Raw genomic sequence first — 264,878 nt, forward strand, 5'->3', positions numbered from 1 at the left:
CCCGCCTGATCCTGGGTTGGGGTGGGAGAGGATGGGCAGGGGTGCTGGGGCCTCAGGACCTTGTCGCTTGCTTGCTCTGACCTCTCCAGAGTGAGGAGGGGATGGTCCCTAACAGGCCTGTCCATCAAGGTCCCTTGAGCCCTGTTCCAGCCTCTCTCCCCGAGTTCCCATTTTTCCCGGGCCACAGCTAAGCCAGTGAGTGCCCCGCCGCCTGTTGGCAGGTGACTGCCCTTGCAGACCTCACTTCTCCCGTGTTGAAACCCTACCCTTCATAGCTGTTCTCCAGTGAAGCGGGCCCCACTGCAGCCCCTGCCTCCCTGCACGTTGCAGGCCCTGCCCGGCTTGGTCGCCTTCCTCGTTTGTCAGTGGGTCCAACAAGATCCCCTCATTTTGCAGCCTCAGAGATTTGGTCATTACAGTAGGGCAAAAAGAGTATCTCAACAGGCGTGGGGTTCAGTTTGCACTCCTGTTGGCGGACAGTCGGGGACCATCTGGGAAAAGCTTCATTTTCCTTGCGGGCTCCCAAGTTAACGAAGGCTCGCGCCATAAATGGGGGAGGGTCCGGAGCCCACAGACAGACCCCAGTCAGAAGTAGTTTTCATTAGTCCCCTCTGTTTTTCACCCAGGACAATCCTTCACAACACATCCGCACATCCAGAATTACCGACACCGTGACGTCCAGTCACGACTTTTCCTTTCTCACTGGGGTGCTGAAGGCCAAGGGCTGTTTGCTCTTTTTCCAACAGGACCATAACGCAGCAAGAAACACAAAAGAGGCCAGGGCGGGGGGTGGGGGGAGTCCCCCGGACACACAGGTCCTTGGGAAGCTGAGGCAAGAACGTTTGACAGGGAACTCCCGGAAGCAAAGCCCAGGAGGCTGATGGGGAGATGTCCTTACTTAACTCTTGATTCTCGGGTTAGACACACAGGCTCCCCTGCTGGACCTGAAGATGGGCTGACAAAATGCCCCCCAGTACAACTGTGGGGCACAGCCTGGTCACTCCTCTTCACCCCGGGGCGTTCTGCCTTTCCATTCACATCCAGAGTCAATGACATGGCCTTCGAGTCACGACTCCTTCCTCATTGGAGAGCTGAAAGCAGAGGACCGTGACGCTCCTCCTGAGCTAGTGGAATTCTGTGAAAAGCGCAGGTCCCTGAGGAAGCCGAGGCAGGACCATTCGGCAGCCTCTGTGCTTTGCTCTGTTGCCTATCATGACGCACACGCACGCTGCAAGGGCAGGGCTCTGCTGGGCCGTCTGTCCCAGTGCTGGTACCCATGGTGAGCGAAGTATAACCCCATGGCAGGGGGCACAGAAGCCCTGGCCAGTTTGTGCACAGTTGTCCAAGGGGCCCTGGCGTGTGTTTGTAAGGGACGCAAGAGCCCCTGTTGACTGAGCTAAGTACTGGCCTCTGGCAGCAAACGTGCTCTGAGAGGATCCAGAATTCTGAGACCCCCTCAGCAAACATCTTGGTGGTGCTCTCAGAGCACAGAATTACAACCATAAGGGGAAATGATGATGAGCCAGAGAATTCCTCAGCGAGGGATCGATCTTTGCAAGAACACCCATTTGGCTGCTTGGAAGGATGGTAAATGTGGGATACGGTGAGGCAAGAAGGCAGAGACAGACAACCAGGCCACTCAAATGGGAGTGTAAGGGGGGGCGGCGAGGGGGAAAAAAAGATTCTGAGGGGCAATGAGGGATGGGGGTTGGGATGAGCTCTGGGGTAGAAGCGGGTACGTAAAGGTGCTGGCACCTAATCTGTGGGACGAGCACCAGGGACCACAGGCTACCCACGCATCCGGCAACTCCAGAGTAAGGCGGTGGGTGAAGATCACATGCCTGCTTGGTCCCCGAAAGATACAGAGGCTTCAAGTAGGTGAAAACAATCTTTTTTTCCTCTTGTTTTTATGGGAGAATAACAACCATGAAAAGTACGGTATAATACAGAGAGTAGAGCTGAGCAAAAAAAAATTTTTTTTTAAAGATTTTATTTGACAGAGACACAGTGAGAGAGGGAACACAAGCAGGGGGCAGTGGGAGAGGGAGAAGCAGGCTTCCCACGGAACAGGGAGCCCGATGCGGGGCTCGATCCCAGGACCCTGGGATCATGACCTGAGCCGAAGGCAGACGCTTAACGACTGAGCCACCCAGGCGCCCCAGCTGAGCGAATTGTGAGAGAATGCTGATAGAACCACCACCCGAGTCAAGAAATAGAATATCACCAGTCCCCAAAGCCCACTCGTGTGCCCCCTCTTCATCACTTCCTCCCTAGAGGGAATTATAGTTAAGTTTTGCCTGTGTTTGAACTTGACATAAACGGAACCATACAGTATAAACTTGTGTCTGGCTTCTTCATTTCACCATTAAGTTTCTGAGATTTGTCTATGTCCTAGTATGTGGTTGCAGTTTGTTCACCCCCAAAGTTGTGTGGGATATACCCTCATTTATTCACTGCTGATGACCTCTCAGTTTCCAGTTCTTGTCTATTATGAATGGTGCCGTCAGGGACATTGTTACCCAGGTCGTCTTGTAGCACACGTGCATTATATTGGGGGTATATTCTCACGAGTGGAACTGCAGGGTCGAAAGCCCACGCTCCAAACAGTTTTGCCAAGTAGCTGTACCAATGTACGCTCCCTCCAGTCATGTTGATTTCCAGCTCCTCCTTCTCTTTCCCAAAACGATATTGTCAGCTTTTTTTTTTTTTTCAGTCATTCCGGTTTGCCATAGCAGTATTTTAAGTTTACATTTCCCTGATGGCTAGAGAGGTTGAGCACCTTTTCACTAGTTTACTGGCTATTTGGATCGTTTGTGATGCACCTGTTCAAATCTCTTGCCCATTCATTTGCTGGGTTGTCTATCTTTTGTTGATTGTGGTATGTATGTGGCATATGAGTCCTTGGGTTGTCTATCTTGCAGTATCTTCTCCCATCCTTAATGTTGTCTTTTGATGAAAAGACGTTCTTAGTTGTAACATAATCCATTTTTTCAGGACTTTGTGGTTAGTGCATTTTGTATCCTGTTAATAAAAATCTTTGCTTGAAGTATGAAGAGCTTCTGTGTTGTCTTCTAAAAGCTGTGTTCTCTTTCCTATTCAGATATCAAAACTATCTGGAATTGATTACATGGGTAGTATGAAGTAGGGTTCTCATTTAACTTCATCTACACCCATATCTAACTGAGTCCGCACCATTTTTTGAAAAACCCATCTTTTCCTCATGTTGCCTCTTGAGAGCCACCCTCGTCAAAATTCAAGTCTCCACACATCTTTAGGCCCGTGTCTGGATTATGTTCCAGCAGTCTATTCCTGCTCTGGCACCATAGTCTTGGTTTCTATAGCAGAGGAAGCTGTCCTCCTACTTTGGTTTTCAAGACTGTCTTCGATATTCCTGGCCCTCATTTTATTTTTTTTATTTTTTTAAAAAATTTTATGTTATGTTAGTCACCATACAATACATCATTAGTTTTTGATGTGGTGATCCATGATCCATTGTTTTCATATAACACCCAGTGCTCCATGCAGTACGTGCCCTCCTTAATACCCATCACCAGGCTAACCAATCCCCCTCCCCCCCTCCCCTCTAAAACCCTGTTTGTTTCTCAGAGTCCATAGTCTCTCATGGTTCATCTCTCTCTCCAATTCCCCCCCCCATTTTTCCCTTCCTTCTCCTAATGTCCTCCATGCTATTCCTTACGTTCCACAAATAAGTGAAACCATATGATAATTGACTTTCTCTGCTTGACTTATTTCACTTAGCATAATCTCTTCCAGTCCCATCCATGTTGATGTAAAAGTTGGGTATTCATCCTTTCTGATGGCTGAGTAATATTCCATTGTATATATGGACCACATCTTTATCCATTCATCTGTTGAAGGGCATCTTGGCTCTTTCCACAGTTTGGCTATTGCGGACATTGCTGCTGTGAACATTGGGGTGCATATCTGGCCCTCATTTTAGAACCTAGTTTATCAGTTTACACACACACACACACACACACACACAAACCTTACTGGGATTTTATTGGAATTGCATTGAATCCATATGTCGATGTCAATTTTAGAAGAAATGGCATCTTTACAATATTGAATCTTCCAATCTTTGAACATAGCTTTTCACTCCATTTATGTCTTTATTTCTTTCAATAATGTTTGTGTGTGTGTGTATAAAAGTCATCGCATAACTTTCATTAGCTTTATTCCTGGCATTTTGTTACTGGACACTCTTGTAAATGGCATATTTTTAAAATTTGTATTTTCTAACCGTTGCTGACATATAGAAATTACAACTGATTTTTATTTTTATTTATTTTAAAGATTTTAAGTAATCTCTACACCCAACATGGGGCTCAAACTCACAACCTCAAGACCAAGAGTTGAATGCTCCATCAACTGAGCCAGCCAGGTGCCCTGCAACTGATTTTTATATATTGACCTTCTGTTCAAGAACTTTGCTAAGCTTACTCTAATAACTTATCTATAGGTTCTTTTAAATTTTTTACATACACAATCCTATTGCCTGTGCATAAGTTTTATTTTTTCCTTTCCAATCCTCATACTTTATTATTTTTCCTGCCTTAACAGCACTGGTTATGCCCTCCGATATAATATTGAGACTTGGTCTCAATATTCATGACAAGGTCATGAATGTAAAATGTTTTTCTCTAGTAATGTTCTGCTGCTCCAGAAGTGAGGAATACACAAATAGCCTATTTTAAGTGGGGTTAGATTTTAGCCATGTTTGTCTAAGAAAAGCAGGGCAGATGAGTTGTTATAACACTGGATTCTATAAGGCTAATGGTAAAGGTAAGGAACTGAGGAGGTGAGGAATGATGGATTGGAGATCTCAATAAGATCAAAGAACTGTTGGATAATTAGCTGGATGGGTTGGCCAGGTCTTCTGGCTTGCTCTTCCAGCAAGGTACCTGACTGGGAGGAAGGAGGGGGCAAACACAGGGTAGAAGGAAAAGGCAGGAAGCGAGAGGACAACCAAGATGTCCTAGAGAGCAGTTTCCGCCAAGGCTTTGCCCTCTGGTCTCCTGGACTGCTCTCCATTTATCCCACAGCAGCCTCAAACCCAGGTTTCTGAGCCCTGGGTGGACCCTCTAGCTTAGAGCTGAAAAGAAGACAGAGGATGACTCGTAGGGATCTTGCTATGTTCCTAGGAGGTAGGGGCAGGTCTGGAGTTGAAGGGAGAAACTGTCACCAAAACTTGGTTTCCGTCTTTACAGGACACATTAGAAGCTGCCACTGGTGGGGTGGGGCATAGAGGTGAGTGCACATGCGGAGTGGGAGGCCTCCACAGTACAACAGCCAGAGAGGACAGCAGTGGAGGCAGGAACAGCAGGGATCGACACGGATAGCCACGGCAGTCAGGGGTATCGTCTAGGTCTTGCTCTCCATAGGAGGATCCGCTGAAGCCACTGCTAGCCCTAGTGAAGCCAGCAGAGCTTGATATCCTTCGGCCGGTGGTTCCTTTACGCCTCTGCACATTTGCCCACTTAGCCTCCAAGACCTAGGATGGCTCCTCCTTCCCTCGCAGCTGCAGGCTTCCTTTTTGTTTTCGAGGCTCTGCTCAGGCATTTTCTCTAGCGGGAAGCCGTCCCAGATCGCTAAGTTGGCTGAGGCACTTCCTCCGGGACCCTAGCACCCTTCCCCCTAGCGTTCCGCCTGCCTCCCTCCTTTGTTGGTGTAAAGTCTTGCGCCCTGCACTCGCTAGATTTGTGGACCCGGAGGGCGAACGTGCCACCAAAACCTCGTCCCCGACCTCGCTCCTCCAGCCCCTACACCGGCTGGGCCCTCACCCAACCGAGTTCCGCCTTCAGCGGTGCAGCACATGCTCCACCCTCACGCCCAGCAGAACCCAGACTGCACACCCGGCGCGAAGCTCCGACCTTAGGGGGTCCTCAGATTTTGGAGCCCACCCGCCGGCTCTCAGTACGCAGAAAGGGTGCTCGGGAGGTGGAGCCCACGGGAACCCCACCTCCCGGAAGCGAAGAAGTCAAGGGGCCAAAGAACGTGCCGTCTGATTGGTTGGTGGTGATGTCATAGGTACCGTCGGAGTGGGCCGGAGGCCTTAGCCAGGAGTTTTCCGTTAGTTCCTAGCAGGATCCGCGCCCCTTGGAGCGTTCTGGGATCCAGCCCTAAACCTCTCCTCGGTCCTGGGACGCCCGCGCCCTTCACACATGATGCTGCAGGGCGTTGCCGCTGCTGCCTTTGCCGGCGGGACCGTAGAAAGCCAACAGGATTATCTCTCCCGGCCATCCTGGAAGCCACAGAACCCTCCCCTCAAACAATGAGTCCGCCGTCGGGGGCGGAGCCTCCCATTGTGCCAATAGTTCTCCCCCAACCCCGTGTCGACTTCTGTGACGTCCATTCCGCGGTGTCTGCCCATTGGCCAGCTGGGACCGATTGGCGCCCGGAGTTGCTCAGTGCTGGGAGAACTGTATTGAATCGTGGAAGGAGGGTTGAGCTTCCGCTAGTCCCTTCAAGGGGTTAAGGGACGCGGTCGTGGCGGGCGAGGGGCGGGGATCCGAGGAAGCCCTGGCTGCAGCCCTGTGGCAACGTCGGGCTCCACGTGGCATCCCAGAGCACTCGAGACCCGCAGCTTGGAGGAGGGTGTAGCCTCCAGTGGAGGCGTCCCCAGCGCGGGAGACTGCTGGGATCCAGCAAGGCAGGGAAGAGTTTGGTCTTTACTCACGCCTTGGGCGGGTCACCCAGTCCCTGCTCTGCAGAGACGCTCCAAACAGGCAGATGGTTCCGACATGTTTCATGAGTTAAATCTCACTGATCCAACAGTTCAAGCTATTAACTTTGGTTATGGCGTCCCAGGTCCCCATCCAGTCAACGTCCCTTCCACCCCCAGGATTCCACATGGTACCACTGCCAAAAGTCAGGATAACGCTCTCTGCAAGTCATGGGCACCAAATTTTCAGGCCAAAATCCGGGACAGGGTTCGGAACTAGTGCTCAGGAAGGGGGACAAGAGACCGGCAAGCAGAAGAAAGGATGGAAGATGCAGCTGGGACCGCGCCTAGAAGAAAGAGGGCGGGTGAGGGCGGTGGCTCAAAGCAAGGAGGGTGGATCCAGGGGCGGTGAACCTCCTAGCCCTGTTCAGCACCGCGGGCAGCAATTATGCTTTGCCCTCAACAAAGATGGCGACAACAGCTTCAGTAGTCAGAGTCCGCATGCGTAAGGGCTGTACCACCGGATTTGGAGCTTCGGGGCGGAGGTGGAATGAACCATCGCTGAGGCCGGGAGCCATGTTGGAGCGGCGGGAGGCGGCAGCAGCGTCGGGGATGCTGTGGTGGGGGCGGCAAAAGCCGGGGCCGCACGCCAAAGGGGTTCTGGCCGCGGAGTAGATGGTGCCCAGAGGGCGGAGGCGGCGCGGAGCGACAGGCCGAGAGGCGGGGGACCGGGGCGGCGGCAGGGGCCCGGGAGGGGGCCCGAGCGGCGGGGCGGGCCCAAGGCCCGGACCCGGGCGAGGGGCGGTGGAGGCCGTGTGGGGAGGCGGGGGGTGATGGCGAGGCGGCCGCCGTGGTGGAGTCTCAGGGGGCCGACGACCCCACTACTCCTGCTCCTTCTCCTCCTCTCTTTGTTCCCTCTCAGCCGGGAGGAGCTGGGGGTCGACGGGGGCCAAGGCTGGGACCCAGGGGTAGCTGCCGCTACGGGGCCAGGGGCGCGGACCGGTGGCAGAGCCTTAGCTCTTTGTCCCGAGACGCCCGGGGTCCAGGAGGATGGAAAGCCTGGTCTGGGAGTCAGGGAGCCTGTCTTCATGGGGCTCCGAGGGGGAAGGCAAAGCGCCCAGAGTGGTCGAGGGCCCCCTGAGCAGCCGAACGCGGGGCTGGGGGCTAAATATGGGGTCCAGGCATTAGACAGCCGCGGGCGAGAAACAGGACAGGGACCAGGGTCTCTGCTATGCTGGCGCGCAGAGGTCTCCTCTTGCGGGCAGACAGGACCCTTGCGAAGAGATAGTCTGTCTCCAGAGGCTGTGTCCCCAGGGGTCCCGAGCCTGGAGAACAGCTCGCCCTTCCCTTCCGACCTTCTGGTACGGCCCCGTGGTTACAAGTCGGTGTCCTCCCAGAGGAATGCTGGGAGAGGCAACCCCAAAAAAGTGGGAACCATGCGCTGCTGCGGGGAATTGTGGCCGCCGAGGCGCAGGGGTCAGGGCGAGAGAACTGCGACATCTCGAACGGAGAGGACAGCTCCCCAGCCGGACTGTTCCCCCAGGGCTGTGGGATCTGGCCCTGGGCTGGATTCAGCACCGCGCATAGGGAGGACAGCTCCCGCGTCTGGTTCAGCACCACGCAAGTCTCGGACAGCTCCCGAGCCTACGCCCGAGCGCATGCGCTCGCGTGGTCTCTTCCGCCGCCGCTTCCTCCGGCAGCGCCCCGGGCCGCGCCCCCCGGGGGTCCCGGCTCGACCAAGAGTCTGGAGAATACCCCCAGCAGGCAGGGTCCGCCCCCGTCGCGCCGCGAACCGCCACCCGCAGTTTCCGCAGTACAACTATCAGGCGCTAGTGCCCGAGAACGAGGCGGCGGGCACCGCGGTGCTACGCGTAGTGGCGCAGGACCCGGACGCAGGCGAGGCCGGGCGCCTAGTTTACTCGCTGGCTGCGCTCATGAACAGCCGCTCGCTGGAGCTGTTCAGCATTGACCCACTGAGCGGCCTCATCCGCACAGAGGCAGCTCTGGACCGCGAGAGCATGGAGCGGCACTACCTGCGCGTGACGGCGCAGGACCACGGCTCGCCGCGCCTCTCGGCCACCACCATGGTGGCCGTTACAGTGGCCGACCGCAACGACCACGCGCCGGTGTTTGAGCAGGCGCAATACCGGGAGACGCTTCGCGAGAACGTGGAGGAGGGCTACCCCATTCTTCAGTTGCGTGCCACAGACGGCGACGCGCCCCCCAACGCCAATCTGCGTTACCGCTTCGTGGGGCCGCCAGCTGCGCGCGCCGCTGCCTCCGCCGCCTTCGAGATTGATCCGCGGTCTGGCCTCATAAGCACCAGCGGTCGCGTGGACCGCGAGCACATGGAAAGCTACGAGCTGGTGGTGGAGGCCAGCGACCAGGGCCAAGAGCCCGGGCCGCGCTCTGCAACTGTGCGTGTGCACATCACCGTGCTGGATGAGAACGACAACGCGCCCCAATTCAGCGAGAAGCGCTACGTGGCGCAGGTGCGCGAGGATGTGCGCCCCCACACGGTGGTACTACGCGTCACAGCCACCGACCGGGACAAGGATGCCAATGGACTGGTGCACTACAACATTATCAGCGGCAACAGTCGTGGCCATTTCGCAATTGACAGCCTCACGGGCGAGATCCAGGTGGTGGCACCTCTGGACTTTGAGGCAGAGCGAGAGTATGCCTTGCGCATCCGGGCGCAGGATGCAGGCCGGCCACCACTGTCCAACAACACAGGCCTGGCCAGCATCCAGGTAGTGGACATCAATGACCATACTCCTATCTTTGTCAGCACACCCTTCCAGGTCTCTGTACTGGAAAACGCACCCCTGGGCCATTCAGTCATCCACATTCAGGCAGTGGATGCAGACCATGGGGAGAATGCCAGATTGGAGTACTCCCTAACTGGTGTGGCACCTGATATGCCCTTTGTGATAAACAGTGCCACTGGCTGGGTCTCTGTGAGTGGTCCCCTGGACCGTGAGTCTGTGGAGCATTATTTCTTTGGTGTGGAGGCCCGAGACCATGGCACACCCCCACTCTCAGCCTCAGCCAGTGTCACAGTAACTGTGCTAGATGTTAATGACAATCGGCCTGAGTTTACGATGAAGGAGTACCACCTACGGCTGAATGAGGATGCAGCTGTGGGCACGACTGTGGTCAGTGTGACCGCTGTAGATCGTGATGCCAACAGTGCCATCAGCTACCAGATCACAGGCGGCAACACCCGGAATCGCTTTGCCATCAGCACCCAGGGGGGTGTAGGTCTGGTGACACTGGCTCTGCCACTGGACTACAAGCAGGAACGCTACTTCAAGCTGGTGCTAACCGCTTCTGACCGTGCCCTTCATGATCACTGCTACGTGCACATCAACATCACAGATGCCAACACTCACCGGCCTGTCTTTCAAAGTGCCCACTACTCCGTGAGCGTGAATGAGGATCGGCCAGTGGGTAGCACTGTGGTGGTCATCAGTGCCTCTGATGATGACGTGGGTGAGAATGCTCGGATCACCTATCTCCTGGAGGACAACCTGCCCCAGTTCCGAATTGATGCAGACTCAGGGGCCATTACACTACAGGCTCCACTGGACTACGAGGACCAGGTGACCTACACACTGGCTATCACTGCTCGGGACAATGGCATCCCACAGAAGGCAGACACCACTTATGTGGAGGTGATGGTCAATGACGTGAATGATAACGCTCCACAGTTTGTGGCTTCACACTACACGGGGTTGGTGTCTGAGGATGCCCCGCCTTTCACCAGTGTCCTGCAGATCTCAGCCACTGACCGGGATGCTCATGCCAATGGCCGGGTCCAATACACTTTCCAGAATGGGGAAGATGGGGATGGAGATTTTACTATTGAGCCCACCTCTGGTATTGTCCGCACAGTGAGGCGGCTGGATCGGGAGGCAGTGCCAGTATATGAACTTACTGCCTACGCAGTGGACCGAGGTGTGCCCCCGCTGCGGACTCCAGTCAGCATTCAGGTGACGGTGCAGGATGTAAATGACAATGCACCTGTCTTCCCAGCTGAGGAGTTTGAGGTGCGAGTGAAGGAGAACAGCATTGTGGGCTCCGTGGTGGCTCAGATCACTGCAGTAGACCCTGATGAAGGCCCCAATGCCCATATAATGTACCAGATTGTGGAGGGGAACATCCCTGAGCTGTTCCAAATGGACATCTTCTCTGGAGAGTTGACTGCACTCATTGACCTGGACTATGAGGCTCGCCAGGAATATGTGATTGTGGTACAGGCCACGTCGGCCCCTCTGGTCAGTCGGGCCACTGTGCACGTCCGCCTGGTTGACCAGAATGACAACAGCCCTGTGCTCAACAACTTCCAGATCCTCTTCAACAACTATGTATCCAACCGCTCAGACACCTTCCCCTCAGGAGTTATTGGACGCATCCCAGCTTATGACCCTGATGTCTCTGACCACCTTTTCTACTCTTTTGAGCGGGGCAATGAGCTGCAGCTGCTGGTGGTCAACCAGACCAGTGGGGAGCTTCGACTCAGCCGCAAGCTAGACAACAACCGCCCACTGGTGGCTTCCATGTTGGTGACTGTCACAGGTAAGGGGTGGGGGCAGGCAAGTGACCCAATGACCTCAACCTGTCAGGGCCTCAGAGGCTCCACAGGGCACCTCAAACCAAAGAAGGATTTCCAAGCCTTCCAAGAATCCCTTAAGTGCTGGGTTCCTGCACCCCACAGGATCTGCCATAGACTTGACAGGTTAGGTTCACATAGTCTCTGCTTAGGGTCTTGGGTAGACTCCACAGAAACCCAAAGATTCTAGGGCATCTAGCAGGCCCCATAAAGACCGTATGAACTGTCTACTACACTAGAGATAGTGCCCCCACCCTCAAAAGGCTGCAGGTCCTGGGTTAATGCTCTGGAGGTCACAGGAAAAGCAAGCTTGGGCCATTCAGCCCATACCACACCCTTGTTCAGATGAAGCATTACTTTGGGTCCGATCTGACCTTCATCTGTACAGGGGAGGTAGGCCAATAGTTTAGTGGTCAAGAACAGCAGCTTGCTCTGGCAGTTTCAGACGAAGAGTGGGCCCACATTGGCGTGGCTGCTCTCTGAGGGCTGACTGCAGCCCTGCCCTTCGGGAATATGTCCAGAGGCCCACCTGCCTCTTTCCTACCTCTACAGCACCAGACTTTCACAAACACTCCCTCATAGGACGGTGCAGGTGGGAGAGGCTCTTGCAATTCTGCCTACTGCTCCCGAGGTTGGGAACTAGATTTCAATTGGTGTTCATTCCCTGGTTCTGGAGCATGGACTCCTGGCTCTGCCAAAGAAGGCACAGCCTTCATCTATCCCCCAGTTCACTCAACAACCAATCCTTATTTAGCATTCAATGTGTACTAGGGCCTGGGGACAAAGTATATAAGCACCTCATCCTCATTTTGAGAGGTGGCCACTGAGATCACAGGACCCAGGTCTGGGGTGATGGGCAGCTTTCTGACCCAAGAATGCTGAGGAGGGGGGGTGGGTGGTCAGGGTCCAAGACCTTCCTGGAGAGAGGGAGCTTTCTGAGCCAGGGTTCTGTGGGATGGGGTTGAGTGGCCACAGGGCCAGGGCCCCTTTTAGTGCCATGGGAAAACAGTTTGCTGACCAGAGATAGGGGATGGGTAATCCTTGATCTAGAACCCCATTTGTTTCTTTGAGGGGATATTTTGCTGGTTATGCAATGCTAGGGGTGGGGGTGGTCAGTGGCCCTGGCAGCTCTTTAAGTTCTGAGTGAGGGTGTCTTTCTGACCATAATAACCTGGGGGAGTGGTTACTGACCACTTAGGGACCTTCTTGTGTGCTGTTGGATGAATGACTTACTGACCCATGGCTGGCTCAGATCTCTACTGGTGTTGGAGGGAGGGGAGAGGAAGCAGCAACTTTGTACCTTGATGCCTGGGGAGCTGGTGGTCACAAGCCCCAGACCCCCTGTGTCCTGGCAAGGTCAGCCTGCTGACTCCGGTGCTGGGGGTCTGGGCATTCATTTACCCCAGCCTTCTGACTCCCGGGGGAGGGGCAGCCGATGACTCCAGACTGACCTCTGTCCCTACCCCCACCCGCAGATGGGCTGCACAGCGTGACGGCGCAGTGTGTGCTGCGCGTGGTCATCATCACGGAGGAGTTGCTGGCCAACAGCCTGACCGTGCGCCTCGAGAACATGTGGCAGGAGCGCTTCCTGTCACCACTGCTGGGCCACTTCCTGGAAGGCGTGGCCGCGGTGCTTGCTACACCCGCCGAGGACGTCTTCATCTTCAACATCCAGAACGACACGGACGTGGGGGGCACCGTGCTCAATGTGAGCTTCTCGGCGCTGGCGCCACGCGGGGCCGGGGCGGGCGCTACGGGTCCCTGGTTCAGCTCCGAGGAGCTGCAAGAGCAGTTATACGTGCGCCGCGCCGCCCTTGCGGCCCGCTCGCTCTTGGACGTGCTGCCCTTCGACGACAACGTGTGTCTGCGCGAGCCCTGTGAAAACTACATGAAGTGCGTGTCCGTGCTGCGCTTCGACTCGTCCGCGCCCTTCCTGGCCTCGGCCTCCACGCTCTTCCGACCCATCCAGCCCATTGCAGGCCTGCGCTGCCGCTGCCCTCCCGGCTTCACGGGAGACTTCTGCGAGACGGAGCTGGACCTCTGCTATTCCAACCCGTGCCGGAACGGCGGCGCCTGCGCGCGGCGCGAGGGCGGCTACACCTGCGTGTGCCGCCCGCGCTTCACAGGTGGGCAGGCTGCGGGGCTGGGGGATGGCAGAACGGAGGATGTAAAGGGGGCGTGGCCGTGGAAGGGTGGGCGGGTTCTGGGGGCGTGGCCGGGGCCGCTGGGAGCGTTAGGTGGGGCCAGACTGACAGGAGGCATGCCCACAGGGAGCTCGCCCTTTCAGAGGGCTGGGAGCCTTTGGAGGGGCGGGGCCCACTGGAGTCCGCGCGGGCGGGATGGTGACCTCCCGCCGCGGTTTGACCCGTAGGAGAAGACTGCGAGCTGGACACGGAGGCTGGACGCTGCGTCCCCGGCGTCTGCCGCAACGGGGGCACCTGTGCCGACGGGCCCGACGGCGGCTTCCGCTGCCAGTGCCCGGCGGGCGGCGCCTTCGAGGGCCCGCGCTGCGAGGTGGCGGCGCGCTCCTTCCCTCCCAGTTCGTTCGTCATGTTCCGCGGCCTGAGGCAGCGCTTCCACCTCACGCTGTCCCTCTCGTAGGTGCCCGCCCCGTATCTCTGCGCGCCTCCACGCCGTCCCTACTCCCTCCATGACCGTGACTCGAATTCCCGGCTGCCCCCTCCTGATGACCCACAGGACACCGCCCCTCCCGGGATGCCCCACCTGGGTGTCTCTCGGAGCATCACTGTCCCTGACGTCATGGCATCCTTTCTCATCGCTTCCTGCCCCATCCTAGCCTGGGCGGGCGCCCCGCGAAACTTCTTGTCGCAGGGATGGTGCTGTGAGGTGTCCCGCTCATGACGCTCCCTGTCCACCCCACCCAGGTTCGCAACGGTGCAGCCAAGTGGGCTGCTCTTCTACAACGGGCGCCTGAACGAGAAGCACGACTTCCTGGCCCTGGAGCTCGTGGCCGGGCAAGTGCGGCTTACATATTCCACGGGTGGGTGCTCCCGTGGACGTGTATGTGGGCGAGTGTACATGTGTGGGTGAGATGGCTGGGGGGTATAAGCCTCAAGTCCCCTCACTGCACCCCTAAACACCTACTTCCATGCCAAACAGACATCAGTGAGGCTCTGACCCTCCTAGCCATTCCCTTGGGGAAAGTCCATCTCTCCATGAAGTGTGTGCTTCTCCTATCTGTCCAGAGGCACCCTGGTCCAGCCAGTGTGGTCACCAGTGGATGGGACTGCTCTGATGTATCCAGGACCATATGCTGCATCCTGGGAGTAGCTGCTTTAATAGGACTGGGGGTGGGGAGGGAGAGGCAACTCGGCAGCTCCAGACAACCTTCCATCTGTATCCTCCCCACAGGTGAATCCAACACAGTGGTCAGCCCTACAGTTCCAGGGGGCCTGAGTGACGGACAGTGGCACACAGTGCATCTGAGATACTACAACAAGGTGGGCACCACCCTTGGCGTGGGAGCATGAGGGGAGCTGGGAGGCTAGGTTCTGCCCCTCAGGGGTCACCCTGGGGGTCCTGTTGACTGGTGTGCCTGGGTCTCTAGCCCCGGACAGATGCCCTGGGGAGTGCTCAGGGCCCCTCCAAGGACAAGGTGGCTGTGCTGAGCGTGGATGACTGCGACGTGGCCGTGGCTCTGCAGTTTGGTGCTGAGATTGGCAATTACTCATGTGCGGCTGCTGGCGAGCAAACAAGCTCCAAGAAGTGAGACCCCCGCCCCTGGTCCCCATGCCTTCTGCCTGCCAAAGCCCACCCCAACCCTTCACATATCCCACTCCCCACTCCAGCCTGCCAAACCTCCACGTCCTTTTCCAAATCACCATTGCTCTCCCCACGAGGACACTGAAACCCCACCTCACCCTAGCTCCGTCCCTGTATTCTACCCCAGACTCCCCATTCCCGCACATGGTCCCCAGGCCACCAGTCCCCAGTCTTCACTCTCCCTGCTTCTTTTTAATGCCCCACATCCCCACTTGGTGCCCCAGACTCTTCACCAGCCACCCAAATGCCTCACTCTTTCATCCTAGCCCTCGACCCGTCTTTCACCTTTCCCCAGACCATCTGTCCATCATGAGCTCTCCTTTGCACCCCCACAACTGAAGTTAGGTCCCACCTTCTTCCCTAGCCTGGCCTTACCCTCCCCCCTAAATCACCTTTACCCTCTGAGTCCTACCCCCCACACACACACTTCCTGTGGCCCTCAGGAGCAACCCTACCCTGGCCCCCGTCCCAACAATGATGCGGACCCCTGATCCCCAGGTCCCTGGACCTGACGGGCCCTCTGCTCCTGGGGGGTGTCCCCAACCTCCCCGAGAACTTCCCCGTGTCACACAAGGAGTTTGTTGGCTGCATGCGGGACCTGTACATTGATGGCCGCCGAGTGGACATGGCAGCCTTTGTCGCGAACAACGGCACCATAGCAGGTAGGCCGTGTCCCCATATTAGAGAGGGGGGTGGAGGGCTCCATGGAGTGATTCCAAATCTGACCTCATCCTTGTTTCCTTTGAGGGCAAGCACCACGCCATAGCCTAGCCTTTAGGGCCCGCCTCCTTCCAACTCCACCCCGAGAGAACACAGGGCGAAAATTGTGGCCACTTTTGGCCCCTCTGGACCCCTCTGTCCTGTCTAGCACTCGTGCCCCCCGCCCCCCATGTTCTCACATCCTCCGTGTACCTTCCTCTCCCAGGCTGCCAGGCCAAGCTGCACTTTTGTGACTCGGGCCCCTGTAAGAACAGCGGCTTCTGCTCAGAACGCTGGGGCGGCTTCAGCTGCGACTGCCCCGTGGGCTTCGGTGGCAAAGACTGTAGGCTCAGTGAGTGGGCAGCATGGGGCAAGAGGGGCCTGCAGGGTAAGGTCTGTTCCTGAGGTGGGCCTGTGATCCTGCTCTTCTTATCCCCTCAGCCATGGCCCATCCCCATCATTTCCGAGGCAATGGCACTCTGAGCTGGGACTTCGGAAATGACATGGCCGTGTCCGTGCCGTGGTACCTGGGGCTGGCATTTCGGACGCGGGCGACGCAGGGGGTCCTGATGCAAGTGCAGGCTGGGCCACACAGCACGCTCCTCTGTCAGGTGTGTCTGTCCTCCTGGCCCCTCCCTAGACCCTCAACTCTCAACTTCAAATGCCGCCAGCCGCTCTCCTTTGAGTTTGAGCCTGGTCATACCGCATGCTCCTACCAGGTGTACTGATCGTACTTAACCCTGCTCTGGATCCCAGCCCTCCACCTTCTTTCCCACCATGATATCCTCTGCAGACGCAGGGCCCCAGCATATCTCTTTTGTGCTAACTGCACTGATCCCCGACCCCTGGCCTGACGTCTGCCCCCCTGACTTCCCTCTCAGCAACATGACGTCCCTGGGCACAATGCCCTGTGTGCCAGATACGGCCTTGGCCATGCAGTGCTGACGTCTGAGTCCCCGGACCTCACCTCCTGATACTCCCAGCCCCAGCCCAACTTGGGGCCCTGACCCCAGGGCTGTGCTTCTCTATCTGCAGCTGGATCGGGGGTTGCTGTCCGTGACGGTGACCAGGGGCTCGGGCCGTGCTGCCCATCTCCTCCTGGATCAGGTGACTGTCAGTGATGGCCGGTGGCACGATCTGCGGCTGGAATTGCAGGAGGAGCCAGGGGGCCGGCGGGGCCACCATGTCCTCATGGTCTCATTGGACTTTAGCCTCTTTCAGGTCTGATCGGTGATTCTGCGGTAGTCCATTCTCAGTCTTCCAACCAGACCCACCTCGTTTGACACCCCCCCTGCAGTTCATTTCCTCTCAGTTGCCTCCACTGCACCCCACTCTCCCTGCAGTGCCCTCCTCATACCCTTGCTCTGAGCCCACCCTGCCCACCGGGCTGCTCCACTGCCAGGCCTGCTCATGTCAGAGAGGCTATCCAGATTTCTGGTCTGGTCTTTGGGTACCTCTGCAGCCCGTACATTCCCAAACTCTTGGAAACCCCCTCTGGTCCCTGCCCTGACCTCCCTAGCTCAAAGCCATGAAAGTTCGTGGTCTATCTGGGTCCAGGAGAGAGGCCTATCTGGGCCCAGTTCTTGACCGAAACCTTGCTATTATCCATCCCCCATGCTCCAGCAGGTCCTCCATACTCGGGGGCAGCTGATTCCCAGACCATTCCTCTGGTCCAGAGGGACAGAGGATGGTCATGCAGGGATAAGACAAGGTCAAGACTGACTCTGAGGTAGGGCAGGGATCCATCAGGTGCCCCCACACCCCCAGTGCTGACTGTCCCCCTCCCCTAGGACACCATGGCAGTAGGGAATGAACTGCAGGGCCTGAAGGTAAAGCGACTCCATGTGGGAGGCCTGCCCCCCAGCAGTGAAGAGGAGGTTCCTCAGGGCCTGGTTGGCTGTATCCAGGTGGGGGTCAGCATGGGAACATGCTATGGGCCATTAGGGTGAGTGGTCAGAGGTTAGGAGTGCCTTGGGACCTGACAAGCTGCATTCACGTAGGGGTTGGCACGGGGAGGGGATGTGACACAGAGCCATCAGAGATAGGCCAGGCCTTCCTGTGCTGTTGGAGGTGAGGGTCTAGCTTAGTTATCAAGGGTCATTAGAGAGCTCTGTCAGGGACAGCATGATTAGGGGTCCCCTGGGGGGCCTGAATTGGGGATGTTGGGGTCAGGGTCTGGGTCTTTTGGGGGGGCCTGGGGGAGACTGCATGTCAGGGGTCATCAGATCAGGTGGCTGGCTCTATAGGGACCAAGGGGCTTTGGCATGGGTCTCACGCCTTGCTGGCTCTGTCCGCAGGGGTTATGGCTCGGCTCCACGCCTTCGGGATCCCCAGCCCTGCTTCCGCCCAGCCGCCGAGTGAACGTGGAACCTGGTTGTGTCGTGACCAATGCCTGTGCATCTGGCCCCTGCCCACCCCATGCTGACTGCCGAGACCTCTGGCAGACCTTTTCTTGCACCTGCTGGCCAGGTGTGATTTGGGGGTAGGGCAGAGTGATCTGGGCAGGAACCAGGGGCTCATGGTGAAGACCGGGGGATCTGGAGAGCCTGGAGGAGGCAGGCACTGGAAGAACCGGTGCCTGCTTCCTCCCATGCTGTGGCCAAGTGTCCTGAGCTTGCTGACCCAACCTGCAGGTTACTACGGCCCAGGGTGTGTGGATGCCTGCCTCTTGAATCCCTGTCAGAACCAGGGGTCATGCCGCCACCTCCCAGGAGCCCCCCATGGCTACACCTGTGATTGTGTGGGTGGCTATTTTGGGCACCACTGTGAGCACAGGTGAGGGGCTGGAGGCTGAGATCATGGAAACACCTGGTGGGGGGCAGGGAGGGTCACCGAGATGTGGAGGCATCTCACCTGGCTGTCTCCCTCCAGGATGGACCAGCAGTGTCCACGGGGCTGGTGGGGGAGCCCAAGCTGTGGCCCCTGCAACTGTGACGTTCACAAGGGCTTTGACCCCAACTGTAATAAGACAAACGGGCAGTGTCACTGCAAGGTAAGCCTGGCCCCTGGCCCCTGACATTTGAACTTTTCTCCAGCTGTGATTTGTGATTCTTATCCAGCTTGCTGATCTCTGCCACCTGACCCAGGCCCTGACCTCTTACCCTGTCCCGTCACCTATCTGCCACCTCTTGTCCTTGACATCTGATCCCCCCCCCCGCCCCTTATGTTTCATTTGGAGTCCAACCTTCCTTCCAGCCTGTGAGTACTGTTCTCTTGGCCCTTTGCCCCTGATTCTACTCATTCCCCAGGCCTGAGAGCCCGACCTTAAGCCCTGATCTCTGACCTCAGGCCCCTGATCCGTTCACAAACAGGAGTTCCACTACCGACCACGGGGCAGCGACTCGTGCCTCCCATGTGACTGCTACCCTGTGGGCTCCACCTCGCGTTCATGTGCGCCCCACAGTGGGCAGTGCCCCTGTCGCCCAGGAGCCCTCGGCCGCCAGTGCAACAGCTGTGACAGTCCTTTCGCAGAGGTGACGGCCAGTGGCTGCCGAGGTGAGCAGGCTCCCTGCAGTTCCACATCGAGAGGGCTGGCTCTGGCTGCCACCAAGTCGCCTGGACTGCCGGGCTCCCTAGATAGGGGCTCCGGGAGGTTTTTCCTGAAGGAGACCACTGACACCTAGGGACCCCCACATTTGCCCCACGTACTTCAGTGACTTGTCACCGAATCTGATAGGCCGCTCCCGTAATAAGGTCAGCCCGGGAGTGGTGGGTGGTGGGTCTGGTATGGGTGGTAGAGGAGCCGTGGGTGTGGCTGTCACTGGCCCCAGCCTCTGGCCATCTGCTTCAGTGCTTCCTCTCTCCCTAGTGCTCTATGACGCCTGCCCCAAGTCCCTGAGATCTGGTGTGTGGTGGCCCCAGACCAAGTTTGGCATGTTGGCCTCAGTGCCTTGTCCTCGGGGGGCCCTGGGTGAGTACCTGGGGGGGCAGGGGCATCGCTGAGGGTGGGAGTAGGCCTGTCCTCTGACTGCTGGAGCTACTTCTTTTCCTGAGTTGGGTGGCCCTGCTCCTGCAAAGAAGTGGGAGTCGGGGAGGGGTCCATGTGGGCTCCTCACTACCCCCTAGGGGCTCTGGGCCCCTCCCCACGCCCTCATTGAGCCTCCATCTGTTTCTCTTGGCTTCTGGGCAGGATTGCGGGGTGCAGGTAAGGGGTACGTGTTTGCTCAGGTGCGCTGCTGCCCCCCCTCATCGCCAGAGCTTTTGCAGACCCCTCCTGCTGCCTGAAATCCCTGCAGACCCATCCCCTGCTGCCTGAGGTCTCTGAAAGCTACTCTCAGCTGCTTGAAGTCCCTGGAGGCCCCTTCCCACTCTCAGAGGATGCTGGGGGCCCTTTTCTGAGGCCTGAGGTCCTCAGAGGCCCCTTCCCACTGCCTGAGGACCCTGCAGACCCCTCCCCACTTCCTGAGATCCCTGTAGACCCCTCCTCAGTTTCTGGGGTCTTCAGGCCTTTTCCTACTGTCTAAGGTCACGAAAGAACCCTCCCCTCTGTTTGAGGACCCTCTAGACTCCTCCCTGCTGCCTGAGGGCCCCTCCCCACTGCCTGAGGTCCCCGCAGAACCCTCCCCACTGCTTGAGGTCTCCACAGTGGCTGGACAGAGATCGTCTGTGTATGCATGCTCATGAGTGTGTCTTTCTGTGCCTGTGCATGTGTCTGTGAGTCTGTCTTGCAGGGGAGGGGCTTCTGTGTTTAAGTTAGGGTCCCTCTTGCTGGTGGCTATAAGTTCTCTTAAGGCCCAGGTCAGTTCTCATTCAACCCCCATCCTGATCACACAGACAAGGGAGAAATGGCAGCAGAGCCCACCACGGGGCAGTTAAAACTGGTGTGAGAACTTTCACCCCACCCTCACTTTGGTCACACACTGCCCCTGGAAAACCTGGTCTGTGTCAGCATGTCTGCGTGTGCATACATGAGAGAGCGTGTATGTCTGTGTGTCTGTCCTGATTCACACATCTGTGTGTGTGTGCTTGCCCTGGGCCACATGTCTGTGAACCTGGCCTGTGTGTGTGTGTGTTTGTGTGTGTGTGAGACAGAGAGAGATAGAGACAGAGAACGCCCTTGTGCTCAGCTTTATGTAACCAGTGGTTCAGAACGGCCCATAGACCCTTCAAGAATTAACTGATAGGCAGCTGGGACCTGCCTGGGCTGGGGGCTGGGGCTGCAGGGTCCAGGGGTCCAGCCACAGATGCCAACTATTCTGGTCTCTGCCTCAGAGCTCTCCCTGGGTTAGGGGAGGGTGCTGTGCTCCCTCCTCAGCGAAGGTGTCCAGGCCCCAGGCCTGACCGGGGGTCATCTGGTCCTAGGTGCTGCTGTACGGCTGTGTGGTGAGGACCAGGGTTGGCTGGAGCCTGACCTCTTCAACTGTACCTCTCCTGCCTTTCGAGAACTCAACCTGCTGGTGAGACTGCCCAGACCTGGCCCTGCACTCAAGACCTGCGCTGGCCCCGGCCTGGCCTCGGCCTCCCCAGGCCGGTGCTGGGCCCTAGGCCTCATGCCCCAGCCTTTGACCTCCTGGGCTTTTCCTGGTTGCCCTTTAATCTGGCCAAACCCTTCTTCGGGTGAAGTTTTTGAGAAAGGCCTAAGGGACCAGAGAGCGACCATCCCCATCTTTGTCCTGGCAGCTGGATGGCCTAGAGCTGAATAAGACAGTCCTGGATACGGTGGAGGCCAAGAAGCTGGCTCAGAGGCTGCGGGAGGTGACCGGCCACACTGACCACTACTTTAGCCAGGATGTCCGGGTCACTGCCCGACTGCTGGCCCACCTGCTGGCATTCGAGAGCCACCAGCAGGGCTTCGGGCTGACAGCCACACAGGACGCCCACTTCAATGAGGTGGGGCTGCGCCCTGTGCTCACCATCCCCTGGACCCTTGCTCAGGTCCCTCCTGACCCTGGGGAACTGAAAGCCCTGGGCTCTCCCTCTTCCCTTGTCCTCTCCAGACCCACCCCTTTGCCTGCTGGGGCCTGTCTGAGTGCCCAGCCAGACCCCTCAGGCCAGCCCTGTCCCCTCACATGTCCTCACGTGGCTGAGCCCACTCTCATCTCCCTCCTCCCAGAACCTGCTGTGGGCTGGCTCCGCACTGCTTGCTCCCGAGACTGGAGACCTGTGGGCAGCCCTGGGGCAGCGGGCCCCTGGGGGCTCCCCAGGCAGTGCCGGGCTGGTGCAGCATCTGGAAGAGTATGCAGCCACCCTCGCCAGGAATATGGAGCTCACATACCTGAATCCCGTGGGGCTGGTGACGCCCAACATCAGTATGTGGCGGGTAGCCTGGCGGGGGGTGGGGGGCGGGAAGAGGGCTGTGAAAGGGCAAGGACCTGGAGGTCTGAGGGGCTGGGGATATGGATATCAACATCAGTGGCAGGAGGCTTTGCAGGGACAGGCTCTGTGCTGGTAGCAGTGAACTGATGGGTTGCGGGATGTGGGTACAGAATGGGGAGAGGAGGGTGTGGGGCCTTCAGCATGGGGAGGAGATCCTTGTTGGGTCACACCCGTCTTCCTCCTGGGCAGTGCTCAGCATTGACCGCATGGAGCACCCCAGTCCCACCCGGGGGACCCGTCGCTACCCTCGTTACCATAGCAACCTTTTCCGGGGCCAGGATGCCTGGGATCCTCACACACACGTGCTGCTGCCTTCCCAGTCCCCACGGCCATCCCCACCTGAAGGTGAGAGTCCTTGGGTGACCCCTGGCCCAGGTCCTGTTTCCCTGCCCACCCTCGTTTGCCAGATAGCGTGTCGCCCTCCTGCCGGTTCTCCCCTTGCCAGACCCGCCCCATGTCAGACCCCTGTGTGAGACCCTCCCACGTCAACCCCCCACACCACTCTCACCTCGCCGGGTTCTCCCCCTCACCCCTGATGATCTCTCCCAGGCCTTGATATTCAGGATCCAGCCCTGGGGATGAAGGGGACATGGACTTCTGTTCTCCCCATCTCCCCATTCTGGACCTTCAGGGAAGAGATTCCCATGCTTGATGCTGCATTGGGTTGGTTCAGAGCTGGGTTTGTGGGTGCGTGGGGTCAGAGGTCACTGACGGTGGTTCCTCTCCCTCCCCTGGCAGCTCTGTCCACAAGCAGCAGCAGCATGGAAAACTCTACCACCTCAAGTGTGGCCCCTCCTCCAGCCCCCCCAGAGCCCGAGCCAGAGCCTGGGATCTCCATTGTCATCCTCCTCGTTTACCGCACCTTGGGGGGGCTGCTCCCTGCCCAGTTCCAGGCCGAGCGCCGGGGCGCCAGGTACCACGGGGAGGGCTTTACTTCTAGGCCCCTCACCCCTGAGCTTTCTGCAAGCTTCTACCCAACCTAGCACACCTTTCTTGGTGGGCAGATGAACAGGTTCACCGTCATCCTGAGACAGCTCCTGGGTACAGCCCCCGGGAGCCTCGTCCATGCCGGCTTCCCTGTGACTCATGTCCCGTGGGGTCGTGCACGGTTGAGCCACAGGTGGGGGCGGTCACATAAAGGAGGGGTATAGGAGCCAGGGACAGACAGGCAAACTGGCTGACGGATGGAGGTCAGAGGGGGCTGGCAGGGAGGGCCGTTTGAGGCAAACAGTCTGGAGCTGCGGGGGCCGCAGACCCCAGTGTGGGCAGTGGGTCTGAAGTCCCTTGGCTGCAGAGAACCTGCTGCTTGTGCACAACCGTGGCAGCCCAGCTAGGCCATTGGACGCAGGGTCTTGAAGCAGCCCAGAAATAGCTTCTGCTCTGGGGCACCCCGGACTCTCGGTCAGCCATGCCGATGGCATGAAGGCCGTGAGGTGGTTGGTCAGAGCTTAGGGAGGTCAGCGGTGTCCGAGCCCAGGTGGGGTGTCTCCTCAGGCTCCCCCAGAACCCTGTCATGAACTCCCCGGTGGTCAGTGTGGCTGTGTTCCACCGGCGCAACTTCCTAAGGGGTGTCCTGGAGTCCCCGATCAGCCTGGAGTTCCGCCTGCTACAAACAGCGAACCGGAGCAAGGCGATCTGCGTGCAGTGGGACCCACCTGGCCCGTGAGGACCTCCGCTCCGGAAACCCTTGCTCCCCTATTGGCCCCTGCAGTGCCCCGCCTGCCCCTGGGGCCCCCACCAATGTCCCTGTGCACCCAGGCCCACGAAGAATGCTGCTCCCCAGCTTCAGCCCCACCCCCACTGTCTGTCACAGTCCCCCCCGCCCCGCCTGGCCAGGGGACAGCGCCCCAAGGGGATAGTAGGTCTAACTGCCCTGTGGCTGCAGGGCGGACCAGCACGGCATGTGGACAGCACGGGACTGCGAGCTGGTGCACAGGAACGGGTCTCACGCCCGATGTCGCTGCAGCCGGACGGGCACCTTTGGGGTCCTTATGGATGCCTCCCCCCGTGAGGTGGGATTGTGTTCAGAGTCCTGAGGACGTGGGCAGGCCCAAGGGTCGGGGTGCCCAACACCCCAGCGACCGTCCCTGTCCCCACAGCGGCTGGAGGGCGACCTGGAGCTGCTGGCGGTGTTCACGCACGTGGTCATGGCAGTGTCCGTGGCTGCGCTGCTTCTGACCGCAGCTGTCCTGTTGAGCCTGCGCAGCCTCAAGTCCAACGTGCGTGGGATCCATGCCAACGTGGCGGCTGCCCTGGGCTTGGCGGAGCTCCTCTTCCTTCTGGGAATCCACAGGACCCACAACCAGGTGCAGGGTCAGGGCCAGGGGACCTGTGTCTTCATGACCTCCCCTGGCCCACCAAGTCCTGGAGCCAAAGCTCAGGGTCAGAGGTCAGGGAGGCTCCGGTGGGGGCCTGGGTTCGGGGCAGGATGCCAGGGTAAGGTGCTGTGGGTTAGGGGTCAGAGGCGGGGTGAGGCGGGAGCGGTGCTGACGGCCCCTACCCCTGCCTTCAGCTGGTGTGCACTGCGGTCGCCATCCTCCTGCACTACTTCTTCCTCAGCACCTTCGCGTGGCTCCTCGTGCAGGGCCTACACCTCTACCGCATGCAGGTGGAACCGCGCAACGTGGACCGCGGCGCCATGCGCTTCTACCACGCCCTGGGCTGGGGCGTCCCTGCTGTGCTGCTGGGTGAGGGCTCTGCGCCCCTGCCTCCTGTCACCCGGCCCGACCCTCGTCCTGATCATTACCCTAACCTCAGTCCCCCATGCCGTGTGCTCGGGGAGGAGCCTGCTCCGTCCCCACCCCCCCAACTTCTCCCCGGGCATGAGAGGGGCAACTGTTCTAGAACATACCCCTTCCGTCCTTCCTGTCCTCCCCTACAGGCCTTGCCGTCGGCCTGGATCCCGAGGGCTATGGGAACCCTGACTTCTGCTGGATCTCCATCCACGAGCCCCTCATCTGGAGCTTCGCAGGCCCTGTCATCCTGGTCATCGTGGTGAGTGTGCTGTGCTCGAGGCCACCCGTGCGCATTGCGGCAGGCGTGGTGGTGTCCGTGGAGGGATGCCAGGCGGCAGTCCACAGCCTTGCAGGGCTCCGCCCCAACTTCTGCCCTCCGCTCCCCTGGCACAGAGATGGGCGGCATCGGGTCAGAAACTCGGCTGCCTCTCTCTCTCTGTGAACCTCCTTCTCCATTTCTCAGTCCCTCCCTGGTTCCCTACCTGGGACTTCCTCTGTGTTCTAAGGGCCTCTCTCTTTCTGATTTCCCGACTGTGTGTGTGTGCACCCATGCGCGTGTATGTTTCTCCCTGGTTCTGCCTCTCTCTGTGTGTCTCGGTCTCTTTCTGTCCCTGTCTCTCTCTTTCTCTCACTGTCTCTGTCTCTCTCTGCCCCACCCCTGCTCCACATGTCTGGCCGCGGGCCCAGATGAACGGGACCATGCTTCTCCTCGCTGCCCGCACATCCTGCTCTGCGGGGCAGAGGGAGGCCAAGAAGACCTCCGTGTTGTGAGTTGGCTGGCTGGGGAAAGTGGGGGGTTCTTGGAACGGCAGTCCTCTCCTGGGCAGGCTGGACTCCAGATTCTGGGTACGGGGATGCAGTCCTACCTGCCCTGGCCTGTGGTCCCTCTCTGGCCCCACACGTGCTTCTGCCCTGCTGTCTCCGCAGAGGCTCCCGTGGCCTGGGTGGCTCACTTTGCCCCCTACCCCCTGTGTCACCCCCCTGTCTTCCACATTTCTCTCACAGTCCCCCCCCCCGCATCCCCTCATGACTCCCTAAGTATCCTCCTGGTTCATTCGGTGACCTCCCGTCTCCCCTCGTGTCCTCCTGAGACCGCCGTGTTCCTGTGTGACTTCCTGTCCTTCCGTGTACCGTGTGTCCCATACATGAGCCCCGCATGACGTTTGCGTGTCCCCTGTGTCCTCCCGTGTCCTGCAGCAGGAGCCTTCGCAGCTGCTTTCTGCTGCTTCTCCTGGTCAGTGCCTCCTGGCTCTTCGGCCTCCTGGCGGTCAACCACAGTGTCCTGACCTTCCACTACCTCCACGCCACGCTCTGCGGCCTCCAGGTAGCTGGCACCCTGCCCCGCCCTGGGCCAGGTGGGGCTTCAGCCAGGTGGCCCCAACCCAGGCCCTCGAGCCCAGGTCTAGGGCTGACTCCTGCTGGCTGACTGATGACGGGCGGGCTGCTCATCCTGGGTTGACCTTCCCCAGCACTACGGCTCCTGGCCACTTGCTGGTCCACACTGACCTCCACCGACTTAGTGCCCTTCTGACCCCTCACTGCCTCCGACACTCTCCCTGACTCCCTTCCTGGGTCGGCCCTCACACGAACTTGCAATGCCTGACCGCCCCCCACCTTGCTGACCCACAGTGACTTCTCCAGCCCTGACTCACCCCCCTGGTGGCCCTCCTCTGACCTGTGACTCATTTCTGATCTCTCACTGACTTTCGCTAACCCCTCGTTGACCCCACACTGACCCTTTCGGGCACAGGGCCTGGTAGTTCTGCTGCTCTTCTGTGTCCTGAATGCAGATGCTCGGGCAGCCTGGACGCCGGCCTGTCTGGGCAGGAAGGCAGCGCCCGAGGAAGCGAGGCCGGTGCCTGGCACGGTGAGATGCTCTCAGGGCTGGGGGGTCAGGGCAGGTGCCCTGGGAGGCCGGGGGCTGGAGGCCTCTGCAGAGCCGGCTCACACGCCTGTCTGCGCCCACCTCCTGCAGGGGCACGGGGCTTACAACAACACCGCCCTCTTTGAAGAGAGCGGCCTCATCCGCATCACCCTGGGTGCCTCCACTGTCTCCTCAGTGAGCAGTGCCCGCTCGGGCCGGACCCAGGACCAAGACAGCCAGCGGGGCCGAGGCTACCTCAGGTGAGCGGAGCAGCCTTCTCGGGAGGGGCAAGGGGACATACAGCTCAGACCAGTCCCACTCGACCAGAGGTTGGCATCACGGGTCCCGGGATGGTGGCTCTGCCCATCTTGGCACCTGGGCCCAGATGCCTCTTGCCACACACCCAGGGGTGCCTTCAGAGCCATTCCACAGCAGTTGGCCTGGGTGCTCACAGATGCCCCAGCCTCCGAAGCACCCCATCACATCACGCTTTGATGATGGGGTGGGGCGCTCCTGCATTTCCAGGGACAATGTCCTGGTTCGACATGGCTCAGCTGCTGACCACACTGACCACAGCCTCCAGGCTCACGCTGGCCCCACTGACCTGGACGTGGCCATGTTCCATCGAGATGCTGGTGGAGGTAGGTGCCTGGGCCGGGGGTGGGAGGAGGCGGAGGGTCTCTCCCCCATTTCTCCTTCTTGAGAGCAGCAGCGCAGCAGCTGACTGTGGTGGGGCGAGCTCCCCCCAGGTCTCTGCCCCAGGAGGCACCTGGTTCTCCTGCCAAGTCCCAGCCATTCTGCACCGACCCCCACTCCAGGCTCTACCTAGGTCCCCAGCCCCAGCTCCCTGCTGTAGCCACTCCAAGACCTTCAGCTCCAGGCTCTTTGCTGACCCCCAAGTTCCTTGGCTCCCTGAGCCACTGATGTGCCTTCCCTCTTCTGACCTTCCCAACTCCAGCCGCAGACTCTGACTCCGACAGTGACCTGTCCTTGGAGGAGGAGAGAAGTCTGTCCATCCCATCCTCAGAGAGCGAGGACAATGGCCGGACCCGGGGACGTTTCCAGCGTCCACTCCGCCGCGCAGCCCAGAGTGAGAGGCTCCTCACTCACCCCAAAGGTGAGGGGATATTCTGACCCCATGGGTGACCAAGAGACACCCCCTATTCCACCTGGGTGTGACCTAGGGACACTGATATCCCCTGAGGATTCCTGGGACTGACCTATTGGAAGCGTGGGGTCATCACTGGGCGCCCACACACCTTGCCCCATCCAGTCTCCTAGCAGTTCTGCTGGCTGGAGGCCCGGGAATAGCCCGGGCAACAAGGTCAAAGTCAGGGATGTTACAGAGTAACACGTCATTCCTCCGGCCCCTTTTCTTCCCTGAGGGTTAGGGTTCAGCCTCGTTGGTTCTTCCAGGGTTCTTCTTGGCCCCTCAGCCACCAAGTTCCCCCACCCCTAGTATCTGTCTACCTCCAGAGTGGCAGGCTCACCAGTAATCTTCTCCATGGTTCCATTGATTTCTTAGAGACACCCGCTTATTCCTACCTCTGCTCAGTCAGAACAGCCAGGGTTTCAGGAGTCATTAGGATCAGGCTTGGGGGAGAGGGGGCAGTCACTGAGTCTGGATCATAGGGCTCATGAAACAGTGGGGTCAACTCGGAGGCTCCTGTAACCTGCTCTGGCTCCACAGATGTGGATGGCAATGACCTCCTGTCCTACTGGCCAGCCCTGGGGGAATGCGAGGCCACTCCCTGTGCTCTGCAGACCTGGGGCTCTGAAAGGCGCCTGGGGCTGGACACCAGCAAGGATGCAGCCAACAACAACCAGCCAGACCTGGCCCTGACCAGTGGAGATGAAACCTCCCTGGGTCGGGCCCAGCGTCAGAGGAAAGGTATGATCCCTGACTTTGACCTGTACTTCAGGGACCCCAGGGACTGCTTTTACCCCAACCCAGGGGATTCCCGCCCCTTTGACCCTGGCCCGCATTGCCACATCCTGGGGGCTGTCCCTCCTCTGATCTCAAGGGCAGGGGGGAGTTGCCCCTACTCCTGCACCCATGGGGACAGACCCTGTCCTGACCGAGGATTACCGCCTCCCCACTCTGAGCCCTGTCCTGCTGCCACCGTGGAATGCCTAGGGGCTGCCTCTGCCCCTCTGCAAGGGGTTGCTGCCCCCAGCCCCATGTCACAGGGATCGCAGGGGCAGCTACCGCCCTAGACCCAGGGAGTGTCTGCCCCTGCCCCCAGCCCATACATAGCCTAGCTCCCACGTGTTCCCCACACAGGCATCCTAAAGAACCGACTGCAGTACCCACTGGTGCCACAGACCCGAGGTGCCCCTGAGCTGTCCTGGCGCCGTGCAGCCACCTTGGGCCACCGTGCCGTGCCAGCTGCCTCCTATGGTCGCATCTATGCTGGAGGGGCCACAGGCAGCCTTTCGCAGCCAGCCAGCCGCTACTCCTCTCGAGAACAGCTGGACCTGCTCCTCCGGCGGCAACTGAGCCGTGAGCGACTGGAGGAGGCCCCTGCCCCTGTTCTGCGTCCCCTGAGTCGGCCGGGGTCCCAGGAATGCCTGGACGCCACGCCAGGTCGCCTGGAGCCCAGGGATCGGGGCAGTACCCTCCCACGGAGGCAGCCACCCAGGGACTACCCTGGCGCCAGGGCCGGCCGCTTCGGGTCACGAGATGCTCTGGACCTAGGGGCACCCTGCGAGTGGTTGCGCACACTGCCCCTGCCCCACGGTGCCCGGGACCTTGACCCACAGCCCCCGCCTCTGCCCCTGTCTCCCCAGCGGCAACTCTCAAGGGACCCCCTCTTGCCATCCCGGCCCCTGGATTCCCTGTCCAGGAGATCGAACTCAGGGGAGCAGCTGGACCACGTGCCTAGCCGGCACCCCTCACGAGAAGGCCTCGGGCCAGCCCCACAGCTGCTCAGAGTTAGGGAAGACCCAGCCAGTGGCCCTAGCCACGGCCCCTCCACAGAGCAGCTGGACATTCTTTCTTCTATCCTGGCCTCCTTCAACTCCTCAGCTCTCTCCTCCTCTGTGCAGTCCTCCAGCACGCCCTCGGGCCCTCACACCACTGCCACGCCTTCTGCCACAGCCTCTGCGCTTGGGCCCTCCACACCACGCTCGGCCACGTCCCACAGCGTCTCGGAGCTGTCTCCAGACTCAGAGTAAGCAGGGTGTGGCCACCTGCCCACACCCTCATCAGCTTAAGGCAACCTCCTGTGCACCCTGCCCTGTGTTTGGCCACATGTGGGTTGGCAGTGTGGGCTACCCGAGGGGGCCACAGGCAGGGAATGGTGGTGTGATTAGCAGGGACTTGCCGCGTGTCTGATTGGTGCCAGACTCCCGGGCTCGGGAAGAGAGATACATGCCTCCCAAAGGGCTTGAGCTAGTGGAGGGGGCGAAAGCAGGAGCCAAGGCCCAGAAGGAGGAGGTAACGTGGTACGGAAAGGGGCGGGGGGCCGGGGGGCGGAGAGGAGGATTCATGGCTTGGGAGGCTTTGATTAGGAGGTGGTAAGGGATAAGGAGGGGCCAGAAGTAGTGCCAGGGTATGGGCATCTCATATGTCAGGCTGAAGAGCTAACTTTGAAAGTAAATCATTGACCCACTTATTTATTTAGTCAGTGTTAAGTTCCTCATGCCTGTGGGCACTGCGAGGTGGAGCACATAGGAACTGAGCTGGGACCCGGTGCATCTCAGGGGCCTGTGGGCCATCTGTAGCGTAGGGAGCTGCACACGTACCTGGGAAGCAGCTGGACACACAGGAGTCCGAGAGGGAGTGGGGAGGAGCCAGGGATTGCCAGGCTTTGGAAGCCAAGAGAAGAGATGAGTTTCAAAAAGGAGGAACAGCTAGGTCAGGCTCTGTGGAGGTCTGCAGGTTAAAAGGAGGCTTTGGGGAAAAGGGACCCCAGGAGTGGGGCAGGAGACCAATAGAACCCAAGCAGAGGCAGAGGAGGAGAAAGGAAGGAGGAGCAGGGAACTTAGGGCCTTGTGCCGGGGACTCTGGAAGGGTGCTGGACGCAGGGCTGAGGGAGAGCTATGAGTATTGCCTGGGCCCAACTGCAGCCTAGCCTTGGGGTCTAGCTGGTGGGGTGGGGGAGGGGTCCTGGGGGACTGTGCAGGGGTTCGGGCTCTGGGGTCACACTTGACCTCCCCGAGTCTCTGTTTCCATATTTGTAAAATGTGTCTGTAGTAACAGATGAGATGTGGAGCTTTTTTGAGGCGACATCTGTCAAGTGCTAATGTAATGTCTGTACCCAGCAGGTGCTCGCTCAGTGCCTAGAGAGGGGACAGGTGGTGACCAGGGGGCCTTGCTGATGAGTCTCAGGGTGCAGAAGGGGTGAAGGGGTCTAGATCCCCGGAATGGGTGTAAGGGGGCTGGGGACTGAAAGGAAAAGGTGATGGGGTTGTGGGGGGAGATGGCGGGGGCCCAGGCTGTGGGGGAGCCGAGAGCCCCCTGACTGAATTCTCTCAGCAACCACCTCTGACTGCCGCGTTCAACCCTGCAGAGTTCCCAGAAGCGAGGGGCACTCCTGAGGGGCAGACTCCCGGACTTAGGAACGGCTGAGGGCCGTGGAGGATTTGAGCTAACAGAAGAGACTCCAGGAGTCAGGGGCTGATCCCAAGGCAGCCTCCCACCCACCCCCCAGCTCTCCTGTTGCTGCAGTGCTGAGGCTCCTCGCTCTGTCCATGAGCATGTGAGCATGCGTGTAACAGGTGCAGGGGGAGGGAACTGAAAGGAGGACTTTTATACGTTTTGTACCTTTGTAACCAGAGAGATATGCTTATGTTATTTTTCAGCTTTTCTGTCTCCCGGGATTCTGAGGCTGGGCTGGAAGGGGAAGGGGACAGAGGGTAAGACGTGCAGTGTTTGGCCCCATTTGGGTCCCTGGCAAACGATATGCTCTTTCCTCTCATCTTCCTGGGGTAGATTCAGAGAGGAGGGGCAAATAGCCCCTGCCCATTGATCTGAATATCGTTAGGGCCCAAAGTACAGAATTGATCTTTGCGCTTTCTCGGATGCCCCAAGGGCCAAACTTCAGGGACTGGGGGTTGTCTTGGAAACAGGGGTCCTCTGACCTCCTCACGGGGCTTGCTCATGCTGCCCCTCCCCGTGGATGTGTGTGTTTCTTATGCGGAGTCCCTGCCACTTACTGCCTTATGACCTAGGACTGATGCTGTGGGGCGCTGGTGGAGCAGCATGTCATGTTTACAGAGCAAGGCTTCCCTTTCTCCCACGCGGAGGGGCTCGGGCCTCTATGCAGACATTCCTGCAGAGGGTGGACTAGGGGGTCTTTGCCAGCCCCTGCTAAGAGCAAATGTTGTCTGTGGTGCCATCTGATTCCCCGACACTGCCCTGTGCTAGAATTTCTTCCTAGGGGTAGGCGGGGGAGCAAGGGGGAGCAGAAGTAAGAGAGCTGAAGACACAGAATGTAGGTGCCACTGCTGCCTCCCATGTTTACAGGACCCTCCCTGGCCCTGGGCACCTGGGCTGCGGTAACTAGTTCCATCCTACTTCATTCCCTTATAAAGGGAGAAATGACTGTTAGGACCCTGTTCACAAAACTCTTTTATTACTTTGTCTGACGTCCAGAACTGGGGACTTTTAGATTTTGTTACTTTGTTTACAGGTCAAGATTTAAAACAGGCTAAAACTGTGTTTACAACTTAAAACCTTGAACTTTTATACTTTGTTTACAGTTGAAAAAGTGGTTCCCCCCTCCCTTTGTTTACAACTGAAAGATTGAGAAGGCCGGAGAGGGCCTGGAGGACCCTGGACATGGCCATCTTGAGAGGTTTCTGGCTCCTAACTCTCCCAGGCCAAAGGTCAGCCCTGAGCCCCCTGTTGAACAGCAGACCCAGAAGGCCTCCAGAGTAGGCATCCTCTTATGGCTAGGAACAATGGGTTGTGCAGGGCTGTAGGGGGTCTGTGCAGACACCCCCCTTCCCCCACACATAATCTTGGGAGGCAGTTTCCAAGGAGATTAAAAATTCTACTTTGCTGACTGGTGCCAAATCCTGCCAGCCAGGACTCCAGCTCTCCTTACCCAGAATGACCCCAGCCCTTGAAGGGTTGAGGGGCCCGCTCTGGGGAGAGGGGGGTGTCCTTGCTATGTCCTAGGTTCTATAGATGCCCCTCTCTGGGGGTCCCCTGCTCCAGCCCAGTGGTCCCTTTCCCTGTCTGTGTAAATTGTTCCGTGAAGCCGCGCTCTGTTTTGGGAATAAACTTCTATAGAAAATGGTTATTGCGTCTTTCTGTTTGGGAGTGGGAGTGGCGTGGGTAGTATAGGAGGGTGGTTATGATTCAGACCAGGCTGACCTTTGGGAGAAATCTGAGCACTGACCCTCCCCCCTCAATAGTCAGCTATTTTTAGCCCATTTTGTCTGACATTTGGACCAAGTTCCCATCTCTTTCACCCTGAGTTCTGGCCTGGTGCTTTGTGATCGGGGGCCTGAAGTATGAGCACAGGTCCTGGGAGTAAGGCGCCAGGGAAATCCCTTCTCTCCTCAAGGTGTCAGCATGATGACTTGGTCTTCAGGGCCTGCAACTCTAACCTGGCATTTGCCCTGGCCAGGGCTCCAACCAACCTTAGGAACTGCCCTTGCCAACCCCTCAGCCCATTAACAGCACTGACCCCCACTAGCCTCTCGGACTTGCAGCTGGCCAGGACATCGTGTTCCTTCCCCGTTCAGGCAGAAGTCTTCGGGGCGAGATGCCAGGCTGTGCCCCGTAGGGGAGGGAAACTCGCAGCCTCATTCCAGGTCTGGATGTCCAGAGTTGAAGGGAGGCCTTGAGCACCTTCGGTGTCAGACACTGGTCTTAAGGGGAAAGCCTGAAGGCGCCGCCCTTAGTGGGAGGCAAAAGAGGCCCCGTAGACCGGATACCCCAAGGAGAGCTAAGGCTCTGGTTACCAGCAGCGCCCCCAGGCAGCCCATTTGGGGGGTTTCCCTCCCCATCCCGCGGGGACCCTCCGAGAGAAGCCAGGACTTGGTATCCGCCCTGTCGTACTCAGGTACCCCGGCCACGGCCGTAGCCGAGCGGGGATCCTTAGTCCCAGTTGTGAAGTCCCAGGCCGCAGGGGAGGAAGGGGTTAAATCTTCCTCCCGGGGGCTTGCCCCGCCTGAAGAGTGTCCCTTAGGCCCCGCCCGAGCACGCTGATTGGCCCAAGCCTGCCCCGTCCTGTCCGGGGATTGGCCCCTTGGAGCCCCGCGTAGGTCCCCGGCTGCGCGCAGGGGCTCAGGCGCCGCCGCCGCCACCTGGCAGGCAGCCCACTGGCCATGGGGCTGTCTGGAGCTTCGGGGTGAGTGCAGGGCACGGTTCCGGTTCTCCGCGTCCGTGTCCGCGAGCTGCCGCGTAGCCCCGGTGCAGGCGCCGGCTTGGGTTAGCTCGGAAGGGGCAGTCCAGAGCAGGCATCCTCCGCCTGCGACGCCTTGGTTTGCAGCTTTGCCGATTTTCTGCAGGCGGTTGCCCCCTGAAGCGAGGGATGGGGCGGGAGCCCGCGCGACCCCCGCCCCTGAGGGCTGTGCGGGAAGCCACTCGAGCGCCGCCCGCGGGCTAGCCTTGGGCCGCGGGAGGCGGCTGAGTGTGGAGGAGCCCCCGGCCCAGGAGGTGAGCCGCTGGGCGCGTTGGGGCCGGGAGGTCGCCGCAAGGAGTCCATAGCGGTGGCCTGAGCCCACCCAGCTGTACCACTGACCGGGAATGAGGGGTCCGGCTGGAAGGACCGAGGTGCCCTCCCCGGGGAAGGGGCCAAGGATCTAGGCCCCGCCCTCCAAGCACGTGTCCTGGGGAGTGGGGGAGCCCTTTTCTTAAGAAGACCTGAGTGACTCACGGAGGAGGGGCAAGGGGGCTCAAAGATCTCTGTGAGACTGCGGTGTCAAGAGTCTCTGAGGATATATATGCCTTGCACCTACTCCACTCCCTTCTCTGACCAGTTCATCCAGGTTAGAGGTTCTTCCCAGGCGAGTTCCTACCGCTCGGGGGAGATCCTACCCCTAGGTCAGAGCCCACAGATCAGAACTTTCCTGAAAACTTTCCCGGCAGGGGAGAGTTTCCCCTCAGGCAAGACTCCTGCGCTGAGATCTATTTCCAGGTGAGAGCTTTCAACCATTTCGGGTGGGAGCCTCCGCCAGGTAAGATCTTCCCTTAGGTGAGAGTACCCTCCAGATGAGACCTTCTTCCCTGGTTTTCCTGGCAGGTGAAAACTTTCCCCACTGGGAAAGCTTCCCTCCCAGTATGAGCTTCCTCGAATTAGAACTCCCTCCCCGCAGATCACCTATTCCCAAGGGAGGTCCCCTCTCCCCTCCCCCTCTCCCCCGGGAGCCCGGATCCTTAGTCCCAGTTGTAAAGTTCCAGGCTGCAAGGGAGGAAGGGGTTAAATCCCCCCGCGGGGCGGGGAGGTTCGCCTCTGGGTGGGAGCCTCTGGGTGGATAAGAGATTCTCTGAATACAGAACATGCCTGGCTGGTGCAAACTTTCCTGTCAGGTGAGAGCTTTCCCTCTGGGAGAAAGAGCACCTGGTAGTAGGAGCTCTGGAGGGGAAATCTTCCCACTTCAGGTGGGAGCTTGCCTTTCCAGGTGAGACCCCTTTCTCCAGGTGAGAGCCATTCCCTGGCTTTCCCAGATTAAGCCCGAGTTTGTCCACAGCCTGGATCCCCAGGCTGGAGGCCCAGGGGCAAACTTAGCTCCAATACTTTCCTTCCCTTAGAGGGGAGCCACTCTAAAGAGGAACCTGCCTGAAGGACTGGACCCCTGATTGCTGGGTCCCTTCCTTGTGCGAGTTCTCAGACAGCCAGCACTGAGCTCCTGGGGCAGCTGGATGAGGACTCAGAGACTGGACAGGGATTGTCCAGGGGAGGGGCTGGGGGGGACAGTCAGCCTGGGATGGGGACTGATAGAACACTCACAGGTGGGCAGCTATGCCTGGGTTGGAGGTATGGATTATATTTTTTTGCCATCTCTTCATAGGGGACTTTGGCCCACCGAGAGACTTCCTAGCCAAAGTTCAGGGATTTCCACTGGCTGGGCATGGGTCCAGCTCTCAGCTACCTAGATCTTAAGGCCTAGAAAAGTCAAGTGGGTGACTCTCTGATCCCAGGTGGAAGCATGGGGGAGGTTGGGCCAGGCGTACACTCACTGTGACTCTGGTCTCGCCACCCCAGACAGAGGGACACACAGGCACTGTTGCCTGTGACACAGGCCATGGAGCTGAGGAAGCGAGACTACCATGTGGAGCGGCCACTGATGAACCAGAAACAGTTGGAGGAGCTGGGGTGCTGGACCTCAGCAACCACGACCTACCAATGGCGAACCTGGTTTCAGTAAGGCAGAGGGTGGGGGTCTGGGGGCGCTGGCAGGACTTAGGTAGACCCTGTCCCCAATGCCTACCGTTGTGTCCCCAGGTGCTCCCGTGCTCGGGCCCGAGCCCTTCTGTTCCAGCACCTCCCGGTTTTGGCCTGGCTACCCCGGTATCCCTTGCGTGACTGGCTCCTGGGCGACTCGTTGGCTGGCCTGAGTGTGGCCATCATGCAGCTACCTCAGGGTGAGCCATACCGGACCCGGAGGCTGTACCCTCAATCCTTGGGGGGTGACCTGCAATCCTTCAAGGCCCCGGCCCGGAAGCCCTGTGGGCTTGTGCACCCCCCATAATCTGAAGCTGTGAGCGCTGCCCCTGGAACTATGGCCCATGACCTAGGGTTGGGATTCCCTCATCCTTTCCAAGGCCCCGGCCTCCAAGCCTCCTTTTTTTTTTTAAAGATTTTTTTTAAAGATTTTTTTTTTTTTTTTTTTTTTTATCTGAGAGAGAGAATGGGAGACAGAGAGCATGAGAGGGGAAGGGTCAGAGGGAGAAGCAGACCCCCTGCTGAGCAGGGAGCCCGATGTGGGACTCGATCCCGGGACTCCAGAATCATGACCTGAGCCGAAGGCAGTTGCTTAACCAACTGAGCCACCCAGGCGCCCCCCAAGCCTCCTTTGCTACCATTCCACTTCCAGGCCTAGCCTATGCCCTCCTGGCTGGACTGCCCCCCGTGTTTGGCCTCTACAGCTCTTTCTATCCTGTCTTTATCTACTTCCTGTTCGGCACTTCCCGGCACATCTCCGTGGGTGAGTGGAGCCAGGCTCAGCCTTGCAGGAGGATGTCCACCTTCCCCCATGGAGGACAGGGCGAGGGAGGGCTGAGCGGGGCAAGGGAACTTAGGGAAGGGGACAGCATTGGTGCTGGGTCCAAGGTCACTTCCAGGCAGGACTAGGCCTCTGACGGTGGGGCCACAGATTCAGGATAACTCCAGGCCCTGGCTCCAGGAGGATGTGGGTGAGGCAACTTGAAGGGCCCAGAACTTGGCAGAGTCCTGACCAGCCTGAGGCAGGCCGTGCCCCCTTTCCCCATCTCACCTTCTACAAGGGGTGTGATTCTCAGCCGATAGACATGGGTGGGGCAGGGTAGGTGAGGCGGGGCCAGCATTTCTGGCCTCCCTCAAGAGTCCCTGAGTTCAGGGTTCGCACGTGACCGCCAGCACTGCCTCTATATGCCTGATGTAGTCTGAAGATACTTGTCTAGAACCAGCTATCTCCTGACCTCTCCCCTTAAGGGCAGGGCTACTGCGTAGGGCAGTGTCCTCTCCCCTGCAGACCCGCCCTGACCTACCTCTGCAGGCACCTTTGCTGTCATGTCTGTGATGGTGGGCAGTGTGACAGAATCCCTGGCCCCGAATGAGAACTTCCTGCAGGGTGTGAACTCCACCGTCGATGAGGTGGCCAGAGATGCTGTGCGGGTGCAGCTGGCCTCCACGCTCAGCGTCCTGGTCGGACTCTTCCAGGTGCGGAGCAGGCAGGAGGATGTGCCCCCTACCCCTCACCCCACCACTGCCAGTTCCCCCGAGGGTCTGCCCATCACCGCCCTCCTCCTCCCCCTGGCTACTCCCTCATGCCCCTTGGATTCCACCTGCCCCGGGCTCTGCTGTAGCCACCCTGACGACCCTGACCCTCGTGTCCCCTGACTGCCCCTGGCCACCCCACAGGTGGGGCTGGGCCTGGTCCGCTTCGGCTTTGTGGTCACCTACCTGTCGGAGCCCCTGGTCCGCGGCTATACGACGGCCGCGTCTGTGCAGGTCTTCGTCTCGCAGCTCAAGTATGTGTTTGGCCTCCAACTGAGCAGCCGCTCGGGGCCGCTGTCCCTCATCTATGTGAGTGAGGGCGGGAGGAGGGACGGGCGGGGTGCGCCCCACAACCTTGAGTGCTACCCGTGACCCTGCCTCCCCTCAGACAGTGCTGGAGGTCTGCTCGAAGCTGCCCCAGAGTGTGGTGGGCACGGTGGTCACTGCGTTGGTGGCAGGAGTGGTGCTGGTGCTGGTGAAACTGCTCAATGACAAGCTGCACCGATATCTGCCCATGCCGATCCCTGGGGAGCTGCTAACGGTTCGGAATCTGCGGGGCCGGGGGGAAGGGCAGGGGAGGATACATCCCTGCTGGCGGGCACCCCCCAGGATTTAAAGACCAGCTGGAGTGGGCACCAGGGAGAGTTCCTGGGGACGGGGTGTGACCACAGCAGGAAGGTCCCATGTTAGTACCTTCCGGACCCTGATAGCATCTCCACTTTCCCCAAAGGGTGGTGTGTTTTACCCTGTTGCCCACTTCTCCCCACCCCCCCCGGAAGGCTTTGCTTCAGGCCGCCCTCTTCACCCCCACAGTGGTTTCTCCAGCCCCTTAATGATGCCAGCGCCACTCCCCTGACTCTGTCCTCTCTCCCCAGCTCATCGGGGCCACAGGCATCTCCTACGGCGTGGGCCTAAAGGCCAGATTTGGGGTGGATGTCGTGGGTGACATCCCTGCAGGGTGAGCTCTGGCCCCTGTCCGGTCAGGGAGGGCTGGGGGGCCAGGGCCAGCTCCCTCCTTTGGCCTCACAGATGCCTCTCACAGGCTGTTGCCCCCAGCGGCCCCCAGCCCCCAGCTGTTCGCCAGCCTGGTGGGATATGCCTTCACCATCGCTGTGGTTGGTTTTGCCATTGCCATCTCACTGGGGAAGATCTTCGCCCTGAGGCACGGCTACCGGGTGGACAGCAACCAGGTCTGGGGGTGGGATACAGGGGTCGCTGGGTATAGAGAGACCCCAGGGCCTGGGGGCGGGGGGTGTGGAGTATCAGGTGGGACTTAGGGAAACAGCAAACAGATGTGCTGGGGCCATGCAGGGGACTGAGGGTGGGAGAGCAAGGCATTTGGGACAGCAGCAGCCAAGTCTGGGGGCTGTTGAGTGTGGATGGAGGTTGGGGACACCTAGGCCTGGACATAGTGGCCCAGGCACCAGGCACTACATACCTGCACTTTTTCTCCACCAGGAGCTGGTGGCTCTTGGCCTCAGTAACCTCATTGGGGGCATCTTCCAGTGCTTCCCCGTGAGCTGCTCCATGTCCCGCAGTCTGGTACAGGAGAGTGCCGGGGGCAACACACAGGTGGGCTTCGGGCGTGGGTGGGCATCTGTGCACGCGCACACACACCACTTTGGCTGGGCGATCCCACCCCGCTCCTCCCTCCACCCCTATTTCCCCACCCCCCACAGGTGGCTGGAGCTGTCTCCTCCCTCTTCATCCTCATTATCATCGTCAAACTTGGGGAGCTCTTCAGAGACCTGCCCAAGGTGAGTGGCCACATCCACCCAGCCAGGCTTGAGGGACTTGGCCAGGCCAGAGGCTCCGGACAGTCAGGTCCTAGGTGAGGGGCAGGAATACAAGGTCATGCATGACCTGTTTTTCAAGGTTGAGCTCTTTAGGGTGAGATTTGGAGTCAAGGGTCAGGGATTAGAACCCTTCAGGTCGGATCCAAGTTGTTTGGCTCAGGGTGGTCGTTAGCGTCATGCGGGGTGATGCCAGCATGGGTCTGGCTCCTGCCCCGGTGGTCAGACTTGTCAGCATCTGGGCACCTCGCAGCAGCCCCTGCTGACACGCCCCCTCCTCGTCCAGGCAGTCCTGGCAGCTGCCATTATCGTGAACTTGAAGGGCATGTTGAAGCAGTTCAGCGACATATGTTCCCTCTGGAAGTCGAATCGAATGGATCTGGTGAGAGGCCTGGGAGCCCAGGGGTGGGTCTGGGGGCCCCTGTTCTGCTGCCCCCTGTCTTGCTGCTAAACCCACACGGCCTTTCTCCTGACCCCCTGGGCTCCTGAGTTCTTAGTCTCATTCATCCCTCCTTTCTCCCTGATGCCCCCAGGGCCCCTGCTTTGCTCCCCTGGCAGGTCAGCACTCTGGGCGGAGTTTCATTTTTCTCCCACTCCCCTAGCCATGTTACCCTTCTACTTTTAGCTCATCTGGCTGGTGACCTTTGTGGCCACCATCCTGCTGAACCTGGACATCGGCCTGGCAATCTCAGTCGTCTTCTCCCTGCTGCTCGTGGTGGTCCGCACACAGATGTGAGTCTCCCCTTTTGGTCCCCCCATCCCAGTTGGTGAGGGGGTGAGGGCCACTCTGGCTCCCTCCAGCTTTCCCACATCTCGGGGGTAACCCTAGGCTCCCTGGTACCCCCTCATTGCCCCCTCCTCACACACTCTCCTTCACAGGCCCCGCTACTCTGTCTTGGGGCAGGTGCCGGGCACGGACATTTACCAAGATGTGGCCGAGTACTCAGAGGTGGGTGGCAGGGGCTGGGCAGGAGGAAGGCCTGGTGGGGTGGGACAGAGGCAGGATGGGCCTTTGTTAGTCCTTTCTATAAGCGGCAAAGACCCTGGGGGCTGAGAGTGCTTTGGTCCTGGGAACTTCAAGGGAGGAATTTGGGTCTGTGACTCAAAAGCTATGAAAGGACAGAGGAGCAGTGGACAGAGAGGGACTGAGGAGCCTGGAGAGGGGTCTGTCTTGGAGCCAGCAGTACAAGCCTTATCCTGCCGAGCAGCCTGGGTGCAGGAATGCTGGTGGGGCGGGAGCCCGGGGCACGAGGATGTAGGGGAGGCTGTTTCCTGATCTGATCAATGGAGTTCCCACATCTCAGTGGTTCATTTACCTCCTGAGAAGCCTCGTGCCTAATAGTGGGGTTCTGGAATAAAACAAGCCCATTCCTGCTGACATGGAGCCTTGGAGTCTGAGTACAGTATAATCAGGCAGAGTAAGGGGAGGGCAGGAGGTGGAGCAGCTCAGCAGGATGGAAAGGGAGGTGGGGGGCACATTATGCAGGCCCGAGTGCTGAGCAGTGCCACACTTCCTGGGCTGTGCCATGGATGGAGTGGGAGCTGGGGAGGGTCTCTCTGTGCGCGTGCAGGAAACAGACCACAGGGTGGGGGGTGGAGCCCCGCGAGGAGGCCTAATACCCTGGCCTGGGTATTGGCAGAAGGGAGGGGAGGTGGGGAGGGAGGGTGCAGGATGCCCTGGAGGAAGCATTGACAGGCCTGGCTGAGGGCCTGGGTGGCAAGGTTGGGGGGTAGGGAGCAGGACGAGGAGTTGGGGTGATATGGCCAAGCTTGTGGCCCAAGATCTTGGGAGGACAGGGGCTGCAGGCTGGGCCCATGCTGGCCGGTGAGCAGAGGCTTGGTGATGGGAGCCCTGGGCCACACAGGGGGAGGAAAGCAGGAGAACACGATACAACCAGGAGAGTGGAGGGCTCAGCCACCCCAACCTGACCCATCCCCAGGCCAGGGAGGTCCCAGGCGTGAAGGTCTTCCGCTCCTCAGCCACCATGTACTTTGCTAATGCTGAGCTCTACAGTGACGCGCTGAAGCAGAGGGTGAGTCCGGGGGTCCCCAGGGTGAGTGTCAGAGGCTCCCTCATCTCCCCAGAGCATCCACATCCCCTTCCCTGACATTTGCCTCTAGTGCGGTGTGGACGTTGACCACCTCATCTCCCAGAAGAAGAAGCGGCTCAGGAAGCAGGAGCAAAAGCTGAAGAGACTGCAGAAGAGTCTCCAGAAAGAGGCAGGGGCCCCTTCAAGCCAGGTATTCCTGCCCCCTGTCCTGCTGCTGAACCCACATGCTCTTTCTCCTGGCCTCCTGGCCTGAGTCCTTAGCCTCACTCATCCCTCCTTCCTCCCTGATGCCCCCCCACCCTGCTGGGCCCCTGCTTTGCTCCCCCGGCAGGTCAGCGCTCTGGGCAGAATTTTGTCCCTCCCACCCCCAAGCCAGTGACAGCATGGACCACCACAGTCCTCTTCCATTTTTGGCTGCTCCTGGAGCTGGTGAAAACCCCACCACCTCCAGCCTAGCAGCCCTGGGTCCCAAGCTTTAGTTCCTGGCCTGCCTAGCTGCCCAAAGCCTGGGGGTGATACCAGACTTGCCTGGTTGGCTGTCCTATGACAGCTGGGAGAGCTCTTTCTTGTCCCGCTTCTCCCCGGCCTAGACTGCCGCCTCCGAGGGCACATCTGTTTCCATCCAAGTCAACATCAGCGTCAGAGACATGGAGAGCAACAACGTGGAGGACTCCAAGGCTAGGGTGAGGCTGGAGGTGGGAGAGGGGGCAGCCATGAGCTGCAGAAATGTGAGTGGTCCATGCATGTCCTGCAAGGAAAGCCGTGGGTTCGAGGTGGTTGTGCCAGCAGTGGGGGGTGGGGGGATGCGGGTGGTGATGGATCCGATGCCCTCTGGAGAGAGGCCTAGTGATCTGCCATAGATTCTGCTTGTGGCTCTCTGGTCTACCATCCAAAGACATTGAATTTGTGGAGTCCACAAGATTCATGGGTAGAGAGAAGGGATTGGGGCTATGGGGAAAAATATGGGATCAAAAGGGACGCCAAGCTCAACTAGAGACCCAGGCGCGGCGCCAAGCTGTCTGTGTGTGCTCACGTGTCCCTGGGCCCCCTACCCGCCCCACCCTGGCTGGCTGAGGATGGGGCGCTGTCACCAAGCACCCCACCTTCTTAAGCGTCCCTAGGCCTGAGCCCGGGAGATAACAGAGCAGTATATGCACGTCTGTGCGTGCTCCCTGAGTCTGGGCTTCCTCTCCTGTACATCCCCATGTGTCCCTCCTGTCCCTCCTGTCTTTACATACAAGAGCCTCCTCCACGTCCAGGTTTTCATGTGTCCCTGCATGTCCCATATATGCGGGTGTTTGCATGCATGCTCCCACATCTGACCCAGTGTGGCCCTTGCCTGTCCGTGTGTGTTCTTTGCCATCACCCCTTCCTGGGCAGCCTTTGCAGGGTGTCTGGTTTCCCAGCAGGCGAGCACAGGGAATGAGCTAGAGGATGCAGCAGCCAGCGGTCAGGAAGATGCTAAGGCCCCAAATGGGTCCACACTGAAGGACCTGGGCCTGCCTCAGCCACACTTCCACAGCCTTGTCCTGGACCTGGGTGCCCTCTCCTTCGTGGACACTGTGTGCATTAAGAACCTGAAGAACGTAAGGGGCTGGGGCACCCCGAAGGAGAGCCCTGGGAGAGGACGAGGCCCCCCAAGCCTCCTCACCCCGTAACTAGACCCAAGAGCCCCTCTGAGCTCAAACTCAAAACTCCCTCCCCCACAACCTGCCTGAGTCCTTCCTTGGAGCCCTTGAGCCTCCCTCTGAGCCTGGCCCCCTTTTCTGTTGCAGATTTTCAGCGACTTCCGAGAGATCGAGGTGGAAGTGTATATGGCCGCCTGCCACAGTGCGTGGGGGGTACAGCATGAGTGGTCTGGGAGGGGAGTGGGGCTCTTTCAGCCAAGGAGTCTGCCAAGCAGCACAAGGAAAAGTCTTTCTCTGAGACTGGAGGTCAGAGGTGTCTTGGGAGGCAGGGGTCAACGGTCAGGAGTGACTGGAGGTTTTGTTGTCACCTCAGGAGGTAGAGGTCATGGGTGAAATGGGTCAGGGTGTTCTGGTGACTGAGGTTGGGGGTTGGGGTTCCTGGTGGTTCTCTGAGCTAGGGGAGACCTATTCTTTGCCCGCAGCTCCTGTGATCGCCCAGCTTGAGGCTGGGCACTTCTTCGATGCTTCGATCACTAAGCAGCATCTCTTTGCCTCTGTCCACGATGCTGTCCTCTTTGCCCTCCAACACCCGAGGCCCAGCCCTGCCAGCCCTGTTTTGGTGAGCTGGCCTCCGGCTCACAGAGCTGTTTTTGTTTGTCTACTGCTTGTCCCTATCCTGACCCCCACCTCCAGGAAGTCCACCCTTCCTGAATGGCTCTGCCGCAGCGGACCCACTGCCTTCCCTTCCCGCCTTCAGCTGAAGCTGCTCCCGGGAGCAGGGGTTGCTGTCTGGGGGGAAAGGGTTGATATGTGTTTTTGGAAACTGACTGGAGCCTCCCCTCCTCTGCCTACTCAGATGACCAAACTCTGACCATGCCACCACCCTGCCCGAGACTGCTCACCTCTGCAGGTTGTGACCAGGCACTTGTGAGAATCTCCCTGCCCCTGGGCTGCCTCCAGATGTCACCCAGGAGTCCCCTCCGGATACACACACACACATAACTCAGGGATGGAGGTCCTGGGTCTCCCAAGTTCAGTGCTATAGGCCTGGGCCTGGGATGGGACACTGGAGTCAGACCGGCTGGGTTGGGGGAAGATGCATGTTTTTAGCCCCAAAAATAAAGACCTGTTTGCTTACCACCAGCTTGCTGTGCCTTGGTGTGGGCTTGGTGGGGTGGGCAGTGATCCACAGCCCTGACTCCTGACTCTTCTTATGCTCCAAAGTGGGGGGCTGAAGTCAGAAGTTGGGGGGAAGGTTTGAGGAGGGCAGAGTCCAGTGAGTGAATAGAGAGCCAGAGGGAGAGTTATGGGGCCCAGAGCCAGGGTGGGGGCACCCCAGGTTCAAGCTCCCCAGCCACGCACAACTCTCAGCGCCTGTGTCTTCAGCTGGAAGACTGTGGAATCAGACCTGCTTCTCAGGAATGGTCCCAGTGAGTGCAGCCCCTGGAGGGTGTAGAGTAAACGCCTGAGCAACCAGCTGGGGGAGCATGGTGTTCACAGGCATTGCTGGTCTGTGTCGAGAAGTAAGAATGCGTAGGATTGACTTACTTGGGAAAAAGCCCATTCATATCATTAGGTCACTTGGGCCGTGCAGGTCACTGCCAAGACGCATGTGCTTGATTTCTACCTTAAACGGTCAGCGTCTGGGTGTGTTGCCCAGGGGGCAGCCCTGGGCCTTCCTTCGGGCCAGCTGATGCTCTGAGTGAGTGGGGGTGGGGGGCTAGAATCTTTCTGGGTCTCCTCGGCACCACAGCGGGGATGGTAACCGCATGCATGTCGTGGGTTGCTCCATGAGTATTAAACGAGGCCGTGCCAAGGAGTGCTTATAACAGTGCCAGGCTCCTGTTACCTGCTCAGAACACACGAGCTCTGCCGCCCACCAGGTAATGACCAGGTGCCCCCCCTCCGTGCTGGGCAAGTGGACAGAGGCTGTCCTGCCCTTCAAGTCACCGAGGTGCCCCTTGTCCAGCTCAGTGTTTGGCAGCGGCATCCTGCTCTGTTCATGAATCATTGGCCCCGCCCCCGCCCCCCCCCCCAACCACAGCCCAGGAAGTCAGGGCTTTTTAATCTACTCTGACACGCCATGTCCCTGCACCAGAAATGGTGCCTGGCGTGTGGCGTGCTTGGGAAGTACTGGGTGAATAAAGCTTATGTGCCGGAGTGGAGGCCAGACCTCAAATAAGAAATTGCAGATTATTAGAACTGCTTTGAAGAAAACAAAACGGGGTCACGCAAGAGAGGAGGGACTGTGTTGCCCAACAGGGGCAGGGGAGGGAAGCTAAGGGAGCAGGTCACACAAGCCCTGAGAAGCGGAGTGGAGGACTGCGTCCTGCCGTAGGAAACAGCAATTGTGTTCGGGAACACCAGGGAGGCCTGCACGAGGCCAGAGGGAGGCCACAGCACGCAGGACCTCACGGGCCAGGGCGAGCCTTCAGGCTTTATTCAGAGCGTTTGGGGGCCCCACACTTGTGAGGGTTCACCCTGCTGTAATTTGGACTGTGGGGTAGGCTGGGCTTTGGGGACCAGCAAGCAGCTCTATGCTGGACAACAGCCTTAGGAGCTGTGAGGTGTTAGAATTTTAGGGATTGAATGTTATGGGAGGAGGAGGAGGTGGGGGAAGGTATTCCTTCAGTCTTGGGCTGGCTAGGAGATTGGCACCCAGGCTTCAAGCCTGCCATCCCCCTCGGCCCTGGAAGCCCCCCTTCCCCACCCTGCTGTGTTTTCTGGCCAGGCTGCCCCTCATGAAAGGCCATGGACCCGGCTGGAACCTGCTGCCTGCTGCTGGGGGAGGGGTATTTGCCCGTTGCCAGGCACCCAGGTTCTATCCGGGCATTTGGCGCCGCCATGCTGCTCGCACCATCCCTCCTGCTCCTGCTGCCCCTGCTGGCCCTGCCAGCTCCCTCCCACGCCTGGTCTCGGCCCCTGTGGTACCAGGTGGGACTGGACCTCCAGCCTTGGGGGTGCCAGCCCAACAGCCTGGAAGGCTGTGGGGGCAGCCTGGGCTGTCCTGGCCACTGGATGGGCCTGGGGATGAACCGCATCTACCCCGTGGCTGGGGTCACGATCACCACTACCATGATGCTGATGATGGGCCGAGCGGTGCTGCAGCGACGGCGCTCCCAGGCTTCTAAGCCTGAGGTGAGTATAGCACCTAAGTCTGAGGTGAGTCTGCCCGCCGCAGCCTCCTCCTCCGCTCAGACCCGGTGAGGGTCTGGGCCTGGGCCTTGTGTCCCCTCCCCCACTGCTCACACCCTGTGTTCCTACATCTGTCCACATCCGTCAGCCCCTGACCATTGCCTGTGGCCAGTACTCTGTCCCCATCTGTCCACCCGTTTACTATCCCTATTCCTCATCCAGCCCCTGTGGCCCCCATGACCACCCTAGCCCACAACAGACCCTCGGTGACCCTCCATCACCACCTCCCTTCCTGTGCCCTTCTCCCTGGTCTCCTCGCTGCCCCTCACCACACCCCCATTCCGTCCCTCTGCTCTTACTCCTGCCTCTTGGTCCTATCCTCAGCATCCACAGATGACCACTAACCTCCCTGGACCCTGGAAACAGCGGACCCCAATCTCAGACCGCGCCCTGCTCCTTGGTGTCCTGCACATGCTGGATTCCCTCCTGCTCCATATTGAGGGCCACCTGCAGCGTATATCCACCCAACAGAAGTCCCAAATAAAGGGGACTCCTGCCCAGAGTGGGTGACCCAATATATGCCTCTCTGCCTGGTGGCCAGTCGGGGTGGGGATGGCCTGAGGCTCTGGGCCAGGCTCAGGCCTGTGTGTGTGTCTTCTCCAGGCCTGCCTGGACCCTGTGTCCCGTTTCTACTTCTGTAGCCAGCACACTTGAGGCCTCCGTGCCCAGGGTGGGTGGGCAGATGGGACTGGCCCACACTGCTCCATTGCCCCTACCCCTCTTCCCTAACTTCTCACCCACAATCGTACCTGTTCCTCGGGGGCCCCAGTGTGGTGGGACAAGACTCGACTATCAGGGCAGACGTGGGTAGTCCATGGAGGTGACAATGGCTGAGTCAGTGAGGGCTCCCAGTTGGTGATGCAGGGGGCTGGGGGTGGTGTGAAGGATGAGCCCTGGCCACCTTCATCTTTGTGGCAGCCCCAAACATGCTCTGGCACCTGAGTGGCCCCTGCCCTAAGGCCCCTGGAAGTGGAGTGAGGGCTGAACTTCACCCCCTCTTCCCTTCCTTCTGCAGATAACCCAGGTTGAGCGGGTACTGAGGCCTATGCATGTTTAAGGTCTATTTTAGAAAAAGAATATTCTATTCAAAAGTAGAAACAGATGCATTCACATCAGGAAAGAAACGAGAGATTACCAATGTTAAAGAGTTGACCCTACAATGCAAAATCCAGACCAATAATGTGCTTGTGGTGATGTCCTGACATGTTTCTGTAATGCGTGTTCTTCTGAACCCGCTGGCTGCAGACTCTGACAACCTCTATATAGGATGACGGGTTTGTCATATGGGGGACATACTCTCTATACAGAAAATTGAAAAATAACTCAGTCTTCCTTCTAACATGGTTGATTGACATTTGTGTTTTAATTTTTGATAGTGTGAGGTGTGCTGGCCTAGTCAGAGTGGAGCAGACATGGACTGACTGTGGGCACCTGAAGAAAGAGTGAGGTGACTAGAGTAGGGGAGAGTGCTCCAGTCAGAATGACAAGCCTAGTGGAGAGGGCGGGGACGGACCTTGGCCTTGTCCGGGAACTAGAAGATGGTCAGAATTTCCATGGAAAAGGAGCTCTGAGGAGTAAGAAGGAGCAGACTGGGGAGGGGAAGGGGTGGGTACCTCTTAGTGAGGGTGGTGGTGTTGTTAGGAGAGGAAAATTCTTCTCCTAACCTGTTATTGATGATATCCCGTCAATGGTCTGGATGGTTTTCAAATTCAGAAAACTGTCAGCTTGCCTTCATATAGAAGCTGTGGAATTTGGAAGAATTTCTCAAAGATGAGCTCCTGGCTCCACAGATATTTCAAAATTTGTGTTCTTTTCGTGGCCCACAATTTTTCTAGCACTGGGCACTGTGGGGGCCGGTTCTAAATGCAATAGGATCCTGTATTTCTGTCCTGACCAGGAGCTCTGACCCGGCAGGAGGTTCCTGGAGGACTCCTGTACCAGGGTAGGAACAATAAGTTAACCACACACAGGAGTGGAGCAAACCACATTGGGTCCCTCTAAACCCAAACCAAGTGTGTCCCTGAGGCAGACTTGGAGCTGTGCCACCCGGGTCCCCCTGCAGGGAAGCCTGCTACTGCCAGCCACCGAGAAGGCAGTCGGCAGATGGGTCTACCTCAGCTGCAGAAGGGCCTCATCACAGCTGGTTTTTGCCCTTGGCCCAACCTTTTCCTTCCCTCCCTCAGATACCAATCTTGACTCCCTGGGAAACATCCTAATCTCCCTCTTGGAGTCTGCTCTGCAGAGAACCCAACCTGGGAAAATCCCCAACCCACCTTCCTCTTGGCTGAACCCCCAAACTGTTATAACCTCTTCAATGTCCCTGTAAGCGGAGGGGTAGGGTGGAGGGGTTGACTGAGAAAGGACAGAGGTTCTAACTGAATGCAGTTAGAATATCTCCATTTCGTGAGTGTAAAAAAAAACTTGGGGCGCCTGGGTAGCTCAGTTGGTTAAGTGTTTGCCTTCAGCTCAGGTCATGATCTCGGGGTCCTGGGATCGAGCCCCACATCGGGCTCCCTGCTCAGCAGGGAGTCTGCTTCTCCCTCTCCCTCTGACCCTCCTCCGGCTTGTGCTCTCTCTCTCTCTCTCTGTCTCAAATAAATAAATAAAATCTTAAAAAAAAAAAAAGACTTGCCCTTATGGACACACTACTGGGGGTCTTCCCAAGACCTGGAAGAGAAAGGCATTGAAGCTTAGGATTCATCAGCCTCTTGCTAGGCCCACTTCTACATTCTCCAAGGTTCAGTGAGCACCCACTGCTTGCAGGTTCCATTGTGGATACCAGGATCCATTGAGGTACAGAACAGAAAGGGCTCCCCCTTTACCCACTCACAAATGGGAGGGTGGTGGTAGTAGTGGTGGTGGTGAAACCAACTAAAAAAAAAGCAATTACTCTGCAGAGAGGTGTGCTGGCCTAGTCAGAGTGGAGCAGACATGGACTGACTGTGGGCACCTGAAGAAAGAGTGAGGTGACTAGAGTAGGGGAGAGTGCTTCAGTCAGAATGACAAGCCTAATGGAGAGGGTGGGGACGGACCTTGGCCTTGTCCGGGAACTAGAAGATGGTCAGAATTTCCATGGAAAAGGAGCTCTGAGGAGTAAGAAGGAGCAGACTGGGGAGGGGAAGGGGTGGGTACCTCTTAGTGAGGGTGTTATGGGCAGAATAATGGCTCCTCAAGATGGCCATGGAATCTGTGGATATGTTACAGTACATGGCAAAAAGAACTTGGTGGACGGAATTAAGGTTAAAGACCTTAAGGAAGAGAGATTATTCTGGATTATTTTGCTGGGCCTAATGTAATCACATGAGCCCTTAAAAGTGATGAAGAGGGCAGATGAGTTGGTCAGATTTAAATTGTGAGAAGTACTTGATCCTCTGTTTCTGGCTTTGAAGATCCCTTCCTTTGGAAGGTCCCTTCCACCATCCAAAAATCCGAAGAATTCAGGTGACCTCTGGAAGCTGGGAATGACCCTCTGGATATAGCCAGCAGGAAAAACAGGAACCTCAGACCTACAACCACTAGGATCTAAATTCTGCCAACAACCCAAATGATCAAGGACACAAATTCTCTCCTAGAACCTCCAGAAAACACGACCCTGCTGATGCCTTGATTTTAGCTCAATGAGATCCATGTTGGACTTTGAGGCTACAAAACAGTGATATCATGAATTTGTGTTCTGAGTCACTGAGTTCCAAGTAATTTGTTATGACTGTAATAGAAAACTAATAATGTTGCTATCAAGAGCAAAGTACTACTGTAACAAATTCTACAAATGTGGAAATGGCTTTGGAATTGAGCAGTGAGCAAAAGCTGGAAGAATGTCAAAGAGCATAATGGAAAAAGCCCAAACTGCCTTCAACTGTTAGGGGAAATCTTGACTTTAAAAATGCTGCCTGTGAGGACTCAGAAGGAAATGAGGAACATGTTATTGGAGACCAAGAGGAAGTAGGACGCTAAGTAGCTGTAGAGAGCTTAGTGGAATTGTGTCCAGGAGTTGGGTGGAAAGCAGAACTTGTAAGCGATGAACTTGGACATTAAGTAGCAGAGATTTCCAAGTAAAATGTTGAAAACAGAGCCTCAGCTCTTGTTAGTTATGGAAAAATGCAAGAGGAGGGAGGAAGATCGAGAGAAAAAGGGTTAAAACAGAACCAGGATATTGATATCGGAAATTCTTGGCCAACCGTCCAAAAAAACACTTTTCCCCAAATTACTGGCATTGATACAATTCTAATCAAACCAGGTTTTTCTTTTAGGTTGACAAAGTACTATTTTCATAAATAGTTTAGAACGGGGTGTGACATCAAAAAAAGATGACAGAGGGCGCCTGGGTGGCTCAGTCGTTAAGCGTCTGCCTTCGGCTCAGGTCATGATCCCGGGGTCCTGGAATCGAGCCCCGCATCGGGCTCCCTGCTCAGCGGGAAGCCTGCTTCTCCCTCTCCCACTCCCCCTGCTGTGTTCCTGCTCTCGCTATCTCTCTCTCTGTCAAATAAATAAATAAAATCTTAAAAAAAAAAAAAAAAAACGACAGAGTAAGACTCTCCAGGAATCCTTCCCGCCACCAAAATAACTATTGAGCTAGCAGAGACTGCAGCAGGTTTTTGGAACTCTGAAGTCTAGTTGAACACTTGCAGCATCCAAGGGAGAGTTTAATGAAGAATTTAATTCAGTGAATTTCCTTGTTTCAACCCCCACAGGCTGAGGCAGCTTCCCAGCTGCAGGGGATTTAAGTAGATCTCACTCCCCAACCCCCATCCCACCTTCCTTTTGGGAGCAGGACATTTAAGGAAATCTTTGTGAGGTCACTGGCTGGCCAAAGTGATAATAGAATAGAAACTTCAGTTACTGCACACAACAAGAAATATACACTTTGTAAAAATAGTATGGAAAGATCATAAACAGATGGCTCCACCTCTCAACAAGCCGAAATCAGGATTCCCTGAAGAGAGAGAATTCAATTTCTAGAATTGCCACATGTCATACTCAGAATGTCTAGTTCTCAACAAAATATTATGAAACATGTTAAGAAATGGGAAAGTATGGCCTGTTTGCAGAGAAAAAAAAAAAAGGAACTTGACAGAAAACATCCCTGAGTAAGCGCAGGCAGTGGAATTATTAGTGAAAGGAAACCATGGACAAAGAGCTAAAGGAAATCAGAAAAACAATGTCTGAATAAAATTAGAAAACAATAAAGAGAAAATTTTAAATGGATCCAAGAGTGCTGCAGCTGAAGACTACAATGATGGAAATGGAGTATTAGAAGGGTTCAACAACAGACTGGAGCAGGCAGAAGAAAGGATCAGTGAACTTGAAAGTAAGACAAATGAAATTATCAAGTCTGAGGATCAGAAAGAAAAATGAAGAAAAAATGTGCAGATCCCGTAGAACACCATCAAGCAGAACAATATATGCATTGTGGGAGTTCTGAACAGAGAAGAGAGAGAGAAAGGGGCAGGAAAAAACATTTGAATAAATAATGGTCAACTCCTCCCCCCAAATCTGATGGAAAACATGAGTACACACATCCAAAAAGGTTGGTTTGGTGGTTTGAGGCTTAGCATAAATGACTCCACTTTGGGCCTCTTGTTTTTAACAATAAATATTGTATGATCCCACTTGTACGAGATATTTAAAATAGGCAAGTTTATAGAGAGAGAAGGTAGAATTGAGATTACCAGGGGCTGGAGGAAAGAGGAGATAGTGAATTATTGCTTAATGGGTACAGTTTCTGTTTCGGATGATGACAAAGTTCTGGAAATAGATAGTGGTGATGGTGGCACAGTATTTTGACTGTTATCAATGCCACTGAATTGTACACTTAATGATAGTTAAGATACTAAATTTTACATAAATGTTAGCACAATTTAAATCTAAAATTAAACAAAACAAAACAAAACAAAGCATGGGCGCCTGGGTGGCTCAGTCAGTTAAGCGGCCGACTCTTGATTTTGGCTCAGGTCCTGATCTCAGGCTCCTGGGATTGAGCCCTGCATCCAGCTCTGCATTCAGTGGGGAGTCAGGGAGTCTGCTTCAGGATTCTCTCTCTGTCTCTCTGCCCCTTCCCCTGCTCATGCTCTTGCTCTCTCCCTCTAAAATAAATAAATCTTTAAAAAAATAAAATTAAGTTAAAAAACATGAAAAATGCCCAAAATAATAAACTGGTGAGTATATCAAATAAATACTGAATGAGAAGAGTAAGGTGAGCGTCAGAGTCTTCTCAGGCAGCCCACACAGACCTGGTTACAGGTTTGAGAATCCCTGGGGTGCGTAATAAAGGAGCTGTGGATAGAGATGGATAGAGAAAGGAGGTCTGGTCAAGAAATGCTGTTAGAGGGGCACCTGGTTGAGCCAGTCGGCAGAGCCTGTGACTCTTGATCTTGGGGTCATGCGTTCAAGCCCCACGTCGGGCATAGAGAGTACTTAATAATAAAAAAAGAAATGCTGTTAAAAAATTCAGTTACGGGGGAAAGGATATTTTTACTTCACCTCATTCCATATACCAAGTAATTTCCAAAGATCAGTGAATCATCAAAGACTCTTGCCAAGTCATTGCAATGACTGCTGCTTTTAGTAAACATTTCCTTTTTTGACCAACCTCTTGAAACACATACTTCCCCGGGGCTTCTACAACATCACGCACTTCCTGGTTTTATCATTGTCCTTGCCTTCGCACCCCAAGGTAGCAGTGGGGGTAGGGGAAGGGGATGGGGAAGACTGGATATAGAAATTATTTGGAATAGAATTTACTAAAGGATTGGGTGTGCATTTTGAGAGATGAGTCAAGACTGCCTCTTAGATTTTTAGTCTGAGCAACTGGGTTAATGGAGGTGTCATTTACTGATGAAGGCAATTGTGGGAGGAATAGGTTTGGAAGGGAGAGTGAAGAGTTCAGTGTTAGCCATGTTTAATTGAGATGTTGGCCCTCCAGGGGAGATGGTGAGTAAATGATGGGAATCCAGGAGCCATTGTATGTACAGACAGCACTGAAGCCATGAGATGACAAGAGAGCAAATTTTGATCAGGAAGGGAAGAGGTAGCCAGGACTGAGGCCTGGGCTCTCTGTTACGACTGGGAGGTGAAGAAGAACCGGCTGAGGAGCTAAGAGGGAGAGTCCAGGGAGGTGGGGCAAGAAGAGCAGAGGGTGGAAACCTGAAGGTGGAGAAGGGATGAGTCTCCAAGGAGGAAGAAGTGGCCAATCACGCTAAAGGAGTCCATTAGATTTAGCAACATGGAGCTCACTGGTTGCCATGACAGGTGTGGATTTGGAGAAGTGACGCGAGGACTGGACTGGAGTGGATTTGGGAGAGAATGAGAGGAGAGGAAGTGTGTGCAGTGAACTCTTCGGGGAAGTGTGGTGGCCCCTGGAGGCGGCTGTGGCGCAGGCAAGAGGGGCCTAAGGAGAGTGACAACTAAGTGTAATGCGGTATCCTGGATGGAATCCTAGAACAGGAAAAAAAAAAAAAAAGGTAGAAATTAAGGTAATCTGAATAAACTATAGACTTTAGTTAATAATAGTGTACCAATATTGGCTCATTAATCGCAACCAACGTACCTTAATAATGTCAGATGTTAATAAAAGGGGAAACTGTATGGGAACTCTACGATCTGCTCAACTCTTCTGTAAATATAAAACTTCTTTAAAACTAAAGTTTTAAAAAAGTGGAAAGATGGACTAATTAGACGATTCTATTTCATTTTTATTTTTCACGTCTAAATCATAATATAATTTTAGACCACAAAATATTAATAAACACACACTTAAGCATCTTCTGTCTGCTTTTTATAAGAGTTATATTTTAAGTATGACTTTTTTTGAAAGATCACAAAGATAGAAGTACAATAAATCACATATAAATCACGTAAAAGCAGAGTTCAGAGGTAGGCTCTTTCAAAAGTAACATTTGTTTTGTAAAAATTAAAAATTCTGGGGGCACCTGGGTGGCTCAGTTGGTTAAGCGACTGCCTTCACCTCGGGTCATGATCCTGGAGTCCCGGGATCGAGTCCCGCATCGGGCTCCCTGCTCGGCAGGGAGTCTGTTTCTCCCTCTGACCCTCCCCCCTCTCATGTGCTCTCTCTCTCATTCTCTCTCTCTCAAATAAATAAATAAAATCTTTAAAAAAAAATTCTGTATTAACACAGAAATGTAAATACGGTAACATCCTTCTCCTTCCCTTCAATCCATTTTCCAGAAGTCACTCGGCTGAAAGTTTCGAGTGAGTTCCTCCGGATTTTTTTTCTATGGGGTCTATTAGAAAAGCCACATCGTTTTGTTTTATTTGTGTGTGTATGTTTTGTGTTCCAAACATGGAAACCTATTTCACAAACCCCAGACTAGGGGTTTTCTTTGTTCTACAGTGTGCAGTGCGCACGGAAGTCGGGAACCGGGAGCAGCAGCAGGCTTCTCTCACGCTCCTCTCCGAAATGTGACTCAAGGTCGATGACTTTGAATTTGAACTCAGTTTCACAGGGCGTATGAGTGCACACGCACAGTGCCAGTGTCAACCACGAACAAACGGAATCCATATTCTCTCCATCCAAATAGTCTTTAAACCGTTCCTTTTTCTCAGCAATATCTTGTTAAATTCCTTCGATGTCAACCGTCTGAATTCACCCTTTTATTTTTTTTTTTTAAGATTTTATTTATTTATTTGAGACAGAATGAGAGAGAGAGAGAGGTAGAGAGAGCACATGAGAGGGGGGAGGGTCAGAGGGAGAAGCAGGCTCCCTGCCGAGCAGGGAGCCCGATGCGGGACTCGATCCAGGGACTCCAGGATCATGACCTGAGCCGAAGGCAGTCGCTTAACCAACTGAGCCACCCAGGCGCCCTCTACTTCACCCTTTTAAAGAGAAAACCGTGATCAGCAGCTACCTCGGAGTCCCAGCATCCCACGCTGGTGCCTGAGCCCGGGGCCTCCCATCCCCGGACACGCAATGGCTACGCCCCTGGCCCGCGCGGCCGCTCCGAGCACGCAGTGGATTCGGGGCGCCCGCGGTTCGTTAAAAACATCGCGCACTTTGCCTTCCATGGATGAAAGGTAAAGATGGACTGGGCCGAGGATGGACCCGCACTGGCCATGAACAGCTAGGTGGGCTGAAGCACGCAGGTACCGGTAGACGCGCGGACAGAACCACGGACCAGCCGGGCGTGAATACTCCTGGTCTCCGCCAGGAGGCGGCCGAGCGCCATGTCTGCGGTAGTGCGCCTGCGCCTCGGACGGGCGCGTCCCCTCTACGCTTGCGTGGCGCGACCTAGCGCCGACCGGAGCTACAAGATGGCGGCTTCCGCAGTTTGCCGGGCGGCCGGGACCGGGACGAGAGTGCTGCTGAGCGCCCGCCGCTCGGTGAGGCGACAGCGGAGAGTACAAGGCCGTGGAGCGCGGGGCTTCGGCACGCGGACGGGGAGCGGACTGCTAGCGGCGGAGGGTCGAGATTGGGGAGGTTGTGGGGTCAGGGCCGTGCGAAGGTCACGGCGCTGAGCGGGGATGGGAGTCTCGCGGCTGTCCGGGGGGCGGCGACGGGGATCCCACTGCTGGCCTGGGAGCCGAGGAGAGATCCCGCAACCTAGCGCTCAGTCTCGGTCGTCCCTTTTCAACAGCCGGCCCTGCTGAGGTCGCCTCCCTTGCGGAGCACCGCCACCTTCGCCCAAGCTCTTCAGAGCGTGCCAGAGACACAGGTCAGCGTGCTGGACAACGGGCTGCGAGTGGCCTCCGAGCAGTCCTCCCAGCCTACCTGCACGGTGAGCGGGGGCCCCTCTCGGGAGGCCGCCTCCATATTGCACCTGGCGTCTTTTACCAGGTCAGGGTGTGACCTTGGGCTCGAGTCCTCTGTGGTTTGGGTCGGACTCCTCACTCACCGCTGGATTGACTCTACTACTTTAATCCCGACCCCAGCTAGGCCTGACTTCGTGGGGCATTCCTCACTATAACTAACACATTTAGCATATGATGCCTGACAAGCAGGAGGCCAAGTTCTTTGCAGCGTTTTCTTAAGCAGCCCATATGAGAGAAGTGATCCTTTTTTCATTTTACCATGAGGAAAATGGGTTTCAGAGACGTAAGGTGCCCAAAGTCATAATGTCCTGGCTAGACCACTTATGCACTTGCATGAGGAATGCATTTGAAGATTCCAAAGAAGCATGGTTTTAAAAAACACAAATCCTCAAAATTGACTTAAGGAGAGAAATCTTGGCTAGATATATGACTAGGTGAGAAGATTCTCAAGACATAATCCTCTTTCCCCTAAACTGCAGGGCTAAGTGGTTTTATTGGTAAATTCTTTCAGTTTTCCAGGAACAAATAATGTCCTTTGATACAAGTTGCTACTAAACACAGTAAAAGATCATGGGTAACTTCTGTATTACATGGCACTTATATAAACTGACCCAAAGCCTGTTAAGAAAGTTTGGGAGAGAATGCTATATTTCATGGACTCTGGAGATGCTCTAGATTGTAAGGGGCACCACTGTGCTTTAGTGCCAGAGATAGAATGCTGTCGATGATAACCAAAAGCTACCATGGGTTGTAAGATTAATTTTTGTTTCTGAGATGTTAGTTGTGAAACAGATACTAGTGTAAGAACTTTTGATATATAGTATGTATATCAACATCTCTTGGGAAAGTAGATGTGAAAATTTTAAATCAGCTGTGAGCAAATATTAAATTAAAAGACTAGATCTGTGTGACTTGTGTGGGGTGATGTGTGTTTCATGGCACACCAGGAGGCTGTTGAGGAAATTATGAGATTCTCTCATTGGGTGTCAAGGAGACACTTGGCAGTGTTAAGTATTCGAGTCTGATTAAAAACTTTTTTTTTTAAATAATTGTGAATGAAGGTTCCGTGCTTAATAAGATAAAACGATCAGTGTCTAAACCTTTGCCTCCTTCCTTAATGGTGAAAGACAAAATCACCAGAACAGAGGCAGGGTATAATTTTTAGAAAGGAGGAAATAAGTTGTTGTTTGCAAACGATGTGTTACTTGCCTAGAAGAAACAACCAACTGAAAAGTGAGAACAGAATATAAGAGTTTCATATGGTAATGGGGTTAGGTGAGTGTGCACAGTTAGAAACTTCCTTGGGAACCAGTCCATAAATAGAGTGGGAAGGAGAGGTGACACAGTATGTCTTTCAGCCAGTGCCTGTGCCCAGGGCACTGCTGTAGCTCCAAGCATGGGGGTCCTACTGAGACCGTTCTCCCCCACCCTGGGACCGTGACCCCTATCTGGGGCTTCTGTTGAGTCATCCAGGGTAGGGTGTAAGTGGGGGCTGGGGTGGTTTGTGTGTTACCTTTGTTGATGGCTTCTTGTCCAGGTCGGGGTGTGGATTGACGTTGGCAGCCGTTACGAGACTGAGAAGAACAATGGGGCAGGTTACTTTTTGGAGCATCTGGCTTTCAAGGTGAGGCTCCTGAAGTCCTGAATCTCCCCTGGGGTTAGGGCTGCCTCTGTCCCTCCTGAGGATGCAGGTTAGCAAAGTCAACCTCCTCAATTATGGGCTTCAGCTGGGGGGCACTCTCTGGCTGGCTTTTCTGGAAAGAACCACATGGGCTTAGCCTCTCCTGAGTGAGCACCTATCTGATCACCCCTGCATAAGGCCCCCAGAGCCAGAAAAAAATGCAGGGATCTGCAGGACCCCACTCCTCACCAGAGAGGCCAGTCCTGTGTTATATGCGTGCATTGGCGTGGAAGTGTGAAACACGTTGATTGACGCGTGCATTTTAACAAATTCATAGACTTGGGCTGGCCTGCCTTCTTGTGAAATGCTCTCCTCCGGCAGAATACCCAGGCATCTCTTGTTTGTAAAAGTAAATACTGAGCTTTCTTGGAGGGGGGGGGAGGGAGCGCCAGCCCGTGTTGGCATGAAGTCGTGAGTTTTTTGAATGAATGAAAAACTGGAGGAGGAGCTATGGAGGGGTGGGGGTGTGGAGCAGGACGGGGTGGGTAGTCTAGCCAGCAGCAGCCGCACAGAGGTGTCCACGAGCACACACACAGTCATGTGAGTGGCATGGGGCTAGAGTAGGTCATGGCAGCATCACCTGCACATTGATGTGAGCTAACCTGACCATGACTGACAGCGAGGGGACAGAGAGTGCTGGTATGGCCAGGCTGCTCTGGGGCTCTGGATTGCACTGGCCATGCCTTTTCTCTCCTCGCCCCCGGCTGTCTCCGTTCTGTCAGCCTGTGGTACTGTGGCCTGCTCAGCCCTTGGTGAGCAGATTGTAGGCCCTCTATCCCCATAGTCTTTGCTGAAGGAGGTGCCTGTGGACCAATGATCCTGCTGGGACTTTGGCCTTTGAAGATGGGGGTCCTGAGCTCCTGTGTGGCTCCTGATTGATCCTATTGATACCTGGTTCAAGGGAACAAAAAATCGGCCTGGCAATGCCTTGGAGAAGGAGGTGGAGAGCATGGGAGCCCATCTCAATGCCTATAGCACCCGGGAGCACACAGCTTACTACATCAAGGCGCTCTCCAAGGACCTGCCAAAAGGTAACGCCTGGAGGAGGGGGCAGGGACAAGGGTATAGGACTTCAGGGGTGCAGAGGACAGGCCCCCAGGAGCTTGGCTTGGCTGAAGAATGGGGTTACCCTGACAGCATCCTCTTGTAGTAGGGCAACCAGGCGTGCCAGCCCTGGGCAGTTTGTGCCGGTACTGGCCTGCAGTGGCCCACCTCGTGCCCACACCTGCCCTTCTCGCATCCAGCTGTGGAGCTCCTGGCGGACATCGTGCAGAACTGCAGCCTGGAGGACTCCCAGATTGAGAAGGAGCGTGATGTGATCCTCCAAGAGCTGCAGGAGAACGATGCGCGTATGCGGGACGTGGTCTTTGACTACCTGCACGCCACGGCGTTCCAGGGCACACCTCTAGCCCAGGCTGTGGAGGGGCCCAGCGGGAATGTCAGGTGAGGGTTGGCTGGGCCCGTGCTGGCCCGTGCTCAAGCCCCGTCCACCCCAGTTTGTTTTTAGTTGGCCCGTGCCATTATATGTTCTTAATTTGCACAACTGAAAACGTTTGCTCTGTCGCCACATGGTTCCTGGGGGTCTTTTTGAATGCCCATGCGGTCTTCACTCGAGTTGCGGGCCTCCTTGTAGGGTGTGATTTTGTGTGTGTCCTGACAACCTGAGGGAGGGAGCGTTGGGGATCCTGTCTGCGTGGCTCTTCGTCCTCTGGTGGGACGAGCTCTGACGCCGCCTCTTGAGAGCCTCACCGCATCAGCTCACAGCCTCCTCGGAGAGGAAGGATTGAGCCTGTCCTGAGCGCAGACGTGAGGTGGGGCCCAGAGGGCTGGGTGGCAGAGATGGGGAAGGGGATTGAGGGGTGTGCTAGGGCTTGCACCCCGGAGAAGCCACGTCTCTCCTTGTCTGTCTCTTCAGCACTGTTTTGTGGGGCCCAGACCACTGTGGTTTGGGAGAGGCGTTGAGCCATTGGCCGTATGTCTTGCAGGAAGCTGTCTCGTGCAGACCTGACCGAGTACCTCAGCAGGCATTACAAGGCCCCTCGCATGGTGCTGGCAGCAGCTGGAGGTGAGTGCTGGGCTCGCCGAAGCTCTGTGGTAATGGCTGGGTGGGCACCAGCCTTGGTTACCGGGGCCCAGGGCTCCTGGTTCTGACAGTGGGGGATCTTCCACTCCTGGGGACCCTGTTCCTGTGCTGTCCTTGAGTAGAGTGATCTTTCTCTCATGCCCTCTGAGATGGGATGGGGTTCCGCCCTGTCGCCACCACTGGTACCCGCCACATAGGGATGCCACTCCCCCTCAGTACAGGCCTTTCTCAGCCCCACCTGTCCCTTAAGAGACCCAGTTGGCAGGCTGGTGGGAGAGACAAGCCCTGAGGTTTGTTCCTTGCAGCCTTGCTAGTGGGCAGGCCAGACACTGGGGTGTGACGATGCACATTTGATGACAGACCGGGAATTGCATGGTTGGAGGTTAGGGGGTGCTTTTGAAGCACATGTTATTGGAACCAAGATCTAAAGGATGCGGGGGGGCGGGTCAGTGAGGTGGGGAGTGGGGAACCTGAGCAGAGGGACAGGGCAGTGTTGTGGCCCGATGCTTCGCTGCCATGTGGGGGCCAGAGCATAGGCAGACCAGGGAGGGGCTGTGGCAGGTGTCTGGTGGGAGGTGGCAGGAGTGAGGGTTGGACTCAGGATGGTTTTATAGAAATCTGAAGACGTCTGGCCGTGGTGGGGAGTGGACAGGATTGGGGTTAAGGATGCTTCTCCAGCTTGTGGCCTTGGCAGCCGGGTGGGTGAAAAGGACTGCTGGGAAGAGCATGGTTGGTGGCCGTGGGGCCTGTGACCCGGGGTACCAAGGGCAGTTTAAGCGAGTGACATGTGAGACTGTGTTGAGACCAGCAGGGTGTGAGATCAGGGAAGGAAGGCATAAAGGCTGGGGCGCCTGGCAGGCTGTCTCTCTGGCTGCGCACAGCCACAGCACCGACCGGTCAAGATGCTAGAGCAGCAGAGACCTCCTCTTGTAACGGCGAGGATGTGCAGTCCTGCAGGGCCCTGGGGGACTGAGGTCACAACATTATTTGTGACCGTCCCCGAATTAGTCACGGCCCTGCAGTAGCACCTGTGTGCCCTCTCGTTAGCCTCTCCCCCAGGGTAGCAGCCAGGATCTGCCTGAGGAGGGGTCAGAGGGAGAAGCAGAGCAGGTGGCCTGGTGCCCAGGGAGCCCCAGGCTTGTCCTTAACGTGGGGGAGAACGCACCCCCTGGGGACCCATCTTTACGCCCAGTATGCTGCTGCTTCCCTGGGGCTGAGGGGACGGACGCTCTTCCACGCTGAGGTGCCTGCCCCCGCATGAGGCAGGGTCTGTCTGGGGAGGATTCTCTTCGCTCACCCTGTCCTGACGTCGTGCCTTCCTTCCGCCGTCTCCCCCCGAGCTAGGCCGTGGGGTCCTCCGCCTGGGCATGGTTCCCTGGACCCCGCAGCCTGGCCGCTGACGGCGCCCCGTGTCTCGGCAGGGGTGGAGCACCGGCAGCTGCTCGACCTCGCCCAGAAGCACCTCAGCAGCGTCTCGGAGACGTACACGGAGGACACCGTGCCCACCCTGGCTCCGTGCCGCTTCACGGGCAGCGAGGTGGGCCGCCTTGTGGGCCGGGGTGCTGCTCTCAGCCCGGGCCTCTGGAGGGACCCTCGGGAACACGGTTGTCTTCGTGACGCCAGAGATGCCTCGGGGTGCGGAACGGGCGCTGTGGCTGCTGCCTCCCAGGCACCCGTGTTCACACACGCGTGTGCATGCTTCATCGCCACCTCGTACCTCTCCTGTCGTCTGGATATGCTGGCTCTCTCAGTCTTGCCGTGTCCTTTTTCAGATCCGTCACCGCGACGATGCTCTGCCCTTGGCCCATGTAGCTATTGCGGTAGAGGGGCCTGGCTGGGCCAGCCCGGACAATGTGGCCCTCCAAGTGGCCAATGCCATCATAGGCCACTACGACTGCACTTACGGTGGCGGCACGGTGAGTGCTGGGCTGAGCACGGGACCCCGCCTTCGGGGGCCAGGGCGGGCCGGGGCCGTGGTCTCCTGCACCATGGGGTTCAGGGTGTGGGCCACAGACAGGAGGGTGGATGCTGACGCTCCTTGCCCCCGGCAGCACCTGTCCAGCCCACTGGCTGCCGTCTCCGTGACCAACAAGCTGTGCCAGAGTTTCCAGACCTTCAACATCTGCTATGCAGAGACCGGCTTGCTGGGCGCACACTTCGTCTGCGATCGCATGAACATCGACGACATGATGTTCTTCCTGCAGGGCCAGTGGTGAGTGGCAGCCCAGTACGGCTGGGCTCTGGAGGGGCCCTTGAGCGGGACAGTGACAGCCCCATCGCTCAGGATGACCACCCCACCCCCCGCCCATTTTAGGATGCGCCTATGTACCAGTGCCACGGAGAGTGAGGTGCTCCGGGGCAAAAACCTCCTCAGAAACGCCCTGGTGTCTCATCTGGATGGTGAGTCCTGCGGCTCTGGGGGCGGGCATGGGGCGCATCCTGGCAGGGACGGCCCCAGGATAGCCACGTTTCCAGCCAGGATGGGAGAGGAGAACTTTGAAGGCCATGCCATATCCCCCCTGCCACCCCCAGGGGCTTGGTGGGTCAGGTCCAGGTGGCAGCGGGCCAGGTCGGCAACAGCCCAGTGCTAGGGGAGCAGGTGGTGGAGGTGAGGGCTGGGATCCGGGGTCAGACCGCAGTCCCGGTGGCAGCCTGGAGCTGGAGGCTCATGAGCACCTGTGCTCCAGGACTGGACTGGGGGGACCTGTAAGCCTCCCCTGACCCTTGCAGGCACCACTCCTGTGTGCGAGGACATCGGACGCAGCCTCCTGACCTATGGCCGGCGCATCCCCCTGGCTGAGTGGGAAAGCCGGATTGCGGTAACGGGGGCCCCTGGGAGAGGTTCAGGCCTGACAGTGCATGGTACAGACTGCTCCCGCGGGCATCCCTGGTGTCCTCGGCAGCGTCACCGACAGGGTTGGCATAATTGGAGGGCCGGGCAGAGGCACTGAAAGCCGAGGGCATGGGTGGGGCCTGGGCAGGTCTGCGGCAGGGAGGGCCCCCCTGCCTTTCCCCTTTGGCTGAGGGGGCAGCTCCTCGGTCCACGTGGAAGATCTTGATTGGCGGGGTGATGTTGACCGGCTGAGGTGGTCCCGGGAACCTGCCTGTCAGTGTGCTCTCTGCTTTCCCTGCAGGACGTGGATGCCAGTGTAGTGCGTGAGGTCTGCTCCAAGTACTTCTATGACCAGTGTCCAGCAGTGGCTGGATTGGGTGAGTGGCCTAGAGAGCCTGTTCTTTGTCCTTCTCAGGCCTCCTCTTGGCCTCCCCTGCTGCCTGTGCTCCCCCTCCCCCGCAGCCTACACTGGCAGCCGCAAACTGAGGCCCCCGAGAGGCTCTGCCCAATAGCCTGGCTGCCAGGGAGTTCTTGCTCAGAAAACCTGTCCCAGCAGCTCCCTGACTCCCTGCCAGGTGCCTCCATCAGTACCCCACACCCGCCAGGTAACGGACACCTCCGTGTGTGGGGTGGGGCTCCAAGAGCCAGAGCATGAAGTGACAGGCTCGGCTCCCCTGGGGGAATGTTCTCTTCCCTTTTTCCACTCAAAGCCTGTCTTGTGCTGCTCTGGGCAGCTCTGAATCGGGTGCGGCGCAGGGCCAGACGTCCCTCTACAGGCCAGGTACCCCACCCTGACGCCCCACCCTGTCCCTACAGGCCCCATTGAACAGCTCCCAGACTACAACCGGATCCGTAGCGGCATGTTCTGGCTGCGTTTCTAGGCAGGAAGGCTGCACAGGCCAGAGGGCCGGGCCAAGGTCATGGTCCCTCCCACCACAAACATACCAGCTCGGCTCTTCAGACCTGGACGCAGATGACCTTACCTCCAATAAAGCCCTGTGTCGAGAACTATGTTGTCCTTCACTTGGCGTTGCCATGGAGTCCCCTGGGCCGTGGATGGGGGAGCAGGGACTTCCCTCCAGTTCTGTTTGCCCCGGATCCTTCCGCCTTCCCACAGGCTGATGTATCCTCACCCAGGGGCAAGCGTGGGGGCTGCAGTATGGAGGCCGGAAGCCTCTGATGCTTGCAGGGAGCTGAAGCCAGATGTTTCCATTTAGCCACGTGGGGGATGCTCCTAGCTAGTCTGTCCCAAGAGTAGGGTGTGGGAACCCATGCTTTTGCCCTGGTAGAGGTCTGGTGGCTCAGGAGGGAAACCCTTCGCTGTGGGCCCCATGCAATATGCCTTCTGGCAGTTCCTGGCCCCCTGGACAGACCAGAAGGGCCAAGGACTGTCCCTGAGGAAGCCTCCTTCGTATGTTTACTCTGGATTCTGGAAGGAGGATAGCCTCAGGCATAGTGTTCCCATTTGATTTCTAACTTTTGCCTGGACAGGCAGGGCAGGAATCCTTTGCCTCGATTTGCCGCTGACTCAGGCTCCGAGAATAGCCCTGAGCTCAGTGGGGCCTGAGCCCCCTCCCTTGACTAGATCTGTCCCAGGCAAGTCCTGAGCTGCTGGCCTGATGATCCCCTTCCCATCTACCTGTGGCAGCCAGGACCTGGTGGAGCTCACAGCTGCCTAGTCGCCCTTCAGGTCCTGGCCCCATGAGGCAGGTGGGCAGGTAGAATCCTCTTCTGTCTCCAGCCCTTCTGCAGTCAGGTTCCCTGGGAGCCCAGGATGGAAGTGAGGGGCCTGATTCTCCTAGGAGGAGTGCTGCTGGCAGTCGGGAGCAGAGTCCCAGGACAAAGGTGGTTGAGGAGCGGGCTCTTGAGAAGTCACCCAGCATTCTAGCCTTACAGTGGCCCCAGACAACCCTTGAATCACTCCTGCCCTGCCCCAGTGCCTTTCCCTCATCTCTGCTGCCACCAGTTGTCAATTAGGAAATAACTGTCAAGTGCCTTCTAGAACCCAGAGCTGGAGGTCCCAGGTCATCCTCCTACTTTGCGAGAACCTGCTAGGCAGTGCAGAACCCTGACAGGCCCACCCCGGTGCTAATAGATGCAGCACACTGGGCCCAGGGAGTACCAAATCTTTGCCCTAAGTTTGAGCTCCTGGAAGATGGGGTTGATTTCTAAGCCCAGACATGGTCCTCGAAGGCTCTGGGTGTGCTGGGCACTCCTGGAAGTGATCTGGTCCCAACAGACCTTGCATACCAAGCCAGGGAATTTGATCTATACTCTGGAGGCATTTTGAGGGAGGTGCCTCAGAGGTTACTGGGAAGAGAAGTGACTTGGTCAGCCTGAGGAATAGCACGGGGACCCTGAGGCTGGATCTCTGTGGCACCCCAGGGAGCTGTGCTATGGCAGTGCAGAGTTGGAGCGGGCTGCAGGGGACACAAGCAGGACAACAGCCCCAACAGGGCTGGGGTACCCCAAGAAGGGGTAGGTTGCCAGAGGACGACCTGCCTAGCTTTGGCCACAGTTTCGGTGAGAAATTCGGAGGTGTCCAGGACAGTGGGATGTGTGGGGCTGGAATCCTGGAAAGCCCCACTTAGAGATGTGGTGCCACCCGGCAGAGGTAGTGACCGAAGCCGGAGGAGCTGTCGGGGGGAGCGTGAGAGGAAGGACAGAGCTCTGGGACCCCAGTCTTCAGGTGGAAAGTGCTGGGCCCTGGAGCTGTGCCCTAGCCTGTGTACCTGGAGCCAGGAGCCTCAGAGGGTCACACACCTGCTCGTGGCCTCAGAGGGGCTCCAGTCACACTCTTGGCCACCTGTGCTTGAACCGCCCCGACAGCCTCTCCCAGCACCCTCTGAGGGACCCCCACACAGCAGGCAGCCCTTCCTTTCAGGGCCACGTCATGCTCCTGCTACCCTCTCGGCAGGGTGTCCAGTCGCCCCTACAGGCGGGACCTACCGTATGTGGCAGCTCTGCCCTCTGCCCTACAAGAGGAGGTGGGGGGCTGGCGGCCAGGGGCTGCCCCTGTAAGGAGATTGTGTCTGGTTCTCTGCTGTTCTCGCCTATCAGACAGCTTTAAGGGCTGGGGGTCTTGGGATGTGGCTGAGGAGACCCTGACCTTGGAAAAAGTTCTGGGCCCCATGGGTCACAGCACTGTATCCTATGATAGTTAGGGGGAGGGATCAGTGATAAAAGGGGCCATTCTGCGGCTTCAGCCATCTGGGCAATAGGAAAACAGGCAGCATGGAGGGTCTTCATTGCCTCCAGCTCTGGACATACCAGAGACCCCCCCCCCCCGGCCCGGAAGGAGCCCAGGGGAGATGAAGTGCTGACCCCATCTCTTCACCACTCAGCCTGTTGACCCAGGAGAGGCCTGGGGCCAGGCATGTTGGAAGGGACTCGGTGGTAGTGGTGAGTGTAGACATACTTTCTGGGCTGCTCAGAATTATCTAGGACTAGCAGGAAAACAAACAAAACACGGGGCCTGCTGTTCTTGGGAACGTCTCTGCCTTGGTGTCACTCCCCTATGATGAAGACACGCACATACAAAGGCTCATCTCCTCAGGACAGTGTACGTGACCTGGAGATGCGTTAAAGGGGACTGTCTACAGTCACAAAAACCAGTTGAGGGAAATGGGTGGGAAGTCAGAGGCTGCTTAAGGGGAGAGCAGGGAGACGGGTAGTTACGAAGGTGGCAGCCACAGGTGGGCCCTGAGAGCAGTGAGGAAAGGAGGGAGAGCCCATGGTGACCTCTGGGCCTGGGGGGGGTGGGGGGTGGGATGATGGGTGGAAGGGGGTCTTCAAGAAGAATAGAGTGAGGGAGGAGACTCGGGCAGGCCAGAATGAGGACGAGTAGTTAAGGGGACTCGGAGCAGGAGAGGGCCACCAGTGGGGGTGTAGGCAGGAAGGGGTTGATTCCTGAGAGATGAGCTGTCACTGTGGGTGGTCCCACCCTGCACATATGGACAACCCCTCTCCGTGCAGGCACAGCTGGATGGCATCTGCCTGGGACTGGTTCAGGGCATGGCAGGGGGTGTGGGGTACTGGGATGGACGTGTACGCGTATGCATGACACACATTCTCTCCTCCTGGGCTTCCCCTTCCCAAGGTGGGGGTGGTGGTGGTGGTGGGCATTTTTCCGATACAGTCCAGTGGTGCCTTGGTTCCCCTGGGATGAGCCCAGAGCCCCTCATTTGCTGGGGGCTGCTCCAGCTGTCAAGGGGATTGGGGTGGGGCACAAGAGATCCAACAGACAGGGATAGCTGAATCACAGGAGTGGCCGGCGGGATTCATGGCCTGAAGGCTTGTCTGGGCACCCCCATAGGGTGGGGGGTGAGTCATCTCCAGCTGCAGCACCCCCACCACCATCCCGCCGTCTCCTCCATCCGCAGGAACCTATCTGAATTCCAGCCTCCAGCAGTCAGGACACTAGTCACTCTGACCTTAAAGCAGCCACAACTTCTGACCCTGGACAGGGTTCGAGGGGTCTGCCTCAGCATCGGTCAAGAACCTTCTGGGGGGAGTCCCGGAAGCCACAGGAGGTGGGGGGCTTTACACTTTAGTGGAGTCAAATCATCTGTCCCGGCAGGGGTGGTGGGGGTGGCGGCCTTTGGGACGCTGGGTGGGGGGCGGGCCGCCTGGGACCCCGCCCGCAGCTCCGCCCCCGGGATCAGGGACTTTTCTTGGCTGTGGCGGCGGGACTGCAGCAACGGCTGGCGGCGGGAGCCGGTGGACGGGCAGGCAAGACCGGGACTGGGGGTGGGGGTGCGCTGGGCTCGGACCGCCACAGCTACGGGGGCCGAGGGACAGAGCCGGGGGGCCTGGCTGACCGTCTCCCCAACCCAGGATGAGGCTGCCGCTCCTGGTGGGCGCGCTCTGCGCCGGGATCCTGGCAGGGGCGCTCCGCGTGCGGGCCCAGCACAGGGAGAGAGGTGGGCACCGCCGGGAAGGGCTTCATCCAGGACGCTGCACCCTGTCACCTGCGGCCTTCATCTGGGACCCCCTCCCACTCCACGACCCCGCCTGCATCCTTGCTAACTCTCCCCGGACTCCCCAAACCCTCTGCCACCCCTGCTGGGTCTCCCAAACTAAATCCTATCCCATTGGGTCCCAAACTCTGGCTCCCCACATGCGCGCTGCGTCACCTACTCTTTGTCATTCCACTGTGGCCCCCTGAGGCCAACCTCAGTCCCAGATCCACACCCGCGTAGGTGGCTCTCCCTTGCCTGCACACACCAATCCTCCGTGGAGAGTCTGCCCCGGGTCCCTCTGTCCCTCCCTCCGAGGTTCCCAGGCCCAAGCCGGCCTGGGCCGGTTTGCTTAGCCACCGAGGCCTACTCCATCCTCCCCAGCCCCTAGTGCCAAGGGACCACAGTGCACGGAGGGGTGGGTGGGCTCCAAGAAGAGAGCCTGATGGCTTCTCCCTGCCCCAGTGACCTGCACACGCCTTTACGCTGCTGACATCGTGTTCCTACTTGACGGCTCCTCGTCCATCGGCCGTGGCAACTTCCGCGAAGTTCGAGGTTTCCTGGAGGGACTGGTGCTTCCCTTCTCCGGGGCAGCCAGTGCACAGGGCGTGCGCTTCGCTGCCGTGCAGTACAGTGACGACCCCCGGTGAGTGGGGGCCCCCGGAGCTGGGGATCCATAGCTCTCACCAGGATTCTTCCCCCACGGAAGCAGGGAGTCCAGAAACCCCTAGGCCAGGCTTTGGGGAACCCAGACCCCTCTCCCCTGAGCCAGGACCTCCTCTGGAGACAGAGGGAGGGGTCTCCCGGGTAGAGTCCTCGCACCTGAGACACCTCCAGGCTGGTGTCCTGCCAAAGACACCAGTGTGTTTTCTGATCTGGAGATGGAGAGCCCAGGGGCCTCAGATGCCCCCTGCCTACCGGACTCTCCATGTTTCAGCTTCCTGATGCCTTCGGCCTCTCCCCTCCCACAGGGCCTCCCTGCCTGGCCAATGGCCACCTCCCTACAACGAGACCCTTCCTCCCAGAATTACTTAATTAACCAGACATCCTGCTCCCAGAGGCAGGGAGCCCCAAGGGCTGCAGCCACAGGCAGGGTGCAGAGGGGTACCAGAGGAGTTTGTTAACGGCTTCAGACGTTGGAGGACAGGGGGAGTCACAGAACAAAGAGGACCCTCAAGGGGACCCGATATTCACAAATCTCACCCCAGAGGCCTCCTAGAAGCCAGGGCCAGAAGAGGTCCTGGCCCCTAGCCTGTTGCCACCTTCCCTCCCCTGCACAGGACAGAGTTTGGCCTCGATGCCCTTGGCTCAGGGGGTGATGTGATCCGAGCCATCCGTGAGCTCAGCTACAAGGGGGGCAACACGCGCACAGGGGCTGCGATTCTCCACGTGGCTGACCACGTCTTCCTGCCCCAGCTGGCCCGACCCGGTGTCCCCAAGGTGATCTCTCACCCTACCATGCCCCCCAAGTTAGCCGTCTGAGGCACACTGATTTACCCCCTGCGCCTGCCCCAGGTCTGCATCCTCATCACAGATGGGAAGTCCCAGGACCTGGTAGACACGGCTGCCCAGCGGCTGAAGGGGCAGGGGGTCAAGCTGTTTGCTGTGGGTGAGTTCCAAGCTGCGGTGACACGTGGGCTGCGGCGGGGGCCAGTCAGAGGGCACGTGAGCCCCTGAACTCTGACTGGGCATCACCTCAGGGATCAAGAATGCCGACCCCCAGGAGCTGAAGCGAGTTGCCTCACAGCCTACCAGTGATTTCTTCTTCTTCGTCAACGACTTCAGTATCTTGAGGACGCTGCTGCCCCTTGTTTCCCGGAGAGTGTGCACAACTGTGGGTGGCGTGCCCGTGGCCCTGCCCAGTGAGTTCCTGCCCACACTTGTGCCCTGACCTGAACCTCTGCCCCCGCCCCCCACCTGGGAGTGCTGATGCCATCGCACGTGCTCCCGACACCAAGCTGGGGGTACCGTCCTCTGATCCTGCCCTCGAGGTGCTGACCCTACCCCATGGGCTCCTGACCCTCGATCCCAGTGCTACGCTTTAAGTCTGACCCCTGATCCTCCTGCCTGATTGCCTGACTCCCTGCCCTTCCCAGCTGATGACTTGACCTCTGGTCCCCGAGACCTGGTGCTGTCTGAAGCAGGCAGTCAGTCCTTGAGAGTACAGTGGACCGCGGCCAGTGGCCCTGTGACTGGCTATAAGGTCCAGTACACTCCTCTGACAGGACTGGGACAGCCGCTGCCAAGCGAGCGGCGGGAGGTAAGGATGTCAGGGGTGGCAGGTGGAGGGCTGGGGATTTGGCTGGGCAAGGTAAAGTGACCTCTGACCCCGGGCAGGTGAGCGTCCCCGCTGGTGAGACCAGCACGCAGCTGCAGGGTCTCCGGCCACTGACCGAGTACCAGGTGACTGTGGTAGCCCTCTACGCCAACAGCATCGGGGAGGCCGTGAGCGGGACAGCCCGGACCAGTGAGCAATTCTGCTAACCTCTGACCCCGCCCACCTAACGCCCCAGTAACCGCCCCCCCCAGCCTGACTCCGCTAATCCCTGGTGCACCTTCCCCCAGCTGCCCTGGAGGGGCCGGAGCTGACCATCCAGAATACCACGACGCACAGCCTCCTGGTGGCTTGGCGGAGTGTGCCGGGTGCCACCGGCTACCGTGTGACGTGGCGGGCCCTCAGTGGTGAGTGAGGGGGATCCCGGCACCTCAGACAGGATCGTAGGGTTCTGAGTCTGCAAGGCACACTGACCCCCACCCCCGTGCCCCCCGTGCAGGTGCTGTCACGCAGCAGCAGGAGCTGGGCCCTGGGCAGGGGTCAGTGTTGCTGCGTGACCTGGAGCCTGGCACGGACTACGAGGTGACTGTGAGCAGCCTGCTCGGCCGGAGCGTCGGGGCGGCCACCTCCCTGACTGCCCGCACTGGTGAGGAGGCCGGGGCCTTTCTTCGGGCGGGGTGGGCAGGCAGGCAGGTCACTGAGGCCACTGACGTCCCATGTGCCCTGGGCAGACGCCTCTGTGGAACAGACCCTGCGCCCGGTCATCCTGGGCCCCACGTCCATTCTCGTTTCCTGGAACTTGGTGCCTGAGGCCCGCGGCTACCGGCTGGAATGGCGGCGTGAGAGCGGTCAGTGCAGGGGAGAGGGGTGGGCAGGCAGGGTCGGGCTTGGCTTCAGCTGGCCTGACCCTGTCATCTGGCAGGCTTGGGGGCGCCACAGAGGGTGGTGCTGCCCTCTGATGTGACCCGCTACCAGTTGGATGGGCTGCAACCGGGCACTGAGTACCGCCTCACGCTCTACACGCTGCTGGAGGGCCGCGAGGTGGCCACACCTGCCACTGTGGTGCCCACTGGTAAGGGCTCTGTGGGCCTGGCCCTGCGATGGGGGAAGGGACGGGGCGGGGGGCCCGGGCAGCCTTTCATGCCGCGCTCTCCAACAGGGCCAGAGCTGCCCGTGGGCCCTGTGACGGACCTGCAGGCAACCGAGCTGCCCGGGCAGCGGGTGCGAGTGTCCTGGAGCCCAGTTCCCGGTGCCACTGAGTACCGCATCACTGTGCGCAGTACCCAGGGTGAGTACCACCACACCCACACACGCATTAAAGATCCAGCTCTTGGGGTCTGAATGCACCTTCACCCCATCTCTCTCCACTCCTGGGTTTCTACAGCCTCCTCCTGTCTCCTTGTCCATCTATCCCCCGAGCTGGCAACTGAGCCCAGATCTGTCACAGAGGCTGTCTGCTCCTGGCCCTGCCTCAGCCCATCTTCTCACCCGGGTCTGTCTCCACTCACTGCCCCACGTCCCTGGCTGCAGCTTTCGCCCTTCTCCACAAGCACAAGCTCAGTCCCTGCCCTTCGGTGACCCTAGCTGGAACCACTATCCACGCTGATCTCGCAGCCCCTGTCCCCACCCAATCCTGGCCCCTGTCACCCCACGTCACTGTCTATTGATGACCTGTCAATTCCTATCGCTGTCCACTGACTTCTGTCGTCCTACATTCCACATCCCTCTCCATGGACCCCTATCATCTTGGGTCTCCATTCATCACTGGTCCATTATCCTGTGTCACCCTCCGTCACTGACCACCATCATCCCACATCCCTATGTCTCACTGACCCCTGCCCACCTACCCTGCCTTCTCTCTTAGGGGTTGAACGGACCCTGGTGCTTCCTGGAAGTCAGACAGCCTTTGACTTGGACGATGTCCGGGCTGGGCTAAGCTACACTGTGCGGGTGTCTGCTCGAGTGGGCACCCGCGAGGGTGGCGCCAGCATCCTCACGGTCCGCCGGGGTGAGCACTGCAGGAGGGCTGTGGGGGGACAGTTGCCTGGCTCACTCCGGTCCTGGTTTTGACCTCTGACCTCTATCCTTAACCCCCAGAACTGGAAACCCCACTTGCCATCCCAGGGCTACGAGTCGTGGCAGCAGATGCAACACGAGTGAGGGTGGCCTGGGGACCTGTTCCTGGAGCCAGTGGATTTCGGATTAGCTGGAGGACAGACAGTGGTCGGTGTGGGGTGCATGGGAGGGTTGAGAAGAACAACTGGGGTATAGGGGATTGGGGGGGCAGGCAAGAGCCATGTCAACATTTCCCTCTGACCCTAGGACCAGAGTCCAGCCAGACATTGCCCCCAGAATCCACTGCCACAGATATCATGGGGCTACGGCCTGGAACCTCCTACCAAGTGGCCGTGTCAGCACTGCGAGGAAGAGAGGAGGGTCCCCCTGTGGTCATCGTGGCTCAAACTGGTCAGGGCCTGACCCAGCCCCTTGGCTATCTATCTCCAGTGCCCCTTTGGACCCCCGTGCCTCCCGTCTCAGACCCTTGCTTCGCCCCAGAACAGTCACAGTCTCCCTCTTCAATTCCCGCTGCCTTCTCCCTCAGAGTCCTGCTTTCCCCTTTGGCCTCCCTTGCCTCCTTTTAAGCCCCTACCTTCTTCAGATTCCTCTGCCTCTCCTCAAAGATCCCACTCTCTTTGCCCTCAGATTTCCACCACCTCATCTCTCAGGCTCCCGCTGCCTTTTCTGCTCCACCTGACTCTCCTCATACCTCTATCAGAACCCTATTATCTTCTCTGTCAGACCCTCTTCTCTCTCAGATTCCTATCACCTGCCTCCCTCAGACTGCAACTATCTCCTCTGTCAGAACCCCCACTTCTTCCCCCATCTGGCCCATTCACTACCTCCCCCATCAGATCCCTGTCTCCTTCTAGACTCCCATAGCCTTCTATTAGATGGTCCCCCAATCCTCCCCCATCAGACCCTCCACTACCTCCTCCATTAGACTCTCCGTTGCCTCTCCCTGCAGACCCACTGGGCCCAGTGAGGACTGTCCATGTGACGCAGACCAGCAGCTCATCTGTCATCATCGCCTGGAACAGGGTTCCTGGTGCCACAGGATACAGGATCTCCTGGCACTCAGGCCATGGTGGGGACCAGGGATTTTGGAGGGGACCGGAGGTTTTGGAGGGTCGTGGGGGGCAGGTCTGGGTGGAATGGGGGCTGGGGGGTTATTAGGGGTCCAGGTGGGGCACTGCGGGACAGAATCCAGCTAGCCCTGGAGCTGCCTCCATTCCCCCTCCCAGGTCCAGAGAAATCCCAGTTGGTTTCCGGAGAGGCCACAGTGGCTGAGCTGGATGGGCTGGAGCCAGATACTGAGTACACGGTGCATGTGTGGGCGCATGTGGCTGGTGTGGATGGGACCCCCGCCTCTGTGGTTGTGAGGACAGGTGAGTGGACCCTGGCCAGCTGGCAACCGCATCTCATTGGCTACCCCACCCCTCTTTGTATTCCTGACTGCTTCAGCTGCCCGCTCCATCACTGCTCAGCGACTTCTCCACATTGACTAAGTGTCCACCCTCAGCGACCTCCTGGCCGCTCCACACTGCCCACTCTGGGGCACTGACCTCCTCCCTCTCAGAGGTTGCCTGCACTGACCTGTCCATACTAACCTCACACTGACCTTCAGATGACCATGTTTGCACTGCCACCCTGTTCTCTACCAGCCATCCAGTGGCCCCTGACCCTTTACCCTGCCTCTGCCCCCAGACCCTGCGCCTGTGGGCAGTGTGTCGAAGCTGCAGATCCTCAATGCTTCCAGTGATGTTCTGCGGGTCACCTGGGTGGGGGTCACTGGAGCCACAGCCTACAGACTGGCCTGGGGCCGCAGCGAGGGTATGTTTCCCTGACCCGCCCTTGTCCCTCCTGGCTGGGATTGCCCTCTCTGGTGCGCCACCCCCACCCCGACTGTTGCCCCGTGTTTGCCTGCCCAGGTGGCCCCACGAGACAGCAGGTGCTCCCGGGAAACACGGACTCCGCAGAAATACGGGGCCTCGAAGGCGGTGTCAGCTACTCGGTGCGAGTGACTGCACTGGTCGGGGACCGTGAGGGCGCGCCGGTCTCCATTGTCGTCACTACGCGTAGGCGGAGCTCGGGCTGGGGCTAGCCTTGGATTGGTGGCTTGGAGGGTTTGGGGGCGGGTTTTGTGCACGGCGGGTACGAGGGGGAAGGAGGGATGAAGCCTGGGATAGGCAGAGGAGTCAGTTGGGGCGGTGCGAGTTCCAGGGTTGGTCTGGGATTGGCTCAGGAGCCAGTGGGGGCGGAGCCTCCCTGAAGCCTGGGTTTTCTCTGCAGCGCCTGAGGCTCCGCCAGCACTGGAGACCCTTCGCGTAGTGCAGCGAGGGGAGCACTCGCTGAGGTTGCGCTGGCAGCCGATGCCCGGGACACAGGGCTTCCGTCTGCGTTGGCGACCCGAGGGTGAGAGCTGTCCCCCGGTTGCGGGGGCGGGCTCAGGGACCAGCAGGGGCGGGGCTGGGGGCGGGGTTGGCTAGATAGGCGAGGTCAGTGAGTGGGCAGGGTCTGTCAGTTGTGGGGGTGGTTTGCTGGATCAGTGACAGTGTGCGGGATCAGTTATCCAGGTGGGATCAATAAGGGTCAGTCGTGCAGGGTCAGTAAGGGAACAGGGTCAGCGAGAATGGGGAAGATCAATCAGGAGGGTGGATCTGGTCAGCAGGGTCAGTCAGTGAGGTAGGCAAGGTCATTAATGCTGGTCTGTAGCCCCCTCCCACGTGTCTTGCGTCCCACTCTCGTGCCTGCCGCAGGTGGCCAGGAACAGTCCCGGGTCCTGGGGCCCGATCTCAGCAGCTATGAGCTGGATGGGCTAGAACCAGCCACCCTATACCGCATATGGCTGAGCGTTTTGGGGTCAGCTGGAGAAGGGCCCCCCACAGAAGTGACTGCACGCACCGGTGAGCCCAGAGAGTCCACTCTTCCCTGGTGTGAGCTTCCTCCCCACTGATGACCCACCCCATGACCCTTAGTGACTCCTCCTGTAGACCCCCTACCACTCTTGCCCCTGGGGTGACCCCAGCATGATCTCACATGACACTTCTTTCACTAAGATGGTCCTACCCCAGAACCGCCTCAGATGACCTCTCCCCTCTGGGTTCTCAGGATGTAGACTCTGATCCCTGGTGTTTGATTCCTTCTTCAGAGTCACCCCGTGTCCCAAGCACTGAACTGCGTGTGGTGGACACTTCAATTGACTCAGTGACTCTGGCCTGGACTCCCGTGTCTGGAGTATCCAGCTACATCCTGTCCTGGCGACCACTCAGACGGCCTGGCCAAGGTGAAGGGGAGGCCAGGGTTGGGGTGGGCTGGCAGTTGGGGCTCCATGGAAGGCCTCCCGTTTAACCAGGTTTTATCCTCTGCAGACATCCCTGGGGCCTCACAGACACTTCCAGGGATCTCGAGCTCCCAGCAGGTGACAGGGCTAGAGCCTGGCATCTCCTACACCTTCTCGCTGATACCCATCCGGGAGGGTGTACGGGGTCCTGAGGCCTCTGTCACACAGATCCCAGGTATGATGGGCACAGTGGGAGGGGCCTAAGGGGGTAGCTAGATGGGCCGGCTGCTTCAATAACTCAGCCGCCTTCCTGCAGTGTGTCCCCACGGCCTGATGGATGTGGTGTTCCTGCTGCACACCACTCAGGACAATGCTCATCGTGCGGAGGCTGTAAAGCGAGCCCTGGAGCGTCTGGTGTCTGCACTTGGGCCTCTTGGGCCACAGGCGGTCCAGGTTTGAGCCCAGAGGCAGCCAGACCCCTTCCTATTCCAGCCCTTCCCTGTCCCAGGCTTCACAGCAGCTACCATTTCCCTCCTCTACCAGTGGTCCAGGCTGTCTCCCAGCCCTCCCCAGACTCCAGATCTCCCCATCTGCTGCTTGGCTCCCTATCCTGCCATCACTGCTGACTCCCTAGTGTTCAGGTTTAGTCCCACACCCTTAGCTCCATATCTCTCCCCATAGGCTCTGTCATCCTCGCTTTGCCATCCTCCCCAGCTCTGTGTCTGCCCCCCCCACCCCAGGTTGGCCTCCTGTCCTACAGTCATCGGCCCTCCCCACTGTTCCCGCTGGATAGCTCCTACGATCCCGGGGTCATCCTGCAGAAGATCCGCAGCATCCCCTACGTGGACCCAAGTGGGAACAACCTGGGTAAGGAACTGCATTGGACATGCACTCTTGGGGCTTCCCTGCAGGGAACTGGTTGCCTCTGGGTTCTGACATGTTTTTTCTCCCACAGGCACCGCTGTGGTTACTGCTTACAGACACCTGTTAGCACCGGATGCTCCCGGGCGCCGCCAGCATGTACCAGGGATAATGGTTTTGCTAGTAGATGAGCCCTTGAGAGGCGACATCTTCAGCCCTATCCGTGAGGCCCAGGCTGCTGGTGAGGAGAAAGGCTGGTGGGGATGGGGCCTGGGAATCGGGCTGGCTCCAGCAGGGTTGTCATGCAGACTGCCGGACCCCTCCTTAGGGCTCAAAGTGATGATATTGGGCCAGGCCGGAGCTGACCCAGAACAGTTGCGTCGCTTGGTGCCAGGCGTGGACCCTGTCCAGACTTTCTTTGCTGTGGATGATGGTCCAAGCTTAGAGCAGGCAGTCAGTGGTTTGGCAACATCCCTGTGCCGGATAGGCTCGACCACCCAGGTTTGCAAGGGGTCTCTAGGGGAGGGGTAGCCGGCAGGGGAGAGGGGGTCTGGGGACTCTTGGTAGAAGAGCCTGGCCTCAAGGAGACCTTACGTCCACAGCCACAGCCAGAGCCTTGCATGGTGCATTGTCCAAAGGTAAATGTCCAGGGTTGAGAGGGTGGGCGAGGGCCACACCCGGCGCTGGCCACTCTGACCCTCATTCGACGTATCTTTCCCCAGGGCCAGAAGGGGGAACCCGGAGAGATGGTGAGTGGCCCTAGTTGGTGGCGGAGAGTGGTTGGGGGTCAGTGGGGCTGGGGGGTGCTGGTGGCACAGGGCTCACTGATCACCCTTCCTAGGGCCTGAGAGGACAAGCCGGGCCTCCTGGCCCCCCCGGCCTTCCGGTGAGTGCCTCCCCACACCTGTCCTCTGCTCCCGGACTGGTGCACGGCCTCCTCACCTGCTTTTCTCCTCTCAGGGCAGGATTGGTGTTCCTGGCCCCCAGGGGCCCCCAGGAAGTACCGCTGCCAGGGGCGAAAGGGTGAGTGGAGACCATTGAGCTTCCCCTAAGACACTCCTGCAAGTGTCCCCAGGGTTTTTAGAAGACAGAAGGAAAGAACAGGGGAAGAACCACAGGGTATTCCCAGAAGCCTAAGTGGACATTATAAACCACATCAGCGACTTTGGGAAAGGACCTAAAGCAGAGCAGCCAGGGGAGTTTTGAGATTCCGCCAGAGAACCCGGGAGTAAGTTCTAAATCCCAGAGGCAGAGAAGGCCCTCTGCCTCATCACTGCCCTTGTGCCTGGGATGAGGCCCCGTTTAGCTCAGAAGGGCTCCTTCTCTGCCCCACTGCCCCACCCCAGCAACACTCGGGGGCCTGTGGGGTCTGGGCTCCTCCAGCAAACCAGGGGCATGGAGGGAGGGTCCCTTCCTGCCCTGACCTCTTTGCCTCCTTAGGGCTTCCCTGGGGCAGATGGGCCTCCAGGCAGCCCTGGCCGCCCTGGGACTCCTGGAAGCCCTGGCTCAAAGGTAAGCAAGGCTTGCCCTTGCAGGTCACACGCTGGGACTCTTTGCTTGCGTGGGTGGGTGGGTGGTCTGACTGTCCTGACGGCTTCCATTAACAGGGCTCCCCAGGGTGGCCTGGTCCTCGTGGAGAAACAGTAAGTTGCTTTCCCTTCTTTGCTCATCCAGTGTCTTCCCAAAGTTCTTTCTGCGGGGCGGGGGCCTGCTGGGGTGGGGCAGCGAAGATGCGCTTTGTGCCCAAGCATGACCCTTTGCTCCATTTTGCCCTCAGGGAGAGCGAGGACCTCGAGGCCCAAAGGGGGAGCCGGTAGGTGCAGGGGGAAGGGAGGGAACCAGGATGGCCCAGGGAGGAGCAGGCTGGACACTGTGCAGGGCCTATGGCATGATAAGGAATAGCTGAGGCCCCTCTAGGGGCTTCTCCCACCTCAAGGCTCCCATACCCTGAATCCTGTCCACTGCTTTCTGTCCTGTAGGGAGAGCCTGGACGAGTCATTGGAGGCGAGGGCCCAGGGCTTCCTGGGCAGAAAGGGGACCCTGGACCTCCGGTAAGTTCCAGAACATGTGGGGGCAAGTGATGTGTGGTGGGGGGCCAGCGGGAGGCAGGGTGGGAGTAGGGGTCTGTGGGGTATACTTTATACTTTGTCTCTTCCATCAGGGCCTCCCTGGATCCCGTGGCCCACTGGGGGACCCAGGACCCCGTGGTCCCCCAGGACTTCCTGGAACGGCCGTGAAGGTGACAACATGACCCCCATATGGTCTCATGACCTCCATATGATCCGGTGACCTAGTGACCCCATTTGAACCCACACAACCCGTACTGGTTGCTCTGACCCCATGTGACCCCTCAGCCCCCCATGGCTCCTCAGTTCCTCCATGACCTTTGTAATCCAATTTGTCCCCCTGACCTTCATTTTTCCCATATATTGGGGAGTGGAGGTGTAGTCCAGGGTCATGGGGCCATGATCTGTCTTTCAGGGTGACAAAGGTGATCGTGGGGAGCGGGTAAGTGAGGGGCAAGGTATCCTGGGGGTGGCTTGGAATTTGATTCCCCTTGGTCATCTCCTCACCTGCTGTTCTTTCTCAGGGCCCTCCAGGACTGGGTGATGGCGGCACTGTTCCAGGGGAGCCTGGGCTGCCGGTGAGGGAGCCCTGAGGCTTTGCTGGGGAACTTGGGGCCATGCTCAGGGGTGTGGATACTGGGGCTGGGGCTCTGCTGGGGCAGTGGGTGGGTGCTGGGCCTCACAGTTTGGGGCTCATGTTTTTACCCACTTTCCCCTAGGGTCTTCCTGGAAGCCCCGGACCCCAAGGCCCAGTTGGCCCCTCTGGAGAGAAAGGAGAAAAGGTAGGAAGCCTGACCCCTTGGTGTCCCAGTTCTGGGGCGGGGGTGGGGGTGGGTTGGGGGCAGGGTCTTCTACTCATCTATTTCTCCTTCAGGGTGACAGTGAGGATGGAGCCCCAGGCCTCCCAGGACAACCTGGAAGCCCGGGTGAGCGGGTGAGTGTAGGGGCAAGGGTTTTGAGGGGCAGCCACAGCTCCCTCAACCTCCTACCCTCTACGCTATCCTTATGCCCAAACCCAAATCTCTGAACCCTTTCTAGGGCTTTCGAGGACCTCCTGGAGACATTGGCCCCAAAGTAAGCACCATTTGGGGGGGTCAGGTGTGGGGTGTGACACACTGGGACTGCTATAGGCTTGGGGGAGGTGGGGGGATCAGGAGATGAGGGTTCTCAACAGGTCAGAGGTTGTGGTTTCAGGGGCAGGATGGCTAGAGTTTGAGACACCTTCTCTGCGGTTTGACAGTCAAGGCACCTCTCCTATCCTTCTCCCCTTAGGGTGACAGAGGACTGAAAGGGGCTGTGGGTGAAACTGGAGAGAAGGTAACTGCAGCCGAGGGGTCTCTTGGGGCCCCAGAGGGTCTGGGGCTGGACTCAGCTCTGACCCATCCTGTTCCTTCAGGGTGAACGTGGATCCCCCGGCCCAGTGGGACCCCAGGTGAGCCCTCTGACCCCAGTGCCAGTGCCCAGCTGACTCGAGTTCTGTGCCCCTTCCTGGTTTTGACTTCTCAACCTTGACTCCCCCTGCCCCTCACCTCTCCTCACATAACTCCTGCTGATGCGGGCTCTAACCCTCAACCCCTGGGACCCGCTTTTAACTTCCTGACCCTGCTGAACTGACCTTGACTTCCACTGATCTGCTCTCCGTCGCCCCGCTGAGTTCGACCCCTGCCACCTGAATCCTGACCTTTCGTGCCCTCTCTCCTGCACCCTCACAGCCTCTAGCCCTTGTTTGCCATGATCTCCCTGCCGCCACCCCCCCAGACCAGCATGTCTGCTCTTCTTCCCCAGGGGCTGCCTGGAGTGGCTGGACGTCCCGGAGCTGAGGGGCCCGAAGTGAGTCTGTGACTGTGGTGGGACCGGGAGAGGGCTTTTCATGTGTTCCTCCCACTCTGGCTTCACACCTTTTCCACATGCAGGGACCACCAGGACCTGCCGGCCGCCGAGGAGAGAAGGTGGGTCATTGCCTGGGGACCAGTCCCCTCCCCACTGCACCCCGTACTAGGAGGGATCGTGGCAGGTGGGACACCAGGCCCTTGGGTTCCTAGGTGGGTCTCTGACCAATCCCTGCCTCTGTCCTTTTTGCACAGGGGGAGCCTGGTCGCCCTGGGGACCCCGCAGTGGTGAGCAAAGGAAGGACGGCCGGCACTGGCCTGCCTGTAGACCAGCGTTCCAGGCTGGGACCTCGTAACCTTGGGGCCCTGAGCAGGCTAAGAGTTCTGTGACTCTCCTTATGCTATAACACATCTCCTGAGTCCTGGCTGTCACCTGTGACCCTGTGATGTCACACAGGTCATGAGCTCCATGTAACCCCTGCCCGGCTCCCAGCCGTGACTCTGTGATCTCTGGACAGAGACTGAGCTCCGTGACTTGCAGTTTGATATTACCCCATCCCCAGTCAGCCACATAGTACTACGCTGCCCAGGTGGGGCCAAGCATGTCTGTCCTGTTTGTTTTCAGGGACCTGACGGTGTCGGGGCCAAAGGAGAGAAGGTAATTCTGGCGAGAGTGAAAGGAGGCTGACACAGGGTTGAGGTCAAGGTCACAGGGCCTGCTTGGAGGCCCCTGGGGGGTAGAGAGTTCTGCATGATTGCTAGGTCAGGGTGGTGGCGGGGGGTGGTTCATGGAACCTGGGGCTGATGCTGATGGTTGATGGTCTTTGTCACCTCCAGGGAGATGTGGGGCCCACTGGGCCCAGAGGAGCTGCAGGACTCAAAGGGGAGCGGGTGAGTGAAGGGAAAGTGTCTAGGGGGTAGGGCAGGTGAGGGTTGTGCTCCCTGACGTCTGATTCTTCCACCACAGGGCCCACCTGGCTTGGTTCTTCCCGGAGACCCTGGCGCCAAGGGGGACCCTGGAGACCGGGTGAATAAATGTGGGATTGGGGAGTGTGATAGAAGGAGATGAGGTAGTACCTGGGAGCCCCAACTAAGTCCTGTACCCCCTTCCCACGCCCTGCAGGGTCCCATTGGCCTCACCGGCAGAGCAGGACCCCCGGTGAGTACCTGTGACCTTGAGTAACCTCGAGGTTTCTGGGATTACCACCCCCCAAGGGTGGGCTACTTGCATCGTGATCACCTCACTTCTGCCTCCTCTACAGGGTGACTCGGGGCCTCTTGGAGAGAAGGGAGACCCTGGGCGGCCTGGCACCCCAGGACCTGTCGGCCCCCGAGGACGAGATGTAAGAAAGCTGGAGTTGGGGGGAGTCCTGGGGGACAGGGGAGTAGGGTGTTGTTGGCACCACGGGGCATCTGGGGCCCAGGGCTGACTCTCCTGTCTCACAGGGTGAAGTTGGAGAGAAAGGTGACACGGGCCCCCCGGTGAGACTCCTTCCCACTGTGATTTCTGAGCCTCTACCCTTGAACTGGGATCCCTCTGGGCTGGGGGCTCCACCAGGTCATCCAGTCCATTCCCCTGCCTACTGTCCAGCTGGTGCCAGGCCCTTCTCTGCCCCTTCTCCCCGAGTCAGAGTTTGAGTCCAGCCTACCTGCTCAGTGTGGCTTTCTCTCCATCACCAGGGTGACCCAGGTTTGCCTGGGAAAGCTGGCGAGCGTGGCCTTCGGGTAAGCCTGGCAGGGCGAAGTAAGGGGATGCTGGAGAGTCTGGAGGGAGGCCTGGTGTGACGGAAAACTCTGGCATGGTTTGGGGGTGATGAACCTGGGGCAGCATGGGGGGGCTCATGGGAAACCTGCAAAATGCTGGGAGGAGCCTGTCTCAGGCCAGCTGCTCTTCCCAGGGGGTACCTGGAGCTCGGGGGCCTGTGGGTGAGAAGGGGGACCAAGGAGATCCTGGAGAGGATGGACAAAACGTGAGTCCTAACCCCTGACCCCTAACCCCAACTTCAACCAGCCAGTTCCCAGCCCCTGCTCTTGCCGCCCCAACCCTGCAATGCTCAATCCTCACAGTCCCCTGTGACCCCTTCATCGCAACCTCCAGAGGCCACCAGGATCCCCATGAGTCCTTAGTTTGCTTCCCAAACTCCCTGAAACTGCCGCCTGTCTTGAGTGACCCTGACCCCCTGACTTTCTGCAGGGCAGCCCTGGACCATCTGGACCCAAGGGGGTCCGTGGGGAGCCGGTGAGTACCCCCAGTGTCCTGGGCTCTGGAGGGATGGAGATTTCCAGTGTTTGGTCTGGTCGGTGGCCACATAAGGGGCTTGGGGGTCAAGGTGGGGAGCCACTGATGGCCACCTCCGGGCCTGACCTGCCTTCTGGGGTTTGGCATTGGGATGCTTCTGGGAATCTGGGAGCAGAGTTGGGCCTGGGGCAAACCTGAGCCACGCCCTGGGACCTCGGGGCTCCTATTGACCATAATCATTTCCTTTCCCAGGGTCCCCCAGGACTCCCTGGACGGCTGGTAAGGGTTGAGCTGAGTCTGGTCCTCTGTCATCTCTCTCGCCTGCCCCTGTTGGTGCTGCATGGTGTCCCTTCATCCGTTCCACTGGCTCCCATTTCCCCCATGGCCTCCTGATAGCTCCATTGATCCCATAGCCCCTCACTGGCCCCACTTCTCCTTGCGGAGCCATTCACTGGCCATTCCCTTCCCTCCCCCCAGGTAGACCCGGGACTTGGAGCTGGAGAGAAGGTACCAGGGTCTGTGGGTGGAGCAGGACTCGGAGCACAGGAAGCATCCCAAGTGCCTCCATGAGGGGCATGCCTGTGGCCCTCGGGCTCTTCCTTCAACGAGCTTGTCTCTGCCACAGGGAGAGCCTGGGGACCGTGGGCAGGAGGGTCCTCGAGGACCCAAGGGTGACCCGGGTCCCCCAGGAGCCTCTGGCGAGAGGGTAAGTGTGGTTGGTCCCCTGAGGAGGTGTGGGTCTGGGAAGGCCTGCTCTGATTTCTTCCTCCCCCCATCCTCAGGGTGTCAGTGGACTTCGGGGGCCCCCAGGCCCTCAGGTGAGTGATGCTCTTTGCCCCAGCAGCCTCAGTCCCTCTCCTACCCTCACCTTTTATCTGACCTTATTCTCTCCAGGGGGACCCAGGTGTCCGAGGCCCAGCAGGAGAGAAGGTGAGAGGGCAGGGAGGTTTTTCAGCCGTGAACCAGGCTCTTAGGTCCATCTTATCCTTTGAGGCCTCTTACCTCTCTGTTTTCCTCAGGGTGACCGGGGTCCACCCGGCCTGGATGGCCGTGGTGGGCTAGATGGGAAACTGGGAGCCCCTGGCCCCCCTGGGCCGCATGTGAGTCGTGATGGGCCCTGTGTGGTCACGCCCTCCCCTTCCCTCTTCACATGACCCCAGCCTCACCTGGGTCTTCGTGGTCTTGATGAGCTCCGGAGCCAGATGGGGTGTTTGTGTCTTCTCCCAGAACCCGCCTGGGCGGGGGGGGGTTAGCGCCTGGCAGGCCCTGAGTTCGCGGGAAGCAGTGGTCGTGTCAGCGGGGCGTGCTCCTGACCCCGTGGTCACTGCAGACTCCCTGACTCTGAGTCTCTCCTCAGGGTGCAACAGGCAAAGCTGGAGACCCAGGGAGAGACGTAAGTGAGGGGAGATGTTAGGCTCAGGGTGGCTCAGGGGTCCAGCATGAACTGCAGCCGGGTCGCCACACCACGGCGTCAGTGGGAACAGTGGGAGTTGGTCCAGCCTGGGGCTTGGGAGGCTCTCAGTCCCTGGCAGGCAGGCTTTAGCAGGGTCCAGCTTTCTGACCTTCTCTGCCTTGGGGGCCTTAGTAGGTCCCCCAAGTCCTGGAGGTTCTTTCCTGGGGAGTTTTAGCAGGGGACCTCAATGAAACCTCCAAATTTTAGGGGTCTCTACCCTCAAGGAGCATCTTAGTGGGGTCCTCTCCAGTCCATAGGTGTGCTTCGGGGGCTCTCTCAGGGGCTCTCTCAATCCTAGCAAAGACTTTTTGCAGGGGCTTCCGGGCCTCCGAGGAGAACATGGCCCCCCTGGCCCACCTGGCCCCCCTGGAATCCAGGTGAGACTGAGCTTTCATGGTACCCTTTTTTTTTTTTTTAAGTTTATTTACTTACTTATTTAAGTAATCTAAGTAATCTCTACACCCAACGTGGGGCTCGAACGCATGATCCTGAGTTCAGGGGTTGCACACTCTACCAACTGAGCCAGCCAGGCAGGCGCCCCTCACGGTACCCTTTTGCCGCCTTACTGCCCTCACCTGGGCCCTGACTCCTGATCAATGATCTCTTCCCACAGGGAAGGCCGGGAGACGATGGGAAGCCTGGCCTGAATGGGAAAAACGTGAGTGTCCAGAGCAGACACAGGGACACGTGCTGAGAAACGCCGGCACGTGCACACAGCCCAGATGTGCAGATACACACGGGCCACACACGCAGACCCCTGCTGGGCTGTATCCACACCCACGTACCTAGCCCGGACCTACACACACGTCCACGTGCACACGCACGCAGCCTTGCAGACCGTGAGCCGTGCAGCCGCGCTGCCCGGTGCCCAGATGGACTGACAGCTGCCGAGATCACGCACAGCCAAGGGCGCGGGCGGAGAGCCACAGACACAGATGGAGAGGTGCAGCCGTACTGATGTGAGGCCCCATTCAGGGAAGCTTGGAGACATGTTGACACGCAGATACCGCCACCCAGCCCAGATACGTGCTAAGACGCATGTGGAAGCCGGGCCACAGGCGGACTTGTGTTGAAGTATGGTGAGACACATGTCCAAGGCTCTGGCGTGTGACACATGCAGTTATGTCCACAGTCATTCATACACAGAGGGCCACACATATTGAGATAACACATGAAAGACTTGCAGGCGGATCCTGAGACATACAGATGATTCTCAAGGTACCAGGGGCACACAGACTCACGTCCATCCTGTGTATACATGTATGTGGCCATATGTAGATGTGGTTGAAGATGTGCAGACAGACTGAGACAGTCTGTGAATCTTGGGGCTGACGTGAATCTTCTGCCCACAGGGAGAACCCGGGGACCCTGGAGAAGATGGAAGGAAGGTAAGGCCCCTCACTTGGAGTCTGCTCCGGCCTCAGATTAGGGCCCTGTCTAAAGTGCCCTTGTCTTCCTTAGGGAGAGAAGGGAGATTCGGGCGCCCCTGGGAGAGAAGTAAGTGCTGGAGTCCTCTGCAATCTGACCCCTGACCCCGACTCTGCGGGATACGGCTCCACTCTTTTCCGGGGTCTCAGGGTCCTGATCCTGGCTGCATCCTCCACAGGGTCACGATGGTCCCAAGGGTGAGCGTGGAGCTCCTGGTAGCCCTGGACTCCAGGGCCCCCCAGGCCTCCCGGGGCAGGTGGGCCCCTCTGGCCAGGTGAGTATCCAGGAGGGGAGTTCTAGGACTTGGGAGCAACAGGGGCCATTATGTTTCTGGGGTGCCATGATTCTGTGTGACTGCTTTGTGTTCTGTCCTATCTCAGGGTTTTCCTGGGGTTCCGGGAAACGCAGGCCCCAAGGTGAGTGTGCACATGGTGGGTCGGGGGTGTGGTGAGGGCTGAGCAGGTTTGGGGCATTTCTCCCACCTGATCATTCTTTGTTCTCAGGGTGACCGTGGGGAGACTGGACCCAAAGGGGAACAGGTGAGGTCCCCACCTTTTTCACATGCCCAGGTGGCCATAGCTCCCACCTCCGCACACACACTCCCCCCAGAAACTGGACCCAGCAGCTTGTCTCTTGGTGTCTCCAGGGCCTCCCTGGAGAGCGTGGCCTGAGAGGAGATCCTGGGAGCGTTGGGGTGAGTGAAGCTCAGGACCCGGTCCTTGACTCTCATCCACAGGCCTGAGGGAGCCACCTCTTTCCCCTCCCCCTTGCCATGAAGCCCCACAGGTTCTGTCCCATATGCTCAGTCCCCTGCCCTGCTGGGATTCCCACAGCTGACATTCGGGGAGCCGGGCGATGGGGACACACCAGGGAGGGGCTTCCAGGGCCTCAGGCCTCTTCAACCAGTGCTAAAGGGTCCTGTGGGCCAGAGGCCTGGGGAAGAGGGTATGGAGGCTTCTCTGAGGGCCGCCCCTCACCCCAGCTTTTGTCCCCAGAATGTGGAGCGGTTGCTGGAAACTATTGGCATCAAGGTAGGTTGTTTGGGGGCTGGGAGTGGGAGCAGATGGGAGCCCCGTGGGGCTAGTGGTACCCACATGGCCGGGTGGGGGCCTGGGTGGCTGCAGGGACAGGCCCTGGTTCCCCAACCCCTCTCTATCGCTCAGACGTCCGCCCTGCGGGAGATCGTGGAGACCTGGGATGAGAGTTCCGGCAGCTTCCTGCCCTTGCCCGACCGACGCCGTGGCCCTAAGGGGGAGCCAGGCGAGCGGGGCCCCCCGGGCAAGGAGGTGTGTGTCTGCGGCTCGGTGGGGGCGCCCTGGGGACAGCGTCATTGTGCAGCTAGCCACATTCACTCTTCTGTTCCTCCAGGGCCCCATCGGCTTTTCTGGAGAACGCGGGCTGAAGGGAGATCGTGGAGACCCTGGCCCTCAGGGGCCACCAGGCCTGGCCCTGGGAGAGAGGGGCCCCCCTGGACCTCCCGGCCTTGCTGGGGAGCCTGGAAAGCCTGGCATTCCTGGGCTCCCAGGCCGGGCTGGGGGCACGGGGGAGGCAGGAAGGCCAGGAGAGAGGGTAAGCGGGGCTAGCCAGGAGGGCTGGGGATGCGGGCCCAGGAGGAGCTGGACCCCCCTGGACATGACCCCCACCCTGCTATTTGCATCTCAGGGAGAACGGGGAGAGAAAGGAGAACGTGGAGAACAGGTGAGCTGGGGGGGGAGGGTAGTCCTTGTGGGGTGGGACTGCCTGGGCGCTGTGCTGGGGCAGCCCTGCCATTTCCTTCTTCTCTGCAGGGAAGAGACGGCCCTCCTGGCCTCCCTGGACCTCCCGGCCCCCCCGGTCGCAAGGTGATCAGCCCAGCCCTGCCCCAGGCCTGTGACTCTTGATACTAGGAGGCCACCATTAACTCAGGCCCCAGAAACTCTATGTGGTGTCTCTGACCCAAACTCCTGTGGGATCTTGTGAGTGAGGAGGACCCCTCCGTGCCTCTGTGACAGACACCTCTCTCCCCTGTGACCTTGTATGTGTAGGTGGCTGTGGAAGAGCCAGATCCTGGCCTCTCTGGAGTGCAAGGACCCCCTGGATTCAAGGGCGCAAAGGTCAGTGTGTGGGATCAGTTAGGGGGCCACCTCCTGCCCTGGCACCAGGGCCCGGCTTGACATGTCATCCCTACAGGGGGAGCCAGGCAGTGACGGCGACCGAGGCCCCAAGGGAGACAGGGTGAGGCCCCCCACTCCCCGCACCGTGCTTCCCCCTCCTTTATGGGAGCCCACGAGGGATGGTGTGTACGTGGGCACACGGCAGTGACTGGGGGCTCAGGGCATGCCTTTCTGCTTGCAGGGTGTGCCAGGCCTCAAGGGAGACCAGGGAGAGCCCGGACAGAGGGGTCTGGACGGCAGCCGGGTGAGTCTGCACCACAATGCGCAGCCCCGCCTCCCAGCCCCGGGCTCTTACAGTGTGGTCTGGACTGGAGTCTGCACGGCCTGGGAGTGTCTCGGGGAGGGACAGCATGGCCTTAAATCTGTTCTCTCCAGGGCCTACCAGGAGAGCGTGGTGTGGCTGGACCCGAAGGGAAGCCGGTAGGTGGTGGCAGGCACGGCGTGGCCCAGGCTCCCGGGGACAGCCGCTCTCTGCCATGTGCGGGCTCTCTGGTGACAGGGTGTTGTGCCTGAGAGCCCAGCTGTGAGTGCAGATGCCCGATCTGTGTGCGTGTGCATGTGCGCGCATATAGGCCACTATGTATTATCCCTGAGGGGCGGGCCCTGGGTGCGGGGTGATCTATGCCTGGGCGGTGGGGGGGGAGGGCGGCCTACAAGTGGGCTCCCTAGACAAAGGCCTCCAGAGGGTGGGAACAGGCCCAAGTGAGGCCCAGATTGAGGCTCAGCAGCCCCCTTCTCTATCCAGGGTTTGCAAGGTCCGAGGGGGACCCCTGGCCCAGTGGTGAGTATCCTAGAATCATCCCCCGCTCCTGCCCCCATCCAACCCCATCCTACAGGGGGCAGTCCTTCCTGAGTTTCCCTGGGGGGGTGGCACTGGCTCCCCCTCTCAGACTCTTTCTCTCTCCAACAGGGTGGCCATGGAGACCCTGGGCCACCCGGTGCCCCGGTGAGTCACGGGAGCTTACAGTCTGGTGGGGGTGGGCTGGGCATTGATCCCCACTAAGGAGCCAGGCCTTGTTTGCATGAATCCCCGAGCCTGGGCTGATAACTCTGACCCCTGTCCCCTGCTCTTATTACTTTTTTCTAGGGTCTTGCTGGCCCCGCAGGACCCCAGGGTCCTTCTGGCCTGAAGGTGAGTATGGGTGTGTGCGGGTGTGTGGCTAAAAGGAAGAGGAGGCTCATTGGAGCCAGGTCCACACCAGGGTAACATCTGCCAAGCCCTGGGATGCCGTCACCCTGCAGTGGGGCTGAGCACCCCGGTGTCCCATCCCTGGGGCCTTTGCTTATGGACAGGGGCTGAGGAGCCTCTTGTCCTTCTGTGGGTGATGCAGTCTCTGGGTTTTCCACAGGGGGAGCCTGGAGAGACAGGACCACCGGGACGGGTGAGTGGCCCAGCTCATGGGTGAGAGCCACAGGGAGCCAGGTGCGGTTGGCCCTGCCCTGAACTCTCTCTTCTCCCAGGGTCTGCCTGGACCCACTGGAGCTGTGGGACTTCCCGGCCCTCCTGGCCCTTCAGGCTTGGTGGTGAGTGAGGTCCCTGCAGGGACACTTTTTCCTGCCCTCTGGGTCCCACGTTGTCCCATGTCCCCCTCATATCTGACTTGTCTCCCTCAGGGTCCTCAGGGCGCGCCAGGTTTGCCTGGCCAAGTGGTGAGTTCTGGGGATCGAGGCCGGGCTCCAGGAGTCAGGAGTCCATGGGCAGGCCCCTAACAGAGCCCCTGCCTCTCAGGGGGAGACGGGAAAGCCGGGAGCCCCAGGTCGTGATGGTGCTGGTGGAAAAGATGGAGACAGAGGAGCTCCTGGCGTGCCGGTGTGTGTTTGGGGGCAGCTTGCTTCGGGCCTGGGACGGGGCCCGGTCCTGTGCCCGGAGGGTGAGGGGAGCAGGGCAGCAGGGCCGGGGCGGTGGGCAGGCTCTGAGTTCTTCACACTGCTCTGTCGCAGGGGTCACCAGGTGTGCCCGGCCCTGTTGGACCTAAAGGAGAGCCTGGACCCATGGGGGCTCCTGGACAGGTGATCCTGACCTGACCCCGACCCTCCGTGCCTCACCGTGTCTAGTGCTGGCCTCCCATCCGGGATGGCGGGGTGGGGCTGGGGAGAAGGCAGGAGGCGAGGTAGCTCACTGGGCATTCCCCACAGGCTGTGGTCGGGCCCCCTGGAGCAAAGGGAGAGAAGGTGAGTGTGCGGAAGGCCTGGGGGGAGGGGCCAAGTGCTGGAGGCCAAGGCATCCCACTGACCCTTGTCCCACATCAGGGAGCGCCTGGAGGCCTCGTGGGAGACCTGCTGGGAGAGCCGGTGAGTGTGGAGCCTCCGACAGCACCCATCACCCATCCTTGTGACGCTCGGCTGCCATAACACGTGACCCTCAGCTTCCATAATACGTGACACTCGGCTTCCATAATACGTGACACTCGGCTTCCATAATACATGATCCTGGGCTTCCATAATACGTGACGCTCGGCTTCCATAATACGTGACCCTGGGCTTCCATAATACGTGACCCTGGGCTTCCATAATACGTGACGCTCGGCTTCCATAATACGTGACCCTGGGCTTCCATAATACGTGACGCTCGGCTTCCATAATACGTGACGCTCGGCTTCCATAATACGTGTCACGTTTGACCGCGGGCCTCATGCCTCCTTCCTTGAGTATCCTTTTTTAATGACCCTAATGCCCATGTTGCTTCCTGTCCCCTGCCTCTACAGGGGGCCAAAGGTGACCGAGGACTGCCAGGGCCTCGGGGTGAGAAGGTGAGGTGGGCCCGGCCCAAGGGCCAGAGCGCTGGGTCGAGGGGGCCAGGTTGGGTGGCTAGACCCCCTTACCGCCCTTTCTGTGCAGGGTGAAGCTGGCCGTGCCGGGGAGCCTGGAGACCCTGGGGAAGATGTGAGTCTGGGGTCTGGGCAAGTCTGAGCTTGGGAGGAGGAGTGCAGTTGTGGACCCGAGGCACCATTCCCGGGCCTGTGCACCTTCCAGCATTCAGGATCCTGGTCCTGGGCACACACAGGGACCAAGCCTCTTGGCTTCCACGCTCCCCGGGGGAGGCGGGAGGCGTCTTTGCTTCCTGGTGCCTGTTCCTGGTCTCCAGCTCCTCAGTGTGTCTGAGCACACGTGTGTGGTTCCTGTCCGTTGCCCCCGGTCTCAGGACACAGCACAGTTCCTGGGGGCTTCTCTTGCTCACCTGCTTATGCTTCCCGGATCCCCTGCCCCCTCCGAGTCCAGGTCTCAGCTCCCTCGGCTGGGGTGGCTCTGAGTTCCTGCACTGGCATGCTCATGGGATCTCCCGTGAGCCTGTGCTCACATCTGAGGTCCCTGAGCCTGTGTTCCTGTGTGACACTACGTGTCCGTAGTCATGCCCGAACTCACCCGTATCTGTGCTCACATCTGAGCTTCCCTCTGTCTGTGCCCTCACGAGTCCATCGTCGCCTCTGAGCTCCTGTGAGTCAGTCCTTGTGTACATGTCTGAGTCCCACGTCTCCATGAGCACATCTCAGCGGCCCTGGGAATACTCTTGGGCCATGTCTCAGCTCTGGGTTCACGTTCCTCCCCTCAAGTACTGTTTACTTTGGTTTTTTAGGGTCAAAAAGGGGCTCCTGGACTCAAGGGTAATAAGGTATGTATACCCTAAAGTGTCTCTGCTGGAGGTCATGTTCCTGAGACTCCCTGGGCCTGACCTGACCCCTCTTTCCCTTGAAGGGTGACCCAGGAGTTGGGGTCCAGGGCCCCCCTGGGCCAGCTGGTCCTCTAGGTCTGAAGGTAAGTCGATGCCCCGTCACTGGTGGTGGGCAGTGGGCAGGGAGGTCCCTGGAAGGATGAAGAAGAGGGCAGGCCGGGGGCTAGTTCTGGGAAGGAGTCCCGTTGGGACCATTCCTCCCTTTGCTATCTCTGTTCCAGGGAGATGTGGGCCCCCCTGGCCCCCCTGGTGCTCCTGGTGTTGTTGGATTCCCTGGTCAGACAGGCCCTCGAGGAGAGATGGGTCAGCCAGGCCCCAGTGGAGAGCGGGTAAGTATGCTGAGAACAGCATGTGGGGACTTGGTGACTTCAGGACCTCTGAGTCTGGTAGTGGGTGAGCAGGTGAGGAGGAGAAGGGGGCCCGGGCCCTGCCTCGGGGGCTCCCAGTCTTGGAGGGGCCAAGGAGGAGGAAGGTCCCCAAGTCACCCTCTGCCTCTTTCGCTGCATTGTTCCGGTAGGGTCTGGCAGGTCTCCCAGGGAGAGAGGGTGCCCCAGGTCCCTTGGGGCCACCTGGACCACCAGGGTCAACGGTGAGTAGAAGTGCCCCAGTGTCCCAGGTATCTGATTCCGGTGTGTTGGAGTCTGTCCATGTGGGGACTGGACACACTGCGTGCTTGGGTATGTGTGTGTGCCTTTGAGGGGCCCGGGACCCTCACCTTACTCTGCCCGCAGGGAGCTCCTGGAGCCTCTGGACTCAAAGGAGACAAGGTAGATGGGACAAGGCTGCTGGCTCTCCTGTATCCGTCACCCCCCACCTCCACTGACCTCCCATCACCCCCTCCTGCCTCAACTGACTCCCATCACCCCCTCCCGCCTCCACTGACCCCCATCACCCTGTCTGTCCCGCTCTGTCCCCCACTGATTCCTCTCGCATATCCCCGGTATCCTATTGATCTCCAGGGAGACCCTGGAGCAGGTCTGCCTGGGGCCCGCGGCGAGCGTGGGGAGCGTGGGGAGCCAGGTGTCCGGGTATGTATGTCCTGCTCTGCGGCCACAGCCCCCTTTAGCACAGCTCTCACCTCTGATTTCCAGCTTCTGAGTCAATGAACTTAATGTCAACATGCAGGGTGAAGATGGCCGTCCTGGCCAGGAGGGACCCCGAGGACTCATGGTGGGTCCCCTTGGGGAGAGCGCCAGCGGTGTGGCTTCAGTCCCCTGCCTGTGCCCTCTGTGCCCTTGGGACACTCTCTGTAGCCCTCTGGTTCTTCTTATGTACTCTCTGGTCCTTCATCTCTCCTATTCCCCTGGGACTCCTTAGTCCTCCCTTGCCCCCTGAGCAGTCTCCCCACTAATGCCCCCAAATTCCCTTAGCTCACTGTTGTCTTCTTCTCATATAGGGGCCCCCAGGCAGCCGGGGCGAGCGTGGGGAGAAGGTAAGGACATGGAGGAAAAGATCCCCGGGGTGGGCAGGGTTGGGGCTAGATCTTGTAATTCAGGATTTGGAACTCCTCCGGTTTGGAGAGATTCACACTCTTCCACCCAACAGGGTGACGCTGGAGCCTCAGGGCTAAAGGGTGACAAGGTGAGTGTGGGCATGGGAGAGGGCAGAGGCATGGACTAAGGGTGCTCCTGACTCCTCTGACTGCCCCCTGTCCACTCAGGGTGATGCAGCCATGGCTGTGGGGCCTCCAGGGCCACGGGGTGCCAAGGGGGACATGGTGAGTAGTTCTGGCCCCTGGACAGCCTGGGTCTCTCTTGGATGTGGGAGGGGCTCCTCTGGGGGCTGGGCTAGGGGATCTGAGAGCTCAAACTCAGATGGGGTGAGGGCCCTCCAGCCCCTGGCCCTGACTTCTGACCCCTGGCCCAGGGCGAACGAGGGCCTCCGGGCATAGATGGTGACAAAGGACCTCGTGGAGACAATGGGAACCCTGGAGAGAAGGTACAGGGAAGAGGGTGGGGTACTCTGTGTGGGGTTGGGAGAGGGTTTCTGTGGGCTGTGGGGGCTCTATTGAGGGTCTGGAGGATAGGAGGGGAGGATGGGGGGCTTTTGGGGGGTCAGAGGGGAAGGGTTCAGTGGACTGTAGTAACTCTGTGGGATGGCTGAGAGGATGGGGGCTCCCTGGAGGTCTCGAGTACCTCCATGTGAGGTCACCAAGGAGCTCTGTGGAATGTAGCTCCAGGAGAGGCCCTCTGGGAACAGACAGGGGCTTTTCCGGTATCAGGGGTGCTCCAGGTAGGTGTAGGGGCCCCGTGGTAGGAGGGAGGGGCAGGGACCTGAGAGCCTGGGGTGAGAAATGAGCCCCGCTGGGGGCAGTGGGTGGGAGCAGCATTGGCTGGCTCTCCTCACCCGGCAGCTTCCAGTCTCACTCCAAGCCTCCAGCCCGGTCTAGTCCTGATTGTGTCCCTCTCCCGGTCACACCCACAGGGCACCAAAGGAGAGCCTGGTGACAAGGGTTCAGCCGGGTTGCTGGGAGCTCGTGGACTCACAGGACTCAAGGTCAGCCCCACCCCAGGCACAGACCCAGACCCACCGGTCACAAACATCTGTCTTGTGGGTGTCCTCTGAATGTTGGAAGGTTTCCAGCCTCCCTCCCTGTTGGCCACGTGTGTGTTTACATGGGATCTGTGTGCGGCCTGGGAGTCCCTGAGTGGCATGGGGGACAGTCACGTTGAAGGGCTGCCCTCCCCCATCTGTGCTTCCCACAGGGTGAGCCTGGCACCGCAGGGATCCCAGGTGACCCGGTAAGATGCCCCTGCTCCCACAGAGACGCCCTGCCCCACAGGGCCCCTGTCCTCATGTGGTGGCCTTTGACCTTTCAGTGACTGGTGCTCTCGTGGTGTCCTCATGCTGCCCGGGGCCCCCACCTTCACAGTAACTGCTGTGATGATCCCACCCACAGGGTGACCCCTGCCCCTGGACAGCCCTGCCCTTCCAGCAGCTCTGGCCTCCAATAGTGACTCTCACCCTGTGATGTTCCCTGTTCCTTTCATCCAGAGTGATTCTCCTGGATCCCTCCTGACCTCCTTGACTTCATATTGACCCCTTTCCCCACCAGGGATCCCCAGGAAAGGATGGAGCCCCTGGTGTCCGAGGAGACAAAGGAGATATTGGTTTCATGGGTCCCCGGGGCCTCAAGGTGGGAAGGGGCTGGGGTTTTTTCCTCGTTGGGCGGGGGGTGGGGGGTGCTAATGTTGGAGGGCAAGGTATCTGGGGTTGAAGGTCAGGTATCTGGGGTCAGATGTTGGGATATCTGGGGTTGAATGTGGGGTATTGGGTTAGGGGTTAGAAGGTCAGAGATTAGTGTCTGAGGCCAATTTGGAAAGTGGTTTCGTGGTCAAGGGGTTATAGGGTGAAGTATCTGGAAGTCACTTTTCCATCTGCTTTTTCCCCGCAGGGTGAGCGAGGGATAAAGGGAGCCTGTGGCCTCGACGGAGAGAAGGGAGATAAGGTATGGAGGTGACAGGGTTGTGGGCAGCTGTGGGGCCTGGGCCTACGTCTGACCCCTCCACCTGATCGCTGCAGGGAGAAGCTGGTCCCCTGGGCCGCCCTGGGCTGGCAGGACGCAAGGGAGATATGGTGAGTGTGGGGTACCCAGGATGGGGAGAGGATGGGTGGGCCAGGGCCCAGCTCATGTTTTCTCTTCTCCAGGGGGAGCCGGGGGTGCCGGGCCAGGCGGGGGCCCCTGGGAAGGAGGGCCTGATCGGTCCCAAGGTATGGGGTCTCTCAACAGTGGACGTAAGGGGGGCAGAATGGGGCAGGGAAGATCATGGTAGGGTGATGGGGGTGTCATTTCAACAGGGTTATGGAGGGTTGGGACATTGTGGGGTAGAATGAGGTTGGTCTTAAGGTTTCAGGGTGGGTTGGAGTCACAGTGGGGATTTAGGATTAAGGGATGAGAGGTGAAGTGGGGAGATGTGCATCAGGGCTAAGGGGTTAGTGGGGGAGGTTGGAGTGTCTGTATAAAGGATATAGGTGGAATCAGGGCAAGGAGTATGACAGTAAGGTCGGGGTCATGGGGAGCACGGCAGACCAAGGGTCCTGGGATCGTAGGATCACAGGTGCTTGGGTCATGGAAGATTGTGGCCATTGGGCCAAGGGGCTCACGGCCATTGAGCTGAGGAGGCCGACGCAGACGGTCTCTCATGCTTCTTTCCATTCCCAGGGTGATAGAGGCTTTGATGGGCAGCCAGGGTCCAAGGGTGACCAGGGCGAGAAAGGGGAGCGGGTAAGTTGAGAACAAGGTCATGGTGAACTAAGGAGATTGTACTTACTGGAAGTGCGTCCATCTTTGGGGGCTTTGATCACTGACCCTGACCGTCTCTCCACAGGGGCCCCCTGGAATTGGGGGCTTCCCAGGTCCCAGGGGCAGTGACGGCTCTAGTGGTCCCCCTGGGCCACCTGGCAGTGTTGGTCCCAAAGGCCCCGAAGGACTTCAGGGCCAGAAGGTAAAGAGCTCGGACTCTGACTCCTGACCCCTGAACCTCCCTGACTCTTCCAACCTCACTGACCTCTGACCCTGCAACCCGTCCCCGAGGCCCCTGCCCCAGTCTCTGAACCTACGATCTCCCACTTTCCCGACTTCTGACCTCCACTGCCTCTGACTGCTCACTGGGTCCTTGTATCTGTTAGGGTGAGCGGGGCCCCCCCGGAGAGAGAGTGGTGGGTGCCCCTGGAGCCCCTGGGACCCCTGGAGAGAGAGGAGAGCAGGTGAGTGGGGATTCCTGGGCATAGGGTCGGAGACCAGGGTGACCTCCAGTGTCCCTAAGATCGGGGGTCACAGCCCTGTCCCATCCGTTGTGCGTAGGGGCGGCCAGGGCCCGCCGGCCCCCGCGGGGAAAAGGGAGAAGCTGCACTGACAGTAAGTGTGGGCCTGGGTGGGCTGGGCCCCACCTTCCGCACCCAGGACCCTCACCGCCTGGGCCTGGGCCCCTGACTCAGTGCTGTCCCTCCATGAGCCCTGCATCATATGCCTTTTGTCTCTCCCGTGATCCATGGGTGCTTCATGATCCTTTGTGGTCTTGTGCTCCCAGGAGGATGACATTCGAGGCTTTGTGCGTCAGGAGATGAGTCAGCATTGCGGTGAGTGCGGCCCAGCCCAGAGCCTCTTGGGTCCCATTCCCACTCCACCCCGGCTCCCCTAGACAGGGGCAGGCAGGGTCCGCAGACCCGACGGGGCTCGAGCAGTGAAGGAGATGGGCGGGGATGGATAGATACGCAGGAGAATACATGCGCTTCCGGACAGACGTGCTGACAGGACTTTCCAGTAGTGTCCCTAGCAGCCCAGCGTGGCCGTGTGGAGGGTGGAGGTGGGAGCAGGCCGGTGGGCATCAGAGAGTGAAGCTGTGTCTCCTCCTGTCCCTCTGTCTGACCGCTTCCGAACCTTCTCCACGCCCGCCTACTTCTGACCCTCTCTCTCTGTCTCTCTCCCTTCCTCCCTCTCTGCTTCCCACCCATTCTTTCTCTCCGTTGGTCTCTCTTGTCCGTCTCTCCTGCGGTCCTTCTCTGTCCATCTGTGTCCCCCTGTGTGTGTCCCTCTGTCTCTTCCCCTGCCGCTTTCCATCTTCGTCTCTTGCTCTCTGTCCTTGTCTCTCTCCCTGCCCTTCTCTGCCCGCTCCAGCCTGCCAGAGCCAGTTCATCGCATCTGGATCACGTGAGTAATTTTCTGGTATTTTCTGCTCCTGGAACTTTCCTCATCCCAGGCCCTTCTGTGCCCATCACCTGGGTTCACTCAGCCGGGGCTTGGCTGGGGTGGCCACCATTATGACCCCGAGGCCCTGTGCCCCTACCCCTTGCTCCAGGACCCCTCCCCAGTTATGCTGCAGACACTGCCGGCCCCCAGCTCCGCCCTGTGCCTGTGCTCCGGGTTTCTCACGCGGAGGAGGAAGGTGAGGACACGTGGACCCGGGCTGGGGGGCCATGCAGTGGGGCGCAGACCCATGAGGCGTTGCTCCTGTGCGCGGGGCAATGCCACGTGCACAGGGGCAGCACGCAGGGCGTGGCACGGACACGGCACGCGTGGGAGGCCGGTGTTGCCCGCCCCGCCCCCAGGGCCAGGGTTGGGCAGCATGGACCTGGCCCCGCAGCAGCCTGGCCGTGTCACAGTACACCCCACCCTGTGTGCAGGCCAGGTGCCCCCTGAGGACGACGAGTACGAATACTCTGAGTACTCCATGGAGGAATACCAAGACCCTGAAGCTCCTCGGGATGGCGATGGTGAGAGCGGGGGCGGGCCCAGAAGGGTTCAGGGAGGGGCGGCAGGCCCCCAGTCCCTCTCTGATGGCCACCGCCCCTGCTGACCTCCTGACCCCCGCTGGCCCTAGACCCCTGCTTGCTTCCACTGGACGAGGGCTCCTGCGCTGCCTACACCTTGCGCTGGTACCATCGGGCGGCGGCAGGTGGCACAGAGGCCTGTCACCCCTTTGTCTATGGTGGCTGTGGAGGGAATGCCAACCGTTTTGGGACCCGTGAGGCCTGTGAGCGCCGCTGCCTGCCCCGCGTGCTCCAGAACCAGGGAACAGGTATGGGCCTACCCCTCCACCCCAATAGGAGCCAGGACACCGAGCCTCCCCATATCAGGTCCTTGTCGGGGGCCTGGGTCAGGAGCCCCCTCAGACTGGGGGCCTGGGACAGACCCCCAGACCAAGGAACTGAACAGAGAACCCTAGCTGTGGGGTCCCTTCCATGCTCCCTCCTCCAGGCACCTGAGTGAGGATCCCCTCTCTGAGGTCAGAGCCCCACTCCTGTCATGCCCCCAGTGCCCCACTGATCCTTTGCCCAGTGCCTCTCTGGGCACACATGCTGGGTAAGGCCAGATGGCTGAAGACAGCTCCCCACCTGCCGCGCCCCCCAGGTGCTGCCCGGAGCTGAGGCCCAGATGACCAGCTGGCCAGCTGAAGTTCAGCGTCCCCTGGAGGAGTCCTGCTGTCCCTCCCCTTGGTGCTAGAGGCCTGTGCGCACGGGAGCGTGCATGAGCGTGTCCATTATTTCAGTGACTTGGTCCCGTGGGTCTAGCCTTCCCCGCTGTGGACAAACCCCCACTGTGGCTCCTGCTTCCCCAGCAGATGACTCAGTGCTGGGGTGGCTGTGGGCAGGGAGCGGATGTGACTGCATCTGACCCGCCCTTTGACCCAAGCCTGTGATGACATGGTGCTGATTCTGGGGGGAGCATTAAAGCTGCTGTTTTAAAAGGCTCCTGTTGTGACTGTTTGGGGAGATGGGGGTGGCAGGGGGTTAGGTTTTCCCTGGGAGGTCAGTGCTATTCTGCATGGGTGCAGAGTCCCTCTGTCCGGCCCTGGTCACTGTCCTGTGACCCTCAGTCCTCAACTTGTCCCCCAGAAGGAGTAGACCAAGTGGGGGCTGAGGACATGTCCTCACTGCTCCCCAGGAGGGGATGAGTCAGAGGGGGGGAGCTGCTTCATGCCAGGGGCCATGGCCCAGCTCCTACCTCAGGGGGCTGAGAGAGATAAATGGGCCGTGAAGGGAGCAGAGAGCCGGACCACAGCACCGCACTGCCTAGCCCCAGCCACGGGCAGCCCCGGCGGCCCCACCTTGCCCCAGAGGAGGCTGCCGCTGGTAGGACTGAGGTGGCTCTGGGTGGGGTGGGCAGGGCCTTGGGGGCTGAGTGGATCTGGGATTTGGTTTGGTGGAGGTCTCTGGACCTGAGGGGGCCTTGGAGTCTCTGGCTGCTTCTCCACCTTGAGGACCGCATTCCTGCTCTTTCTTGTCCTCGATCTGTTGCAAGCTCCCTCAGAACTCAGGTTCCCCTTTTGTCCCTCCGTGTTCTCTCTGTGTCTTTGCATCCCTATTTTTTTTTTTTTTAAAGATTTTACTTATTTATTTGAGAGAGAGAGAGTGCGTGCACGAGCACGGGGTGGGGCAAAGGGGGAGGGAGAAGCAGACTCCCTGCTGAGCAGGGAGCCTGATGTGGGACTCGATCCCAGGACCCTGGGATCATGACCTGAGCCGAAGCAGACACTTAACTGACTGAGCCACCCAGGCGCCCCTTTGCATCCCTATCTTTATCATGTTGTCTGTGTCTGGGGTGGTTCCAGCCTCTTTTTCTTCCAGGCTCCCTCTCTTTTGGTTTGCCTCCTCTCTCTCCTCTTTCTCCCTCTTCTCCTTCCCCTCCCCAAGTGTATCTCTATCTCTACATCTAGATCTAGCTGTGCTCTCTTTATCTCCCTGGCCCCTGCTCTGTCTAGCTCTGTCTTGATTTTCTCAGTCTCACTCTGGCTGTCTTGTCCTTTCATCTCTGTCTCTTCTATCTCTCTCCATCCCTTGCCTGGCCTCTCTAATCTCTCTCTGTCTCTTTCCCTCAGTCTCCCTGTCTGTCTGTCTGCTTTCCCCATCTGTCTCTGTCCATGCGCCATGGCTGCCCAGAGCCCCTGCCCTGAGCCTCTTTTCTCCTTGCAGCCTGACCACCACGATGACCAGGTGGGCTCTGCTGGTGCTGATGGTCCTGACATTGGGCAGGGCCCTGCTTGTCCCTGCGACCCCTCTCCCAGCTTCCCAGCTCCTCCCTCAGAACCCTCCCCAGGCCACTCCCCGCCCCGTGGCCTCGGACAGCACCTCAGCCAGCACCACAGGCCCCTCCACTGCTTGGGGCCACCCCAGCCCCGGCCCCCGCCCGGGCCCCCGCATCACCCTTTCGCTGGATGTCCCCATTGGCCTCCTGCAGATCTTACTGGAGCAAGCCCGGGCCAGAGCTGTGAGGGAGCAGGCCGCCACCAACGCTCGCATCCTGGCGCACGTTGGCCGCCGCTGAGCCGGAGGGTGGGGGTCACAATGATGGGACCACCCCGGATCAGAAGACCTGGAAGGCGGTGGCAGAGCAGGACGGTGCTACATCTGGGCATGGTGCGCCTGGCCACCACCCTGTGGGGTCACTGCCAGATGGTGTCATATCACAGCTGAGTGCCTCTCAGAGCCACGGTGTGTCTGGATAGCCTGGACGTTGCCAGACTGGGGGGCTGCCAAATGGAGTCTTGCCATGCCTGGAGCCCCGCAGACTTCCAATATGTCTGGACAGCTTGGACGCTACCGTGGAATGTCACTACTGTGTGGAGTCTCGCCATGTCTGGGTGCCCCAAGGTCAAAGAGCATCCAGACACTCAATGTGGTTACTCTTGCTCCACTTTTAGGAACTTCGGCACAGGAGCCCGACATGTTATCTGAGACGAGTCCGCCTAAGACCGGTGGCCGGATGTGGCAAGTCTGTGGCTGTGGCAGCCTTGCCTTGTGGCAGGCGTACGCGTGCATGGGCGGCTGCGTCTCTGCGTATCTGATAGCTGTGACTGTGGGTGGGCAAGGTGAGGGCAGGTGAGGGGGCTGCGCGGAACAGGGGCTTGTCCCCCAAACCAGCATGAAGCACGCTCAATGCACAGCCAGGCACTGTCCTACCCACACGCCTGCACACCCAGCCGTGGCCCTTGGACACGCGTGGCTCGGGCTGCTGGGGCTCCAGCCCAGCTCTGCCCCTCCTTCATCCAACTGTCCGGAGCAAACGTGCTCATCTTTCCAAGCCTCAGTTTCCTCCTCTGTAAAGCAGTGATGCCACCAGGCTTCTTGCGAGCACCAAGTGACAGTGTACAGGAAGATTCTGGCACACAGGAGAGAGCTCCAGAAATGTAGTGCCTGGAGAATGGGATGAACGAGGGTCACAGTCATGGGCACCCAGGGCTGAGTCATAGCTGGCTACGCTGCCCCTCTGCCCGCTCCCCCACACACACACCCCTGCACCATTTCACCAGCCTGGTCCCTCGGTGTGGAAGGAATAGGTTTTCCCTAATCTCACACGGCCAGCTCCATGGCCGGGCTGGAGATGGGACCGACCTTCCGAACGGTGTGGACAGGCTTGCCCGCATATGGGGCAGAAACTCTAGGTAGTGTAGATGGCTCTGGCTGGAGCCAAGGGCAGACCCTGGGCAGTATGGACTGCTCTGGCCAGAGAGGGAGGCCACACGGGGGCGGGAGGAGGGCTGCCTGGGGTGGGGGCACTGCTGATCTCTCAAGTTGTGAGCAGCCCTGGGGGGCGGGCCCAGGGCGGGGCTGGGAAGGCGGGGCCACACGGGGCACACCGCAGCTCCCTCCCGCACCCAGAGGGCGGGGCTGCCCGGCTCCAGGCTGCAGGGGGCGGCTGCCCGGGCCACTTCGCTTGCAGGATGGACAGAGGCGAGGAGGGAGGCAGCGCCCTGACGGACCCCGGGTCAGGGAGCAGCAGGCGGGGTAGGCACGGGCGGCGGGGAGAGGGTGGGGGGGGAGGCTGGGGGAACGACCAGAGCACAGTGGGGGTGGTGCTGGAAGAGGTGCGAGGGTGTTGGGGGGGTCTCTCTAAGTGTAGGGGTGCTCTGAGGGGGCATCAGCCTGTCAGTGGCAAGGAGGAGGGGGAACACTGTCGCCTTGCAGGGGAGTGGGGGGGCTGGGCCAAGGGGAACTATAAATAGCTTCTTCCTCCAGCCCAGAGAGAGGGACAGCCAGCTGGAGCTGCCTGAGGCCCTCCTGCTCTGCCCTTTGCTGGCCTCCAAGGGGGTCATGTTTGTCCAGGTCCCCCCTCAGGGGTCACACATCATTTTGGGGAGGCCCAGGGGCTCATTTGGAAAATTTTTCATATGAAGTGGCTTTAGCCCTTAAACCAGCATTTCTAGGGCACCTACTGTGTGCCTTGCGTGGGTCCTGGGCTGCTCTAAGCACCTACTGTGTGCTCTGTCCTGGTCATGAACCTCTCTGAGCCCTAACTGTGTGCCTTGGCTGGCCCTGAGTCACTTTGAGCACCTACTGTGTGCCCTGTGCCAGGCTGGAATCAGCAAGTGCAGACCACAGTTCACAGGCTGCTCAGTCATATGGCTCCATACCCCCAAGCTGGAACCTCACACCCTCTGTGAGCTCTGGGTCCAGGAAGATACCGGGGATGATCCTTGGCTTGAAGTGGCCCTGGGAACTCCCTGAACCTCCCAGTGGCAGCAGAGGGGAGAGGAGGAGGGACATAAAGGGGAAGGGAGGCAGTAGAGAGCAGCGGGCCCCGGCAGCCTGCCTGTCTCTGGGCAGGCCTGGGTTGCTAGTGTGCATGCACGTGGGGCTCTGTGTGCACACTTCCATGCGTGGGCATGTGGGTCTGTGTGGCATTCGCTGACCCAAAGGCCTGGGCCTTTATGCTGCAAAGTCTGGCCAGGGCTGACCAGCAGATACAGGGATGGGGAAGAGTTTGAGCACTGAGAACTGAGGAGCTAGGACTTCAGCCACCCTATAGCTTGTAGCCAGGGACACTGGAGAGAGGTCCAGTGGTCGGCGCAGAGGGCACCACTGGAGCCAACCTGGGCCAGGCCAGGCAGGTTCATAGAGGAGCAGGGAGGCTGAGCAGAACATAGCCACACACCAGTGCATGCTGACATCCCAGTACATTTTCCACCCCATCACTTTGGGATGGCCCCAAGGAGGGAAAAGCCATGAAGGCTGGCTGTTCTATTGGGCACCTACTGATGCAAGAGAGCATTGGAGGGAACAAACCAGAGCCTAGGTGTAGGGGTGGGAAATGTGGTAACATGGAAGATGTGGGAGGTGAGGTTTTGAAGGGCTGGGAGTTCATCTGAGTCCATCCTGCACTCTGGGCTGACTCTGTGACCCTGGGCCCTGCTCCCCTCCCTCAGTTTCCTACTCGAGAAATGGGCAGGGAGATGAAGAATGTTCTTAGAGCAGAGGTAGACTCTGGCCTTGGGGAGGAGCCCTAGGCTCCTCCTGCTGGTAACCTGTGGCCTCCCGCTTGGTGTGGGGACTTGGGAAGGTGTGTCTGGGTCAGCCCAGGGTCAGACTGTTTGGAAGGGTGGGAGGTACAGAGCCACGGCTCTTCCTAGGAAGCTAGGCTCAGATTGTCTGGGCGTGGGGACAGTTCCCTCGAAATGGCCCTGGCATCCTGCCCTGCTCTGGCTACCCTGTACCCCCAGCCTTTGACTAACATCCCAAGAGGGCTGAGGAGGAGAATGGGCAGGCCAGAGGAAGTGCTGGGTGACTGTGGATGCTAGAACACATAGCTTTTGCAATAAGTGCTGGGGGTTGGAGAGGGTGTGGGCGGGTGGTGACAAGGTCTCTGAGGTCAAGGTGGCCCCGGGATGGCCTTGGCCATGGCTAGGAGACAGATGGCAAGGCTGGCTGTGTCAGGAACAGAATGAGTGGCTTTGGAGAAGTAGGAAAGTGGGCGGGTTGTCACAAGGGGTATCCTGCTCATCAAGAGCTGCCCACGGGTGTGCGCAGAGCTGCCTCTGCGTCAGGTGGAGGGAGGTGGGGGGTGGACACTGCAGAGGAAGGATGAAGGAGGAAGAGCTCAGCTCTGTCTGGGGCAGGGCATTCCTCCTGGGGTAGCCGGCTAGAGCTGGTTTTAGGGAGGATCTAGGAGGGCTTCCGCCTCCTGAACCTTCATCTCCTGTGACGGGGGCAAGACATCTGTATCAGAGTTATCTTAAGGGTCCTTGCCAGGCTCTGAAGTGCTGGGTGGAGACAAGTGTGTGGCAGGGAGGTCAGAGGGAGGGGGGTGCCGCACCTGTGGTCCGCTGGGCAGAGCCTTGTATCCTGGCTGGACACACTTTGGGCAGAGAACCTGAGGATGTCATGATCCTGTCTGGGGGTTTTGTGGAGGACATCGCTAGGGGGCAGTGTGACCCAGGTTTGAGCAGTGTCGGTGGGGGGGCCCCAGGACAGAAAGTATACAGAACTTGGAGAAGCTGGCCTGAGGAGACAAAGAACGACCCAGGGTTCCTGAACTTCTGGATTTCTCCCCTGCCCTTTGCTTCCACTGCATTCTTAGAGACAGGAGGGAGATAAGTAATATAAATGATATCACTAATGTGCTTTAGAATGGATTTCTCAGACACTGACACATTTAATCTATACCAGAATCCTGTAAGGTTGATGATGCCTGCATTCTATTTTCCTGATGACGAGATGGAGGATCATTTTTAATATACGCAAATTTACAATTTACAATTTAATTGGTAAAAATAAAATCCTGGAAGAAGTTAGATACTGCCAGGGCTCAGTGAGTCCCCAGGGACCTTGGTTAAAAGGTTCTGCTCACGTGCTCCAGGTGGGCTGGAGTTTAGCCTGAGTTCCCGAGCGGCAAAGGTAAAGAGAGGAAACAATTTTGAGATGTCCCTGTCCGTGAGGTAAAAGATTTTTCCACCGTGGTTGCGCCGGTCACTCCACTGGGCGAGGAAGAATCCTGGGGTTCGAGAGAGGGTCGGGACACACGGCTGGGGGGCGCAGCGGTTGACAACTGGCATAACGCAGGGGCCACCAGACTGGTCCTGACCAACTGAGACCTGCGGGTCAAGCAGGCGGAGCTCCTTGGCCTGCAGATCCCTCCCTCCCGGGGGCCCTGAGATCAGTGGTAGCAATGAGCGGAACCCGGGTACCCTGGGGGCAAGGCTGTGCAAAGCGAAGCGGTGGATGAGGCCGATGCAAATCTGCGCGGTCCCGTTGGGCGTGCTGGGCTCGTGCATCCCCGGCAGGGTCCGCACTATTATCCAGGCCTTGAACGTGTGGGGAGTTGGGCATGCGCGTCCCCGATCCCGGCGTGAAGGGCGGGCCTGCTGGGTCCAAAACCGGCTGGCAGGCAAGTTGGGCATGCGTGGTCGGAGGCCGGGCCCTCTTCAGTCGGGGTAGGGCCTACTCGTTCTGGGGCGGGGCCTGCGGGGAGTCGGACTGGTGGAGGCTCGAGGAGGGGCGGGGCCGAGGGGCGGGGCCTCGAGTGGCCCGAGGTGGCCTGGCTGCCGGGTCGGAAGCCGCGCAGTCCGACTCATCACGTCCCGGGTATGGCGTCCCCACGGGAATTGACCCAGAACCCCCTGAAGAAGATCTGGATGCCGTACAGCAATGGGAGGCCCGCTCTGCACGCCTGCCAGCGCCGTGGTGAGGCGGGGTCCGTGGAGAAGGGGAGGGTGGTGCACGGGGATGGGTGGATAGGGCGGCCTGGGCAGTGGTCTCGCACGGAAAGGGGGCCAGGAACCAGGTGGGGGACAGGTGAGGCTGCCGTGACTGGTGGTAGGGGAGCAGGAACAGGTCGAGGGCCGGGCACAGGTGTGGTAGAGCAGGGGGCGGAGACAGGTACGTGGCCCTGTCGCCCCTCGCTAGGGGCTAGGTCTGGCTACCATCACCTCCGGGAGGCGTCGGCCCCCTCTCACCGAGTCTGTACCCACCAGGTCAGGCCAGGGCAGGATTCGGAGCCTCCTGCTGCCATTCACTTCAGGCCAGAGAGCGTGGGCCGGGTCTGAGCTGTGTCGGCCTTATGGAAATCGCTTGACCTTTCTGAGCCCAGAACTTTCAGAGGCCCAAAGGTGGGCCAGTCCCCTTGGCCTTAACTACCCACCTCTGGAGCTAAAACCGAGCTTTGGGAGGAATTTCAGGGAAGTGCAGTTGTATTGAGGATGGAGAAGGTGAGAACACTGTCCCATATGGACCTGTCTTTGTGTCCATGGGGGTATATGCATCCAGGTGGGGTCGTGGGTGAATGGTAAAGTTGGAGGGGGAAACATCCAGGAGACATGCTGAAATTCATGGAATTGTTAAGGAATTGTTAAGGGGCTCGCCTTTCCTGGGATCCCGGTGTTTAATCCACTTTACTTGACTTTCTGCTTGTTCTTAAATGAGTCTGCAATCACTTATTGCCAAGAAAAACAAAGGGTTTTTTTTGTTTGTTTTTTTAGGAATAGCTGAAACATTATAATGAATTTGCAAATTGGCAAGGACCTCAGAGAACATCTAGTCCAACTTGTGGTACAGATATAGAAATGGAGATCAGGAGATTGTGTAATGTGCTAAGGTCTCCCTGTGCTCCTTGACCTCTGCTTGGGCATGATAAGGGAGGGGAGAGTGCTCCGTTCTTGTTTTGCCTTGAGGCCAACCTGGGGGCCCTGACTTTGACCAAGATGTAAGTCCTGTGGGTGGGCTGTGGGTATCTCTTACCACACTGGGTCCTGGTAGGGGGTAGCCATGGTTTTGACCGGGCATTCTGGTGGGTCATGGCTCTGACCATGATGTAGTTCCGGGTAGGATGCTGAGGCGGTGATCAGGCTCTTAGACCCGGGGCCATGGCTTTCCAGTCAATACGCAGTCTTGAGAGGCAATGGCGACCGCCTAGCCAGCCCTCCTTCCAGACTTTTCTGGAGGGACCGAGGCTAAGGCCCATTGCTCTCATGCTTCTAGCCAGTCTCTGTTGTCCTAACGAGGGGGTGGCCGCTGTTATTACATAAAGGGGAAGAAGTCAGAACCTGGGCTTTGAAGGCAGGAACACTGAAGCTGCGTCGTGGCTCAGTTGTGTGACCTTGGGCAAGGAGCTGACCCGCTAGGCCATGGGTTCCTCATCTGTGGGGTGGAGACAGTCATCATCCCTGCTCCCAGGAGCTGCTGTGAGCCTCTTTTCGAGGAGATGCTTGATAAGTGGTGGCAGCTGGTGCTGTCATTTCGTCACCACCCTTCTTTGCTTCTCAGTACCTCAGAGTCAGGAAATGAAGCATCAGCTCTGAGCCAACCCCCATTCCAGATGGCAAAGATGCTGAGGCCCAGTGGGGAGGGGCCTGTGTTTCTCCAAGCACCAAGGATGCGGTGAAAATATGCCTCTGGCCTGAGCAGAGGGCCTTCTGTGTGGCACTGTCTCAGGGTGGTACAGTAGGTGAGACTCTGGACTGGCCCAACACAGGAGGGCTTCCTGGAGGAGGAGGCACCCGAGAAACCAAAGATGAGACCTGCAGATTGTATGGGGGTTTGGGCCCCAGGCAAGGGTCCCCGAGTTCACAGCAGGGAATAAGCCATGAGTGAACATGGAACCTGTCTGGACAGCACCCCCAGTCTCCAGAGCCTGTGTTCATGTAGCATTTTACCCCCTGTATGGTAGATTTATAACTTGGTGGAAGACCACAAGGACAGACGAGGACCTGAGGGTGGGGGATAGGTGGAAGCTGACCTGATCACGGGCTTTGTAGAGAAGAGGGCATGGAGCCCATGGTTGGTCTGTGCTGTGTCGTGGGTTGTCTTTGGCGTCTAGTCCCTGGCACCTGAGGGCCCCAGGGGCTGCTTGGCTCTGCCTCCTCCACCCCTGCTCTCCATGAGCCATTCTTCTTCCTTTGGTGAAACTCAGAGCTACTCATGAGGCCTGCAAGCTGTTACCTTCTTCATCATTTACCCCTCAGCTCAGCCCTGGAGGAGCTCTGGGGGCAGGTCAGGCAGGGGCTGAAGAAAGGACTCGGAGCATGCCAGACAGGACAGTGCTGGTGATAGCCTTTATTAGCAAAAAGGCAGCAAGAACTTCTCGGCTAGGGACACAACTGGAATGTGCACAGGACAATAGGAGAGGTGACTTTCTGTCCCCTCTGAACAGGACAGTGATGCCAGGTTGCTTTCTTTTAAAGAGTTCTCCCTTCCCCAGCCTGGCCCCAAGGAAGTGGGAGCAGGTGCAGTTCTGGAACCTTCTCCAGGACTTGTGGCTGCCCCTGAGGTGGCCCACCAGAAAGTCATCACGGGGTAGCACCAGGCTTGTCCCGGGCCTCTTGATTCCTAGGGCTCTTGCGGCCCTAAGCAAATTTATAGGAAAAGGAACCAGTGAGGTAAGTTGAATGGACATGTCTGCAAATCTCCTTCTGCCCATAAGCCTCAGGTTCTGCTGTGAAATTGCTCAGTACCGAGGCTCTCGAGGGCCCAGAGCTGCAGCTCCGGCTGCACCCCAGCTCCCCTGGTGCATACGCTCTCTCTGTTCAGGCCTTGTAGTGTGTTCCCTCTTGTGGGCCTCAGTTTGTAATTCCTCTTCTGCTAGCTTGCTTATGTTTTGCTGTTGTAAGCAGAGCTATTGCAGATACACTTGTACTTTGAGCTTTCTTTGGGTCGTTTCCTTGGGAGCTTATCTTGAGGAAAAGAGTTGATAGGTAATTTTATTGCTCTTGTTTTGCACTCAGCCCTGGTTGACCACCCTGCCTGCCTCCCGTGGCCGTGCATGGGGCCAGGGAGGGGATCCTGTCACCACACCCTGGGGGAGAAGGCCAGGGCTATCTCTGGGAAGGGAGGAGATGTGAAGAGGGGATGCAGAACCCCACTCCTGAGGTTGTGGGAGAGCCCTTCAGGGAGCAGTGGGAAGGAGGGGAGCAGGCGGGGTGTGCAGGCTTCCCCCGTGCTTAGTAGCTGATTCACTGCCCTTCGGTTGCCTGAGAGCCCTGACCAGCAGTTGTGCAAACAGCACAGGCCTCAGTGCACTGGCTGTCAGGATGCAGGGCCTTGCTTAACTTGCTTTTCTCTCACCTTCACCAATGCTGGGGTTTTTCTGCAAGTTCACTCTTGCTCATTGTTGGCCTGTGTTCCGTGGGATCCTCTCCTTCCCTCCCTGAGGCTCACAGTTTGGGTCACATTTGCCCAAAGGTCAGGTACAGGAGCGATGGAGCCCCCACTGGCAAGCAGGGCCCTTTACTTCTCTGCGGGCCTGCCTGGAGACGGACAGGTGCCTCTGCACCCCAAGTCCCAAGGGCAGTGGGGCTGAGATACACCTGCGTCCTCAGGGCCGGGCAGGGGGCACAGCTCCCCAGGCATGCCCCTGGCTTTTACCTGGAGGTAGTGCTAGGCCTCACTGAGCATTTTTTTTTTTTTTTTAATTTGACAGAGAGAGACACAGCAAGAGGGGGAACACAAGCAGGGAGAGTAGGAGAGGGAGAAGCAGGCTTCCCACTGAGCAGGGAGCCCGATGCGGGGCTCGATCCCAGGACCCTGGGATCATGACCTGAGCCGAAGGCAGACACTTAACGACTGAGCCACCCAGGTGCCCCCTCACTGAGCATTTATCATCCCATTTGACAGGTGAGGACACCAAGGCTCAGAGTTGCCAGTCATGGTCAGAGTCAAGAGAGGAACCCAGACCTGACTCCTGAGCCCCAGGCAGGGCTGCCCCTGGGGCCTCTGTGCTCCAGCTCCAGTGAGGGAGACAAGCTGAGGGGTAGGGCCCAGCAGGCTGTCCAAGAAGGGCTACCAGGAGAAGGCACTTGCAGAGCCCTGGGGGCAAAGAGGGGCAGTGGCAGGTCCCCACATGGGCCGCCTGTCTGTCTGCTGTAGTTTCACATGGCCCAAGTGCTGGGGACGGTGGAAGGGAAGCTTTCTAAGGTTTCTGCAGTGAGGCCACACTGAAAGCGGAGCTGGGTCACGTGAGGCCGGTAGTTTTGCTGTCTTGGTGTCTGTCCCAGTGGGCCAGGGTTTGGGGATGCTGTGTCCAGACCTGTCCCCGCCTCTGGCCTCGGCAACTTCTCTGGCTGGTGCACTGACCTGGCGGCACGTGGGATGGTGGCAGGTGGGCCGTCTGAGGGACAGTCCTTGTGGACATTGGTCTGGGTCTCTGGTCTCAGCCCCTTGTGGCACTCACCCTGGGGGATTTGGAGATGCCAGCCCCCCCCCCATAATTTTTGAGCACCAACTCTGTGCCAGACCACATGATCTGGAACGGCTCAGACACTGCAGGGCTGCCCTCGCTCCAAGTGATCAGGTGCAGGGGGCAGACTCATGGGTGAGGTGATCAGGATGGAGGGAGTGTGCCAGGGTGGCACGGAGGTGGCTGGGAAGAAGGTCTCACTGAAGAAGCAGCCTTTGAGCTGGGCTTTGTACTGGATGAGGCAAAATTCCCAGCAGGGAGGGTAAGCAGTGGAACTGTGCTAGCAGGAATGCTGAAAGGCTGTGCGGGCGGGGTGTGGATTCCCGGATAACAGGTGGGCGTTGACTATCTCCTGGGCTTTGGCTCTGTCTGGCCTGTTCATTCAGGGGCGGGGCGGGTCCAGCTTTATATCCGAGGCACCCATCAGGATAAGGGGCTGATGAGATCATCCGCAGCTGCTGGAGCCCGGACAGGCCTGGGCAGCGGGGTTATGCCGGTGGTGGCTCGAGACCAGGGTCTGAGGCCAGGAGGCCTGGAAGGCCCGTCTGATACCCTGTGCGGGGAGCAGAGGGGGGGCACATTGGAAGGCGTCCCAGCCCTTATCTGACATGGCCTCCTTGCTTTTCAGTTTGCATGACCAACTGCCCAACGCTCATTGTCATGGTAGGCCTGCCCGCCAGGGGCAAGACCTACATCTCTAAGAAGCTGACTCGCTACCTGAACTGGATTGGCGTGCCCACTCGCGGTGAGACTTGGCCTCGGCTTCCAAGGGGGCCTTGGGGCTTTGTGGGGGAGGGGAGGGGAAGAGAGAAGGCTGGCCTGGGGTGGGTCAAGGTCAAGAACTGGGGAGGGCTGATGCTGTGTGAAAGCTGAGCCTTTCTTTCCCCCAGAATTCAACGTAGGCCAGTATCGCCGGGACATGGTCAAGACGTACAAGTCTTTCGAGTTCTTCCTTCCAGACAACGAAGAGGGCCTAAAAATCAGGAAGTGAGTGTGTGTATGTGTGTGATTATGTGTGTTTACAGAGAAGACCCTGGAGCCCAGGTGCCCAGCTGCTCCTGAGCCCTGGCCTTGCTCTGCCTGTGACAGGGCTGGTCTCCTGACCTCTCAGGATGTGGTGGGGTTGGGGATGTGTTGGATATGGGGACAACGGGAGAGGGTGTAGGGCCCCCCTTTTTTTTTTAAGATTTTATTTATTTATTTGAGACAGAGAGAGAAAGAGAGATAGCATGAGCAGTGAGAAGGGGCAGAGGGAGAAGGAGAAGAAGCAGGTGCCCTGCTGAGCAAGGAGCCTGACTTGGGGCTCGATCCCAGGACTCTGAGATCATGACCCGAACCGAAGGCAGACACTTAACCGACTGAGCCACCCAGGCACCCCAGGTGTATGGCCTCTTGGTGGCTGGCTCTGCCCTGGGATTCATGAACCCTTAATAAGGACATCCTATGGGAGGGGAAGATGGGGCTTCAGAGAGATGGAGGAGACCTAGCCAGGGCAGGTCATGGGCCGCTGAAGAGACCTCTCACTTGCTTACCCCAGGCCCTCCATGGGCATGGCCTCTGGTAAGGAGGGGAGCCCAGTGGGTGCAGGGACACAGGCCTCTGGGATGTGGCAGAGTGGGAGAGGGACTACCTCCTGGCACCTTCTCACAAAGCTAGAAGGATTGGGCCCAGAACCGCACCCTTCCTTCCCTTGCCCCCGGATAAATTTGGAGGATGTTTGGCATGTGCTTGGCATGTTCTTGGCACGGGTAGGACAGGCCTTGGCTTTGCTTTCATGTGGCTCAGACTTCACCCTCCTGTTCTCATTCATGAATTTGCATATGATACCCTACCTCTTGCTCTCCCTGCCCCATTCAGACTTGAACCAAGAACAACTGGTGGTCTGAGGATCTGTGCTCTTTTGGGCAGGTATCAGCTGAGGGATCAAGAAGCTTCCTTGCCCTTGCTCTGGGTCCAGCCATTGTGGTAGGGCATTTAGCAGAGGTTGGCCCAGCTCTAGTGACCTCCCCAGATCAAGTGGAGCTCCAGGCCAGAAGCTCCTGGGTTGTTGCCCAGGCCTGGATACTAGGCTGTCTGCTCCGTCTCTGGCCACCAGGGGGCAAGAGCTCCCCACTGTGGGGCTTGGCCCCTCCCCAGCGTGGGCTCTCGGCCAGGCTGCAGTGGCACCAAGGAAGGGCAGGGGAGTCTGACGTTCAGGCCTGTGGCCGGATTGTGGGTAAAACTGGAGGCTGGACCCTCTGGTGACCCAGACAAAAGGGAGGGGACTGATATTTGAACTCCTGCTGTGTGTTGGGTGCATGCTGCCCGTTGTCACTCCTCCTCCCCATTTTACGGGTGAAGAAACTGAGGTTCAGGAGTCTCACACAAGACAACAAGTTACTTCCTAGAGCCCAGACTTGAACCTAAGCCCATACCACTAAAAACCGTTGTGTCCATCTTTCTAGTGTTACCCAGTTAGTAGGTCAGAGGCTGTATCCCGTGCAAATTCTGTAACAATCTCAAGCTGTGGGCACCGACCAGCTTATTTCTCTCCCCTGCGTGCGGCCGGTGGTATCACCTCACTCCCCCAGATGTGGAGGCAAGGTCTGGAAGTGATGGTACTGTGTAAGATCACGCACGGTTTGAATTTGAAGCCAGGCCTGTCTGAATCCAAAGTGTTTGTGGGAAGAATAAGGGAGCTGGCCCTCCCAGGGCCCACCAGTAAATCTGCTCAGGCCTCCCGTCGAAGGTAGGAGTATTGAGATTAACTCAGATGGGGAAACCCCAACTTGGAGAGGTTGGGGAGCTAGTCCAGGGTGGCCCAGCTGGAACAGAGGCCCCAGCAGGAGAAGCTGGGGGCAGGTTTATGGGGGCCTGTCTGCAAGCACGCCCTCTGGCTATTCCTAGAAACCCTCCCTCCTGAACCTAAAGGCTGGCTCTGGCCCCTGGGCTTCAGGACCATTTCCCAATGACCAGCCCAAAAGGTCCCACAGGTAATTGGCAACATAGAAGGATCAGACTTTTTAAAATGGGAAGCCTGAGAAGAGAAGACTAAGTTTCCCAGAGCCCTGGGTGACCACACATTGTTGAGGTCCCTGGAGCTACACAGCGTTGGTGTCTGTCCCTGACACCGGGCACAGTGGAAGGTCCCGGAAAGGGCATGCGGGGTCACGTGCGCACGTGCAGGTCCCATGTACACATACGCCATCAGGCGCATTCATACTTGCACGCTCGGTCTCCTGCCGCACACAAGCCCAGAGGCCGGCCCGTGGGCACGTGCACGTGCGGCTAACGGTTCCATTCAGGCCAGTTCTGACACGGTCCACCTGGAGTTAGCACCGGTCTGCACAGGTGAAGGGCTCAGTCCCACACGCCTGCCCCCGCTTCACACCCACACCCCCAAACGCTCGGGCTCCCGGGCTGCTCATCCCACGTCTCCACTGGAGCCCTGAGATCCCTCTTAGCCGGTGCAACCCACTGGTCTTAGCCCAGGACGTGGGGCGCTCGTGCGGCTGGCCAGACATGGCTCCGGCCGTGCCAGTTCCCCGGACTCTCAGAATTCAGGGGTTTTTGGCAGAGGAAAGCTCTTTAAAGTTTTAACGGAAAGACCCACCGGGGCGCAGAAAGGTCACAAAGAGGCATAGGAGCAGAGCTCCTTCCAGGGACGCGGACCCAGCTCTGCCACCAATTTGCCCCTGACCCCAGCGGGCCGCCCCCTGCTCTGCCTGGCCTGCGCCTCCATGCTTGGGTGCGGTGGCCCGGCCAGCGAAAGGCCCGGCAGCACTGCCCTTGGATGCGCTGGGGTTTATGCACCAAATCCAAAGATCAAACAAATGGAAGAAGATCTAACTTTACTCTTGTATCAAGAGAGTGCAGGTAAGGGGTGCCTGGGTGGCCCAGTCGTTCGGCGTCTGCCTTCGGCTCAGGTCATGATCCCAGGGTCCTGGGATCGAGCCACACATCGGGCTCCCTGCTCCGTGGGGAGACTGCTTCTCCCTCTCCCAATCCCCCTGCTTGTGTTCCCTCTCTTGCTGTGTCTCTCTCTGTCAAATAAATAAATAAAATCTTAAAAAAAAAAAAAAGTGCAGGTAATAGATGAAAGACCAGAGTGATCTATTTGTCTCCAGACCTTAGAGGAGAAAGGGATACAACGAGTAAGATCCTTAGATACGGCAGCCCATTTTGCAGCAATAAACCAAAAGGCTGAGATATTCTGAAGGCATTATAGTCAGTGGTCAGTCATGGGGAAGTTTTCACCTTCTGGAGGGTCTGTGGACATGGGTGCAAGAGACAGAGACACAGCACCCTCCTCCAGAAGGGATAGTTTCACAGGTTCTCTCTTCCAGGAAAGCAAATGGAATATTAAGTGTAATGTCGCCCTGGGGGCCTCAACAGTGTCTTTTCTCTCCCTGCCACCAGCCCCCAACACTCACACACAAGGAAACGTCTGGTTTTAAAAGTGCTTATTTTGGGGCGCCTAGGTGGCTCAGTCGGTTAAGTGTCTGCCTTCGGCTCAGGTCATGATCTCAGGGTCCTGGGATCGAGTCCCGCATCAGGCTCCCTGCTCAGCTTCTGTCTGCTTCTCCATTTCCTTCTGCCCCTCCCCTCCGCTTGTGCTGTCTCTCTCTCTCAAGTGAATAAATAAAATCTTAAATAAATAAATAATAAAAGTGCTTATTTCGATAATTATGGGAAATGCATGACAATTAGAAATCATGAATATGGCAAAATGGCAGCCTGGATTTGTATACAATGAGATGAGAAGAGAAAGTGCAGAAAAGTGGTATTTTAAAAAATATTCCCAGGGGCACCTGGGTGGCTCAGTTGGTTAAGCGTCTGCCTTCAGCTCAGGTCGTGATCCCAGGGTCCTGGGATCAAGTCCCACATCGGGCTCCTTGCTTGGTGGGGAGTCTGCTTCTCCCTCTGCCTGCCGTTCCCCCTGCTTGTGCTCACGCTCTCTCTCTCTCTGACAAAATCTTAAAAAAAAAAATCCCCAGTGGCCAGGAGCACATAGCACTCCACTTATAGCAGAGTTAGCACACAGCCCTAAAATAACCTCAAGGAAAGAGAGCCCTTGAGAAGAGAAGGGACCCCAGGGACTGGGCCCTCTCCGGTCTGGGGTAGGATGTGTCTCTGATCTGTGGCCCTCCTGCGGCCAGGGTCGGGTGCGGGGCTGACCCTGTGTTTTCTCTTCTGAAGGCAGTGTGCGCTGGCAGCCCTCCGTGATGTCCGGCGGTTTCTCAGTGAGGAGGGGGGCCACGTGGCGGTGAGTGAGACATCCCCATGACTTCTGGGAGTGGCATGTGGGAGCCTAGCTACATCTAGCCCTTTGCTCATCAGGTGTCTGGCAGGGAAGGGAGGGTGTGCAGGGCCTTGGGAGGAAGTCTACAGCCACTATATAGGAGGAAGCCAGAGGCTGGATGTGTGCTGGGAATTTCCCTCTGGGCTTGTGGTTGCATTTGACCCAGTAGGACTTCCTTCTGAATACTCACATTGTTGGTCACCACATGTGGTATCTGTTACCTAAGTCTTTAGCCAATGTGATTTCTCCTGGGCTGGGGAGAATCCTGCCTCACATGGAGTGGCTGTTCCAGGAACCCGCTGAATCCTGGGTAATGGAATTCCAACGATGTGTTGGCCCCTCCTGTCAGATGGATGGGTGGGACAAGGTTGAGCAAGGGTGTCTATGGGAAAGGCCCCTCCCCTCCCCCTACGCAGTCAAACACAGGAGCTGCTTTTTCCTTCCTTTTTCCTCTTGGAGGCGTGCTTCCTGCAGCTCATAATCCCCCAGCCCCATCTGGATCAGTCACCTTCTGGGTCTCGGGAGTTCCCTCCTCCTGACTCCCCAGTTGAAGCCTTGCTCTCAGACCCCATGTCTTCTTTTTCCTTGGTTTACTGACTTGTTTAGTTGGAGCACATGCTCCAGTAGCTTCCTGAGGAAGGTACTTGGGAATTACCTCGCATGAGATCTTGTGTGTCTGGAACTGTCTTTTTTTATCCTCATATTTGATGGTTGGGTTTAGGTGGGAAGTATTTTTCCTTTCGAATTTCCACATCGCTCTGTTGTAGTATGGCTTCTAGAATAGCTGTGGAAAAGTCGGATGGCATTCTGATTTGCCGATCTTCCCAAAAGTTTCATCTCTTGGAGGGAACTGGGGCTGCTCATGCCCTTTTCTCTGGGGAGAACTTTAGGGCCTTATGGTGGGTCTTCGCCATGCTGGGTCCCGGGGCGGCCGTCTCCAATGAGAAACTCTTTTCTAACAGGTCAGGGAACCTGTCATCTGTTATTACTTTGATAAGCCACCCCCACCAGTTTCTGACAATTGATTCTCTGCTCCACTCCCACTTTTCTGAGCTGCTTTTTCTAGAACTCCTGGGGGTTTCATGCTGGGCTTGAGCCCTAATTATATCTTTTTTTTTTCCCTCCTGATTGCCTATCTCTGTCACTTGTGTTCTATTTTCAGGGAGACTATCTCAACATTATCGTACAAGCATTCGGTTGAATTTTTAAAGAATTTCTGTGATCATATTTTAATTTCTAAATTCTAAATTTCTTATCGCTGAATGTTCCAGTTTTTTAGAACTCTGTTTCTGTTTCGGGGTGACTACAGTATTTTGTATCTCTCTTTAGATAACTTTTGTTTTTGTTTTTGTTTTTTGACATATCTTTCTGTACTCTGCCCTGTCTTCATTTTCTCAAAGTTCCTTTATTCTTTTTTATGTAGTCTGTTTTTCACATTTGGGGTTTTGCTGAAGCAGCCCATGAGCCCTGGTTGAATGCCCTTTTAAAAAAGTGGTGCTCTAAAAGCTGCTTTTAGACATGCGGGTGAGTGGGTCACCCCTGAGGGCACGTGGACAGGCCCCAGGTGGTTCATGAGGAGCCCCAGACGAGTCAGCCTGGCCGGATGAGGCAGGGAGAGGGCCTGGGGCTCCACCTGCTCTTAGTTGCACCACCGGGCAGTCCCCCCTTTTCCTCTGCACCCTCGTTCCTTTCCTCTGAGACAACTGGGTCCCATTCCTGATGCTCCCCGTTCTGCACAGATGGGTGTGCTGTGCTGGCTGGGGGCTTGTTTGGTTTGCTCCGTCTCTCCGAGTTGACATCTCCTCTTCCGTTCTCTTTATTCTTCTTTTCCCATCTTCATGGAGTCTCGGGATGGAGTGGAAATAAACAGGGGTTCCGCACTCCATGTTTAACTGGTTTTACAAGAAGTCCTGTTGGCCAAGCACAGACTGAGCACCTGCTGGGAACACAGGCACCCAGTCCTCCCAGCTTCCTTGAGGTGTGTTCCTCAAGGAAGGGGGGGCCCGGCCCGGGCCTCGCAGGTCTAAAGGAGACCGGCCAGGCGGGTGGCCTGGGCACCAGCTGGTCCCCATGAGAAATCTGGTCCCTGTGCAGCTGCTGTCGGCTGGCCTCCCCCCTGCTCCAGGGCCAGAGTCCGAGTGAACCCTGGTTTGGTCCTAGGTGTTTGATGCAACGAACACCACCCGAGAGCGGAGAGCGACCATCTTTAATTTTGGGGAACAGAATGGCTACAAGGTGAGGCGTCTTTGGTTCACTTCCTTGGTCGGGCTGGGGCACGTTTGGACCCCCCTGGGCCCCTCTCACAGCCTCCCGATGTGCGCGGCTGTCAGGCAGGTGGGCTTCAGAGTGGATGTGGGATATAGCAGTTGCTATTTCCTCTGTCTGGGGTTTTCTTTTCGGGGAGGTGGGCATCTCATGGGAGGGTCCTGGATAGGGTGGCACCTAGTTTGGTTGGGGGCTTCTCGACCCTGTCCCCACCCCCAGAAGAAGGGCCTGGGGTTAACCTGGCCATCAGGGAGGTGGGAGCTCCATGGAGCCAGGCCCAGGACCCTGAATGTGTCTATGGTTCCTTCCCTCCTGCCGGCCCTTGTCCTTGCCGAAGACCTTTTTCGTGGAGTCCATCTGTGTGGATCCTGAGGTCATAGCTGCTAACATTGTGGTGAGTGGTGTCTCTGACCTTGTGGGGGCAATAATACAGCTGAGGTGGCATGTGACAGTGAGGTCTGTCTCCGGGTTTGGGCCAGTGCCTAGGCCGGCCTCGATTTGAGCTTCTTGAACATTGGGGGCGGGGAGGGAAGGCAGTGCAACACCAGGTCAGGTGATCGGAGACTCCTGAGCACCACTTGTGTGGAGGGCCGTGTAGCTGGGGGGCATTCACTCTGCTCCCTCCTCTTACCTTCCCCTCCCTTTCCCCCTCATCATTCCCTGGACAGTGAGAGAGGAGCTTCAGCCTCTGGAGGTAGGGGGTGGGGGTAGGAAGTGATGTTTATATTTTGAAAGCGAGAGAGATTTGACCTCTCTCTCCTGCCTCCTGTTTATCCAAGGAATGAACTTCTGGGTTGGGGGAGATGGTTCAGCTGGGAAGGGGCTTCCGGGCCCTTTGCCCCTCTGGCCTCACATCCCCCTGTGCCAAAAAGATGAGGACTCCTATCTTAGGCTGCCCAATACTCTGTTGGCACTGGTGTGGGAACTAAGACCAGGGAACTGCTGGACTCCTTCTAACGGAACCAGTCTCCGGGGATCGGCTGCCAGCCTCATGCCCCCAGCCTTGTCCTGGCCTCTGGCTCAGCCTCCCCTCACCCCCTGCCCAGCATCCTCCTTAGTCTCTAGCCCTGCCTGGCCTCCAAGCCTGATGTGTCCTTGCTCTGTGCCTGGTCTGGCAGCAAGTGAAACTGGGCAGCCCTGACTATGTGAACCACGATAGTGACGAGGCCACGGAAGATTTCATGCGGCGCATTGAGTGCTATGAGAATTCGTACGAGTCGCTGGATGAGGACCTGGACAGGTGAGTGAGGAGAGCACCATGTCCCGCAGCTATGATGGGTGGGTGGTGGGGGTCCTGCTCAGCTGCCTCCTTGTGACTCGCCGGGGTGGTGGCTGAGTGGCCACCCCAACAGGCAGAGATGGTCTGGCCTTGTTTCTTTCCTTCGGGCAGAAATTGTGGGCCAGAGCGGACTTGCAGAACCCCTATTACCTTATCTGGGGCTCTGCAAGTCAGAGTTTTCTGTTATTCCATGTGACTCAATGACCCTGCATTGCATAGAGCTTACTAGAATGGAAGGGAGGGAGGGAGGGAGAGAGGGAGGAAGAAAGGAAGAAAGAACAGAATTTTCTGCTATTCCCTTATAAAATCAAGCCTAATTTCTATGTGGAGAGTCTTCCCGCAAGGCATTTGCGAACATTACGTGTTCTTTAAGTGCGCAGTCTGTGTTTTGAGTCGGGGGGACGGAGTGCCCAGATCCTGCTTATAGCTGACAGGGGCCCGTGCTGATAAGCCCCACTGCCTCCTTCTGGAATGGCAGACCCAGCAGGAGTAAGTGTTGGGTGGGGAGGGGGCTTTAGGCCCACAAGGGGCATCAGCTGAGGCTCTTACAGTAGCAGACTTTATCTGTGAAGGGTCAGGTAGCAAATATTTTGGGGGGCATACGGTCTCTGTTGAGCTATTTAACTCTGCCATTGTGGTGCAAAGGAAACATAGACAATATGTCAATAAGTGGGCATGACTGCATTCCAATAAAACTTTATTTACAAAAACAGGCTGCGGGCCGTATTTGACTTTTTGGCTATAGTTTGCCAACTTGGTAAAGTATTGCATGGCCCCTTGGTAGAGTATTGCATGGTCACAGATCATAGCCAAGACACAGGGGACAGGGTGAGTTATGTAGCATTAAGTGAAAGTCTGGAATATAAACTTGGGCGTGGGGTCCTGTATAATTACATGAGAACATCTAATGCGTACAAACCAAGGGGAACAAGCACCTGTAAGAGGGATGATTTCTGGGGGTCTTTACAGAATAGTTCCTACTGGAACTCCAGTAGGAACTCCTCCTCTGGCTGAGTCTCCTTGGCCGGGCTCTGTGGCCAGCCCCAGCCCATCAGCACCCACTGCCTGGGCCCCGGTGGTTTTTCGTGTTTCTCCAGTCACCCCAGCGCAGTGGTTCTCGTGGTTCTGTGATGTGAGCGCACGAGAGAGGCTTAACTGGAACAGCTCCTGTTGGATTCCTCAGTTAACGTTGCTACTGTTTTTATTGGTGTCCACATAACAACCCTAAACCTAAACCCAGGCCCTCGGGCCAGACAGTGAGAACTCAGATGAGAACCTTCAGGGGGCCTCCCCGGGCCAGCCCAGAGCACGATGCCTGAGAAACCCCGCCTTTACTCCTGCTGCCTCCCCAGCACCCAGCAAACAGAGCAGACAGAGCGTGTTCTCCCAACCGCCCCGCTCCCCAGCCCGAGCGAGCAAGGGAAGTGGCTGAGCTGGGGTACAGGGGCGGGGTTTATTGGGGGAAGGAAAGGCAGGTCCAGGGGTGGCTGGCAAGGGGAGCGGAGGCGAGGAGCGTTTGCCAGCTGACCCCAGGTCAGTCCTGGAAAAAACCATCTCTCATTCACCTTACAGACTGTGTTGAGAGCTCAGAGGTAGGCAAGCGGGGTCCGGGGGCCACAGAGCAGCAGTGAAAGTCACAATGTGTATGACTGACCCTTTGGATGTCACCTTTTGGAAACACGACAAGTGTTGAGCACCTCTCACAGGGTCTGTCTGGCTGTCCCACGTGTTGTGTTGCTCCGTCCTCACCCCTGTCACTTGCACACCAGCTGCCTGTCCGTGTGTTGTGATCTCAAGCCCAGTGGTCCGAAATGCACAGCTCTGTGGCCACTTCCATGGTGGCAGGATGAGCCCTCGGGGGCCCAGTCACACTCACACCTCTCTCTCTCAACCTCCTCTCTGGAAAGGGATCTGTCCTACATCAAGATCATGGACGTGGGGCAGAGCTATGTGGTGAACCGGGTGGCTGATCACATCCAGAGCCGCATCGTGTATTACCTCATGAACATCCACGTGACCCCCCGCTCCATCTACCTCTGCCGGCACGGGGAAAGTGAGCTCAATCTCAAGGGCCGGATTGGCGGGGACCCGGGACTGTCCTCCCGGGGCAGGGAGGTCAGTGTGTGTGTGTGTGTGTGTGTGTGTGTGTGTGTGTGTGCGCGCACGCGCGCTGGCGTGCTCGGGGGTGGTGAGGGGAGCTGTGCATTGGTACTTCCGGGCAGCTGGGTACATGTATGCATGTGTCCAATGGACCTGACTCCAGCTCTTATAGCTCATATGTAATCAAGGTGGATGACCTTCATTCAGTCTGGAATGTTCCTGTCATGTAGGGAAAGTCACCAAGCACCACGCTTGGATCTCTGGCTTCCATGTGAGCTGTCACCAGCTGAGCCCCTTTCCCTGGAGAGGCATGCCATTATGGGAATGACCCAAGTCCCTGCAATGCAGCTGATGGCTGCACCACAGTCCGGGGGAGATACTCAGGCCTCTGTAGGGAGGTCACATGGTCCAGGACACATGGTCGGGAGGTGGGCGACGGCAGGGGACATAATGATCCACAACTGGAACTGCACGGAGGGTCTGGAGAGAATGCATAAGGACAGCACTTGAGGGTGTGGGTGTTCTCAAGAGGTCAGTTCTCTGTGTTCTGAGGCTGGGTGGGCATGACGCCACTGTGCCCTGTGGCTTCATGGTCCTTTGAGGGCCGCCTTGGATCTGTGGGTCTGAACTTGCTTCTGATGCATTTCAGTTTGCCAGGAGTCTGGCCCAGTTCATCCGTGATCAGAACATCAAGGACCTGAAGGTCTGGACGAGCCAGATGAAGAGGACCATCCAGACAGCCGAGGCCCTGGGTGTGCCTTATGAGCAGTGGAAGGTCCTCAACGAGATCGACGCGGTAATCACCTGCCCTTTGCTGTCCTCCCAGTGCCCCTGCCCTCTGCTGCTTAGTGCTCCCAGTCCCCGCCCTCCACTGATCAGTGCTCCCAATCCCTGCCCTCCCCTGCCCAGTGCTCCTGGGCCCCCGCTGAGCTCAGCCAGCGTGACTGTGCTGAGAACCCGGGGCAGCTCTCTCCTTCACTTTTCTTCAGTTTTTTAGGGATTGGATTCCCACACCCCCGCGTCTTTCCTTCCTTCCCTTCTTTTGAATTTAACTATCTCCACCAACCAGAATTTCTTTTGGCATTCCAACATAAGCCTTAAAGCTGATTTCTCCCCGGTTAACTCACTACTTATAACCACCCATCTATCTTTTCCCTGTTGATTTATTTCACCTACTTTTATATTAAGTATGATTTACAGTATCACACTGTTTTAATTATGGCAGCTTTTTACTCTGTTTCTTGGCCATTTGGATATCTTCTGTGAGGTCTTTTGTTCTTTTTCTCGCCCGATTGGATTGTCTGCCTTTTTCTTGGTGATTTTTAAGAGTTCTTTATGTATTTTGGATACACTCCCAATTTTTGATTGGGAGCCAGACATTTTGAATGAACAGTGCTAGAGATAATTTAGGCTCGGGTGAATGTTCCCTCTCTCCAGAGGATTAACTTTTACTTTGGGCAACCAGTTGGGGTAGGTTACCTTGGTCTACTCAGGGACAGAGCAATTGCAAAGCTGCATTTTATCTTTGCAGAGGTCAATGTTCAGGTCTTCCTCCTTCTCCGAGAATGTGGCCTGTCAGGTTCTGACGGAAAACCTTGTGGACCCAAGCTTCTGTTTTTGGCCCCTCAGCCCAAGACGGTGGCCAGTTCTGCCAGGCTTCTGTCCACTCAGTCCCTACTTCTTGCTTGGCTTTTCCTCCTCCCCACCCCACCCCATTTTATTGAGATATACTCAGCATGTAACACTGTGTTAGTTTTAGGTGCACAACATGATGATTTGGTATACCTATATATTATGAAATGATGACTAAAACAAGTTAACATTTGTCACCTGCCATAGTTACACATTTTTGTGTGTGTGAGGAGAACTTTTAAGATCTAATCTCTCAGCAACTTTCTTTTTTTTAAAGATTTTATTTATTTATTTGAGAGAGAGGGAGAGAGAGCCAGTGAGCGAGAGAGAGAGAGAGAGCAGGAGCAGGGGGAAGGGGAAGAGGGAGAAGCAGACTACCCACTGAGCAGGGAGCCTATTGCGGGACTCGATGCTGGGGCTTGATGCCGGACCTGGGATCATGATCTGAGCAGAAGGCAGATGCTTAACCGACTGAGCCACCCAGATGTCCCTCAGCAACTTTCAAATATACGACAGAGTATTGTTAATTGTAGTCACCATGATGTACGTTATATCCCCAAGACTTATTTATCTTTTTTTATGTATATATAATTTAAGATTTTTATTTATTTGTGTGTGAGAGAGAGAGAGAGGGCACAAGCAGGGGGAGTGGCAGGAGAGAGAGAGGGCACAAGCAGGGGGAGTGGCAGGCAGAGGGAGAGGCAGACTTCCCGCCAAGCAGGGAGCGCGATGTGGGACTCGATCCCCCGCCCCTGGGATCATCACCTGAGCCGAAGGCAGATGCTTAACTGACTGAGCCACCCAGGAGCCCCGAGACTTACTTATCTTATCATTGGAATTTTGTACCCTTTGACCACCTTCACCCATCTCCCCCACCCCCAGCTTCTCATTCTTTTAACTGCCACTTTCAAAGCAGCAAAACCCCAAAAAGAGAAACGATGCTGTGTATCAGGTTCCCCTCTTTGGGCTTCCCTTTTCTCCAAGACCCTGGCCCCTCATGGCCTCTCCGCCTTGTAGCTCTATGATAATATCAAGCAGGTTTAAAATTTTTTTTTCTGTCTGGCTTTTCTAGTTGCTCTCCCTGGAGGGTTGTTCTGAAGCAAGCTAGGCCACCAGTGCCCGAAGTGCAAGCTGGTAATGAGATCAGATTTGACTTATAGAAAGGTCACCCCAGCTGGCATATAGAGAATGGTTTTGCTGGGGCGAGGTAGAGGGGCAGGCTGGAGAAGGGAGACCAGTGAGAGGTGCTCACGGTGGCCTGGTAAGCTGATGGATGACATCTGGAACGTGACTGGCAGCAGTGTAAGAGAGACGAGTGGACTGATTTGTGGGCCATTCACTCATTTATTCACGTATTTATGCCCGCCCGCCCTGGGGTGGGCACTGGACCAGGTGCCGGGGACCCACATGTGGGGAAGGGATAGAAGTGATAACTGAGAAGAAGACGAGTGTCCAGGACCATTCCAGGTTTCCGTCCCCTGGGAAGGGTTCTGGGTCACGTGAGGGTAGGAACTGTGTCTACCTTGTGCCCCACATGGTGGGTGCTCAGTAAATACGGACTGAGTGGAAGGAGGCAGTCTGGGGGAGAATTGGTGAGCTCTTGAAAAGGGTAAGTACTCTTTGTGACCCCTCTCGTAGTTCCTTTGAGCATCTTGTAGGCTCCCAGCAGTTGTGGCTGCTGGGAGTCGTGGGAGGCCTGCAGCCACCCTTCCTCGCTCTCCCTGAGCCCACTTGGGTGCCAGGGCCTGCCCTGCAGGTACTGGATGTGGCTCTAACATCGGGCTTCGCACAGAAGCCTTAGGCCACCCCAGTTTTTGTTTTTCCTTTGTAGTTAATCTGATTATTTTCCTAGATGCTGGTGGATTCTCTTCTTTATCTTTCGAGTTTGGAAACTGTTCTAATATCTGTGATCTATTCATCATCTTTCTATGTTTATCTTTCTTCTTTCTCTGGGTTCTGGTAAACAGCCTTGGGCTAGCCTTCTATTTCAACACTGGGATTTTTTTTTTTTTTCTTAGTTCAGTCCACAGTTCACGGCCTTATTTGTTCTTTTAAAAAAAAAATACCAGCTTTATTGAGAAATAATTCACATACCATACGGTTCACCTACCTAACGCGTACAATTCAGTGGTTCTTAGTGTAGTCACACAGTTGTGCAACCACCACTGCAATTAATCTCAGACATGTCATTACTCCAAAAAGCAACCCTGACACCGTCCCTCCATTTCCTTCCAGCCCCTCCCCCCACCGTCCCAAGGCTACCGCTAATCTATTTTGTGTCTCCGTGGACTGGCCCAGCGGGGATATTCCATATAAATGGAATCATACACTATGTGGTTTTTTGTGACTTAGCATGTGGTTTTTTCTTTCACTTAGCATGTTTTCAAGGTCCAAGCAAGTGTCCAAGTTTCATTCCTTTATATTGCCCCACATCCTATTGGGCAATATAATAATAATAATATGCCACATATGACGTATCCAGTCATCCATTGATGGGCTTTTGGGGGGTTTGCATTTGGGGGCTCTTAGGAATAATGTTGCTGCGAACATTCATGTGCAGCTTTTTATGTGGACATGTTGTCCTTTCTCTTGGGTATGTATGGAGGAGTGGAATTGCTGGATCATACGGTAAACTCTGTGTTCAACCTTGTGAAAAACTGCCAGACCGCAGCATTGTACAGTCCCACCAGCAGCGCATGAGAGGTCTGATGTCCCCACATCCTTACCAACTCTTGTTATTATCTGTCGTTTTTTTCTTAATAGCCAACCAACAGTAGAATGTCATTCAGCAAGTTCTCGACCACTTTCTAACAAAGATCACCTTTTCTTTAGTGTCCAGTAAATACCATTTCCATTTCCTTCTGAGGCCTCACCAGAAGCACCTTTCACATTCGTATTTCTTTTCTTTTTTTTTAAGATTGATTTATTTATTTGAGAGAGAGAGAGAAAGAGCATGAACGAGGGCAGTGGGGCAGAGGGAGAGGAAGAGAGAGAATCTCAAGCAGAATCCCCGCTGAGTGCGGAACCCAGTATGGGGCTCGATCCCAGGACCCTGACATCATGACCTGAGCCGAAATCAAGAGTTGGCTGCTTAATCGACTGAGCCACCCAGACGCCCCCAATATTCTTATTTCTAGCAGCATTATGCTCATGAGGTTATATGTATTTCTAAGATGATAGAAGCTCTCTCTACTCTGCTTCACTTCCTTCTGAGTCTTTAGCAGAATCACTGTCAATGCCCATATTTTTACCAAGTATCTGGTGATTGCCAACAATCCTTGGCATTCTTTAACTTACAGCTGCCTCACCTCAATCTCTGTCCTCACGTGGCCTTCTTCCCTGTGTGTGTCTCTCTGTGTCTTCTCATGGTCATCTTGAAAGGACATCAGTCAGTGGACTGGGGCCCACACTTGGTGACCTCATCTACTTGGTTACATCTGCAAAAACTCTATTTCTTTTTTTTTTTAAGATTTTATTTATTTTAAGGGTGCCTGGGTGACTCAGTTGGTTAAGCATCTGCCTTCAGCTCGGGTCATGATCCCAGGGTCCTGGGATCGAGCCCAGCGTCAGGTTCCCTGCTCAGAGGGGTGTCTGCTTCTCCCTCTCCCTCTGCCGCTCCCCCTGCTTGTGCTCTCTCGCTCTCTGTCAAATAAATAAATAAAATCTTTAAAAATATATATTTTATTTATTTTAGAAAGAGAGCGAGAGAGCACGCATGAGCTGGGGGGAGGGGCAGAGGGAGAAGGAGACACAGAATCTCAAGCAGACTCTGCGCTGAGCGCAGAGCCCAACGTGGGGCTCCATCTCGCAACTCTGAGATCATGACCTGAGCCAAAATCAAGAGTCGAACACTCAACTGACTGAGCCACCCAGGTGCCCCAAAGCCCTATTTCTTTTTTTTTTTTAAGATTTTGTTTATTTATTTGAGAGAGAGAATGAGAGACAGAGAGCACGAGAGGGAAGAGGGTCAGAGGGAGAAGCAGACCCCCTGCTGAGCAGGGAGCCCAATGCGGGGCTGGAGCCCGATGCGGGGCTCGATCCCAGGACTCCAGGATCATGACCTGAGCCGAAGGCAGTCGCTTAACCAACTGAGCCACCCAGGCGCCCCAAAGCCCTATTTCTAAATAAGGTCACACTAACAGGTACCACGCATTAGGACTCGAGCGTATCTTTCAGCAGGGACACATCTGACTCAACAAAGATGGTTTGTCTTTCTTAGAATTTTCTTATTTCACATAAGTTATCTCATTTGTTGACACAGAGTTGTTCACAATAGTCCCTTAGAGTCTCTTCTCTTGGAAGCTTGATAGTAATGTTCCTCTGTCATGCCTAATTGTAGTGATTTTTTTCTTTTTTTTTTTTTTAAAGATTTTATTTATTTGACAGACATACACGGTGAGAGAGGGAACACAAGCAGGGGGAGTGGGAGAGGGAGAAGCAGGCTTCTGGGGCACCTGGGTGGCTCAGTCATTGAGCGTCTGCCTTCGGCTCAGGTCATGATCTCAGGGTCCTGGGATCGAGCCCCACATCAGGCTCCCTGCTCGATGGGAGGCCTCTTGTCAGTCTAGCAAAAGGTTTGTGAATTCTGTGAATCTTATCAAGGAACCAACTTATGCTTCCATTGCTTTTCTCTGTCTTCTGTTTTCTATTACATTTATTTCTGCTCTGATCTTTATTACTTCCTTCCTTCTGCTTGCTTTGCGTTTAGCTTGCTCTTCTTTTTCCAGTATCTTAAGGTGGCAGATCAGATTATTGATTTGAGATCTTTCTTTTTTTTTCCATACAGACATTTACAGCTGAAAGTTTTCCTCTTGGTCTTTCCTTCTTAATAGACAACTTTGCCCCAAGTCTTTGTCTAGAAAACAACTTAGAACAAAGGCAGAGACCAGCAACTTTTTATTAGGACATTTTATGGCTTCTTTCCCTCTCAGGGCCCTTAAACCACACTTATATGTTGTCAACCAGTGTTCTTCTTTTTTTTTTTTTAATTTTTTTATTGTTATGTTAATCCCCATACATTACATCATTAGTTTTAGATATAGTGTTCCATGATTCATTGTTTGTGCATAACACCCAGTGCTCCATGCAGAACGTGCCCTCCTCAATACCCATCACCAGGCTAACCCATCCTACCACCCCCCTTCCCTCTAGAACCCTCAGTTTGTTTTTCAGAGTCCATCGTCTCTCATGGTTCTTCTCCCCCTCCGATTTCCCCCCCTTCATTCTTCCCCTCCTGCTACATTCTTCTTCTTCTTTTTTTCTTTCTTAACATATATTGCATTATTTGTTTCAGAGGTACAGATCTGAGATTCAACAGTCTTGCAACCAGTGTTCTTCTTTGCTGGATTTTTTAAAAAATAGCATTTATAGAAGGTAATCCACGCCACGTGTGAGTGCGTGGGTGTCTTGAAGAACACAAGTGAATTCTTGCTTTATAGCTTGTACAATAGTCTATAACTCAGAATATGTATTTCTACAGCACAGAAAACAAAAGACACAAGGAAAGACACATAGTTAACATTCCTTTGTTTATTTTTATGGCATAAACTGGATGGATGGGTAATGGATGGATGGAAAAAGACTGTTCTAGTAGCTCTGTACAAACAAGGGGCTGCCCCCTTGCTCAGCGTCCCCATGGGCCTGCTCCTCCCAGCGGTGTTCTAAGCTCCAGGCTGGGAGGGCCCCTATGGCCCTGGAAATGCCCTGTAAGCCTGGTCCCCTCTGCCTGCCCTCCCCACCCCCCCGACACAGGGCTGACCCCCGGGCCTGGCATGGGAGATGTGACGACCGCCATATCTTCCTAGGGCGTCTGTGAGGAGATGACCTACGAAGAAATTCAGGATCATTATCCACTGGAATTTGCCCTACGGGACCAGGACAAGTACCGGTACCGGTACCCCAAGGGGGAGGTAGGTGGGATTTGGGGGCTTAGCCCCAGCTGCCACCTGCGCTCTGCCCCAGGACCCCTGGGGGACTCTGTGGAGGCTGCATGGACAGCAGGGGGGGCCTGACCTCAGAGCTTGGCCAGGCTGGGTGTGTGTGTCATCTCTGCCACTTCCCAGCCATGATGCCCAGGCCGCAGTCCCCACCCCCCACTTGGGCGGTGGGTGGACATTGCTGCATGGGACTCCCAACTCTGAGACTCATTGGATCCCTGCTCCCCGATGTTCCCCATCTTTGCCTTTCCGCTTCCCCGGGGTATCACAAGGATCATGTCCTCCGCATGGCTCCAGACACAGAGTCCTGAGTACAGACCTAGGGAGACCTTCCCCGGTTGAGTCATAGCCACAGGAAGCCATGTGCTCGGACACCTTCCCTCAAGCTGGGTCCTGCCTCAGCCCAGGCCCCAGGTCAGAAGTAGGTCACCTTTGACTTGGGTACCTCCCACTTCCGGGAGGTGGCCTGGGGCAGTGGCCAAATAAAGATACCCTGACAGATACACACATATGTACACCCATATACGGACTCATGCAGAAGCTACCCCCCACCCCCAACCCCGGGTGCCAGCCTCTTGGCCCCTCTGCTAGACTGTCTTCAGGAAAAGTACAGCTCTGGGGAGCATTAATTATTCCCCACGTCGTACTGTGAGGGAGAACTCAGATTTAAAACTAACCCAGATAACAGTAAAAAGAAACCAAGCTGTTGCCTCTTCAGACTTGAGAATACAGCGGGGGGAATTTGGTAGGGAAATTACAGTTGCCAAAAGAACTGAGCTAGGCTTCCCCCGGAACTACAGGACTTCGCTCCCAGTCAGTGCCCAGGGAGCACTTCCGGCTCCAGCTTGAGGCGTGTGTTTTGAAGTCCCGCTCATTGTGTGCAAAGAGGGCTTGGTCTCCTGATGGAGAAGTCTCTAAACCTCAGGGCCCACGCTTGGTCCAAGGGCTCCCTCATCAGCTACTTCATGGCACCCAGGGGAGGCACAGGGCAGGCTGACCATGAGGATCATTGTTCCTGGGCCCTCAGGCATGCCGATGGGTCAAGCCCCAGGAAGTTTTGGGGGTCTTTGCTCCTCCCACCCCCACGGTTCTTTCGGTGCGTTCCGTCTGCTATGGGCTGGAAGGGCACAAGTGTCTCTCCTCCCAGTCCTCAGTTTGCCAGCGTGTGAATTCCAGCAGCAGAGGGTTTCGCCAAGGGCCCTGGGGGTGGGCATGGAGATGGCCCCTTAGGATGGAAGCCTGAGGCCCAGCCCTGTCCTCTCGTCCTGGGACCTGGCCCTGGGGTAGAGGATGCGATCTCTTTCCCAGATTTCCAGTTCTTCTCCCCTCCCAGCTTCCGTCTCGAGCTGGACACCTCACTGTCCTACAGAGGCAGGCCCTAGCCCTGAGCTGCCCACCCCCGGTGCCCCCAGGGTGCCAGGCTGGAGGATATCTAGCCACAATCTCCCAGAATGATGAGGGTCCTAGGAGTGAGGAGGTAGCCTGCTACCCAGAACATCTCCGTCACTACCCCTGGAGCAGGGCCTGAGGGACCCTTCCCGCTTGTCCTTGCAGTCCTATGAGGACCTGGTCCAGCGCCTCGAGCCTGTCATCATGGAGCTGGAGAGGCAAGAGAATGTGCTGGTCATCTGCCACCAGGCTGTGATGCGCTGCCTTCTGGCCTACTTCCTTGATAAGGCGGCAGGTGCGGGCCGGCCCCCGGGGAGGTGGGATGTGTGTATGTGAGAGGGACAGAGGGACCGTTCTGTGGGCGTCCCTGGTGTGCCAGCCCTGCCCATCTGTGTCCACAGAACAGCTGCCCTACCTCAAGTGTCCGCTGCACACCGTCCTGAAACTGACCCCTGTGGCTTATGGTAAGGAAGCTTCCTGCACACTCACCTGGTTGCCAGACTCTGGCTTTCCATGGGACTCCACGATGTTTCTGCAGATCCCTTGAAACTCCCATTAGGGGCTCATTCCTCCTCTGCCCACCACCCCACTGCCTTTCCCAATTTCCTTTTTTTTTTTTTTTCTTTTCTAAGTAAGGTCTACACCCAACTTGGGGCTTGAACTCACAAACGCCGAGATCGAGAGTCACACGCTCCACAGACTGAGCCAGCTAGGAGCCCCTCCCAATTTACTTTTTTGTTTTGTTTTGTTTTAATTCCTGTGGCCACACGAGCCTTTCCGATGATCCTTAGCCATCACCCACCTGCATGAGGGGCTTTTCTACTGTTTTTTCAGAGACCCCCACAAAGCCCCACGGCCCCCAGGACCTGGGCCTTAACATATTCAGGGTATTTTGAGTGCAGAGTCGTTTGAGTCCCAACTCTGCCTTGCATTGTGCCCGCAGGGACCTCAGGCCACCTCCTAAGCTCCTGAGTCTCAGCTCCTCACCTTCAGCACAGGCTATGAGGCACCCCTCAGGTGGTCGTGTCCTTGGGAGAACGACAGGAAAGCCCAGTGACAGCTGATGTTGTTCCCCTGTGTGCTCATCCCCTCGTCCCCATGCACTGAGCCCCTGGCATGATGTGGATTTGGCCTTGTGTTTGTGGCGTGCTTGGGGTGTGAGTGGTGCGGGGGCCCCGAAGGCTCATGGAACGATTCCACGCCGCGCTCAGGCTGCTGCACGGCTCGTCTCCTCAGTGGAGCCCTCCCGGGTGTCTGGGCTTCTCCCCAAGGCTGCACGGTGGCACTTGATAAGCACGGGCCTGCGGGGTTCCTCGTCCTTCCTCCCGTGCTCCCTGAAGCAGCCCAATGTGGGAGGACCCGGATGAAGCTAAGAATGGCTGCCCTGTTCTGCGATACCCCGGGCTTCCACCCGAGAGAAGCTTCTACCCTCTACGGCTCCAGGAGGGGAAATGAATTTACATCCTCCCTTTGGCAGGTTGTAAAGTGGAGTCCATATTCCTGAACGTGATGGCTGTGAACACGCACCGGGACAGGCCTCAGGTAGCAATGGGGTTACTGCTGGGGTGACGAGCCTATTCCTGGGGGTATCCCGATGCGGCATCTTCCAGACCCAGGGCCAGTTTGGGGTGCCTGCCAGAGAGGACTTGAGTTCTCTGCCAAACCTGCTGTCTTATCATCAGGGCGAGGTCATGGCTCTGGGCTGGGCCTTCCCGAGGGTGCTGCCCTGGGAGTGGGGAGGCCCCCGGAGCTGGGCCACCAGGGTAGGAAGTGCCTGAGCCTGGGTGTGGTGGCTTCCCAGCAGCCCTATCATAGAGGTCTGGGCCAGGGGGAGAGGGGGTCCCAGCTGGGAAAGAAGCAAGAGGCCCACAAGGGGATGGATGCAGATTCTTCCGTGATCCCCTACAAGTTCAGGCCTCATGAGCATCCTTTCCAACTTGAGCAACTTTAAAAATTAAAACGGTGTGCGCTTTGTTGGGGAAAGGGCCATGCAGGTGCAGAGAGGGTGTTGGCGCTGGACACAGACGGTCCTGCAGAAGAGCAGTTCACGACCCTGTGTTCCCCCAGTGCCTTGTTTAAGACGGAAGCTCCTCAAAGTATTGCCCAGAACCCCTTTCTATGTCCATGGCAGGTCTCTCTTCCACTGAGGCCAAGGGCTAGATCGGCCCTTCTGGACCCCATTCCCAGAGTCTGCTGTACCAAGAAGGCTCCTGGGGTCTCAGTTGTGGCTGCTGCCACCTAAAAGGGAGCATGGTGGGCTCTGGGTCCCTGTCAAAGGTGCACAGCTTGGGCTGCACACTTGCAGCCCTGTGGTCTTGGTCCCCACCAGCAGAGATGTGTGGACGTTCTTAAGGTGGCTGCCCCCTCCCCGGGACCATCCACCATGCAGGCCTCTTCCCTGTTTGTCCCGAGACTCTGGTCCAGGCCCCGTGTGGCCCCCATAGGTCACTGGGGAATGCATGTCCTGACGGGCACTGTTTGTGCTGAGGGAAGTCCAGGAGGCACTGGGCCCCAGCACTGACTGACAGGGTGATGGTAAGAGAAGCCCCTGGACCCGGCCGGCACTGGGGGCTGACCCCCGCACCTGCCGGGCAGGAGCCAGCATGGCCACGGGGTAGCTGGCAGCCCCCTTGCCCACCTCTGCATGCTGGCTTCCGAGATGCCAACTTCTGCTGGCCACCAGTTCCCGGCTGGTTCCCTTTCAGGTGGCAGGATCCCCGGGCCCTAGCCCATTCTTGGGAGCAAACTGAGATGGGAAAGGGGCCCCCAGGAAGCCTGCCCCATCCCCCAGAGTTGCACCTGCCCCTCCCATTGCAGTGGCTGGTTCAGTGAACCCAGAGGTGGGCCCCTGGGGGCCGTGTCTTCTTGCCTGTGGGTCTGGGCACATCACATCGCACAGGGCTGCGGCCCCAGGTGACCTGCTTCAGTAGGTGATGGTTGTGAGGGCCCACAATCAAGAAGATGGACCACCAGGATTGGGGGGCTCATAGGACCGTCTCGTGGAGCTGAGGGAAGTGTCAGGCCCCCTTATCCCTCAGGCCTGAGCCCAGCAGGCCATGGAAGGAGCTGGGCTCTGTGGCTTGGCGAGGGCTCTCTGTAGCTGAGGGCTTCGGGAGGTCCAGGGCACCCTGTGCCCCAGCTCTGAGAGGACAGAGCAGGCCAGGATGAGGAGGGGTCCACAGGCTGCTGGGGCCTCATCTGACACCTGCCCACCAACACTTAGACCAGGAGGTGGGCACCCCCAGGAGCGGGGCCCCCTTCCCTGCCCCCACTGGTGAGGATTTGAGCCCCCAACAAGCTCTTCCCTCCCAGTTGACTCAGGCCTGAGGCAGGAGGTGGGATGGCCTCGTTCTGGGCACCGCCTGCCCTGTGAGCAAGGAGCGAGCAGGACCCAGGCACCTTCCTCCGCTGCCTTTGAACGCTTGTGTTCATCCATCCGGCATGTGTGGAGAGGCTCTTGAGCCCTTGCTCTTAGGGAAATTTGGGGGTTGGAGTCCCATAGCCAGGGCTCCTGGGGGGGGAGTATGTGAACCCAGAGGGTTACAGTGACGAGGAAAGTAGACAGCAGGACAGTGGGTGTCCATCTATTCTCACCACAAGGTGAATGTTCTGTGGTTTGTTGTGTGTGTGTTTGTTTTGCAGAATGTAGACATCTCGAGGCCCCCGGAGGAAGCCCTTGTCACGGTCCCTGCTCACCAGTGACCATGCCTCATCCACTGCGACCCCCAGGCAGGTATGGACCTCTGCAGATGAGGTCCTTACAGGCCCCCTGGCCCGTGTGAGTTTCTCTGCCGGAACATCCCAGAGCCCGCGCACCGGCCGCCCTGCTTCCTTGTTAACGGTGACAGGGTTAGACGTGGTGCCCGACCTGCTGCTCTAAAGCGTTTGGCCAGACTGCATCCGCCCGGGGCTGGTGAGAGGTGTCCTCACAAGCTGGTCCTGCCGTTGCAGCTCTGAGGTGCTCTCTCCCTGGTCGGTGGGCTCTGTGAAGTGTGAAGCCCTAAACATGTGAACAGAAAGCCCGGCTAGGAGGTTCCCGCCACGGCCGAGCTGTCTGAGGCGGACCTGGCGACCCTAGCAGGGACTCTGTTGTCTCCTCTGTGTGGGACCCTGAGCTCTGCTGCCGGGGCTGTGAGGGAGTGCCCTTCCCGTCCTGCCAGGAACCGAGAGCCGCCGAGGCCGCCCCCTCGTGTCGGAGCCGCTCGTGAGCGCCCCGTGCTCACTTCAGCAGAAGCACGCAGGGAGCGCGGCCTTTGGGGTCACCCCTTGTCGATCGCACGTACACTGGAACATTTGGGGGAGCTGGTGGCCAAGGCCGCCCCTGCCCAACGGCTGTCACGGTGAAAGCACGTAAAGTCAGGGTGGTGCCGTGAACACCCAGGTGCTCGAGGGAGAGGGTCCCACCTCGCCCTCCCGGCCGTGCTCCCCAGGCTACCTCTCCCCCGTTGCGGCCTGTGTCCACACAGGAGCGGACCCTGGTGGCAGAGAAATGCATTTGCTGTGAAGCGTTCAGAGAAAAAAGCCTGTCCTGGCGTTCACTGACCTCCACCTGTGGGGAGAGGCCGGAAACCCGAGGCGCCCTGTCCAGGGGAGGATGTTCCCAGCATGGCACAGCTTCGGCTTCCCGTGCATGGGAGCCTGGCAGAAAACCACCCCGGGAGGCTGCCGTCTGTCACGCGCCCCTGAGTTCCTTTGGGCCCAGAGAGGCAGGCCGGGCAGTGGGTTCTGGCTCCATCTTGTAGATGGGCAGGAGGCCTGGCCAGCAAGTCGAGAGGCTGGGTGAGGAGGTGTCGGGGTCTGTAGTCGGACGCCCTGCTGTCCACAAGTGGGTCCTCGTCCAGGATCCCGAGCCCACCTTGTACCCAGAAGCTTCCCTGGCAGGACAGCCCACCTTTCCCAGCCTCCCGGGGCTTTAAAGCCTGCGGGTGCCACCTGCCCCTGAGGGGAACGCGTGCCCCTGCCCCAGCTGTGGTCTCTCAGCCTCGTGCACTGCAGTGGCCGTGGACAGACCCGGTAGAGGGCTGGGGCAGGAGCTTCTGGACTCACCTCCTGCCAGAGCCCCTAGCCCTGGACTCAGGACCAGAGGACCATGCCACTGTCTTTGGGACATGGGGACCACAGCCCTTGTTTCCATGTCCCCCAGAGTTTCGGTGACTTGGTCACATGGACAGTTACTTGTTGGCCATAGTGGGTTTCTTTGGTTGGCGGGCTGTACGTCTGGATGTCCCCACCTCTCCAGGACCTCAGGCTGGCTGAGGCAGGACCAGTGAGGCCTTTTCTCTGTGCCCAGAGGGCAGTCAGGAGCTGCTGGACCCGGAGTGCTACAAGGACTGGGATAGGGCGGAGGGAAGCCTGAGGGCATGGCAGGGTTGGGGCAGCTCCTCTCCGCCTCTGCCTGGAGTGCTCTCTGCATGGGCAGCAACCCACTGGGTCGGCTGCCGGGTTTTATCCATGACAGTCCATGTGCTTGTGTCGAAGACGTTTTCCCATTCTCCCTGGAGTGGGTGGTGGTGGATCTCAGCCACACGTCACACTGTGTCCAGCATTCTTTGCAATAAATACTTAAAAAAAAAAAATTGGAGCACCTGGCTGGCTCAGTCAGTAGAGCACCTGACTCTTGATCTCGGGGTTGTGAGTTCAAGCCCCATGTTGGGCCTAGAGCTTACTTAAATAAGTAAATAAATAAACAATAAGAATCTAAGGTTGTATCTTGTGGCCATCTCTCCACTTCTGAGGTATTCTCCAGCTGGTTCTGCTGACTCCCACACTGTGGTCTCTCATAGGTCTGTGTTGGGATCTTTGGTCCAGCTCCCACTTCCATGCCTACCCCTCTCTGGAGAGGAAACTGTCTTACCCTGGAGTGAGTCCTGGGCCTGGTGCCCATGGGCAGGGACAGGGCCAAGTTTTCTCTGGGCCAGCATAGGGTTCTGGGTCCTCACCCCAGGATGTGTGAAGGGGCATCTGGGATGGAGGACCATTAAGGGGAAATTATGGGCCCCAAATGTTGGCATCTTTGGGGAGAGGAACCAGGGACTGGGTTGAGGACAGAGGGGCGACACGAGGCTCTGAGTGGGGGTGTGTTGGCTGGTTCTGTCCTGTTTTCTCTGTCACCGACCTTTGGGTTGGGGAAGATGGTGACAGGGGCAGGGTTTTCCCTTTCCCCTGCCCCAGAACTTCATTGGACTCTGCATACCTCCTGCCCTGGGCCTGGGCTGTTGGAGGGCAGGTTGCAGGGCTACTCCTCCGTGGACACGACGGGGCTGGCCGTGGCTGGATGCCCAGCTGCACCTCTCGCAGTGTGTCGGGTGGAGGGAGCTGTGGCCGGGCTGCTTCTGGGTGGTTTGGTGTCGCCGGTAGTCATGGCTCTGCCTTACCCAGCTGTGTCATGGTGGGTGACAGAAGCCCCTGGGCTTCATTCCTGAGTTCCGCGGGATTTCAGCTGCGATGGTCTTCCTGGTGGGTGAGATCAGGGGACAGCTTGATGGTCCTCACCCTGTCTCCGGGCACTGGGTTCCTGGGTGGACACCTGACCTGAGAGGCCTCAGTGCTTTGGGAAGAAGGTGTTAAAGATTTTTAATAACAAGGCAACAGCAGAAGGAATAAGATTTAACACTATGAGAATTTTTCTTCAGGTCCAGTGTTCTACCGCAACCTAGAAAGAGGGATTATATATCATCATTTTGAAAAATTGTGTAGCATTTTGGGTTGCTCGGAAACAATGACCATCATTGGATGTTAGGGTCAGAGGGTATTTGGAAAGAAAGAAATGCTGTTGCAAAGACAGGCTTTAGCAGAGGCACCTGGCTGGCTCAGTCTGTGGAGCATGCGACTCTTGATCTCGGGGTTGTGAGTTCAGGCCCCAAGTCGGGTATAGCGATTACTTAAAAATAAAATCTTAAAAAAAAAAAAGACACAGGTTTCAGCAACATTTGAATTATGAATTATGTTTATAATATAATTATATACTATATATTAATAAATTAAAATACAGTTATCACCTGCAAAGGGGAATTTTGGCATGTTTGGCTTAGACCAATCATGTGTGGAGCTGGGCATGTTTTTTGAACAAAACTATTTTTTTGGGGCGCCTGGGTGACTCAGATGGTTAAGCGTCTGCCTTCGGCTCAGGTCATGATCCCAGGGTCCTGGGATCGAGCCCCGCATCAGGTTCCCTGCTCGGCGGGAAGCCTGCTTCTCCCTCTCCCACTCTCCCTGCTTGTGTTCCCTCTCTTGCTGTGTCTCTCTCTGTCAAATAAGTAAAATCTTAAAAAAAAAAACAACAACTATTTTTTTTTCTTAAGATTGTATTTATTTATTTGACAGAGAGATAGAGAGCACAAGTAGGCAGAGTGGCAGGCAGAGGGAGAGGGAGAAGCAGGCTCTCCGATGAGCGGGGAGCCTGATGGGATCATGACCTGAGCCAAAGGCAGACGCTTAACGACTGAGCCACCCAGGCGCCCCTGAACAAAACTTTAAAGTGAAAAATGGAGGCGGTGCCTGGGTGGCTCAGTCAGTTGGGCGTCTGACTCTTGATTTCGGCTCAGGTCATGATCTCAGAGCTCTGGGATCGAGCTCTGCATCAGGCTCCGAGCTCAGCGGGGAGTCTGCTCGGGAGTCTCTCCCTCTGCCCCTCCCCCGTGCACATGCTCGCTCTTTCTCTCAAATAAATAAATCTTAAAAAAAAAAAAAAAGAATCCCTGACATGGAGAACAGTGACTATGGTGCTTGTTAAGTAAAGGTCGAATTGTGTCTGCCCCACAAAAAAAATTCATACATTTAAGACCTAACCCCTAATACCTCATAATGTGACCTCATTTAGAAATAGAATCTTTGGGGGCACCTGGGTGGTGCAGCTGGTTAAGCGTCTGGCTCAGGTCGTGATGATGGGGTCGTGAGATCAAGCCCCACGTGGGGCTCCACACTTAGCACCAAGTCTGCTTGTGATTCTCTCTCCCTCTCTCCCTGCCTCTCCCACTCGTGCTCTGTCTCTCTCTCAAATAAATAAAATAAATCTTAAAAAAAAAAAAGAAATACCATCTTTGCAGATGTACTGAGTTGAGGTGAGGGCGGGCCCCTCATCCAAAATGCCCCAGTGCCTTCAGAGAGAGTGTGGCCCCGCCAACACCTCGGCTCCAGAACCGTGAGGCAAGAACCTTGTGTTGTTTAAGCCACTCAGCGTGTGGTACTTTGTTACGGCAGTCCTAGCAGACAGACTTTTCAAAGACGTTCCCCTCAGCGATGAACTTCTAAATGAAGGTAAAGGGAATATCTCTGGGTGAGTTGTCTGATAATCCCAGTCCAACATCCGTTTTCAGTGAATGAGTGAATCTTCCCGAGGCTTTGGATTCTTTCCTCTACTATACCAGGGAACTTTTGGCATCTTGATTGCATTTAGTGAGACTCAGCTTTCCTTCCAGCCAACCAAATAGACACCCAGAACGACCCCTAGTAGCTCAAGCCAGCACACGGAATCCAAAATTTCTGGTAAGTGCACCTGTATTGAAAAAATCAGCCCAATTTAAACTTCGGTTCTTATCTCCTTGGTCCAGGACCTGGATCTTTCCTCATACATGCTCTCCATATTGTGACCACAGTAAAGTAACAAAGTCTTAAAATTTCTTTGATATATAAGCCTTTCCCTCTGGGTTTAACTTTGTAATAAGACCTCCAGACATGCTGGAATCCACCTTTTTATTTATTTATTTTATTTTTAAGTAATCTCTACACCCAACATGGGACTTGAACCCACAATCCTGAGATCGAGTCACATGATGCTCCACCAACTGAGCCCACCAGGTGCCCTGCTGGAATCCATCTTTAGTTTAAGGCATTGGGGATGTTAAGGAGTTTGGGAAGAGGGGCAGAAGAGTCGGCTTCCCTCGGCAAACCCCTTGGCAAGGACGCCTTGCTTCCGTGGGCAGGGAGGTGCAGAGGGTCTGGGGTTGGTGGTAATCTGATTCCTCTGCGCTCTTTCTTCTATCTTCATCCCGTGTAATTTGTTAACACATTAAGTGCCTACTGTGGGCTAAGCCAGTAAGCCAGGAAGCCTGACAGACAAACCCTTACTGTCACGGAGCCAGCACTCTCGTGGTGGTAGACACAGTAAAGAAATAAGTAAAGATCACAGAGAGAATCGCCTCACAGGGCGCTGGGACAGAGGGGGTGTAAGAAGGCCTGGAAGGTTATCAAAGGCCTGGGTGAAGCCGTGAAGCATTCCACAGCCGGTGCAAGACCCTGAGGGCAGGCTGTGCCAGGTAAGTTCCAGGAACATAGGGGAGGCCGGGGTGGCTGCAGAAGCAGGAGTGAGGAGGAGGAAGATCATGGTGGTCAGAGGTCATGGGGTTCAGGCGATATGGTGCTTTGGAAAGGGGAGGCTACTTTGAGCCAAGTGACTTGATCTGATGAACATTTTTAAAGGGTCCCTCTGGCTGCTGCTGACTCCAGAATAGACTTCAGTGGGGCAGAGTGGAGGCCGGGAGACCTGTGCAGAGGCCTCTGTGACAATCTGGGCAAGAGACCGTGACGCTGGGGTTGGGGCTGCTGAGAAGTAGTCAGATTCTGCCTAAACTGTGAAGGTAGAGCCAAGATTGGCTGCTGGTTTGGATGAAGGCATATGAGAAAGCCCGCCATGCCCAGGGGTGGGGTCGCCACTGTGGACACGTGAAGGTCCACGGGGGCAGCGTGGTGCTGGGGGTCGGCAGTTCAGTTGAAGGTGCATTCAGATTAAATGCCAGGGATATCCAAGGGGAGGCGTTGGTGGGACGGTTGCATCTTGGCCTCTGGAGTTGAGGCCTGGGCCGGAGATAAGAAATGGCATCATCAGGGCCTAGACGACACTTAGAGCTATGACAGTGGACGAGCGCTCGAGGGGAATGTAGATAGGAAAGCAATGACACCTGAGGACTGAGCCCTGGGTTGCCCACATTACAGCTTGACACGAAGAGCCAGAAGAGGGGTATGGAAAGGACCAGTGTGGGGAGCATGGGTGGAATGGGGAGTGGCCTGCCACGTCGAGTGACACCAGTGGGTCGAGGAAGGTGAGCGTTGCCACTGGATGTGGGCTTGCGGAGTGTTCCCGCGTGTTGCTGTGCACACTCAGCGCTCTGTCCTGAGCGGTGCCTAGCGTTCGCCTAAAAGATTTAGGGAGGCTGTGAATTCAGGCAGTATTTAACCTGGAAGCCACAGAATCAGCCTGTGGGTTTGATGGTGGGCCTACCTCAGCCGCATCGCTGCGGGAGACAGGAGACTCCTTTGCAAAGCAGAGAAAGCTTTGTTCGTAGCTTGACAGGCACACAAGAATCTGACCCTACTGTTCTCTTTCTTTAAGCTGTTTGGCGCTTTTGGAAGCAATCACCTGACACCAGGTGCTTTTCTCAAGCCCTTCGCTGCTGTTGTTAAGGGGAAGCCCTTGGCCTCCTCAAGCCCCGTCCTCAGTGGCTTCCTCACGGGAGGGGCCACCTGTGGTGTCTTGTTTTCTGGCGCCACTTTGGACACTAAATTTGGTGGGATTTTTTCACACCAATAACGAATTCTCTGGCACCAACTGGGTGTCCAACAATTCCATTCAATTTGGACACCAACTCCTGAGTGAGTGCAGACCCGGCAGGTGAAGGGCTCAGTCCTACAAGACTGACCCTACTTCGGGGCGCCTGGGTGGCTCAGTTGGTTAAGCAACTGCCTTCGGCTCAGGTCATGATCCTGGAGTCCCGGGATCGAGTCCCACGTTGGGCTCCCTGTTCGGCGGGGAGTCTGCTTCTCCCTCTGATCCTCCCCCTCTCATGCTGTCTCCCATTCTCTCTCTCAGATAAATAAATAAAATCTTTGAGGAAAAAAAAAAAAAAAAGACTGACCCTACTTCAGGTGCGAGCCACAAGTCCCACGAGGGCCACCCATAACTTCTGACCAGGTGGCCATACATCAGGTATGAGCCCCCTCCTCAAATTCAATAATTTGCTGGAATGACTCACAGAACTCAGGGAAACACCTTATTTACATTTACCAGTTTATTAACAAGGATACAATTCAGGAACAACCAAACAGAAGAGATGCATAGGGCGAGGTATTGGGGGGATGGAAGGCTTCCAGGATACCCAGGGCTCCTGCCTTCCCAGTTCCTGAAGTTCCCTGAACTCACTATGCAGGGGGTTTGATGGAGGTTTCATTACAGAAGCACCATTGATCACATCATTGGCCTTTGTAAGTTTAAGGACAGGTGTAGAAGTGGGGTACTGGGAGACTTTACCTTCAAAAACCCTAGAAACCAAGTTACATAGATCATAAAATGATTGGATTAGAATTTTTAAAAAATGATGTTTTGACTTTAAAACTTTATTTTTGAAAGGAAAGAAAATTTGCTATTGCTGGCGTTGATTTAAAAAAAAAATCATTGGCCTTTGGCTGATAGAAGTGAACTCTCCACCCCCTGCCTCCGCAGTTCGGGCTGAAAGTTCCTACCCTCTATTCCTGGCTTGGTCTTTCTGGCGACCTGCCCCCCCCCCCATCCCGAACCTATCTAGGGGGTGTGCCTTTCCCCACCAGCAGTCTTTCATTAGCATCCAAAAGATAGTATATTCCAAGTGTTTTAGGTCTGGTGCCAGGAAGCAGAGACAAAGAGCCTCTACTTTGTATTAAACGACACTCCCAGTGGGGGCTTCAGCCTGCCAGGTTAGCTAGAGCCCTTTCCCTTCATCCTAGCTGGATTTCCACTGCCTTTAGCTCCCACCGGACGGATGTCCAGTGCGGACACCTCCTGCCATCCCCGGGGGCAAGTCCTCTATCAGTTGCAGGAAATGGGCTCTGCCCAACTTAATCAGAAGGAGAATTTATGAAAAGGAACTTGTGTAGCTCCCAGAGCCACCAAGGGGGCTAGAGGACAAGACACAGAGCCACACAGTTTGTCTCCAGCCCAAATCACAGTTCTGCTCGGGCCTGCTGCGCATGCCACCGCGGGGCCGTCCCCGTCCCTGCAGGCCCGGACGCTGCAGGCTGCTGCCTGGCTGCCACGGCCCCCACGAAGGAGGCTCTCTGCGGTCCTCCCGCTGGTCACCAGCCCCGGAGTGACCTCCAGGGAGGGTACATTTGATTGGTTGGGCCTGGAGAAAGGCCCTTGCCCCGGGGCAAAGGACACAGGGCGAGTGAATATCTGGCATTTCTGCCTTCTGAAGTGGAAGAAAGGGGCCCAGGGGCTGGGTGAAAAGGAATGGCCGGGACCGCTACTTTAGCATTGGTCACTAACGCAAATTCAGCTGAGCAAAATGTAAAGATCTCATTGGTTTTATTAACCACTTCATGTATTGGGAGGCATTCCGCAAGTGGAGGGGGGCTCTGAGGAGTGGGACCAGATGGAGGGTTTCTATCGAAGGAGGGTAGACGCAAGAAAGTTTAATATTAGCAAAAGAAAAGGATTGTTCCAGGCCCCGCCGCTTTCTAGGGGGCAAGCAGGTGTCTTATCAGGCAGATGACCTCATCTTTCTTTGAGGGACGGGAGACGAGCAGGTGGCCGACTCAGTGGAGCTGATCAAACATTCCCCGACTGACCGGTTACAGCCACATTTCTGGGGGAGGCTGAAACCACAATTAGACTGGGGATCAAGCCCTGGTTTGGGAACTTGGTCTGAGGAACACCTTTTTGGGCCTATGGTTTTCTTTTTTTTTTTTTTTAATGTTTTATTTATTTATTCATGAGAGTCAGAGAGAGAGAGAGAGAGGCAGAGGCAGAGGGAGAAGCAGGCTCCCCACCTAGCAGGGAGCCCGATGCGGGACTCGATCCCGGGACCCCGGGATCATGACCTGAGCCGAAGGCAGACACTTAACCATCTGAGCCACCCAGGCGCCCTGTGGTTTTCTTTTTTAACAGCACTCACCGCTCCTGGCCCCGAGGCTCAGTCCCGGGCAGATGGGCTGCATCCGCGTCAGGAGTGGGCCGTCTGGGCATCACTGGGTGTTGCTCTGGGCTGCCGGGCCCACGTGGACTTCCCATCACAGCTTGGCCACCCACTGTAAGCGAAGGTCCCATTCTCGTCAAGCTGGGTGTTTGAGAAGAGCTCAATACAAGTGCTGTTTACAGGGCTGTAGATAGGTTCAAGGGGCCACCTAGGTTGGGGCAGCACCAGGGGGTAACATCAGGAGGAGCCCTTTCCCGGGCATCTGGGGGGCTCAGTCGGTTTAATGTCTGCCTTGGCGGGGGGGGGCTGAGCCCCTAGTTGGGCTCCCTGCTCGGTGGAGAGCCTGCTTCTCCCTCTCCCTCTGTCCTTCCCACCCTCCGCTCGTGTGTGTGTGTGTGTGTGTGTGTGTGTGTGTGTGTATGTGTGCGCGTGCCTATGCGTGCTCTTTCTCTCTCTCTCTCTCTCTCTCTCTCACTCTATCTCAAATAAATAAATAAAATCTTAAAAAAAAAACAAACAAACAAGAAGCCCTTTCCATCCCTAGGCCTGCGGGGTCAAGGTGGGGAAGGGTTACCCGAACCCGGTGTGGGACCACACCTTAGCCCCAGATTGGCCCCCACACATCCCGTGTCAGTTCCCGTAATCTGTCCACCAGAGGGATCTCTCAAGGCATTCACTCCTGTGGCCTCTAGATAAAGTCTCAATATCTCAGCATATGGCCCTGAGAGGGACCTAGGAGAGAGGAGTGCTATGGGGTGGGGTGTGTTGACGGCAGGCAGGAGTTTGGGGAAGTAGAGTGGGGGGGCAGCCCCACCCACGCAGACTCTGACCTCCCACCTTCTATTTGCCAAGCCCAACAAGAAGCCCAGGAAGAGGGAGCCCCAGGACGAGGTAAGGTGGAGGGTGGACCCAGAAGGGAAAGTCAAGACAAGCTGCTGCCACAGGTCCCTACTATGGGGAGCACAGAGGACTGGGGGCACTGAGGCAGCCCATCCCCGAGGGGAGTGATTCAGGCCTGGTACTCAGGGGAAAGTGGCCAGTGGGCTGAAAGGGATCCTGTCTTTCCTTCTTCCTCAGTTATCCAGCACCTACTATGTGCATGGCCCTTGTGCTGGATACAGAAGACAGATACTACCCCAGTCTCATTGACCCCCCAGAGTAGCAGAAGACACCCACATGACCCAGGGTTTGGTGTTGGGCTGGGGGAGTCACAAGGGCTGTGGGAACATAGAGGGGCACCCTAACTCAGACTTGACATCTTGGGAGGCTTCCTGAAGGAGGTGGCGTTTTAAACTGGGACCTAAAGGGTGAGCCAGAGAGGGTGAGGGGGATGTGTGTGGTGGCCAGGAAGCACGAGGAGCCCCATTTTATTGCTGGGACTGAAATTGGAACTTTACCTTAAGAGCCATGGGGAGTCCTTGCAGGATTTAGAGCGGTGGTGATGGGGTGGGTGGGTTGACTACTGATTTGTTCTCTAGGAAGTTCAAGACTGGAAGCATGGAGAGAGGTGGTGAGACCAGAGCTGTGTCAGTGGTAAGTAAAAGAATGTTCTGGAGGTGAGAGTGGCAGAGTGGGGGGAGTTGAGCACCAGCCTGGGTGACCAGGTGGAACTGGGGAGACAGGTGTGAGTTGTCTGTGGTGGCCCAGGGGCTCTTGGGAGGTGGTGTTCTGGGCGTCCTCAGGGCCTGGACTGTGGTGAATGGACAGTGGTGAATCTCAGAGGCCAAGACACCACAGGTGAATGGACTGTGGTGAATCTCAGAGGCCAAGTCAGCTGGCAGAGAGCTCAGGGCAGGGAGGGGGCAAGAGTAGAGTTATGGGTGGAAGGTGGGGAAGGTGAGGATCAGGTGGTCCGGGACACCAGCAGGGAGCGCAAGGCGGAAATGCAGAGGGAGAGGGTGAGGACATAGGGGAGGACCCTGTGGTGCCAGTGGCCTGGGACAGGGGAACAGCAGTTGGGGGGGTGGTGTGTGCCCTGAAATGAGGTGTGAGCCATTTCATGTAGACCAGATGGGAAAGGGGCAGAATTTAAGGTAGGGTCTGTTTCTAAGCAGGGAAGGGCACGGGCTGGAATGAAGAGCGGGTGGGGGAGGCCTGAGGAGACAGGCTGTCAGAGGGCTGCCTCTGAGCGCAGCAGCCCCGCTGCCGGGCACCTCCGTCCCATACACGTGGCCTGGCACTGTGTTTGCTGAGCTAGTCCAGCTGTCTGGGTCCTTACCTCATGTGTCCTGCCTGTAGGACCCTCACTCTTGTTGAGTACACTTTTTTTTTTAATGTAAACTCTACACCCAATGTGGGTCTTGAACTCACGACCCTGAGATCAAGAGTCGGATTGGAGGACCCTCCATCTTGTTGAGACCCCCACATTTGGCACAGGGAGTTTGGTTTCTGCCTCGGAGGGGCTGATTTCCCCAGGCGGCTTGTGGAAGTGACCATTTCCCAGCTACACAGACTTGGTGTCCTCCCCCGCATGGACACACGCCAGTCGGATGCATGGCTGTGATTTTCCCAGCCTCGGGCTGTTCCTGGCCTCCGGCTCCTCCTGTCCGTGCACAGCTCTGGGTGGGCCATGGAGCCCGCACGGGACTCCCCCATGAAGGTTTCCCACTTTTTGAGGTATAGGAAGATGAGAGGGCATGGGGACCCCAATCCTGAAAAGGTCAGGGAGGATAAGGCCAGGGGAGAGGCCCCAAGAGGAAATGGGGTGGGTGTGTCAGAGCAGGGAGGCCAAAGACAGGTGACAGGACGTAAGAAAGGACAGCTCTGAGAAGCTTTGCTGGGGGCAGGGCCTATGTTAGGAAGAGAGACCGAGTTTGTGGGACGCAGAAGGCTGGGCACGCAGGGTGTGGAACGAGGGGTCAGAGGCTGGCTGGACAGGTGCAGGTGGAGGGGAGCATGTGGTGGCTGCTGGGCGTGCAGAAGGGGGACCTGGGCTGCGTCCAACTTCAGACCGTATTGCTGGGGGCGGGGGGGGGGCGGGCAGAGGCAGCGGGGCAGGATGAGGCTGAGCCGTGTCAGGGAGGGCTCCTCATTTTGCCCGGGGACAACCATGCCTCTGTCTCGTGTGCTGAGTCCTGAGCCCTTCCCGACCAGGTGGTGGCTCCTGGCCGAGCTGTCTCCTCCCTCTTCTCACACCCCAGCCTGGGGAACCGCACTGAGGACCTCCCAGGTTGTCCTCTGGGGTCTCTTTGTCCCAGCGATGCCCTTGTCCTCAGGTGAGAAACATGCGGTGGCACGCGGGGTGTATTCACTGGCCCAGGTGCCCAGTCAGTGTGACATTTCATGTTTTCTGCCTTGAGTACGATGTCCTGGATATGCCAGGTGTGGGGTGGGCGGCAGGTCAGAAACCCTGGGTACAAAAATGCTGGCCATAGATCGAACACCTGTGCCCTCCCCAAATTCAGATGTTGAAATTCTAACCCCAAGGTGATGGTATTTGGAGGTGGGGCCTTTGGGAGGTGATTAGATCTTGAGGGTGGAGCCCTCATGAATGGGGGTGAGTGTCCTTATAGAAGAGGCCCCAGAGAGGTCTCTTGGTCCTTCTGCCAAGTGAAAACACAGGGAAAAGACAATCATCTATGAACCCAGAAACTCATCAGACACAGAATCTGCTGGCAACTTGATCTTGGACTTCCCAGTTGGCAGAATTGTGGTTTATAAGCCCCCGAGTCTATGATGTTTTGTTGTAGCAGCTGGGACAGACTCCAGACCGTGCTCCTTCTCCGTTTCCCCGGCTCTGCCCAGACCCCTGCCCCACAGTGAATGGCAGGGCCACAGTTAGCCACTGCGCCATCTCAGGGAGTCTTGGGTGAGCACATGGTCCTGGAACAGACATGAATTCGGGCCAGCCAGACTCCGCTGAGCCAGGAGGTGGCCTAGTGTGCCCGGGAGCTGCCAGTTCCCATCCTCAGAGCAGCCCATCTGAACCAGGCTTGCCCTCAGAGGCGGGGATGAGCCTGCCTGGGCTGGGGGGTAGGATGACTGCGGGGATAGAGCTGTCAACCCAGGGGACAAGGGGATGGAACCTCCTCAGAGCCTCTGGATTAGGCTTGCAGGAGGGACTGGCATTTATTGAGCGCCTACTGTGTGCCCAGGTCTGCTCTGGGCACTGTTCCCACCACCTCACCTGGTCCCCGGCTCCCAGGTGGGTCCGGAGAGAGGATCCGCTGGACAGGAGGGGCCCCCCTGCCGCGAGGAGGGCCTGTGTCCTGCCTCCCAAGGGTTAGGATGCAGATCCCCCCCCCCCAAGACCCCCTCCGGGCCAAGGGCTGGGAACAGGGGAGGGAGGCGGAAAGTATCCCGCGCCCAGAAGGCGACGTCGGGGCTCACCAGGCGCCGCCGCAACCCGGAATGGGCCGGAGTGTCCGCGTGGCCCCTGGACGTGGGCCCGGCCCGGAGGCTGGGAGGGGCGTCCGCTCCCCCTCCCTGGCCTCGCTCTCCTCCCCTCCGCTCCCTCCTCCGGGCGGGGTTCCCGGAACAGGCCGCCAAGGGCGGGGCGAGGAAGCGGTGGCCGCACGGGTCGCTGCGGCTGCGGCGGCACCTCAACCCGTGCCGCTTCTGTCCGTCTGTCCTTGTGTCAGTCCGCCGCCCAGCCATGGCTGTGTGGGTCCCCGCGCCACGGATCCTGCTGCTGGTGCTGCTGCTCCCCCCGCCTCCAGGTGGTGAGCCTCGCGGGGTGGGGGCAGTGCGTCCCGGGCAGGGACAGTGTGTCTGGGAGGGGGGCAGCCACGTTCGTGCGTCCCTGGAGTGAGCCCAGGCAGCACCATCCCCAGTGTCCCTTACCCCCAGTAACCCCAAGGCAGCCAGCCAACCCCCAGGACTGACCTGACCTCGGTCAGCACCCCTGTGTCTGAACAGACTCTGGGAAGTTGCCACCATTGTTGTGCCCCGGGTAATGGTGGTAGTGGTGGGGTCTGTGCTCCCTTAGATGTTCCACGGGATCGGGTCCCCAGGGGCTGGGGTAGGAGTCCCTGCCTGGCCTTAGCCTAGGGTGGTGGCAGGAGGGAGGCCTGGCCCCTCTATCAGAGGCCTTCCCTTCGGCCCTATTTACTGGCTGGACTCCCCCACCCCCTGCTCCCATGGCCCTTGTGTTCCTGGGGACGCCTGAGGCTGGCCTCCTGGGTTGGAGGAAACACCACTGTGTGTGTTGATGGTAGACTGATGATTCACCGAGGAGGCGGCCAGGCTGGGGGCCATTTCAGGGTAGGAATTGGAACAGCCCCTTGCCCAGCCAGAGGAAGTCGAGCGATCCCACTGGGGTGAGTGGCTTTCTCGAGGAAAAGGGCTTTATTTCCTGGGGGGCTGAGATGAATCCGGGGACCTGGGGTGGGAAAGTAAGAAGGTGGAGCCCCGGTCCCTGGTCCAGTGAGATCTGGCAAGCCTCGTCCAGCGTGTCTGGGGCCCAGAAGAGCATTTCTGTCGTGGGCTCTTGGCCCAAACAGTGCAAGGGGTGTATGTCTTCAGCCCCAGCTTAGAGGCTGGGCTGTGGCCGTAGAGGCCGAAAGGACCCTGCTGGAGGTGGGTCACCTGAGTTACCCGGGAGCGCGGGCCACGCTGACCACACCTGCTGTCAGGTGGACAGCTGGCTGGGGGGAGCCTGGGAGTGGTCAGGTCCTCTGCGCCTGCAGCTTTGCCCAGAGCAGGGTTCTGCCCGAACCTGCCAAGACCGGAGCACCCCGCCCCCGTCCCCCATCCCCTTCCTAGTTATCTCTTCTCAAGGAGGTCACTCAGTGCCTCTGTCTTTGGGACTCGCTCTGTATGTGATACACTGACCAGGCGGAGTCTCCAGACACGGCACGCTGCCCTGGGGCTCTGGCCAGTCTGGGTCCCCCGGGTCCAGGTGCTGGGCCAGGACTGTTTCCAGGAGACATAGCCATACATCAGGGTTTGTCATCAGACCTGTCTCCAGGCTACCATAGCCATCTGGGCCTTGCTGGACTGGGTGTTCTATTCGGGGTCTGTCCAGGCACAGTCTGGGACTGCCCCCCTCCTGCTGGTGGGCACTAGATCTCTGCTAATGTAGCTTAAGGATGCATGGGAACATTTGGCTGTAGCTTCTTCCTGGAAGTTTGCAGGCCTTGTGGTCTCCCAAAGCCCTGGGTCATTTCCCACACTTGTCAGCCAGGTCCTCTCAGTATGACCTGGAATACTGGGAGCTCTGTCCTTACCCCAGCCTGTGGGAAAGTCCTTGGATCCCTACTCTGGCTGAGAGCCTTGTGATGGTTCTGGGGCTTAAAGTGGTGCCACTGCGTCGGAGCCCTGGCCACCAATTGCATAAACGTTTCCTAGGCACCTGCTGCAGGCCCAGCCCAGGGCTAAGTGCTTCACGGACATTTGTGGTGGGTATGGCCGTGGCCGACGGTGAGCCTGCTGTGAGGGCGTGGGCTGTGAGCGCCAGGGCCCTGGAGTCCAGGGTCTAGCAGAGGCACTGAGTGGTGAGGAGAGGGAGTAAGGATTGAGAATGGGTTGGTCCAGTGCCTGGGCCCCAGCAGCTGGTTGGGGGCGTTACTGTTCAGCTCTGACTGCTGGGCTTGGGCAGCTTCTAGAGGAGGGGGACTGGAGTAAGGCCGTGAAAGATGAATAGATTTGAAGACAGGGAACGGGAAACAGGCAAGAATATGGGCCGAGTGTGGATAGAGCTGGAAAGTTGGGGCGACCATCAAAGCCCTTTGCAGTCCAGAGCCTGCTTTGTGGACCCTGGACTTGATCCTGAGGCAGTGGAGACCAGGGATGGTCCGCGAGCGGGAAGTGGCCCCTCCAAACTCCCACTTAGGAAGGTCAGTCTTCATCAGAAGGCAAGTGGCTGGTGGAGGAGAGAGGGAGCCCGGTTAGGTGCCTCTGCTGTGGGACAGGGGGGAGGGCAACGCAGTGCTAAGGGAGGGGCTACGTGGGCTGGGACATGGCTGAGATCTGGCATGAGGCCTGGCCCTATGGCCACCGATTGACAAGTGTGCTTTTCCGCTCCAGCCCACAGTGAAGTATGTGTGGCTTCCCGTGGACGCAAATTCTTCCCCGAGTCCTGTCCTGATTTCTGCTGTGGCAACTGTTACAACCAATACTGCTGCTCTGATGAGCTGAAGAAATTTGTGGGCAGCGAGGGAAGCTGTGCCGGGCCTGAGGCCAGGTGGGTGCACAGTGGTCGCAGGGTGGGAGGCCTGAGCCCGCCCCCCAGCAGGAGTGTGCCTGAAAGAGAAATAGCCCTGCCCCTCTGGCCTCGCAGCCCCCTCAAGATGCTAGAGCACTGGACTAGGGATGGGGGTAAGGGATGGGAGCTCCTGTTCTGGGCTTGCTCAGTTAGTCCCTTGCCCCTCTCTCCCCAACCCTCAAGGGCTCCAGCTTACCTGGCTCACTCAGTCTTGGGCTGAGCAGTTTTCTCAGGGCTGGTGGCCTCAGCTGGCCCTGTGGCTCACCCCTGGGTATGTACCTGGACCAGCAAGATGCACACCTTGGTGTGAGTGTACCCTGTAGCATACGCATGCACCTGGCAGGGGATTGTATGTGATTTGTGTAGGTATCATCCTGTGGGCCCTGGGGCGCACATCGCACTCTGCACCATGCCTGGGTCCTCTTGGTGTGGCCAGTGGATTTGCATTCCATCTAGGTTTAGACCGTTTCATGGGCTGGAAGCAAGGTCTCCCTTTGCCACGTCTGTGTTTCTTTTGTGTTTGGTCATAGGGATAGAGAGGGTGGAGGTGGTCCAACTTCTCAGCTCATGGCAGGTGATCATCACTGGTCTGGGCAAGCCCAACCCAGCCCGTACCATCTTATATATTTAATCTCACGTGACCTTTCCATTTCCCTCTCACCCCATAAGCAACCAGTCTGTATGTCCTTTTCATTGTTTGTGTGATTGATTGATTGATTGATTTTTAAGTTAAAGTTTGTTTTTTTTTAAACTCTACACCCAACATAGGGCTCAAACTCACGACCCCAAGATCAAGAGCTGCATGGTCTACCGACTGAGCTACTTTGTGTTTTGAAAAGTCTACGTTGTTTTGTGGATACAATGAACTCCCTTACTTTTTCGCATTCAGCACAGTGTTTTTTATTTGTAAGACCCATTCATATTGCATGGTGTACAGCTGGGCTGTGCCCACCCTGTGGTGTCATTCTCTGTGGTGTGAGTCCTAAGCTTGCTATCATAGATAATTGCTGTGGGCATCTTCCTATACTTCCTTTCTCTTTTTGTGGAACCATGTGAGAATTTCTTGGACGTGTACATGGGAGCAAATTGCCAGGTCAGTGAGATGTATGTAGTTACTAAGGACTTCCAAGGTGTTCTTGGGAATGGCAGCACCAGGCTGCATACCTGCCAGCCATACCTAAGGATTCCTCATGGATCATATTCCACCCTTTCACTGGAAGTGAACACCTTTTGGTGTCCTTATATTTTTACATGTGTCTTTAAAAAAAAATCCATTCCAGTAATTTTTTTTTAATACAGCATTTCATTTAAATTTAATGTAATTATTGGCGTTCTGAGATTATATTTGCCATCTTATTTTGTGGTTTTTTTTGGTCTCTCCTATTCTGTATTTCTTTTTTTTTCACTTACCGTATTGTTTTGGTTTGTTCTTACTCCATTATTTTTTCTTCTACTGTTTACTTCTTTTACCTTCTGTATTCCTTTATTCCTTTTTCTTGCCTCATTGCACTGGCTGGGACTTCCATTGCAATGTTGAATAGAAGTGGTGAGAGCAGAGCTCCCTGTCTGGGTCTCAATTTTAGGGAGAAAACATATAGGATTAGGTATGATGCTAGCTGTAGATTTTTCATTGGTGCCCTTTATCAGATTGAGGAAGTTTCCTTCTATTTCTAGTTTGCTTGGACTTTTAGTCATAAAGGGATCTTGAGTTTTGTCAAATAGTTTCCCTGCCCCTGTACTTTTTCTAGGTAATCTTTTTTTTTTTTTTTTTTAAAGATTTTATTTATTTATTTGAGAGAGAGAGAATGAGAGACAGAGAGCATGAGAGGGAGGAGGGTCAGAGGGAGAAGCAGACTCCCTGCCGAGCAGGGAGCCCGATGCGGGACTCGATCCCGGGACTCCAGGATCATGACCTGAGCCGAAGGCAGTCGCTTAACCACTGAGCCACCCAGGCGCCCTTCTAGGTAATCTTTTTGATGGTACTGTAAACAGTATAGTTTAAAATTCTCATTATTTATTGATATAAAGTTAATACATTTTTATAAATTGACCTTGTATCCAGAGACTTTACTAAATTTATGTATCAGTTTGAGTGATTTTAATCGAAACTTCTTAAGAATTTTCTATAAAAGTAGTCACATCATGTGTAATTAATGTTTTCTTTCTTCCATTCCAATTCTTGTACTTTTAATTAGTTTTTCTTGCTTTATTGCACTGGCTAGGATCTCCAGTACAGTGTTGATTGGAAGTGATGATAGGTAGCATTCTTGTCTCAGGGGAAGGCTTTCATCATTTCTGATTAAAAGTAATGTTTGCTGTAGTTTTTTTTGTTTTTAAAGACACCTTATTAGACTAAGGAAGGTTTCTGCTAATCTGATAGTGATACTAAGAACTCTCTTTTTACAAATCCTTGGTGCCTTTTAAAGATTTATTTATTTATTTGAGAGAGAGAGAGAGAGTGCACGAGTGGGGAGAGAGGCAGAGGGAGAGGTAAAGAGAGAATCTCAAGCAGACTCCCTGCTGAGTGTAGAGCCTGACTCGGGGCTTGATCTCACGACCCCAAGATCATGACCTGAGCCAAAATCAAGAGTTGGGCACTTGACTGACTGAGCCACCCAGGAGCCCCTCCTTGGTGCCTTTTAAAAGAAACATATTTCTGGGGCTCCTGGCTGGCTTAGAGGAGCCTGCGACTCTTGATCTCAGGGTCATGAGTTCAAGCCCCATGTTGGGGATCGAGATTACTTAAATAAATAAAAATTTAAATGGAACATATTTCTTTTGGATAAATATCTAGGAGTAAATTTGCTGAGTCATTGGCTGCATGTGTTCAGCTTTGGCAGGTACTCACAGTTTTCTAGCATTGTTGTACCATTTACGCTCTTACCAGCCATGTATGAGTGTTCCAGTTTGCTGTGCCTTCTCTCAAAACTTGGCATTGTAAGTCAATTTTTAAAAATGGAGGTATAATTACATATAGTAAAATGCACAGGTCTTAATGTTTCAGCTTAATGAGTTTTAGTAAATGTATACTTCTCACATATAATACCTTAGGCAGGATCTAGATCATTTCTATTTCCCAGAAGGTTTTTTTTTTTTTTTTTTTTTTTTTTAAAGATTTTATTTATTTATTTGACAGAGAGAGACACAGCGAGAGAGGGAACACAAGCAGGGGGAGTGGGAGAGGGAGAAGCAGGCTTCCCGCGGAGCAGGGAGCCCGATGCGGGGCTCGATCCCAGGACCCTGGGATCATGACCTGAGCCGAAGGCAGACGCTTAACGACTGAGCCACCCAGGCGCCCCTATTTCCCAGAAGGTTTTAATTTTAGTAATTTTGCTGAATGTGTAGTAATACCTCATTGTGTTGTTTTCTTTTAAGTGTTTTGAAATTTATTGAGATTCATTTTATGACCCAGCATATACTATACCTTGGTAAATGTTTCATATGAACTTGAAAAATGGTATATTCTGCAGTTGTTGGGTGTAGTGCTTTAGAAGTGTCAGTTAGGTCAAGTTGGTTGATAATGTGTTTAGATCTTTTCCGTCTTTATTGGTTTTGTCTGCTTGTTTTATCGATTACTGAGAGACCACAGATATGTTTATTCTTCTTTTAGTTCTGTCAATATTTGCTTCATGAATTCTGATGCTTTGTTATTAGGTGCATATGTATTTAAGATTGGTTTGACTTTCTGATGAAGTGTTCAATTTATCATGTGTAATGTCCCTCTTTATTTCTTGTAATACTATTGTAAACTCAAAGACCATATTTTAATTGTTTTTGACAGTGAATATTTATTTATATTTATCCATATATTTATATTCTCTGCTGCTTCTTATTGCTTCCTACATCTTTAAGCCTCAACTGAGATCGTGTTCCTTCTACCTCTCATGCAGGTATGCTGGTGTCAAATTTTCTCCATTTTTGTTTCTCTGAAAATGTCTTTAATTTCACCTTCCCTCTTAAAGGATATTTTTCCCAGTTACAGATTTCCAGGTTGGCAGCTGTCAACTTCTTTCAACACTTTAAAGCTTTCATTCCATTGTCATTTCTTTTTTATTTATTTATTTTTTTAGTAATCTCTACATCCAACGTGGGGCTCGAATTTATGACCTTGAGATGCTTTTCTGACTGAGCCAGCCAGGCGTCCCATTCCATTCCATTGTCTTCTGATTTCTGTCCTTTCTGTTGAGAAACCAGTTGACAGTTTAATTATTTCTCCTTTGCAAGCAACATGTTTTTTTCTGAGTGCTTTTTTTTTTAAACTTTTTATTTTTTTAAGATTTTATTTATTTATTTATCTGAGAGAGAGAGCAAGTGAGCGAGCATGCATGCGCGCATGCTCGCGTGCAAGCCAGGGGAGAGGCAGAGAGAGAGAGAGAGAGAATCTCAAGCAGACTCCTCATCGAGTGGGGAGCCTGATGTGGGGCTCGATCCCACAACTCTGAGATTATGACCTAAACTGAAATCAAGAGTCGGATGCTCAACTGACTGAGCCACCAAGGCTCCCCCTCTGACTACTTTTAAGATTTTTCTTTGTATTTGGTTTTCAGCAGTTTTGCTGTGATGTGCCTAGGTGGCTTTGTGCTGTTTGGGGTTCACAGTACTTCTTGAATTGTTGTTTTTTCCTCAGTTTTGAAAAATTGGCAGCTGTTATCTCTTTAAAGATTGCTTCTGCTCCATTTTCTCACTCTTTACCTTTTAGGACTCTAATTACACATATATAAGACCTCTTGTAAACCTCTTGTATTTCGTATTTCACCCACCATCTTCTGTCTTTATATTTACTGTCTTTTTGTGTCTCTGAGCTTCAGTCTACATGTATTGGACCTATCCTCCAGTTTATGAATTATATCTTCAGCTGTCTCTAATGAATTATGAATTTGTAGTATTGCTTTTTAGTTCTAGAATTTTTGTTTCTTCTTTTATATTTCATGTTCTCCTCAACTGCTCAATTTTTTTTCTTTCATCTCCTTGAACTGTGTATGTGGTGGTGTTTAATGTCAGTGGCTTCAATATTTGAAGCCCCGTGGTATTTCTGGGGTCATTTGCCTCTGTTGTTTGTATTCATGTTGTCTTGTGTCCTAGTGTTTCTGAAAAATTTTGATGGTGTGCCGAACATTACATTTACAAAATTGATTGTAGAAATTTGGAGCCCAGGACTTCTTCCAGGGAGGATTTGTGTTGCTTTTGCCAGGGACACAGCATTCTTAAGATCATCTTGGTCTGGGATGCCTGGGTGGCTCAGTCAGTTAAGCGTCTGCCTTCAGCTCAGGTCATGATCCCAGGGTCCTGGGATCGAGTCCCACGTCAGGCTCCTTGCTCAGTGGGAAGCCTGCTTCTCCCTCTGCCTACCACTCCCCTGCTTGTGCTCTCTCTCTGACAAATACATAAAATCTTAAAAAAAAACAAACAAACCCCCCCCCCAAAAACATCTTGGCCTAACTGCAGAGATTGAGAGGATTAGAAGCTAAACTGTCTACTCACTTCCTCCCTTCTTAGGGTGCAGATTTTGAAGTCTCATCCCAAGTGAGTGGGAATCATCAGGGCCTCCCCACCTGGTGGGCTCTGGGTCTAATCTCTGTCACCCGAGACTTTCAGAGAACAGGCCCTCAGATGCCATGCTTACTTCCATGGAGCTTTCTTTCCAGCCTTCCACACACCAGTGTGGTATCCTTTGCTCTGTTATTGCTCACCAAAGGCTACACACTGATTTTTTTTTTTTTTTTAAGTTTCGTTTATTTAAGTAATCTCAACACCCAACATGGGGCTCGAACCCATGACCCCAAGATCAAGAGTGGCATGCTTTTCCAACGGAGCCAGCTAGATGTCCCTGCACACTGGTTTTTAAAAACTATTTTCTCCTCAGCTTCACCTTTCCTTCAAATTTAGGATATAGTTGTTCCTAATGCTTTTTAATTTTATTTTGTTTTACATTTAATTTTGGAAATTTTCAATATATACAAAAGCAGAGAGAATAATATAATAACTCTACATACCCATCACCTGCTTCCATAGTTACCAACACTCTGACACTATTATTTTATACACCTCCCACCACTTTTTTTTCTGATTATTTTAAAACAAAACAAAAATTAAAACATCATAAAAATTTCTCCCAATGGCTCCTGGATGGCTCAGTCATCAGTTGAGCGTCCAACTCTGGATTTTGCTCAGGTGATGATGTCAGGGTCCTGGGATTAAGCCCTAGTTGGGCTCTGTGCTCAGTGTGTGTGTGTGTGTGGGGGCGGTCTGCTTGAGATTCTCTCTCCCTCTGCCCCTTCCTCTGATCTCCCTCTCTCTCAAATAAATAAATAAACCTTTAAAAAAATGTCTCCTTAAATGTTAGTTTTCATCCGTACAAATGAGTCCTTTGTAAAGAAATATAACTACTCTTTCAATAACACATTTGGTACAATTAACAGTAATTCATTAATAATTTTCAATGCCAGTCTGTCTTTAGTTGCCTCCACTTGTTCCAAAGTGCCTTTTCATGGGTGGTTTGTTCAAATCAGAATCCAAAGAAGGTTATTATTGTTATTTTTTTAAAATCAAAGTATAGTTGACATACAGTATTCTGTTAGTTTCAGGTATACATCATAGTGATTCAGTATTTTTATATGTTACAAAATGATCCCCATGGTAAGTGTAGTCACTGTCTGTCACCGTACAAACTTATTACAATATTATTGCCTATGTTCCCTGTGCTGTACATTACATCCTGTGGCTTATTTATTTTATGACTGCAAGTTTGTGCTTCTTAATCCCCTTCACCTCTTTCACCCGCCCCACCCCCAACTTGTCCTCCCTCTGTAACCACCACTTTGTTTCCTGTATTGATGAGGCTCTTTCTGTTTTGGTTTGTTGTTTGTTAAATTCCACATAGAAGTGAAATCATACGGTATTTGTCGTTCTCTGTCTTATTTCAGTTAGCATAATACCCTTTAGGTCTATCCATGTTGTCGCAAATGGCAAGATTTCATTCTTCTTTTTGTGGCTGAGTAATATTCCAGTGTGTGTGTGTGTGTGTGTGTGTGTGTGTGTGTGTGTGTGTGTGTGCGCGCCTCACATCTTCATTATCCACTAATCTACCAATCAACACCTAGATTGCTTCCACATCCTGACTATTATAAATAACTCTGCAGTGAACATAGGGGTGCACATATCTTTTCGAATAGGTGTTTTCGTTTTCTGCAGATAAATACCCAGAAGTAGAATTGCTTGTATATGGATTATATGGTATGCCTATTTTTAACTTGTTGGGGGAACCTCCATACTGTTTCCCACAGTGGCTGCACCAGTTTGCATTCCTACTAACAGTGCACGAGAGCTCCCCTTTCTCCACATGCTCCCCAGTACGTGTTATATTGTATCTTTTTGATACTAGCCAATGAAGCTATTACTTTTATTTTATTTTTATTTTTTAAAGATTTATCTATTTTTTTTAAAGATTTATTTATTTATTTGAGAGAGAAAGACCGAGACAGAGAGAGCATGAGAGGGAGGAGGGTCAGAGGGAGAAGCAGACTCCCCGCCGAGCGGGGAGCCCTATGCGGGACTCGATCCCCGGACTCCAGGCTCATGAACTGAGCTGAAGGCAGTCGCCCAACCAACTGAGCCACCCAGGTGCCCAAAGATTTATCTATTTTAGAGTGAGAGAGAGAGGGCAGTGGGGAGGGGCAGAGGGAAAGGGAGAGAGAATCTCAAGCAGACCCCACAGTGAGTGCGGAGCCTACGTGGGGCTTGATCCCACGACCCTGAGATCACAAACTGAGCCGAAACCAAGAGTGAGACACTCAACCAACTGTGCCACCCACGCGCCCCTGAAGTTATTACTTTTTAAAAATTTTTTAATTTTTTTAATTTATTTTTTTTTAGATTTTATTTATTTGACAGAGAGAGGGAGAGCACAAGCAGAGGGAGGGGCAGTGGGAGAGGGAGAAGCAGACTCCCTGCTGAGCATGGAGACCAATGTGGGGCTTGATCCCAGGACCCTGGGATCATGACCTGAGCCGAAGGCAGACGCTTAACTGACTGAGCCACCCAGGCGCCCCTGAAGTTACTACTTTTAAAATCTCTGTTGTACCTGTAGTTATTTCCCCTTTTTTATTATGCATTTTTTTCTTTTTCTGTCTTCTCCTTGATGAGTCTTCCCAGAGGGCCTACCAACTTTGGGTTTTTAAATCTTTTGTATTATTTTTTGTGGCTGTTGTTCTCTTATTTTTGTGTTTCCCTTTATTAATCCCTTCCTTATTTGGGGGATTTGCTCTATTACTTTTTCCCCACCTTCTTGAGTTTAACATCTTACGTTTATTCTTTCTTTCTTTCTTTATTATTTATTTATTTTTAAGGATTTTATTTATTTATTCATGAGAGACAGAGGCAGAGGGAGAGGGAGAAGCAGGCTCCCTGCTGAACAAGGAGCGCAACACGGGACTTGATACCAGGACCCTAGGATCAAAACCTGAGCCAAAGGTAGACGCTTACCTGACTGAGCCATCTAGATGTCCTAACATCTTACTTCTAAAGATAAATAAATTTCTGGGGCAGCTGGGTGGCTCAGTTGGTTGAGCATCTGACTCTTGATTTCAATTCAGCTCATGGTCTCAGGGTCATGAGATAGAGCCCCAGGTCAGGCTCTGTGCTCTGTGGGGAGTCTGCTTGAGATTCTTTCCCTCTCCCTCTCCCTTTGCCCCTCCTCCCACCTACACACTGTCTCTCTTTCTGAAATAAATAAATGAATCTTTTTTAAAAAAGATAATTAATTTCCATCTAAGAACTGCGTTAGCTGTGTTTCATGAATTTTAACCTGTAGTATTTTTGTTATCCAGTTTTACTAATTTCTTAATTTCTTCTTTTTTTTTTTTAACTTGGCACAATTTTATTTATTTTTTCTTCCAAATTTTTGTTTAAATTCTACTTAGTTAACATATAATGTATTATTGGTTTCAGGAGTAGAATTTAGTGATTCATCACTTATATACAACACCCAGTGCTCATCATAACAAGTGCACTCCTTAATGCCCATCACCCACTTAGCCCATCCCCCACCCACCTCCCTCCATTAACCCTCAGTTTGTTGTCTATAGTTAAGAGTCTTTTATGGTTTGCCTCCCCCTCTCTCCTTCTCTTTTTCTTTTCCCTCCCCATATATTCATCTGTTTTGTTTCCTAAATTCCTCATATGAGTGAAATCATATGGTTTTTGTCTTTCTCTGACTGACTTATTTCACTTAGCATAATACACTCTAGCTCCATCCACATCATTGCAAATGGCAAGATTTCGTTCTTTTTGATGGCTGAGTAATATTCCGTTGTATGGATACACCACATCTTTTTATTTTAAGATTTTATTGTTTTTATGTTTTTATTTGTTTGAGAGAGTGTGTGTGTGCGTGCACACGTGTGGGGGAGGGGCAGAGAGAGAGAGAGAGAAGCAGAGTCCCCGCTGAGCAGGAAGCCTGACCTGGGGCTTGATCCCAGGACTCTGAGATCATGACCTGAGCTGAAAGCAGATGCTTAACCGACTGAGCCCCCCCACCCCCGCCAGGTGCCCCGATATACCACATTGTTTTTATCCATTCATCAGTCAGTGGGCACTTGGGCTCTTTCCATAATTTGGCTATTGTTGATAATGCTGCTATAAACATCGTGCCCCTTTGAATCTGTATTTTTGTATTACATGTTTCTTAATTTACTTTATATTTTCTTATTAATGCACAGTTTTGTCGCTGTTTTTCTTTTTTGGTACCATGTTAGTTTCTCAAGGTATGAGTTGTGTTTAGCATTTCTTTTTTCACTTTGTGGCTCGGTGGTCTTTCTCTGCTGATTTCTAACTTCATCCCACTGTGGTTAGAGAAGATAACTTTGTATGATACCAATCTTTTCAAATCGATTGAGCCTCGTTTGTGGCCTTACATGTAGTCTATACTGGAGAATGTTCCAGGTACGCTTGAGAGGAGTGTTCAGCACTGTAGCCTGAGATCCTGAGTGTGTGATAGTCATCCTCGGGAGGCCATCGGGGCTCCTCTGTGGCCCGCGCAGGATCGGCTCTTGTGCATTTTGTGTGTGTGCTAAGGTAATGTTTGTTCCTGGTGTGCTGGGTGGGGCTTGGATGTGTTAATCATGAAGTTTCCTCTTTTCAGTGTGTCCGCTGACACAGAGCCACTGGAGCAGCTGGGCTCGGCGCTGAGGTTTCGTTCCAGCTTGGACAGCGACCCGATGTCAGGGTAAATAAAACCTGCAGGCTGGGCACATCTTCCTGGTGGAGGTGACAAGGGGCTCAGTGGGCTAGAGTGAGGGCTGTGGGCACTGGGATGCCACAGAGTCATTATAGTGGGGCCCCAGAGGAGCTGACCACCAGGTCCCTGATCCTGATGTTGGAAAGTTGAGTCCTCATCATTGTGCTGGGGATAGGGGGACTGTGGTTGACAGTTGAAAGGCCAAGGGTAGGGGGTCCCTGTTGACCTAGGTGATGGACGGGGTGGGCACTGCTGACTGATGGGGAACAAGTGACAGTGATGGAGGTGATGGTGGTGACAGCTATGGTATGATGGTGACAGTGACAGGGCGATGGTGACAGGGATGGGGTGATGGTGGTGACAAGGATAGGATGATAGTGGTGATGGTGGTGGGTGATGGTGGTGATGGGGATGGGATGATGGTCATGGTGGTGATGGGCGATGCTGACGATGATGGCAGGGTGATGGTGGTCACAGCGATGCGGTGATGCTGGTGATGGTGACAGAGCGATGGTGATAGTGATAGGACAATGGTGGTGACAGTGATGGGGTGACAGTGGTAATGATGGTGGGGTGACAGTGGCAATGGTGACCATGATGGCAGGGCGATGGTGGTGACTGACGGGGCAATGGCGGTGCTGGTGCTTGGTGATGAGGTCATGGTGGTGTGGTAAAGATGCTGGGATAACTGATATGCCCAGTCCCTGTGTCAGGGCTTGTGAGTCGTGGTTGCTGTATCAGGGCCCTTCTGTCAAGGGGCCGGGGAACAGCGCAGTCCCCCAATCCTCGGTTCCCTTGGCCAGGTTCCTGCTGTGTGTTCTTGCCACCGTGACGAGGTGCTGTGACGTACCCTTCATGTGGGTGGAGTAAGCATGCAGCCACTCATGTATTTTCCTGGTGGGGTCTGTTCCATGTGCTGCGTGCCCCTGCCCCGGTGGATCTAGAAGCCCCTTTCAGGAGAAGAACTGCCCAGGCCTGGTTGCCCCTTTGGAGGAGGACACTGGGGGCTCCGGACCTGTGCGGGGGGTCCAGGTGCTTGCCTGTCCCATCCTGCCCTGTGAGCCTGGGTGGGTGTGGGGTCTCACTGGCCACAGTGGGATCAGGACAGGGCTTCTGGGAGTGGGGAGGTGTCACAGAGGTACAGCCCGTGGTCCCTCCTCAGTGCCCAAGGCCCGGCCTCTGCTCTCCGCTCTGCTGGCTGATCCTGCACCCTTGGCTGATGGGAGACTGACACCTTGACTCGCCCCTCCCTCCACACGCAGGGACTGCCCTTTGCTGAGTCCCAGAACTGTGGGCTTTCTGACAGCCCCACAGGACATCCTGCTGTCCAGCCGGTGTGGGCCTGGGGCAGCGTCCTGAGGACAGTGAAGTGTTCTGGGCAGTGCTGGTCTGAGTGGCGTTCAGGAAGAAGACCATTCTGGCTGCTCCATGGAGGCTGAGGCAGGGAGGGGGTGGCAGCCATGGCTTCCCAGTCCCAGGTGTTGGGAGGCCAGAGGGAGACCGGGCTTGGTGGGGGGAGGTGAGGCCGGAGACTGTCATTCAGCAGCTGCCTGCTAGGGAGTGGCCAGGGGGGTGGCGGGGGGCCTGGCCTCTGCTCTGTTGACGGGGCCAGAGGTCCAGCCCTGTGAGAGGATGTGGGACCAGGAGTGGGTGTGGGGTGAAGGGCTCAGGTTGGGTGGCAGGAGTGTGTTGAGGACTGAATCTGAGGGTCAGCAACATTTGAGGAAGGGCCTCGGGAGATGCTGAGAGGGAAGGTTCAGAGAAGCGGAAGGCAAGAGGAAGATGCTTGGGCTGTGGGGTATTGAGAAATGTGGATGCCACACCACAGAGGCCACGGCACCCTTGGCAGGAGCCGTTCAGGGCAGCGGATTGAAGAGTGAGTTGGAAACGTGTAGGGTGAAGTGAGTGTGGACAGCTTCAGGGAGAGATTTGGCTGCGAACCAGTGAGGGGGAAGACAGGAGTTGGAGGAGGAGGAGTCAGGGTGAAGAAGGGCTTCTTGGATGCTGGTGGAGACTTGAGCTGAGAGAGGGGACAGAGGGGACATTGCAGAACAAGGTCCCCGCGGGGCATAGGAGGAGAGGCTGCTGGGACTGGTGGCAGCAGAGAGGTAACTGGGGTGAGCCCAGGAGCACCTGTCCCTCTGTGAGCTGTGCACACAGAACCGGGTCTGGTGGGTGGTGTGCACACTCCTGCGCGTGGCCCTGCCCCGCTGTCCTGCCCGCCGGGACGCGCAGGTGACCGCAGTCATGCTGCCCGACTTGCCTGCGTCTGCCTCTCACCAGAGCCCTGTGTCTCGCACGGCACCTGCCTTATGCAGGTTTAGGGCTTAGGAAGCAGGCAGAAGGGCAGGGTCAGCAGCGACACTTCTGTGAATGCCCTCAGATGGGCATCTGTGTGCTGCCCCCTCGGCCAAGGGCCCTGTTTACCCACTGGAGTGTTGGCTCCTTGGTGGGGTCCAGCCCCTGCTGCTCAGGCCGTGCCTGGGAGCTCCAGAGAAGCCTCAGTGGGGGAAAAAACCCCCACGTCTCCCTCTGTGGGTGACTCCTTGGGTTCTCCAAGAATGAGGCACCAGGTCAGAGTGCAGGGACCCAGAGGAGGCCACCTCTGCCTGTCACAGCCTGGATGGGTTGTGTCTTCCCTTGACGTGGGCCCTCTGCTCCCGAGTGTGGCCATGTTACCTGTGGGCCTGCAGTTGGCCCAGGTCTTCTGCTGCCTGCTCCCCAACTTTGGCAGGTGAACCCCATCCTGCTCTGTTGAATGGTCAGTGCATTGCCAGCGTCATGGTCAAAGTGCTGTTGTCGCTGCTCTGGAGAGGGTCTTTCCCCAGTCCACACACTGGGGGTCTTTGGCCTTCTGGAACCACCCAATTCAGCCCTACACACTCCCTGCTTGGGCTGATTCTGCCTTTTTTTTTTTTTTTTAAAGATTTTATTTATTTATTTGACAAAGAGCGAGTTAGCGAGAGCAGGAACACAAGCAGGGGGAGTGGGAGAGGGAGAAGCAGGCTTCCCGCTGAGCAGGGAGCCCGATGCGGGGCTCGATCCCAGGACCCTGAGATCATGACCTGAGCCAAAGGCAGACACTTAACGACTGAACCACCCAGGCGCCCCTAAAATTTGTCTTATTTTAAGTTTAATTCTCTGGTGAGACAAATCCTAGATTCTTTTTTTTTTTTTATTGTCAACTATAATATATATACAGAGAGGTACACATAGATACACAGTTTTTTTTTTTAAGATTTTTTTTTTAATTTTTAAGTAATTGCTACACCCACTGTGGGGGTCAGACTCGTGACCCTGAGATCAAGAGTCACAAGCTCTACTGACTGAGCCAGCCGGGTGTCCCAGATACATACAGTTTAACAAGTAAATTATAAATCAAATTCCTGGTGATCCCAAGAGCTACGGGAGCCATAGTAGGCTTTGGAGCAGGGGTGACATGATCAGACCTGGCAGGTTGGCCAAGGGCCCTTGAAGAGGCATCTACATCATGCTGGCGAGGCAGGCTGATGGCTTGGAGCATGTGCTGGTGGGAGAGGGGGAGCTGAGGGGACTCGTGTGTCATTCCGAGGGCCCCAGGGGCTGCTGCTGGTGGACCTAGGTCACTGAAGGTGCCCATCAAGGAGGACAGCTGGAACAGGGCTGGCGGGCTGAGCAAGAGTGTGGCTTGGGCACTCAGACAGGGCACCTCAGATCCCAAGGCAGCGTCTGGGCAGGAGGGTGGATAGGCATGGTGAGAGGCCAGGGCTGGGCAGGCGAGGCTGGCGAGGCAACTCCGGGAGGACCGCCTGACCACCTCGGCTTCCCTCCCTGCTCCGGGCCCTCTGGAGCAGCGGGGCCTTGCTGTGTCTTTAAGGGCTCTGTGCTGCTCTTCCTGTCACTGACGTCAGGGCGAGGGGCGGGCCAAGATTTGCCTTCCCTTTCCTCGAAAGGGGAGGGGATCGGAACTGAGTGGCCCATGATGGAAAAAGGGGACGTCCAGGGCTGCTGGAAGCCGGGGAGTGAAGGTGGAGGCTAACATGGGGTGAGCTTGGGCGCCATACTGTGTGTGTGTGTGTGTGTGTGTGTGTGTGTGTGTGTGTGTGTGTGTGTCTGACGGCGGAGGCTAATAAGGGGTGAGCTTGGGCGCCATACTGTGTGTGTGTGTGTGTGTGTGTGTCTGACGGCGGAGGCTGATAAGGGGTGAGCTTGGGCGCCATACTGTGTGTGTGTGTGTGTGTGTGTGTGTGTGTGTGTGTGTGTGTTTCTGACGGCGGAGGCTAACAAGGGGTGAGCTTGGGCGCCCTGCTGTGTGTATGTGTGTGTGTGTGTGTGTGTGTGTGTGTTTCTCTCCATTCCTTGGGGGCAGCAGCGGGTCTGGGAGGAGCTTGTGAGTCTGGAGCAGGTGAGGGCCGCACAGTGGCCAGTGGCTTCTGGTCTGTGAGTGCAGTTGTGTATTTTGGGGTCCACGGTGTGAAAGGTCTGTCCTAGGCTGTCGCTGGGCTGTGTGGGGCCCTGCTGAGGTGGTGCTGCCCCTCTGGACTGTGAGGGGAAGCCCCTCCACCCAGGGCGGGGTGGGGTGGGGCCGGGCCCACCGCCTTCCCCTGGGCCCTCAGTAGAGGCGGAGGCCCTGTAGCTCACCAAGCTCCCTCCCTGTTTTATTTTTTATTTTATTTTATTTTATTTTTTTAAGGAGGCTCCACGGCCAGCGTGGGTGGGGCTTGAACTCACGACCCAGAGATCAAGAGTCGTAAGCTCTGCCAACGGAGCCAGCCAGGTGCCCCTCCTTCCACGTTTGAATGCACTAGGTGCAGTCACCAAGCATGTGCCTTTCCTTAGAAAAGAGTTTAGTCCCTGGCAACAGAGGAGGAGAGCAAGGGACTCCGTCTGCCCTTGAAAGTCCGTTTTAGTGAGCTTCCTGCCCAGGGTCTGTCCTTTCTTTAAAGCCCCTCCACTCTGTTGTGGTCCTTGCTGAGGGGCTGGCATCAGGCAGGCGGGCCTCCTCTTCCAGAAGGCAAGGTGAGCTCCAGCACCCCCATATCATCCACCCGTCTCTTTGTTTGCCCACTTGCCCTACTGGTCAGAGTGTGGGAGCCCTGGGATGTCTGTGAACCCCTGGCACAGTGCCGCGCACCCAGCAGGCTCGCCGTCACTCCTGGGGGGACCTGCAGCCCCTCTCTGGGGCCAGTGCTGAGGCTGCGTTCCCTGCGTGCCTCTCCTCACTGTTCTGGCCACGCTGGCCTCTGCTCTCCTGGAATTTCTCCCCACCTTTGCCCCTTGTGCTGCCATTTTACCTCCACATCTGCCTCCTACGCCGAAGTGTGGGCTCCCAGAGGCCGTGAGCTGGTCGGTCTCGCCCACAGGGACGGGCCTGAGCCACGTGCCTGAGGCCCGGCTGCTGAGTGGGTGGGGTGGACAAGGGGTGTATGGTGGGGAGACACTCCAAGGGCGGAGACCCTGGGTGAGGTGCTTTACACGGACTCGCGAAACCACCCCATTTTACACCAAGGAAACAGTCTGAAGGAGAGTCAGGCTACCCCACCTGGAAGTTGCTCTGTGTTGCCCAGAGTCTGCTCTGGCAAGAGGGGTGCCCCTGGGAACGGTGGGGTGTGGACTGCTGGTCCTGGGCCGGGGCGAGAGGCCCTGGGTCACCACCGGCTCTTTGGCAGGTTTGGGGCAACTGTAGCCATCGGCCTGACCATCTTCGTGCTCTCTGTCGTCACCGTCATCATCTGCTTCACCTGTTCCTGCTGCTATCTCTACAAGATGTGTCGCCGGCCACCGCGTCGTAAGCATGCCTGCCCCCTCCCCGCCCCCCGTGACCCTGGGTGTGTAGGTGCAGAGCCCAGGTGCTGGGGGGGGTTGACCAGGGCCCTGACTCGGCTAAGCTGGAGTGAGGGGTGGCTGTGGTCCTGACTGGGATTCTCTCTGCAGCGGTGGTCACCACCACGGCCACCACGGTGGTGCACACCCCTTACCCTCAGCCTCCAAGTGTGCCACCCAGCTACCCCGGACCAACGTACCAGGGCTACCACCCCATGCCCCCGCAGCCAGGGATGCCAGCAGCACCCTACCCGACACAGTACCCCCCGCCTTACCCTGCCCAGCTGATGGGCCCCCCGGCCTACCACGAGACATTGGCTGGTGAGTACCGCTGCCAACGCTGACCCTGCCTGACACCCCCCCCCCACAAATCGCCTGCCACTGTCACCTCACACTGCATCCCTCCGTGTTCACAACCAACCAGCGTCCTCTCTGTTTTCAGGAGGTGCGGCCGTGCCCTATCCTGCCAGCCAGCCTCCTTACAACCCGGCCTACATGGACCCCCCGAAGGCAGCCCCCTGAGCCTGTCCCTGCTTCTCTGGCTGCCACTTGGTGTGTGTGTGTGTGTGTGTGTGTGTGTGTGTGTGTGTGTGTGTGGAGATGGGTATGCAGGCACGGTCGTTTCCTCCCCGTGCATGGTGTTTGTGTCCGGTCTGTACACGAGGCTTCTTGTGATGCCGCGCTGGGGAGAAGTCGTTGCCAAGGTTGCTGGGACCCTTCTTCGTTCTCTTCCTCACTTGAAATTGTGCTCTTTTGAAATCTCAAAATTCAAAGACTGGGGTGGGAGTTCTTTCCCATACTGCCCCAGGGAGACCAGGCCGGTGGGGGCTCGTCCTGCTAGGACAGTGGGGCTTTTTGTAGGCAGTGTGCCCACGTGTTCTGGTTTGGGCAGAGTGGCGAGCCACTGCTCAAGGCCATGGCCTGTCCCCAGGGCATGGGGTACTCGTCAAGGAACCAGAGCCATCGTGGCATGGGGGTGAGGCTCGGGGCCCAAGTTGGGTTTTAATCCTTTTAGCAGTCGTCCCATAGTCCCCAGAGCCTGGGCCATGCCCAGCAGAGGGCGGGCAGCCTCCCGAGACCAAAACACTTGAGGCAGAGGCCCACCCACCCGAGCGCGGTCTGCCTGGACTGTCCCTGCATCCTCCCTGGCACCACCTGGAGGGCCACGTCCACCCACGGCTCTGGCTGCCCTGGCTGGCCACGACCCCCACCACAGGTAGGCAGGGCGGCCTCTGTCCACCTGCACACTCAGGTGTCCTCCCTGCAGTGTTTTTGTTTTCCTTTCCTTTTAGGCAAAAACAGTTTGCCTGTTTCCTGTTTTAAAATGTATGTGATCATTTTTGTGAGGCTGAACCCCCTGGGTCCTGGAGGGAAATTGGCCCACTGTGGAGAGGGACCGTCAGACCTCTGATAGGCCCTACCTCTCCCCCCACCAGCTTCACAGAATAGCCAGCTCCCGTACCCCAGTCTCAGTGGGTCCTGGCACCCAGGACACCTGGGCCGAGGGGCCGTCTGGACCAAAGGTGGAAGGGGGCCCTAGGTGGCTGCTCTCGACCAGACATGAATACCTCGGTGTTCCCTGTTCCTCTGTTAATATCTCACCAGATCCGTCTTAGCTCTGTACCTGTTGATGTGTTTCTGAGAGTCTAGGGTCTGCACCTTTGTTTATAATAAATGCAAACATTTGGGGCTGCCGCCTTCTTTCTTCAGAGCCTTGGGTGCTGGGACTGGGCATTAGGCCATGTACCATCTTCATCCATCTCTTGGATTTCCATGTTTGCCCTGTGTTTCCTGGGCACACTCAGGTGTCTGGCCATCCCGCTAGGGAGGGTGGAGGACAAAGACTGTGCCACCCTCCGTGTCCCCCTCCCCAGGTCCCTGAGTGTGGGCAGAGGGGCAGGAGGCTTCTCTGAAGCTGCCAAGGAGGGTAGAGGTGAGTGCCCACTCAGTGCTGGGGGGGGTCTTTATTAGTCAGACTTTCCTTCTTGGCCTACTGCCCAGGTGTGGCCAGGGAGAGCCCATACAGCGTGGCTAGTGCCAAGGTCAGGAAGGCCAGAAGACCCAGTGGGGCTAGCAGTCCCGCCTTGGGTGAGGCTCCAGGGCCCTCCATTGGAGGAACGGCCTTGGGCTTCCTGCCCCTGCCCAGGTTGGGACTAGTGTCCCTGGCTCTAGCCAGGGCTTTAGTGGCTGTGGTGGCAGATGGCCTTGGTTTGGTTCCAGCAGAGGCCGTGACCCCGTACATGGGCTTGACAGTGCTGAAAGGCCTGGCATGAGCGTCCACCCACTGGAGCAGGGCCTGCGGCCTCCACTGACAGATGCTGAGCAGGGTGAGGACATCACTCTCGGCCATGTGCGAGTCCGGTGGGGCCTGGCCGTACAGGCGCGTGTAGATGCTGCCCAGGCTGTAGCTCTTCCGTGGGCCATGCTCCGAGGGGCTGCCGGCGTGCTCCAGGGCCTTCAGGGCGGCAATGCTATCCACACAGAAGGCCCCGTCCAGAACGCTGGCAAGGCCTAGGACAGCCAGCTCTGCCTGGAGCAAGGGGAAGTCGTAGCGGTCGCCGTTGTGTGCCACGAGGCACCAGGGCTGTGGCTGGCGCTGCAGGAAGGCTCGGAGCAGGCTGGCCAGGTCGGCGTCGAAGCGCTGACGCCCGTGAGCTGCCAGTACAGCTGTGCTCAGGCCTGTGATCTTACTGGCTTCTGGGCTGCAGGCCTTCCCTGGAGCCACGCACAGAGAGAGCTTGTCTGCCACCCGGGGCGGCGGGGGCACTGTGGGAGGCTGCCCCTGAATATTGGGGGAGCTCTCCAGGGCACATCTGTGGACAGCCAGCAGACACAGCTCCGTGACCTTGGGCTGGGAGGAAGGCAGGCCAGTGGCCTCCAGGTCCAAGAAGATGAGGGTCTGCACGGGCCCCGGGGCTGGGGCCTGCGAGCCCATGCTGGGTACCTGCCGAGCCTGGGGAGGAGCAGGGGTGGGGAGTGGGTGTATGAGTGCCCCAGTGGGAAGAGCTGAGGCCGGCACAGTCAGTGAGCTCCAGGACCCGATTCCAGGGCAGGAAGCCAGAGAGGGTGGCATGACTTCCTTAGGGGGAAGCACCCTCAGCTGTCTGTTTTGGGGGAAACCTTGGCTCTGCCCCTGGCGCCCACCTAGCCTGGGCCCGGGTGGGGGGGTGAGGCCTTCCCACCCTGCCCCATCCCCGCGGGAGTCCTCACTTACCGAGTAGCAGGCAGCAGCAATGATTCGGGGTGCAGTCTGGCTGGTTCCTGCTGCCGGCAGCAGTGGCGGGAAGTGAAACCGAGTGTGAGCCTGCCTGTGGGCTGTCCTGAGGGAGGCCCGCCCTGCTCATCAGCGGGCCAGGTCTGTCCCTCCCCAGCACTGCCCCCTCCTGACTCCCCAGAGGCCTCCGACCTACAGCTGTGGGCCTGCTGGCTGGCACAGCGCATCAGAGCGCTCACGCCGTGAGAGGCAGCCGGCAGGACAAGGGCCGTGGTGCCCAGCCCTTCGGGGAAGGCCAGCAGCAGGACTCCAGCCTGCCAGGAAGCCCGGCTGTGGCCAGCGGCCACCGTGCACCCTCTCCTTGGCCCCACTTTCTCAGGTCTCCCTGCTGTAGGCCCCGGCTGCCGCCTGCCTCCTGCTTTGCCACACAGTGGTTTCTTCCCATGGCCTCAGCCCAAAGCGATGACTCAGGACAATTCCACAGGCAGGGCAGGGCAGGGCCGGGCTCCTTCCTCAGGGCTGATTCGTTACCATGGGGACAGGGTCTCAACTCCGGCCAGGGACGGGAAGGCTCCCAGGCTTCCGAGGGTCTGGCTCCTGCTCCGTCCCCCCCACTCAGCCCGACACAGATCAGACTCAGGAAACACCACAAGGCTGGCGTGTTCTCAAACAGCCCTTTGCTGCTTTTAATCAGTTGATGGGGAAGGTAGTGGTTCTGGTGCCACCGTGTGGCTCGATGCTCCCAGGTGTCAGCTGCAGTCCATCTCAGGGTCATCCACATCGGTTTCAGCGGCACAGAGGTCATCCAGGGCTGCCTCTGAGCGAAAAGAAGAGCATTCTACGGTGAAGGCCTGCAGGTGCTGGGCACAGGGGTGGAGGGAAGGCCCACCGCTCCTCCCCCACGCCCGCAGGAACTAACCAGTCCCTTCCACGCCCAGGCCTTGCTCCCTCAGCTACTGCAAGCAAAGTGACACAAAGGCAATTCAGACAGGGATGTTTCTGGAACAACCGTGGCTCTGCCAGGCCGACTCAACAGATACAAGCAAAAGGCAGCCTGCTATGCTCAGAGAAGAGCCAGAGCAGTAAGGCAAAGGCTGCGTGGAGGGAAGACTGCTGACTTAAGGCCAGGAAGTGTGACCTGTCCGTGAACTTCAGGGAAGCCCCGCGGGTGGGTTGGACATGGAGGAGTCCTCCTGCGGGCTCACCTTCACAGTCGGCCACGTCCGGAAGCCCTCGAATCAGCATGCTGACCCCTGGCATCACCTGGTCATACTGATGCAGGACCTCGACGCAGTGCACAGTGAAGAGCTTGTCCTTCTGGGACAGGCCATGCAGCAGCAGCACTGTGTCCCGCAGACAGCGCATCGTCCGCTTCTGCCGCTCCGTCCTGGGGGGCCCCCCGGCCCTCCGTACTGTCAGCCACTGTCTGTGCAGCATCGCCGTGAGCGCCCTGACCCCCTGTGGGAGGGCCGACACTGAGGCGGGGTCCCAGGGCTCCTGCACCCCCCAGCCTGCTCCGCTGGACGGCACCCTGCCCGGCCACCACAGGTGAGGAGGGGTCGGGGCTGCGGGGCATGGAGCGGGGGGGGGGGTCCCTGCAGAGGGTCACCTCGGCCCCCATGCGCTCACCTCCACGTTGCACTGGCAGTTAGAGCCCGTGACCGGGGAGCAGGGGCTCTGCACACCCAGCTTAGCGAGGAGCCACACGGCCTAGAACAAGAACAGACTGGTCCGTCTAGGGCAGAATGAGACCCTGGTCACAGGGAGGGCTTGCTAAGCCTTCTACCAGTGCTCCGGTTGCCTTAGCAACTGCCTGCCAATACAATGGGGTCCAAGAAATGGTCTTGGGGCCTTCCCAGGCTAGGCTCAGGGCCAACCCCCATGTCTCACCAGCGACCCACCTGCCTCCAGGCCCCAAAGCCAGGGTGGGACCAGTTATCAGGCCAATCTGCCAAGTCCCAGGACACCCTGGGGCCCAGCTGTATTGCTTCTGTGTAGTGTGGAGCTCCTGGACTGAGTTCCCCTTGTTAGCAGCTGGGTAAACTCTTGTTACCAAAGCGAATGAAAGCTCCGTTCTCCCCAGGAGGAGGAACAGTGGCCCTGAGGTGGGGTGGGGTGGTGAGCAGTTCACAGCAGGGGCTCTGGAGTTTTTACCTCTTGTTCTAGCTGAAGCCACTGTGTGTCCGAGGCCACTTTGTCAGGCCTTGATGTGATGTACGTGTACAGCAGCAGGAGGAGACAGCCTTCTGAAAAGGACGCCCCACCTCTCACTCAGGGTTCCCCTTCTTACCCAGAGCCCCGGGCACAAGCTGCAGAAGCCCTCAGGAGGGCTCTGACCTGTCCCTGCCACCGCCCTTGCTTCCAGCCTGCAGCGGCAGCCCAGCCACCCACTCCCTGCCGGGCTTTACCTGAGCGGGAGCAGAGCTGAGGCGCCAGTTTCTCGTGGTCCGCCAGGAGGGAGAGGAGCTCGACAGTCAGCAGGACGCTGGGCAGGGGGCTCTCGGGGCTCAGGCACTGTGGCAGCACCTGGAACACGCACTGGAACCTACAGTACAGGGGCCCAGAGAGATGGGACACTGGTAACCCAATCCAACTCACCCTCGCTTTTCACCGGAGGGAACAGGCCGTTTTGAGCAGGCGGTACGAGGAGGAGCTGTGGTTCAGACCTGGGTTCAAATGCTGGCCGACCACTACCTGCTTGCTAGGACATCTGCTTCCTGTGAACGAGTGGGTACAAGCCTCCACCGCGATGTTGCTGTGGCTTAGACAGGACAGGCCCTTACCAGACACAGCGCCACCTGTAAATGGGGGCTGCCTCCCTGGACCTGGGGTGCCTGGCTTCCACACTGCTCCCAAATAGGGAGGCAGATCTTAACTTGGGTGTGAGAATGTTATGAGCCCACTACCCAAGGACTGGCCAGGCTCCAAAGTGGCAAATGCAGACTTGGCTAGGGTTGGATTTTACACCACTTGCTGAGCAGACCATTTTTGAAAACACCAGATAGGAGCAGGTGCCCCCTTGGAGCGTGCACGGGTGAGGGGCTCTGGGCACACTCTCCCCCAGGTCTCACAGGCACAGGGAACTAAAGAACTAAGTCCCAAGACAACTGCCATTCGCTCAACCCACACAACCTTGTGGGTAGGGAGAGGGGTACTTTTACGTGTCCCCCTTCATGCATCTGCAGTGTCTCAGCACACACCATCGAGGGTTAAGAATATTCCTCAGTATGCCATTAGGAAGCAAGTTCTCACTGTTTGGGGTGAAATCATTTTAGAGCAAATCCTGTACAGTGGATAAGCGGCATGTTTTCAGTTGCCAGGGAGGGTAGAACTTTATGGGAAACTGGGATTTAACCTGGTTGTTACTCAATTTCATCATTAGGTTAGAAGTGGTCTCTAGTGTTCGTGTAAAGTCCCTGAAACTATCTGCAAGAAAAATCTATCTTTATATATGACACAGTGGTTTCCAAATTACTTTTGGATAACATCAGCCTTCTTTTAAAAAATTTTTTCAGAGCCCCAAACATACAAGAGAGAATAGCCCTGCTGTTCTGTTTGAAGCGGGGGATGAGACCTCTTTGCTCAAAAGTCGCTGCCATCTCAGTACCCGGGAATGGCCCAGTAACCAGGAATGACCTATGGCTATAGTCCGAGGGGATGACTTGCCCTCAGGCCTAGGTGGGCAAAGGTGCCCTTCATGAGACCGCTGTCTGCATGGCTCCTTGTGTTGCACTGCACACTGTCAGGGCCTTGGTGGCAAGTGTCCTTCGCTTTCACTCCAAGGTGAACAGGAAGCTGTGTGGTAGTGGGGTTCAGCCTGCAAGGAGGTAGGAATTCTGAAGAGAAGCACCAAGTGGGAGGTGGTGTCGGACCGTGATTAAGGGCAAGTCAAGGAGACTGGCCTGAAACTGGCCCAGCATGCTCTCTCCATTCGTATTCTTACAGCAAATACTGAGTGCTTCCAGTGAGCCAGGCTCCCTCTAGGTGTGAGGATGCAGGGCTCTGAGGGTGTCACATGAGCTAGTGGACAGAAGGCATCTGTCTGGCCTATAGTAAGCATCCCCTAAATTGCTGTTTTATCATGTCCTTGCAGACAAGCTCAACAGGAATGGAATGATGGTGTATCTACCAAGAGGACTGGTAAAAAGTGGTTCCTGGAATTCATTCAACACCTATGAAACAAGCAACCAGCCGCTATGAGCTAGGTCTGTGCCAGACACATGGGTGATGGTTCCGAACCTATCATGCTGCCCACACTACACCACAGTACTGTGAGTACTGTGTCCAGCTCTGAGGACTACCGTTAGGATGGACCAGACCAGCTAGAATATCCTCAAATGGAAGCCAGGATCCAGAAGTGTTTTTCGGAAACAAGTATGCTAAGCTCAGAGGCTAAAAGCTTAAGGTAAGTGCAGCCAGTGGAGTTACTCCAAATAGGAACTGACTTCTTGGTGGCGTGCTGAGAGGGAGACAGGATTATTGGATGAGGGGATGGGCTGGATGGTGTTTACAGTTCCTCCCAGTCTTGAGGCTCTGGAATCCCAAGTTAGGAATTTATGACTACAGTGTTCACAAGCTAGGTTCACTATACAACCACTTCCCACAAACATTAAGAGGAGCAGGTAACCTATGACTCATGCCAGAGGGCATGATGATGATGGGCAGATTCCCAGCAAGGTCAGCTTATGGGCTGCAGACCTACCCTACACCCTCCGCTTCCTTAGGGAACCCCACCAAACTTAAATGTGGTGTGATTCATGGTCTTCACCTGATCCACGGCCCAGGTTCAAGGCTCTTGGTTCAGCCTTTGTCTGTCCTGGGGACAAGGATGCTTTTCCATAGCGGCTACAAGCCTTCTTTCAACACATGTGTCTCTTGCTTACCTGCCGTACAGAGCCAGAATTAAACCAAATAAATCACTTCCTTGGTTCTCCTAAATCACTTTCTTGGTTCTCCTAACACCTGGCCCCACTTTCCATCACTTCAGAACTCCCTGAACGAAGCCTCAGAACATAAAACCAAGGCTTAGCACTGAGAAGCACAGATAAGTCAAGAAGTGGACAAAGTATAAGGGCCACGGGATAGACCTCAAGAGGTCAGGGAAGACCCACAAAGAATCATGATTTCCATGCTGTGTTGTTATACCTGGGCAGGAAATCAAAGGAAGCATTTTCAGCTAATTTCACCAAAATCTTAAGACACTGGCTCAGGACACTGGCTTGAAGGTGACCTGTTGAAGAAAAAGTCAACAGGTGAAGAAGCATCTTCAGTAGTGGGTGCTGGCCTTGGTCACTGGCAAGCCCCCTTGGGGCTGAGGACACATCCCCATGATCTTGTCTGTCAACCACGCTCTGGTTTCCTGCCCTAGCAGCAGAATCCGGCCCTGCATCTGACAGTAACAGGTGGACGACCGCTCCGCTGTGGCACACCAGGTGCTGAAGAACACTAAGGGACGCTACAGAGAAGCTTTCCAGGCTGCAAAGTGAGTCCTCGAGGCTGGCCTCTCCCGCAGAGCTCACACAGGAGGAACGTGTCGGTGAGTCCCCAGGTGCTCCACTTCTCTTGGCCGCTGCCAAATCTTGCAGAGCCTGGCAGTGTAAGCCGATAAAGAACTGTACCAGGGGGAGGAGATGCACAGCTCCAGGAAGCTGGCAGAGTGGGAAGGCCTTTCTGCCTCCCTCTGCTGGGTCTCCATCACACGAGCCTTCATCCCTGGCAACCAGATTCAATCCAGTGAGTGCCAGGTTCTGTGCTTCTCTCAGGGCCAAGAGGGGAAATGACCCATCATGAGAACCTGTGGTCCTCAGGCTTGAAATCCCAGCCAAGGTACTAGCAGCAAATACAAAAGAAAACACACAAGTGTGAGATGGAGACAATGTCCAGGGCCCCAGTCAACCTGCTGGCCAAATTCTCTAGTTTCCCAAACCCCACCCCACCCCCAACCCCGGCACATAGACCTCCCAGGCTGGTCAGGACCAGAAAGGGACTTGCTTCCTGGGAGCTCCTTCCTAAACGAGCTTACCTGCCAAACCCCGGTGGCTGCAGCAGGGTGCTGGTAGGAGCCTCCGAACTGCTCAGGAGGTGGCACAGACCGAGGGATGACCCTGGGATCAAAGGCTGCTTCAGGAGAAGGTTTATCAAAATGGAACCTGCAGAAGACAACGTGATTCTAGAAGGTTCTGACAAGGGAGACCTTTTCTAAGGCTTCGGCAGGAAAAGTGAGGGTTCCTTGGATGCTAACTGTCCTCTAAGCTGCCCTTACGACCCACTGAGGTCCCTGTGGGTGCTGAGGGTTCTGGGACATACCTGCTTTGGCCCCTTCTATTTTATAGTCTTTTGCTTAAGTCACAGACTACCACTCCCCCGGACCCTCTGAAGGACTGCCTGGGGTGCTGGTTCTCAGAGACAATTCTAATGGAGCACTGCAGAGGCAAATGGAGCTGTGCAGGCCTCCTACACGAGGGGCAGGTGTTCTGGTACCTTGAGTGTTTGATCTCTGCATCCAGCTGTCAATAGGACTTTTGTGGGATTCTTCTTGCTTTATGGGGTCACCTCCCAGACTGTGGCTCTTATTCTCTACAACTAGAGAAAATGTGAATCAAAACTTGAGCACAAAAGCACAGGCATATCAGAAACTCTTGAATGTAATGAGGTTTTTTGTTTTTGTTTTAAAGATTTCTTAATTTATTTGACAGAGAGAGACACAGCGAGAGAGGGAACATAAGCAGGGGGAGTGGGAGAGGGAGAAGCAGGCTTCCCGCTGAGCAGGGAGCCCGATGTGGGGCTCGATCCCAGGACCCTGGGATCATGACCTGAGCCGAAGGCAGATGCTTAACGACTGAGCCACCCAGGTGCCCCTTGAATGTAACGAGGTTTTTTTTTGTTTTTTTGTTTTTTTAAGTAAACTCTACCTTCCATGTGGGGCTCCAACTCATGACTCTGAGATCAAGCGTTGCATGCTCTATGGACTGGGCCAGCCGGGTGCCCCATAATGAGTTTAAAACAGAGACTGTTCCATCTCCTCAACCTTGGATTAAAACAAGAGCCAGAGCAACTCAAGAATCCTCACATTTTTGCCTTCCTCATGGAAAACAGGAACTCATACAAGGAAAGGAAAGGAAAGTTGTTTGCCCCACTTTAAAATGAGGCAATATAACATGAAAGCTGTAGTCACTAACACTTATTATGGTGCTTATTATGTGCCAGACAGACTCTATTCTAAGAGTTTTACCCATGCTGGCTCATTTGTTCCTCAGAGCAACCCTAACAGGAAGTGTTATCATGAGCTCTATTTTACATACAGGAAAACAGAGGCACAGGCGTTAAGGGACTTGCCTGCCCACATCACACAAGCCAGTAAGTAGTGTGACTGGGACTCCTGCCAGCCTGGTGGGCTGCAACGCCTGCTCCTGACACTATCCTATACTGTCCCTGTAGTTGCCAGATGCCAAAAATATGCGTGGTTGAGGTTCTGAGGTGGCGTGATGGCCAATGGCTTGCAAGGTGCCAGGTGCTAGGAGAGAGGCGATGTATCAGAATTATAAGATAAACTGACACAGCGTATTCTCAGAGTGAAAACCTACCAATGCTAGATTGTGTCCCTCTAGAAAGCAGCAGCATCCCCTCAGTCTGGACCTAGCGGTACAAACCCGAGGCTGAAAGGAACACGAGTTCCTGTGTACTGGCTGTGTTTCTGACATGTCAATGGATGTTGACTGAGGAGGTTTTAAAATAGGCCTGTAAATTCTAGACACATTTCTCTTCAAAAGGTGAGGCCTAGTTTCCTTCCCCCTTGAACATGGCTTCTAACAAACAGAATGTGGCAGAAGTGATGCTATGGGACTTCTGAGGCTAGGCCATAAAAGGGCTAGCTTCCACCTAGCTCTCGCTGGTTTGTTAGCTCTAGAGGAAGCCGTCCACCAGGTTATGAGGTCACCCAAGTAGAGAGGCCCACATGTGGAGAAGAACTCCGTTGCCAGTCATGTGAATGAGCCACTCTGAAATAGATCCTCCAGCCCCAGACAAGCCTTCAGTGATTCTAGTCCCCACAGAGACAAACCATCCCCACTGTGCTCTGTCAGCACTGTTGTCCCACAGAACCAGGAGAAATACTCATTGTTGTTTTAAGCCACAAGTTTGAATAATTGGTTACACAGCAATGGATGAGAGACAGACCAACTCACCCTCTCTGCCCACCAGGGACTTGTATCCTGGCTCTGTCTGGAAGGGGTGAGGAAGGGACATGTTAGCACTAAAAGACTCCTTTGTAGGGAAAGATGGTTTTCCAGATTGTAGAGAACATGCTTCTGGCTTTATAGCCACAGAAGGGCTTTTCCTAGGACTGGAAAAAGTTAACTATGAAAGCAAAGTAATGATTCTGCTAAAACCATTTAAAATACCTGGTTATAAAACTTCTAACTTATTCAGGTGTTAAACTTTTCGTGTCTAGGTGCTCTGACCAAAGGTTTTCTCTATTCTGTATTTGCCATTCTTTGTCAGGATAGCAGTGCAAAATTCAAGGCATTGTGATCTGAATTGTTGAAAACCTCTTTCATTTCCGTATTCTTCTAATCACCCAAAAATATTGGCCCTAATTCCATTACTATTTCCAATTCCATCAAAATATCTTTTTAATGCGGAACAACCTCTTATTCAATAGTCCCCAGGGGCTGAATTCAAAGATTTTCAGTAGAAAGAGGGTCTATTAAAAGGCATGTTGTGTCCTCCAACTTGAAAACTGAGCCAGTTCTTCAGTGCCAGGGTCTTTGTGTTAGAGAAGCAGTCTTAACCCTCTGAGCGCATCAGAAAACGCCAAGACCCTTCTGTCAGAGATGTGTGAAGAGGTGAGGATGGACCCCCCTCTGCTTTCCTGTCTTACCTGGACTAGGCAAGGCAAGAAGAGTTCAATTTCACACCCTGCCCATTATGAGCAAAGGTAGCAGAATATTCAATACCAGAAAAAGACACCGTGACCCATACTGTTCAAATTTCAAGGCTGGTATCAACAGTGTGCCAGAATTCTCTGGCAGGCAGGGGGCAGGACAAGACCATTAACAAGCTGATCACATCTGCAGCAAAGGCGGGGACTGGTGGACGAAGGTCCCAGGGCAGCAAATGAAAAATAAATGTTCCCAGTAGTTGGGACTGAAATACACTTATACTTGGGGCAAAATCAGTTATTTGAAACAAATGACATAAAAATGAAAACGGGGGGAAAAAAATGAAGACTGAGCCACCCCAAAAGTTTGGAGAGCATCTTTCCAGCCTTTTTTAGTCCTGAGTATAAAGTCCTATAGAGAGGAAGCCCTTCTAGGGTGTAAGGCCTTTATGCTGTGATGCGCCAAACCTTTCACGCCTGATCTAAACCACCTTCGAGGCCTTTAGGAAAGAGGATCTATGTCCAAATGGCAAAGTTTAAATGGCCTTTATTCAAGACTAGCCTGACCTTGTTTTTCATACTTTCTATAAACCATGCAAAACAACTCTTCCTTCAGCGCCATCATTACCTGATAGGGGCAATGGAAGGAGCAGCCAATTTATTTGCTCGTTCACTGCTTTGAAGCTTTGTCCTTAATTCATTCATCTCTGCATCTTTAAATTGGAGTTCAGACTGCAATGATTGAAGCTGGAAGGCAAAGACAACATACTCGTGGTGGCCCCATCATATATGCAAAATTATTTCTGGGCTTCAAAACATCAAGTTCATAAACGAAAACAATGAGAAATAAGTATGAAAGTCCACTGTGACACAAATGTCCTTTCTGTAGAGCTTTAGCCTTCTTCCTGAATGTGAGCATGGTATTCTAGAAAGACATTTTGACCTGATCTATTGCGAGGTAGTTTGTGAGGGTTTAAATACCATTTACTCAGCCTCTCTAAACTTTAGCTTATCTGTAACACAAATACCTGTCTTCACGGTTGGGGGGATTAAATAGGAAGGATGAATATGAACTGCCCAGCCTGGAGCCTGGCAAGGTGCCTTATCTCACAGTGACATGTCGACCTTTTGATGAACGTAGTGGTGTATGATTCCAGGTCTTCTTGAAAGTCTGGGCAGAGTATTTGGAAATTTTACCAAAACCCCATGCAGCATGGGCAGACCTGCTCTGGCCTACAGCCAACAGTAACTGCTGTTACTCCCTGGGCACACTCCGTGCCAAGTGTAGTCCCAGTCCCAGCACCGTCCCAGCACGTGCAGGGCTGTTTAAGTCTTATAGCAACCCTTCTGGTTATTTCCTGGAACAGATCATGGAAATGAGTCACAGAGCTTAAGTCATTACCCTGAAGTCTCCACTCACATGTGAGAAAGAAAGCCTGGATTCAAACTCTGGTTTGTCTGATTACAACTCCCTTGCTCTTCCATCATGTATGTGGAGAGACAAGTACTGCTGTTAGTGCTGGGCACAGGTTAGTGCTTCTTTAAAGTTTGCTAATTTGCTGAATGAATGGCAGAATAAGACCCATGTCCTTGAGATTGAAGCCTTGGAAAGTGCTAAAGGAAAATGGCGGTATGTATGGACACCTACTAATTTCTTCCCAGAACAGCATCTCCCTCCCCCGAGAAATAATCATTTCCCTACCTCTGTGTGACTTAAACGGGAGCTATCATCTCTGTGGTTATAGTGTGACTCAGGTCAGACCAATGAGAGCCTTGAGATTGGGGGGGGGGGGGAAGGCAAGTATTCATTCTGCTCTGGAGCTATGAAACATGAACCCAAGAGCTGCTGGAGAACATATCCTTTACCATAAGGATGAAGCCTGTCTATAGAGTAGACAGTGAAGACAAGTCCTGGCAAGGCTTGAGTCATTCAAGGCCCCCGCACACCTGTTTTTTCCCAGACTTAGCTATGGAAGTCAATACATTTTCTTTTGGCCTAAGCTAGGTCAACTGAGTTTCTGACCTGGCAAAAAAGCTCTTACTTAAGCCTATTTCTGGAAAGTCTAAGCTATTGATTTGTTCCTACCAAGACCAACTATCATAACTACCACAGCAAAGCAGTTTCTTCTAAGTCCTTTTCCAAACCACATGCAGAACCTAGAAGAAAAGTATATGCAATTAACTGATAGCAGAAAGTATTTAAGACAAACAACTGTTGAAATCTTCCTGGAAGACTTATAGACACTTTGGTCATTGCTTTTAAGAGAACTCAGTGAACAGGCAAAGCTTGTGTCCAGAACAAGAAAAAAATAAAAAAGCTCTGGGTCACCTTTTTGGAAAATTCCTTTTCTTTGTCACCAAGTGCTTGAGTTTTCTCTTGCTCAAGAAGGAAATGTGATCTTCTCTGTTCCTCTAGAATGGATTCTGTCTGATGCAGCGAGTCCCGCAAAATTTTTATTTCTCCATTTTTAATGAGGACTTCTTCTTCCATTGCCTTCATCTATAAATCCCAAGTCAATCTTGTGAAAAGCTTACAAGGGAAAGTTATATTTGTACTTGTTTCAACATATAGCGGAAAAAGCACATGTAAACCATGTTCTACAGACCAATGAGTCCTCAAATATATCCATACCAACTAGATGTCACCATGGTCTGCTAGGCCCATTCGTGGAACAGTTGACATTCAGCAAGATAGCTTAAGGACACACTGTCATTCACACATACAGATTCTGTAGGTTCTAGAAGTATTAAACAATCTGGGTCACACACTTCACAGATCCAAAATTTCACACTATGTTCCTGGTTTTCCTAAGGATCTACAGATAGTCATATAAAGGATGTCTGTTTTTTTGTAAAACTGCTACTGAAAACAGCAAACATTATGATGTCGTATCCCCTAGAGAAGACATATACTATAAATTTGTCTCAGTACTATGACATAAAGTTTGTATCTTTTTTTGGATCTGGTGTTCACTGTTTCCTTTCTTGCCTAGTTGTTAGGAATCTCAGGATTTGGTTTCTTTCAGTCTGAATTTTCTGGCTTTCTTTCCCTAGCCTTCCTCCATTTCGTGGGGGTGAATCTGAACTCTTGTTTTAAAACTTTTACATATCTTATTGTACACTGCTTTATAACACATGCATAAGTGAGTAAGTTAGCTATAAGAACCACAAGTTAAGTCACTTACCTTTTCTTTAAGTTCTTTGTATTGTGCCTGAAGTACCTCTAATTCAAAATTATCTTTAACTGGAACAAATTCTCTGTTTTTCCCTGCAGGAGTTTTTGACATCCCATCTAATCTGGGGACCTTATGAACATCTGTAAAAAACATTTTCCCACTTTTGTCAGTCAATGCTGAAAAGAATCACTCTTGAAAGCAAATTAGAGAAAGCTCTGATAAGCAATATAGGTATTTTCCAACCCAAAAACATGATTCAAACTCATAAATGATCCTTACGAAATAACAGATCCTGCCACTTACCCACCCCCCACCCTCCAATTTTAAGAGTCTCATCTGAAGGCTGAAAAGGTGTTGTGGGGACCTCACTGGTCAGAAGTTGGTGATCTATTATTGAACAGTATTTACTGAGCACCTATACCTACACCAGCTCGTACACCTACTGAGCACCTGGCACAATCTAGTCTCTAAAGGTACAGTGGTGAGCATAATGGATCCAGTCCTTACACTCATGGAGCTTACAGGATATTCAAAACTATTCACACAAATGCAAATTTAAAAAAATGCAAATTTACAACTGTGATAAGAGCTGCACAAGAGAACAAATACAGGAAAACCTATCCCAGGGGGACTTGATCCAACTGGAATGACTGGAAGGCTTCCCAAGGAAGTGATGACTGAGCTGAGAGCTGAAGAACAAGAAGTTAAGCAGATGAGCGGGAATGGGGGGAATGGATGGGAAGAATCTGCGAACAAGAAACAGCAATGTGCAATTTATGTATTGTAAGGAAGCAGGGAGCATTCAAGAAATGAAGGAAGGTCAGTGTGGCTCAAACTCAGAAAGAGTGGGAACATGGGCCAGGCCATACTGGCCTTGCAGGCCATGTTAAGAACTTTGATCTTTTTTTTTTTTTAAGATTTTATTTATTGACTTATTTGAGAGAGTGAGATAGAGCACAAGTAGGGAAAGGAGCAGGGGGAGAGAGACAAGCAGATTCCAGGCACCCCAGGACTTTGATCTTTATTCTAGACGCCGTGGGAAGTCATTAAAGGGCTTCAGCAGGGATGTTCACTTTTATCTGTGTGAGACACAGCCGGATTTGAGTTCTGAAAAGATCACTCTGGCTGTAGTGTAAAGTCTGATTTACAGGGAGTCAAGACTGGAAACGGGGAGAATTTAGCAGATTATTATCCAGAAGGAAGGAATAATTGTAACATAGATCAGGGAGATGGTAGAGATGATGCAAAAAGGATGGATTCCAGAGATGGATTAAGAAGGTAAAGTTACAGGATTTGGAAAGGAATTAGATGTATGGTCAAGGAAAGGCAACTGTTGCCTTGGGCCACCTGATGGAGAGTGGTACCAGTCACTGTTGTATAGATATTTAGTCATTAATGAACGTTTTCTGAATGTCTGCTCTGCCAGGTGCCACGCTGGCAATACTGGAGAATGACTGGGTTTCCAGGAGGTGAATGTGTGGGATTTAAGATGCCTGTGAGATATCCAAGTAGAGATGCAAGGTGCCCTCTGTGAGCCCCACAAGACTTCATACATTCTCTAGCTAGAAATGTAAGCTCCTGAAGGAAGGTTTTTTTTGTCTTTTGTCAATTGCTAAGTATGTTACAGTTCCTAAGGTTTTGGGCACCTAGTACAACTTACCGGTTGTATAAAGGAATAAATCTCTTTCATCTCTTGCCTCGGACGGGCCCCCTCTTATGTTCTTATGGCCCAAGGGGGGCAGTGGTATTCATTAGATCTAAAGCCTCCCAAACCTGTCACAAGAATGGGTCCCCATGTGTAGGTATGATGGTTCTGATGGTGGTGGTCGGGTTCCAAGGATCTATGCTTAGAACCAAGAACTTCGCGGCCTAAACTTTATAAACTAAAGTAAAACGTTAACCTAAGTTTCCGTATTTCAAATCGGCTGTTTAACATTCTTGATACATTTCTCCCCCATATCAAAAGACCTTTGGAGGTACAACCACTGCTTAGATGAAGCCATTCCCATATTTTAAGCAGGGCAGTGTGGGTGCAAGACACCGGGGCAGCGGTCGCTGTGGGGTTCCGAAGCCACAGCCATCAAGGAAGTCTGGCGAGGTCTGCACCACCCTCCGGGGAAAGGCCCCGAGGCGCACTCACTAGACACGTCCCGAGCAGCGGTCGGGCACTGGCTCAGGGCCTGCGACGCGAGGGTGTCGAGTTCCTCCAGGTCGTCGGCAGTGAAATCCCCGTGCGCGCCGAACGGGTCTTCGGGGTCCGGGACGGCGGCCGCGGGGAAGCCCCGGGCTCGCTTGCTCGGAGGGTGCCCGATGCTGGGCGGAGGGCCAGGGCTAGGCGCCGGGAGCCCGCTCCGCCTCCTGCTGCCCGGCGCGGGGGCTCCAGCCATGCCTCCGGCGGCCAGTCTCCGAGGGCACCGAGCAGGGCCTGGTCGCCGCGAGGCCGGATCGCTGGACCAACCGCCCGCGCGCCGCCGCTCGCCTCAGCCGCTAGGGCCACGCCCCCGAGCCCACGGGCCAATCGGCTGCCAGCCAGCGGGCGCGGAAGGATGACCTAATCCGAACGCGTCGCCGTGCTCTGCGGGGCGCGGGCCTTTCTCGGTGGCGCCCCGTCCCCAACCCAGCTCTACTGGGCGCTCTGGTACCCGTGGCAGGGTCTCCGTGGGTCTCCGGCGGGATGCGTGCTGCGCGATCCGCGTTACCGGGGTGCGGGGCCGAGCCTTACCAGCGTTACGGCGCGGGTGGCTCTGCGCCCCCTCCCTGCAGCCGCGGTGGAGTCCGCCCTGACATTCACACGTACACCTGTGAATCGTGACAGGCAGCGTTCAGGGGTTTGGTCTCTGCGACTTCGCTGTTTTCCTCCCGCCGGACTCACCTCTCACATACCCAGAGATCCTCTTGAGGAGGAGTCTGGGAGAGTGGGGTTGGGCGAAGAGTATGAATACAGCTTTTGGAGGTATCTTTGAGAGAGTTAATGTTTTGAGTGTGTGCATTTGAGATAGGTGTGGAGAAGAAAGGTCTGCGGAGGAGGGGTGATTCTGAGAAGGGCGTGCCTGTGTTGGGAGAGTGTGGGAACTAACTGTTCAGGCTGTTGGCATTCATTCATTTCTCTGAGCGCCGGAGTGGTTTTGTCCCAAGCACAGGTCATAAATGAATGAGGAGGCCAGGAGGTCAAGAAAGGCCCCTTGAAAGTGGCACCTGGGCTGTCCTCCAGGTTGAGTGAGTTACTCAGTTAGCAAGGAGACTGGCATACTCTCGCCTACTGAGACGAGAATACAACACCGACATGGGGGCCACACAAATGCCAGGTAGGAGTTATCTGTGGCAAGGAGAGAAGGTAAGGCTTCAAAGAGGAGCAGGACTTGGGCACCTGACAGGATTTTATTGGGCAGCAGTAGTATGCAGGACAGTTAGCAGGAACAGGGTGTTAGAGAGTAACAGAGGTAAGACTCCACCCTTGTACACTCAGTGCCAAACTTAGCTTGTAAGTGTCCTATGAATGTTTTTGGAAACAGTAAATGAAAGGGAGATGGTTGTCAGAGTGTAAAAGGTCTTGAATACCTGAGTTTAGTTTTTGAGACAACTAGTAGGTTCCCTCAGTAGGTCCAAATGTTGAATGCTTAAGTCTTAATTTTTGCGGGTCTCTGGTCTTGTAAAGATAGGATTATACTTCATTTGTCAGAGAGGATTAGGTTCCACCAAATAAAATAGTAGACAATTCTCAGGGCAGTGTGCTGGCACTGGATCTTGGGAGTTGTTCTCAGCCCAACAGGGAATGCCAGAAGTCCAAAGTGTGCTGGCTGTGCAACTTTCCAGGAGAGGACCAAAGAGCCGCCCCCCATTAATGTCAAGTACTTTAGTCATAAAACAGGCTTCAATCTATAAAAATCTTTTCCCGTTTTGACTTAGCAAAATCTGACTAGTTCTAGAGCCCTTCTTGAAAACACATGATCAGAGAAAACTTAGCATTATTAGCATAATTTCCAGTGATATCAAGGGCCTGGAGGGGAAATCGACTTGTGCCTCTGAATTGTTTCAATATATATGCACTTAGCCTCTGCCTCTTCCAGTTTACTCCTCCTGGAGTCAAATGTGATCAACAAATATAAAGAGAAAAAAATCAAAAAGGGTAGCAGACAACTGGGACTACCACTATATACAGTGGTAAGGGAAGAGCTCACTACTGTGATGTTTGAATTCTTCTAAAGGGAGGTAGTCTCCAGTATAGAGAAGTGACAGGCAGAAGGAAGAGTTGGTAAAAACAGTGAGTCAGCTTGCTTGCAATGTAGACCATTGTGGCTCAAGATGATCAGGGGATGAATGGTATCAGAAGGTAGGGAGTGGCATCCAGATCCCTTAAGGCCTGACAGGTCATTGTGGGGACTCTTACTTTTGCCCTAAGAAGCCACTAAATTCTGCGCCAAGAAGAGACAAAGTATAACTGTGGTTTAGCAAGGACACTCTGCATCCCGAGTGAAGGTTAGACTGTAGGGGAGCAAGGGTAGGGGGCAGGAAGACAAATGTGGATGTGATTGCAATAACCTGGGTGAGGGATTTTAGGTCAGAATGGAGGAGGGGTGTGTGGGGGTGATACTGGAGGAAGTATGCAGAGGCCAGATTTAATCTTGCTGATGGGTCAAATGTGGGGTTTAAGACATGGGAACCTAGCAAGGACCTTTCTGAAGCCCTAGTATAAATGCAGACCTGGAGGTTTCAGAGTAAGCTTGGTTCTTAGAAACTTTCAGGAATCTTTCTCCTTTCCCCAGTTTTATTCCCTTTATAATGCATATTGTATGTATTAGTGTTGCTCCTCTCCCGTAACAGAGAAATTCCCTGACAACAGGAATTGCTCTTTGGTACATGTGCAGCATGCACTTAGTGGACTCCTGACATGAAAGATGAATAATTCCATTACAACAAATGGCCATGTGGACGTCCTCACAGACCTTTTTTTCTCCCCCAAAGTACAAATTCTTCCATTAACCTCATGTAATGTATTCCATCGGGTATACAATGTTACAAAAACAATAGCCATTTCAAATGAATTGGTTTAATTCCAGGTGACACAGAGTTCAGGATAGAACAAAGACTGAAGAGCACACATTGGCAGGATTCTGGGCTAGGTTCACTCTGACCTCACAACTAAGGTAGAAGTGACTGAGTAACAAGAAATAAAGAAAATATGAGCCACTGTATGATTATTTTTTTACAAAAGTTTATTCTTAAATGTACAACAGGATCTAAGACAACACTTCATTCCAGCTATAGGTAGCAACAGACGCTATGACAGGGAATCCAGATGTTTAAACAGGAATGGAATTAAGGATCATCATTGCCTCGGGCACAAGGAACAGCTTACTTTTTGCCAGATTTCTTAATTCCACCTGTGGCTGCAAAAGGAAAAAAATGCCTCAGCTAAGGAATATTAGTACCTGGATGGGAAAAATATACTCCTTACGGTAGAAGTGCCAGGGGCCTGATATGGATCCTAAAAAGGCTCAGCTCTTGTGCGGGGCATTCTTTTTGATACAAGCATGCACAGGGCTTTACCAACAGTCTAAGCTGGGTAATATCTGCATGAAGATGAGGCAGGAGCATGAATAACGGCTGTGCACTGGCCTAGATCTACACTGTTCAGTATTTCACACACTGGTTCATTTGATCCTCATCTCCCATCAACCCATTTTCCAGATAATGAAATCTTAGTGAGATGTTGTTCAAAGATGGTCTGCGACAAAGCCAAGATTCCATCTGGGGTAGTCTGACATCCAAGTCCACACTCTCAACTGCCACATCACACATTGCTACATTATGATCCTGGGGTGTGGTTTACTCAGTATCTTTATTTTATACAATTTACATTTGACCATATATTTGGCACACAGTAGATACTTAAGAAACAGTTACAAAATTAAATATGCCCAATGCAGTAATGAAGATCCTAAATGTCTGACAAAATGAACCTTTAAAAAACGAAGTCTTCAATGAAAAAGAGGTAGTATAAGATTTCACTAAAGACTGACCTTGTCCCTATGCACAATCACAGATTAAAGAAAGGTACAAAATACCTCATGATCCAAAAAGGAATCTCAATAACTAGAATCTCAGCACTGGGAATCAAATCAAACCCACTGGGATAGAAGCCTTGGGAAGCCCTGGATGACACTCCCACCATTCTAGCCTCCACCAGCCCCAGTGTGGCTCACAGTGATCCCATAGGGCACAAATAACTATAGAAGAAATTGTTCACTGGTCTGAGGAACGTAAACAGCATTTAAGAAGCACAGAAAAATATCTGGTCTGTTGGGCTTGAAAGATCTTTTGATATATAAGCAATTCTTCCTGCATAAAGAAAGAGGCAGAATAGTGGGAGGATTAGGTTAAAAGACCATATAGCGCAATAACACATTAAGGAACCTGGACTCCATCTTTAGGCGCACCCAGAAGTGAAGACTCAGGATGCAAAAGAATTTACTAGAATTAACAATATGAGCGGTTAAGAAATGTTATAAGCAAAAAATTGGTGAAATACGAATTTGGGGCAAGAAATAGCGGACAATATTTGGAAACTTAACTCTACGAATTTGTATCTAAGATATATGAATTTTGGTGTTTCCATTTCCAAAGCTGGTCTGGCTCCCTCCCCTTCCCGCTGCTGCGAATCCAAGCCTGGCGGGGACTGTCCGCCGTAGCCGACGCGAGGACCTCACCAACGAGGCAGGAAATGGACCAGACTGATGCTCAGAATGTTTGCCCGGCTTGAGCTCTCTCTACTCGGCCCTCACTTACCCAGGGGGCCCTTCCCCGCGGCCTTCGCTTTTAGCTCCTCGAGTTTCTTCTGCTCCTCTTTCTGTTTCTGCTTGAATGCCTTATCTTCCTAGGGAGAGGCAGACGGGGTTCACGCCAGGCAAATTTCCCAGACCCTCCGCACCCGCCCACGCCTCCGCGCTCGCCCTCACCTCGTCCATCTCCTTGGCCTGCTTCTTGGGCTGCTTCAGGGGCTTCTTCTTGCCACCTGTGGGCGACACAATCATGCTCAGTTCAGTCCCCGCCGAGTCCTGTCCCTCTCCGCCCGGCCATCCCCGCACACTCACCTTCGCGGCCGGACATGGCGCCTGCCGCCCCTTCCCCAGACCCTGCCGCCGGAAGCGGAGCTCCCTTTCCCACCCCCTGCGCCTATATTTCCACGCGGGCCCTCTGATTGGCTCCTAGTCAGGAAGTTGCCCTCCCGCTGCCGGAAGCAACTCCGGGGGCGGGCGTTAAAGGGTCAGAGATCTACTGAGTGGCGGGCGCTCTGTTTGGGTTGCAGTTCCCGCATTGGAGCGCCAGGTACGAGGTGGGGGTTGGCTTGCAGGGGGAGGGTCCGGAAGCCAGGAGGGGTGCTTAACCGGAAGGCGCTAGGCCTGGGACCGTGCATGGGAAAAGCACTGAGGGTAGAACGAAAGGCGCGTGCCGAGGCCTTGAAGTTCAGCGCGTTCCTGGAACCGAGGTAAGCACGCATGGGTGGAGGGAGATAGGAGGGAGGTGACAGAAATATGGACGGGGGCTAGATCACCTGGTCCTAAAGTTTTGGAGGCCGCCAGAAGGAGTTTGGATTTTATAATAGAGCCGGGGTATGACTTTTTGCAAAATCTGTTTATTCATTTAGTACTTTTTTGTTGAGTATGTACTATATGTAGATAGTATTGTAGGCACTGAGGTTGCAGCAGTGAGCAAAACAATGCCTACCCAGGCAAAGCTGAGATTCTAGTGGGTGAGACAGCCCATAAGCAAAGTAAATAAGTGAAATACATATCGCAGGTCATGTGATAAGTGCGTGGAGAAAAATAAAGCAAAGTGGGTAGAGTGCTGGGATGGGAGTGCATGGCAATGACATTTGAGCAGGACTTGGAAAAGAGAAGGGAGCAAGCAGTGCAAATAGCAAGCCGCTGGTGTGGGGATAGCCTAGTGTGTTCCAGCAACATCAAGAAAGTGCATGCATGGTAATTACCTGAACGATGTGGTAGCTAACCTTATTGTGGTACACGTTTAGTGATATATACCTCTATCAAGTGTATCAAGTTATCACGTGTGTATCTTAAACTTACACAGTGATATATATCATTTATACGTCAATAAAGCTCGGGGGGCGGGGGGAGGAATAAGGTCCATATTATTGGAGCAGAGTGAGAAGAATGAGAGCCAGGAGGTGGATGTCCTGTAGACCATGGAAAGAATTTTGGCTTTTACATTGAGAGAAATGAGGAACCACTGGAGAGTTTGAGCAGAGAGCGGCATGGTTTGGCCTGTGTTTTGAAAGGACCACTGGCTGCTCTGTTGACCGTAGACTGTAGGGGCTAGAGTAGAAGCAGGGAGACATTGTTAGTCACTAGGACAAGGTGGTAGCAGTGGCAGGGATAAGAGGATGAGGGATTTTGGTTTTAGAAAGGAAGTAGCATTTGCTGATGGATTGGATATGAGATGGGAGAGAAGGATGTCGGGTGATTTGAGGTTTTTGGTCTGATTTGGACTTGAAGTTTCCATCAACCAAGATGGAGAAGGCTGTGGAAAAGGCAAGTTGGGAAGGGAAGTTACGATCCCCATTAATCTTCTAAGCAGAGATGTGGATTGAGCAGTTGGGTAAATGAACCTGGAATCTACAGGAGACGTCTGGGCTGGAAAAATCAGAGTATGGTTGATAGTTTTTTAAAGTAATGGTTTTGGGGGTGGTGTGGAGGGTGGTGGCACTTGGCTGGCTCAGTCAATGGAACGTGTGACTCTTGATCTCGGGGTCGTGAGTTTGAGCCCCAGGTTGGGTGTAGAGATTACTTTTAAAATAGGTAATAGTTTTATTGAGATACAATTTATATATCATACAATTCACTTATTTAATGTGTACAATTCAGTGGTCTTAGTATATTCGCAGTGTGGTTCAACCATCACTATAATTAATTTTATAATATTCCAGTAGATGGCTTTTAAAGCCACGGGACTGAATGAGAGTGGAGTCCGAGGACCTTGCCCTGCAGCACTCTCTGTGGAGAGGTTCAGGAGATGAGTGGGGCCAAGTGTAGAAGGCGTTTCAAGGAGGAGGAAGGTAGCATGAGCCCCAGGCTGCTGATAGGCTGAGTAAGAGGAGGACTGAGATCTGATCACTGGATTTAGCAACGTGGAAATGACCTGGACAAGAGCATTTCCGGTGGCATGGTGGTTGCGAGGGCCGGATCAGGGAGGGTTTGAGAGAGGATGGGAGAAGAGGAACTGGAAACAGCGAGTACCAACAATCTGTCAAGGAGTTTGACTGTACAGAGGGGCAGAGAAGTGGGGCCGTTGCTGGAGGGATGTCTGATCAGTTAGTGAGCAGTGTCAGGTGGGGAGAGCTCATGGGACCTGGGGCACAGCTTGATCTTCCTAGAGCATGAATTCTTCATCTGGAAGAGCAAGAGAGAAGGTGGAAACTGGACAGACACTGGCAGGTGGGAAGGTATGGTAGGAGTTTAGAGAAGTTGTCTTCCAATTTTTAAGTATTTTTTTAGTGAAAAATGAAGCAAGCCATCGGCTGTGAGTGAGGAAGAGGTACAGGTGATGGAGGATCGTGGGATGGGCAGTTGGTAGGAGATGGTCATCTGGATAGAATGGGAGAATGGATTTGGAGGGGCAAGGTTCTGAACGTGGCCCTCAAGACCCTCCTTAATGTGGCCTCCGTTTACCTCTTCAGCCTCTCCTCTGCCCACTCTCCTTTCCTCTGTTGTTTTCCAGCGGCACTGGCTGCCTGTCAGGTTTTAGATGACCCCAAGTGCATCTCCACTTTGCCCCCTCTGCCAGGAACACCTTCCCTGTGCTGACTGAGGACCTGTGAGATGTTTGAATGGGGAGGGGCTGAGAGTCAGGCTGGAGTTGGGGCTGGGTGGGCGAGAGGAGGGACTGGAATAGAGGAACAACTTGAGTCATTTCCTCACAGCAAAGTCTCTGCTGTCACCAAGCTTATGTTCTAGTGAGGGGCCTAGCAACATGTAAAGAAGGCAAATATGTGTCTGATGGAGACAAATAAAGCAGGTGGCCCAGGAGGGGAATGGTCAAGGAAGGCCTTGCCACGAGGTGATATCTGAGCCAAGACGTAGACATCAGGGTGAGCCAACTGGAGCAGCGGAGGAAGCAGCAGGGTTGGGTTTCGTGTGTTTGGGTACCCATAGCGGAGGACAGGGGCAGAGAGGAGGAAGGGGATGACAGTCAAGAGGACCGGGGCTTGTTGGCCACTGGTGGGACTGGTGTTCATGGCAAGTGAGATGGGAGCTGTCCGGGAGGGGGGGGGGGGGTTGAACCAAGGGAAGTGAAATGATGAGTTAATAGAGCCTCAGGTTGTGAAGAATGGCTGTGAGCAGCAGGGAGGAAGCCAGGACGATGCAGGAGGATGTAGCTATCATTGCTGCCAGGGATGGGTGACCCTCCTGGCTTCCAGGAGTGGGCGGCTGGTAGAGGAGGAGCCGGGAAAGGAGGCTGAGAAGGTTGGAGGAAGCCGAGAGGGGGTAGTGAATTAGAAAAGACAGGGTGTTGAAAGCTGCAGAGATTTGGAGAAGAAATCTGAGAAGCGCCTGCTGAGTCCAGCAAGGTGGAAGTTTTGCGGGGCCCCCGGGGGAGCAACCTCATGGTGGAGTGGGATCAGGATAGAATGGGGGCTGAGAACGTAGTGATAGCCGAGGTGGACACTTTTCTGGTGAATGTTGCTGAAAAGGAGAGGGCTATACTTGGTGGGGCTGCAAGTCTGTGTGCTTTGCTTTGGTGCAGGGTCCACCCACAGGATTGTTGTGGGGTCACAGCTCAGTGCAGTGGGTGCTGGCATCGAGGCCTCGGAGGCTAGCTCGACCCCATGACCTTGTCATGGATGTTGTGTGCTTTCTTGAGCCTTAGGGATGGGGCCCAGGAGTTAGGTGCAGCACCAGCTTGGAACCAGTGTCACAGGAATGTCCCCTTCTGTGGCTCAGTTTGGACCTGCTTTGGGCAGGAGGCGTGTCCCTACCCAAGCAACTTTGTTTTCTAGAGGGCCTGAGCTTCTCCGAGCACAGCACAAGAGGGAAGAGGCTGGGATGGTCTGAGCCGGTCTCTGTTACATCCAGAAGCCCCTTTCTTCATCCCCGGAGCTCCTACAGTCTGTCTTCCTGTCCCCAGCTCCCACTGCTTTTGTCTCTGGCCTGGTTGTTTGTCCACCAGGTGTCACTGTGACTGTATTTGAGGGCCTGGGGGGGAGGGGGGCGCCGGCCAGGGGAGGGAGTGCTGGCCCAGGTGTGCGGGGAGCATGGGTCACCTGGCCCTCTCTTGGGGTCCTCAAAGTCCTCGCTGCTCTTGGGTTCAGGTAAAGCCTGACTGGGTAATGGGAGCCTCCCTGTGCTGTTTAGGTAATGAGAAGTGGGTGTTGTTGGGGCCCAAGCATCAAAGCAAGGTTGAAAAGGGAAAGATTAAAGAAACCTAACCTGTAGGGTGCGACTGAGGCTGGAGAGTCGGGAGAAAGCTTACAGAAGGTGAGGATTTTGACACGGTACTGGGAGCCTGGACAGTCTGGGCTCGGAGCACACAGGAGAAGGGCTTGTGTGAACCTAAGAAAAGCTGTCCTCTGTGAAGAGATCCAGGCTTTTTGTTTTGTTTCCTTTTTCTCCTGGAATTGTCTTCTCAGAGGACAGCTGAGGAGGGAATTTTCTGCCTTGGGACGCGAACGACCTATGTCCTCGAACATAAGCAAAACTTTGCGTGCCCAGGGCTGCAGCAGCCCTCAGAGTCTGGGTAGTTGGTTTTGATGGCCTTTTACAGAAATCTTTCCCTGAAATCCCCTCAGTTCCACAGTTTCCCGGGGGGTCTTTACGAACCTTTGTGGGGCTTTGTCAGCATGGGCACAACTCAGGTTTGAGAATTTTCTTTGGCATTATCAGAAAACCGGGCACCAGGATTCTCATCCAAGTCACAGCAGAGACCTGGGGCATGTGGGGAAGGTGGGTGGAATGGGAGGGTCTGGTAGCTTCGCGGAGGGAGGTAGAAGGCATGATCTCCTCAGTATGTTCTTCCCCGAGTTGTCTGGGAGCGCCCTCGGAAGCCCGACCGCAGTGGCTACTGTCTCCGGGTACAACAGAGTAGCGCTCAGTTTGGACTTTTTCATGGACATTAGTTCAGAACTGTCCCTAGGCCCTAAAACCTGACTCCTGCCCAGCGTTTCTCAGCTGTGAGCTGATCTGTCTTGCGTTTCCACCCCCCCCCCCCCAGATCTCCTGATGACAGGACACCGCACCACGTTTACCATGCAGCATGTCATGGGTGTGCCCCGCGTGTTGGTGCGGAGCGGCCTCCTTGGAAGGGACCTCTGTATGATCAGGACTCTGTGCAGCCCCGGCCCTAGCCAGCCCAGAGAGAAGGAACCTAAGGAGGTGGCCCTGGGGCTGTACCACCGCGTCACAGCTCTGGGAAGAGCCCTGGGGCACAGCATTCGGCAGCGAGCGTCCTCCACGGCCACGACATGGTGGGACAGATATGAAGAGTTTGTCGGACTCAATGAGGTTCGAGAGGCCCAGGGAAACGTGACTGAGGTGAGGAGGGAAGTCGGGGTGGTTGGCCCTGCCTTCTGACTCGGGAAATGTGGCCCGGAGGCTCCTGCCAAATAAATCACCAGCCACACACCACCAGCCATGCCCACATTTGCCTTTCCTTGAACAAATACTATTCATAGAGGGATTTGACTCATTTCTCACATGACAACCTGGGTTTGATAGTCCTGGGGTGAAGATCTCTGCGTAACCGTGCTCACCTACCCAAAAAACAGGTTTCTGTGTACCGATCAGTCCCCGGCCATCGACATCCATTGTGTTAGACCCGTGGACACTTCCTACGTGGGCCCTTTGGGGTCGGTGAGAGTGTTAGAGCGTCCTCAAAGCCCTGTGTGGAATTAAAACAGCCCCGGTGAAGGTAGAGGCCCAGGGCCGGGGCAGCATCCTGTGCTGAGCTGGAAAGAGCTCAGCCTGGGGCTGTGAAGCCCTTGGTGGCAACAGAAACGCATTCTGTCATCTCTGTTCCTGCTCCTGCCTAGCGCAGACCAGGCTAGTGAGGTGACAAGAACCTGGGGTTCAGCGGGAGGTTTTGAGGCACCGTGCTGTCCCTCCCTTTGGAGGTCGTGACCTTGGCTGAGCTGGCGTTTCTGGGTCTGTAACATGGAGGCCACAGCAATGCCGCTGATGGTATTGTTGTGAGGTGTAGCTAAGGTAATGTACGTGAACAGCTTCGGAACCTGGGTTCCTCTTTGTGGTTTGTATCAGACTAGAATTGCCTGGGTTTTGTGTACAGCATTAGCTATTTTCCAGTTTCTCAGGGGCACATTATTTCTACTTGAATGGATAAATCCGGGGATTCTGATGGGTGTGGCCCGGAGTTGCACTTTGAGGCCTGCTGGGTGAGCCAGGATTTTGTGTCTGAGGGACTCCTCTTCCACCCTTTTGCACCAAGACCCCACTCACCTCAGCCACAGCCTTGTTGGGAATGGAGCTGAGCCTGTGTGGGTGTGGAGGGAAGGGCAGACAGCCTCCATCATTCTCTCTGCAGGCAGAGAAAGTGTTCATGGTGGCTCGAGGGCTTGTCCGAGAGGCTCGGGAGGACTTGGAAGTTCACCAGGCCAAGCTGAAGGAGGTGAGGGACCGCTTGGACCGCGTCTCCAGAGAGGATAACCAGTACCTAGAACTGGCTACGCTGGAGCACCGGATGCTGCAGGTAGGCACCTTGGGAGGCAGCCTTTCCTCACTGGGGAGGGACCCTAGTCTGGGCAGGTCAGGGAGGGGCAAGGTGGGAACCCTCACTGGTCTGTGGTCAGAGGTCTGCTGAGGGAGGTAAACCAGAAGGTACACTGGGCCCCAGGCTTCCGGAGCCTATCCACCCACTTCCTCCTGGAGTTCGAAGTCCAAGGCAGTATAATCTGGGTCCCAGGTTGCTGAGGAGGGAGCACCGTGGAGGAAGGACTGGCCCAGAGAGGACACATTCTGTAGTCATTATGCATGTCTCATCAGACCCAGCACTGCTTGGGTAGGAGATAGTACAGCTCATCTTGACACCGCCCCCCCCCCCAATTCCTTTGCTCCCTGTCCCGACCGGGCTTACTCTCTTCATTCACCCAACGGATTTACAGAGCATGTGGTCTGGGCCGGGCCGAGGCTGAGCCCCAGGAGCGTCTGCTCGTGGCTACCGCTGCAGAGCCACGTTCCTGGTGTGTAACACAGCTTTGCTTCTGCAGGAGGAGAAGAGGCTTCGTGCAGCCTATCTGCGTGCTGAAGACTCGGAGCGAGAGAAGTTCTCCCTCTTCTCTGCGGCTGTGCGGGGAAGTCACGAGAAGGAGCGCACTCGAGCTGAGAGGACCAAGAACTGGTCCCTCATTGGGTCAGTCCTGGGGGCCCTGATTGGTGTGGCTGGCTCCACCTATGTGAACCGTGTGCGGCTACAGGAGCTGAAGGCCTTGCTCTTAGAGGCACAGAAGGGGCCTGTGAGCCTCCAGGAGGCCATCCGAGAACAGGCATCCAGCTACTCCGTCCAGCAGAGGGACCTCCACGACCTCATGGTGGACCTAAGGGGCCTGGTACAAGCTGGGCCCGGGCAGAGCTCTGGGGCCCAGTCAGGTGCTTCCCCCACCCGAGACAGAGACGCAGATGTCCTTTCAGCCACCTTGAAAGAGCAGCTCAGCCATTCCAGGCAGGTCCGTTCCTGTCTAGAGGGTTTACGAGAGCGGCTTGATGGCTTGGAAAAGACTTTCAGCCAAACGGCCGAGGTGGTTCAGCTTGCAAAGGCTGCAGTGCATCCGAGCCTGGTGGAGCCAGCAGATGGGGCTCTACCTGGCTCCTTGCTGGAGCAGGGGAGCATGATCCTGGCACTGTCGGACATGGAGCGGAGGCTAGAAGCCCAGGTCAACAGGAACACCATCTACAGCACGCTGGTCACGTCTGTGACATTTGTGGCCGCACTGCCTGTGCTCTACATGCTGTTCAGGGCCAGCTAGCCCCTGGACCCCCCCTCCAGAGGCCCTGAGGGGATAGGTGTGGCTATGGATTTAGTTAGAGAATCCCAACGATGAAGTGAGCCTTGGGGTCTGTGTGGCTCACCAGCAGGCATACTTTGCTTTTTAGAAAATGCTCACTTATATTAATTATCAAAACTCTGTGCTAATGTCCAATTAAAATGTCTTTGGGTTTGTGTTATTTAAAGTAATTTACATTAGATGGAGTTTTTCTTGTTGAAGACTGAGATTTGGGATTCGAGGGTTGGGCCTGGAATTACGGTAATCATCGTTCCCTTTAGTTCCTCTCTCACCTCCTCCGGTAGTTCCTCTCTCACCTCCTCTTGGTCTCGTCCTCAGTTCAGGACCATGTTGGATGTACTTACCCTTGAGGCCTGGGTTTTTGTTTTGGATTGCCTGGCCTGGCCTCTTCTTGCCTGACCCTCCCCTGTCAGTTAGCCTGGGGGTTCCAGTGAGTGGAATATAGCCTGCACACCGACTGTTGACCATGGTTACTGCCCTGTTTCTGGATTACTTTCTTTGCCAGGGTGGGGAGAACCTTCTGGTTCTAACACTGGAGGGATGATCGGAAGAGAGCAGGGAAGAGGGATCAGGGGAATGGTTGATAAATATTGCTGGGGACATAATTACAGAGATTGGTAGCCAGTCCGGGTCCCTGTGCAGAGAAAGCTTTGGGCAGCCCCGTGTGCCCCTAGAGCTAGGTGTCCTCCCATACACAGCCTAGGGACAGCCTGTACCGGAAGGGGCAGAGCTCAGCCCATCAGCAGTGTGAACTAAATGGCAAGGATGGGGAGGGGCCTCCCAGAGGTAGGAGGTGCAGTGGGGGGCCCCGGGGATGGACTGCCTGGAAACTCCCGGCCTGTCCCTTTTCAGAGGAGAACAGCAACCTTTGACCTGGGCTAACTGGCTATGGGTGGCCTTGTGTGTCCTTGAGTAAACAGGAACAGCCAGGAGGTACTCTGTCCTCCCTGCAGGTCTGGAAAAGCCACTCCTTTCCGAGTGTGTGGAGGTATGTAGATCTGTGAGGAGGGGCTTCTGTGGGCTGGGACTTGTTTGCCTGGGCCTGTGTGGAGCCCACTTTCCGCAGGGGCCTGTGGAGCCAGTAGGGTTTCCTATGAGGTACCCTCCCTCCTCGGAACCTGTGGTCAGGCTTGGGCTGTGAATACAGCCCAAGTGGCCCACGGGTTCTGTGAGCCTCTGAGCGCCTGGTCCCTTGGTCATTTGGTCACTCCATTCTTGACCTTGTTTTCTTTGTGTCATGGTTCCTCAGGACAGCATGGGATGAAATGACCTCTGCTTGTGGGATGTTCACCCTCCTGATGGGGTAGGAGGTGCCATATCTGTGTATAGATGAGGGATGCTGTGGGGTTTGGAAGTCCCATGTCCCCCTTTGGGGTGAAGTAATTCCTAAAGGGTGTGCACTTAAGTGAATGGATTTGAGGAGGGGCGGATTCCAGGTATGTGGGAGGGGGCTCCCCCCATAGGCTGCACAGGCAGGAAAGCCAAGGGGGCTGAGGTGGTGATGGATGTGGAGGAGTGGTGGAGTGCAGGTTAGAAAATGAGGTGGAGGGCCTGGGGTCTGATGCCAGAGGCCAGGAATAAGGAAAATGGGAAGGGGGTGCCATGCTGGTGCACGGACCCAGGTGCTAGAAGAGGGGATGGAGGAAAGGGAGTGACCTGAGAAGTTGGTGAGAGAGAAATTGGAAGGCAGAGTTGGGTAGATGAGAGTGAAGGCAGACTCTTGACTGGGGGGAGGGGGTGGCAGGTGGCAAGAGAGTGCCTGTGGTGTTGGCTCTTTGGACAGTAGCCAGTGTGGGTGACCTGGACCTTCTGGTTGAGGCTCTCCCTAGCCTGCGGAGGCTCTGGGGGCTTCCAGGGTGATATGTGTGACAAATTTTGCCTCCCAGGAGGCTATCCATATGTGTCTTGAGCCAAAGTCCTAACAGGATGGGCCAGGTCCTGGTACCTGAGTTCTCAGTGGGCAGGCCAGCCTGTGTGTGAAGGGCCCGGCAGAGGGCACAACTGGGTCTCTGCCCAGCGGTTCCTCCCTAGAAAGGCCCAGGTATTTTTGCCAGTGAGGGAGTCCAGACTTGCTCAGGGCTTCTCAGCTTAGGGTGGGTCCAGGTACAGGCCTGGGAGGAAAAGAAGTAAATGTGTCCTTGCTTGTGCACTTTGCAACCCGCGTGCGCTCAACTTTAACAGCCGGCTAGGTGTGGTATCCCCTCTTGCCGGTGAGCAAATAGGCGCGTATGGGGCGTGGGGGTGGGGGGGGGCGGTCAGGTTACTAGGCTTAGGGGTGGCACAAACCCAGGCCCAACCCCAAAGCCTGTGCTCCTCTCGCACAGCTAGAGGTTGGGGCCGGAAGGAGGGGGTGGCTGTTAGGGAGTCCGGAGAGTAGGGGCGGTGGGGAGAAACCAGGCGCCGAGAAGTTCAGGTAAAGAAAGTTGGAGGACGGCCACAGAAGGGAAGGAGGGAACTCGCGGCGCTGGAGCGGGGGTGGTGGCTGGCGAGCCCGCGGGGCCGGTGAGGGGCGACGGAGGCGGCCGGGCGCGGGACCTGCACACCTGGGGGTGCGGAGCGCGCCCCCCCCCGCCCCGCCCATCCCAGGAGGGCTCCTGATTCCGGTTCCTGCGCCTCGCGCAGGTGAGGCCCGGCGGGGTGGGGCCGGGCCGCCCGCGCTCCGGGCTCCGCTCCTCGCCCTCGGCTCGCCTGGCCGCGACCCGCGTTGCCGTGGCTACCGCCGCCGTGCAGCCTGCGCCCCCACAGGGAGGGGTCGAGTCCCCGCCCTCGGCAAGTGCGGAGCCCGTAGGGCTGGAATGCGGGGTCCCGGGCGGCTCGGGGCCGCGCGCCCGGCTCTCGCGGCTGCTTCCGGCCTGGCCTGGGCGGCGGGCGGGGGGAGGGCGGCCCGGCGGGCGCGGGGGGAAGGAGCGAAGCCCGGCCCGGCCGACACGGCTTTGTCTCCTTTGTTCCCGGCGGTGGCAGCGGCGCGGCGGGAGGGGCGGGCAGCGGGCGCGCTTTTCCGCCCCTCGGTCTCCGGGTAACAGCTGCGGCGCCGCCGGAGCCACCTCCGGGGGGGGGCGGGGGGCAGCGAGACCGCCGCGCGCAGATCCCGAGCCCGCAGCGGCCGGCGCCCGCCTCGGCGCGCTCCTCCCGCGGGGCCCGGCCGGGTGGTGAGTGCGGGGCCCGGGGACCGGGCGGGGGGCCGGGGGTGGCGGTGCGGCCCCTGGGGGGAGGTGGGCAGCTTCGGTCCTGATGCCGCCGGGCAGGGGCAGCCCGGGCGAGCGGTGGGCAGCTTCGGTCCTGAGAGTTGGGACCACACTTCTCCGCACTGAGGGAAACTCTGGCGGCTCCGCCTGTAACGCGATTGGGAGACAGAGGAGGTGGAGCCGCTCCTCCGCGCCCCCTCCTCGCCGCCGCCTCAGCCGGGACCGGCCGGCCCCTTCCCCGCCCTCCCAGGACCACTGGTGGGGTCCTTGCCCTGCGGCCGAGGGAGGAGGGAGGAAGAGCCGATGGGGAGGTCGAGGCTTCTCCTCTGTATGTAACAGCCTTTCCAGGCTACGCTCGGCAGCACTGACAAAGGCGGACTGTGAGCCTTGTGTTAGGCATCCCCAGAGGGGGACCCCCCACCTCCCGACACGACCCAGGCGGTGGGTGATTGATGAGCGCTCCTGAGCCCTCGCGGGTGGTGCAAAAATGGTGGGCCCCTCCACCCCACCTCCACACACAGACAACAGGGCGAACAATGTGCACTACAGCACTGTCAATGAATCTCCTCTCCTGGGTGGACCCTGGGAGCCGAGCAGGAGAAGGGGAAGGAAAGGCCAGTTTTCCACTGATCCCTGTGACTTGGTAGATGAGGGCTGGGGTATCCAGAGGTGGAAGGGCAGAGTTTGTTAGCCCCTTTGGTTGGTGAGGACAGCCTCAGGACGGCCGGGAGTTACTTTCTCTTTGCAAAAAGAAGTTAGGCAGCTGTGGGCTCTGCTGAAGCAGTCCAGAGAAATGTGGGCCCAGAAGAGACCTCAAGGCAGGCCCGAGGCCCCAGTACAGGCAGAGTTAGGCTTTGCCTGTGAGTTTGGATGAGGCCTGAGATCTGGTGATCCTGCAAGTTGAGGACACGAGGCCTGGCTCCAAACCAGCCTTTTCAGTCTGCTCTGGCCTGGTTATTAATAAAAGTGGGCCTGACACCTTGCCCCTTTGAGAGGCCAAGTGGCCTGGAGAGGGGTGTGGGCCCCACATCTCCCCTACTGGCTGGATTTCCTTGGCTGTGAAATGGGGGTTCTTTCAACATGTAAGGAGCACTTGCTTTGTGCTGATAGCTGTCTTAGTTGCTGGGACCTCTGAATCAAAAGCCACACTCCTTGCCTGCAAGGAGCTTCAAGTCTAGAATGGGGAGGGTGGAACAGAGAGAAAAGTGGCCTTGGTTGGTGCCACTCATGCCAGGCACACACCATTCCATATTTAATGGCCGGAGCAGTCCTGCCTCCCATTCTACAAACTGGAACTCTAAGGCTCAGCCCAAGGCAGAGCTGTCATCCACACCAGGATGGTAGCTGGGTATGTCCATTCCATCTGCCACACGGAGCCTGGGGGAGACAGGGGAGGCTCTCCTGGGAGATGGTTGGGAGTCAGAGTTAGGCAGATGGAGAGGGAGTGGGCATTCCAAGCAGGGAGCAGTGTGAAGCAGCCCACAGTTCAGACCAGCAGGAGCTAATAGATCTGTGGGGGAGCCCTGGCATGCATTAGATGGAAGAGGGCGGGGACTCGAGGGCTTTGACCTTTATTCTTCAGGCCTGGGGCTGCTCCAAAGACAGGGGAGAGATAACGCTCTGATTCTGCTTGAAGATCCTGTGAGGTAGGAGGGGCAGCCTGGAGGGGCTGGGGGCTGCTCTGGCCTGTGGCAGAGGTTAGGTGAATTTGAGTGCCCAGTAGGGAGGAGAGGTCACTGCCCCTCTTTTCCCCCTTCTCCACCTGCGGTACGTGGGGAAGGGTGAGGGTCCTGCTTCAGTGATTGAAGAGGCCCGTCACTTTTCCCTGAGTGGCTCAGCCTCCAGCCTCCTTTGTAGGCCTGGCCAGGAGCTATTCTGATCCCTTCCATTTTCCTGTGGGCCATTTGACCCAGTTGTGATTTTACATTTGGGGAGTGTCTTGGTTGCTGCCCCTTGAGGGCTGGAAAACCTTGGCACGCAGTAGGCTCTGAGCAAATGTTTGTAAGCGAATGGAGTGACTCTTGGTCTAACTATGGACCTTCTGCCCCTAGCGCATCCCTGGGCAGGAGGTGGCCGGAGGGAGTGAGCAGCAGCTGAGTGCAGGAGATAGCCTCTGCCCATCCTCAGGCAGACCCTGTCTTCCCAGAGGAAGAAACTCTTCCCCCATCCCTTGGAAACAAGGTGGGGGGCTCCTGGAAGCCTGGCCTTGCCATAGTCCTGGGTTCACGACTCTCCCTGCTATCCCTTTTCCCCCACCCCCTCGGGTAGCAAACAGAGGCGGCCTTGTTCCTGCTCCCATAGAGCTGCCCTGTTCTCCGCACACTAAAAATGGAAACCCCCAAGCTATTTCGGGAGCAGTGCCCAGCTGGGCTGTGGCCACCGCTCCCCTGCTCCCACCAGGCTGCTGGACCCTCCTCCGAGACTTAGGCCCAGCCTTCTCACTCTGGGACAGTCTCAGCAGCACCTTGGTGGGGTCTTGGCTCGGGGGAGCCGACCCCGGGCTGAGGGAAGCTCTCCCTCAGGCAGCCTGGCAGATGGGTGGCGGGAGGGTCCGGGCAACGTGGCCTGGGCAGACGCAAGTAGGGAAAGTATCTCCTGGCCTGGGAGCAGCACTTCATCAACCTGGTGTTCCTGGCCGGGGACCACTCGGGGCTGGGGAAGATGGTGTTGCCATGGTTTTCTGCTCCCGGCAGGCTCTAGCTGGGGCCTACAGGGAGGGCTCTGGGAGGAGAGCAGGCACCCAGGGTCTGAGGAGGCCCTGGGGATGGGGAACACAGCTGGACATGGTGACTTCCTCTGGGACAAGCCTCCCCCACAACCCTGGGCCCTGGCTCTGCTCTGACCTGCAGGAGAAGAAATAGCAAGAGATGTGCTGGTTTCCACGGCCCTGTAGGCCTTAGGGCTCGAACCAGGGAAGTGTGCATGAATCTGTGCGCGCGGGTGTCTGAATGTGGGTGGGTGTGACATGTGCTTGTGTGGAATGCCTGTCTGCAGTGTGTGTTTGTGTAAGGAGGTTGTGCCTTTGTGCAGGTGTCTGAGTGTGTGGGGTGCATGGCCTGTGTTTCTCCATGCGTCTGTGCAATGTGGGCACGTTGCATCTGCATGCATCTGTACGTGTGCAAGTGCCCGTGTGCTTGTGTGTGGGTGTGCATTCGCAGGCCGGTGGCATGTGTGCCTCCTGGTGTGTGCAGGCCTGCGTCTGCTTATGTGCTGGTGTCAGTCTGGGCCAGGACAGCCCCTGGCCCGTGTGGAGGGTGTGGACCTGGGTGCCCTGACAGAGTCTGGGCGGAGGGTGAGACAGAGAGAGTGCCAGGAAGGGAGAAGGGGCTGCAGAGGGACAGGGCTGTGCTTGGTAGGGGGGGGGGGGGCTGGGCCCTGCCAACCGTGGGGCTCCTTCCTTGCTGCCCTTTCCCAGGCCCTGAGGGTGCCTGGTTCCGCTGCCCTCCCCCTCCCTGTGTGGGCTCTGAGGAGGCGTCCCCTGTGGAATGTGTTTGGTGGCCGAGGGCCAGGCTGGGCCCAGTTCCACTGGCAGGCTGGGCAGCAGGAAGGGGAGCCCGGGCCCCCAGCTTCATGCTCTGCTGTCTCCCTGGCTAGGTGACTTCCACACAGGTCATGCTGTTGTCTCCTGATCCAGCCGGCCCTGCCAGGTGAGCCTGACCTCACACCTAGGCACCTGGGAAAAGTGTGACTCCCACTTCTTCTTAGGGCTCTACAAGGTGGCATCCAGTCTTTCAGGCCCCAGCCCTGGCAGCCTCAACCTCCCTCATCTTGCCATTGGTTCTGCAGATTCCTTCTGGATTCCTGGCCTAAAAGGCCCTCCATCCAATTCTTGCTCTGCTCTAATGTGCAGATGGCCCATGGGAACTTGCCCTCTCTCTTTCCCCCCAGGCAGCTGACATCTGTGCAGAGGGGTCCTCTCCCTCCTGGGGGCTGTGGGCCCCTCCTTCCCCTTACCTGTGTTTCCCACATCCCTGCCCCTCTGGCCCCTTCCCCTGGGACCCTGTGGTGACACAGGGCAGCGCAGAGCAAAGGGGTGGTGGGGTGGGATTGAGGTCTCCTGAGACAAAAGTGCTTGCAGAAAATGGACAGTGTTGAAGTTTCCAGGAAAGATCTCCTGACCCCTTGCTGGTGCGTGGTCCTGGGGTCATCCTGGACCATAGTGCCATCTAACCCTAGGCGTCCTCTGCTCACTCCCTGGGTTAGGAGGATCGTCTTGGCAATGTGATGGCCCTGTCCCACCAGTGGCCCCTCAGCTCTCCACCTCTCTCCTTGCCAGGTGACCATGCCTGCCCTCGGCCCAGCTCTTCTCCAGGCGCTCTGGGCCGGGTGGGTCCTCACCCTCCAGCCCCCTCCACCGGCTGCTTTCACTCCCAATGGCACGCATCTGCAGCATCTGGCACGGGATCCCACCTCAGGCACTCTCTACCTAGGGGCCACCAACTTCCTGTTCCAGCTGAGCCCTGGGCTGCAGCTGGAGGCTACCGTGTCCACTGGCCCTGTGCCAGATAGCAGGGACTGCCTGCCACCCGTGATATCCGATGAGTGCCCCCAGGCCCAGGCTACCAACAACCTGAACCAGCTGCTCCTGGTGAGCCCAGGGGCCCTGGTGGTGTGCGGGAGTGTGCACCAGGGGGTCTGTGAGCTGCGGCGCCTAGGGCAGCTGGAACAGCTATTGCTGCGGCCCGAGCGCCCTGGGGACACCCAGTATGTGGCCGCCAATGACCCCGCGGTCAGCACGGTGGGACTGGTGGCCCAGGGCTTGGCTGGGGAGCCCCTTCTCTTCGTGGGGCGGGGCTACACCAGCAGGGGTGTGGGGGGTGGCATCCCTCCCATCACAACCCGGACCTTGTGGCCGCTGGACCCCCAAACTGCCTTCTCCTATGAGGAGACGGCCAAGTTGGCCGTGGGCCGCCTCTCCGAGTACAGCCACCACTTCGTGAGCGCCTTTGCGCGCGGGGCCAGTGCCTACTTCCTGTTCCTGCGGCGAGATCTGCAGGCTCAGTCTAGAGCCTTCCGGGCCTATGTGTCCCGAGTGTGCCTCCGGGACCAGCACTACTACTCCTATGTGGAGCTGCCTCTGGCTTGCCAGGGTGGCCGCTACGGGCTGATCCAGGCTGCGGCTGTGGCCACGTCCCTGGAGGTGGCCCAGGGGGAGGTGCTCTTTGCAGCCTTCTCCTCGGCCGCTCCCCCCACCGTGGGCCGGCCTCCGTCAGCAGCTGCCGGAGCGTCTGGAGCCTCTGCCCTCTGTGCCTTCCCTCTGGACGAGGTGGACCGCCTTGCTAACCGCACGCGAGATGCCTGCTACACTAGAGAGGGCCGTGCCGAGGATGGCGTGGAGGTGGCCTACATCGAGTATGATGTCAATTCGGACTGCGCACAGCTGCCCGTGGTGAGTCCCGGCGCCTCCCCGCCTGGCAGTCACAGCTGGACAGCTGCCCGAGGAGTCTGAAGGGAAGCTGGCGGTGGTGTGGGGGCTGAGCAGGTCAGTGGAGGTAATGTGCTTTTTTTGTGCCTGGGCGATGGAGAGATGCCTTACTGAAATCGTGGTGCCCAGAGGTCAGAGAGCCAGCCATTCCGAGGGTATTTGTGTGGGTAGACTGAGGATTCTAGGGTTTGGGGCAGGGATCTAGAATGTAGGGGGATGGGCCCTGTTTTAAGTTCCTGAGCAAGGGAGGCAGGTGAGGTTGAGACTTGTTTGGCTCTAGCTTCTGGATGGATAACACAGGGAAGAAGCCACACCCAGGGGGACTGAGTGAGGGAGAGGTGGCGGGGGCCCAGGGGAGCAGACTGGCCAGGAGGACGCAAGCTTCGGGAGGCTTCAGACAAGTGGTCCAGGGGAAGACTGAGTGCATAAACCAGGGGGAAAGCCATGGGTGGGGGAAGGTGGAGCCCCAGACAGGTGGGGATCAAGAGTGGGGTAAAGAGCTGCTGGAGTCTGTCCAAGGCAGCTGAGGCCACGCTAAGGATGCAGCTGTGGGTGATGTTGGGGAGGGCCAGCAGAGAGACTGGGATGAGGATGAGGCTTATAGGGGCTCCCAAAGAGAAGGGTGAGGGAATAAGGTGGTCCCAGGAGGTCTGGCAGAGAAGAGAGAATAATTTAGGGAGAGCTGGCTGGGCCAGGGGATTGGGATGTCCAGGGAGGGCCTTATTGGCCTTGCTGCCTGTAGGACACCCTGGATGCTTATCCCTGTGGCTCGGATCACACGCCCAGCCCCATGGCCAGCCGTGTCCCCCTGGAAGCCACGCCCATTCTGGAGTGGCCAGGGGTTCAGCTAACAGCTGTGGCAGTCACTGTGGAGGATGGACACACCATTGCTTTCCTGGGTGACAGTCAAGGGCAACTGCACAGGGTGAGTGCACAGGAGGTACTGGGCCCTGCCCCAGGGTCTAGAGGGAATGGGCTGCTGGTGACCAGCCTGGGCAGAGCTACGCCTGTGACCCCTGGGGCCTGTGACCCCTGGGGCCAGGATGAGGGATCTGTGACACGCCCCTGGCCCCAAGGCTGGGAGAGATGACTTAATGCTTCTCTTCCCAGGGCTGGGTGGTATTTACCTGTGACCTCCTCCGCCTCCTCCCCAAGGGCTGGGTGGTGTGACCTGTACTGCCAGCGAGAAAAACTCAGTTTGTAAATTGCTTCGTTTCGGGGAGAGGAGAGGGCCTTGGGTCTATAGCCATGGACTTGGGTCCCAGAACTTGTCTCTGATCTCAGGTCTACTTGGGCCCGGGGAGTGATGGCCACCCATACTCCACACAGAACATCCAGCAGGGGTCTGCTGTGAGCCGAGACCTGACCTTTGATGGGGCCTTCGAGCATCTGTATGTCATGACCCAGAGCACAGTGAGTGCCAGGCGAGAGCTGGGGCCTGGCTGTTGGGAGGGGCCTTGGGCCGGGCCAGGGACCCATGAGTTACTGGTGTTTGGATTGCTGTCATAGCTTCTCAAGGTTCCTGTGGCCTCCTGTGCTCAGCACCTGGACTGTGCATCTTGTCTTGCTCACAAGGACCCATACTGTGGGTGGTGTGTGCTCCTTGGCAGGTCAGTGCTCCACTGACTCCTGACCCTTGACCCATTCCCCAACCCCAACCCCAGCCTCCTGCCCTCACTGCACCTGCATAATTGCCCTGTCCAGTATTCCTGGTCCTTGACCCTTGACTTGCAACCCCTGACCCCTGGATGCCCCACTCTCCTTCCTCCATCCTGGGCCTCGGTGCCTTGCCAGGGCAGACGTAGCCTAGTGTCACAGCCCACCTGAGGATCCTGCTCAGGTCCCCAGTATTGGGGGTGTCCCTGCCCCATGAAGGTGGATCCCCGTCATTCTCATGCAGGTGCAGTCGCCATTCCGAGTGCTCACGGGGACAGGGCCCAGAGCGGTGGCTGTGGAGCTTCCAGCCTGAGCTGGGCTGTCTGCAAGTGGCAGCTATGAGTCCTGCCAACATCAGCCGAGAGGAGCGGAGGGAGGTGAATGAGCAGGGCAGGCGCGTCTCTCACGGGGAGGGCTCTGGTGATGGGTCAAGACCTTGCATTTTAGTGTCAGATGCTCCGAATACCACATGGCCTTCTACGAGTCACTTCTCTTGGGGCCTTGCTTTCTCTGTTTCTAACCCAGGCTAGAGGGCGTTTGTGAAGGCTCGGGGCCACCAGCCCTCGGCAGCCACCAGCCCCTGAGCCTGCTCATCTTGGGCGCCCCGGAAGCAGGCCCTGGTCGGCTGCCCAGTGGCTCCAACAGCCTGTCCTGGCCTCTCTTGGCAGGTTTTCCTGTCGGTGCCTGACCTGCCACCTCTGTGGCCAGGGGAGTCCTATTCTTGCCAGTTTGGGGATCACCAGAGTCCTGCCCTGCTGACCAGTTCTGGTGTGATGTGCCCTTCCCCAGACCCTAGTGAGGCCCCAGCACTGCCGAGAGGAGCCGGTGGGTGAGAGAAGGGGCCAGCTCTGGGGCCTGGGAGCCCCACGCTCCTCGCATCTTGCTCCAGGGGGTGCGGTTGGGGTGAGGTGTGAATCCGGGCCGGGAGCCCTGAAGTAGCACCTTTCTCTGAGTCCCCTGACTAGTCCCCGGTCCCCTCAAGTGCCCATTTTATGCCCTGTGGACCATATTCCCCAGACCCTGGGCGCTCCTCGCCGCTGAGGGTGCTAACCCCACTCCTCAGCCCGGGCCCTCTCTCCCACTTTGCAGACCACGTGTCCGTGAGCGTGGAGCTCAGGTTCGGTGCTGTGGTGATTGCCAAAGCTTGGCTCTCTGTCTATGACTGTGTAGCCGTCACTGAGCTCCGCCCGTCTGCGCAGTGAGTACCCCCCCGCCCCCCCCGGCCCCCAGCCCCCGGGCTCCCCCGCGCTGATGCCTGCCCCATGGCTGTGCTCCGTGCAGGTGCCAGGCCTGTGTGAGCAGCCGCTGGGGGTGTAACTGGTGTGTCTGGCAGCAGCTGTGCACGCACAAGGCCTCGTGTGACGCCGGGCCGATGGTGGTCAGCCAGCAGGTGAGCATGACCCCCAGCCAGGCCCCCCGGGTTGTGCGGGTTTCTCTGATGGCCCGGGGTCTGTGTGCCTGCCCGCCCACGTGAAGCTCTGTCGTGAGCACCTGAGCTGCTGTGTGTGGCGGACTCACTGGAGTTTCAGGAGAGGACGTTTGTGGCTGAGTGGCAGGGGAGGTCTGGGCCTCGGGCCCCACCTCAGCACAGATGCCCCTGGAGCCTGCCCTCCCCTCTCTCCTTTGGAGAATTAACGGGCTGTTTTTGTTTCTCTTTCCCTTGGTCTCCTTTCCTCTTAACACACCCTTTGCCTGCCTGCCACCCACTCCCGCACCTGCCTGCTGAGTGACCCCTCCTGTCTTTCTCTGCCTCCCCCTTCAGAGCCCGCTTCTCTCCCCAGCCCCTCCGGCAAGAGATGTACCCACCCCCTTCCCACCGCAAGCCCCCCAGGCCCCGGTCACCCCTGCTCCCGACACCCTTCCCGTGGAGCCTGGGGCCCCCTCCACAGCCACAGCCTCGGATGTCCCACCTGGGGACAGGCCTTCCCTGCTCAGCCCCTGGGGGCCAGGGGCGGGTCCTGGTCCCATACCCGCCTCAGCCTCCACAGAGTCACCTCTCCATGAGGAACCTCCCCCTCCCAACCCCCCCCACAGACCTGGAACCGCTGTCCCCGCCCCCACTGACTCCGGACCCACGGCCACACCCGAGGACCTCTCGGCCTCCCACCCATCGCCCTCAGATGCAGCAGCACTGCCCCCCGCCCCTGCAGACCCCGGCCCCGAGGCCGACCCCTCTGCGGCACTCCTGGACCAGCCCCCCGGCACTGCTCCCGCCACCACTTTCCCAGGGGCCGCTGGCTCCGCGAAGCCCGCTCTGGACTGGCTCATGAGAGAAGGCGGCGAGCTGCCTGAGGCGGACGAGTGGACGGGGGGTGACACGCCCGCCTTCTCCACTTCCACCCTCCTCTCAGGTGATGGAGACTCGGCTGAGCACGAGGGCCCTCCCGCCCCCCTCATCCTCCTGTCCAGCCTCGACTACCAATACGACACCCCCGGGCTCTGGGAGCTGGTGAGGCCCAGCCCAGGAAGGAGGCCTCAGGGGAGGGGACACAGGGCAGACTCGGCCCCTTACCTGCCTTGCGATCCTGCATCGGGAGGGATCGAGGGGCAGGGTGGGTTCTGCACCTCCGCGCTGGCCTTGGGCCCTGGGTTCTGCACGGGGAACCACTGAGTTGACAGGGTGGGCTCCATAGACTGCCTTGCTCTTGGTGTCTGCAGGAGGAGGTGAACCGGGGGGCAAGCTCCTGCCCTTGTGTAGATAGTGTTCAGGGCTCCACGCTGGTGCCGGTCCACGTGGAACGAGAGGTCCGACTGCTGGGCAGGAACCTGCGTCTCTTCCAGGTGAGCGTATGCCGTTGTAGGGGGACTTGTGGCCTCCTGGGCTGTTGACCGGCTATGCACAAGCCCTGGAGAGCAGGAAGAGGGCTTGGCCCTCAGTCCCAACCCGGGGGCTCTGCTAGGGGCCCGTGCGGGGCTCACTGGGGCCCACTCCTCCAGCTGCCCCACCAGCTGTGGCCTCTGCCCTCAGGACAGCCCAGGGGACAATGAGTGCGTGATGGAGCTGGAGGGCCGCGAAGTGGCAGTCGAGGCGCGGGTTGAGTGCGAGCCACCTCCGGATGCCCGGTGTCATGTGACCTGCCGGCGGCACCAGGTGCGGGTCACGAGGGCCCGGGTGGGTGAGGGTGCGCTGGCCACAGGCAGGCCTCCGACCTCAGCTGGCTGCACCATGTTCATCCTGGGAGTCCGGGTGCCCCGGCTCTGGCCTCTGACCCTGTATGCCTTGGGGTCCCTGCACCCCAACAATGACCTCTGACCTTGTGCTCCCACAACTGGGTCATTTTGGTCCTTTCTGGACCCCCTCCCCAGACCTGGCTTCCCCCAGCCGCGGGCTCTGACCCCACTCCCATTTCTGCAGCTCAGCTACGAGGCTCTGCAGCCAGAGCTCCGTGTGGGGCTGTTTCTGCGTCGGGCCGGCCGTCTGCGTGTGGACAGTGGTGACGGGCTGCATGGTGAGCTAGCTGGGGCCTCTGGGGCCGGGGGCCTCCTCCACGCCTGCCTCTCACATTTGTCTCTGCTACCCCCAGTGGTACTGTACGACTGCTCTGTGGGACACGGGGACTGCAGCCGCTGCCAAACCGCCAGGCCCCAGTATGGCTGCGTGTGGTGCAAGGGAGAGCATCCACGTTGCGTGGCCCAGGAGGCTTGTGGCGAGACCGAAGCTGTGGCCACTCAGTGCCCCGCACCCCTCATCCACTCGGTGTGTTGAAACGCTGGCGTGTCCCTTCCTCACCACTGCCTTTCGAGGAGGGCGGGGGTGCTGTGGGTCCAGGGGGCCCGAAGGTGGGAGGCTGGGTCTGCCTCTCCGGGCTGCCAAGGCCTGACTGGTGGGCGGAGGTGAGCAGCCCGTGTCTTGGAACAGGTGCAGCCGCTGACGGGGCCTGTAGACGGAGGCACCCGTGTCACCATCAGGGGCTCCAACCTGGGCCAGCACGTGCAGGACGTACAGGACACGGTCAGGGTGGCCGGAGTGCCCTGTGCCGTGGACGCTCAGGAGTACGAGGTCTCTAGTAGGTGAGCTGGCCAGACCAACGGGAGTTCGGCACACCGCATGAGCTCCCCGATTGGCTTTCCCGCTCACGGCTGCCCACCCACTACTCATCTGTCCTTCCCTGTCCCCCTTTCCCTGCTCTGGCCCCAGTGCCACAGAGCTAGGGTTGCCATTTGAGGCCCCGGAGCCCTCACCTCTGCTTCGTGCACAGACACGCATGTTCCCGGCCTGGGCTGCTGGGGAATCACTGCTGGGCCCAGCCCAGTCCCTGCCTGAGCGGACAGGCGGCCCCGTGCAGGTGTTCTCGGCTGGCTTTCCAGGGACCAGGGACGTAGTTGTGGTAACAAGGTTCTCAGATCCCAGATAGCTGTGCTCAGGGGCTGGCCTTCCACCAGCTGCTCTTTGTTCCCCAGGCACTGCCTCGGGAGGGCGCCTCAGGAGGACGGACTCGTGGCCCGCCTGCTGGGTGCCAGATGCCGCAGTCCGCTCCTTGGGACCCCGGCTGCCTCCCAGGGCCTGTAGCTGATAGAGGTTCTGGGTCACGGTAGCCTGGCTGGCAGTTGCAGGATCCCAAAGGTGCCCACACAGGACATTCCCAAGGAGATATCCACAATCAGCAAATCCCAAACCGGCTGAATATCAGGGTTACCTGGAGAGCCTGTCCAAAGCCACCATAGAATGGGCCCTTTGCGCCCACCCTCAGGGATCTGGATTCAGTAGGCTCGTGCTGGGGTCCCGTAATCTGTATCTTATTTAACTTATTGATTTATTTTGGTCATCTGTATTTTATTTACTTATTTTTAAATATTTTATTTATTATTTTAATTTTTAAATTTTTTTTGGAGATTTTATTTATTTGTCAGAGAGCATGCTTGAGTACAAGCTGGGGGAGCTGCAGGCAGAGGGAGAAAGCAGGCTCCCCGTTGAGCAGGGAGCGCGACGTGGGGCTTGATCCCAGGACCCTGGGATCATGACCTGAGCCAAAGGTACTTAACGGACTGAGCCACCCAGGCATCCCTATTTATTTATTTTTAGAGAGCGAGTGAGCACGCACATGTATGTGAGTGGCAGTGGGGTGGGGTGGGGGAGGGGGCAGAGGGAGAGAGAATCTTGAGCAGGCTCTATGCTGAGTGGGGCGCCTGACCCTGGGCTTGATCTCATGACCCCAAGATCATGACCTGAGCTGAAATAGAGAGTCAGACAGTCTAACCGACTGAGCCACCCAGGCGCCCCTCGTAATCTGTATTTTAAAACCAGACTTTGGGAGTGCCTGGGTGGCTCGGTCAGTTAAGCGTCTGCCTTCGGCTCAGGTCATGATCCCAGGTTCCTGGGATGGAGCCCTGCATCAGGCTCCCTGCTCAGCAGAGAGTCTGCTTCTCCCTCTCACTTTGCCTCTCCCCTCAGCTTGTGCTCTCTCTCTCGCTCTCTCTCTCAAATAAATAAATAGAATCTTTAAAAAAATAAAATGAAAAAACAAACCAGACTTTGTTAGAGCATGTGGTTTTCCCCTCAGTGTGTTATGACCCAAAACTTCAGGTGATTGTCTAGACTGTTAATGATTCTAGAACCATGAGACTTACAAAGTGATTTATAAAGAGTTTAAAATATTCTCCGGTTGAAGTCTCCCCTGGGTACTTTACATACCACTTGTCCTGTTTTCCAAAGCACTGGCAGTGAGTGTGGCCATGTCACGGGATGGCGCCACGGCCAGCCTCACACTGGGGACAGTGATTTGCCCCGAGCTTCTGTTTTCTGGCTGAGAACCAGCATCTTCTTAGATTGCTCACTTTGCCTTTCCATCTCTCTCCAGACCTGACTAGAGGCTTCCAAGGACTTTTTTTCATGAGGAAATCAAGTTGCCACCGCTTTGCAAGTGGTGTGGCACGCGTGGTGGTGGTTAGGCCACACATGAGCTCAGCACCTCATGCCCGCAGCCAGCCTCAGGGGGCTCCTTGTAAACTTGTGCCACACAGAGAGGTGAATTCCTCTTCGTCAGGGGGCCTTAGAGTTGGACCTGAATGACTAAAACCGTGAATATGAATTCTCAGGTGCCAGAGCCCCCTGGCGTGCCAAAGGCATTCCCTCCAAAGTAAGAGGATCTCTGTCAACCTCGGGAGGGGAAGAACACCAGTGGGGCAGGGAGGGGGCAGCCGGGCCCGTTTGAGGGGACCATTGGTGCGGCCCGGCGCCCCAGCCTGCCCTGTGCCCACAGCTTCGTGTGTATCACTGAGGCCAGCGGGGGGGAGGTGGCTGGCACGGTGACGGTGGAGGTGCCAGGAAGAGGACACGGTGTCTCAGAGCATGACTTCGCCTACCAGGTAAAGTGGCTCCCCCCAGCCCATCTGGCTTGCCCTCCTGGGACTTCCCACCCTAGGGCCTTCTTGTCTGCCGCAGGCTCCCCTTTCTTCTCTGTTTGTGGCCTCATGCCTGCCTATCTCTCCCTATCCCCCTTCCCCACAGGACCCGAAGGTGCACTCCATCTTCCCCACCCGGGGCCCCAGAGCCGGGGGCACCCGCCTTACCCTGCACGGCTCCAAGCTCCTGACTGGGCGTCTGGAGGACATCCGAGTAGTAGTTGGAGACCAGCCTTGTCACCTGTGAGGGCTGCTTCCTCATTCTGCAAAAATCCATCAGCTCCAGGGAGAGGACAGAGGGGTGGGATGCTGGGGAGAGCCGAAGTCGGGGGAGAGGGCCAGGTCTGCTCCATCAGAAAGTGGCCAGACCCTCCCTAAGCTGGGGCTGTCATGGGAAGGTGGCCCCCAGGGTCACCTGTGGAGCTTTCAGTCGGCTCTGAGGGGAGTGAGCAGAGACCTGAGTGGGTCCTGTGTGCTGGGATCATCCCGGTCGCCTTCCTGACCTGCCTTCCGTTTGTCTCTCCCTTCCCTAGGCTGCTGGAGCAGCAAGCCGAGCAGCTGCAGTGTGAGACCGGCCCCCATCCCACGCCTGCCACGCTCCCTGTGGCTGTGTGGTTTGGGGCCACTGAGCGGAGGCTTCAACACAGCCAGTTCGAGTACACATCAGACCCCAATGTTACCTCTGCTGGCCCCACCAAGAGCTTCCTCAGGTGCTGGGCCAAGGGCATAGCTGCGTGGCATGTGCCGGGGGGTCGGGGCGGGGGGAGGAGGGGTGGTCTTTGCAGCTCTAGGATGTGGGGAGGTTGCAGGGCACTCGGTGGAGGCTGTGACTCCCGTGTGGCTGGTGGGGCCAGGGGCCAGGTGGCTTGGGCCTGGGTTAGGCTGGTTCTCCTAAGCCACCGGCGGTTCACGGTCTGCGTTGCAGTGGAGGACGCAAGATATGGGTCCGTGGCCAGAATTTGGATGTGGTACAGACACCAAGAATCCGAGTGACTGTGGCCCCAAGAGCCCCGCAGCCTAGCCAGGGGTTTGGGCGGAGGCGCCGCGTGATCCCGGAAACAGCTTGCTCCCCCGGTGCTTCCTGCGGCGGTCATCATGTAGGACCCCTGGGCCTCCCCTGCTTGCACAGGCTAGCCGCCCCCCCCGCGTCACCCCATGCTCTACCCTGTGCACAGCCGTGGGTGGCGGGCACCGAAGAGGCTATCTCCCTGTCCTTGCCGGACCCCCTTCCTGCATGGCCCTCAACCGGTCGTCCCCCGTCTTTCCTCCCTCTGCCCCAGTTTGAGGAGCCATGCCACGTGAACTCCTCTCAGCTCATCACGTGCCACACGCCTGCCCTCCCAGGCCTGCCCGAGGACCCCCGGGTCCGGGTGGAATTTATCCTCGACAACCTGGTCTTCAACTTTGCAACGCTGAACCCCACACCCTTCTCCTATGAGGCCGACCCCACTCTGCAGCCCCTCAACCCCGAGGACCCCACCACACCGTTCCGGCACAAGCCCGGGAGTGTGCTGTCTGTTGAGGTACCGTGCCCACTCACGCGTGGGGCCGCACGGCCCTCCGCTTTGCTGGACGTTGCTGCTGGGGGAAGGGGGGCATAGCAGCTGAGCCAGGGCCAGTGCACGGATCTGGTTCCTCACCCTTCATGTGGTGAGGGCTGAGGGGCCGGCGGGGGCTGCCTAGCCTGCCGAGTCTGGCCGGGGCTTAGGTCCTTCGCCCGGGGCCCAACACACTCCGTGGCAGGAGTCCGAATGACAGTATGTAAATGGTCTGGCACCCACAGTAGCTGGAGGGCATGGTACACAGTAGGCGCCTGGGCAGATGCCCATTTGGCAGCCTGGCTCAATGTGGACAAATCCTTGGCATGGGTTCTGACACGTGCAGTAGGTGGGCATCCCGAAAGGCCGTAGATGGACAGCCCATCATCGCGCACCTGGTGGGCCAGCAGACACCGTAGGGGCTCTGGCTTTGTGAGTAAGCGGGGAGGATTGGGGGGCAGCTGTATATTGTCCAGAGTTTGAGCTCTGGAGAAGTGAAAATGTGGGGAAGAAGGATGGGAAGGGCAGAGGAGGGTCGGGGGGGCAGCTTGGAAGATATCCATGGACTGTCGCCTCCCCTGCAGGGGAAGAGTTGAGGCATCATCAGCCCTGCTCCTGGGGGTGGGTGTCAGGACCATCCTTCCCACATTTGCGGGGATAGGATCTGAGTGACCACCAGCTCCTCCCCTTAGGGAAGAGTTCTGAGTGATCCATCAGTGACCTCGTGTTCCAGGGGGAGAATCTGGACCTTGCAATGTCCAAGGAGGAGGTGGTGGCCATGATAGGGGATGGCCCCTGCGTGGTGAAGACGCTGACCCGCCACCACCTGTACTGTGAGCCCCCCATGGAGCAGCCCCTGCCCCGGCACCACGCCCTCCGAGAGGCACCGGACGCTTTGCCCGAGTTCACGGTCAGTAGGTGGGCGTGGGCCGGGCCGGGCCGTGGGCACGCGCTGAAACCTTGCTCACAGGCGGCTTCCCATGTAGGTGCAGATGGGGAACCTGCGCTTTTCCCTGGGCCACGTGCAGTACGATGGCGAGAGCCCCGTGGCTTTTCCCATGGCAGCCCAGGTGGGCTTGGGGGTGGGCACCTCTCTTCTGGCTCTGGGTGTCATCATCATTGTCCTCATATACAGGTGGGTGTGGCCGGATGTGGCTGGGCTGGGGCAGCAAGGGGGTTGTGGCCGGATGGGAAGGGCAGACGAGGCCAGGGGTCAACAAACGTTTCTGGAAGGTGCCAGAGAGTACTGATTTTAGGCTTTTGTGGGCCAAGTGGCCTCAGTTGCCATGGTTCCACTCTGCTGTGACCGTGCAGAAGCAGCCACAGACGAGAGGCAAACACACGGGTGTGGCCATGTGCCAATAAATCTTTATTGGCAGAAACAGCTCGTGGGCCAGATTTGGCCTGGTTGTAGTTTGTTGATCCCAGGGCTAAACTGTTGGGCTAGACTGGAGATGGAGTGTGACTTGCTTAGAACAGGACAGGTTAATTATTCTGGGCGAGGCCTTGGCTTGGCCGGGCATGGCCGTGTTAGACGCTGCCAGCCTGGGCCAGGGTGAGGCTGGGGTAGACAGGCCTGGGCCCGGGGCACCGGAAAGGGCTCTGGCCTTGACTGGCCTCCCCCTTTCTGACCTTGGCGCTGAGTAGGAGGAAGAGCAAGCAGGCCCTGAGGGACTACAAGAAGGTCCAGATCCAGCTGGAGAACCTGGAGAGCAGCGTGCGGGACCGCTGCAAGAAGGAGTTCACAGGTGAGGCTGCAGAGCAGAGGCTTGGAAGATGCTCCAGGGCTCTGCCCAAGCCTGCTCCCATGGCGTGGGATCCATGCCCCAGCCTGGCCTCCTCTGCTCTACAGACCTCATGACCGAGATGACCGATCTCACCAGTGACCTTCTGGGCAGTGGTATCCCCTTCCTCGACTATAAGGTGTATGCCGAGAGGGTCTTCTTCCCTGGGCACCAGGAGTCGCCCTTACACCGGGACCTGGGTGTCCCTGAGAGCAGGCGCCCCACCGTGGAACAAGGGCTGGGGCAGCTCTCCAACCTGCTCAACAGCAAGCTCTTCCTCACCAAGGTGCCAGGCGCCCCACCCCAGGCCCCAGGCCTTGGGGCGGGGGGGGGGGGGGGGGGGGAGGGCCTGCCTCAGCTCCTGGCCCCACCCCTCCTGCCCCAGCCCTACCCCTTCTCTCTCCCTCCGTTTCTGAATCGGCCCCTCCCTTGCTCCCCATCCGGTCTCCCTGGTACCAGTTCATCCACACCCTGGAGAGCCAGCGCACGTTCTCGGCTCGGGACCGCGCCTACGTGGCCTCTCTGCTCACCGTGGCACTGCATGGGAAGCTCGAGTACTTCACCGACATCCTTCGCACCCTGCTCAGTGACCTGGTGGCCCAGTATGTGGCCAAGAACCCCAAGCTGATGCTGCGCAGGTCTGTGCGGCTGTCGGAAGCCATGGGGGCTGGGTGGCTGTAAGAGCTGGAGCCAGGAGCTGAGGCAGGCCCTCTGGGGCTTGGGGTTCTGCATCACAGACAGCCCTCCCCCCCGCCCCTCCCCTTTCCTGTCTTCCTAGGACAGAGACCGTGGTGGAGAAGCTGCTCACCAACTGGATGTCCATCTGCCTGTACACTTTCGTGAGGGTGAGGGAGGCAGAGGTGGAGGGGGCTCAGGCTGCCCCCCAGGGCAGGGCAGGACTCTAAACCACACAGCTTCCAGCCCCCAGGCAGCTCATATACTCCTGCCCAGCGTGTCTCCGTCACTGTAGGCCCTCTGCAGCCTGTCCCCTTCCCCAGCGTGTCCCATATAACTCCGTTTCATGCCTGTTATCTGCCCCGGGGGTCCTCACTGCCTGTCCCTTTCCTAGGACTCAGTCGGGGAGCCTCTGTACATGCTCTTCCGGGGAATTAAGCATCAAGTGGACAAGGGACCAGTGGACAGCGTGACTGGCAAAGCCAAATACACCCTGAATGACAACCGCCTTCTCAGAGAGGATGTGGAGTACCGTCCCCTGGTGAGGGAGGGAGGAAGGGAGGGGGATAGGGAGACAGGAAGTGAGGGAGGGGAACAGGGAGGGAGGGAGGGACAGAGCGTGTGAACATGTTCGTGCACAGCGGTGTCAGCCCCTGGTGAGGATGAGCATGTGTGGTCGTTAGGAACGTCTGTGTCTGGTTTACAGCTAGCCTGACTTCTGGCTGTGGAGAGAGGCCTTTAGACTAGCGGCAGCAGGATAGAGGCTTGAGGGCCAGTCCTTGAGGCAGAGGGCCTGGAGGATAGGGCCTCAGGCTTGGAGTGGGGTCAGTGTGGACACAGCCAAGGTTTGGGAAGCAGTCCAAGTCCTTGGACTGGGCCAGGGCCTGAGTGTTTGCCTGCCCAGTGTCATGCCAGTGATGTGATGTGCCCACCAAGCCGGGAGCCAGTTCTGCCAGACCTGGCCATCTCTTCCTTTGGGTTGTTTTCCCCTTAGTGGAGTCCTTTCCCCGGCGACCCACGCGGGGCGCCTTTGGGTAAAATCTCATGCAGGCTCCACCAGACCTGTCACTTCTCATGCAGGCTTCTCTCAGGCCTCAGCCTGACCAGTTGAGCCAGGAACCCAGAGACCTGAGTTAAGAGGGCCTTGTGTTCACTTGTTTTTTCTGCCATTCACCTGTTTCCCTAGTGCACTGTGCTAGGTGCTGGGGTCACAGTGGAGGGAGCCGCTGTCCCAAGGTGGGGCGGGCCGGTGAAGAGACAAGAATCAGGGACTCTTTGGTGCCTGAAGGTCGGAGGCAGTGGCTTCCTCATGGGTTGTCCCTGTCCCTGCATCTTGGTCATCCCATGTGGGGCACGAGCCCTGACTGCTCCCGTGTCTACCTTGGCAGACCCTGAATGCACTGTTGGCTGTGGGGCCTGGCGCGGGAGAGGCCCCGGGTGTGCCTGTGAAGGTCCTGGACTGTGACACCATTTCCCAGGCCAAAGAGAAGATGTTGGACCAGCTTTATAAAGGAGTACCTCTCGCCCAGCGGCCAGACCCCCGCACCCTGGATGTCGGTGAGGGTGGAGGGGAAGGGTAGCCTGGGGGCCTGAGCCAGAGTGAAGGCTGAGCTGGCCCTGGCCCAGCCCTGCAGGGGCCGCATATCACTCAGTGGGCACGGGGCAGCGGTGGGCTGTGGAATCCCTCTACACAGACAACCTCTCACGTGGTGAGGGGCCCCATCCTAGTCTTTGCAGAGGTTGGGTGGGGCTGCCCCCTGATGGTGGGCCTGTGTCCCTATGGAGGAGGAGGAAGCCTCCACCTGCAGGAAGAGTGTCCCAGGAGCCCTCAAGTCCCGCCTTGCTCTTGCAGAGTGGCGGTCTGGGGTAGCAGGGCATCTTATTCTTTCTGACGAGGATGTGACGTCGGAGGTCCAGGGTCTGTGGAGGCGTTTGAACACCCTGCAGCATTACAAGGTGGGAGGGGTAAGAGCAGGAGGAGGGGTATGGTGGGGTGGGGCTGGTGGAGGGGTCACCAGCTGTGATCATCAGGTCCCAGACGGAGCAACTGTGGCCCTGGTCCCCTGCCTCACCAAGCACGTTCTCCGGGAAAACCAGGATTATGTCCCTGGAGAGCGTGAGTACTCTCCCCCACCCCCATCCAGCCTCCACCCAGTCACTGTCCTCTGCCCTCACTTTGCCCAGTCCCCAGTAATGGGCAAAGTCCTCTGGACCTTAGGGTGGGCTTGTGTCTACTTCCCTTCCACCTAGAGAAGCCCTCAACCCATGCTTCCACTCCTGGAAGTTGGCAGGACCCTGGGGGCCCAGGGAAGGTGGTACCTGATGAGGGCTGACGAGCTGTGGGGTCTTGGCACAGGGACCCCAATGCTGGAGGATGTGGATGAGGGGGGCATCCGGCCCTGGCACCTAGTGAAGCCAAGTGAGGAGCCGGAGCCCCCCAGGCCTCGGAGGGGCAGCCTTCGGGGCGGGGAGCGTGAGCGAGCCAAGGCCATCCCTGAGATCTACCTGACTCGCCTGCTGTCCATGAAGGTGGGGCAGGAAGGATGGGGTTGGAGGCTGGGGTCAGGGACAGGACAGGCAGTGGGGTCTGGGCTGTGGGGGAGGACGGCTACTTATGGGATTTGGGGGTGGTGTGGGGCTCACACGGGCATAGTGCCATGAGGCTTCCGAGGCCGGGCTGGGGCTGAGGTCCCCTTGCTGACTATACTTCCTCTTGGGCTTCCTTTCTCCCACAGGGCACCCTGCAGAAGTTTGTGGATGACCTATTCCAGGTGATTCTTAGCACCAGCCGCCCCGTGCCGCTTGCTATCAAGTACTTCTTTGACCTGCTGGATGAGCAGGCCCAGCAGCACGGCATCTCCGACCAGGACACTGTCCACATCTGGAAGACCAACAGGTGGGGGTGGGGCTGGAGCCCGGTGGGCCAGGCGTGCGTGGGGTCTTCTCTCCTGCCTCCCCAGCACACTCATCGGCCATGCCTGCCCCACCCACAGCCTGCCCCTGAGGTTCTGGATCAATATAATAAAAAACCCGCAGTTTGTGTTCGACGTGCAGACGTCTGATAACATGGATGCGGTGCTCTTGGTCATCGCGCAGACTTTCATGGATGCCTGCACCCTGGCCGACCACAAGCTGGGCCGGGTGAGTGGGTCCGGGTGGACACGGAGGGCACGCCTGGGGGGTGGGGGGGGTCCGGGGCCAGGGGTGGGCAGTGCTGTGTGCGCACAGATTCTGGGCTTGGCCGAGAAGGTCAAGGAGGAGGGCTAGGGGAGGCCTGTGACTCCAGCCCCAGGCCGGGCTTTGTCCCTGGGAGGTGACAGTGCCTCGGTCTTCAGAGACGACCCCTCGGGAACCAAAACCAGCAGGCAGCCTGGAGCTGTTCTGGGACTGTAGAAGCCACCTGTCCATCTGGAAACCACCTGGTGGGCCACCCCCCAACCCCCGTCACCCCAGGCTCCCCTCCTCCCAGTCTGGGCTCACCAGAGGCCTAGGGATCAGAGTGACCCTTGCTTGTACACGGGCAGAGGCGCTCTCTGCCTGCCAGTGCGGTGTAGACAGGAGAGTCCAGGGCAGCGAGCGCCAGGCGTGGAGCGAGGTGCTGGTGGGGGGAGCTGAGAAGCGGACGGGAGGGGCCGGGGCCGGCTGGCAGCACATGGCCGTGGCAGGCTGTTGTCACAGTAGTAAGAGCCAGGGAAGTCCCATGACAGATAAGGGGTCACTGCTGCAACTGTTCAGCCACCCAGCAGGCAGGGCCCGTGGCTCCTCAGGCCCATGAAGGGAGCCTGGTACCTCTTGGGAGATCGATCTCTAGACCTCTGTGGGGAAACAGAATGTTAAATTCTACTCTGTAGTGCTGTCTTTTGGGGCCCATTTTTGTTCTCTGTGTTCCCGTCACTCTGTCTACAATGAACTGAGAAACCACAGGCCCCCACCTGGCCCCGGGGGCCACGGTGGACGGATGCTGTGTGGTGGCTGGGTTTTTGCCCAACCTTCACACTGTCTTCCCTTCCCAGCAAAAGTGCAAATGCTTGCTGGGTAGCTCAGGAATAGTGCAAACCAGGAATGCCAAGGGTCCCCACATGGAGAGTTGGTGAGAAGGCATGCATGCTGACTCAGGCCCAGGGACGGCATCGCTGCCCACGTGGGGTGGTGCCATCTTGCCTCACCCTCCCAGCAGCTCTAGGATGAGGCAGCAGGTGCCGAGAATGGAAGTGTGCTGCCCAGAGCCCACGGCTGCGGGGGCAGGGCTGGGATTGGAACCCACTTCGGTGGTGGAGGACGCGTCCGGGTGTGTTAAAATTGTGGGTTCTGACCTGAGAGACCTGCTTCAGGTGCCAGCTCAGCCACTCAGGGTGAGGTGGTGTGGGGCAATTTACTAAATTTCTGGGTCAGTTTCCTGATTTTTAAAACGATTACATGGGGAATGAGCAGCACGTGGAGAAGCGGCATTAGGGCCCCACACGCCACTGCACCCTCCCACCCTGCGTGTCGTCTCCCTGCTGGATGCAGGTCAAGGCAGTTGGAGCTGAGAAGTGACCTTAGAATAATTCGGGGAGAAGCTTGAGGTGACAGAAGCGGAGGCTGGACATCGGTGGACGGGACGGGCAGAGGAGGTCCTTGCAGAAGGAAATGGGCCAGGGGCACCAACCATCCCAGTTTCCTGGGATTGAGGGGTTCCTGGGATATTTAAAACTGAAATGGTGCTGGGAAAACCGGGGCAGTTGGTCACCCTAAGGGAGCTCTCCTCTTTCTTTCCTGCTGGTGCCCAGGACTCCCCCATCAACAAACTTCTATATGCTCGAGATATTCCCCGTTACAAACGGATGGTGGAAAGGTATGAGGGTGAGGCAGTGAGTCTGGAAGGGGGGTGGGTGGACAGATGGATGGATGTTTATGGCTGTAGCCCAGGGGTGGGCCCTGGTGGGGTGAGGCGTGGCTCGTTTACGCAGCAGCTGCCGTACACATGGTCTCTTGACAGGTACTACGCAGACATCAGGCAGACCGTCCCTGCCAGTGATCAAGAGATGAACTCCATCCTGGCTGAGCTGTCTCGGGTATGGCCTTCCCTCTGCTTCTTGGGTGGGGCACAGGTCTCCGGCCATGAGGATCCTGCTCTTTTGCAAGGAAGCCCTGGGGACCTCAGCAATCCTGTGAGCTGGTTGGGGCAGGACACATACCATCATCATAAATTCAGAATGTTCCAGTGGCCACTGTAAAAGGCCGGGGCTCCCAATGTCTCAGTACAGAGCAGTAGGGCCTTGTCCTGGCAGCTCCCACCTAACCTGACCCAGCCAGGTGCTTGGGTGCCTGCGGCCCGGGCCCGGGGTCTGGGGACGATGCATCCAAGGCAGTGAGCTGGCTGGGGTTCAGTCCCAGGACTGCCCAGGTCGGCCTGCCCTTGGCTCTGTACCTCTCTGCTTCCCTCAGGGGTGTAGATGCGCCCCCACCTGCTCCTAAAACAGCCCCCAATGTAAACTGCAGGCAACTTAACAAGCAGTGTTTCTGAAACAATGATGCGGACCACAGACCACACCCAGTAACAACAGCAGCTGCGATTTGGTGGTGTTGCTTGGGGGGGTGCTTTGGCCACGCTCCTGACCCCCATAGGAGCTCCACAAGTCAGGTGATCTCAGCCCCTGACGTTGTCCTGACGAGGAGGTGCAGACTCCCAGATGGCCCCGTGGAGGGGCCTGGTGTGACCTCACGGGAGACGTGAGGGAGATCAGAGCAGACCAATGCTGGGTCACAGCCCGTAAGCGGCACCTGTCCCGCGGGGCCCTGCCACCGTCCGGGACCCTGGGCTCCCAGCTGGTGCCTCGAGGGGAGAGAGGCAGGGCCCTGTTCGCACTGCAGACCTGGAAGCCCTGGTGTGTTGATGGGGCTTCCTGCTGCGGGGCCTGGCCCTTCCGCCACCTCCTGCCCCGTTTGCCAGGGATCCCGTGACTGGTAACACCCCTCATCTCTCATCTCTTGTCTCCTCTCCTCCCTAGAACTACTCTGGGGACCTCGGGGCACGAGTGGCCCTGCATGAACTCTACAAGTACATCAACAAGTACTATGACCAGGTGGGCAGAACCGCTCAGAACCCCGGGCCCGGAGCAGGGTGCGCCCTGGTACTGGCTGTGCTCTAACCTGGCCTCGCCCTCTCCGTCTGCGCTCCTCGGGAGCAGCAGGGATCCCAGGCGTTGGGGCAGGGCTGCTGGGGGATCTGCCAGGGCCTGGAGGTGGTGTTGGGGACATGCTGGGAGGACACAGAGCTGCCACCTGTACCCCCACCTTGCCCCAGCTCTCATCCCTCCCGGAGTCCACAGTGGCTGTGTGCTGTGCACGGCCACGTCTTCGGGAGGCCTGAGCTGCCAGAGAGTGGGTCCTGCCGGGGGTGGGTACGGGCACAACAGAGCCAGCGAGGGGGCTGTCTGGGCGATTCCTGGACTGGGCCTCGAGATCAGAGCACCTACGAGTCAGCCTGCTAAGTGCCTACCAGAATCGTGCGCCCAGCTGTCTGTGTGGCTCCCGAGACATGGCTGTTGCTGTTCAGGGATGCGGAGCCTGCCTCGTGGCCCAGGCCCGGAGTGAGGACAGTCATTTCACAAACGAGCGGCGCACGGATGTGAATTCCCGGCACCTTGCCCCAGCAGTGCGAGCCCCTGCGTGAGGGAGGCGGGGGTGTGTGAGGCGTCACGTGCCCTCGTGCAGACAGGGTGGAGACCCCTCCCGGGTCCCGCCGTGCCCCCTGTGGCAGCCCACAGACGGGTGTTGGGTGGGTGAGCTCCATGAGGGCAGGATCACTTGGGTCCCATCCTTGCGGGGTCTCTCCTCCTTGCCCAGCACCTGGCAGTAGGAAATTAGGAAATGCTTCTTACCTGGTGGGCAAGGGGAGCCATGATGGCTGGAACACGGCTTCTAGGGGGTTCGTGGCGAAAAGGCCAGCATGGCGGGTGCAGGTGGGCTCCGCTCAAAATGATCTTGCCGGTGGAGGTGGATGCTTGTTACTGTGAGTGCTAAGTACGGAGTAAAGTACCTCATTCTCACCTCTCGAATCCTTAAAACCCTGTGCTGACCTCACCAGCCAGGCCCTGAGGAAGTGGGGGGGCTCGCTGGGCTTCCGGGGTACCGCCCCAGCTGTGCCGCCGTACCTGAGGAGGCCGGTCCACGTGTGCGGGCGAAGGCGGCGGGCGCCCCTGACCGGCGGTCTCCGTTGCAGATCATCACTGCCCTGGAGGAGGACGGCACGGCTCAGAAGATGCAGCTGGGCTACCGGCTCCAGCAGGTCGCAGCTGCTGTGGAGAACAAGGTCACAGACCTGTAGGGACCTGGCCAGCCCTGGCCTGCCATTGCCTCAGCCCTGCCCGGGCGGCCCTGGAACCGTGGGGGAGAAGCGACCTTCTTAGATGCCTGTAGTGCCCGACAAGCAGAGTTAGTGGAAGGTGGCTCCCAGTCCCCTGGGGCCTCTGGCCTGGGCCCTGCTGGACCTACCTCGCAGGCCTGGGGCCTTGAGGCTGATCGGGCGGTGCCCAGCCTGCTCCCTGAGCCCAGTGACCCCGTGGGCTATTTTGTGTGTGACGTCAGTCTGTGGGGAGTCAGGGACGAAGGGCTTCCAGAGAGTGGCTGGAAGGGCCTCCGGCCCCTGGAGAGACTGTACTGTTCCTGAACACTGGCCTTTATCCCACTGGGATGCAGAGGGGGAGGAGGAGAGCCCCACTTCCTGTCCTGTCCTCCTCCGTCGTCCCTGACCTCAGTTTAGCTGCCTCTGGCCTTAGCTGCTGCCCCGATCCTGGGTCCGAGAGAGGAATGCCTTTGCTAGGCCGCTGCGGACTGACCCCTCAGCGGGGCTGGCTGCCTCCGGGCCACCGTGCCTCAGAGGCAGCCCGTGGTGAGGGGACCTGCTGCAGGCGCCGGGGGGAGAGTGGGGGCCCCACTGACCCAGCTCTTCATTAAAGGATAACACACTGCATGGCGTCTGATGTATGGGCTTGGCCCAGCCCCTCCCTTGGTAGGAGGGTGGCAGCCGTGCCTGGCAGGCACTGGGGGAAGTGGGATCTGTACCCTGGGTCGTGTCTGTGTGTGTGTGTTGGGGAGGGGGGGTTCTCATGACCCTCACAAGAGGCTGCAGCGAGAACCCCATCCAGGATGGGCTGGGGAGCCTGCAACCCGAGGCGGAGGGGTTGGAGTCCCTTCAGGGGCCCTGCCTTGTCTGCAGCGCAAGTGTTCTCAGACCGCCGTCCGTGTCCTGTCGTCTGGGAGAGGAGGACGCTAGTACAGGTGACTCCAGGCACAGTGGGTCTTGGGGCCCCTTTCCATGCTCCTGTTTCCGGGCTCCCCACGCCTGGGACATTTGAAGGGGCTCCTGGATACTCCAGGCGTCCGGGGTCGGGGGCCCGACCCAACTGTCTGCCTGTGTGAAGGCCACCTTGGGTGGTGGTTCCTGATTCATAGCCGGAGGTGAGCGCCGAGACTGTCTCCGTCGGGTCTTGTGTTGCTGGCTGGGCCTAAAGGGCTGGGGGTCGATGCCCCTTTGACTGAGACCACCCTTGGCCTCAGTAGGAGGCCAGCCTGCCGAATAGAAACGCCCTTGAATCTGGACAAGGCTCTCCCCCGTGGCTCTCTGCTTAACTCCCCAAGCCCAGAGACCCCCAGCCTCCCTTCCGTTCTAACCAGAGGCCCCACCCCCCAGTCAGGGGTCTTCATGGTTTGAAGAGACCGAGGCTGACAGATTCCAAGAGGAGCCCCTTCCTTCCTTCCCAATGGCCCTAAGACAGCAGGAGCCACACTGGTCTGTCCGTGCCCACTGTGGTCACGGCTGCTATTCTCTGCACCGAAGGCCCCCCCCCCCCCCCATTGCTGACCCTTGTCGGGACCAGAGTCAGAGAGGTCAGCAGTCAGGCACCATCATTTGGGAGGCTGGGACCTTTAGTGCTTCAAAAGGAAGAAACCAGGTCCCTGTGTGCCCAGGAGGGCTGAGTGTTGGACGTGCTATGAGTTGTTCACTTTCACGTCTCAGCCTTCTGATAAAGGTGGAGAATGAAAATCTACCATGATAACGTAGGAATTTCTAAGTCCTCCCTCAAACGCCACAGCTGAGAACAGAGTCCAGCTCCAAGAGCTCTTTATGATTGCTTACTTGGGTCTGGCCACAGTTTCATCTAGACTGACGAGTCTCTTCCTAATTTTTCCGATCGAGGTGGCAAAAGTGGGCTCTCGTGGCTTGGTATTTCCCATAATCGTGTTAGAGTACAAAGGACCTTGTTTCTTGCTGGGGGCGCCTTCAGGGGTTTAGGAAGTGACTTGCCTTCGTAAATGAACTTTCTCCAATTTACATATTGGAAGAGTTGTCCAGACAAGATCCGGGAGTTTTGTGTTTTCGTTAATATTTTTGGTATTTAAAGTACTGTGCTAATCGGTGTAACAGCTGAATTTGTGCTAATAAATGGTGGTATCATCTTGGAAGCCACTTGAAACTTTGGGAGTGGGTAGAAGGACTCCAGAGCCTCTGGGCCAGGGCTGACAGATGGCTGTCGGCTGTGCTGGGAGCCACAGGGTGGGCCTGGCTGCCCCAGGCTTCTCGTTGGGCGCTGACACTGGTGTATCCAGTTCCCTTTCACCCCCCAGCTTTTCCTTAGGATAACACATTGAGGAACAAATTCAGACCCAAACCATCTGGTGCTGCTCTATGGATCTCCCTTTAAAAGTGTCCTGTTCTAATTTAGGATGATGGCTTATCCCATTGCAAATATTTACCAGAAATCTAAGGCAAAGATAACATCTTGGTATTTGAAAGGAATTTGTTCCATGATCTCAATTTGGGGGTTTTATTTATAAGTGTCTGGATTACCTAGCTGATATGTGCACTTGAAGCAGAATGATCTTTGGGCTGTCCCAGCGGCCACAGGTCTAGGAGCCCGCGGTGGGGGGTGGGGGGCGGACCCCTGGGGAGCTGGGGACTTGGGATGGTGGCATACTGCCACCTTCTGGTCACAGTGTGGAATTTGATCCGAGGCTGCTATGGCTATTTCTGTGTCTGGAGCTCTTTAGAAAATCACAACAATGAGAACTCAGTAGTGCTGGGGCTCAGGGGGTGACCTTGCCTCGTCTCTACCCTGACCTCTGGTTTAGATGTGAGATACATCTAAGGAAGTAGTTGAGTCCTGTAACAGTGAGTGGTCTAGGGCAGAAAACAAACCCAGTGTTTCACACAGAAGATCGATCACCAAAGTGTTGGGAGGCCAAAGCAGAGGCTAGTGACCACTGAAGCTTTTCACCCCGAAACTGGCAGGGGCACAGCTCTGTAACAGGCCCATGGGACGCGCCGGGGCTGGGTGCTCACTGATGCTGTAGGACCCCGGGGACCTGACTTCCCCGCCAGGCACCTCCTGTGAAAACGTCACCACTCCCAGATTCATCTCCTCCCCAAGACCTCAGGCCAGGAAGGCTGGAGACCTGGATTCTTGTTTAAGTTTCGCTTCCGCCCCCCTCCTCCCCGACTTGCTGGGCCTCTGGGGAGAAGGGCAGAAATGTTCTGGTACGTGGCAGGAGCCACACTGTGTCGCCGCATGGGACCCCAAGTTGGCAGCTGGCCGGATTTAATGAGGAAATGTTTGTCAAGGGCCAGATCCATCCAGCTCCCGGTGGGAAACTGATGGCATAAACCAGAGAAGAGGTCACAGAAGTGGGCTTAGTGAGAGAACTACTTGCAGAGCTGCGGCCTCGGGGAAGCCTTCCAGGGTGAAGCACAGCGGACACTGGCCCTGTCATGAGGGGCGGGGATGGAGCCGCCACCAGCCGCCACAAGCTCGGGGAGCTGAAGCTGGAGGACGGGCCGCCCCAGGGACGGAGGCCTTGGGAGGAGGAGGGTGGTGCCTGCCAGCCTGCCCCAGGGCAGGAAGGACACTGGTGGAGTCATTACCCTGGCCCCTTGCTCTGCCCACTTCCCAGGCTCCTGTCAGCTCCCCTTGTTGGCCAAGCCTCCCGAGAACAGAGGGCAGGGGAGCCTGGCAGGTGCAGATCGGGGCGGTCGGCTTCTGAGTGCAGAGCGGGGTGAAAAATCAGGTAGGACAGGCCTGGTGGGCAAACAGCGCATCCAGCACGAGCACCTCTTTGCCCTGGGAGGCGCATAGCAGGTGTTTTGTCATTCAGGGCCACAGGGTTAAGGCCATAGTGGGACTTGGTTCCCAGCTCCCAGGGATTTCCCCCCACACCCCATGACCTGCTGCCCCTTGGGAGGCGCTTGCACATTCCACCTGAAGGGCCTCAGAAACCTCAACTCCTTAGGGCTGATTGGCCTCCTCGCCCCTGCAGGCTGGGGGGGATGTTGGGTGTGCAAATAGGGACCCAAGGGAGAGTCGAGCTGCAGGCTGTGTAAGATGCGTTTGTCCCAGGGCAGAAGAATCCAGCCCGGGCAGGGCATAGACCCACCCCAGGGATGCAGGAAGCCGGCATATCTGTGTCCTTACACCCACCGAAATGTGTGTGGGCACTTCAACCTCCTTCCTCCCTGCTTCCAGCCTCGCTTGCTGACCTGGAGTCAAGGTAGCAGTGCTCATCAGAGTGTGTGTATGTGCGTGTGTGTGTGTGTGTGTGTCTGTCTGTCTGTCTGTCTGGCATTGGGGGCAGACAGAAGCTCTGGCCCTTGGGGCGCCTGGGTGGCTCAGTCGTTAAGCGTCTGCCTTCGGCTCAGGTCATGATCCCAGGGTCCTGGGATCGAGCCCCGCATCGGGCTCCCTGCTCGGCCGGAAGCCTGCTTCTCCCTCTCCCACTTCCCCCTGCTTGTGTTCCCTCTCTCGCTGTGTCTCTCTGTCAAATAAATAAATAAAATCTTTAAAAAAAAAAAAAAAAAAAAAAAGAAGCTCTGGCCCAAGGAAAGATGCCCTGATGGAAAGCCCCATGGACTTGGAGCTCCAGGACTGGGCTAGGGCCTGGCCCTGGGGACCACCTTGGGACAGTGGCCTCAGGTTCCGTAAGATGTGGGCGTCTTGTGAAAAGCGTCACTGGAGAAGGTAGGCCCCTGGAGACACTGAGGGCTACGAGAGCCTGCTGGGCACGAGCTAGCCGTCTGTGGCCCAGAGAGCCAGGCCTGACGTTGGTGCGGGGTAAGCTGGGAGGCCGCCCGACCCCTTATGCAAAAGGGGAAGGTGGACCACTCCTTGGCCTGGCCTCCTCACCCTGACTCCCAGGCAGCCCAGCCTAAAAGAGGTTTCTCAATGACTCATGCCCAGGTTCCTGCCTGGGGTCTCCCTGCCTGCAGAATGGGACTCAGGCTCCAGGCGATGCAGGAAGGCCCTGCCTTTGCCCTCTGTCTTGCCGGCACCCCCTCTTTTACCCCCATAATGAGAGGTGCCGCTGTGGCACTGTCCCTTGGTTGGGGGCTAGGCTGGGGGAGGCACAGAGGGTGTCTTTTCCTGGGGGGGGATGTTGAATCCATCCAGAGGGAGCGACTTGCTCAAGATCACCCAGCGAGGAGGACTAGTACCAGCTTCTGACTCCCAGATGGAACCTTGGACTCCTGCTGCTCCATGCCACCCAGGTTCCACCTCTGACCCCGCCCTTGCCCGGCGGGGAGTGGTGCTCAGGTTCCCTGGGCCACCTCCTGCAGCCCTGTGTCCCCAGCTCTATTACTGGACCAGGTCCTTGGGTCTCTTGGGGGACCTGCCAGGCCCCGGTTCTTCTGTTTCTTGCACCTCATTCAGTCTTGGTTTCTCATCTGCTCCCCTTCTTCTTGCCTCCAGTGGTTGTGTCCATTTCTCCTGTATTTTTGTTTTGTTTTGTTTTGTTCCTATATTTGAAGGGAGTCATATTTAGGATTTTTAAATCTTTGTGTTAAAGTTTTTTTAAATTTTTAATTGAAGTATAGTGGACATGTTAATTTCAGGTGTGCAACACAGTGATTCAATTGTACACATTATGAAATGCTCACGGTAAGTGTGTTACGTTATTAACTATTTCCTGTGCCATACTTTTCATCCCCGTGACTTATAATTGGAAGTTTGTACCTCTTACTCCCCTTCACCCATTTTGCCCATCCTCCCCACCCCCTTCCCCTTATTAGGCAACCACCAGTTTGTTCTGTTTATGAGTGTTTCTCATTTTTGTTCATTTCTTAGATTGCACATGTAAGTGGAATCATGCGGTATTTGTCTTTATCTGACTTATTTCACCAAGCATAATACCCTCTAGATCCATCCCTGTTGTTGTAAATGGCAAGATTTTATGGCTAATAGTCCACTGTGTGTATATGTGTCTGTGTATCTCTGTGCACACCCCCCCACACACATCTTGATCTGTTCATCCATCGATGGACAGTTAGGCTGCTTCCATGTCTTGGCTATTATAAATCATGCTGCAGTAAACATAGGGGTGCATATCTTCTGAATTACGACTTTCGTTTTCTTCAGGTAAGTACCCAGAAGTGGAATTACTGGGTCATATAGTATTTCTATTTCCAATTTTTTGAGGAAGCTTCAGACTGTCTTCCAGATTACCTTCCCACTGACAGTGCACGAGGGTTCCCTTTCCTCACATCCTCACCAACACTTGTTTCTTGTCTTTTTGATTCTAGCCATTCTGACATGCGTGAGGGGATATCTTACTGTGGTTTTGATTTGCACTTGCTTGATGAATAATGATGTTGAGCATCTTTTCATGTGTCTGTTGGCCATCTGGGTGTCTTCTTTGGAAAAATGTCTATTCAGGTCCTCTGCCCGTTTTTTAAATTGGATCGTTTTTTTGGTGTTGAGTTGTAGAACTTCTTTTATTTTGGGTATTATTTGGATAGCTTATAAATTTTAATATTTTGAATATTAACCCCTTATCAGATATATCATTTGCAAGCATCTTCTCTCATTCGGTAGGTTGCCTTTTTATTTTGTTGATGGTTTTCTTCACTGTGCAAAAGCTTTTTAGTTTGAAGTAGCCTCAGTTGTTTATTTTTGCTTTTGTTTCCCTGGCCTGAGGAGACAGATCTAGAAAAATGTTGCTAAGGCTGATGTCCAAGAGATTTGTGTGCATCAGCAGTTGATGTACATTTATTTCTGGGTAGTATCTCATTGTATGGATTCACCCGAGTCAATCTTTTCACCAGTTGAAGGACATTTGGGTTGTTTCCAGTTTGGGGTGATTATGAATAGAGTTGCTATAAGCATTTATATACAGGCTTTCGTGTGGTCAGAAGTTTTCATTTCTCTTGGGTAAATACTGAGAAGTGGGATTGCTGGGTGATATGCTAAGTGCATGTTTTATTTCATAAGAAATTGCCCAACTCTTTACAAAAATGGCCGTAGCATTTTGCGTTTCCGCCAGTAGTGTCGTTGAGTTCTGGTTGCTCCCCATCCTCTAGCTCTTGGCATTGTCCGTCTCCCCACCTGCCCCCTCCAATCTAATAGGTGTACACTATTCTCTCATTGCGGTTTTAATTTAGATTTCTTTAATGGCTAGTGATGTTGAGCACCTTTTCATGAACTTGTTTGCCTCTTGTGTATCCTCTTTGGTGAGGTAGCTGTTCAAGTCTTTTGCCCATTTTTAATTGGGTTGTTTTCTTGTTGAGTTTTAAGAGTTCTTTTATATATTTAGGATGTAGGTCTGTAAGGCCTCAAAGGATGTGGGGGCTCATCAAGGAAAAAGAACAAGAGGCAGTTACACACACAAACTTTACTGAGAGGTGCTTGGAGGGTGTTGCGTGGAGGGGAAGGTCCTCATCTCATGAGACTGGAAGCTTGTGGTGCATCCAGGATGGGACGATGGCAAGGGTACTCTGGGAGAGAGGAGAAGGAGATGGGAGCTGGGGACTTCTGTGCCTAGGTGTGCGTGTGGGGTGGGGAGGCTCTGGGTCAAATAGCCCCCGATGACTGCAGCAGCCTGGGGCTTACAGTCATAGGGCTCTGGCTTAGCAGTGGGTAGGAGCTGTTAGGTAAGGTTTCAGTGGGGATATGAAAAGCAGACAGGCTCTAGCTGGCTAAAACTCTGCTTGTTTGGGCCATTTCAAAAATAATGTGTTAAAATTTGAATTTGGCACCAGTTGGCTTTTGAGGTAATGGGTCTCATGCCTGTTTTTGAAGCCAGTGATAAAGCATCCTTAGGATCCAGAATCCTATAAAGTCAAAAACTAGGATTTCAAAACCTTTTTTTTTTTTCCAGCCAGTCTGCCCATTTGGTAGTAGAGAGCCAGGAGAATTGATCCAAAGAGAAGATTCTGATCAGAATCACAGAGTAGGGGGTTAAAGTTGGAGGTCATCTGCAAGGCATCACCCCTATGGTGCTGCCCCATGTGGGGCAATTAATTCTGTTAAATAACAAACATTCAACCGAGTACATTTTAAAGATCCAAGGGGCTTTATTCATCCATTTGTGAATTGGGCAGCATCTCTGTTTAGCAAGTAAAGGGGAGCTCCAGAGGGCTACAGAAAAGGAAAAGTTTTTAAAGATAGGGAGTGGGGGAAAAGGGGATTATTAGCAAAGAACCCATTGTTTTAGGCAAAGTTGCACTCCTAAGGGGAACAGCAGGGGTCAAGCAGCAAATCTATTGCTGACCAGGAAAGTCCCATGTAGACTGGTGACATTTTGGGGGGGTGGGGCTGAAACTGCAGCTACGTTAAGGCCCCAAGTCCGCCAACCAAGACCTAATACCTAACCTAAGGGACACCACGTATGGTTTCCTTTTTCACAGTTCCAACCCCCCGGTGTCAGGAGCAGGTCCAGTTGGCTCCAGTGCTTGTAGCAGGGCGAAGTACACGGGTGCTAGAAAGGATGCCTCGCTCTCTCTGGTAAAGTCTTTACTCAATAGAACGTGTTAGTCAAATCTATAGACCACTTGAATGTATCCATTCAAGCAATGATATCTGGTAGAGGTGTTCTAATTAGAGGAATCGCCCTGTTTAATTCTCTGTAGCTATAATAAGCCCCCACCTAGTAGCGGTGGCTTTTAACACAGGCCAGCCCAGGGCACCGAAAGAAGAGGTGGGGCGGGGGGAGTCTAAGTCAGCTAGGCTAGGCCAGCACCCTCTGGGTTACAGGTAGGGGAAGATTAACTCTTCCCAGCAGCTGGTGCCTGCCCACGGAGCTTCCTGTGGCTGAGACAGAAACAAAACCTGGCCTGGATTAGCGAGCATAGGTCAGCAGTGGACTGCCAGCACCCTGTAGGGATGTTTACAAAAAAGAGGGGCTAAAATGCCACTAGGTGTATTATTTCTGTGGCTTCTTGAATTCTTTTCACCACAACCCCAAATTAGAGTGGTTCCTTTATTAAACTTTGGTCAAATTACCTTAATGTGGGTGACCTCTGCCTAGTCTTGGGACCTTGACTGATGTCAACTCCACCTCCAAGGAGAGTATGGTTATGGTTAGGAATTCTCTGGAGGGAATGGTTTCTCTGTTTTTATTCCACCCATACCTGAAGCTGAGAGAGGCAGCTCTCCCCATCATCCTTCTCCAATGGGTAGACTTCCCTTCAGTTTACCTACAAGGAAAGGACTGTTACTTTTCTGAGGGTCCCGGACCTTGCAGATCTGTGAACTGACCTCCACTTTGGCAGGGGCCCTGTGTTCCATTGTGGAGTCCTTTAAAATCCTATGAATAAGGCATGCAGCATTTCTTGATTTTTCTGGATTTACCCTTTTTCTTCATTCCCAGCTTAGAAGGTTTCTCTTCAATTCCGGCCCCCTTCACCATAGATTTTAAGGTTTTCTTTTGCATTTGCAGTTTTGAACAATGTTTGGTGCCGTGTGTAGAAAGTTTTCTCTGCCTATCTTGACCACCTTTTCCTGGAAAATGAAAGCCCAACAGCAATTCAGTTTTGTCTCTAAGTTATTCACAAATCACAGGCACGGTGGGATCCTATTTACTCCTGTTTCCTCTGACAAATTACATTCTTTGTGCCCATGCACATATAGTCCACAGATTTTTGCCTCTATCTCATCTTCCACCTCCCTGTCCTCTGCCACATATTCCCTTTATAACAGATTCTAATAAAGAAAACAGCCTCACGGGCTTTCCTTAGTCACGATGGCTACATTTTTTTAACGGAGGTAAAATTGGCATAGGACATGATACTCATTACAGGTGTATGCTAGGGCTACTTTTAACTCACTTTTCTAAATGCCAATGAAAAGAATCTTTTAAAAAAACACAGATCTATAAAATACAGGTCTTTTTTTCTCCTTTGTTAAACAAAATATTTGGGTTAGAGCCTGCAGCTGTGTGACTTGACACTTCCTGACTTTCCACCCCGTGTTAGTATGTATTCCTCCTCGCGGACTTTGATTTGGACCTAAGCCAAACATGTGGCTGTCCCAGAACTGCCAGGTGCTGTGTACAATGCATTTCCTGTCAGCTTCTCCACCCAGTCTTGTCCATCTCCAGCCACCCTCCATTGACTTCCTTTCCTTTATCCTCCTGGTCACAGCTTCAAGTTTATTTTGAGGAAGAGGGAATGGTGGGCACTTTAACAGCCCAGAAACCCACACTGCTCCTTGGAGAAATCCCCCATTGAGATTACATTCTCATGAGAGTACTGTGTCCCCCTCTCACGTCCTCTTTCTTCCAGTCCTCCCCTCCTCTCACAGCCAGGACAGCACACCCGTGGGGCTCAGGCTTGATGTATTAGTACTCTCTCCCCGAACTCCGGATCCTGAACCAGTGATAAACTTAGGGGGCAGTTCTTTATCATGTCCACTACAGTGGCCGTGAAATTATGCAAATTGAAATTTCCATGTGATTTAGCTTTTGCTGTATGTCCTATTTCCTAGTCCTCTTGGGCATTTTTTTATTACCATCTATATCCTGAGTCACTTCTAGCCGCCATTAAATATTAACATCTATGTTTTTATAACACATTTAGGTTTTGCTTACATTTTAGAGAACACTGACTGATACAGATGACCTTCACTTTTACAATTTTTTTTAAAGTAGGCACCACGCCCAACATAGGGCTCAAACTCACAACCCTGAGATCAAGAGTTGCATGGTCGGGTGCCTGGGTGGCTCAGTCAAACAGATCTTCGGCTCAGATCGTGATCCCAGAGTCCTGGGATCGAGCCCCACATTGGGCTCCCTGCTCAGTGGGGAGTCTGTTTCTCCCTCTCCCTTTGCTGCTCTCTCTGTGCACTCACTTGCTCTGTCAAATAAATAAAATCTTAAAAAAAAAAAGTTGCATGCCCTACCGACTGAGCCAGGTGCCCCCTTTAAACCAGCCTCAGTCTGAAGTTATGCTTTCCCCCGATATAGGCTCCCTTTGAATTGATCTGCGACCAGTTATATTTTACTCCCTTCATATTCTATACTCTCCCTGCTGGCAGGGACAAAGGCTATGTTGCTCTGCCTTCTGTCTGCATAGTGCCGGATCTGTACTGTCTGTTACAGTGTCTGATTTACTATAGGTAGTTAAATCATGGCTTCTTTCCTAATATCACTAAAACAATCATTCTGGGTTTGCGAACAGAATTCTCTTTACTACATTGAGGGAGATGATGCAAGGCTAATTCCATTAGTTTCCACATTACATATGCAAAGAATACATCACCAGAATGCTGGATTCACGAATTCTGGACACCACACATACTATGCTCATATCATCACATATTGCTTTGGAGACGTAGCTGCCAACAGAAAAAACAAGATCATCAGTGGACAAACGGCAAAGTAATTATATCCATTGTTGATAAGACTAAATTTGAACCTGACAAAGATATGAATATTCTTCCCAAATCAATTGGTCCTTTGATCACGGAAGTTATTCCTAGATTTGGTTTTGACTGCACAGATCTGACAGTTATGCTGATTATTAATTGCAAGAGTAGCAATCCCAACCTGCTCTGAGATAGCACCTGCCGGAATTCTCAAGATAACCTAGCAAATCAGAGATACTATTTAATAATGATGAGAGAGAATATTTTTTAAAGATTTTTTTTATTCATTAGAGAGAGTGCTAGCAAGAGCACGAGCAGGGGGAGGGGCAGAGGGAAAAGCAGACTCCCTGCTGAGCAGGGTGCCCGTTGCAGGACTCGATCCCAGGACCCCAAGATCATGACCTGAGCTGCAAGCAGATGCTTAACCGACTGAGCCACCCAGGTGCCCTGAGAGAGAATATTTTCATTTTCTTTTCTTCTTTCCTTCCTTCCTTTCTTTCTCTCTCTCTCTTTCTTTTTTCTTTCTTTCTTTCTTTTTTAAAGATTTCACTTATTTATTTGACAGAGAGAGACACAGCGAGAGAGGGAACACAAGCAGGGGGAGTGGGAGAAGGAGAAGCAGGCTTCCCGCGGAGCAGGGAGCCTGATGCGGGCCTCGATCCCAGGACCCTGGGATCATGACCTGAGCCGAAGGCAGACGCCTAACGACTGAGCCACCCAGGCGCCCTGAATATTTTCATTTTAAAATAGAATTCTGTTCCCTTTGATTATACCTGCCCTCTTCCAGGAGAACACCTAAGAGGCCATGCCTCCCTCCCCATGGGGGTGATGTAGAGATTGTGGGGCATGGCCCTGTCAGCCATCTCATCCTGTATTAATGAGGTGATACTCCTACTCCTCTTCTCCAGGAGTCCAGAAACTGTGGGGGTAGAGTTCTGTTGACCATCCCTGCCTTGCACTAACCCAAGCAAAGGTGGTAGCTTTACCCCTCCCCTGCAAAGACCGAGGTAGAGCCCTGTTGACCATTTCCTCCCCTGCACTAAGGTGAGTAGAGGAAAACAATGTCACAAACATTAATCAAGAGAGAACAGGAGTAGCTAAATTTAATAACAGGTAAAGTAGACCTCAGAGCAAAGAAAATATTCAAGGACAAGGAGGGTTATTACACAAATATAAGAGGGCCAACTAATGAAGAAGATGTAATAATACTAAATGTATATGTACCAAATAACAGAGCTGCAAAATACATAAAAACTGATAGAATTTAAAGGAAAAAGATTGATCCACATTTATAGTCAGAAAATTTAATAATCTTCTCTCATAATTGATAGAACCACTAGATCAAATGGGGCGCCTGGGTGGCTCAGTCGTTAAGCGTCTGCCTTCGGCTCAGGTCATGATCCCAGGGTCCTGGGATCGAGCCCCACATCGGGATCCCTGCTCCGCGGGAAGCCTGCTTCTCCCTCTCCCACTCCCTCTGCTTGTGTTCCCTCTCACACTGTGTCTCTCTCTGTCAAATAAATAAATAAAATCTTAAAAAAAAAAAAGAACCACTAGATCAAAAATCAGAAAGGGTATGGAGGAACTGAAACAGATAATCAACAAGGTGATGCCGTTGTCAATTACGGAACATTCCACCCAACAAGAGCAGAGTACACATTCTTTTCAGGCACACATCAAACATTCACCAACATACACTGTACCCTGGGTCATAAAGCAAAGCTTGACAGACATAGAAGAAAAAACATATGGAGTATGCTCTCTATAACTGATTCAACCTAGAAATCAAAAAGATAGCAATAAAATATCCAAACACTTGAAAAATAAACATACTTTTGAATAAGCCATGGGTCTTTACTCCTGAAACTAGTATTATATGTTGACTAATTGGAATTTAAATAAGAACTGGAAAATAAATAGTAAATCCATGGGTCAAGGGGAAAAGGGAATTTAAAAAGTATATAGAGCTGAGTGAAAATGAAAATCCAATCAGTTGAAATTTGAAAGTTGCAGCCAAAGCAGTGCTTGGTGAGGAATTTGGAGCATCAAACGCTAATATTTAAAAAGAGAGGTCTTGGGACGCCTCAGTGACCAACTCTTGGTTTCGGCTCTGGTTGTGATCTCAGGCCTGTGTAGGGCTCCACACTCAGTGGGGAGTCTGCTTGAGATTCTCTCCCTCTTTTTCTCCCTCTGCCCCTCCCATGGCTCACTCATGCACTCTCTCTCAAATAAATCTAAAAAAAAAAAAAAAAAAAGTCTCAAAGCAATAATCTAAGTTTCTACCTCAAAAATTAGAGAACAAAATTAACCAAAGCAAGAAGGAAGAAAATAAAAGAGCAGAGATGAAACTGAGAAAAAAAAAAAAAAGACAAAACAAAACAAAAGCTCTTTGAAAAGATAAAATTGATAAACTTCCAAAAGACTGACAAAGAGAGGCAAAGGGGTGGCTCAGTCGGTTGAGCATCTGCCTTTGGCTCAGGTCTTGATCCCAGGGTCCTGGGATCAAGTCCTGAGTTGGGCTCCCTGCTTGGCAGGAAGTGCGCGTGCGCACACGCTCTCTCTCTCTCTCTCTCTCTCTCTCACACACACACATGCACCCATGCACTCACGCTCTCTCTCAAATAAATAGAATCTTTTAAAAAAAAATTCTTAAAAAAAAATTAAGAATTCATAGTTATGGGGCACCTGGGTGGCTTAGTCAGTTAGGCAACTGCCTTCAGCTCAGGTCATGATCCCAGGGTCCTGGGATCCAGCCCCGCATCGGGCTCCCTGCTCAGCGGGGAGTCTGCTTCTCCCTCTCCCTCTAACCCTCCCCCTGCTCATGCACACGCTCTCTCACTCTCTAATCAAAATCTTAAAAAAAAAAAAATCACTGTAATTTGTCTTATTAACAATCTAAAAAGGAAAAATCACATGCTCTAGTAATTGATGCAGGAAAAGCATTGGCAAAATTAAACATCTGTTGATGATAAAAACCCTCAGCAAACCAGGACTAGAACAGAACTTCCTCAACCTAATAAAGGGCAGCTATAAGAACATACAGTGAAAATCATAATGGTGAAAGACGCAACACTTTCTATAAAAGGCAAGGATATCTGCTCTCCACTCCAATGTTGTTATTGAAGGTTATTATTTTTTTTTTTTTTAAGTGAACTCTACACTCAACATGGGGCTTGAACTCATGATCCTAAGAACCTCATGCTCTACCAACTGAGCCAGCCAGGCACCCCTTGTTATTGAAAGTTATATCTAATGCAATAAGTCAAGAACAAGGAATAAAAGACATATGTATTGGAAAGCAAGGGAAAAAAAACTGTCTCTGTTGATAGATGACATGATTGTATACATGGAAAATCACAAAATATCTATAGATTAATAAGAGCTATTTGAATAATAGTTTAGCAAGGTTGCAGAATATAAAATTAATATTTCAAAAGTCAATCATAGTTCTACATACTATTAGTGAAAAATTGAAAACTGAAGACATTACTGTTATAGTAGCACTCAAACCACTAAATACTTATAGTCTTACAAAATATTTGCAAATTCTGTATCCTGAAAACTACAAAAACACTTGATAAAATAAGGAAGACTTAAATAAATTGGGAGACATAAGGTTCATGGATTGGAAGACTCAATTGTAAAGATGCCATTTCCCCCCCAAATTTGTAGATCCAATAGAATTCCAGTATAAACTCCAGCAGAATTTTTTGTGTGTCTGAGTAGGATTCTAATTTTTGTATTTATTTAATCTCTACACCCAACGTGGGGCTCAAACTCACGACCCCAGGATCAAGAATTGCACGCTCTTCTGACTCAGCCAGCCAGGAGACCCAAATTCTATTTTTTAAATTCCCTTAAGTAATCTCTAAGACCAACGTGGGACTCAACCTCACTACCGCAAAATCAAGAGTCATATGCTCCACAGACTGAGCCAGCCAGGTGCCACCCCCCAGCAGAATTTTTGTAGACATTTACAAACTCATTCTAAAATATATGTAGAGGGGCACCGGGGTGGCTCAGTCGGTTAAGCGTTTGCCTTTGGCTCAGGTCATGATCCAAGGGTCCTGGGATTGAGCCCTGCATTGGGCTCCCTGCTCGGCAGGGAACCTGCTTCTACCTCTCCCTCTGCCTGCCATTCTGCCTACTTGTGGTCTCTATCTCTCCATCAAATAATAACAAATAAAATCTTAAAAAAAAAAAAATATATATATATGTAGAAAAAATCCCACAAAACAAAACAAAACAAAAAAATGTAGAAAACAAGGGAACCAGAATAGGCAAAGTAATTTTGCAAAAGAACAAAGTAGAGGACTCATATCATCAGATTTAAAAATTTCTATGAAGTTACATTTTCAAAGTAGTGTGTTATTAGAGAAAGGATAGACACATAGGTCCTTGGAACAAAAGAATCTTGAAATTTATATATATATATATATACACACACACACACACACACACACATATATATAGCTAATTTTTGGCAAAGATGTAAAGGCAATTCAATGGAGAAAGAATGGGATCCCCCCCACAAATGGTGCTAATTAAATACCTGTATGTAAAAAAAAAAAAAAAGAAACCTTGATCTATATCTTACCCTATATAAAATTTAATTCAAAATGGATAACAGACTTAAATGTAAAATCTCAAACTATACAATTTTGACAAAAACAAAGGGGAAAACCTTAGTGACCTTGGGATAGGCAAAGATTTCTTAGATACAACATCCAGAGCCCAATCATTTTAGAAGAAAAATTGGAGATTCATCAAAATTAAGAACACCTGGGGTGCCTGGGTGCCTCAGTCATTAAGTGTCCGCCTTCGGCTCAGGTCATGATCCCAGGGTCCTGGGATCGAGCCCCGCATCGGGCTCCCTGCTCAGCGGGAAGCCTGCTTCTCCCTCTCCCACTCCCCCTGCTTGTGTTCCCTCTCTCGCTGTCTCTCTCTCTCTGTCAAATAAATAAATAAAATCTTTAAAAAAAAATTAAGAACACCTGCTCTATGAAAGACACTGTTAGAGTAGAAAGACAAACCACAAAGTGGGAGAAAATATTTGCAAATCCTTATCTGATAAAAAATTTATATTCCAAATACATAAAGAATTATCAAAACTTGATATTAATAAACAACCCAACTAAATACTCTACAAAAGATTTGAACCAATGTTTCACCAAAGAAGATATCTGGATGGCAAAAAAGCAAATGAAAAGCTGCTTGACATCATTAGGGAAATACACAATACAACTATAATGAGAGCACACTATACACCTATTGAACTGTAAAATAAATAAAACAAAACTGAAACAATACCAAGTGGGAATGCGAAGACGTACAGCCCCCTAGGAAAGAGTTTTGCAGTTTCTTATAAAGTCAAACATACCGTATGACCCAACAGTTCCACTCTTAGGTAAATAAGAAAACATGTTCATCCCAAGCTAGAAACAACGTAAGTGACCCTCAGCTGGTGAAGTGATGAACTGTGGTCCATCTGTACAACGGGACACTAACCACTCAACAACAAAAGGGAGCGAATTCCTGATACACCCAGCAAGGGTGAATCTCAAAAACACCACGTTCACTGAAAGAAGCGAGACACAAAGGAATATATACTATGTAATCCTACTTACATAGAAGTTTAGAAAGTTTAACTAATTAATAGGGACAGAAAGCAGATCAGTGGTTGCCTGGTGCTGGGGATGGAAGAAGGGACAGCCTACAATGGAGCCTAAGAAAACTTTGGGGATGATGGAAATATTCTGCGGTTTGACTGTACTTCTGATTAAAAGACCTTACGTTTTTGTCAAAACTCAAACTGTGTTGGACAACTGGATTCTATTTGGGGAAGACATAAAATTTCTTTGCATTGTTAAAAAAATTAGATGGATAAAAGACATAATGCTACACAGTATGAAACATGTGATATGAAGGGGAGGTATTTAAAATTATTGAGAGGAGCTTGCGGGGGCTCAGCCGGTTGAGTGTCCCGACTCGATTTCAGCTCAGGTCGTGATCTCATGGTCAAGATGGAGCTCCCTGCCTGGCTCCCTGCTCAGTGGGGAGTCTACTTCTCTCTCTCTCTCTCCTGCCCCGCCCCACTCGTTCTCTCTCTAAAATAAATTTTTAAATTTTTTAAAAATTATTGAAAGGAGAAAAGCATTTCTGACTCAGAGTAGGCTAAGATTAATTAGCTATGATAAAGAGAAAAAAATAAAATCTGTTAAGCATAATTATATATCAATTATACATGATTAATTTTTTTTTTGCCTCAAAAACACTGGAAAAATTTATCTGAACATAGAGATTTAAATTACAGCTGCACAATACTCCATGATGTGGATATGCCATAGTAAGTTAAACAATCTCTTATGTTTGGGCAGTTAGTTTCCAGCATTTGGCAATCACAACTCATGTTGCAATAAACAACCAATGGATTTCTACTCCGTGGAGGTTTACTGTCAAAGTAAACTCCTGCTAGTGGTACTGGCAGTTGGAAGAATACATGTTATCTGTGCTTTGTTAGATATTGCCAAAAATAAACATAAGGACAGGGGCGCCTGGGTGGCTCAGTTGGTTAAGCGACTGCCTTCGGCTCAGGTCATGATCCCGGAGTCCTGGGATCAAGTCCCACATCGGGCTCCCGGCTCAGCGGGGAGCCTGCTTCTCCCTCTGACCCTATCCCCTCTCATGCTGTTTCTCTCTCTCTGTCAAATAAATAAATAAACAAAATCTTTAAAAAAAAAAAAAATAAAAATAAAAAAATAAAATAAACATAAGGACAAGCAACAATGTATATAAAAGACAAGACCTCTATGTACTGTATGTAAAATCTCAAGAAAAACAATTTAGATGAAGGCAATCTACAAGAAAACTAAAATGGAGATAAAAACAGCTGGCTAAAGAAGCACCCCAGGGGCACCTGGGTGGCTCGGTCGGTTAAGCGTCTGCCTTCGGCTCAGGTCGTGACCCAGGGTCCTGGGATCCCACATCGGGCTCCCTGCTCAGCAGGAAGCCTGCTTCTCCCTCTGCCTTTGCCCCCTGCTCGTGCTCGCTCTTTCTCTCTCTCTCAGATAAATAAATAAAATCTTAAAAAAAAAAAAAAAAAAAACAACCCAAACGACTAACGAACTCAAAAAAGTATAAACCTTGCAAGTAAAGACAGGATATTGAGGATATAAATGTTGCATATTCTGCTGTGGGCAAACAAATGGGAGCCCTTTTGGAAAGCCTTTTGGGAAATGTACTGCAAGGGTTGTGAACACATTCCAAGAACTAGCAATTCTCTTTCTGGACATAAGTTTATTTAAATACATCCTCAAGGGCGCCTGGGTGGCTCAGTTGGTTAAGCGACTGCCTTCGGCTCAGGTCATGATCCTGGAGTCCCGGGATCGAGTCCCGCATCGGGCTCCCTGCTCGGCAGGGAGTCTGCTTCTCCCTCTGACCCTCCCCCCCTCTCATGTGCTCTCTCTCTCTCATTCTCTCTGTCTCAAATAAATAAATAAAATCTTTAAAAAATAAATAAATAAATAAATAAATAAATAAATACATCCTCAAAAACTCTTTTAAAAAACTTCTCTTGGGCACCTGGGTGGCTCAGTTGGTTAAGCGACTGCCTTCGGCTCAGGTCATGATCCTGGAGTCCCGGGATCGAGTCCCGCATCGGGCTCCCTGCTCGGCAGGGAGTCTGCTTCTCCCTCTGACCCTCCCCCCTCTCATGTGCTCTCTCTCATTCTCTCTCTCTCAAATAAATAAATAAAAAATCTTTAAAAAAATAAAAAAAATAAAATAAAAAAATAAAAAACCTCTCTTATTATCCCTTCATTTTTTTATATCAGAAGTTGAAATCTTTAAGGCAAGGTAAGCCACAAGGCGGGGCTTACCAGCTCGGTGCCGGGTCGCTCCCTAGGCGCCCCAGGTGACAGCAGCTCCTGAGGTACGGATAACGGCCTTCCTCTTCCCACATGTACAGGTGCAGAGAGTCATCCATGGACGTGGTGAGGACGTGCACAGAATCCTTCAAAGGATACCCGGGATGAGCGGCCCGGAGTCAGAGCCACGAGCGGTGGGCGGAGGAGGCTCATACCTACCACCCATAAGCTGCCGATGGTCCTCTGGTGGTCCTCAAATCGTTGCAGCAGGTGGCCACTGATGGTGAAGAGGAATAGGGACGGCCCACTCTCAAAGACAATCATATTTCCGTCTCCGACTCCCATCCAAATAGGACTCTCCATATGAAGCGGCAACAGGAAAGTTGCAACCTGATGGGCTGTTTTCATGCAAAACATACACACACGGGCAGGCAAGCTGGGGCTCCTTCAGTCTGCACACTAGCTTTACGCGGAATGAAAAAACCCACTCGCTCTTTTCAGGGGACCTCGGTCTGGTGAGGAAAACGAAGGGCAGGCCAGTGACAAACACATGTCACTGACCACGGTGACGGGTGCCCGGACCCAGGAACAGGGGGCGGTGGACGGTAACAGCTCAGGCATGGAGGAGGCATTGGGATCCAGGCCCTAAAGCAGGATGGGAGTCTAAACAGACCTGCCCGAGAGCGGGGTGGAGCACAACAGAGGTCAGAGCACGGGCATGAGAGGCAGGCAGGCCCGGGGTAAAGAAATCCCCTCCAGGGGCGCCTGGGTGGCTCAGTTGGTTGAGCGACTGCCTTCGGCTCAGGTCATGATCCTGGAGTCCCTGGATCGAGTCCCGCATCGGGCTCCCTGCTCGGCAGGGAGTCTGCTTCTCCCTCTGACCCTCCCCCCTCTCATGTGCTCTCTCTCATTCTCTCTCTCTCAAATAAATAAATAAAATCTTTAAAAAAAAAAAAAAAAAGAAATCCCCTCCAGCTAAAGAAGTCCCTTGCCCCCTTTCCACAGAGTTATGGCTCCCAAAGAATGCACGCACCAAAGGGACTAGAAACCGTGTCTCTGATGGGGCACAGCCTACCTTGGATGTCTGTTCTGTCCGCCGTCCTCTCAGCCATTAGCTCAAAGGTGGTAAATCCTGTCTTTTTGAAAGAGCCTCTTCGGTACATCACTGTTATCCTGCTTGTCCTCCTTGGGGCCCAGCAGGCTCTGCAGCAGGATGAAAATGGGATGGAGAGCGACAGAGGGCTTTTGCCTTCTGACGGTTTCAGTAAGCTCTCTGTGAGAAACACCTGGGGAGAGATTAGTGCACATGTAGTCAGGTGAAGGGAGAAGTTACAGCACGTCAGGACAGGAGCGACTCCAGAAAAGCCTCCTTAAAAGTCCTTGTTTTGTGGGGGCGCCTGGCTGGCTCGGTCAGTAGAGCGTGTGACTCTTGATCTCAGGGTCGTGAGTTCAAGCCCTACATTGGGCATGGAGCCTACTTTAAAAAAAAAAAAAAAAAAAAAAGCCTTGTTTTGTGGCCAAAGCTTTACTCTGAATCTTAGGGAGCATTAAGTAGTCCCTGCTTGTCATCTGACATCCAAGGACCGTCTTCCTCTCCTGTCTGTCACGGTCATGCAGAGAGCAAAGTCCCCGAAGCTGCTCTTCTGGCATGCCCAGGAGTTACAAAACCATCTGGCCACATTGGAGCCCAGATCAAGCTGCCATTGGTTGGATAAATTTTTCCCTGCTTGGGGAACTCGTCTAGGGCGGTTCGGCTTTCGCTGCCTCTTCTCAGTTCCTTGCTCTCTGGTGCGCGGTCCACACGAGCCACGTGGTAAAAATGGCAGACTCAACAGCCACAGACTTTCTCAGAGGAACATTCAGAGGCTGATACGTTCTTAGTTACTTCTGGACTTCTTTGTCCCTTCCAGCCAAGGTGGATAAAAGTAAAGCAAGGAAAGCTAAAACGAACAAGGTTACCAAAGATCCTCCTTTCTTGAGACCTCTCTCACCTTCCTCTAGCTCTTTGGCTGATTCAGGCTTCATGAGCAAATTTTCATTAACAAATTTTTTTTTCTTGCAACTTGACACTATCACTTCAAAGAACCTTTTTTTTTTTTTAAGATATTATTTATTTGTCAGAGAGAGGGGGGACATGCGAGCACAAGCAGGGGGCAGTGGCAGGCAGAGGGGGAAGCAGGCTCCCTGCTGAGCAGGGTGCCCGATGCAGGACTCGATCCCAGGACCCCAGGATCATGACCTGAGCTGAAGGCAGATGCTCAACTGACTGAGCCACCCAGGAATCCCAGAACATTTTTTTCTTGGCTACAAAAATGGATTCTACATGCAATATGGCCTTTGAGAGGAGGGAGCACTATGTGTGGTCCTCCCTGAGTTCTGCAGGTTCTCCAACACTTCCTAAACCCCACCTTCCTAATGCTTGACCCTCTGCTCCCAAAGTTAAAGCACAGAGCGACACGTACCACTGGCAAGATATTCTGATGTGTCCCAGATGCAAAGATCCATTTCTTGTCGGGAGAGCAGTGTAGGAGGTCAACACTATATTTAAATGCACTGACTTTAGAGACACCCCTTAGCTCAGGCACTGTCAGTGTGTAGATGTCACCTTCAGAGTTGCCTACCTGAAACCAAACACCACCACCACGTCAATGGAAGGAGACAGGAAGTCCTAGAGCACACAGAAAGGATTGTCAGCTGCAAAACATACTGTGGTTTCTTCGATCCCATAACGGAGATGAAAAGCTGCCTCAGCGTTGTGAGAATGATCCCAAGGAATAAAACTTTCTAAGCCCCAAAGCACTCTTCTCCAGAATAGTTACTCATAGCACATCAACACTGTTCTTTTCTCAATGTCTTCCCAAACCCACAGCTCGCTCGCCCTAATCCCTGTCCGAGGTCAAGTACTATACAATACACACTTGAAAGAAGAGACATAGATAGGAAATCATTCAGGGAGGCTTTTTTTTTTCTTCTTTTCTGGAAGAATGACTAGGGAAACGTACTTGTGGTAGATCAAGGGCCAAGATGGTAGTGAGGTTTGTTTGGCCAACATTCGTGGATATGTTTGGACTCTCAGGGTATGTGGTAGGGATGACTCCAAGAAGACAGACCGTGATGTGACAGTCATGGGGCTGTCAAGGCAGCAGGCATTTTGTTTTGTGGCCCCTCTCTAGGTGCAGGGCTCACTTACCATCAGGAAAGGGCCATCATTTGTGAGACAGATTTCCAAGGAAAAACAGGCCCGAGGCATGGTGCAAGTAGCCAGGGCATCCTCGTCCTGACAATTCCACACTTTGACAGTTCCCTCCAAATCCGCAGTGAATGCAAGACGCATCTGAGGGAGGGTTGCCAGACGCGTGATACTAGACTGCTGGACTGGGCTGGACCAGATCATAGTGCCCTAGGAAATGAGAGGAACACTGTCGGTGTGCAAGGAACTCTTCACACCTACTGGGCTTTCTTCCGGCCAGTGTTTTTTTGGAAGCCTCCTCCAAATCAGATCCATTTCTCGCTTCTGGGAAAAGAATAAGAAAATTCTAAACATCTCGATTATTGGAGGGGTAGTGAACACAGAAAAGAAACAACGCAGTATATTCAAAGACAAGATCTCACTATGTGATGAGCATAAAGAATGATCACGCTTCTGGGCTCAAGTCAGTTCTGCCTCTAACAGTGTTACATTCAGCAAGTTACTTACCGTTGTGGCTTCTTACAGGGCTGTCATAATACATTTCACAGCACATGAAACATTCTTAGAATTCTGCCTAGGGACGCCTGGGTGGTGTAGCCAGTTAGGCATCTAACTGGGTTTTGGCTCAGGTCATGAGCTCAGGATTGTGAGATTGAGTCCCACATCGGGCTCCATGCTCAGTACAGAGTCTGCTTGGATTTCTGTCTCCTTCTCCCTTCCCTCCAAAATAAATAACTAAATCTGAGGGGCGCCTGGGTGGCTCAGTTGGTTAAGCGACTGCCTTCGGCTCAGGTCATGATCCTGGAGTCCCGGGATCGAGTCTCGCATCGGGCTCCCTGCTCAGCAAGGAGTCTGCTTCTCCCTCTGACCCTCCGCCCTCTCATGTGCTCTCTCTCTCTCAAATAAATAAATAAAATCTTTAAAAAATAAATAAATAAATCTTAAAAAGAGAAGAAAAAAAAAAGAATTCTGCCTTGTCCACAGTAGGAATTCAAAGAATATTAACTCTCATAATTGTTATTCCATCATCAATTTTCTACATTGCAAATAAGACAGAAGAACGTTTCCCTTCTAGATTTTCTTTAGCCTTTAAAAAATTGTGAAGTATATCAAAGAGAAAAGAACACAAAATAAATGTAAAATTTTAGTTATTATAAATTGATAATAACTACTTCTAAGCCCACTTGTAGCACTTGCTCTATTAACTTCTGCACACTCCCCAAATGTAATCACCATGTTGATTTGTAACACTCAGGCTGCCTGTGCAGTGTTATCTATTGCTGTGCAATAAATCATCCCAAAATTGGGTGGCTTAAAATCAAAACCACAATGAGATATCACCTCACACCGGTCAGAATGGCTAAAATAAAAAATGTAATGACCAACAAGTGTCTGAAAGGGTGCAGAGTAAAAGGAACACTTGTGCCCTGTTGGTGAGAATGCAAAATGGGGCAGCTGCTGTGGAAAACAGTATGAAAAAATTAAAAAATTAAAAACAGAACTACCACATGGTCCAGCAAGTCCTCTACTGGGTATTTAGCTGAAAAAAAGGAAAACACTAATTTGAAAAGATATATGCATCCTTATGTTCATTGCAGCATTATTTACAATAGCCAAGATACGGAAGCAACCCAAGGGTCCATCGATAGATGAATGGATAAAGAAGATCGGTGTGTGTGTGGGTGTGTCCTCACCCACACACACATCCACACCCACACAATGGAATACTACTTGGCCATGAAAAAGAATGAAATCTTGCCATTTGCAACAACATGGATGGATCTAGAGGGTATAATGCTAAGTGAAATAGAGAAAGACAAATACCATATGATTTCACTCATATGTGGAATTTAAGAAACAAAACAAACAGAAAAGAGACAAACCAAAAAACAAACTCTTAACTATAGAGAACAGTTACCAGAAGGTGGGGGTGGGCGATGGGGGAAACAGGTGATGGGGATTAAGGAGTGCACGTGTCATGATCAGCACCAGGTGATGTACAGAATTGCTGAATCACTATATTGTACACCTGAAGCTAATATAATGTTGTATGTTAACTACACTGGACTTTTTCTTTAAATAAGCAAAATAAATAAAAATAAACCCTCTCCAGGGGCACCTGGGTGGCTCAGATTGTCAGGCATCTGCCTTCAGCTCAGGTCATGATCCCGGGGTCCTGGGATCGAGCCCCGCATCGGGCTCCCTGCTCGGCGGGAAGCCTGCTTCTCCCTCTCCCACTCCCCCGCTTGTGTTCCTGCTCTATTTCTCTGTCAAATAAATAAATAAAATCTTCAAAAAAAAAAATAAAAATAAACCCTCTCCATAAAAACTGGGTGGTTAAAGCAGAAGTTTTTGTTATCTCAGTTTCTGTTAGAAATTCAGGTACAGCTTGGCTAGGTGGTTTGTGGCTCAGGGTCTCTTATGAGGTTGAAGTTGGCTTCATGAGGATGAGGCCAAGATGGCTGACTCATAAGGCTGGCAAGTTGGTGCTGGCTACCGGCAGCCCTCAGTACTTCACCACACACACCTTCCCTGTAGGGCTTCTTAAGGGTCCTCATAACACTGTGGCTGGCTTTCTAGGAGCCAGTGACTCAAGAGAGAGGAAGTGTCTTTTATGACATATCTTTGTAAGTTACACACCATCATTTCCACAATGTCCAGTGGACTACCCAGGATCATGAATATGGGACAAGGAATACCGAGGCCATCTTCCAGACTGGCTGACACACTCCACCCTGCAGTCCCTAATAACTCACCTCCCTCCCACATGCAAAATACACTCACCATCTCCCATGCTCCCAAATGTCTCACCATTACAGCATCATCTCAAAATCTAGGATCTCATCGTTTAATGAGACGAGGCTCTTTAGATTCAGCTCATCTTGATGTGAAAACCTCAGAGCTAAATATACAAGTTGTCTGACCCCTATCCCCAAAATAGAAGGCTAGGATAGGATAGAAGGCACAGATAAGGATAACATTATAGACACTCTCATCCAAAAAAAAAAAAAGGAAAATGGCGGTAGAAGAGTGGGAGTCAGTGCTACACAGAAAATTTGAGCTCCAACAGAGAACATGCTGGTAGTATGTTGATCAGGATTTAAGGCCTGGGAAAGATTCTTCAGGACTCGTGGCTCCACTCACTGGCTCTGGGTTCTGCCTTCTGAGTTATCCTGCCCTGTCCATATACGGTGGCCCAATTCCGTAGCTGAGTAGTTTCACAGGCTGCTTCTTCCCTGTAAAAGTTCAGGATTCAAAGTCCTCTTTTCCTGTTGTGATATTTCAACCCCTTAACATTCAAGCTGGCAGCATTTCTGCCAATATGATTCCCTGAAAAAACTTTGTGGGTCTCCCAAGAAACTTATTGGAGTTGCTGTCATTAGACAAGAGCCGCACCCACAAGTCTTTGAGATAAATCCCCTGACACCCTGGGCTGCTGCTGGGGCTGGTGAGGACAAGGCTTTAAACTTTGAGGTCCATTGCTTGACCTCAGTTCTGAGGCATCCCCTTAGATCTTTCTGTGGTCTAATAAAGAATTTTGCAGTCACCCTTTGGCTTCACCTTTATAATATGGTTTATTGACACTGCCCTGGATTGATCTTGCTTGGAGTCTACATCTTAAATTTTAGCATCATTTGCCCTCTGAAAGGCTGCAAATTTTCAGAACCAGCAATCCTTGGCTCTCTTTTCTCTGACAGTCATTGTATCCTCCCCTCTTTTCTTGTTTTACTACAAACAGCAAGCAGCAGTCAGCACTCAGCATTCCGCCTAGAATTCTCCTTAGCAAGAACACTCCATTTCTTGGACATGTTCGCTAGTTTTCACATTATGCGGGGTGACAATGTTGTTAAAAATTTCTGCAGCTCTGTAACAAGAACACTGTTTCCTCCAGTGTCCAATATCTTTGTTTACATTTCCCTTTAAGTCTTCACTGGCAGCCTCACGGCAGGCCACTAGGTTTTTGCTAGGTCTCCTCAAAGTCCCAAACTCTCCTGAGTTTTTCTAGCTTCTTCCCACTGCCTGGTTCCAAAGCTGCTTCCACATCTTAAATTTTAAGAAAAGTTGTACTAAAAACTGTTATCTCTTGCTGCCTAACAAATGCCATAGCAACTCAAAGCCATAAACACTTATCTCACACAGCTTCTGCTGGTCCAAAATTCAGGAGGCGATTCCTTGAGTGGCTCTGGTTTCGGGTTCCTCACTAGGTTGCAGCATGTTGACTGGGGACACAATAAGCTGAAGGACCGAAGGTTAGCCTCCAAGGTGGTTCACTCACATGACTGCAAAGATGGTGTTGGCTGTTGGCAGAAGGCCTGAGATCTTTGCCAAGTAGATCATCCACTGAGCTGCTTGGATGTCCTCAGGGACATGGCGACTGGTTTCCCCTAGAGCAAATTATCCAAGAGAGTATCTTTCTGATTTTCTCAGCTTTAGTGAAATGTAATTGACATATAACACTGTATAACTTTAGGGGCACCTGGGTGGCTCAGTGGGTTAAGTGTCTGCCTTCAGCTCATGTCATGATCCCAGGACCCTGGGATCGAGCCCTGCATTGGGCTCCTTGCTCAGCAGGGAGCCTGCTTCTCCCTCTCCCTCTGTTCCTCACCCTGCTTGTGCTCTCTTCTGTCAAATAAATAAAATCTTTTTTAAAAAGCATCGTATAACTTTAGGAGTCCCTTCTAGACTTTTATCATTCTCCTGCCAACTCATATATTCATAAAGGGTTTTCTTCAGAAGACCCTGTGTGAAAAAGTGTCATTATATACTTTTCACAGGGAGAAATACAATAACTTGGGACCCACTTTGGGGTCTTCCAATTTCCTATCTAGTGATTCTTGCACTACATATACTGGTCCTGATGTAGAAGACCTTTGTCCGCCTTGGAAGTGATCAGAGTTAGAGACCACTTCCTGAAAAAGTCAATGTAACAAATGCCAACAGTTGACGGAGAGGTGGTAGAATAGGTCATGAAGATCCACAACACCCAAAGTTTATTTCACAGCCATTCCACGTTACCAATAGAAAATAAGTCCCTAGGGCGCCTGGGTGGCTCAGTTGGTTAAGCGACTGCCTTCGGCTCAGGTCATGATCCTGGAGTCCCTGGATCGAGTCCCGCATCGGGCTCCCTGCTCGGCAGGGAGTCTGCTTCTCCCTCTGACCCTCCCCCTCTCATGTGCTTTCTCTCTCATTCTCTCTCTGTCAAATAAATAAATAAAAATCTTAAAAAAAAAAAAAAGAAAATAAGTCCTTGTACAAATTTATATATAGAAATACACGTTAGGGATGCCTGGGTGGTTCAGTTGGTTAAGCGACTGCCTTCGGCCCAGGTCATGATCCTGGAGTCCCGGGATCGAGTCCTGCATCGGGCTCCCTGCTCAGTGGGGAGTCTGCTTCTCCCCCTGCCTGCGTGCCTCTCCCTCTGCTTGTGTGCACACACACTCTCTGACAAATAAAACCTTTAAAAAAACACACGTTAAAAAGTGAATTTTCTGTGTGTCTACAGTCTAAATGGAAAGGTCACAGCTTACCAATTAGAAGACTTGATTCGAAACTCCATTTCTGTCATCACTTCCAAGTAGCATTTCCCCCCAGCACTTACCTGTGTGGAACAGGATGGACAGAGTGAGGCTTTATTTGTGCTCCTCACTGGCCAGACTCACCTCCTGCACGTCCCAGGCATAAAGCATGTGCTTTGACGACACCGTACAAACGACTGACTTCTCCTGTCCACCCATTGGGTGGCCATGTCCTGACAGATAAGCCATAGGTCCTAAGATTCCTAGAAGGAAACAGACAATACTGGGCCACCAGATAATTGAGGGATGATCCAATCAAATAAAGAGGACTCTGGAAAGATAACTAAGTTTTCCTGCACCTCTCAGGAGGGTTTGGGAAACAATTATGGAGAAGAGAAGAAGCTGGCTCCAGAGTCATCCAAACATGGGTTCCCATTGCAGATTGGCCATTTGGGAGACACTGGCCGACTTGTTTTTCCTCCTTTGTTTCAGTTTCCATACATAAATACATACATACATAATCCCCATCCATAAAATGGGGATAAAGAGGTCTCCATCAGAGAACTGTTCTGAGTTTTAAAAGAGGTACTAGGAATAGAGTGAACGGTAGAAGCTCTGTTAAGTTTCCCTTTTGTTTAACATTTTTATTCTAGGAGGGACAGGAAGCCTTTGGAGAAAGGGAGTCACAGGGCCTGATTTTAGCTCATGAAAAGATCACTCTGGTCTCTCCATGCACCACAGACCGTGGGGGACAAGAGAAGACGCAGGGAGACCATGACCGCTACCACAGCAACCCAGTCCCACTAAGCTTTCATTTTCTTTCTCTTCACTGAATGAAGACACAGGGGGAGAAAAAAAAAAGTTTCCTAAATCTCATTTGTCATGTTCCTCTAGGGGACCCCTATCCCCGTACCAAGGTTCCCACTTGCTTCTTTGAAGATAAAGTCCTCTGGCTTCACCAACACCATCCGGTACTCCAGCCTTGTTTGTTTGAGGAAGAACTGCTTCCAACTCTGTGAGCCCGGGCACAGGGAGAAGTTGCAGAAGCTCCATTTCCTCAGACACAGGTTTCTGGAAACAGAGTCATCAGCCCCCCAGGCTGCCCCTGGTCAGTTCTCCTCAGTAGCACTGGTCTCATGAACCCTTTCCTCACCATAAGCCTCACTCGTGCCTCTCCCAACGCAGCCCCACACAGGCCGCCTTGGTACACACTCGGATGTCCTCTTCCTCCCATGAGAAACACCTGCCTTCCCACCTTACCCTTCCCTTGCTCACCTCCACAGCTGATCATTCTCTGCAACCCTATTCCAGCACTGAGGGGGAGAAAGGAAGAGGTAAGCAGGCAGTCAGTACCCAGACGTTGGCTCCTCCTCTGCTCTCCTTTGTTCTGGGAGCAAGGCCCTCATGGGTTAAGCAGCCACCATCGGGGCTCTCAAAGCCCTCCCAGTCTAGGGAGACCTGGACACAGGAACCTCAGAGGCCCATCGCCACTAAGACAGGCATTCAGGAATTCTTGCGGGAGAAACGTGGGTTTCCCGGGGCTTGAAACGGGAGTCACAAGGACCATGTAGTCAGCACAGAGTCCTTTTCGCTTAACAAAACATGAGGGTCTCAGAGCGAGGGATGTTAACTCCCCAATACCCAGGGCAGCACTCTGCTATTCCGCGAATCGGTGCTCAACCTGGTCAAGAGAGGCAGCTGCAATCCAGGGACCTGGGCCTATGGGAGCTGAAGGAATGGGCCTGAGCAGGGTAAATGTAAGCAGCGAGGGAGGCTGTGTGGGTCTAAGGCTGGGGTCGCCAAGATCCCAACGCGGAGGGTCTGTGCGAGGACTTGTAGAGGGGAGTGGGGCGGGTCCGACAGAGAGCGGCCTGTGGAGGGCATTTACCCTGTTCACTTGGGAAGCCTGGAGCAAGCTGAATGCGTCCAGGAAGGAGAAGATTTTCAACAGCGGCACATCAGGCACGAGGAACTCCATCTTGCACGGGCTGCACCTCCATCCAGGCTCCTCTCCCGTTGCTCTGAATTTAAAGGCTTGGCCCACGTCTGCAGCACTCGGGGCGATTTCCACCCATTGCTCATCCGGCTCCGATGGAAACAGGCCGCAGGTGTACACGCTTCGGCCTCCTCCCCGGGGCCAGATCCCCGCAGCTGAGGGCATCCCTCCCAGTGCTTGCTCGTTAGTGTTCATTGTTTAAACGTGTTCCACAAGACCTTCTTTGGTGCTGGGAACTGAAAGTGCAGGATCTGGGGCCGCTCTAGGAGCTGATGAACTTGTCAAAACTCTAGGAAATTTCGACTCACACACTCACAGTCATCAAATTCAAGTCTCTGTGGGACATCCTTTAAGTTCCAAATCACTGGTGTAGGGAATCAGCTTGGCACTTTTTTTTTTTTAAGATTTTATTTATTTATTAGAGAGAGTGAGAGAGCACAAGCAGGGGGAGCAGCAGGCAGAGGGAGAAGCAGGTTCCCCACTGAGCAGGGAGCCTGATGCAGGGCTCGATCCCAGGACCTGAGGATCAGGACCTGAGCTGAAGGCAGACGCTGAACCCACTGAGCCACCCAGGCGCCCTGCTTGGCATGTTTATATGTCTACTTTGGGACGTGGAATCCGCGGGCACGGCCTATCTCTTAGCACCAACGCAGCTCCTGGGTTTCCACCTTGTGCATTTCACTTCCGGCGGAAGGAGGAAGCATGGGCCACACAGACTTCCCCACAGAGGCCCTGCTAAGGGCACAGGGCCCGTGGGACCTGGCTCCCACAGGAGGTGCCTTTCTCTTGTGACCCAATTCTTTTCTTCCAAGAACTTGACAACTGATTCCACTATTTTCTATGAGTTCCTCTGTGAGGCTCAGTGGGGACAACCCCTTCCTTGAACTGCTGCCTCCAGCCTGACCCGCAGTAGTGGTTCTTGGAAGCCCCGTTTTCCCTACAACGTTATCTACTCCATTATCCAAAACCAGCTGGGCTTTTCAGGGGTAAATGTCCTCTTCCTCAGAATTTGCAGTGGAAAACCTTTCACACTCACAGGCCCGTCAAGTACAAGCCTGAAAACTATGGGAGGACACATTTTTCATTCTGTTGAATTAGGTTGATAGGAAACTGGTTTGAAGAGAATGTGCTTTAAAGAGAAAGAAATTGCCATAAAGAAAAAAATTCTGGTTTCAAGAGAGATAAAGGGAGTCTTCCAGTATCTTTCATATCAGTAATTCTAGTCCTTTCTAAGTCAGTTTCCCTGAACTATGTATGTCATTTTACTAATTATAAAATTAAAACCTGTTTTTTGGTTTACCTAATTCAAATGAATGAGCAAGCTCTTGACTGACTATTCACTACCTTTAATACCAACAAAAATGTATGTTCAAATTTATTAGACCTTGATATACATCCTAAACTTTTCTTCAAATATATTCATGTATGGGCAAATAACACATGGGACTGCACACCTGTCAGAACACCTAAAATAAAAAACACAAGGACGCCTGGGTGGCTCAGTTGGTTAAGCGACACCTTCGGCTCAGGTCATGATCCTGGAGTCCCTGGATCGAGTCCCACATTGGGCTCCCTGCTCAGCAGGGCGTCTGCTTCTCCCTTTGACCCTCCCCCCTCTCATGTGCTCTCTCTCTCATTCTCTCTCAAATAAATAAATAAAATCTTTAAATAAAATAAAATAAAATAAAATAAAAAACACAAGAAACAACAAGTGTGGGCAAGGTTGTGGAGAAAGGGGAACCCTTGTGCACTGCTGGTGGGAATGGAGAACAGCATGCCACTGGAGAACAGCATGAAGGTTCCTCAAAAAATTAAAAATAGACTACCCTATAATCCAGTAATTCTACTAATTCAAAAAGATATGTGCATCCCTATGTTTATCGCAGCATTATTTACAGTAGCCAAGATATGGAAGCAGACCTAATGTCCATCAACAGACAAATGGATAAAGAAGATATGTATATATACATATATAGAGAGAATATTTACGCACACAATGGAATATTACTTGGCTGTAAAAAAAAAAATGAAATCTTGTCATTTGCAACAACATGAATGGATCTAGAGGGTATCATGCTAAGTGAAATAAGTCAGAGAAAGACAAATACCATATGATTTCACTCATATGTGGAATTTAAGAAACAAAATAAATGAACAAAGGAAAAAAAGATACCGGGCGCCTGGGTGGCTCAGTTGGTTAAGTGACTGCCTTCGGCTCCGGTCATGATCCTGGAGTACCGGGATCGAGTCCCGCATCGGGCTCCCTGCTCAATGGGGAGTCTGCTTCACCCTCTGACTGTCTCCCCTCTCATGCTCTTTCTCACTCTCTCTCTCTAAAATAAATAAATAAAATCTTAAAAAAAAGAAAAAAGAAAAAAGAAAAAAAGATACCAAAAAGCAGAGAGAACAAACTGATGATTACCAGAGGGGTGGGGGGATGGGTGAAATAGGTGATGGGGATCAAGAGGACACTTATCATGATGGGCACTGAGTAATGTTTAGAATTGTTGAATGATTATAATGTACACCTGAAACTAATCTAACACTGTTAATAATTATACTGGAGTATTTTTTAAAAACCTCAAATTCAGAAAATTCCTAAAGAAAAACAAAAACTAAGTAAATATCTATAGCACTTGTGGGAAAAACCTTAAGTGTCCCAGGATGAGTTATAGTTACATATAGTGTGTGTGTATATATATATATATATATATATATAGTATACATAACTCTATGCACAAATGATTTGAATATATTTATGTCAATTAGATGTGCCCAAAGGTACTCAATTCTAATACATCCTTTGTCTTACCCTCTCTAAAATTTTAAAAACCTGTCCAATGTGGAATCAATAAAAGGACAAAATATCCACAAAACAAAACAACACACGGGACTGGAATTTGGTGATAAGCTTCTTCCCGCTCTCATGGTCCAGGACATTGAATGTTAGAACTGATTTTCAGGCTGTTGCCTGCTCTTAACCCTCTTTAGGGTGAGAATGGTGATTTCAAACTGACTGTGTCTCGAGATCTCTCTCTCTCTCTCGGTTTCTTATTTTCTCTCTGATTAAGTATTCCTATAATTACTTCAGGGTTCTTCATTCTACCTGCCTCCAGCCTAGGGGTCCCTGTGTTTATACAACAAATGTGCATTAAATTGACATTGAAAGTAAGCAAGGCATTCTCACTCTGTTCATCCTTTCTTCTCCGAATCAGGGAAATCACTTATCTTTATTTCATTAAGGTCTTTTTCTGAGGTTTTGTCTTGTTCTTTCATTTGGAACACATCCTTCTGTTTCTTCATGTTCCTTGACTCTGTGTTGGTTTTTCTGCATTAGATAAAACAGCCACCTCTCCCAGTCTTGGCGAGTGGCCTAGTGTGGGAGATAAAGCTTATCAGTTGACCCTGCCCTATCTCTTGGTTGTCTCTCAAACTCTGGTGATTGTCCAAGTACCCTACTTTCTTTTTAGTGGTTCCTATTAGTTGGAGGGTGTGCCAAGACGTGTCAGTGTCCCAGAGGGGAGGATCTCAGTCAGCACTAGATTCAGGCTGATTGGAAGTTTCTGACCCTTAGGCAGGAGCTTTTAAACATGTACAAATAGGGGCGCCTGCCTGGTGCAGTTGGGCTCCGGTTGTGATCTCAGGGTCATGAGATCAAGCCCCACGTCGGGCTCAGCACTCAGCGCAAAGTCTGCTTGAGATTCTCTCTCCCTCTGCCCCTGCCACTCCTGCTTGTGCTCCAGCACTCTCTCTCTCTCTCTCTCAATAAATCAATAAATAAATATTTTTAAAAAACCCAACATGTACAAATATATCTCTTTCAGGAGAATATGGATGTTTCCATCTGCTTCCTCTGTGCTGAGCCTTGGGGTGCCAGCCCACTGAGAACTGGTTCTTTCTTCTCTTCTTTCCTGTTGAAACTGTGAACACAAGCCCCACTGGCCACCAGAGCCAGGCTATCAAGAGATGTACCCTCTGGTGACGCCTGGGTGGCTCAGTCGTTACGTGTCTGCCTTCGGCTCGGGTCCTGGTCTCAGGGTCCTGGGATCAAGCCCCGCATCGGGCTCCCTGCTCAGCGGGGAACCTGCTTCTCCCTCTCCCTCTGCCCCTCCCTCTGCTTGTGATCTCTCTCTCTCTCTCTCAAATGAATAAATAAAATCTTAAAAAAAGAAAGAGAGAGAGAGAGATGTGTCCTCTGGGCAGCAGGCACAAAAGCCGGCGTACCAGGCATGTACAAAATCTCTTTTCTCAGAGACACCACGGATCTGGGGTGGGGCAGAGGGAGAGAACAGATGGCACCCAAGATTTGCAATTCATGTTTTATGCCCCTGAGACCCACGCTTCCCCAAACCTCTAAAGTCACAGTCTCTGTGTCTTTCAACTGCATCCCTCTGGTCACAGGTTCAGGTCCGTAATGCATCATGTACTCAGCAAATACAGAATGTGTGCTTACTCTTTGTAGTCCCTTTTCTGAGCACTGGGGCTCACCAGGCAGAGGACTCAGGCTTCACTTTCCCTGATCTCCCTGACTCGCCTAGAAGAGAGAGCGAGACAGAAAGTAGAAGTAAGGTTAGGTTGGCATGCTCCAGGGAGGCAAGGGCAGAGACTCTCTTGCTCTCTTGAAGTTTTGTCTGATCAGTCCAGAGACCTGGCACAGTGCCCGGCGCCTAGGAGGTATTTAGTAAGTGTTTGTTTTACTGCTTGTGTGAATGAATGAATATGTATATGAGAAAGATTGTAAAGATAAGAAGAGGACAAATTCAGAGAGAGAGAGAGATATGCCTACAGAAAGAATATGAGAGACAAAAAGAAAGTCTGAGAGAGAGAGAGAGAGAAAGAGAAGCAGAAACTTGGAGGCAAAGCAACTCAGGAGCCTGAGCAGATCCCCTGCTCATTGTTCTGCATTGTAGGGATTTGAGTGGAATAAAAGGAAAAGTTTATTCCCCCAATGGCCATTGGTTGGTTTTGCCTATCTTTGTCCCAGAAGAGAACCCATCCATCCTGAATATCAGGAAGAAGCACCACACATGTCCTTGCTTGGGCGGTGCCACGGAAGGTGCTCAGGGAAAGCCCCCAAAGGGGAACAAAGATAGTGGAGGAGACATTAGCATGGGTGGGCAGTGGCAGGCTGCCTGCCTGGCAGCCTGTGGGGCCATCTGCGAGTATCAAGAAAGTTTGGAAGCCTCGGTTCAGCAAGGAGCCCTGCCCCAACCCAGTTATGTCCTGGGGAGGTCATGCAACATGAGAGTCTCCTCCTCATCCATGTGAGGAATCTAGGGCTGTTTCATGCCAAAATGGGCCTTAGCAGGTGCAGAGTCAGCAAATCCAGGGCATGAGGACCGCTACTCCCTCCCTTCCCCAACACCCTATGAACATGTCTTCGTCCTTGCACTCTGTCTTACCGAGCCCTGAGCCACCCCAGGCTCCTTTGCCACCTTGCACTCTACCCAAGCATGGAATGAATCTCCCATACTGAATCTCATTTTACAGGATGGTCATGGATCTCCTAAGGCCACACAGGAGCCAGTGGGGCAGACACAGGGGGCAGCAATAGGAGCACCTGGAAACACGGGACGGGAGTGAAGTCTGGGCAGGAGATCTCAAAGGCGGCACTGCACAGGGTAATCATGTGCTTGCTGAGCAGTATGTAGAATGGCCAGAGGATTGGGGTGGGCCCCGCAATGATCCTGGGGGCACGACAGGGCTGCAGTGGACCGAGGCAGGAATACTGGGAATGGGGAGCAAGGTTCGGGACCAAGAGTCATAGCAGAGGGGGAGACAGATCTACAGGTTCCAACACTTTTGTGCAGAGCACTGGGTCCACACACAGAGGTCCACACACAGGTGCTGAGGCTAGGCAGGTAGAAGGCGAGGTGATGAGATCAGGTGTTCTGCAAGAGACATGGGTCTGGGCAATAAGACATTGGTTCTGCATGCATTGAGTTTAGGAGCTGCATGGAGGGCTGCAGAAACGGAAACTTCTTGTGTTCATTAAATAATCATGTGTTTGGTGCCCTTGGGTGCGTTCAGGAGAAGGCGTGTGGCCCACAGACCTCGAGGTCCTCACATGTCAGAGCCACCGTCTCGGGTGAGGTGCTGGGCACGTGGAAGGCAGGTGGTTCCGTGGCATCTGCTATGTACACCTGGGCGCCCAGTGCGGACCCAGGCAGGGAGAGGGACAGCTGAGGCAGAGCTATGGTAGTCTACCAGGAGAACTGTGGGCCCTGTGGTGGGGCTGGGACTCTCCTGCTCGGAAGAGCCCAGAACCGCACAAAGAGAGCTCATGGTCTGTCACTTCATTCATCCATCAGATGTTCCAGGAGCTTCCACAGTTTTTGGAAACTTCCCACCTGCCTGCCACTGTTCTAAGCATTAAATCCTCCCAGTGACCAATGAAGACATTTCTATTCTATTTCCTTTCTAGAAGAAGGAAACACTGAGGCTCAGAGAGCTGAGGTGTGTTGAATATTCAGCCTCCTGATCCTGATGGTAAAAGCCAACTAGGATCTGGGGCTTCTTTGGGGTACAATCCCTTTCCTCCCCTAGTACAGCCAGTGTTTCTCTGCCCAAGAGCTAGTGAGTTCATATGGTTAACCCTGCCCCCTGGAATATTGGCCACCCGAATCCTGGCTTCCTTGCCATCCACAAAGTTCAATCTTGCCACTTTGTTTTGCTTACTTCCCTGACCCTTAGCAACCATGCTGCCCAGACCTCCGTGGGCCTGGGTTTTCAGGCTCCCTCCTGCTATTAACAGCCCAGTGCCAATAGGCAAAAATCAGATAAAGAATTTTGCCTCTCGTTCTGGTTCACTTCCTTTTGCCATCTGCCCACTCAAATCCTAGTTCCCTAGGCGGCTCTCTGATGATGTCATACAAATTCATTTCTTAAAATCTTATTTCCCTTTTAATCTGGTTTTTGTGGGAGCATGAGGCTTTCCCCATCCACTCTATCATAGGCAGAAAAGGATATCTGGATTCCTGGTTTAAATGATGTCTATATCCTGATGACTCCCACAATTATATATCCTTCCCAGGCATCTAATGCTAGTTTAAAACTATGTAGCCTGTTGTCTTCTTAACATTTATACTTTGATGTTTAAAAGGCATCTCAAGCTTCCAATGTACATTTTCCCTGTGTCCCCATGCATAGTAACTGTCACTTACATTCATTCTCTTGCTCAGGCCCAAAATCTCAGTTTTTCTCGATTTCTCTTTGCTTGTGACCCTCCTCTTCTCTTATAGAACCCCATCTCTTCCTTCACATTTAGCTCAAATACTACCTCCACATAAAGTTTTTCCTAAAATTAAAAAAAAAAAAACTTTTCCTAAAATAACACTTTCCAACAAGAGTGGTCCTTTTCGTTATTTTGTCTTCATACCCTTAACAGCCCCTGTAATTCACTTGTAAATAAATTAAGTAAATTTATTTGTTTATCTATTTATTGTCTCTCCCCCTCAAAGGAATATAATTTCTTTGATGAAAGGAATCTGTCTAACTCACTTCTGAACCAACAAAGTCCAGGCTTGTTTCTGGAAACATAAGATTTAATTATAATCAGATGAACGAAGGAATGGATGAATCCATTTTAAGCTGATGAGAACGGCAAGTACCCGGAACACCACGGTTGCTAACAACCACGGGCTTACACAGAAGGGCTCCTGCCTGATGTAAGGACAAATACGAATGATAAATGGGGCTTAATTTTCCCTGTTGAAAATAAAGAAAGAGATTTCCTTCCCTTCCCTTTTTTTAGAGCATTCAGTTGAGAAATTTTGCAATTTTAAGTTCTTTCTCTGTCTCTTCGAAGTGTATAAAATCTTCTTAGAAGCTAAATAAGACTCTTGCCAGAGTATACTTACTGTAATGAGCACTGAATAATGTATAGAATTGTTGAATCACTCTATTGTACACCTGAGACTAATAGAACACCGTATGTTAACTATACTGGAAAACAAACAAACAAACAAATAAATAAGACTCTTGTCAGCTCTATGACCCAGGAATGTCTTTCTCAAACACCTGAGAGCCATCCCTTTAAAATGTAAACTGGGGGGCGCCTGGGTGGCTCAGTCGTTAAGTGTCTGCCTTCGGCTCAGGTCATGATCCCAGGGTCCTGGGATCGAGTCCCGCATTGGGCTCCCAGCTCCGCAGGAAGCCCGCTTCTCCTTCTCCCACTCCCCCTGCTTGTGTTCCCTCTCTCGCTGTGTCTCTCTCTGTCACATAAATAAATAAAAAATCTTTAAAAAAAATAAATAAATAAAATGTAAACTAGGGAGATAGCAGCCCTCTCTCGAAGTTTCTGTGGGAGGGCAGGAGCCTACCTTCAGTGGATACCTTGTTCCCAGTTGAAAAACTATCTCCTGTCATGAAGATAAGAGTTTATTTTTCCTTTGTATAAAATCAATGAAGTAACACAGATGGTCACCCCATTACCAGGTGAAGTTAGGATGAACTATGTAATAAATGGTGCTGTCAAGTCTTCTTTCTGGATGGCTAGTCATTTATTGTCTATCTTAGGAACATGTACGTAATGGGTTGTATCCGCTTGACCATATAAAAGGGTGAGATTCCTTTCTGTCTTTGTAATCTCTTCGTGACTGCTTATGATCCACATCACATTCTGGCTTGATGCTTATTCAATAATGAAATTTCTTTTTCTTCTACCTTAGTGGGGAGGTTTCCTGGGTTGGGAGATTTTTTTTTTTAAGATTTTTATTTTTAAGTAATCTCTACAACCAATGTGGGGCTCAAACCCACGACCCTGAAATCAAGAGTCACATGCTCTTCCGACTGAGCCAGCCAGATGCCCCTGGGAGATTTTGTTTTTAATTACATTTCTCTGATGCTGACAAAGGTAGGGAAAAATTACTTCTCTTGAGGGTACATGAATTTTAGACATATTCCAAACATGCTCATTTGTCTCAGAAGCAATAAGCCAAAGGGCCAGATAAACATGAGTCGCATCCAACATAAACGAAGAATGAAGTAACAGTTGGAGGTCGAGATCTATAAATGGGAAGAGGTTTAGTTGTGCTTCATATTTTCCCATCTTTTCATGAGAAAAAATACAGTAGAACTAGATATTTTTTTTCTCGATAGACAAAATATCGAAGAATGTATATAGTATTTATTGCTGTGCAATCCCCACCTATTTCCTGTCTTTTTCTGAACAGATCTACATTTTCCAGAAAAATATCTGATGATCACATGGAGTTCAAGATGACGCCTCCATGGGGCTTTCCCAAGTGACTACCACCCATTACTGAACAGCCTTAGAAAAGAAAATGGCCTTTTTCTGGGGCACCTGGGTGGCTCAGTCGTTAAGCGTCTGCCTTCGGCTCAGGTCATGATCCTAGGGTCCTGGGATCGAGCCCCGCATCGGGCTCCCTGCTCAGCGGGGATCCTGCTTCTCCGTCTCGCTCTGCCTCTCCTATACGCTTGTTCTTTCTCTCAATAAAATCTTTAAAAAAAGAAAAAAAAAAAAAGAAAATGGCCTTTTTCTGTTCTGGGCAAATTAGGAAAGTGCTTAATTATAGATGACCCGTAAAAATTTGAGTGCTCATCAGTAGTTGTTTCTGGGGAGAGAAAGAGAAAAGTCTAAGTTTGGCAAAACGGGGACGATTATGTATGACTCCTGTACAGTGAGACTCGCTAGCTCCGCCCATCAAGATGGGCCCGTTTCACTGGGCTTCGTGACTTTTTTTTTTAAGATTTTATTTATTTGACAGAGAGAGACACAGCAAGAGAGGGAACACAAGCAGGGGGAGTGGGAGAGGGAGAAGCAGGCCTCCCACTAAGCAGGGAGCCCTATGCGGGGCTCGATCCCAGGACCCCGGGATCATGACCTGAGCTGAAGGCAGACGCTTAACAACTGAGCCACCTGGGTGCCCCTGGGCTTCGTGACTTTCTTTGGCCCAGGGTCACACCCAGGACATGGTGTGTGTGGCAGCCCATGGGCACTCAGGTGAGCCCACCTGGGTGCAAAGGGAAGTGATGCCTCTATGCTATGGAAGAGGAAGCCGGTTTTGCCGTATTTCTCCATGTGGCATCTACTCCGCCATTGAAATTTAATTTCACTGTTTTTCTGGTGGAAAATTCTGCCCACCCATAGCAAACTAGTATTTAAACTGTCTTTTGGCTACTTACGATTTTCCAAGGTCTTTTTTCTTAATATCAGCCTTTTAAAAATTTATAATTGTACTTTATGGTTGATATACTTTCTTTCATACAGAAAACTAATTTAGGGACGCCTGGGTGGCTCAGTCCGTTGGGTGTCTGCCTTCGGCTCAGGTCATGATCCCAGGGTCCTGGGATCGAGTCCCGCATCGGGCTCCCTGCTCCGCGGGGAGCCTGCTTCTCCCTCTGCCTCTGTCTCTCTCTCTGTCTCTCATGAATAAATAAATAAAATCTTAAAAAAAAAACAAAAAACAAAAAAACAGAAAACTAATTTAGGAGAACCCATACTTTTCTCGCCATAATTAGCTGTTTCTCTCATCTCAGTTTGGTCAGTTTCACCTTCCTGGTGAAAGCAAATCAGCAACTCTTACACCATGTGGGTGGAAATGCCCGTGGCTAACGTATATGATCTCATGATCTTGGAAAGAATCCTGTTGGACACTTCCCAATGAGAAAATATCTTTTCCTAAAATCAATAAGGATTTGGAGAAGATGTGATTTCCTGAACTTGCTCTAAGCCATATGGCAAGTTTCTCAGGTCCCCAGTAAGAGGAATAGAGCAGTTCCATTGATGGTCCTTTTGGAGATGGAAACCTCTGATTTGTCCACTGATCGCACTGAGATGTGTATCATACGTACACTGTTGTCACCCCCTCCATCCCCCCTTGGCCCGTCTCGCTCTGCCTCTGTAAAGCAAGAGGGCTTCCCCAGTGTGCTGTCATCTTTACATCCCAGGTTTGGGTGTCTTGTGTCTGCCTGAGGCTTTCTGCACCTGACATGAACCACATGGGTACCATATGTGGGTACCGCATGAACTTGCTTGGCTGCATAGACAGGCACCAGAGATAGGGGAATAAAGTTTCTGAGGGTTCCCCTCAAACAGTGGGGCATGGGAGTTGGTGGGGAAATGCTGCAGCCTCCCATACCGAACCGGGGTGATTCTGAGTTTGTTCCACACAGCATCTCAGAGTCCCTCAGTGGCAGTGAGCATAGACCTGCTCATTAATGCCACAGTGGATGGCTTTTCTACCTTCCTTATTTCCCCACTTCCTCATTTTTTTTTTTCTGGGGACTATCTTCAAAATAAAGCATGCCATTTAAGTCCTTGTCTCAGGATCTTCTTTGGGGGAACCAATTCTAAGACCACTGGTATAGTGACAAGAACTGTTGGTCAGATGACAGTGAGGACTGTTTTGCTAGTGTTAAGTGCCACATGGGGAATGTTGGAAAGACCTGTGGTGGATTGGGACGAGGTACAGAAGGAAAGTGAAGCACTAACTTACGCATTAGTCCTAGAATTTGAACTATATGTGGGGAAAGTGATTGGAAGGTCCTAGAGTTGGGTGTGTGGTCAATCATAACCTATGGACATGTTCTGAGAGCCAGAATCCCGCCACGGCAGCATTTAAATACACCCTCG

At 54.9% G+C, this 264,878-nt stretch overlaps 14 protein-coding genes and 2 long non-coding RNA genes across 49 annotated transcripts in view; 11 read left to right on the forward strand and 5 right to left on the reverse strand.

Moving 5' to 3' along the window:
• The window catches only part of NCKIPSD (NCK interacting protein with SH3 domain), a 12,920-nt gene extending 10,582 nt beyond the window's left edge, over positions 1-2,338 (forward strand). For all 3 annotated transcript variants that reach the window (XM_036079653.2, XM_036079644.2, XM_036079664.2), the window contains exon 13: positions 1-2,338. This exon is cut by the window's left edge. The gene's annotated coding sequence lies outside the window, so the exon portion shown is untranslated.
• Positions 2,339-7,518: 5,180 nt separating this feature from the next.
• On the forward strand, positions 7,519-32,943 carry CELSR3 (cadherin EGF LAG seven-pass G-type receptor 3). Of its 2 annotated transcripts, none has more exons than XM_036079548.2 (36): positions 7,519-11,266; positions 12,776-13,426; positions 13,672-13,897; positions 14,186-14,301; positions 14,673-14,761; positions 14,869-15,026; positions 15,582-15,745; positions 16,009-16,134; positions 16,224-16,393; positions 16,818-17,003; positions 17,573-17,689; positions 18,080-18,251; positions 18,416-18,557; positions 18,654-18,774; positions 19,094-19,277; positions 19,591-19,692; positions 19,912-19,926; positions 21,084-21,178; positions 21,402-21,611; positions 21,835-22,030; positions 22,287-22,442; positions 22,836-23,010; positions 23,592-23,759; positions 23,983-24,109; positions 24,197-24,403; positions 24,610-24,784; positions 24,979-25,091; positions 25,520-25,599; positions 26,030-26,156; positions 26,583-26,699; positions 26,808-26,956; positions 27,222-27,337; positions 27,655-27,813; positions 28,387-28,587; positions 28,981-29,869; positions 31,211-32,943. In XM_036079548.2, exons 1-36 carry the CDS (start codon positions 7,519-7,521, stop codon positions 31,236-31,238), a joined length of 9,975 nt encoding a protein of 3,324 aa, XP_035935441.2. In that variant the 3' UTR covers positions 31,239-32,943. The 2 variants fall into 2 exon arrangements, with proteins under 2 accessions (XP_035935441.2, XP_035935449.2); XM_036079556.2 differs by having other exon boundaries at positions 26,033-26,156.
• A 966-nt stretch (positions 32,944-33,909) lies between these two features.
• Positions 33,910-44,188, forward strand: SLC26A6 (solute carrier family 26 member 6). 7 transcript variants are annotated; one of them, XM_036079585.2, is made up of 21 exons: positions 33,910-34,003; positions 35,861-36,019; positions 36,101-36,240; positions 36,693-36,803; positions 37,353-37,516; positions 37,718-37,882; positions 37,962-38,114; positions 38,449-38,531; positions 38,616-38,763; positions 39,032-39,145; positions 39,253-39,330; positions 39,653-39,748; positions 39,992-40,098; positions 40,246-40,315; positions 41,307-41,399; positions 41,488-41,607; positions 42,008-42,100; positions 42,827-43,003; positions 43,193-43,247; positions 43,528-43,664; positions 43,902-44,188. In XM_036079585.2, the coding sequence occupies exons 1-21, from the start codon at positions 33,981-33,983 to the stop codon at positions 43,914-43,916; spliced, it is 2,301 nt and encodes a 766-aa protein (XP_035935478.1). In that variant the 5' UTR covers positions 33,910-33,980; the 3' UTR covers positions 43,917-44,188. The 7 variants fall into 7 exon arrangements, with proteins under 7 accessions (XP_035935478.1, XP_035935496.1, XP_035935460.1 ...); XM_036079603.2 differs by having other exon boundaries at positions 33,932-34,311; XM_036079567.2 differs by lacking the exon at positions 33,910-34,003 and adding an exon at positions 34,318-34,792.
• A 951-nt stretch (positions 44,189-45,139) lies between these two features.
• TMEM89 (transmembrane protein 89) lies at positions 45,140-46,755 on the forward strand. The gene is made up of 2 exons (XM_036079637.2): positions 45,140-46,183; positions 46,565-46,755. The coding sequence occupies exons 1-2, from the start codon at positions 45,797-45,799 to the stop codon at positions 46,748-46,750; spliced, it is 573 nt and encodes a 190-aa protein (XP_035935530.2). The 5' UTR covers positions 45,140-45,796; the 3' UTR covers positions 46,751-46,755.
• Positions 46,756-53,006: 6,251 nt separating this feature from the next.
• Positions 53,007-55,399, reverse strand: LOC144382642 (uncharacterized). Its single transcript, XR_013450026.1, has 3 exons — positions 55,105-55,399; positions 53,787-53,877; positions 53,007-53,674 (listed from the first exon to the last, which is right to left on the reverse strand). It is a non-coding gene; the product is annotated as an uncharacterized LOC144382642 (long non-coding RNA).
• A 28-nt stretch (positions 55,400-55,427) lies between these two features.
• UQCRC1 (ubiquinol-cytochrome c reductase core protein 1) lies at positions 55,428-63,610 on the forward strand. Of its 2 annotated transcripts, none has more exons than XM_036079529.2 (13): positions 55,428-55,576; positions 55,828-55,971; positions 57,543-57,629; positions 58,588-58,717; positions 58,931-59,129; positions 59,672-59,751; positions 61,191-61,306; positions 61,542-61,685; positions 61,821-61,981; positions 62,084-62,169; positions 62,500-62,588; positions 62,904-62,979; positions 63,419-63,610. In XM_036079529.2, the coding sequence occupies exons 1-13, from the start codon at positions 55,508-55,510 to the stop codon at positions 63,481-63,483; spliced, it is 1,446 nt and encodes a 481-aa protein (XP_035935422.2). In that variant the 5' UTR covers positions 55,428-55,507; the 3' UTR covers positions 63,484-63,610. The 2 variants fall into 2 exon arrangements, with proteins under 2 accessions (XP_035935422.2, XP_035935426.1); XM_036079533.2 differs by having other exon boundaries at positions 55,831-55,971.
• A 3,679-nt stretch (positions 63,611-67,289) lies between these two features.
• On the forward strand, positions 67,290-98,065 carry COL7A1 (collagen type VII alpha 1 chain). 3 transcript variants are annotated; one of them, XM_078078533.1, is made up of 119 exons: positions 67,290-67,333; positions 67,439-67,524; positions 68,026-68,206; positions 68,841-69,000; positions 69,076-69,169; positions 69,261-69,422; positions 69,657-69,820; positions 69,898-70,027; positions 70,126-70,242; positions 70,335-70,481; positions 70,567-70,683; positions 70,758-70,907; positions 70,995-71,123; positions 71,700-71,843; positions 71,933-72,058; positions 72,158-72,301; positions 72,861-72,980; positions 73,138-73,281; positions 73,601-73,726; positions 73,825-73,971; positions 74,186-74,308; positions 74,653-74,799; positions 75,045-75,179; positions 75,265-75,411; positions 75,493-75,629; positions 75,917-76,043; positions 76,132-76,278; positions 76,366-76,538; positions 76,640-76,675; positions 76,760-76,786; positions 76,879-76,923; positions 76,998-77,060; positions 77,478-77,549; positions 77,645-77,680; positions 77,815-77,850; positions 78,017-78,088; positions 78,199-78,276; positions 78,519-78,545; positions 78,628-78,681; positions 78,823-78,885; positions 78,978-79,037; positions 79,142-79,177; positions 79,376-79,420; positions 79,500-79,535; positions 79,889-79,933; positions 80,017-80,052; positions 80,188-80,220; positions 80,558-80,590; positions 80,770-80,823; positions 80,900-80,959; positions 81,056-81,091; positions 81,195-81,275; positions 81,379-81,414; positions 81,613-81,657; positions 81,831-81,902; positions 82,127-82,171; positions 82,424-82,450; positions 82,649-82,678; positions 82,797-82,877; positions 82,954-82,989; positions 83,066-83,101; positions 83,191-83,271; positions 83,529-83,564; positions 83,939-84,001; positions 84,238-84,282; positions 84,977-85,012; positions 85,086-85,121; positions 85,231-85,326; positions 85,433-85,468; positions 85,556-85,591; positions 85,699-85,746; positions 86,048-86,083; positions 86,216-86,338; positions 86,421-86,621; positions 86,715-86,750; positions 86,840-86,893; positions 87,077-87,145; positions 87,222-87,266; positions 87,387-87,449; positions 87,581-87,625; positions 87,951-87,986; positions 88,116-88,151; positions 88,293-88,337; positions 88,555-88,587; positions 88,667-88,729; positions 88,820-88,855; positions 88,935-89,015; positions 89,147-89,215; positions 89,342-89,377; positions 89,456-89,497; positions 89,911-89,955; positions 90,044-90,088; positions 90,780-90,815; positions 90,899-90,958; positions 91,097-91,204; positions 91,393-91,464; positions 91,607-91,642; positions 91,835-91,903; positions 92,001-92,045; positions 92,272-92,307; positions 92,421-92,456; positions 92,536-92,592; positions 92,742-92,813; positions 93,300-93,371; positions 93,581-93,616; positions 93,931-94,011; positions 94,270-94,323; positions 94,398-94,451; positions 94,524-94,586; positions 95,038-95,100; positions 95,204-95,320; positions 95,505-95,582; positions 95,680-95,733; positions 95,906-95,954; positions 96,493-96,525; positions 96,674-96,760; positions 96,999-97,088; positions 97,196-97,393; positions 97,726-98,065. In XM_078078533.1, the coding sequence occupies exons 2-119, from the start codon at positions 67,440-67,442 to the stop codon at positions 97,740-97,742; spliced, it is 8,820 nt and encodes a 2,939-aa protein (XP_077934659.1). In that variant the 5' UTR covers positions 67,290-67,333; position 67,439; the 3' UTR covers positions 97,743-98,065. The 3 variants fall into 3 exon arrangements, with proteins under 3 accessions (XP_077934659.1, XP_077934660.1, XP_077934666.1); XM_078078534.1 differs by lacking the exon at positions 95,505-95,582; XM_078078540.1 differs by lacking the exons at positions 95,505-95,582; positions 95,680-95,733.
• A 1,235-nt stretch (positions 98,066-99,300) lies between these two features.
• Positions 99,301-99,639, forward strand: UCN2 (urocortin 2). The gene has a single exon (XM_036079494.2). It carries the CDS (start codon positions 99,301-99,303, stop codon positions 99,637-99,639), a length of 339 nt encoding a protein of 112 aa, XP_035935387.1.
• Positions 99,640-104,603: 4,964 nt separating this feature from the next.
• Positions 104,604-134,840, forward strand: PFKFB4 (6-phosphofructo-2-kinase/fructose-2,6-biphosphatase 4). 4 transcript variants are annotated; one of them, XM_036079458.2, is made up of 14 exons: positions 104,604-104,771; positions 109,886-110,002; positions 110,148-110,244; positions 114,436-114,502; positions 116,699-116,773; positions 117,141-117,197; positions 117,922-118,043; positions 119,990-120,197; positions 120,832-120,978; positions 127,619-127,723; positions 129,305-129,434; positions 129,541-129,603; positions 130,617-130,681; positions 132,782-134,840. In XM_036079458.2, exons 1-14 carry the CDS (start codon positions 104,675-104,677, stop codon positions 132,839-132,841), a joined length of 1,410 nt encoding a protein of 469 aa, XP_035935351.1. In that variant the 5' UTR covers positions 104,604-104,674; the 3' UTR covers positions 132,842-134,840. The 4 variants fall into 4 exon arrangements, with proteins under 4 accessions (XP_035935351.1, XP_077934696.1, XP_035935363.1 ...); XM_078078570.1 differs by having other exon boundaries at positions 104,604-104,768; XM_078078572.1 differs by having other exon boundaries at positions 104,606-104,781.
• An 11,518-nt stretch (positions 134,841-146,358) lies between these two features.
• SHISA5 (shisa family member 5) lies at positions 146,359-166,892 on the forward strand. Of its 4 annotated transcripts, none has more exons than XM_036079421.2 (6): positions 146,499-146,684; positions 148,990-149,146; positions 159,306-159,389; positions 165,050-165,168; positions 165,315-165,524; positions 165,646-166,892. In XM_036079421.2, the coding sequence occupies exons 1-6, from the start codon at positions 146,618-146,620 to the stop codon at positions 165,723-165,725; spliced, it is 717 nt and encodes a 238-aa protein (XP_035935314.1). In that variant the 5' UTR covers positions 146,499-146,617; the 3' UTR covers positions 165,726-166,892. The 4 variants fall into 4 exon arrangements, with proteins under 4 accessions (XP_077934745.1, XP_077934746.1, XP_035935314.1 ...); XM_036079424.2 differs by having other exon boundaries at positions 146,499-146,681; XM_078078619.1 differs by lacking the exon at positions 148,990-149,146 and having other exon boundaries at positions 146,359-146,684.
• Positions 166,893-167,148: 256 nt separating this feature from the next.
• TREX1 (three prime repair exonuclease 1) lies at positions 167,149-168,933 on the reverse strand. Of its 2 annotated transcripts, none has more exons than XM_036079399.2 (2): positions 168,418-168,933; positions 167,149-168,016 (listed from the first exon to the last, which is right to left on the reverse strand). In XM_036079399.2, exons 1-2 carry the CDS (start codon positions 168,642-168,644, stop codon positions 167,194-167,196), a joined length of 1,050 nt encoding a protein of 349 aa, XP_035935292.1. In that variant the 5' UTR covers positions 168,645-168,933; the 3' UTR covers positions 167,149-167,193. The 2 variants fall into 2 exon arrangements, with proteins under 2 accessions (XP_035935292.1, XP_035935296.1); XM_036079403.2 differs by having other exon boundaries at positions 167,149-168,156.
• A 144-nt stretch (positions 168,934-169,077) lies between these two features.
• ATRIP (ATR interacting protein) lies at positions 169,078-182,970 on the reverse strand. 3 transcript variants are annotated; one of them, XM_036079315.2, is made up of 14 exons: positions 182,612-182,970; positions 180,481-180,611; positions 179,625-179,795; positions 177,924-178,042; positions 176,601-176,758; positions 174,898-174,999; positions 174,440-174,566; positions 173,563-174,246; positions 170,826-170,962; positions 170,572-170,663; positions 170,047-170,127; positions 169,623-169,875; positions 169,337-169,373; positions 169,078-169,234 (listed from the first exon to the last, which is right to left on the reverse strand). In XM_036079315.2, coding segments are annotated over exons 1-14 (2,340 nt in total). In that variant the 5' UTR covers positions 182,859-182,970; the 3' UTR covers positions 169,078-169,233. The 3 variants fall into 3 exon arrangements, with proteins under 3 accessions (XP_035935208.1, XP_035935202.1, XP_035935192.1); XM_036079309.2 differs by lacking the exon at positions 169,337-169,373 and having other exon boundaries at positions 170,572-170,660; positions 182,612-182,969; XM_036079299.2 differs by lacking the exon at positions 169,337-169,373 and having other exon boundaries at positions 182,612-182,969.
• Positions 173,861-195,669, forward strand: CCDC51 (coiled-coil domain containing 51). 9 transcript variants are annotated; one of them, XM_078078585.1, is made up of 4 exons: positions 173,861-173,953; positions 192,697-193,016; positions 194,023-194,187; positions 194,705-195,669. In XM_078078585.1, exons 2-4 carry the CDS (start codon positions 192,705-192,707, stop codon positions 195,458-195,460), a joined length of 1,233 nt encoding a protein of 410 aa, XP_077934711.1. In that variant the 5' UTR covers positions 173,861-173,953; positions 192,697-192,704; the 3' UTR covers positions 195,461-195,669. The 9 variants fall into 9 exon arrangements, with proteins under 9 accessions (XP_077934711.1, XP_035935224.1, XP_035935277.1 ...); XM_036079331.2 differs by lacking the exon at positions 173,861-173,953 and adding an exon at positions 183,083-183,424; XM_036079379.2 differs by lacking the exon at positions 173,861-173,953 and adding an exon at positions 187,711-187,797.
• On the reverse strand, positions 185,667-187,699 carry LOC118527580 (uncharacterized). Its single transcript, XR_004913182.2, has 4 exons — positions 187,563-187,699; positions 187,428-187,483; positions 187,258-187,345; positions 185,667-185,858 (listed from the first exon to the last, which is right to left on the reverse strand). It is a non-coding gene; the product is annotated as an uncharacterized LOC118527580 (long non-coding RNA).
• A 2,207-nt stretch (positions 195,670-197,876) lies between the features above and the next one.
• PLXNB1 (plexin B1) lies at positions 197,877-224,056 on the forward strand. Of its 5 annotated transcripts, XM_036079256.2 has the most exons (39): positions 198,394-198,648; positions 200,267-200,330; positions 202,279-202,331; positions 202,961-204,073; positions 204,852-205,034; positions 205,394-205,522; positions 205,619-205,719; positions 206,010-206,142; positions 206,434-206,590; positions 206,855-206,963; positions 207,047-207,155; positions 207,528-208,214; positions 208,424-208,546; positions 208,734-208,856; positions 209,121-209,214; positions 209,290-209,462; positions 209,625-209,776; positions 211,966-212,071; positions 212,214-212,350; positions 212,641-212,817; positions 213,033-213,204; positions 213,388-213,630; positions 214,379-214,555; positions 214,632-214,780; positions 215,293-215,393; positions 215,498-215,715; positions 215,889-216,067; positions 216,208-216,274; positions 216,499-216,645; positions 217,493-217,661; positions 217,957-218,060; positions 218,136-218,220; positions 218,461-218,633; positions 218,840-219,000; positions 219,098-219,245; positions 220,874-220,938; positions 221,083-221,158; positions 222,095-222,169; positions 223,309-224,056. In XM_036079256.2, the coding sequence occupies exons 4-39, from the start codon at positions 202,967-202,969 to the stop codon at positions 223,411-223,413; spliced, it is 6,414 nt and encodes a 2,137-aa protein (XP_035935149.2). In that variant the 5' UTR covers positions 198,394-198,648; positions 200,267-200,330; positions 202,279-202,331; positions 202,961-202,966; the 3' UTR covers positions 223,414-224,056. The 5 variants fall into 5 exon arrangements, with proteins under 5 accessions (XP_035935168.2, XP_035935149.2, XP_035935158.2 ...); XM_036079275.2 differs by lacking the exons at positions 198,394-198,648; positions 200,267-200,330 and adding an exon at positions 197,877-197,912; XM_036079265.2 differs by lacking the exon at positions 200,267-200,330.
• Positions 224,057-234,439: 10,383 nt separating this feature from the next.
• On the reverse strand, positions 234,440-253,264 carry FBXW12 (F-box and WD repeat domain containing 12). Its single transcript, XM_078059293.1, has 10 exons — positions 253,175-253,264; positions 252,562-252,599; positions 252,200-252,357; positions 251,431-251,549; positions 245,771-245,980; positions 245,043-245,201; positions 243,656-243,866; positions 242,800-242,978; positions 242,593-242,726; positions 234,440-234,685 (listed from the first exon to the last, which is right to left on the reverse strand). The coding sequence occupies exons 1-10, from the start codon at positions 253,262-253,264 to the stop codon at positions 234,586-234,588; spliced, it is 1,398 nt and encodes a 465-aa protein (XP_077915419.1). The 3' UTR covers positions 234,440-234,585.
• Positions 253,265-264,878: the final 11,614 nt, after the last annotated feature.

The sequence above is a fragment of the Halichoerus grypus genome, chromosome 1, assembly GCF_964656455.1.
Source record: "Halichoerus grypus chromosome 1, mHalGry1.hap1.1, whole genome shotgun sequence".
NCBI lineage: Eukaryota > Metazoa > Chordata > Mammalia > Carnivora > Phocidae > Halichoerus > Halichoerus grypus.

Excerpts from the sequence above, each read along its gene's own strand:
- UQCRC1 (XM_036079529.2), top strand. The coding sequence starts at position 55,508 with ATGGCGGCTTCCGCAGTTTGCCGGGCGGCCGGGACCGGGACGAGAGTG. Across the intron at positions 57,630-58,587 it reads TGGAGCATCTGGCTTTCAAG|GGAACAAAAAATCGGCCTGG; the intron begins GTGAGGCTCCTG and ends ACCTGGTTCAAG. Across the intron at positions 61,982-62,083 it reads TTCTTCCTGCAGGGCCAGTG|GATGCGCCTATGTACCAGTG; the intron begins GTGAGTGGCAGC and ends CGCCCATTTTAG.
- SHISA5 (XM_078078619.1), top strand. The coding sequence starts at position 146,374 with ATGGGCCGGAGTGTCCGCGTGGCCCCTGGACGTGGGCCCGGCCCGGAG. Across the intron at positions 165,169-165,314 it reads GTGTCGCCGGCCACCGCGTC|CGGTGGTCACCACCACGGCC; the intron begins GTAAGCATGCCT and ends TTCTCTCTGCAG. Across the intron at positions 165,525-165,645 it reads CTACCACGAGACATTGGCTG|GAGGTGCGGCCGTGCCCTAT; the intron begins GTGAGTACCGCT and ends CTCTGTTTTCAG.
- FBXW12 (XM_078059293.1), bottom strand. The coding sequence starts at position 253,264 with ATGGAGTTCCTCGTGCCTGATGTGCCGCTGTTGAAAATCTTCTCCTTC. Across the intron at positions 252,600-253,174 it reads AGGCTTCCCAAGTGAACAGG|TGCTGGAATAGGGTTGCAGA; the intron begins GTAAATGCCCTC and ends TCTCCCCCTCAG. Across the intron at positions 245,202-245,770 it reads ATGATGGCCCTTTCCTGATG|GTAGGCAACTCTGAAGGTGA; the intron begins GTAAGTGAGCCC and ends GTTTGGTTTCAG.
- PLXNB1 (XM_036079275.2), top strand. The coding sequence starts at position 202,967 with ATGCCTGCCCTCGGCCCAGCTCTTCTCCAGGCGCTCTGGGCCGGGTGG. Across the intron at positions 212,072-212,213 it reads AGCATGACTTCGCCTACCAG|GACCCGAAGGTGCACTCCAT; the intron begins GTAAAGTGGCTC and ends CCTTCCCCACAG. Across the intron at positions 221,159-222,094 it reads TCCTGGCTGAGCTGTCTCGG|AACTACTCTGGGGACCTCGG; the intron begins GTATGGCCTTCC and ends TCTCCTCCCTAG.
- SLC26A6 (XM_036079567.2), top strand. The coding sequence starts at position 34,599 with ATGCCTTGCACCTACTCCACTCCCTTCTCTGACCAGTTCATCCAGGTT. Across the intron at positions 37,883-37,961 it reads GGCCGCTGTCCCTCATCTAT|ACAGTGCTGGAGGTCTGCTC; the intron begins GTGAGTGAGGGC and ends GCCTCCCCTCAG. Across the intron at positions 42,101-42,826 it reads TGGAGGACTCCAAGGCTAGG|GCGAGCACAGGGAATGAGCT; the intron begins GTGAGGCTGGAG and ends GTTTCCCAGCAG.
- TMEM89 (XM_036079637.2), top strand. The coding sequence starts at position 45,797 with ATGGACCCGGCTGGAACCTGCTGCCTGCTGCTGGGGGAGGGGTATTTG. Across the intron at positions 46,184-46,564 it reads CCCAGGCTTCTAAGCCTGAG|CATCCACAGATGACCACTAA; the intron begins GTGAGTATAGCA and ends TCCTATCCTCAG.
- UCN2 (XM_036079494.2), top strand. The coding sequence starts at position 99,301 with ATGACCAGGTGGGCTCTGCTGGTGCTGATGGTCCTGACATTGGGCAGG.
- TREX1 (XM_036079399.2), bottom strand. The coding sequence starts at position 168,644 with ATGCGCTGTGCCAGCCAGCAGGCCCACAGCTGTAGGTCGGAGGCCTCT. Across the intron at positions 168,017-168,417 it reads TTGCTGCTGCCTGCTACTCG|ATGTGCCCTGGAGAGCTCCC; the intron begins GTAAGTGAGGAC and ends GGCTGTCCACAG.
- CCDC51 (XM_036079331.2), top strand. Across the intron at positions 193,017-194,022 it reads CCCAGGGAAACGTGACTGAG|GCAGAGAAAGTGTTCATGGT; the intron begins GTGAGGAGGGAA and ends TTCTCTCTGCAG. Across the intron at positions 194,188-194,704 it reads TGGAGCACCGGATGCTGCAG|GAGGAGAAGAGGCTTCGTGC; the intron begins GTAGGCACCTTG and ends TTGCTTCTGCAG.
- PFKFB4 (XM_036079458.2), top strand. The coding sequence starts at position 104,675 with ATGGCGTCCCCACGGGAATTGACCCAGAACCCCCTGAAGAAGATCTGG. Across the intron at positions 129,435-129,540 it reads CTTCCTTGATAAGGCGGCAG|AACAGCTGCCCTACCTCAAG; the intron begins GTGCGGGCCGGC and ends CTGTGTCCACAG. Across the intron at positions 130,682-132,781 it reads CGCACCGGGACAGGCCTCAG|AATGTAGACATCTCGAGGCC; the intron begins GTAGCAATGGGG and ends TTTGTTTTGCAG.
- ATRIP (XM_036079299.2), bottom strand. The coding sequence starts at position 182,858 with ATGGCTGGAGCCCCCGCGCCGGGCAGCAGGAGGCGGAGCGGGCTCCCG. Across the intron at positions 176,759-177,923 it reads CCTTCCATTGCCCCTATCAG|TCCTAGGAAAAGCCCTTCTG; the intron begins GTAATGATGGCG and ends AACTTTTTCCAG. Across the intron at positions 175,000-176,600 it reads GTCCCTGGTGGGCAGAGAGG|TTGTAGAGAATAAGAGCCAC; the intron begins GTGAGTTGGTCT and ends CATTTTCTCTAG.
- COL7A1 (XM_078078533.1), top strand. The coding sequence starts at position 67,440 with ATGAGGCTGCCGCTCCTGGTGGGCGCGCTCTGCGCCGGGATCCTGGCA. Across the intron at positions 95,955-96,492 it reads GGAGATGAGTCAGCATTGCG|CCTGCCAGAGCCAGTTCATC; the intron begins GTGAGTGCGGCC and ends TGCCCGCTCCAG. Across the intron at positions 97,089-97,195 it reads AGCTCCTCGGGATGGCGATG|ACCCCTGCTTGCTTCCACTG; the intron begins GTGAGAGCGGGG and ends CGCTGGCCCTAG.
- CELSR3 (XM_036079548.2), top strand. The coding sequence starts at position 7,519 with ATGGCGAGGCGGCCGCCGTGGTGGAGTCTCAGGGGGCCGACGACCCCA. Across the intron at positions 15,746-16,008 it reads GAACAACGGCACCATAGCAG|GCTGCCAGGCCAAGCTGCAC; the intron begins GTAGGCCGTGTC and ends TTCCTCTCCCAG. Across the intron at positions 22,443-22,835 it reads ACGGCCATCCCCACCTGAAG|CTCTGTCCACAAGCAGCAGC; the intron begins GTGAGAGTCCTT and ends CTCCCCTGGCAG.